Source organism: Chelon labrosus (assembly GCF_963514085.1).
Source record: "Chelon labrosus genome assembly, chromosome: 4".
Taxonomy (NCBI): Eukaryota; Metazoa; Chordata; class Actinopteri; order Mugiliformes; family Mugilidae; genus Chelon; species Chelon labrosus.
The window spans coordinates 9,364,244-9,622,613 of NC_140340.1; the positions used below are offsets into that span (position 1 = coordinate 9,364,244).

Sequence of the window (258,370 nt, forward strand, 5' to 3'; positions counted from 1 at the left end):
TTAAGAGGAACTCATTTTTATGCAAAGCTGTCAGAGCTCACTTAAATATTACTGAAACGTGTTCAATATTATATTTTACATTCCTGTTTGATTTGGCTGGCCTTTACAAAACAGGATGCTGTGGGGATTACGCACGTGCGATTTTATCAGTTTAATTTATTCTAGATGTGAGTGTGATTTAAGTAGCAGGGTTCAGTAACTACGGCCTTCTGTTGGAGTTATTTTACACACTGCTTTGACTAAAATCCGGGTTTTTTAGAGTCTTTTTGGACTTTGAACACCATTGTGCTTTTATTATAATTTACTCTGTTTTGATTAAAGGGATTTATCATTTGTATTACGTTTAGTTAAAAAAAAAAAAGTGTACTATTTTTAATGAGAAATTAAAATACGATTAGATTTAGAGCTATTTGTATTGATCAGCTAGCAGCTAGATATTAAAGAAGCTATTTACAATATAAACACAGATATTAACACTAATTTAAATGAAGTATTGATTGTTGTTCGACTGTTTTACAATAGTTTTTCATTAAATATTGAGGAAAATAGTCATTTTGTGATTGTTGGGCTTGAGTGATCCAGAATAGTTGGCCTCCAGCATAGCTTTTGATTTCAATACATGTCTGTATTTTAACCTTTTGATCAGCTTATATGCACGACTCACAGTCACACGTGGTGAAATCTGGACTTGAATCTGCGTTACTGGCTGAACTTAAAGTCGTCATATTTACATTAGCTCTGGAGTCTGCAGAGAAATCAAAGTTTCTGGGTGAGGAAAGAAGTACTGTAATAAGCTAAAGCTCATTTAAACCCTAAACAAACATTCCACGAATTGTCAGTGCAGTTGCTGCAGGATTTTCCTCTCCTTTAATTCAAGTACAAATAGATACAGATAGATGCAAGCCTTCGCTTAAATATTTTATTTCTCAGTAATACAGTTCTTTTAGATTCATCTTACAAATCCTAACTTGGGGACGTCGTACTCATGTCTATGAAGGTTGTCAAATACTCAGATAACTACCTGTAATTTGTCCAATTACAGGTGATTATTGGGTTGTTAGCAGACCCTAGTCATGTGAGGTTCTGGTGTGCATCACCCACAGATGCTCCAAAATAAAAACCTAAACCCCACCAATCATTTAGGACTGAAGAAGCCACTTGGATGAGTGGTGAAACATCTTCAAGAAAAGCCCAACAAGTCCAGTTTCCTTTGTTTTAGCTTTAGGTTTTGAGTTTCCCCTAAATACAACACTAAAAGGATTCATAATTATAGTAATAATGAAATGTTCAGCATGAGGTTCAGACTGGTAACGCCGATGTACATCCTGCAATGCTGGATGGTTAATAGCAGCCGGGAAGCATCGCTTTCCTCAGGGGTAAACAACTGACAGCGAGCACCATCCGTCGAATGCTTCTGGACATTAGTGCCCAACCCCGAGCAGCCAGTACCAGCCAGTCAGCCGGCCAGCCAGCAAGTGCTCTCATAAACACAGTCAGAAATAGCAGCTCATATTGCAGCCAGCACACAGACTCTCGTGGCCGCCTGACGCAGTTGAAATGTAAATATAGATGAAGCTGTTTTCAAACAGGTGTCTTGATTTTAGCCGCATCGCCAAAATACCTTCAGATTATCTGGAGGCTCGCATCTTGTTTCGAATGATGTCACCAAAAAAATAAATAAGTAAATGAAAACGCGAGGCAGTATCCAATGCAATTTATTTTTTAATTAAATTCACTTTGCAAAATGCAAGATAGCAGATGTAGCAACGTAAAAAATACATGTCCTTTTGTTTTGAAAGAACAATAATTCTTTCACATTTCATGGTGCTTTTTTTAAAAAAAACATAAAATAATGCAGGTGAACCAACACCACTTGACTAATTAAATGTGTCTGTGGGAGTATAAGCTCTGATATAGTGTAATATGAACTACTTATGTCCTTCAAATGGGACCCACTACTCTTATAATAACCAAAGACTGAGTTACATGTTGAGAAGTCATAACCCACGTGTTCAGTGTTTACAGTCGGTGTATGTTCATCTGTATGCAGAGGTCTGTTGTATCTCAGTGTTAAATCACAACCTTATATTTTAATATATGCAATCCTGTAAAGGGGCTGAATGTATCCTGTTGTTTGCTGTATCATGTTGCTGTCGGTGTATTTCATAAACCACGAAAATAAACATGAATAACGTGAAGCTGTCTTTCTGAGTCAGATGTGAACACTGATGTGTGGTACCATGTACGGGGAAAATGAAGCTGCAGCCAGCAGTTAGTTAGCCTAGCTTAGCATAAGGACTGCTAACAGGGGGAAGCAACTGGCTATAAAATCCACCTGAGCTCTCTAATGAGGATGTTTTATGTTAATGTTTTTAGCATGTGTTTGTGTGGTTTAACAGACGAGATGTTTCTGAATGAGATAAGCATTCACGGCTAGATTCTGTGCTAAGCTAACTGGCTCAAGCTTCCTTATTACCCTTTATACCTACAGCGTATGAGACAACGTACAGAAGGGAGATGACAGGATAGAGAGAGATGGGCACAAACATGCAACAACGATCCTCTGACAGAAGCAAATCAGTGGCACCGCCGTTTATGATCTGCACCAAGGCTGCCATGTAGCTTCATATTTATAAACTACTTTGTACAGTAGTGTCCGTCCTCTCATCTGTGCCTCTCTCGGCGAGAAAGCAGAGACACATATTTACCAAAATGTTCCTCTGACTCTTTCCTGACATACCTCGTCACCGATGCTGATCTCTGTTTGGGCCCCGATCAGGCTTCACGTGGCGAGCTTCAGTAGTTAGTTAATTAGTTAGCTAGTTAGTTAGCGTGGACTTCCTCCGGTTTCAGTGTCCGTGTTACACTTAATGACACTGCCTTGTTCACTTGAGGGCGAAATGGGAGACCACACAGTTCGCTGGAGCAGAAACAAGGAGTCGTATTTATTTCACCTGTCCCTCAGACATACTGTACCTTCTTCTGGGAGCATCTGGCCCTCGTGGATTTTCACCCTTATTTGGATTGTTGACCACAGAGCAGAGAGAGAAAGAGAGGGAGAGCACTCTGGTCTGTGCTCACAGTCCGAGACGGAGCTGTTTTATAATGACCTCTGATGTTTGATGGCAGAATCACATCTCAGATTTAATACATCAGGTGCAATTATCTGCAAACTCAGTTGTGGAGTAAAGAATCATTTTTTAAAATGAGCTCATATTCAGATGGAGGTTGGAGGATGTTATTTATTTTTGTGGCAGGTGCTGCAGTGTGAAACTTCACCTGCCGCTGCCCTCCTCGACTGGATGAATGATTAAAGAGGTCTGCAGGGGGATGTCCTCGCTCTCCGTCTCAGCGGCTGCTTTCTCATGTTTCCATGTTTACCCACAGTATCACCAACCAGGTGTGTGTGTGTGTGTGTGGGTGGGTGTGGGCACATCCACCCATTTGGAAAATGCAGCGCAACACTGCAGTGTTGAATTCAGATTAGCAGTTCGGCATTAAAATAGAAACAATACGCCTCAGATAAACGCTCACAGGAGACAGGAGCGGGTTAATGGTGGCTGATCTGTGTTTAAATGGAAAAGAGCTGAATGACTCGTCCCCTTCGGGCATTAAATCAGAGATTATATTTAGAACAAAATGCAGCTGCCCGAGGAAAATCTCAGACCTCTGAACATCACAGACACAGATGGCTTGAGTGTAAGCCAGCGCCTGTTGACAATGAATGACTGGCATTTTGCTCTGTGGTTTAGAGACTGAATTCTAAGTAAGATGACTCATCCTCTCCTCAGGCCCCTCCCAGGAGAATCACATGAATGAGGACTGAGAGCTGGGCTCAGTGAGTCCTCTGCCATCTAGTGGCCACAGACACCATCACACATTTGGCTTCATTTTACTCTCTGCAAGACATTTCAATGCATTTGAATCCCCCCCCCCCCCCCCCCTTCACAACAAAGACATGCAGAACGTCAGAGAGGCAACATTTTATTAATTCCACATACACAAGCATGAATGCTGGTTATACAGTGAGTCGTGTTCATAAATATAAAGTCGCTCTTTGACTGTCCTGATAAAAGGCCAATCAAACATCATGTTCCACAAAGCCCAGACCTTCGGGTTTTATTCACACAGCCTGAGCAAAGCCCACCATGTTGTTGCCGACGTCGAAGGCGGTGTAGAATTGGCGCATGAACACCTCGCCCAGGATCCAGGAGCCGGATGCAAACCCCGTCCTGCACTCTGACCCAGACTGAGGAGAGAGGAAGAGGGTATGTGACCGAAAAGGCACCAGGCTGGATTAATTGGCACAGACTATACAAATAAACAGGTTCTCAGTGAATGTGTCTGAGTAGTTGTTTATTGATTGTGCAGCTGTTACCTGACAATTAAGCACCACCTCTCAACATGGTACACATTAAGAGTCTAATGTATATGCTGCAGCTAATGGCTTCAAACCCTATTTGACAAGGTTATTTACTTCTCCTGTCATAATGTTGTGGGTGACTGGTGTATAGTACAAACCACATGTTCCTAACAGTGGTTTAATAAATGATCTATCAGCAATGATATAACCATCAGCTACAACTAATAGCTCTTAAACACACACACCTCTAGGATGTAGGTTGACGAAGGAAGAGCGAAGTTGTAGCCGTTGATTTGGAAGACAATATCCGGCAACAGTTTAGAGCTGCCGCAACTGACGATGGCCTGTGAGACAAATAAGCAACGTGTTACCGTTTTAAACACAGAACAAGAAGCTAAGCACATTTAATTTATCTGATCCGATATGGGAAAAAGAATCAAATCACTCACTTCACCGTACTTGTTGGCCGAGGCTCCCAACCAGCCGTTGATGTTGCCAACGTCTCTGCTCGGACCGATGATATCAGAAGTACCAGAGTCAACTATTGCCTCACAGCTCCCAGAGCAGGCAACGATGTTCCCATTGATAGTGATGCTGCAGCATAAAGAAAGGAAAAGTAAAATGAATCTGCTAATACACCTATGTAATTATGTAAGTGTATTACATCAATCTATGGGGAAAAACAAACCAACCTTTCTATTAGGATGTTCCAAAAATTTGTAGCACGGTACATGGGAATCCACTGAATGCTTCCGGTGTAGTATGTCGGGTCTGTTCCTCCCAGGATTAACATGCTGCCCTCTACGGAGCTGAAGGTGTGAATATTGTTAAAGAAGTATAGCAGAAGCAGATTTTTCTGTTCTCACATAAGGTCTCACCTGGTCAGGTACATGGAGAACATGTCCTGGAGGAGCTGGCCCTGGTTCCACATGTTATCAAACACGGTCGTGCCTCCCTCCAGTGATAAGTCCGGGAAGGCGAGTCCGAGGATCCCATCCCAGGGCACAGACCCCATGAAAAGGGCTTCTGTTTCAGTGAGGCCAAACAGCTGGTTCTGCACATTGATATCACCTACCTGCCGGCGGGGACACAAACTCTACCTTTATGGCTTTTACAATGTAAAGAATGCGAGATCACAGTGAATGTTTGTGACTACTGAACTGAACGTCAGAGGTAGGAAGCGTGAAGTGTTGCCCTCGCCTTTATGGTGTCGTATCCTGTGATCCCTGAAACAAACCCGCTGCCGTACGAGATGTGGAACGGCCCGGTTCCGGCCTGAAACGTGGCGGACGCTGAGCTGTTGAACTTTGAGTGACTGTCTGAAAACAGAAAAGCGTGTTAAAGTAGAGAAGGATGTAAAACGCAACAGAGATTACATTTCATTACAGTTGGCTTCACAAATAATGCATTAATGCATTATCTGCAGGGAAACTCGTTCATTTCACCAATATTTTGTTATGATACACTAGTGCTATTCCCCGTTGAGTCCGGAGTTACCTGTTACCATCATCTGGGGTCTGTAGATTGACCTACTAACCTCTGACCTGGATGATGTCATCTCTGAGCGCCCTGCGCGCACCTGGCACGGCTTGTTTACCTGTAATTTGCTACTGCTAGTTTTTTGCAACATGGCTGAATATAAGGATGAGGAGCTCGTTGAAAGGAGGATACAGAGGCAGAGAGAGGAACAGCTGGCCAAAGAACAACAAACCTCTGCACGTCCGCAAATAGGTAACAGGTAACTCCAGACTCAACGGGGAATAGCACTAGCGTATCATAACAGAATACTGGTGAAATGGACAAGTTTCACGGCAGATAATGCGTTATTTAGAGGCTGCGTTTTGGTGCCCCAGTCACTCCCATTATATGGATATACGCAGATCTAAATATTGTCCAAATTACTCCAAATGACACCAAAGTTATATGGGTGAGTAAATGATTGTATTTTATGCCAGAAATAAGGTCCAGGTTGTAAAAAAACGGTGGTTCCCCTTTAATATTTGAGAGGCTGGAACCAGCGAATGTTATTCTAAATGCTTAGAGAGTAGCTAAAACACCTGGTGTCCTTTGTGATCATCACTCAAATCACCAAATCATCCTGAACCATGATCCGTCGTCGTATACTTACCACAGGAAGGGCTGGCACAGCTCACAGATGGAACCCACAGGTCAGAGGAGCCGGTGTCGAACAGGATTTTAAACGACTGAGGTGGAGTCCCGATGCCAATCACTCCGTAATATGTAAGCTGTTCACAAATCAAGGCTTCAGTTCACGTCTCGCACTTCTACTACTACTACTACTTACATGCTACTTACATAAGGGTCAAAGGTCAGGGGTAGCACACTCAGGTCGTCCCTGGGAAGAAACTTTACTGATGGGTTGAATGGAAACATCTTTCTGTACTCATCAAACAGGCCTTTCTCCTCCAGAAGGTCCCTGGCTGACTTCCCTCTTATCAAGGGAATCCTGCACAGACAAGCCGGACCCATTAGCACCTCATACATAAACCCGGTGACACATTCATTAGCAAACATCTGCTTGCAAGCAAACACTTTTTTTTTTTTTTTTTTACAATATGTCAGAGCTCATAATGTATCCTAAAAAGGAGCTACCAGCTGGAAGTGATGATCACAAAATATAAACTGTAATTCTGAGCTTGAAAAGGTCATCACAGACTAATCTCAGAGGAATGGTGTTTTTGACAACAGTCATGTGTGTTTTCTCATAAGAACAAGAGAGAACATCTATCATAAAGTTCATCTAGAATACAATTATTATTAAATCACACCGAAGGAATTTGGATTGCCAGATTTAATTCATGCATTTAATTCATCTGAGTGAGCACAGGTGAGGCAGAGGGCAACCACGCAAGGTGCACATGGAACAGTTTCAGGGGCCTCACCAACAGACGTGGAGACAATACGCATACTTTGAGCCCAGCTACAGCCCAAGTTCACTGCTCCCAAGAATCAGTAGAGAAAACAGGTCCAGAATTTGCTCAGTTCTGAGAATAAGCCGAGGTTACATGGTAACGGGAGGAGTTTACAAAGCAGACCCACATCAGGGTCATCTCACATTAACAAACAATCTGTGCTGAATCTCTGCACCAAGTGTGGTCCAGACCTTTTCTGGCGATTCAGGGGTAATGTAGGAGGGACTAAATCCTCTGGAAACCCCTGTAATGTGAGCCTATCTTAAAAAGAATCTGAAGAAGCCACTTGGACGAACGGTGAAACATCTCCCAAGATGCAGACACGATCACCTTATCATTTATCATACCTGTATGTATCTTCTATCTTGTCGATTTGTACCATGGACTGTATAAAGAATTATAATAATATAAAGGAGTGTGGGCGGGTCATCGATAACGCAGCTTCACGTGGCTCCACTCTCGGTCTGTCCTGCACAGACTTTGGCTCCAAATTCGGAGGATGGTGCCGCCCATATCCCACGGGAAACTAGCCTCAGTATTTGGCTAATGCAAGGAAACGGGGACGCAGTGTCCATATTTATATACAGTCTATGATTTGAACACATGCAAATCTTCTATTTTATTTATTTATCTTTATTTTTTTCCATGTATTTTTGTTTTTTAAGTGCAACTGAGCAACTATGACCAAGCAATTTCTCTTGTGGCTCAATAAAGTCTATCCAAGTCCAAGTCTAAGATGTCAAACAAGTCGAGCAGCCTTTAGGCAATACAAAAGTCGGCTTATTGTGTGGCCCAAGTGCAGGTACAGTAATGTTGTCTAGACCGCACGTTCACTCAGTCACTCATTAAAACCCACCTGAATCATTCATATATGTTCAACTTAACAGCTACTGTTTGTACTGTACGTCTGTAACCTTTGGGACGGCTAACTGTTTCATTTTTCCAGTACTGTCTATATTTGTGCAATGTCTTCTTCTTATTCTAGAAATATAAAATATAAAATAAAATAAAATAGGGAGGCTTATGACTTGAATCTTCAAATCACTTTTTCCTTCTTTAACAGTGGCCTTAATCCTCTTCTGAACACTGCAAAGCATCCACGTCTCAGCAAATAGTTTTCTCTATAAACTTTGTTTAAAAATACTGGAAATAAAGTCGTCATCAAGATCAAGATGATGGATCAAGAAAATCCCAGCAAAAAGACACCCTCTGCATATTTAATTAATTACAACAATTCATGCTTAAATGAGATACCAAATACTTTCTTTTGAGACAAATGTTTCTGCAGCTTCATTTAAACCCAAGTCATCTTAAACTCCTGGCAAGCAGCTGTTGATGCTGCGACAAACACCTTCATGATCACGGCATGCTACGATCCTGCACGTTAAATCAAGTCAAATAAGTTAAATAAGTCATCATTTCCACCTAAATGAGAGCTAAATGTTGCACATCTTACCTGTAAAAAGCGTGTGAGACGGCCAGAAAGGCCAGCACGACGCAGAGACACCTCATCGCTGCAAAGACCTAACACGGTGGAGCGGTGGAGGTGGTTTTATACGAAGGTCAAAACAACTCTGACCTCCTCCTTCGCACGGGAGCCACACCATAAGAAACCACTTGGCTGGATATTAAACAATCGAAATCAGATAAAGAAAACAAAGGGAACCAAGCGACCTTTCTCCAATATCTTTAACCCTTTACAGGGCGCTCGTGGAAATGCTTGGAAATTCAAAATTGCCTGATTTTCTGCTTCTATATATTCTACACCCTACATGTCATCATTGTCTAAAATCAAATAAATTCACAGCAGGCAATAAATGATCCAAATGCTATTTGACATGCATCCTGTTTCATCATTTACATGAATTCGAGTTATAAATGTTGTATATTTACAAGACTGTAAATATGTAAAAATGTTCCTGATTCAAACAAACTACAGCTTCATTAAATTGTTAATAGATTTGTCATTAAGTTCAAATAACAGTCTGTTTAATTGCATTTGTTTTAAAAGTGTTGTCTGGGGTACAGATGTGTCTGGAGCACAGACTCCTAACGCTGTGCAAATACAACAAGAATAAAATCTGTTTATGTCAAACTATAAAGTCATCTACGTGCTTCTTTATTTGTTCAGCTAAATTAAAACCAATCTGCAGTTTGTCTTCAGCGCCTTCATCCGCCGGCACGAGTCTGTAATAGTTTTGTACGTGGCGACAGTCGGGTGAGGTCGGACCTGTACCTCTACTACTTTCTCTTGATTTTTCTCATCTACTCTACATACACACAGGAAGAAATGTATTAGTACTAACATCCCTCTGAACGACTTTATGAATCAAAACTAACCTTTAGTTTTACCCAAATGTTTGAGAAAACGCATCCTATTAAATGGCTTTTAAAAAGATAAAACACTCGAGGCCTAGTTCATTCCTCACCCGTCAACTGTAAATCACCAGGATAAGCTTATCAAATTACTTGGACAAAGAAAATAATACTGATAGTATATCACTCTCCCTCTAGACATGTTTTCTGTTCCATATAACTCCACCCAGCCCCGCCCTCTGGAAAACTGAGAGACTGAACTAGACAGTTTGGAAATGCTCGAACAAGGCAAAAAAAAAAAGACACAACATCAGTGTTTGTTTCAAGAAGAGCTTCATTTATTCAAGCACATATCAGTCCCACTGTACATTATTGGCAATGAAATATTCAAGGTATAAATATGAAATGTGCAAACATCTGAAATCAAATATAAAGTGTACTCACCGCAGTGGTCTGACGGTTTCTTTGGATGTGCATCTCATCAGTGTGTAACTTCACCTCTGCAGGTAGATCATATTTCTTCCGTCCCTTGGTGACGACGAGACGACCTGAAACACTCGAAGCTCGAATTGTGATCATTTCAGAGACATTCAAAGTCTGGAGTACTGGATTTTCTCTGTGAGGTAAAACAAAACAGAGTTTGTTATGAGTGAAATGTGAAATGAGAGGCTGAGCAGGTCGTCTCTTTTATTTTGTGTCCTACTAACAGATGCTAGCTTCAGCTTTATTAGACCAGTGCGGTCTTCATAATTTTTACTAAATCTCATGCGTCACTGTCAGCAGATCTGAAAAGTCCAAATTCCTAAATCCTCCTAATATTCAGTGTAAAACAAAGTTTACATACCTGACGTACCCCTGCTGACTGCATGGCGTATAATATATCAGAGAGTATTTGCACGCCTCAGAATTTTCTAAAATCTCTGCATAAAAATGATTTGAATTTGTCCGTACAATCATACACTTCCACCAACATGTCTTGTGAAGAGCAGACTGTGACAAATTTAAACAAAACGAAGCGCTGAGCTGACACCGAAGTCTAATTACATTAGATGGAAACACTTCTGAACAGATGGACTCTAATTTGGGCTTGAAATTAACTTGGAATCCTAGAGGTGCACTTGCATTTGCACCTCAGCTGATATGTAATATTGGCTCATTTTCCTGAATAGACAAATACCAAATAATAATTAATTAATGAATGAGCTGAATCTTAAGAGAAACTGGGTCAGGCAGGAAAAACCCCAAGAACACAAGTCATGCGACAAAATCATGGTTAAAGAAGACGACCTAGACAAAGCCCTGACCTTAATCCAATAGAAATGTTGTCCTTCAGGACCTTCTGTAGCAAACAGTTAATGAGAGGAAACATCTCAGGAGTGAAGTGGTTCTGTACTGAGGAACGTAGACGACCGATTGGCAGTTACTGGAAATGTTTAGTTGCCGTTATTGCCACACAAGGGGGTCACAGCAGATACTGAAAACATAGCTTATTTTTTTCCCCTCCTCACAGACATGTACAAATTGTACATTTTTTTGAAGAAACAAATAGAAAAGCATATAATATTTCTGTTTAATTTTTTTTAGATTGGGTTTCTCTTAATTTACGCAGAGATATAGAAAATTCTGAAGGGTGTAAATATTCTCCGCTTATGAAGTTATTCCAGTGCCTGTTGAACTTCTTGCCTCAGGGCAGATGAAGGCTACAAACACCAACTCGATTTTTCATAAACTAACACGGCTCATATCAAACTATCAGTTCCAACAAGACCAAACGTCAAAGTTTATTCATTACTTTACAGTTTATACTGCTGGCAGGTGTGTGTGTGTGTTTTTTTCCCCCAGGAGACAAAATATAGATCTTTTTTTTAGCTCAAATCAATTAGTCAATTAATTTAAAGTAACTGAATATTTTGTGCAATCTTTTCACCTTTACAATTCCACTATCTTATAGTGATTTGTATCTTAAGTTTTACTTATATTTTTGTCTTGTTGTACATATTCTTCTTTCTTTTCTTATATAATTCTGTTTTTTTTATAACGTAGTTTATTGGAGCAGCTGTGACAAACCCAATTTCCTACTGGGATTAATGAAACCTTTCTAATTCACTTTCCTGTGTTTGGTATACGATGACAGACGATGTTAATGCGTCAATAATTCAGACAGAGGTTATCCGGCCTGACCACCAGCTCTCTATTAAAGCTGAAACTCACTGCTGATTGAAGCCAAGTGTCCTCTAGCACTGTTCTTGAGTCCAGTTATTTGCTATGTGCTATTTTTCCTTCACTATTCCCATTTCATAGTTCCGTTTCCACGCTTGCACATTAATCTGACATCTGAAAATTATACACAAAAGAAAACTATCAGTCATCGGCTCATTAAAATCTCATCACTGGTTTAAACAACCCTATGATACTCGTATTGGCAACAGGAGTCACAATATGGTATGTTTTGCAGTCTTTTACAATTAAATAAACACAAAAGAATTTGATCGTTTTTGCCGCCTGTACTAAAGCATGTTGATTTTGGTCTGGAGAATGTAATTCGTAGGGCAGGGCATCTCTGTAGCATCACAAATGCCTAATTTGTGCTCCGTTAAACTTTAAAAGCGACACGTGCTGCAGTTGGTTTATTTGACTTGGCCATGCTGCGATATCAGTTAACACGGAGCACTTCAAACTAGCACCACCTCAAATATCAACATTACATCAGTCCTTCATGAAGGATAAAGTACTTCTTATCTCTGTACAATTATCTTGGAATCATATTTTTTTTAATTCCTCTAAGGGTCTGAATACTGCCGACTCTCTTGTTTAGCCTTGTAGAGATTCCCGGTTGCAAATTAATTTTTAATTGAGCAACACTCCCATGACAACATATGCCAATCAGAAAAACTACATCAGCAACAGGACGTTAAGGGTAGACTCTTAACTGCAACACTTTGCAAAACACTCCTGACTTCTTGTCTTCTTTTGAGCCCAATAAAAATGCATCACATCCAGGAACGGATAATTTACTCCAAGCTCCTGAATACGGACGTTTTTTGGCAATTTATTTCACTTCCTCACCTTTACCGGCTTTTAAGTATAGTGTGTCGTATGTATGTATGTATGTATGTAGTGGTGATCAACATAATACGTACCTAGTCATGTTGCTGAGGTCATCTGAATACATTACCTGTGGAACAGCAGCAGCAGCAGGGACAGCCAGAGGGAGACTCTCTCGCTCACAGCTCTGGGAACCTCGAGTCGAATGAGCAGCTCTGGGTGGAGGCCTGGGCCTGCAGGACAGCTGCTCCAGTCCCTTTTGCTTGGAGAGCACCCAGGAAGCAGTGATGATGAGGAGCGGCGCTGTGCAGCAGTGTCTGATACTTGTCACTTTGCTTTCATATGCAGTTTTGGCACAGAATCTTTTTTTTTTTTTTCTTTCTTTTTAAGTACATAAATGAGACCAACACATCAAGTTAAGATTAGGATTCCCTGCACGGGACTCTACTTTTCTCTTCTGTGGTGCATCCTTTCCATTTTTTTTGGCGAGTAAAGCCGTCGCCCGTCTCAGCTTTTTTTCTCCGTCACAGGCTGAGACGCATCTGGCCCTACCACGGAGACGATCTCCTCGAAATCTCCAATGAAAAGAACAACAAGCAACTACACAAACGAACTTCTGCAGACGCTGAACCAATACTCTCTGCACCGGCTGGGGCCCAGATGGAAAAACGAGGCCGATCAAACGTGCTTCCCCCGCTGAGAGGCTGTCTGATGGAGACGACCCCCGGTGTGGCGAACTCTTCTGGTTCTCGGCCAACACCTCCGCTCAAACAGAGGCGGCCGAGGAATAAGTATTCTAGCCCGGCCACATTTTCTATTTGAACGAAGGTCGCGCGGAAAAGCTCTTCACGAAAGAGGTCATTCAACAAATGTCGAGCAACACGGTAACACAGAACTGAGAGGCTTCCCTCGATTCTCACACCTCTCCTCTCCTTTCCTTTCTGCCGGGAAGGCTCCTGCTGTCAAAGTGAAAGCCTTTAGGGTTTGATAGACAATTCCAAGAACAGAAAAGGTCACAAAGGTTGTCTTCCGAGGCACTCGTGTTTCCCACGAAAGAGTAAATTTATTAAGACAAGATCTATCAAGTGCATGCTGCACTTTGCGTGTTTTTTTTTTTTTTCTGTGACAGTTAGGTATAACTTCTTAGGCCCATGAGCACTGATGTTCTCCATTTCTCTCTCCAGATATCCTGAGTATACAGCACAAATCTTTTCTTTTTCCATTTGAAACACAAATCAAAGCATGAAAAACAACCATAAAGAGTCCTTTAAGAAGAAAGCGCGTTGACCGCAGGAGTGCAGCCTCCTCTCCTCTCCTCTCCTCGATGTTTGTGTCAAACAAGTCCACCGACAATATTTCCTACTCATGGACTCCCGTCAGGTAAAAGAGATGAGCATGGCCTATATGTGTATATATAGCAGTTACATCTTTGTTTGTTTTTTTTTTTGTTTTTTTTTTTGACAGTACATGCTCTGTTGGGGTAGTAATTGTTTAGTGGATTATAACAATAGAGAAGAATCTGGTTAAACAACAACAACTGTTCAGTCAATAAAAATACAACACAGGAGGAGTGGACACAAAAAGCAACCCCGTCAAGCATATTTGCCCAATCGAAATAAAAGACCTACAACACAGACTCGCTTCATAAAACTGCTTTGTTCAGTCGATTCTGATGAACAGAAAAAAAAAAAAAAAAAAAAGCCAATTTGAGGACGGCGCACTGGAAAGTTACTATGGACGCTTTTTACCATTTTCTGCTGTTTTTAAAGAGCGAAGATTCACCAAATAATAATCTTCAGCAGTCGAAAATAGTGAAAATAGCTGCGGCCTCATCTAGCATCATGAAATATAAAGCAAAGAGCCTGCTGCTTGTGTCCATCCTCCTCTACACACTGGTGCTGCTGGTACCAGTGCTTTCTGAGAAATGTGAAAACACACACACACAAGAAAAAAAAAACCCTCTGTTTTAAGTTCACCTCCAACGGTCACACGACCTGGAGACGTGGCTCAGAAAAGAGCATCGATAACGTCGTCGGCTTCACTCTTGCTCTTGTTAATCTTAACGTGTGAACAACGAAAGGGCGCGCGGCCAGACACCAGAACTCATACAACATTTTTTTGTACCTGGAATTTTCTGTAGCTTTACGCAGAACTGGCTCAAAGTGACAAAAATTAAAAAAAATTAATAGAGAGATGTTCTAATGAATCGTTGAACTGGAAAGAAAAACACATGTCCATTAATGGATAAAGCTGCTGAGCAAACACATATACGTCCTTAATCTAGAGAAACTAACAATTTACATGAGTTAGATTTAATTCGTTCACAGCCTGACCGTACAACTACCGCTACTCTGATGCCGCCCGAATTAAATCTCTAGGGGGAAAAAAGCTCTCGTTTGGGATCTTAAATTATAGTTTGTTTTAAGCAGGCGACGGATGGGAGGATGAAAAGAACTGTTTCTCTTTTTAAATGACATAAGGCAACATATAGTTTTGATTCACTGAACTGTAGCTTGCTCTAAACTTTCATTTTCCAACAGTACCCTTCAAGAGATGAGCATTTTTCTGGTAACTGACTAGCAGAAGGCAACATGTAACCTGCATTTACCAATCAAATTTGACAACTTCAGAGTGACTTTGATTTCTATAAACCTTCAACAGGAGGAAATGAAAAGGCGCTGCATGCAGAGCCCGGTCATTTCCTCCTGTATTGCATTGTTATCTTTACTTTTCCGTGTTTTTAAATCTCACAATTCAACATTTGATAAGTGTGAAGAGAGACATGTACAATTTGCTTCTTTTTTTTTTTTTTTTTTTCCTCCCCCCCTCACGCTGCTCCTCTGATAATGACCATCACCATGTAGTCGTCCTCTGACTTGGCAAAGGCTTTGGCAGAGGCATCCACGAACTGCTGGGAGAACTCGCACGGTGGGAAAGCGTGAAGAACTCCCCCGTGGTCTTTGTCGCGGCTGCCCCCCACGGGGAGGCTGATGATGCCGGCCGCCTCCTTCTGCTTCAGGTAGGAGACCAGGTTCTTCAGTGGTCTCTCGGTGGAGTTGCCGCCCTCCTGGGCTCCGCCGTCCTCCAGTTTCCCCGGCATGGCGAGGAGGATGGAGTATCCGCTGGAGCCGGCGGCCTTGATGCGACGGGAGACTTCGTCCAGCTTCGGCTGGTCCAGACGCAGGCGCTGGCTGATCTTCAGCTGGGGCACTTTCCCCCCTGTGGAGCCCCTCACGAGCAGACTGGTAGCCACCCTCATGTCCCCTTCCAGCAGGTGCAGTGAGGTGGGGAAGCTGCTGTTCTTGAGCAGGAGGACCCCCTGCCAGACCTGGCTCAGCTTCTCTCCGTCTGCGGCTGAGCTGGACTGCTGGCCAAGCTTGGAGGGAGTGGTGTTAGAGGAGGAACGATCCTCTTTCTTTGCTGGGCTCTTAGATGAGTCTCTGGCTTTTTGTTTGCGGCCCTTCTCTGAGCCCGGCTCAGATGGGCTGAGTGTTCTTTTCCTCTTTTCTGCAAACCCAGGGTCCCGGTTGTTCTGTCGCTCCCTAACAGGGGAGGTTCTGCCGGAGCGAGGCAGACGTTCGGGGTCACTGTAGCGCCCGCCATCTCGGCTGCTGCCTCCAGGGCTGCGCTCCAGTGAGCTTCCGTGGCGCCGCACAAAGTCACCGTCGTCGGGCGAGCGCTCCTGCCGCCAGCCGTCGTCTAAATGTCTCCGTTTGCGGCCCAGATCTCTGCCTTGCAGTTCCCGCTCACGCTCTATCGGCCAACTCTCGTGGGGGCGCCTCTCCAGACGTTCTATGGGATCGAAGCCCGCTCCTCGCATCCTGTCGTGTACACCCAGGCCGGGCCATTCGGCGTTGGGGTAGAGATCCCGGTCTCTGAAGCGAGCTGGGAGTGGAGGGGACCGGTCTCTCAGCCTCACTGGGTCGGCGAGGCGGTGGCTGAAGGGCTCCGGGACCAGGTCATAGTGTGGCAGGGGGAGAGGAAGCTGCACGTACTGCTGCTGCTGGTAGCGATGCTCCGTGTCTGCAAAGTCCACTCTGAGCCTCCTGTCCGGACCACCGAGAGGGAAACCTCTCATGTGAGTACAAGCAGCCTGAGCAGCGTCCAGGCTTTCATACTGGATGTAAGCCCACGCCTCGCCTTTCCTGTAGTCTATAGTCCTGATGGTGCCAAAGCGGTCAAACTCTTTGGCCAGGGCGGCGAGGGCAACCCATGGTCCAAGCCCCCCCACCCACAGCCTGGTCGTGGGCGTAGGTTTACCATATCCAATTTTAATGGGACTGTGGCCCACCACTTTCCCCGACATGGCTACTTTGGCACGATGAGCCATGTCAAGGTTCTCAAACTTGATGAAGCCATAGGTGTTGGTCTGGCCTCTCGCCGCTCGCTTTATGGCCACCTCTGTAATCACTCCGAACCTGTCGAAGGCCCTCCTGAGGTCACTCTCTGTCACAGCTACGTCCAGATTCCCCAAAAACAACGTCCTGTTTGCCCTCTGGTCGTCCTCGGGGCCAAGCAGGTCCTCGTCGCGTAAAACTGCGCAGTCTGGGACGAACGGGGGTCTGTTTCTGGATTCATACACTGAAAAATCTCTGTCTCTTTCCAGATCTCTGAGGTGAGGAGGTGGTGGGGGAGGATGGGGGAGACGGCCCAGAGCCAGCTGCTGTAGCCGGTAGTCCCTGTACCCCATGCTGGTGGGAGACAGAGGTCTCTGGGAGTGGAGATGTCTGTGTCCTGGGGGGAAACTGTCTTTAGTAACAGGGGAGCGGCTTCTACGTTTGTTTAAGTAGACGGTCTCTATCTTCAGAGGCCGGTCGTAGAGCACTAGTTTGCCGCGGGCGTGTTTGGCCGCCCGGGCATCATCGGGCCTCCGGAAGTTCACAAACGCCACCCTCTCGTCGTTTTCTCGGCTAATTTTAACGCTCACATCCCCAAACTTCTTAAACTCGTGAAAGAGTCCGTCCTCTATCTCCTCGTCGTTCAGCTGGGAGCCGAGTCCGCTTATTTTCAGAGTCTTGTACTCACTCTCGGTGTTTGGCGGAGGCCGCAGGTCGCTCCGTGAACCGGTCCTGGACGCTTCCGCGGCGATGTCAGCGCCACCGTGCGGCTTGCTGCCGGAAACTACTCCGTAGTCGTAGCCGCTGCCAGTCCGGCTGGATGAAAAATGTCCGTCCGAGTCCCTCATGTCTCTTTTGTCACCGTGTAAACTCCTCCTGGATTGAGACGAGCCGTTTCCCGCGTTGCTACCAACAGCCGGCAGGGCTCCGGTCTTCTTGCTGCTCGGGTAGCTTCCTCCTCGGTCTCTGCTCTCGTCTGGCGCCCGGGAGCGTTTCTTCACCGGCGATCGCTCTTTGCCCTTCATTTCCGAAAGCAGATATCTGCAGTTCACAAACACTAATCTACTTAAAATGTACTCTGTGCGACTGAAATCGACCTAAACTACTGGAACTTTAAGCGGTTTAAACTGTACTCTCAGGCGAGCGACGTAAACGCCATGTTGGATTACTTGAACTACTGTACAGGAAGTCCCGCCCCGGCGCCTTTAGAGGGAGCTGATTGGCTGAGCGGCGTGTCACTCATGTAAACAGGAAGTCAGCTCGCCTATTATAAACAAGGGTGCGGCTCTGGTATAGGGGTCAAAGTACACTCTGCACTGTGAGACAGGCAGAAACTGATTTCAAAATGAGATTGTGACACGCTTGAAGAGGAAGAGAAACAGATGCAGATAAAAAAAAAAAAAAAAATGTCAGTATAATCGTTGTATTGAATGAGTATTATAAATAAAATACAGCATGATTTTTTCATTGCGTACAGATTTATCAGAGATTATTGGATCTGTATAAACTGGTGCAGTGAAGTGTTTGCACAGGATGTCCCTATAGTGACCTTGAAGTAAGGACACTGACAGCTTATTGAGCAAAACATGGCAGGAAAAACATGTCTTCATCTACGGCGGGGGAAGGGCGGGCTGTTAGAATATGTAGAGCAAGGATCAAACGAGCTGTTTGCATTTCTGCAGCTGCATGTAAAACAGGTGCAACAAGTCAAAGCCTCTGTGCATAAGTAATACAAGAGTACTGTAGTGATGTAGTGTGCACTGTGTTTGAACTGCACAATAATATGAGGGCCAGAAAATATTCTCAGGTATAATAATAGCTATAAAACCAGTTAAATAAACAGTATATTTTAGATTTCCAAATAATCTTTTTTAGTTTTTCTTTGGAGCTAAATATAGGGCTTTAACTTTTCAGATGAGCAAATTTGCAGATCATATCCAAGGGGAAGTTTCCCTGCAGAGATCCTCACCAAGGAAAGCCTGCATCTTCTCTAAAAATACTTAATTTCCAGTAATTATGCACAACCTTCACCAGTCTGCAGGTACTGTCCGTTAGAAAGGCACAGTGTCAATACGGTGTGGCTTTAGCAACAAGTTCAAATTGCATTTTGTAAACTCAAAGGTTTGTATGCAACTAAATGAAACAGGGGAAAAGATGCATTTATGTTTACCAGCTGCAAAGTATCCCTGCTAGTCTGCTGGAGACAAAACAATATTATTACAATTTCTACCACCAGGGGGCAGAGAGGTTTCTTCTAACACCAGCAGCATATCATCACTGAAACACAAAAGGTGAATTACAAACCATCACGATTAAAGAGACAGTTTGATTTCTTTGAAGATGGATAGTGTGAGGTATTCCAATAGGTTATCAAGTTTGCAAAGACAGAAAGGAATCATTTTACAGAGTAAGAACTTCCTTTCAGTTTATTCACAGCATCGCTTCAACAACATGTACTATTACGTCCTTCCTGAGCTGGCCTTTTGTCTTCATCCACACAAAAGGATTGTGCTATTTGTTGACGTGTGGGCTTAATTATTATCATTGGTAATACACAGAAATAAAATGCTGAGGCATGTATGTAGGGCACTCCCACGCAGAGGATTACAGGCTGCGTGGCAGCAGGTGGAGAGGTGGTCGTCGAGTTATTAAATGGACTGCCAGCTACAAAACTTCTTCCTCTTCAGGTTCATTCAGGTCCACGGCATATGCACAACCGTGCATGCACATGTCTATTGATAGCCTGCTTTCCCATATCCTCACGTGTTTGCTGGGATTCTTAACAACTAGTTCTTTCTAATGAGACTAAACATCTTTATCAATTTAACAAAAAGTACATCTACATCTTCCTTGAAACGTAGCCACATTTAATCTTGATCAGTTAAAATCTGCATCTGTCATATTTACTGCATTGCCCTTATTGCACCAACAACACTTAATGGAAAAAAAAAAAATGTGTGTGCTTTGCTGCATGCAGGGTTATTTTAAAAGGATTATGTTCTCCAAAAAAAATGGGACAGGAGCTTTGCCCTCAACCCAGAGAGCTGGACTGGCCCCTCTTTGCGAGACCATCTGGTGAAGTTCTTCTATAGGCTGTCACATGGTCCCTTACAGGCCCAGCAAGGCAATCTGCCCCCCAGTGTTAAAATGGCTCTAAGTGTGTCCATAAAGATAGTATGCCAGGGAAATATGTTCCTGCTTTAAACCTCTCTCTAATGTCAGGTGTTTGTCATCCTTAGATGGAGCAACCAGGCATTCAAGCATCATACCTATGTGACTATACTGGAACAGATCAGAGTTTCATCTGTTAATGATCACCAAAAAAAAAAAAAAAAAAAAAAAACAGCACGGCGTATGAAGGTTTTTCTTAATGAGCTGTCAAAAGGGAAATCTTCATAGGATTACTGAGGGGAAAAAAATGCTTTTAATGAGTTTCTATTTTTGTGTGTCGCATTAAGGTGAACAGCGTGGCCCGACCCACTGCACCCTGGCTTTCACGTGGAACAGATTTCTTGGTAACGGATTCTCTTGTGCATCGCTGCCATCGACTAACCGGACAACCAGCTAACCACTGTGACCTGAGCCAGCACGCAGTCGTGATGAATTACCCATCATGTTAGCGGAAAATGGATCTCCAACCTGGGAGCCGCCGATGTCAGTAAATCATTACTCAAATGAAATATAATAATCTATCATGCATTTCGTGTTATCTCTGATGGGTTACGGTGATTTCATAACGAGACCAGGACAAACTCCCTGTACGACAGGTTTGGATTAAAACCCGCGTAAATAAAAAGTGCAGCAGCGTGTCTGTCAGAGCCCGGCATGACCCACTTTTTCTCTACTGTCTGAACACCTGCACTGATGCACTCAGCAGGAGTTGGCCAAATACCATGAGGACACCCCAATGGATAACGTGGAAATCCAGGAGCATTGCTTGTTTTGACACCTCAGTAATTAGAGATGAATTATGATTTGCACAAAACCCCCAACTGTTCATTTGGCTTCACCAAAATTCTTGAAATTAGTTTTTTGCTGCTTGTGCAAAGTGGATGAAGCAGTGTTGTGTGTTTTAGCTAACTATCTTGGCTAAAAAAATGATCAGAGCATTGATGACTGAGGGAAAAATGTAGGAGAGCATGTTGCTTGACAAGTGCAGACATCAATAATGCACAACCATGCACAACCGTCCATTCAGCTTCCAGTACAAATGACAGTGCAGATGCAGTTATGTTTGTTCAACTGCTTGTACCAAGAATGAAATGATACCACAGAGCCCAGTGCAGAGTGAAGCTTTTTTTAGCAGCTGAGAGTGACCCAGACAGTGCACACCAGGAAGGGGAGAAACAGAAGGGAGGGAGGGGGAAGAAAGCTAAGGGGAGGGAGGAATATTAATGAGAATGGAGTAAGGGAAAAGTACTGGGCGGATGTGATGGTGCAGATGCAGAAAGCATGAGAGCACGTGAGTGGGTGTTGGGGAGCAGGAAAGAAAAGAAAACAGCAGGGAGACAATGTGAAGTTGGAGGCGACTGAAGGTGAACAGCGGAGAGGAGCTGGGAGAGGGCGCTGACGTCAAACGCAGAGGAGAGAGAAGAGAGAGGCTGTAGGATGAAAAGATCTCTGGGAGAGATTCTTGAAGACTGGAAGCAGGACAGTGCAGAACAAATTAAATAAAAAGTGTGATCAGACAAACACACAGCAAAGAAATGAACATTTAAAGCCGACAAGAGATGCTGTCGCTCAAGCTTTGCTGGTGATTAGTTCAGACATATGTTAGCCGTGCAGTCGGATGGAGATGTCCGACTGAAATATGACACTTCAAACAGTTGCACAGACAGTCGTGGTCCCCAGATGATGAGGCCTGCTGACTTTGGTGATCATTTGCGTCATCATCAGGTCAAAATAATTTGTTCATAACCCACAAAACTGAGGATGTTTCCATCAGAGTCAGCACAACTTTGTTTTCTAGTGCTGCTTAGCAAATGTTAGCATGCTAAAATGCTCAGACAGATGGTTAGCATACTGACATTATGACAAATATACAAGAATCAAAAACAGATTTCAGCAGTAACTGCAGATTTCACAACAGTGCTGATAAAAGCTTTCTAAGGTACTCGTATTACAACAGGAGGAGAAAACGATGGCAGAACAGAGCTGCAGCTCTCTGAACCCAGATGGGACGGCTGGTTCATTTGCTAACCAGAGAGGGCAGCAGCTCCACCGTGTCATCAGTCCCACAGGCCTGCAAAGGCTGCTGATGCAGGCTGAATAAAACCAAGAACAATCATCTGTGTGTGTGTTACTGAGTGGCACACTGCTGTCCAATTAGCGGACGCCCCGCAGGTCCTGGTGCTGCTGAGCTTATTTGGTCAAGGGCACTTCAGCATTAGTTTTAGGAGACGGATTTATTTCACAGTATCGTCGCGTTTCGCTATTGTCTGTCCTCAGGTCTGAGAAGTTTCTTGCCAGTTGTTATCTCCTATGAAACGAGGTGAGAAAAATAATATGGAATCTGGAGCTTAAATCCACCACCATAACTTTCTAAAACTAGAGAAAAACAGAGAGCGAGAGAGAGCACTTAGAGGAGGAGGAGGAGGAGGAGGAGGTGTTAGTGTCTTTCAGATACTCAGATGATTTCTAATTTGGATTAAAGGAAAACTAATCTCCCTCTCTCTCTTATAGGATAGAACTTCAGAGGCCTCAGTTCTGCAACCAACCGAAGTAATTTATTATGGCAGGAATGCAGGAAGGAGAGCGCAGAGATGAGACAAAGTCTGTCATATGATCCCGAGGTTGCTGTGGCAACTGCTCCCAGTTGTCAGCCCGAAGAAGGTGTGTCAAAAGCGTCACCGAGCGCGGACAAGCTGCAGAAACAGGAGAAACGCATCATCTTTTTTTGACTGAACTTAAAGCAGTCTGAACCACAGAAACACAAGCAGAGAAATCGGAGGTTTCACGTAAAGGTCATACTCTGCTTCTGAAGTCAGTTCAAACTGTATAAACGTGCTGCTTCATTTACTCCTCCCTGATACGTATCATCACTCAGGGTAAATTTCACACGGCTAAATGCATCTGATAGTGATAATGCAGGCGAGGGGGAACGTAGAAGCGACGAAACACATCTTATTAAGATGTTGCAGGTTGGAGAGCCAGGGAGGCAGAGACAAAATCAATCCCTACGTTTCCAGTGAAAAATGGCCTCTCGATGCTATCGCCCGCCTCTGTCTCGGTGGCATTAAAGAATATTCCAGCGGATGGGGTGTGATTTATGGTCCCCCGGGTGACTGTGTCTGCTGCAGTCGGGTCTCATATCCAGTGTCTCAATAGAAAAATGCGACCCTCACACTAAAATCCAGAGACTTACAGTTTGATTATGGAGATGAAGCTGTTAGTCTGAGATTAGCTGTGAAGTTCAAGCTCACAAAAGTCCTGTATGACTCATTCATTCATTCGTTTTCTGTAACCGCTTGTCCTCTGGAGGGCTGCGGGGTTGGAGCCTATCCCAGCTGTCACTGGGCGAGAGGCGGGGTACACCCTGGACAGGTCGCCAGTCTACCGAAGTCGCCCTTCACACAATCCATACACATGATTTAGATGCTGCTTTAACCTACACGTCTGTTGAGGTGTGTGTCATATGTTCTGTAGTATTCTTGTGTTCTTTCAGGGCCTGCGTGTGGGATCCAGACCGATAGCCGAAGGAAGTGAACAGTGTGACCTCCAGCAGATAAGAAATATCAAACAGATCTGCACTGTGTATGTTCGGCTCATTTGCCACTCTCAATGCATGATGCTTTCTCCGTGCTGTGAACCCATCTGCAGATGTTGGATTAAATGCACAGGTAGACCAGAGTGTTCTGATTTCTTATTTTCCAACAGAAATGTCCACCACGAAGGTGACAATAATAAAGAAGGTTCCCTAACCTTAAAAAAATGACGACTTAAGCTCATATTTCTGTGTTTTCCAAATTATAGTTGCATCCTGTTTTAAGCCAAAACCAGAGCTTTTTGTGCAGAGGTCTAAGAAACCCTTAAACACAGCATTGTCACATCATAAAACACATTTTAACACTGACAAAGTGTTCTTAACTATTTGAGTGAGTTACAATATAATAACTTCCGTTGCGTTCTCTGTTTTGTGCAATTGGTAAAATTTCAAGTCTGCACTGTTTGAGAGAATGAACAATGCAAGCTTTTCTGCAGTCACCAGCTTCCTCTGTCTCTGGGCCGTATGCCCCAACAAGGTTCACCAGGACATGATGGCAACTCTACAAAATGTTTGGCTGCTGAATTCAAGTCGAAGGAGCTCACTGGTCTCCATTTTGGAGGAAGTCGGAGAAAGTGCTGCTGAAAACAACTTTCTGCAGGTCCAAGACGACGACTTCTACACAAAGAAGTGTTCCATATGTTACACAACTAAGTGTGTAAATGCACCAGGGGCTATCGTAATAGCTTGTTTGTGTTTCGTAGGAAACCTAGACGGAGATGCTAGCCAGAAACTCACAACCACGCTGGTACAGCTCTTCTACACGCCACAAGTAATCTAAACGTATACCTTCAAGTTGATAGGCAAACAGGAATGCATCAGTCCATCATGGATGCACCACTGCCTCTGTGTCTGGTGACACACTTGCGCACTTGTGTGCGTGTTACTTTCTAAAAGACACAGATCTATTAATCACCAAGTGTTTTGATGCAAAGTTCTGAACCTTGGAAGACCCTGTTGATTAGTCAAACATTTAGCTTCATTCAAAGACTGAAGATTTTGCCCCACATCTCTTGTTTGGTGATGAGAAGGGGGACAAATCAGCCTCCAGATTAACAAAAACTGCACAAATCTCGAGGCAGATTTGAATAACTGTGGCCCTTTCCTTTAACATCAACACTATTCTCCCATTTAAACCCCTTTCCTTCCCCTCTCTCGCTGCTTTGACACAGATCTAAAGACTAAACCATTTCTTTTTCTTTCCTCCTGTGCCACCGGGACAGAGTTGAAATAATTTATCAGCTGAGAAGCGACTGACGAAATCTGCGTCAGACCACCACTTCCTCAGGTAGGAGTGGATAACCTTGACAAATCCGCGCACAGTTTTGGCTCCTTTTTTCTCCCCCTCCCGGCATCCTCCCCCCGGCGCAGCGATGCCGCGAAGGGTCCAAGTCTCAAACAACAAGTAAAAGAGTGGCGACGATCGTTTGTCATTGTTGATAACGAGTGCGTGCGTCACGGTGCGCACCGGACTCTCCACCCTGCATGTCAATTGTGGGCAGCGCAGCATGTGATGCTCCGTCCCCCCCTCCACCTCCTCCACCCCCCCCCCAGCGTCCGTCCTGTGAGCGCTCAGTCTGTAGCACAACGATACATGAGTGCTGCTGCTCGGCGGATGCGTTCATGCCTCTCTCCAGATATCCTCTTGACAGCTGCGCGCACTTTAAAGCTTGGATATTGTTGACCGCTGCAAAAGACTCACGGTGAGAAAGAAATCTGTTTTCCATCATCCCTCCACTCAGCACCTCTGTTCTGTGTTTAAATTGTGTTTATTTGTGCAGAAGTTCCCAGGCACCTCAAATGAGTTTGGACAGCTCTTTGTCAAATCTTAAAAAGTCTTTTTGTTTTTCTAAATGACGAGAAGTGTATTTAGATGGTGTCAAGTCTGCATCCCGGGTAAACTGTGCTCTGGTTTACGCAGAGGTCAGGAAGCAGTGGGACGTGACCTTGGTTGTGTGTAAAAGTCGTCGCATCCCTCCAGATGAGCGGTTAAACCGGAGGCTGCTCTATCACTGTCACCACCAGATGTGTCACCTGGTGTTCCCAGAGACTGAGCTGTGTTGTGTTTCTGATGATGGGGGGAGTTTGTCACAACCTCCTGCAGCTGTTCCCTTCACTCATCCTGTAGATTTAAGAGGCGTTTTGTTTTTTTAAAACTTTGAGCTCTTCTTTACATTTGTACAGTTTCACACCTGCTGTTGTCAGTAAAGCTGCAGATGAGTTGACTGTTAAAGCCACACTCAAGACTTTTAATGCTTCCCCCCTCCTGTGGAACAGCTGATTAGCCACTAACAGTGGGCTCAGACTTGTAGATCACAGTAGCAATCACAGGAACCGATTAATGAACAAGTCAGGACATTTAAACCAAACTGATCAGCTGATCTCTGCAGTCCACTTTAACTGAGACTCTGTATATATGTGCACATTAATCACTGACACTGAAAACTATTCAATACACAATTAACACTGCAGCTGGTATGTGGTATATGTTGCCCTCATAAGTGTGTGCACAATGGGAGTTGTCGCTAAGGGCTACCGATAACGGTTGGAGGATGTTATACACAAATTACGAGGTGTTAAATTGGAGTTATGACTTTTAAGTATGAGAACAGACCCTCAGTATTATCTATGGTAAGTTAGATGTGTCTTTTTGTTTCTCTTGTTGCAGCCTCTCAGTCTTTGTCCCATGTGACAGTACTCTGAATTTCTTTGGGATTGAGACTTTCTTCGTCTGCATGGATTTGTAACTGACACATTTATTTATATATATTAATGGGGGGAAAACTCAGATGAACTAATCAAGAAAATAAGCGTTTGTTGCAGCTCTAGTCTCGGTTCATCCGCTCTCTGAAGACAGCTCAACAAGAAGACAACAAGAAGACAGGTCCATGCATGTTATGACAAGCTGCCGTCTTGCACATGACAATGTGTTATTCCTGAAAGATCTACTGTATGTTGCACCCTCTGCTGATACTGGTGCATTCGCTCAGAGCAAATATGAGTCCCATTGGTTGTGTGGTTTTACTACAGTAGGCCGAAGAGATGATGCAGCGCGCGCTGCTATGCAGAATCTGTGGTCCAGAGAAAGAAGAAATATATCCTCACAGACAGACTCTCAGCATTGGCCGAGGTCATCTGAGCTGTGTGTTGATTTTATTTTTCCAATCAGGATTATTGGTTGGGTGAACCGATGTGTTTTCATTTCTCAGCTGCTGCAGCTGCTGATTGATATTACGTGTCTTGCGTTAGGTAGCGTGGGACTGAATGACAAGACAGAAAAAAGCAGCCCCGCTGGGGGTTTTAAAGTTAATGCACAGAGGATTATGAAGACCTGTGAATGGCTGTGCGTGGATGGATTATTGCATCATGGGCTCATCGTGACATGCACAGAGGAGGAAATCTGCTGTGGGGATTTTACTTTTAAGGAAAGCAACAAAAACACACATATGAAGCTTCCTTTCCACCAGCAGCAGGAGCTCTAAGAGGGTTTGTAGCATGTTTAAGGTATTTGTGGACAATCAGCTTGTTTTAGGCTGATGTAAGCACTGTGATGCTGAAGTGAACAGGGCTGGTGCATGTACCTGCTGTTATACTTTATGTAGCTCTGGTGCTGCACTGTTTCCTTTAACCTGAAATTACAGCCATATCTAATCACCGGGAATCACAGACTGTGATGTAGTTTCTTTTCTCTCCTCAAACGTCCCTAAAGCGTTGCAGTTTTCCGATTCAGTTGGACGGCAGATGTCTATAATGGAGAAAAGGCTCACTCAATAAGTAATAAGCCCAAACAGGGCCATGCGCTGTGGATCAGGAGGGCACATGACGGCACTTCATCCAAAGCATCATGTTCACTTCCTCCATCGGGTCGAACCAACCACTCCGTGAAAGAGGGGTGAGGATGGATGTCGCTGCGAGGCTTCAGAGGATTAGGGGATTTGCGGGGGAAAAAAGCTTCGCTAAAGTTAAGCTTCGCAAAACAGGGAAATTAAATAGAACAATTTGCAGGATTGGGAATGTTTTGAAACCAAAATAGATTGCAGGAGTTATACGGAGCAGGGATGGGCGTATTTTTGAGTTATATCCCTGCTGAGTTATGACACACAAGTGTGACAAATGGTCTCCTGTCTTTACAGTGGCACCCTTCCGGAGAAACATAACCCTGTGTTACAATCCATTGTCTTATAACGGGCTCAACCAAGCACTAAATGGAGGAATAATTGTGTCAGCAACTGTGTGAAGTGTTATTTAAGGATCACAGCCAGGAAAAGGAAGCACTAATAATTACTGTACATCAAGGAAGAACATTGCTTTACCTAAAAAAAATGTAATTCAACCTTTCTGGGTTTTTTTTTTTTCTCCGATGCAGGACTGAGGCCAAAAACTGAAACCCAGCTGTCACTCCTCGACGCCGCTCCATTCATCTCTTCTCCACTCTTTGCTTCTACCACTTCTCTCTGTTCCTACCCTTATCTCTCTCTCTCTCTCTCCCTCTCTCTCTTTCTCTCTTTCTCTCTCTCTCCACCCCCACTCCCCCCTTCCAACCCTCAGCCTCCCCGATGCCTAAGAACAGCAAGGTGACACAGCGGGAGCAGAGCCATGAGCACGTCACAGAGTCGGTGGCGGACCTGCTCGCCAACGAGGAGCCCATCGACTACAAGAACAGCTCCCTGAATGTCGGAGGTGCCGCGGGGAAGAAAGCCCCCCAGATAGAGGTCCCGGAGAACGATGGGCGACCGGCCTGGAACAGCAAACTGCAGTACATCCTGGCCCAGGTGGGCTTCTCGGTGGGCCTGGGCAACGTGTGGCGCTTCCCTTACCTGTGCCAAAAGAATGGAGGAGGTGAGTTGGAAGAAATGTCCACAAAAGTCAGTGACGCAGAACAGCCCGAGAACTGACTGGTTATTATTCTTACAATTGGATATATTGCTCGTAATACTTACTTTCAATAACCAGGAACAACATATAAAGTCAAGGCTGATTAATCGTTCTATTTCAGTTTCTGTTGGAGTAGCTTTCGGTCTAAAATAGAGTGAAAGATTGTGGGAATTGTGTGGAAGCTACAGAGACAGAAGGCTGATCCCAATGTGCCTTGGGTTCTTGTGGACTTGAGTACAGTCCAAACACTTGGATGTGTACTTGCCCCGCCTCTTTTATGGAGGACGCACCAGGAGGTAACGTGTGTGGACTCGGGACAAGCAGGTATCCCAGAATGAGTTTTGCGGGCCGCTGTTCCGAATGACCGTCTTCCTTCCCGCTGGCCTCCAGAGTCTGCACTTTAGAGTCGAACTCGTCAAGTCCGAACCACCCGAATCCAGAAACAGAAAGCTAGAACGAGCAGACAATAGCTCTAACATTAATTAGTGGTGAAATACTACAGGACTTTGAAGTCTGGCTGGGGCAAAGCAGACTAAGCAAAAGGGACAAAGAGACAAAGCCTTTACAGCATGTAGTTGAACTTATGCACAGCTCTGCATGGGGCCGATGCAGTGCCATGCTGGAGCCTTTAGACCTCACGATGGAGATGGTGTCCAGTTATCGAGGGCAGAGGATCACCGACTTTCAGACTCGCTACGTTTTTAGCCATCGAATCAGACAGAGATCAAACTCTTTTAGAAGCTTTCATAGAGACTGAGAACAGCTACACAGCAATCAGTTACAACAATTTAGTTTGATGCTCGTGGAAAGGTCGGACCAACAAGTAGGAATGCACCTTCCACTATTTAAAGCCACTTTTCATCACACTTGGGTTCTTATCAGTATTACTCATGTGAGCTGCACCCAACAGTTACAGCAGAATGAGCAGGAAATATCAGTAATGTGTGACTGTTTATTCTCTTTCAGACAGTTTCATAATGACCATTTTATCTGCTTCTGTAACTATCCACGAGTTTTGAGGTTCTCTATGAGCTGTGATATGTAGAGAAACAGAGATGAACCCTTCAGCTCTTCACCTGCAGAGAACATCAACAACTACTTCAGGATCAGAATTTAATTTACGGCAAAGTACGAGACACGTGCAAGGAGTTTGTCTTGTTTTTTGTGGCGTTTCGTGACGACAGTAGAGAGAAGTAAAAGTCTGTTACATGAACTGTTTGATTCGCTGCAGAGATGCCAGCAGAGCGGCTGTATTGTTCAGAAAACATTGTCTAATTATAGCTGCGCTATTGATTACTACGTAGCGGCAGGGCAGGCCGGGCTCAACTGATACTCTGGTAAACAGAAAGGAGCTTTATAAAAAAAAAATGAACGCAAGGACATGGTGACGAGGTTTTATTTTTGTCCCTGGTGCTTGTATGTAATCGGAGGCTTACGCAGAGTAAACCTGTGTGAAAAACACCTCGGCGTCGTGGACTGACAGTCGCTCTGTTGAATTACAGTCCAGATCTGATTTACCGCATGTACGCAGGATTTATTGCCTGCAGGCAGGATTTACTAACAGCAGTCTCACTCCCAGACTAGTCAGGATGTGTGACCTGCAGAGCAGCTATTTCTCATTGTGTAATTTGCTGTCTGGCAGCCAATTACTGACACATTAAAGGTCCGTGTCGTTCCTCCTCTCTCTCCTTCATCACACCGCTTTTCTCTTTCAGCATCCTCCATCGTTATTCCTCCTTTATCGCATCTTAACGCCCAGGACTCCGTCATATATCACACATATCAGGTGGCTCCAGTTTAAGTGATGGAGCCGACTGAGGAGCCTGGCAAAGGCCCAGAGCTGCTCACTACGTTTAACTTCCTCCTTCTTGATTTAGCCTTTCGCCTCCCCTCATCTCTCCTCTCTCTGCCTCATTACTCCCCCCGCTATGAAATGCGTGTGCCACCGAATGTAATTCCTACTTTGATGTATTAATAGTACATGTTCTCCTGCTATAAGTCTTTATATCCGGGATGATGAGGATGCACCCTACGCACGTAAAACACAGTTGCATGCTGATTGCTCCTTCCGGGATTAAGCTCCGTATTTAGATTTCCATCAAAATTAAACTGAATTTCAACAGATTTTTGTCAAGTTAAGAGTTAACTCACAGAGTCACTGCTTCACATTCGGCAAGATAAACTGATTAAAAAGGTGTTTTATTACGGTAAAATGTCACCGGTCTTAAATTCCGAGCTGGCGCAGCAAGAAACCTTATTCATGGTCATCACGATATTTTTAATCTTTTCATAAAATGACCACAAACATGGAGTCTCCTAATACAACCCATGGTATTTATTACTGCATCTTTATCCGATTTTTGTCAATTCAGCTCTGTGGTTGCATTTCAATTCAAATCTACACCAATCAGCCATAACATTATGACTAATATTGTGCAGGTCTCCCTTGTGGTGACTCATCAGAGAATGGACATGGACCTTCTGAGGGTGTCCTGTTGTGTCTGGCAACAGGATGTTGTTAGTGGGGGCCTTTGGGTCCTATGGGTTGAGGGGAGGGGCTTCTGTGTATCATCCCACAGATACTTGATCAGTTTGGGATCTAGGGAATTTGGAGGCCAGGTCAACACCTTGTGCTGTTCTTCATGCTTTTTTTTTTAGTTGTTCCGAAAGCGTTTTTGTGTGTGTTCCTGTGTCAGGCTGCATCCTGCTGGGGATGGCTGCTGCCATCAAGGAGTGTCATTGCTATGGGGTGGGAGTGCCTGGTCTGGTCTAGGTGGATGCTACATGTCTAAGTAACATCCACATGAATGCCAGGTCCAAAAGTTTCCCAGCAGAACATTGTATTGTCACAAAATGGTCAATGTTATTTACTTCTCCTGTCATTAGTTTTAATGTTGTGGCTTATTGGTGTATATATATACAGTGCAAGATTTATAGGTATGCACTATAATTATCTGTGGCAATTTGAACAGCACTGTATACCAATCACACATTTACAAATTCCTCCACGCACTAAAAAATAATGTTTATTCTGTATATATTTCAATAACGATGTTCATTCACTATGACCTGTCCAGGGTGTACCCCGCCTCTCACCCGATGACAGCTGGGATAGGCTCCAGCAGACCCCGCGACCCTTAACAGGAACAAGCGGTTACAGAAGATGAATGAATGAATGAATGTTCATTCACTGTACAGTTAAATCTTGTACCTACAATTAGCAGTACAATTGTACAAATCAGTAACAATGTTCTTCTTGTTTTCCAGGTGCCTATCTGGTTCCTTACTTCATCCTCCTCCTCCTCATCGGCATCCCTCTCTTCTTCCTGGAGCTGGCGGTGGGTCAGAAGATCCGCCGTGGGAGCATCGGGGTCTGGAACTACGTCTGTCCACGTCTGGGCGGGATAGGGATGTCCAGTCTGATGGTGAGGGAGGGGTATTTTCCCCCACTGAATCATCTGTCGCCTTCATAGCTCTGAGGCCAACGTACACCCTCAGCGATGCTTGCTTTGGTATTAGCTGCTAATGGCGGTTTGACAGCAGGACGGAGGAGAGAAAAGGTGTGGTGGGTCCTCTGATAGGAATCGGAGTGAGCTGTGACGTGGGAGCAGCTGTCAAAGCCTGCAGTTAAACGGGAACACATCTGCTGAGTGTACACCAGCATAAGGATAAAACAAAAAAGCAGCCAACTTACCATCTATGTGATTCATGAAGCAACCATCTTTTCTGCATGAGAAAACACTTTGAATATATTTATCTATCTATCTATCTGGAGTCACGTTGCTCAGTCCGTCCTGGCTTTATGGGGGGTATTGACGTGTTTGAGAGTGAAAGATAGCCTTTCTTTATAGTCGCTCGGCTGGTGGAGAAGTAGCTAAAAATACCCCCTAGAAGATCACTGTTGAAAAGAGAGCGCTTTAATTATTCATGCTTTCCTCAACCTTATTTAGCTTGTGAACGTCCTTGCTGGCAAGACCGCTCAGAAGACTGACAGCGGCAGTGGGACGCGGGGTAGTGGGGATGGGGGGGGATGCACAAAGCTCGCTGTCTCATTTCCATACTTTTCTCGCTCTGCACAGTGACGTCTATGTGTGTGTGTGTGTGTAATCCATCCAGGTGTGTGGCTTTGTGGGCCTCTACTACAACGTGATCATTGGCTGGAGCATCTTCTACTTCTTCCAGTCCTTCCAGTATCCTCTGCCGTGGAGCGAGTGTCCGATCATAAAGAACGGGACGCTTGCCAGTGAGTGACGTTAAGTACAATAAACAAACAGAGAGCCTTGCATAAAGAAAATAAAGACTGGTAGTCCTTAGTTTAGGATATTCATTTATTATTTAAATACTTTTGGTGGAAATTAAATATAGGTTTGAGTTACAGGGCAGAGAAAGAAACTTAAGTTAAAAAAAACAAACAAACTACAGAGACCATATTAAACCATATAAAGAGCTTTGGGATATATAGATTTTACAAGTTCACAGACAAGCCAGGAAAACGGTTGATGATTATGGATTAAGTCTCATATTGTGGTCTGAGACAAGATCATTTTAAAAAAAGTAGCTTCAGTTCTGAAGCATCTTCAAGAAACTCTACAAGTCCAGTTGTTTTCAGCTTTTTATTTTTATTTATTTACGATGACCTGAATACCTATGAACCTTCACAGATAATGTGAACCTTTATAGGAGAATGATAGGTAAATGTTTGCATGCAAAGTATGTGTGTCACCTTCTTGGGCCTGTCTTTTACCCCCTTCAAATGGTCCCACACCTTGAATTTCCTGCCGAACCAGTTAACTGGTGCTGGGTCCCACCGTGGGTCGGCACAGTGGCGTGGTGGTTAGCACTGATGCCTCACAGCAAGAAGGTCCCGGGTTCTGGTTTGCTGCCCTAGTATAAACACAATAAATCCTGGAATAGAATAAAAATTAAATCAAATAATACAGAAAGAACGACACAATCCTGATGCTAACTAAGACCATCTCAATTAATGTGAGAGCCTGTAGATATCGGCAGATTGGGACTAAACGTTATTAGCTTTGCACATAAATCAATCTCATGTTGGCGGAAAAAGTCAGCAGGATTCAACTTCTGGTGACCACGAATATTTTTACAAGATCTCATGACAGTTGTTGAGCTTTTTAATCATAACCAAAGCATAAAGTGACTGAATTATGCAGCTGATTATCTAGCCGTGCAGCTAGGACGCCACAAATTCTTCAGGAATATATGAAATTAGTTTTAGCTCTAGGCTGTTAAGTGGTTTTGTTGAATCACATCCCTGTAGATAAATGGTTAAATCCAATATCATCCATTTGTTTTAATGGTTAGGTTGTTCATAGAAGATGATCCCAGGGCATCATACCTGAGCACATCAGACAACTTGTCTTGGCCCACTTTTCAAATTCCTGCTACGACCTCACTGACATAATCCAGATCAAAATTGACCTATTTATTCAATTAGTGGTGATAATAGCACTCAGAGAAACATTCAGCAAGTGTATGACTCAGCAAGGCTGACGCTGTTGGCAGAGAGTCCGGGAGCAGACTGAAGGACAGCAGCTGAATGTGAAATATTTCACTGCCGATACAGACGTGACTCAAACGATGCACAGAAAGCACAATCAACGAACACAATGAACTAAATCTACGTTTGGTAAAAGACCTCCTGAGTTTGTCAGATTTAGATTCACCTGTAAGGATCTTTCTCTACACCTGTGTGTCTTTATTAGTCAGTATTGGTTGTGTGCTTGTCTCTGCATGGATAAATCTGCACCATCCTGCAATATAATGAAGAGAACTGCAACACTGCTGACTCTGATCTCAGCCACACACCTCGTATATCATTTCTCCGAGGTAACAAGGGAACATACTGTGTGAGTGTGTGTGCAGAAAAACAGAAGACATCTCAGGTGTTGGGAATTGGAGGTTCGTGCGTTGCATACTAAGTACACAGATGACCTTGTGTGGCTCACTTGCCTCTGAGAGATGTAAACAGGCCGAGAAATGAGACACTGACCCTGAGCAAACATTCTGGGAGCATCTCACCTATTTATTTTCATACATGCTCATTATCGGTATTAAGTATTAAATTTCCATTTTCTCCCTGTGGAGTACAGTTGTGGAGCCGGAGTGCGAGAAAAGCTCTGCCACGACTTACTTCTGGTACCGCCAGACTCTGAACACGACCAGCACCATCGCAGAGAGCGGCGGGCTCAACATCAAGATGACCCTGTCTCTGCTGGTGGCCTGGATCATCGTCTGCCTCGCCGTCATTAAAGGAATCGCCTCCTCTGGGAAGGTACAGGAGTGGAGATGGATGGTTACGAGGAAATATATGAAGGTTTCCCCTACTTGAAGGAATTATTTTCCGTTTCTCTTTCACAGGTGATGTACTTCAGTTCTCTTTTCCCCTATGTGGTGCTGTTCTGTTTCCTGGTCAGAGGTTTAATGCTGAAGGGATCAATAGATGGCATCGCTCATATGTTCACTCCCAAGGTAAGACCGAAAGAACAGCCGTGTTTTTCTTCTTTTTAATCATCCACGCTGGCTAATCCCGTCCCTCTCCTGCTCCCTCAGCTGGAGAAGATGTTGGAGCCTCAGGTGTGGAGGGAGGCAGCCACCCAGGTCTTCTTCGCCCTCGGCCTGGGGTTCGGAGGAGTCATAGCCTTCTCCAGTTACAATAAGATCGACAACAACTGCCACTTTGACGCTGTGCTCGTCTCTTTCATCAACTTCTTGACCTCCATTCTGGCCACACTGGTGGTGTTCGCCGTGCTGGGATTCAAGGCCAACCTCATGAATGAGAAGTGTGTCGTCGAGTAAGTTCAAAACCTGCGTCTTTACCCTAACGCGACATTCAGAGTGTTTGCAGCAGTGAAAATTCAAACAAGCTTTGTGCACGGCTAATAGGCGGTTCATGCTACTGCGTTAAGTTGACCACAGACACCTTCGCAGAGCGTAGCGCCATAACTGACATGCACCGCCCTAGAAATGTAACTACGCGCCGCGGCAACGCAGAGCACAAGAGCTGTAATTGGTCCGCTTGGTAGTAGCGTGTTTCCGCTTCAGTATTTCCGGCGAAATTTCGGGGAAATATGGCCAAAATGTCATTGAAAGTTTCAGTCGCCATTGTTGAAAGTGAAGCAGGAAGTAGAAACCAAAATGAATTGGGTGGCGTTGTTACAGAGCGAGCTGGACTGATGAGTGCACAAGTATAAATGGCTCGCAGTGGCGTAGGGTACGTGCGTAGGGTACGCTGTCTAGGTCCCACAGAGGCATAAACTGCTTAAATGTCAACGTTAGCATGCTCACAGTGACAATGCTAACATGCTGATGTGTGGGTCAGCAATGCTTTGGTTGACACGGCTATTAGCGAGCTACAGATTTCACTGAGTGCATTAATTCACCACAAAGTCCCTACATCAGCAAAACGTCCCCACTTCCACTCTGGACTGGTGGGATGGTTTTCTTTTGCTGATCCATGAGCCCAAACTGTTAAAGTTTACTCTCACAAAGCAGATTCACAGAAGTCTAAGATCCTATTCAGTTATTTTCTTGCAAATCAAGAAGTGTTTGGGCAATAATTAAATACACGAATGAAGTTTCAAGACAAGAACTACCTGCCGGTGCTACTGTTCCTGCCTCCGACAGATTCAGTCAGGCGTATATTCTAATGTAGAAAACTTGAACGCCCAGGAGAGTTTCCTGCTGTAGCACGAGTCTTGAACGTGTGAGATGCCCACCATTTCTCTTGGGACTTGAATTATCCTGGAAATCTTTTTCTAAACCCGTCTTCTCGGCGTAAACAAATTCCTCCCTTGGCTTTCGACACAGTTTCTTTATGTTTTCCATATTTATCCAGCTTGAACACCTGCATGCAGGCAGGATTTACAGTACGTATGGATGACACCTGAAGTAAAGGTGGTGTTATTTTAAAGTTCCTGAAGGTTTTATTACTTTTTTTGCAACACATTGATGATCTTACATAGTAGAAAAATATTAAAAAACAACACATTGACATTGCTGATTACAAAAAAAGTATTTTATAATCAATTTGTCACTAAACTCATTTAGTTTGAAGCTTAATAGCTTTGCTTGTATTTGTGTCACTCTGATTCTGTTGATTTATTTATAGAAATGCAGAAAAGATTCTGGGATACCTCAACTCTAACGTCCTGAGTCACGACCTAATTCCTCCACACGTCAACTTTTCTCATCTCACCACATCAGACTACGCTGAGATGTACGGGGTCATCAAGACGGTGAAGGAGGGCAGCTTTGCCCAGTTAGGTCTGGAGCCTTGTGTCCTGGAGGACGAGCTCAACAAGGTTTGTCTGTGGCGCACGGTCATGCAGTTCAGTCCCAGAGTGTGTTGTGTATTTCACTGACCATCTCTCTCTCTCTGCAGGCAGTCCAGGGCACTGGCCTGGCCTTCATCGCCTTCACTGAAGCCATGACTCATTTCCCGGCGTCTCCGTTCTGGTCCGTCATGTTCTTCTTCATGCTCATCAACCTCGGCCTGGGCAGCATGATTGGCACCATGACGGGCATCACCACGCCCGTCCTGGACACGTACAAAGTCCAGAAGGAGCTTTTTACAGGTACGCCCCACCTCCACCACCACCTCCTCACCGACCCCCATAGCCAGGACTCTACGCTATTAGTAGCTGAAACCCCTTACTCGGCACTTAAAAAGGATTAAAGTACATCTGGGAATGTGCTGCATTAGGCTTTGTAATATTGCTCTGAGTGTGGTAAATGCAAAACAGCAATAGGGAACAAAACCACTTAGTGGCAAATAAAACTTTCTCATCCATCTATCCGTCTCTTCCTCTGACCGACCTCTGGCCTTTCTTCTTCTCTGTGTTTGTTTCAGTGTGTTGCTGCATTGTGGCTTTCCTCTGTGGCCTGCTGTTTGTTCAGCGCTCAGGAAATTACTTTGTCGCCATGTTCGATGATTATTCGGCTGGTCTGCCTCTCACTGTCGTGGTGATTCTGGAAAATCTGTCCGTCGCTTGGGTGTATGGCACCAAAAGGTAAGACTGGCTGTAGGTTAGGGAGTGTATGTGTCGATCAATGACTGAAGGAAAGTATTTACTGGAGCAGATGACGCTTGTGTAAAGTTGTGTTATTCTTACTGTAATTTTTTTGTGTGTGGTCTGTATTTGTCAGGTTCATGCAGGACCTGGAGGACATGTTGGGTTTCCGACCGTGTATATTGTATTTCTACCTGTGGAAGTACGTCTCCCCTTTCTGTCTCATCGTTCTCATCTCAGCTACTGTCATTGAGATGGCCATCAGCCCGCCAGGATACAACGCCTGGGTTCAAGAGCTGGTCAGTCTCTATGGAAGCTTATACCGATCAGGCATAACATTGTGACCACCTTCTTAATAGTGTGTAGGTCTCCCTTGTGCCTCCGAAACAGTTGTGACTCATCAGAGAATGGACATGGGCCTTCTGAGGGTGTCTTGTCGTGTCTGGCAACAGAATGTTGTTAGCGGGGGCCTTTGGGTCCTATGGGTTGATGGGAGGGGCCTCTGTGGATCATCCTACAGATACTTGGATCAGTTTGGGATCTATTGAATTTGGAGGCCAGGTCAACACCTTGTTCTGTTCTTCATGTTTTTGTGTGTGTGCCTGTGTCAGGCTGCATCCTGCTGGGGATGGCTGCTGCCATCGAGGAGTGTCATTGCTATGGGGTGGGGGTGCCTGGTGTGGTCTAGGTGGGTGCTACATGTCTAAGTTAGATCTACATGAATGAATGCCAGGTCTAAAAGTTTCCCAGCAGAACACTGAATTGTCACATGATAGTCAATGTTATTTACTTCTCCTGTCAGTGGTCATAATATTATGCCTGGTCAGTGTATTTTAACTAGTCTATAGATTCTTTAGTAGTTGACAGTGCATTGTGCATTTTATTAGAATGGTCTTATGTAGTGAAGTAAAAGTTACTGTCTTATGTTGTTCAAATTGCAAAGCACACGATAATAACCGTGCAGGAGCTATATAAATAAGAATTCATTATTTTTTTTATTACAGCCACAGAGAGCTTTGGCATCTCATAATTTCTTTTAAGAAAAGGCTCATAAACAAGTCCTTGTGTTTATGTCTATGATTGTGTTAGTGTCTCCATGTATGCACCGTGAAATGCACAAATCCATTCCACCAGATCAGAATTACAGAGGTTTCATTCTGATGCTTCTCTCCATCTAGGGCGCATTGTGAAATGAAAATGTTTCCTTTCCTGCACATCTTGACTAAACCTTTCTTTGTCACTTCAGGCTCAGGAGCGTTTCCAGAGCTACCCTCCCTGGGCTCTGGGCATGTGCTTCTCTCTCATAGTAGTCGCCATGCTTCCTCTCCCCGTTGTCTTCATCGCCCGCCACTTTAACTTGATGTCAGACGGCTCCAACAAGCTGTCTGTCTCCTATCGTAAAACTATGATGAAAGATATATCCAATCTTGAGGAGCAGGAAGAGGTCAGGTCCATCCTTGGCGCCAAACCTGGCGAGGCGCCGTCGTCAGTGGCGGCACGTAGACCCTTCCTGACCCCTGGGGGAAACAAACCCACGGACCCCAACTCGCTATCCCCAAACATCTGCTATGGCACAAGCTACCAAAACGCAGCCATCAGCCCCACTACTCCGACTACACCAACCACGCCTGTGACACCAGAGTCTGACTCTTGAGCGCCGTCCAACTCTCGCCAACACCCCTTCTGTCTCCCCGGGCCCTGTAGCACAGTTTACTTTTCAGCCATGAAGTCTCCGCCCGGGGTCACTGCAGCAGCAAAATACCCCACCACTGCCCTACTAACGCCACAAAACTGTATGTAGGTACCCAGTTTATCTGAGCACGCACCTCCCAAAATAACCAAGGAACCACCTGAGGAGACATCCAGAGCGTTCCCATGTTTCCCAGCAGTCTGTTCGGAGATAGATGTTAACAAGGAGGAAAAACAAAGAGAAAACTCCCTCTTTACCGCTGACCAAACACTGGAATCAGGGTGAGATTAATAGTGACACACAGCACATCTGTACATATGTAAAATCATAGAGTTTATATGCTTAAGAAGCTCTGTGACCTGCTTTTCTTTGCCTTAGTTTAAGGACAGCCCAGAGAGAATAATGCACATCCCTGTCTGCACAGGGCAGTGGATCTAGAGGAGTGAATGTAGTGAAGTTGGTTGAGAGGCTTACACTCGGTACACCGTTTGATTATTTACGCTTTTAAAAACCTGTCAGTGTTTGTGTTTGCTGCCATCTGTACTGTAGCAATACTGGGCGTCAGAGCCATATACAGTTTAATCACACAGGACGTTAGCATCGTGTCTAAATCCTGGAAACACGTCTCGTCGTATACATTTGTTTTCTCCGGATTGTGAAAAAAAAAATATAAAAATGCTGACAGCTGCTCTAAAGACCCTAAACCAACCTCCTGCTGTATTTTTATTTTTTTTTGTGTAGCACGTATCGTTCTTCAACAATGTACAGTGTAGTCATGTAATATAGGATTATATAGTTTTTGTAAGAGATCAAAAACCACACCGTCGTCATCTATCACACAACATGTTGTAACTGAGCTGTAGAAAGCCACCACTCATTTCTTCACCAAAGAGTAAAGAAAAAAAAGAAATAAATAACAACACTTGAACGCAACTTCAGACAAAATAGACTTGATTTTTGTCTGAACTACACTGAACTGTAAACTCATAACAACGGACATTCGTTGACAGGAAGCACAGTTATTTGGATTTGAAAGGGATAGTTCGATGCAATTTTTATTTTGCTCCCTGAAAAATAAAAAAAAAAAGCCACAAAAGCACAAAATGATTTTTACCCGATTATCGAGCGTGCACACAAGATGCCGACTCCCAACGGCAAACGTTCTACCGCACATGTGGAATTAAAATTAAGTGCTGTCGTCAAATTAGCCCCACGGCAATTTGCATTTATATTGGAGCACAAACTAGAATGCACAAACTGTGTTCACTGTGCACGATGAACATAAATATATGTATGAAAAGCAATGGACCAAAAGATTTAGGAACTTCAGCAAAAACCCAAAATATGTAAATTCATCAGCTGACTTCGTAGTATGCACTTCTGAAAGCCTTAGACTCCTCACATGCACAAACATACCTGCTCAAACTTGCATGTAATCACAGTTTTCTGTATATTTGTTGTATATTAAACGTCTTGCAGTGTTATGGGAGCAGACAGTGACGTTACCACTGTCTTAAACAGAGGTTGAACCAGCTAACATCCTGACAGGGCAAATTTGAGATGGACGTCTTGTCACGCTCATTTTTATAAACACTGGTGGTGGATAGTTGTGCAAAACTGTCAAGTTCAAACTGAGCACATTTGAGTTCCTGTTACACGGGAAAGGATACCTTTATTTATTTTTTTATCACAATATTCAAAGCCATGGTGTTAAGGTGTAAATGGACTATATTTATATTCCTGTATATTTGCAGTTGCGTAGAAGTGATAACAAAGATTTATCTTTTACAAGGGATCAGTAGCCTATATATAGCTTATATTTTCATCTTGTGTGATGCTTATTGAAACAGTATATTTTAAGACTTATCTATTTTGTAGGTTTGTGTAGCTTGTCCTTGTTGTGGGATGTGAAAATGATGCAGGATGGTGGACGTAACGTGTGAGACAGTGTGGGCAGCAGCAGGTTCTTGTTGCCGCGTCTTGTGTCAGGTGACGTCCACTCACCTGCCTCCGCTTCAGGTTTACTGGTCTACTTGTTTTTAGCCACGCTAGCAGTCTCCCAACAGAAAAGGCTCTCACTCTCATTTTTGTCTTGTCCAACTTTTAACTTCATGACAGAATGCCTCAAAAAACACTAGTTTCAGATGTATAGCAATATAGCATGCTAACATGCTAACTTGCTAAACGGGAACTGTCTCACAATGCACAAAACATGCTAACAGATTTTTTGCATGCATTAGCTAAATGCTAACTAGCAAAGAGCTCAGCTCATACGTCTTTTAAAGGGAACTTGTGAGCTCTCTGGGACACCATGAGCTGAAAGTTGTAAGAACACCACCACTAGACAACTGTTCATGTCTGTAAGTCACCAAAGCTAACAATTTAGCAAGGTAACGAGAACTCAATATTTGAAATGCAGAGCAATAAACATAAAAATGACTCTATACCAGTAAATTACAATACTTACCATTCACACCCACCAGGTTTGATACTTACTTAAACATGCAACTCCATTGGAAGTCACAAAGTAATGCAGTTTATTGCTGTTGTGTTGATTTTTTCTGTCTCCTTGAGTCAAAACATCTTTACTGAAATAGTTTCATTCTTTCAAGTGACAGTCTCTGTCCTCTTCTCAACCACTCTGTTGATAACCTAAATACATGTAGAATGAATAGTGTGCTTTATGTGATAAACATTCTTTCCTTTAGTTGAGAACTTCATTAATGAATGTAATTTTTTCATTTTGTGCAATATTTAGTTTGTGCATCGTCGACATAGACGGAAATGCTTCTTTATTTGCTCAGGTTCAGATAGTTTCACCCAGATTTGTGTAAAAAAACAAATCAGTATAACAAGTCAGGTATCTATGCACTCACGTTGTCCATTTGACTTCTCATAAAATTGTGCAAAGCCTCTAAAACTCATGTCGCTTTCAATCTGACCTCAGCTGAGCTGGAGTCAGGAGGATAAAGTCTTTCTTCTGGCGCCACCCTCAGGCCAAACTGTACTTTTCTTTTAGTGTCAAGCTGCAGCTACATTCAAAAATGTTGTTTTCTGCTGTATATTTTCTAATGGGTCTAATATGACCGCTAGTGTGGCTAAAACTTTGTTCTGTTCCTTGTGTTGTTTTAGGTTCTGTCAGCCAGGAACTTCCTGAGTAGGCTATACCATGTAGCGATCTCTGTTTTGTTCAAGTCTGTAAATAATCTGTAACCAAACTATTCTTAAAATAGTTTTTAATTCATGTGGCGTATATTGATGTCTTAAAAAGTAACCGTTTTAGCAGTACATGTAACAAGAATAAATAATAATGAATGTGATTCATGCACTTTTTCCACAAGACTGCAGAACGTCAGAATTTGTTTTGGTGTCCTGATAGCAGTAAATTCAAGGTTGGTGTCAAAGCAATATCACATCATTTAAGCTGCAGATTAATGTGGCTGAAGGAAATTCCTGACTACTCAGTGTCTGTCAATAGAAATCCTTATAACGAAAGGGATACTATGACTCTTCCTTTCAAGAGCTGAAGTGTGTGTGTGTGAGTGTGTGTTTGTGTGAGTGTGTGCATGTGTGTGGTTATATTGGTGTGTGCAGGGCCTTACTGAGCACACACGTCAAGCACTGTCTGTACAGGAGACACGTTTAGAAATGTCCCTTTACAGCTTCTCTCTTTCTCCTCGGTCATATTATGATTGTACAATACTGACAATTACTGTAAAAAAAATTGTGAACATAGAAAAAGAATAAAGAGTGAACAAGCCGCTGTTGTGTTTCTGGATTTTTATGGGTCGTACATCTTTCAAGGTAAAAAGTAAAGCACAAAGTGGTGATGTGATCATGACAGGAAAATCAGGAGTGTCACTATTCATGAGGTAAGTTAAAAAATCTATATCCCAAAACATTTTTATCCAGGTATGGTAACCTTAGCCAAATTTTGTATGTGAAAGGGTAATTGTTCAGTGTCAATACCACAAGTGACCACAAGTGGGTGCTGTGAGGTTAAGACATAAAGACAATAAAAAAGACATACCCAAAATAAATCAGTAATAGCTCTAAAACTATCAGATCCATATGCATGACCATGGTCTCTATGGATGGGTAAGACTTCAGAAAATGGAAAAGTTCACATTTTGATTCTAGCTTAAAATTTCGTATAAATTAAATAGTAGAAAACACATCATTGATAGCAATGGCATCATTCACAGAGATACCACTGAACTCATTCAGCAGCCCACTGACTTCAACTGTACCAAGAGTTTGAAGGAATACCACAAAATAGCACAAGGCAAATAATCCATTTGGTCATCTGAATAACCTAAGTATCCAAAGTGTGGCTGAATTGGATTTTTACTTTACAAAATAATTCTCTTTAACCTTTGTCCATTTTGTTTGGCCTGCACATTTTCAAATTCTACCATTGTGCACACTGTAGAATCGATAAAAATATGGATATTTCCTCCATATGGCTGCACTGAACTCCACAGGAAAACGGGTCACAGAGTCATTTTACTTATCTTTGCAAAAGTCTTATTCACTGGCAATATTTGTTATCTGTAGAACCTCGTAATCAGTGTTGGGAGTAATGCGTTACAAAAGTAATGTAATTACTGTAATGTATTGCTTTTTGCTGTAACGCGGTAATGTAAGGCATTCCAAAAAAAAATTGGGTAATATTTTACTTGGTACAAAGGTTAGTAACGCGCGTTACAATGCATTTTAACCTGAAATTAAGTGGTGTTTTGTTTTTATACTATCGGCAATAACACCGCGAGATCAGCAGAGAAGAAAAATTCTGCGCAAATTGTAAAACATTTCATCCATCAGTTATATGAAATAAAAACTTATTTAAAAAATTGTTTTCAGCATTCTAATTACCTTACAAAGATTGGGGAATTTACAAAAAAATTGTGATTGGATAATATTTTTTCCTGGTAGTCAGGAGGTTAGCTTGCTAGGGGCTGCTTTTTTGACGTTTATTGACCTTAAGTTTGTTTTGCACTTAAGCCTAGGAGCATAATAAGATACATTTAGAATAAGTATATATATTTCCAGTTATTTTGGTGAAAGTAACTTAAAAGTAATGCAGTAGTAGTGTAATGCCTTACAATTCAGAGACAGTAATATTATAATGTAACGAATTACTTTGAAATGACAGAAATGACAGTAATAAGTAATACATAACGTATTACGTTTTTGAAGTAACTGTCCCAACACTGCTCGTAATGGGTTCAAATTGGAAGGTCTTCAGTCGTACTGTGCTGAATAGCAAATGTTTACATGATGATGAACACGAATAAATTTGATCTCTGTTACAAGTCAACATTATTATTGTGAGCATGCTAACATTAGCACCGGGTTGAAAGCATCACTGTCTTAAAGTACAACCTGCTTCATTAGCTGTGTCTCAAATGCGTGCCACACGTGCGTTTACTCTGGAAAAATGTTGGTAGACTCAAAACGTTTTACACAATAAAAAGTGGGTTTTTTTATAAGCTGTTAGTGGACGCTGTTCTCCTGCATTAGAGAAGTGGCTAAGAAGGTAGTTGTATTTCAGGTCCGACTCTCAAGACCAAAATTAATAACTTAATTTACAATATAATCATTTTGTCGTGTCCTTATTAAATTCGCATTAGCATTTTAAACTGATGATAACCTCATCATTTACCATTAGTATGTGCTGATGTCTTGTTAGAGCTACATCCTAAAAGATTAGTGAACTGAAAAGATAAGAAAATACAATCAATATAATTATAGTAACACTGAGATAACAGAGATTCTGGCATGAAAATAATATATATAAAAAATAAAGAGTCATGTATAAAAGGAACTTTTGTCCAGATGCTGACAGAAGTCCTAGAGGCAAAAAGGGCCTCATAAAAATTTATAAAACATAGTTTAATTTATTTCACTTCATTAAATCTAGCGCTGTTTTTTTTACTACATATCTTCTTGTCTATTCCAGCACATGTAAACGTGTCATTTTGTATAATTTACAATGCAAACCTGTGCAGACGAGGCTCAACAGGATGTATGTTGTTGTATGTGTGCATGTCAAACTACTGTGCAGTCAAATCACAGATCCTGATGCAGCACTTCTCTCCCAGCCAGAAGCCTGGATACAGAGGCTCCGTGAAGTCGGCTTCAACCCCGTAAAGAAACTTCATGCTGTCTGACACCTCGTAGAAAGACAGAGTGCCCTCTTTAAATTTAAGATAAACTCCGATCCTGCGGTGGCATGGGACCGCCATGAGCTGGACGCTGTCACCGTTGTGGCTCACAGAGTAGTGCGTGGAGCGATCCAGACTCCAGGAATTTGCGTTGCCCCCAAAAGCTGACAGTTTAGAGCGGGATTTTCTGTCTATTCCTATATAGGCGAGGGCAATCTCCGCTTTATCTCCTTTCACCTCTACCTCATAGTAGCAGCGCTCGGCCTCCAGTCCCTCCCTGCACAGCACCTGCCGCCGATGCATGAACTTCTGCGGGGAGCGGATAGGTGAACTCTTACATTTCTGAGTGCGCAGCATCACCTCTTTGTCTCCTTCAGAAATAGCCAGGTCCTCATGAGCCGTTGTGTAGTCCAGAGAAAGATCACATGCATCTGAGATAAAGAAGAAGACTAAAGGTTAAAAGGAGCACTTTAGGAATAACGTTGTGGTTGGATGAGTTTGTATGTGAGATAAACTTACACTGCAGAAACTCTTCTCTGGTTTTAGGCTCTTCGACCGGAGTATTGCCAACTTCAGAGGGACCTAAAATACATCAACAGAACATCTTTGAGTGTCACTGATGGAAACTCAGCGAACGGTTTGACTGACAACAAGCATTCAGTTCTAGTAATGTCCCAGTAAACTAACAAAGACAGCACTGGGATCATGAAACGCCTGTGAGGTGCATATATCTTGAAAAAAAAATTTCAAGATATATGCTTTGATAATTAACCCCAGTTTAATAAATGAAATTTATTTGTAGGACTGACATTATTTTCCACGAGTTCCATTCATTCATTCATTCATTCATTCATTCATCTGTAACCGCTTGTCCTCTGGAGGGTCGTGGGGGGGCTGGAGCCTATCCCAGCTGTCATTGGGCAAGAGGTGGGGTACACCCTGGACAGATCTCCAGTCTATTGCAGGGCTAACACAGAGAGACAGACAACCATTCACATGCACACCTACGGCCAATTTAGAATCACCAGTGAACCTAACGAGCATGTCTTTGGACGGTGGGAGGTTTAGTATACTAAACATGAACCATGTATTTATCAGCTGTGCAGTAAATGTTGTTTTGTCAGTGTGGCTCTGTTCTGAGAGAGCAGCAGCAAAGACAGACAAACACAAGGAGGAGTGGGTTGCAAAGCAGCTTACGGAGGAAAGAGCAAGAGTAGGCAAAAAGCAGCTTTCAATGAGGCGCTGAGCTGATCAGCTGATGTGGGCCGGCTTATAGATTAACTATCAGCTGGGCTTGTGAGCCGAGCGAGGCCTGTCCTAACTAATGCTGTCATCCATTAACGTACTGTATGAGGTGTATTGTGTGATAAATTACGCTGTTTACCTGTGGAACTGAAGGCCTGAATCTAATCAATCGTAGCAACATATCAGTCAACAGAGGAGCTGAGAAAATAAATCAGCTTAAATTAAAAAACTGCTGGATTTGCTCAGCTGCTGTTGGAGATGCATTCAGGGACGGCTAAACAAAGACAGGGCTTTATGTGGTTTAATAAGCCGCCTCTCTTGTGCAGTAGCGTGCCTGGAACCAGGAACTTGTTTTTTGATAACACCTGTCGAGACCTGTCACACGCCAGTTTATGCAGCACCATTAGAAAGGAGAACAAGTGAGAACAGAGTTTACATGTGGTCTGGTGCCAATCTCGTCTCCTGTCTCTTCCGTCCGTGCTGAAGAAAAACACTCATTCAGGGACCAGTTTGAGGTACAAACCAGGGGACTGTGTAATACATGCTTCACATATTTCCTGCATGTCATCCTCATCTTTTTTCTCCTGCTGTGTGACTGAAAAGCACATACACTTCCACACGTCAGCAAAGACACACACCGGTTTGGGTGACCGAGGCAAACTCTTTGTCACAGAATTCCTCCAGCCGCCTCCCGAGCTTTTCAACAGCTCCCTTCGTGGACTCAAAGGTGAGCAGCGGATCCTCTGAAGCCTCATCGAAAGCAGTGAGGAGGTCTTTTTCACAGAGGAGCTTCAGAGAAGTCCATTCCTGTTTAGAGAGTAGAGACATTTGAATGGAGAGGTGAGCTATCGAACCAAATTCATGTAAAGCTTCCAGTCATGTGACCGTGGTACCTTCAGGAAGTCAAAGTTGTTTTCAGTCTGAGCCAGAGAGTCCAGCTCAGCCTCCCTCATCTTCATCTCCTCCATCTTCGCCTGATGAGTCGGCAGACGAACCCGAGCTTCCGCCGCCTCCTTCCGAGCCCCAATCAGCTCCTTCACTGATTCATAATGTTTCTGGAGGGAAGCAATGACGTCGACTATGACGCCCTCACAGTAGTCCACCGCTTGTGCCGCCGCCTCCTGTCATACACGTCATACGTCAGCGAGATCAGTGCATCTGCTATACACAGTACAATACATAAAACATGACCCTGTGGTCCTCTCCTCACCTCAATCTGTTTGAGCATCTTCTCCTTGTTCTCCTCTTTCTCTTCCTGTTTCTGGAGAATCTGCCTGATTTTCATCTGCATGTTCTTTATCTCCTCCTTTAGTTGGATTTAAAACAAACACAACATTTAATGAGATTTGTTAAACTGGTTAAGTTATTTGAAACCAGAATAGGAACATGGGCATTAAAAGAGACTTGGACAATCTTCTATACGCCTGGTCTGTCTGCACCATACACCGTAACATTATGACCACTGACAGTTGATGCTGAATAACACTGATTGTCTCATTATCAGTGAGTGGGACGTATAACGCAGCGCGAGGACATTTTGTCCTCAGAGTTGATGTGTTAGACATAGGAAAAATAGCCAAGTGGAAGGATTTGTTAATTTAATTACCCCACACAGTCTCTCTGCAGATGTACACCGATCAGGCATAACATTATGACCACCTTCCTAATATTGTATAGGTCTCCCTTGTGCCTCCAAAGCAGTTGTGACTCATCAGAGAGTGGACATGGGTCTTCTGCGGGTGTCTTGTGGAGTCTGGCAATAGAATGTTGTTAGTGGGGGGTCTTTGGGTCCTATGGGTTGAGGGGAGGGGCCTCTGTGGATCATCCCACAGATACTTGATCAGTTTGGGGTCCTAAATTGTTTTTGTCCATGTACCTGTGTCAGGCTGCATCCTGCTGGCGATGGCTCATTGCTATGGGGTGGGGGTGCCTGGTCTGGTCTAGGTGGGTGCCACATGTCTAAGTAACATCCACATGAATGAATGCCAGGTCCTAAAGTTTCCCAGCAGAACAATGACTTGTCACAAGATGGTCAATGTTATTTACTTCACCTGTTTGTGGTTTTAATGTTGTGGCTGATCGGTGCAGCTCTGAGCTCATTGGCTAAGATTATTGACCAATGGAAAAAGTAGGAGGAAAAAAAACATCTGCTCACTCAGCTATTCTTATAATTAGTTTTGCTGACCTGTTTCCTCCTCCGTTCCTCTTTCACCACACCAAAGCTGTGTCCTCGGTGCTGAGCTGTGGCGCACAGTTGACAGATGATCAGCTCATCCGTGTAGCAGTAAACATCCAGAGGGGAGCTGTGTCTCCAACACAAACTGATTTCGGACTCCTCTGACACCTTCCTCCTCTTCTTACTGTCGCAAAAAGACTCCTCCAACACCTCCGCCAGAGTTGTGTTCATGATCAGCTGCGGTCTGGAGGGAAACTCTTGTCTACACGCGGGGCAGCAGAAGGCACGGTTGATCCTCTCGTCGATGTCAAAGCACCGCTGGATGCAATGCATGCAGAAGTTGTGTCCGCAGGGAACGGTCGCGGGGTTTCTGAGGAGATGTCCACAGATGGGACAGCGGAGGCGGTTCGTCCTCACAGAGATGAGAGACTCTGCCATGTCTGAGTGGAGATCAGTTTCTAGTTTCTGTTTCCTGAGCCAAGTCGTTCATATGGCGGTTTATTGATGTCAGAGTGGGTGTGACTACAATATTTGAATTGCATGCCAACAATATGACTGGGTTGCGGTTTCAGGCACACCCTCCTTAGCAGTGATCATAATGATGACTCCTGCAACATGAATTCACCTTCAGACCTTTTTCAGATTATCATAAAAAAATTATCTTAAATAAGGCCCTGGCATCAAATGTTGTAAAGCAGCTGAAGATACAACAGGTAGATTGATCTGGCAAATGAATATTATTGAAATTGATTCTTCTAATCAAGTTTTTTTATTCATTTACTGATCATTTTACTTGTTTTCTTTATGATTATTGTCTAAATGACACTTTATTACTCAACACATAAAGTGTTGACGTGCAGAACATTTGAAGTGGTTTTATGTTGCTGCTGCTGGCTACGCTCCACATCCTGTTGAGGCCTAAACTCACAACCGATATACACAGATCAGGCACAACATTATGACCACTGACCAGTGAAGTGAATAACACTGACCATGTTACACCCCTCTACACCTCTGGTCCAATCATCTGCAGCTGAACACCTCCAAGACCAAGGAGATGGTGGTGGACTTCAGAAGGAAGAAATCACATCTCCAACCTGTGTCCATCAACGGGGTCGATGTGGAGGTGGTCAGGACTTACAAATATCTGGGGCTGCAGCTGGACGACAGGCTGGACTGGACTACAAACATGGACACACTCCACAGGCAAGGACAGAGCCGTCTGTACTTCCTGAGAAGGCTGGGGTCCTTCAACGTCTGCAAAAAACTGCTGCGGATGTTCTACCAGTCTGTGGTGGCCAGCGTCCTCTTCTGTGCTGTGGTTTGCTGGGGAGGAAGCAGCAAGAAGAGGGACGCTGCTCGACTGGACAGACTGGTGAGGAGGGCTGGCTCAGTGGTGGGCACAGAGCTGGACTCTCTGGTGACAGTGGCAGAGAGAAGGACCCTGGACAAACTGCTGTCCATACTGGACAACGCCCACCACCCTCTGCACAACACCTTCAATAGACAATGGACAAATCTTTTTGCACCACTTACTGGACACTGGCACCCCCCACCCCATAGCAATGACACTCCTTGATGGCAGCAGCCATCCCCAGCAGGATGCAGCCTGACACAGACACACACACAAAAACAGTTTAGGAACAACTCGAAATTCACTAGATCCCAAACTGATCTAAGTATCTGTGGGATGCTCCTTAGAGGCCCCTCTCCTCAAAGGCCTCCACTAACAACATTCTGTTGCCAGACACTAGTGGTGTGCAATACTGCTAGATTTGGTATCGATCCGATACCAAGTAAATACAGGGCCAGTATTGCCGATACCGATATCAATAGTTTTTAATAATGAAGATGGATGCGTCATCAATCTGAATCAATCTAAATCTGACTGAATTTTCATGACACCGTAAGTGTTTTTGTGATTTGCCTTTTGGATTATTAATCAGTTCACTAACAAGACCACGCCTCTTGATATTCAAAGAAGTTTATTTGACCAGGTTAAAGAGAAGGGAAAGATAGGAGATCAGACGGAAGGGTCGAGGGGTCGAGGGGTCGAGAGGAAGGAAAAGAGAATTGAGTAGCGACTGATGATCATCATTGGAGGACTGGACGTAGGAACCCAGGGAGAGAGATTCGGGGGGGGGGGGGCATATCTCTGGAGGTGTCGGCTCCTTGAGCCCGGTTCCTGCAGAGATTGTAAAGGAGAAGAGAGAACAGAGAGGGTCGGTCGGGTGGGGGGGTTTGAGAAGTGAGTTAAACGGGCGAGTAGAGGTTAGGTGCGTCTGTATAGACAGGTGCAGGTAATTGGGTGTTTGAGGCGTGGTCCTGTTCCTGAACCTCAGTTATTTAACATTATTTAAAATCCAGTTCAAAATCTGGGCAAAGTTTATACAGTAAGCAGTTTTTGTTCAGAAACTAAGACTTAATACACCTGAGATTTTCGTGCTCTGACAAGTCAAAATTTAATGCCATTAATAAAGGATTGTCTTCATATTACTCGGACAAGAGTGAAAATCAACAAATCGTCTCGAGTTCTTGAAATTCTTTCATCCTTCTTCCTTTTTGTGGATCCAAAGTCTGAAGCCACACAGACCTTGCATACCGGGAGGTGAGTCACATCTCATCCGTCTAGCTCTATTATAAATATCCTGTTTTTCCACAGTTGATTTCCCTCCATTTTAGATAAACAAGAATAAAAATAAGTTCACGATTGAAGACTCCCGACCATTATATATATTTGTTGTCGTTTGTAATATCAGGAGAATCTGATGTAGTCATGTTGATACCGATGCATATTAAATGAACCATCTTTTATCTACCAGCCCCCCCCAAACTCCTGTATCTCTAGTACTACTATAAAAAAAAAGGCAAAAAGAACAACCTTTAAAAAAAATACCAAAGTAAATCAAGCATGACGGACAGTATAATTTTATTACAGTATTTAAATCAATGTAAAACAAAGACATAAATAAATTTCACAATTTACACGTATTTTCACTTCCTTAACCTTTTATAGTAAAACCAAAGAATAATGAGAAAGGAGAAAAGAAAATGTGTCTGTAACTGGCATTTAAATCATGTCTAATGAGTAAAACAGTTAAATTATGCGAAGAAAACGCTTCCACACATCAGAGCAGAAGTACGAGTTTGTTCTTGGGTAAAAATTCAAGGCTGCGTCTTCGTGTCCATCCAGCCTGGTGGTCAGTGAAAGTCTGAATGAGTCGATGGTCCCAGGGCACAGGCGTGCGTGTCCTCAGCACTCAGGATAAAAATTAAGTCATCTACAAACGCAGTAATGAGGTTAATCTGGTAAACAGGAGCTCATCCAACTTGCTAAAACTAAAGTAACACGTAAATCGTGACTAAAAATCTCCCGTCCATTCCCTTCATCTCTCTGAAGAAGTTAAACTCATGAGATGAAAGCAAGGAATGTTATATTTGTGAACTTAAATGTGCTGATTCCCGCCTCGCATTGACAGTTAATACATAAAATATACTCCAAATAAATGTATTAAAGATTAAAAGTGAACATATGGTCATGTAGTGCTTCCAGGTCAGCTGCTGACCCACTGTAGCGGGTAAGAGGCACACAGAGTAAAGACCTGTTAATGTAAGGTAGGAGTCCACAAACGGAGTTTAGCACAAAACTCATCATCAGTCGTTTCGTTAAAAAAAAGTGGAGGCGAAGGGAAAAGTCTGAGGGAACCTAAATACAAAAGGATGATCACAATAATGCTAAATTTCTTAAAGGCAAAAGTTCATCACATAAAGCATTTGGTCAGAGGCCGGATGCAACTGTGACACCACACCGGTCCACCTGATGATTCAACATCTGGGTGTCTTCTGAGAGTAAAAACCATCCATCACCTTCAGTCTGCACACGTCTGATCAGTGAGAGCACTGTTGGTGGTTCGCCTGAACTCCTGACTGAAACGGTTCATCTTGGCCAATTCTCACTGTAGCAGTTCTTCCCAGGAAATAGGTTTGGAGAAGACCTCGCGCTCCAGCCACAGGTCATAGTTCATTTGGAAGTCCTCTGGCAGGTCCACTCGCTGTCCCAGAACACTCTGCAGGCAGTTGTCCACAGGCAGGAAGTCTGGGTTGCTCTGGCTCTTGTCGTAGCGACGGCTGTTAAAGCGTTCGATGTTGGCCCGCAGAGCGCACTCCTCCGCCTGGAAGTCCCAGGGACGGGCGTCCAGATCTGCTCCCGGAAAAAAACAATAACAGCAAAGAATATTTAATGGTCTGCTCAGAATATAACAGAGTAGAATGTCAGCAATCCAGGCCTTGATTAGAACGAATGAGGAATTATTACGTTTCACTAAAAAACATGCACTGCAAATTATAAACCAGATGCTACAAAACAAAAATCATCTCAGACTGTTGAAGACTAAACCCTCAGCATTGATCCACCTTCATTAAAGCTTATTGCATCCGTCTTAAAAGATATTGACAGTGAATCAACTTTAGAGGACAAATAGTTAACAGCAATTAAGGCATGAGTCTCATAACTGGCTTCTCTGATTGGTTGCGGGACTATCCAGTGTGCAGAGGTATTTCTTTCTCTGTACTGTTTGAAAGACGCCCCATAATGAAATTGGCTACTACAGACTAGTATATCACTGGATGAACAGAAGAGCCTCTGCCTTATAATTCTGACAAACACTTTATTTACTAATAAAAAATCAAAATTTCCCGTATGCTATGCTATGAAAAAATGAAACTTTTTTTTCCCCTCCTCACCGTTTCCGTAAGCCCAGTCGTCGTTGAGGCGATGTCGGACTTTCTGATAGATGGCAGACATGGTCTTCATGTTGCTCTTCCTCCACTGACGCCCCAGGTATTTGGTCTGCACCTTGAGCAGTTTGAGGACGTACAGCTGCATCATGGCCTGCTTCACCTTCAGCGCCCTCTTCAGGATGGGAGCCGACTTAAACACGACCAGCATCTGGTGGAGGAAAGATCACCGTTTACACCTACACCATGTTTGTTTGTTTTTTTATATATACATGACTCATCTGTTATGACTCTCACCATCGTCCTGGAGTGCTTCCACTTGGTCAGTTTGTTGAGGATCCTCAGGAGGTTTATACAGGAGAACAGATTCCTCCAGCAAAACTGATTGTTGTCTCCTGCTTCCTGTAACAGAAATCATCCACAATAAAAATGCATCGATAATCGATAATGACGACAACTGACAAACAACAGAAATATGAAAACTCACCAAACTCTCAGCTGTCAACTCCGGGAGTTCGTGCACCACACAATATGGAAAGTCAAGCACTGAAATGCTGTTGGAGAGAGAAAATTGAAAACAGTGACGTAAAAGCAATTTAAGTACAGTTCACTGATGTTCACTATCGATAGGAAAGATGATTTCCTATTGTTATTTGAAGACGTACCTATTCTTAGCTGTGATGTAAGACATGATGTTCTGGTTGAAGAACTTCAGAATGAGCGGGATGCAGTTGGCAAACACCAAATGTTGAGCCATGTACTCAAACTATAAAAACGCACAGAGACGACACATTCAGTCAGAGCGTCAGAGGGGGGCAGCTTCCTTAGATCAAAAGGCCGCTGACAAAGAGTCGAAGGGCGTAAACGAGTGTGTGGTGAAGGCACCTGGTAGATGTGGTTGAGTTTGAAGTGTTTCAGAAGCAGCAGCAGGATGGCAGAGATGGCTTTCACGATGATCTCTTTGTGGCGATTGACATCGACGCCGAGCTTCATGCTCTGCAACACTGTGGTTCTGCAGAGTCAGACAGAAGAGATAAGCTTCCGACTCAAGAGTGTTAGCATTCTTAGGCTAACTCTGAGATTCTCTCGCTGGATGAGTAGTTAAAATAGTTCTGCTTAATAATTCTGGTTAACACTATTCCCCTAAATCAAAGCTGATTTCCCTGCATTTCTCTGATCAGCTTACGATACTGCACTTAATAAGGAACCGGCTGTTAAATCCACTTACGGCATTTCCTCCGGCAGCACGTCTGCCAGGATGTTAATGGAGTCCGTTTTGGCCTTGGACGTTGGAGCCGCAGCGAGCAGGATCTTCAGCAAAGCGATCTAACGTTCAGGAGAGACGCAACGTCACACGATGATGCCAGTTTGACAGTTTGACAGTGAACATCGGTGGTTGATATCTGCGCTGTAGTCAACTGTGACCATTTACACTCAGCAAAGATCATTAACTTGATGCTACGGCATCTGTTCTTCCAGTTCTGTCATTTGTGCTGCTGCTATGAAACTTGAACAAGAATTAAAACAACACAAGTATAACGAGGCAGTGTTGGAAAAAATGTATACTGTGGATGGTTTCACAGTTATATATCAATCTGATTCAGGGAGTAACATAATGTTGCATTCAGGTTCAAAGGAAAATCAAAGCATGGTGAGGCGAGAAAATGTTCCGACACGCCCTCAGCAGTGCACACTTGCACTTTTGCGAGCGGCCATAATTTTGCAAAATAAGATTTTCCAAGAAATCAGGAGATAATTGCAACAGCGAGTGTGGGCACTGTATGAAGAACATGTTCAGTTTGATCTATGTGCACACGGCTGCTGCTGCCAGACACCTCAGAAGAAGACAACACATCCACATCAGGTAAACTGCTTGGTTATGTCGTTAGGAAGACCACCCTCTATAACCGGTGGTGTCAGACTAGCTGACCAGGCGAGGAAACGCTAGGTGTGAAAGCAACCACGGTTAACGTCCTGCAGCAGAAACTTACAAACCATCCTCTCATACTAACCATGTATTGAGGCAAACTGGGCAGAATTCCCTGATAGAGCAGCTCAGTGGCGCACATCTCCACCTCCTCTTCACCCTGACGACAAGGAATCACAAACATAAACAGTTTCAAACCTTTAAGGCGTGCCTTCTACAGACAGAAGGGTCATTAAAGCAAATTATTTTTGTGTGGACTTACACCAGACAGAGGGGTTTTGTGAAATTCCTCCTCCTTTGCAACTTGTATCTCGGCTATAGAAACGTACTTGTGCTAAAAAATGAGATCAGAAGTGCGATACATTAACACACAGCTTTCCAGAATAACTATAATCAATTAATGACGTACAGTGCAAAGTGGTGCGATACCTGCTTTAGTGTTTTGATGCTCTCGTGGATCGGCCGGGGTAAGCCAACCACCGTGTCTGTGTCACTGCAAGGTGGGCACAAAATACTTTAACACATTACCTCAGTACATGTGTGTACAATGATCACAGGTAGGTGTCTGTTAAGTCACTTTATGTCACAGTCAACTGAAAGTAAACTCACCTTCCAAGTGTGTAACCAATGAATTTACTTCGACTTGATTCCAGAAAATTTTCTATATCTTTTTCCCTGTTGGAGCAAAAAACAAAAATCTGTTATTTATTTGTGTACTTGAAGTCGTTGAGTCAGTACAAATTCAGTGTTACACACAGAACGGTACCTGACTTTAGGAGCCCACGGCAGACCCTTGGGGAAGGACACCCTCTCTGATGGAGGGTGAGGGATAGGTGGAGGCATCACCTCGTCCCTCTCTAGAGGGAAAGTCTCCGTCTCTATGGAGTTATCGTTATCGTCGTTGTCGTCCTCATCTTCACGGGAGTCATCAGCCTTGTAAGGATCCTTTTCATTGAACGCGTCCAGGTTGTCCTGTTTGATCAGCGCCTGTGTGAGAAATGTTAGAGACATCGTTACACTGACAGTGGAGGAGAACTGCGGCAGGGACAGATAACAAACATTTGGGAAGTCACTGATATAGAAAGATAAATGCACACTTAAAAAATAATTTGATAATAGCACATTGTCCTAACAACAATAAACTGCACACATGCGCCAACCAGGCATAACATTATGACCGGAGAAGTAAATAACATTCACCATCTTGTGACAATTCAGTGTTCTGCTGGGAAACTTTTGGACCTGACATTTTTGTGGATGTTACTTAGACATGTACTAAACCAGACCAGGCACCCCCACCCCATAGCAATGACACTCCCCAGGAGGATGCAGCCTGACACCTGGCCTCTAAATTCACTAGATCCCAAACTGATCAAGTATCTGTGGGATGATCCACAGAGGCCCCACCCCTCAACCCATAGGACTCATAGGACCCAAAGGCCCCCCCTAACAACATCCTGTTACCAGACACCACAGGACACCCTCAGAAGGCCCATGTCCATTCTCTGATGAGTCCCAACTGTTTTGGAAGCACAAGGGAGACCTACACAATATTAGGAAGGTGGTCATAATGTTATGCCTGATCTGTGTATATGTCATATTGAGAGTCACAGCTGACAGGGTTCCTTCTTGACCTGCAACACCTTCTGAGTACAGGCAGTAACAGTAATGTGTACCTTGTGTTCACGGCGGGCTCGTTTCTGTTGCTGCTCTATGAGGTCGGACGCGGACGCAGGAGGAGACGCTGCCCTCATGCTGCGAATGACTCTGATGCTGTCCTCCGGGAGAGGAGGAAGACCCAGTTCTACGCGCTTGTGGACCTTGATGCTCTGGAGCTGCTCGAACCCTCCGAGTGTGAACTGAAACGGTGAGCAGAGAATGATTTCAATACGTTATGTTCTCCCAGATTGTGTGTGAATTCACTGCAGTCATTTCCATCTCTCACCAGTACGCTCTTCCACAACAGCAGTAACACCTTCTTCATCGGGAAGTGAGGGGCATGACCACTGCAGAACTTTGTAACCATACCAAAGAGCATGACGGAAATGGGCTCGTTGTTGAACAGAGGTGATCCTGGATTAAAGAGGTGGAATTAGTTTAGGTAGCAGATTTTGAACCCATGATCTAAACGCAGCTACTCTAATGGAATTTACCCAGCTCTGCTCTGAAGGTCTCCCTGATGATTTTCCATTCTGGCTTGTCGGCGGGGTCGTCCTGCTGGATCGTTTCCACCATCAGGTACATTATGTTAAGCAGCACCCTGAGATCTGTGCTGTCAGCAAGGGAGATGGCTGGTTTTCTGACTGCACTGCTGCAGGCAGCACTGTTACTGAAAATCAGACAATGAATCGCATAATATTAGAAACTCTGACCAACATAAAATGAACTTAAAGCCTTGCAAAGCCAACCAAGCTTCATGTTTTTCTCGCTATAATCTTACTAAGCTAATTGAAACTGATTTTATTGGTGAATGGATCAAGTGCTAATCAAAGTCGTTTAATCTGCAGCATCTTGAACGTCAATTATTAGTTTCCAGAATAATATTTTGTACCAAAAACAATAAACAACACAGTTTTGAAAGTCAAGTACACTCCAACAAGGCTAGAAAACCAGTGAAGAACATACTCAATCTCCATGTTGAGCAGTTCCACCAGAGCAGAGAAGGTCCCCACATCAAGCAGCAGAAATATGTTATATCTCATCCAGTGCTGAACCTCAGCCTCACAGCTGCACTCTGCAAACGTCCCTGGAAAGAAAAAGAAATAATATATCAGGATAAATAAAAGTATCCTCACTGATGACAAATTTTTAATTCTGTTTAAAATTACTGTGATGAGGACTGACCCTGAGCCATGTAGAGAATGGCTCTAGCAACCTTCAGCCTCTTGTCCCGGGCGATGACTTCCAGACTGTCCAGCAGACGCATGGCGTGAGCTCTGTGCTGAGCTGCATCCAGCTCCGTCCACTTCTTATCAGACACTAAGGCACAGGACACGGAACAATTAGGTGTAATAAGCAAATCTTAATCTTCAATCTACAATTAATTAGCTAATTTGATTGTGTGTGATTAACTACTCACCTTGAGTTTTGAATTCATCCTCAAAGCACCTCCTGTTCAGAGAAAACTCTGGTCCTTCAGTGTAACTGTACAGCTCTGGAACATGCATAAAAAAATAAATCCATAAAAATACTCCAAGGACACTCATACCTATAACTAGATGACAGGTTTTAAAGGAATGACGCATTTCTAAAAGCTCAGTCGCCATGACAACCCACGCATACCTGACAGCTCTGCAGCCCACTTGTCTGTGTCCGAATATTCAAACTCGAGATCTGGAGACTCAGACAGTCCCTGTGAACAACAGATGGTAAAAATCAGGGATTAGACGGAGAGATACTAAATAAAATGATGTCCATAACATGTTTTAATTAACCAGATCCTACAAACAAGCAAATGTTTTCTCAGTGAACAAGCGTTAAGATAAGATAATCCTTTCTTTATGCCACAGTGGGGAAAATAAACTCTTGATCTCGAGCAATGTTCACAAATAATTCCAATGTTTGTGGTTGCAAATCAGCTTTTGTAAAACCAGTAAGTACACATGCAGTTTGTTAATGTGCAGAAAACATTTTTATTTATTTAAAAACACATTATGTTTCACGCGGAAGTTACGATGGCAAATTTTTGGACTTGAAATGTGAAACTGAGGAGTAATAGGCACTATGGGAACTGATCTGTAAACAGCCAGATGTTGGGACAGTTGTATTGTGTCGTAAGTTTGTCCCATCCCTGTAAATCTAAATGAAATGCAGCGCCAGATAATATGAAAACAAAACACTTGAATACTTGAATGTGCTGACGCATCAAACTAATTTGGTTCAGAAAACATTATTTTGGTTTAAAATATTTGGCGTGAGAAGAATTTATTGCAGTTGTTCAATTTTGAGGAGCTATTTTTTCTCGGTTGTTCTGATCTTCATTACATTTAATGGGGAAACATTGTAATCTTGATTCCGCCACATTAATTTATCAGCTTGTTTCTGGTGTTTACAGCACATCAAAATATAATAAAGCAACAGATCCAAAATAAAATAGTTAAAATTAACTCAATTTGGATAACTGGCAACGTTAAAAACCTTCCTGTGTTTTAAGCCATAACAATACAAAACACAATTAAAGAACACAATGAAACTGGCCATTCTGATGCACTGCCATAGAGTTTATTTTATTTTTTTACGCACCTGTCTTCTATTGTTATTTAATATCCATACTACCTCTGCAACAGCATGTAAATATACGATCCCTGTAACTCCTGTTTACACTTAATCCACTTTTTTTCGTACAGCTACGTTTACATCCTCTATGGACGGTTTGGAAAGTTTCAAACATTGTGTATTGTTCTATTTTTTGTTCTTTAAAAAGTGTCTTGTTTTGTACGTCATGCTGCTCAGATGTGGGACAAATTAGGTTTTCTGAATCTGAATTCTTTTCTGCTCTGTTTACATTTTCTAGCAGTTTTTCTTCTCCAACCACCATAAGGCAGTTTGTTACTTTAAAGGTACTGGTGATCCGTTTATCTATAGAGCCATTCTTCTAAATGACGTTTAGTATAACCAAGTCTGTACCTGGAACTGTCTTCTCTGTGTGATTATTTAAAACCACTACATAAGAACACATCGTGAAGTGATTTCCTTGCGTTGAGAATCCACTTAGACACTCAGTCTTTACAAATAACATAGACCGGGACCCCATACACTGCGGTTAGACTGTCATAGCAGGTTAACACATTAGAAAGCAGAGTCAAGGTTGAGACAATAGACAGACGAGCTAACACAGGACCTGGAACAGATCTCAACAGGTCGCCAGATTCCTGACAGACACTTCAGTCTGTCTGGCCTGTGACCGGCTAACATCAGCTAGCCACCTTTGCTCAGCTAAACCGCTCTTTAACATCACATGGCTTAACTGTGGACAACACATTACACACCCCATGGATACGTGCATTTATAAACAACTTTAAAAAACTCATTTAGTGCAGCTACTTGCCACTTCATGTCAGAAATGCTAGCAAAGCTACACAGCTAGCTAACGTTACAGTAGCAGTAGCAGGAGAGGCCTTGTCTGTTTATGGTGAGCTGAAAACTTGTGCGGAAAATAAATCTCCCGTCCACGTACCTCTGAATCTTTTCTCGCGTTGCGGGTAAATTCGCCCCTGCTTTTGTTGGGCAGCATAGCTCTCTGTTTATTGTTTACAGCTAGCCCACCGCCGTTCCCACCGACGTCCATAATTTTTTGGGCGCAGTGTACTCTCGCGAGACGAGAGTTGATCTGCGAGAATCTGACTACGTGACGTCAGTGTGGTTACAGCTGTTGCTACCGGTTGCTACTCTCTCATGGCATTTCTCAAGCATCCTGGACAACTTTCTTGTCGCGTTTTTTTTTCCTTTATATTTAGGATGTTCACGTGTCTCCATAAAATCCCAAACTGACTCCAAGATGTTAAGATCATAGTTCAGATAGCTGTGTCAGGACTCCTTGTTCTTCCTGTGGATGAAGATAGTTTTATGACTCTGGCAGCATGCATGGGCTCGTTATCAAGCTGCAAAATGTGTCTGGGACCGATCAGATCCCTCCCTGGTGATATTGCATGTTGGATAAGAATATAAACTTCTAAAGGCTTCAAAAACCGTTTTGAAATGTGGATTTTGGTTGTTTTCTTCTGAGATTTTCTTTCTTCCTGATGCAATGATGTTATTTAAACAAATATACCCTTTACTTCTTAATGGTCCCGCTGCATACTCTACAATTGTGCTTTGGTACTACATATTCCCTAACAAGATTACACTTACCCACAACAAACCCATGAGGTTTTTCAGACTGTTCCTGGCATGGTTGCCTGCAGAGAAAACACATTTGGACTACATACTGCCTCATAATGTCTCTGAAGTGATGTATGAAATTATGAAATGAGCCATTTTCAGGTTTAAACATCGGTTTATTAAAGATAACGGTGCACAGAAATTTGACAGTGTATACTGCTGAAATTGTGTTGTTTAAACTACAGACAGTGTTGAAAACAGAGGCCTCCGTTACAGCCAGTACATCATTCACAGAACTTTTATCTCGACTTTGTCAAAAACTTAAAACCAGCAATAATGTACAATTGTCAAATCACAGTGGTATTCACTTCAGTATGTCAAGAGTCAACCTGTCTGCTTCGGCGATAACACATTCATTTGTCTCTGTAGACCGAGTTTGAGCTCAGTTTAAACGACCATTGTTATTAGTTAAAACAAGAGACTTCATTATAGAAAGAGGCAGATCTCCAGTGTTACTGTGAAACTTCGATGTACGGTTGTTACTACACATACAACTGGGATAAAAATATACATTAAAATCAGTGTACAAACACAACCGAATGTATAATGTTGCTTACTGCTATCTAAAACAGTTTGCAGTAATTATCAGCATGTGTTCGTAGTAGAGGAAAACACTGGTTATACAACTCCCCGCCATTGCAGACGTGAAATACTTTTGACAGGATGAGGATGTTTGCTGCATAGCTATCACTGTATATTGCAAAATAACAGCCGTGATGGGCATTAGCATACTTGGGAGAGACACACAGTTGTACATGTGAATATAAATTACTAAGCGAGTTACAAGGCACTGTCAACTGACCAGTAACCATGGTTACAGCGCTCATGCTGCTGACAATGATGTCCTCACTCGAAGTCCTTGGCTCAAATGCCCTTAAAGCTGTTAGTGCAAAGATGAAAGCACTTCACAGTAGCACACTTTTGGCTACCATTCAAGAACCGACAAAAATCTGCTTGTTCATTCGCCACTACAGCACAAATGAAAGCACCTGTATGTTTTTAAAGGTGCCGCAGCAGGATACACATGGTGGGGAAGGTAATACTGCCTCGGACAGCCCAAAGACCACCAGTGTCTAATACAGAATGTCAAAAATTCATGAAGTCACAACTACCTGCACACTATGTAGTTTTAAGTAAATATGAATCACTTCACTAAGTCATCTGATGTGCCCACTATTTTAAAAAAACACGATGTGAATATAGAGAAGTAAATGTGAACTGCATTTAGCAAGCCTCACAAAACAGTGATGCATCCTTTCAAGCAAAAAACATTTTCCGGAAACAAAAGACATGGTGTTATCAGAATAACTCTAACACCACAAAATAACACAGTAAAGTAAAGCTAACACGACCGCTTCATTAAATGGGTTGACAACAAAGATTATCTATTTCTAGCCCCATAGCATTTGAGGATTTTAGTTTACTCTTCTGAGGTTAAAATTATTTCATAAAAAACTGACATCTTCTAACTGACACAAGATCATGAGTCCTGTGACAAATGTAACCCGAAATACTATACAGACAATGGCTCATCAGAGGCCGTACAGTATGAATATACCGTATGTAACAATGGTCAGAATGCTTCACACAGATTTACTCTGGTCAGCGGATGACACCATTCATGGATTATAAAAATCTCTATAGTTATTTAAGTTTCTACTGTAAAGAGTCATTTTATAGCTATGAGAAATTAGACATGGACACTAAGATCTGAGAGTGAAGAGGTAAAAAATATATTTATAAATCATTTGAGATATCTGAATGCCCTGAGGTGCAGAAACTACTCTAACTAGACACTAAAGCCTCATAAATGGACACTTCTTTTTTTTTTTTTTTTCAAGAAAATAAATGCCAAGCTCTCCTCTAATGTTTTCTATGGACAACAAGTGCTTAAGTTCCTTTTTTGCCCAGATCTGTGGAAAGTTAGGAATAATGGTGATGATACTATAGAGCTCAGGACATGTCTACCTTATATTGTGAGAGGAATGTAATGAGTGAATAAGTGCTTCAATATCAAAATATCAAAGAACCCAAAGCGGCACAGAGCGATATCTGACTACTGTACAGCAAAACCACACAGGAATAGATCTTTGATTTACAGTCACTTTGTTATGGCTCACCTGGAAGCAAACAACTGCCTACTTACTGTAAGCATCAAGCAGACACAAAGAAACATTTCTTGACAGCCAAATATGCGACTGCCTATAAAATGTTCAGTATCTATTTAGCTTCATTTTGGTCCACCTAAATGGAGCTCGACTTTTTTCACAAGACAGGTGTTACTTAGGTTCTCGGAGCTGTGGAATAGTGGTTAGAGAAGTAGCTAAGGGACTGAAGGGTCACAGGTTTGCATCCCCCCATGTCCATGGCTGAGGTTCCTTGATCAAGTCTCTAACTTCAGCCCTCTGCTCTGAGTGCACACACTACTGTGTGTACGAATGGATGCATCAAATGCAGAGAAAGAATTGCCCCATGAGTGATCGGAAACATTAAAGGAAACATTATTATTATTATTATTTGTGCAACTTTAGATGTCTATTATTTGTCTGGAAATTACTGCAAGGTTTTATGCGCAAGGTTGATGAAACCATGAGCAAAAAGTGACAAAACAGAGTATTGTGTTTGGTCTTTCATATGACTCTTTTGCATTATAGAAAGGAATTTGATACAGTGCTTATATAAAAAAATAGCGCTTAATGGGAGTATAACTGAGTCAACGAACCGTTAACATCTTATCACCTGTAAACCTCCCTTCTCACAGTCATTTGGCACAATATATTGATATATTATTCAATGGCTATCAGAAAGGAACCAGCAGGTTTAGAAACACATGCAATAAAAATCTTGTGTGCTGAGTGCCGCAGTTACACAAACTTTTCATAACTAGCTGGGCGGCATATGCATCATCTGTAGGAAGCAGCAAGTAAAGCAACACCTGCTGTGGCCACTAAAACACAAGTAAATGTAAGCTGCGCATCCCGAGAACAGTATAAAACACAATATACATTAATCTGTCTTTCATCTGGAGGACAGGTGGGGTCAGGAATTGTCCACACATAGTTCTTCTGAGGTGTGGAAGTGGGGTATTTTGCACACTAGTACCTGTGAATAATAAAAACAGGTTAAATGAGAAAATACAAACAGAAACATGTGTTTTTGTTGGATTTCGTTAGTTCCCTCGGACTGAAATTGGTCTTGTTGTTCGTGGTCTTTAGTAAAACAAGTCATGGTAAAATAGTGTGGATCCTAATTTGTGTTATTTTGTCCAATATTTAACATTAGTGGGTGAATAATAATAATGGTTTAATCAATTAAAACTTCCCTGAGTTTTGTATTAACCTATGTTTAGCAAAATATAAAATTACAGAATGGTACCTGTAGTAGTTGGGTTTAAAGGGGCCGTTCTTATTCAGTCCAAGGTATTTTGCCTGTTCATCAGACAGCTCTGTCAGGTGGGCATCAAAAGTGGCCAGATGGAGACTAGCGACGTATTCATCTGAAATAAAGAGGTATGCTTTAGTAAGAAAGAGACACATACACATACAGAAGCTCAACACAGAATGTAAAGTGGGTAGAACTGAACAGTCGTGACAATATGAGTTGGTTTATGAGCGCCAGTGCCAACATCCCTAGAGTGCATGAAGATCAGGGAAGTTTTGTTTGTAGTTTAGTTTTTTTAATTATGATCTACTGTGCAGAGGTTAGCACTGTGTGGAGTTTGCATAGTCTCCTTGCATGGGCTTTCTCCAGGTGCTCCAGCTTCCTCCCACAGTCCGAAGATGTGCATGTTAGGTTAATTGCTGATTCTAAATTGGCTGTAGGTGTGAGTGTGAATGGTTGTTTGTCTCTTTGAGTTTGCACAGTGATAGACTGGGGACCTCTACACAGTGTACCCTGTCTCTCACTCAAAACCTTGGATAGACTCCCATGGCTCTATATGGATGGATTAAAACCTGTGATATTAAATTTACATGCAAAGCAGATTGGTGAAGAAATGTATTCATACCCACAGCCCAGCTATAAGTAATTATGTTTGTAGGCCTTGACTATAAATACTAACTACAAGCAGTGCTTTCTCCTCACCCATCTTTTTTGGAAGCAAGTAAACGTCCTGCTTGTACCGTCCCTCAGGAGCGTTGTACAACTCTATGAGGGCCAGGGCCTGAAAACAAACGCAATAGTGTTGTAAATGTAATTGCACATGTTGTAATAGAGTAATACATTAAGCAATGAACTTCTGAATAGAGCGTAATAATCAGAAACCACTCCAGTGAACAGTAGCTGCACATAACTGCGAGTTTACTGTGTTATATGACATTTCCAGGTCAGATCAAGAGCTTATCTGTCAGGATTAACAACTAATCACCAAACATGGAAAAACACACAGTAAAGCCTATATACTTTATCTGAATTGGACTGCAGTAATGACTGTGGCAGACTGCAGCAGGGCTTTAGCTGCTATCAGTGTGCAACAACATGTTACCTGAGTGGTGGCTGTGATGGACAAGACAAATGTAGGGACAGTGGAGCAGCTGAGGTTCAGGAGACGTCCCTAGGAAAGCAACAGGAACATAACTGCTTTAAAAAGCAATCATAGCAAAATTCTGCTTGAGCCCAAAAGACTTCATATGACAGTTCACAAACTGTAAACAAATCTCATTTGTATTTACATTTGTATTTAATGTATATGACTGCAAGTTACCTCAGCCAGGAGAATAACTCTCTTGCCATCTGGCCAGATGACATGATCCACCTGAGAGCGTACCCTCTCCCAGGTCAGCTCAGGGGTCCGGAGACTTGCCTAGATAAGACAAGAACATCAGTCACCATCACGTTCTTTATGGTAGTCTAAAGTATACGTTCAGAGCATCTCAAATGAATGGACAGATTCATAAGTGCTAGTTTACCACATCAATCTCAGTATTGGAGTGTCCCATGTTGCAGACAATGGAGCCATTTTTCATTCGGTCCAGCTGGTCCCTGGTCACCACGTTCTTATTCCCTATTGAAAGACACAATGACATGATTTGATGGCCTCAGGAACAGTGCAAAGAACCATGGTCTGAGAGGTACTCATTATAGATTAAAAAAATGTAATCCCACATCAGTGCAATGGCTTTAAAGGGGAGTTTACCAGTGCATGTAATGATGACATCCACCTGGCGAATGACCTCATTCAGCTTGACCACTCTGAACCCGTCCATGCTGATTACACACAAGAGAAAGAAGAGGTTCAGCATTGATCTTGGACAACGACAGTGACAAACAGAAAAGTATCTATAATGTATTGACAAGCAAATCAATTCAACTGTAGTTGTAGGGCTCCCTGTTGTGTTTGCGTTTAAGCTAAACATTAGTTATCCAACTATAGATCTTAAGACAGTTAACTGAAGTACAGATTTCTGGACAGCTTTGTCTCTTCTTTTTATATACTGTATGTCAACACATTCAGCATGCTGTTCATGCCAGTTCTCATTTTCCTCACCAGGCCTGCAGGGCACAGATGGGATCGATCTCTGTAACATAGACAACGGCTCCCAAAGCTTTCAGGGCAGCACAACAACCTTTCCCAACCTGAAAAGACAAAATAATAATGTACTGTATGACTGGTAGCCACCCCTACCTTAACAAAGAAATAACATTACACACAAACAACCCTAATACAAAGCCACTAAGGCTCCAGTTATTGAACATGACAAGCATAATAGTCCCAATGTCCTGCAAACTCTGATTCGTTAACGTTGTCTAGACTCAACGGTCAAATGAAATGTCTGTAAATCTTGTCCTGTCAGATGCAATGACAGTAATTGTTATGAGTTTACGGCTTGCAATGTCTCGCCATGAATGTTTTGACAGTCACACTACTAAGATTAGAGCTGGCATGTTTACATTTAAAGAAGTATCTCACCTCACCATACCCACAAACGACCACCTGTTTGCCTCCGAACATGACATCTGTGGTTCTCTTCAAGCTAGAGAGGTTTGAGACACAGAATTAGCACATTTTGTGGAAGTGAAAAAAACGCCAATCTGTATCGGTGTCCAAAAATCTGGCATCACTGCGATGGTTTAAAGTAAAGTGTGATTTTGCACTGTCTGTAGCAAACGTTGTACCAAAAGTTATCACAAAAACATGGATATTCCGTCTGACATATCCACTGCAACTGATGCAAAGCTCTTCATGACATGAAATATTCCAGTCTAGAGGTCTGACGCTGGAAACATTAAGTGTCATTTGTAATAATGGAACACCTTCTACAAGACAGGGCTGATAATTAATCAGGAGGAACAGCTATTAATTACGAGTGGCGAGCACAAAAAGCAGTGACCCGATAGAGAGAGGGGCAGACGTTGTTAAAGAGTACTAGACTTTTCATATGGTGCCATGTTGATAATTAACAGCAGGACAATACATGCAAGTTGTGTTCTCAGGCAGTTTTGCTGAGTGTTCAGAGTCCAGGGTTTTTAATGTGCATAGTCGAAGAGCTTTTACAAGGATAACGGCGTTTTAAAAATCTGTTAAGGTCTTCAATGACAAGCTTGTACATACTTGTATATTTTTACATAATGCAGTGACAGATTGAAACACCACTGACTGTTCAGCTTAGAAATAAAGTGTCAAATGCGATGCACCTGAACAAAGAGATATTATTCATATGTTTATCTTTTTTGTCACACCAAATCATTACCCACAATGCAACCCAGCCATCAACAGTTCAGTCAAGAGACTCACTATGTCTGACTAATGGGGCCTCTAGGCAGCAGTGTATTTTGCAGTTGTAAGTGGTAGGCGGGTATGATTTCATTTTAAGCCAGGCAGTTATTTCTGCTGTTTTTTTGTTTTTTTTTTGTCTCTCTGTGTTTATTACATGTCACATTGTTTTAATGATAGAAGCAAGGACCTTTGCTGGATGCTTTATTTCTTCCAAACCTTATTAGTCACTGTAAAGCTGTCCAATAAACAAACTGAACTAACGTTTATACAGTCGGGAACTGTTTTTGTTGAGCCTTCCAACAATCAAATACCAAAAACCTAAGCCTACTCACCCATCCAGGATTGACTCTCTGCAGCAGTACAGGTTGTCGAACTTCTGCTTTGTCACAGAGTCGTTTACATTCATGGCTGGCACACACAGCTTCCCAGCCTTCGACAGCTGATACAGCCTAGAAAGAAGAAGATGTTTGTGTGTAACTGAGACTTTAAACAAAGCGCATCTTGCACGTCTCTGTTAAGTGATAAATTACCTGTGAACCCCGGTGACACTTTCCTCTACAATGCCTCTTATCTTCTTGAATACATTTGGATATTTCTTGTACATCCAGTGTGTCAAATCTCCTCCATCATCAAGGATCTAACAGATAGGAGGAGCAAGCTTGAGCGTTTCTTTATAAACAATAGTTTTCATACAGAGACTGATATCTTGTTTTCTGTAGACCGTCTAAAACATTCACATACTTTTTACTTTTTATTAACGAAGAGCATTTGCTTTCCGGTGTTTTTATGAGTCCTGGGGCAGTTGCTTGTTTGTGCCAGTCGTATACTGTATATTACATCTTATGGCTACAAAATTGTGTCTGCCAGTAGAGAAAACCAACCATGTTAGGTTGCCAACCCTCAGTGTTGACACAGCGGTCAATGCACCACCAGAAGTCATCCTCAGACTCCCCCTTCCAGGCAAACACAGCCACACCTGAAATACAACGAACAGGTAAAATCTTAAACCAGTAAATAAGGTCAACTTTACCCAATCTGGTCCAAAGCTCTTATACTAACTAATAACAGCTTTCTCATTTAAGCTGAAAGTCTACAATCAAGAATGAGATGCTGGTAAAAATGACACACCACCAAAGAGATTACATGAACGTCATTATTAGGAATTAAAGCAACTGGGAGAACTACGCAGCAATAACAGATGTTTGCACTGTCTTAGTGCCCTTTAGTTTAATAAACAGCCCAGCATGTAGCAGACTATGCACAGCAATATATTACTGAACAGTAGACACCAACCCACCGCCCCTGGAAATGATCTGCAGTGTGTGCAGTGTGCTGTGATCCCTCAGCTTGCCAGATCTTGAAAGGTCTACAGTGAAGACTTGCATGCATACTTAGATTATCACATAGCAACCACAGATAAAAGGCTCAAGCAGTGCTGCTCCTTCACTAAATGGAAAAAAACGTACATGTTGCCATTATCTCTGCAGGGCTGAACTTCAAGCTTTTTTGTCAACATTTGCTAACATTAATCTTGGATTTAAGAGACAAGACGTTCCCATGGCAAAGAGAACCTCTGCTCATCAGAAAGCACGATAAGATCATAATGTTTGCCATCAAGTGCAAATAAAATATGTATGAATTTCGAACATCATTATTAATTAAGGTTCACCGGCATTTATGACATGACATAAAGTGACTCATTGTGTTTGAGCTCCAGAATTAAATGTTCCCAGCCGCCTCTGCAGCGTACCTGTCTCCGAGAGGGCAGCTGCTACTTCATTCTGCGTCGAGTAAATGTTGCACGCAGTCCATCGACACTGAGCCCCGAGAGCCACCAGGGTCTCTATCAGCACCTGAAAGAAAACACAAACAGATAAGAGGTCAACAAGAAACTACTCACAAGTAGACAACATATCAATCAATATGCATGTATTCTTTTTATTCTATATCACATAAGGTTACAACGAACCCATTTATTACTCTGTTACATACTTTATTTGACTCAGTGATGTGAGTGCATCCCACAATTTGACTCATAAGATGTGGTGATGGATGATGAGTGTAACTAATTTATGGAAATACAAACAATGTATGAGTTTAATTATTTAAGTCTCATGTAATACAGGAGCTCATGTAGAAGTAAGCACTCCTGGCAAAGAGGCACTTTCACACTGCAGCGTCTGCTTGTGCATTGAAGCTCAATGTCAGAGAGAAATCTTACTGCAGTCTGGGCAGTGATGTGAGTGCATCCCACAATTTTGGCACCTGCCAATGGTTTCTCACTCTGTGCCCTCTTCCTGAGTGAGATCAGCGCTGACATATCTGAAAAAACACACGTGACATATAGTGAGTGGGAAAGACAGCAGCAAGAGTGACGCAGAAAAAGTCACAAAATCTGAACAGGCTGAGTCACACCGTGTCCTCTGTTCTACCTTGTTCCGCGATCTCAATCTCACGTCTGCCAAATTCAGCCTGTTTGATGTTCTTGACACAGAAATCACTGCTGCCCTTGGTGTTGACCTGTGTTTTGTCCCTTGGCGAGCTCTCGTCGTCAGAGCTATCCGTGTAGGAAGCAGCTGCGACAGAGGAAACAGAGGATTATTATTTTTTTCTAAAACTGACGAGTAAACAAAATAAACAAGGCTGTATGAACATTTGAGCAGGTGTTATACAGTGCTTATTTTGGAAAAGACGTTCTTTTTTAAGGAGCTAAAATATGATGAGGAGGAGAAAAAATAAGCATTGCAAGGTTTTTAAAAACACTTAAAACTTCATAAATCATAAATGAATGCACAATGCTGTTCTGCAGAAAAACTGAACTGGGATGCAGAGTGGAAGAGAGCGTGGCCGTGTGTCCTTCTTACCAGAGCTGTAGCTGTCTGTGGATGACTGAGAGATGGAGCGGGACAGGGAGCGACGGCCTGCCTTGGTTGGGAACCTGCTGAACTCTTGCTTGTCCTCCACAAACTGGATTTGCTAAAATAAACATGTTACAAGTTATTTTGTAGGTTTAAATTGAAGCTTTTTTCAAATATGACTCAAAGACATAAAGTATATCTGAAAGCAGAAACTATATTTCTGTCTGGGTAGCGTTTTAGTTTAAAAAGGACACTAATCTCTGCTTCATGTCCGTCTGAGATAGATATTAGAGCAGAGTTGTTTTTTCTTTTCTCTTCTTGAGGTCTTGTTTATATGCCATTATGCCTTAACTGGATTTAAATAGAGTGGAATTTCGTTTTCTGCTTAAAGTTTGCCAACGGGATAATCCTACTCAAACCAGTGGGCTTGTTTTATGTGTATTGCCAGAAATAAAGGTCTGACCGCAGCACAGCGGACTCCGCACCGGGCTCATTCTAAAACGAGGCTGCCAAAGCCATATTCTGCTTTGGATGACCCCGTCTGACACATCCTTGTGTAATAATAGTGAACATCCGCTCTCAGCTGTGTTGCCTTCAGGAAATTTCCACTCACATTATTTGCAGCTGGGGGAATAAAACTGTAATGCTGTGGTATTAAACTGATTGACATGAGCAGGTCTGAATTGTAACTACTGATTATCTTTCCGACCTATTACACAATCCTTGCGGTGTATTTTTGCCTTTTCAAATATCGTTTTTCTGTATCTCGGTGAGGAATACGTCCAGGCTCTTTAACAGAAAACAAAGCACGTCCTTCTGTACGAGGAAACAACTGATGTTTTCATTATGCGTTGTGGTCAGATAACTTTTTGTGACAGCAAAGTTTTGATGACAGGGATTTTGCCTGCATGGAAGAAACATGAGATGGAGATAAAAATCCTCCAGGTGCTGAAACGCTATCTTTGCACACAAACTCCTGGGTCAAGGTGTCAAATGGTGACGGACAGATCTCTGCACATCAGCGCTTTCCTGGAATGTGTTTGTTAATGTGATATTTTAAACTTTAAAAAAAAAAGCAGGAGATGTACAGAATCAGTAGAGCAGACTGGGCACGAAATGACTTTTAAGACAGAATTTATACCTGTTGCACCCACAGAATGTAGTCTGTCTAGTCATTGCTTTACACCTATCCTATGACTAAGAGGCAGGTTAAAAGTGGAAAGTCTTAACTAGTTTTTACAGTGAAAATAAAAATCTTGATACAACAGTGTGACTAATATACACAGACTGAACAACCAGCGAGCATTCAAGTGTGAAAGAGTAACAAGCGACCGCACCGATCCTCTGAATATACTGTATATGGGTTTCAGCAAGGGTGCAGGTCCTGTGCAACCCAGACGCAAAACTGACTGATGTGGTGGCACAGTGGTATGGGTCTGTCCATGACGCACGCATCTTGAGGGAGAGAGCACTGAGGGTGTGATGAGGGAAAGCTCTCTGGCATTATGCTTGGCAGCAGTGCATATACTTACTGTAGAGTTTCACAAACTAAGTAATGTCATTTCTGCAGTCATTTTTCAATGAGACTACAGACTTTTTATACGTGTGCGAGCCTCCTCGCTTCCCTTTATATATGTATAAGTGTTGGGTTCTGCTTTCTGATAAACTCAGTGCTAGTTTGTAGGTTTAGGCCTGGAGTTGAAAACCATCCACATACCAGTTCAAAAACCTGGCAACAAGGAACAATGTGAAGCTGTTTCCTTAAGATTAAGGTGACGAGACACCACATATTTTCCTCTGGACAGGATGGTGTGGATTTCAGAGTCCCAAAGCCTGACTGACTGACGCACATTGTTCTATGTAAGCTGGCATGGTGGGCTTTTGTGTTATTTTACTATCTGTCTTCATTTACATCCGTGTGCCAGAGATCTGTCCTCTCATGGGACTGTAGTTCAATTTGAGCGTTAAACTGAAGTCGATAGATGATTTACCTTCACTTTAACGCACATGCCCCCAGACTCTGAGTGTGAACCTCTTGCTTTGTGCCATGTCCAGAATGTTTTTATATTTTTTTTTCCCTTGCAAACAGTATTAGTCATTACTTTGGCTGGGAAAACTGTGGCTAAAATAACAAAAAGAACATATTTAACCATTATCCCCTCCAAAAAAAATGACCACATACACAACTTAGAACTATTTATTTGCCAAAACAAATGTCTTCTACTGTTACCCTCAAGCAAAGAGGATATAAACTACACAGAAAACCGTCTTCCTTTATCCCCAGCAGTAAGACTTTCCACTCATACGCCTCACAAAAGGCTCCATACCAGAAAGAGAATAAGGATGTGAAACAAATCTAGAACGAAGCTGCCAGGCTGACAAATACATCTCGGGTTGAGCATTTCCCTTTGATGGACTGCTCATCACTGCTGTGCTGTAGGTTTTCACAACTTAGACACACACTTATAGAGTGTACTTAGCGCTGAACTGGTGTTTCATTGTTGACTTTTGTCCTGCTTCAGTGAGGTGTGCCAACAGTTCCCACTCTAAAGCCTCAAGAATTCCAGGCTCAGCTCTTCCTGGTTCCTTGTAAGTGTCAGATAACATTGTTCTCCTGCAGGTTTCACAAGGAACATTTGGTTCCGTTGCTTCACCGAGCTGACACGGTCAGATGAAACTGATTCTCACAAACGAAACTGATTTCCATTGTAGGTTCAAGGACTCATTGTGTTGTATGCAGTGCAGGCTGCAAGGTAAAACGTATGAATTGTGATATTTGGCTGCATACATTAAAATGACTTGACGCTCAAAAGTTTAATGTTGTTGTTTTGGGTTTTTTTTTTACCTAAGACTCATGTGTCTTTTAATTGTTCATCTTTAATACAACCACTTGAAGTTTTAACCTGTTTTAACTGAGTCTTTTAACTATTTAGCTTTCTGTCATTCTCATTGTCTGCATTACAGTTGTATGCATGTATGTCAAAATGACAATAAAGCTTGATCCACCGTAAAATCCCTTTATAGCAGTTTCCGTAACATATACAGTCACTTGCCAGCTCATCCGTTCTAATATAACAGTCCTGCACTAAATCTTATCTTCATGACCGTTGTGATGTTCAGTTTACGTTGAAAGGGCATAAGAAAGGTGGTAACTCAACCGTGTGATTGTTTTGAAAGATGTGGTTTACGGTGCTGCTGCTAAACCGTACTGGATCAAACTCAATATAAACATGCGTCGCTACAACACGATACACTTCATTAGTACTACAAATCACAGCCTCCAAAATGAAAACGCGGTTGAATCAACATCTCTCTCGGTTATTTTTAAACTAATCCTGAATATCATAACCTTCAGGAAGATAAGATTTAGCGCAGGACTGTTATATGAGAATGGATTTGTTTTTACTAGTGTGTCTACTTTACAGGTATTTATGTTGCAACACAGATTGAGTTCATTTCTTGTTCTGTGACCTTGTTCTGTGACAAACAATTAATTAGTAATGATTTTTCTCTATCGCTCTCTCTCTACTTCTTTTCATTTGTATTTGCCCTTCACATGCAGGGTTGAGATTAAGGCCACTCTGTTTATTTACTAAAGGGCTGCAGCATATTAATCATTAATAATAGAAACTACATCTTTAACTATAATAGCCAAAAAACAAACAAGATGCCACAAACGTTGCATGCAGTGATTACAATATTTATGTTACATATTTAGGTTTATAATGACGGGCAGTATAACCTCAGGTAGGTTTAACCACATCTGTTGTGTGCAGCTATGTTGCCTCTTACCTTTTTAACTGGTTTGTGAGTGGGCACCGCGCTGAAGACGGCCGACAGCTCTCCCATGTTCATCTCGCTATTTTTGCTTACGGTCATGGCTGAGTATTTCTCCGCCACGTTTTCGCTCTCTTTCACCTCTTTGCTCGCCTGCTTCACCTCCAGCTTCGCCTCCAGGGCCGGGTCTGACATGTTGGCCGTGGCTGTCAAACGCTACCTGGACACAAATACAACAACAACAACAGCAGCCGTTGGGCACCGAACGTCACAAGCTAACGGATGTCGAGGTCCCCTCGCGCTGCTGCTAGCTCGTTAAAGGAAGCGTTGAGATTACGTGCGCGTAAAAACTATTTATAAACGCGATATTTAACTGACTGTGTGTGCTCGACTTTAAACGGGCAAACGTCGTTGAGTAATCTGGTTGTGCAGAGAGCTGCCGTGCTGTTTCCCTGCTGGCTCAGCTGTCACCTGGCTGAGTAACTTTGTGGGCGTTAACCAACGGACTGAGGAGGCGTCATGCATTAAGCTGCGTTCAATGTAAGTAGGACAACAAACATAACCGATGATAACCATGCTTTAGTTTCTTGAACATTAATGACAGATTAATTAATCAGAATTCCTAATACAATATTTGCTGAAAGAAGGCAAAGTTATGTAGATTTATTATTAATTGCCTCTTTTAACCTCGTTTTGTTACGTGATCTGAACAGGAAGTACACCAGAATTCTACACTACAACCCAGTACTTGAAGTACTTGTACTAATTTGCATAATATGCCGTTTTGGCAGTGAGAGCACTATTTCTTGTACTAACAGGAAGTTGTGCACGATTCGTATCTTCGGATCAAATTGTGATTCCGGAAAGGAAAAGGAAAAATACAAACACGTTACTTCCTTGAATTATACTATAAGACACCCTCCGTGCAGACTTGCCACCATCGAGCACAATTCATTTTTTTTCTCCACATGTGGAAAACACACCCAGTTACCTTGTGCATTACATTTGTATATTTGCAATATTTTTCGTATGCATCCTTGCAAGTCGGAGTATGCGATTGTAGCAAGGAACCCAGAGCCAGAGCAGTCAGCCCCCACTTGTTCGAACTGCAACACAAAGCACATAGGAAATACTAAGCATCACAGTTATAATTAGTTTTCTGCATTTGCATGAACTCCATATTCAAATGATATCTAAGCCACAACATTGTCTAACACTCCCCATTCTGTTTCTTGTGTGCCAGTCAACCAAACCTAGACATGTGTTGGTCAGTTTGTTTTTCACAACTTTTTCTGTGTAAATGCACGAATACATTTGTGTCAGTGACGTTCATCCACGGTTCATGGCCAGTCCATTTCAAACCCTACTGCATGCTGTGCCGTCTCTGCAAAGCTTGGAAGGATTTGAGAACATGGTGTGCGGCCATCTGTTTAAAATCTGACTGAAAGTGGTTTAATGCATGCTGAGGTAGGCTCCTCTAAGCCCCAGGAATACAGTTGAAACAGATCAAAATGACTACTCAAGCCAAACTATAAGCAGTGCAGGGGTGACTGTTTAGTGGGAAACAGCAGCTGTGTCTGAGATGCAGGAGTGATGATGTGCGTGCAGCAACCTGACAAAAGGGGATGCGTGTCCAAAAGACAAAGAAAGCTAAACTGACCAAGATTAACTGGTAGTGAGGTTGACATCCCAAAGAGATACGTGGCTTGATCATCAGGTTTTGTTTTGTTTTTTTATCCCACACCACCACAAATGAGTTTTCAAAGTGAATATGTTCATAGAATCCTTTATCGTATCTCTTCTGCTTAGTGTGAAATAATCAGGTAAAATTCTCAAGTATCATGCTTATGTAAACAAAGTTCAATGCTATACAATGAAAGGTAAAATCCAAATAATTATTATACAGTGCATATAGTTGTCTGACAGTACTTCAAATGAACTTCCTCCTCTACCGCAGTGATTTGTCTACCACAACCAGACAAGCAGGTTGAAAAGTAAAACTGGATATAGGTAGCCTATTTTTAAACTTGGTAACAGTGGTTTTCATGAGATTGAGCTTGCATTTTGAGTCTGTTCATTATGACTGTTTTGTAGCAGAAAAGTCACAATCAAGCATCAGTCTTATATTAACCCTAGCCAAGTTTCAAATACATACTGTCAATAAAATGTCACAAGCAAAAGACAAATTTTATGTTTGCTTTAATTAAGTTTGTGTATGTTGTATTGCTCTTAGATTATCTGTATCCGGATTGTATATTGCATGTTATTTTATTCAATTATGGTTTAAGTACAGGGGAAAACGGCACAAGCCAGACAAAAATGTTGAAACAGCGCCACATTACATTGACTCCTACGTTGTGGTTGGAGGTGGTATCGCAGGTTTACGTGCCGACGTCGTAGTGTGCGTTCGCTAATGTTTCCCGGTTCAGCTGTTATTTTGAGGTTCATTATAAAATATTATTTAACTGAATCAAATATTACTTAAAAAAAATACCGAGACCGTTGAAATTAAAATAGGTAATTACAGGAGGGATTAATCATTAAAATAAAACACACATACCAATTAACCCCGCCCTACCCGGAGCACCATCCTGGTCACTCGGCCGACAAACGTCTTTTCCGCCACGCCATTTTCCATCGACAAGCGAGAGGTAGAAAGCAGCGGGACAAACGCCGACCACTTGAGCAACGGATTTCGTCTCACACGGTAGAGTTTGGACAGAATACTTAATGCCGAATCGTGCATGGTTTATTTATTTTTCGTACTAAATGTCGAGTTCGGACCGGTTTACCGTATGAACCCGCACGTTTGTCGGATTGTTTAATTCCTCTTGATTTGTAGCCGCTGGCTATCACTAGGCCTCGGAAAGGAGACAGCCATTTTAGCAGTTCTTAAAAAGCCGTTGGCTATCATTTGCTCCGAAACATAATCAAATATGAGGCTGGAAAATACATATTTAACATGCGACTGTGGTAAAGTTTCTGTTTAGCGAAATACTAATGCCCAGAAACGGAGTTAGCTTTATCTACCATGCGTAACATTTTTGAGTAGGTAGCTAAAGCAAAGTTAGCATAGGCTGCTAATCCGACAGGGAAGTAGGCCACGCGATACTTGTTTGCCAAACATTTTAAAGAAACGGGTCCTGAGACGAATAAATTGTCTTTTTTTTTTTAATGTCAAATTAGGTCAGTAACAGAATACGTGCTTTTATAATATTTAAAATTATTGAACGTTGTCCTTAAAATGTAAGCTAATGTATTGAACGCAAATTTCAATATTAACACACACTTTTACACTGTGCGCTCGACAAGCTTGGTTTTAACTACTGGTTTAAGCTTTTTGAATACTTAAACAACAGTAACAGTGGTGTATTGCCTATTGGTGTGTGTGTGACCGGTCTTTTCCTTGACTGTAACTTGTGAACTATCCCACACATTTCTGACCAACCCTTTCTCCTTGTTGTTTTTAGATACAGTCATGCACCGTGACTGCCCCCTTGACTGCAAGGTCTACGTTGGAAATCTAGGCAACAATGGAAACAAAACAGAGTTAGAGAGGGCCTTTGGCTACTACGGTCCTCTGCGCAGTGTTTGGGTGGCCAGGAACCCCCCAGGCTTTGCCTTTGTAGAGTTTGAAGATCCCAGAGACGCGACTGATGCAGTGCGGGAACTTGATGGAAGGTAGGCAGCGTTCTAAACCAATGTAGAGGTTCAGCAGTCAGACTCTTGCTTCATGGACAGTGGTTGATGATTACTGGTTGTTTTTCAGGACATTGTGCGGTTGCCGGGTGCGCGTGGAGCTGTCCAATGGCGAGAAGCGCAGCCGAACCCGCGGCGCTCCCCCTTCGTGGAGCAGACGCCCTCGAGACCGAGACGACTACAGACGGCGTAGCCCCCCAGCCAGGCGAAGGTGACCTACATGTTGTTGTTTGTTGGTGACGAGTAGAGACAACATTTGATCTATCGTTTACTTAAATTCTGCTCTGGGACTGACTTGATTCTACTTTCTTACCCACCGTATATTTCCTGGTAACTGGTTATGAGTTCCCAGTCTAGGCATTTATAATGTTGTTTTTCCTGCTGATTATACATTTGTGACTGTTGCAGTGTCTAAGGCTTGCAGATTCATCTTCATTGACATTATGGTCATTTTTTGTAAGTAGTCAAACAATTAGACCTCCAAACCCAAATAATGAACTGTGGAAATAGGGCATTACACTACGTCTTTAGGGATTCCTTTCTATGTAGGGGGAAAAAAACATCCAAATTGTGGCCTGCAAGACCTTACTTTAGGCACCAATGCTTCGTTGAAGTGCACGCTTTCTGTGCACTCTTGACTGCTTTACAATGGCAGAATAGGCATGTGAAACAGGTTTAGGCAGTAGCTGTGTCGGATAAAAAGTATAACCTGTTTAAAATATGGGGGGATGAAAGTGCCAAATGTGATGCATTTTCTTTTTGTTTGAGGATGCTTTTTATTTTTCATCTATATTAATAAGAATGAAACCCGTTGCAGAGCCACCACCATGCCTCTACTCACCACCCTCTGAGTCAATCAACTAGTCCTCTTTCAGCATCATGTGACTGCTGATCATCGAGCCCAAATCAGCTTGGCTGGTGCTGTCACATGACCCAGGCATGGCCAGTCGTCAGCTTGCACCAGCCCATTGGTTCCTCAGCATGCCGTTCTCAACCTCCTCCTCCTTCAACCTTAACCCAAAAGGCAGCGGCCCACCTCACATTCCCGACCAATCAGCGTATTACGTTCCCAAATGTCTACAACCTACCAGCAGCAGCCTTCGGCTAACCAATTAAAGCAGGAAAAAAGCCACTGCCAGCCCCCATCTGCCAGCCACCTAATCACCTTGCAGCATCTGGCCAGTCCTATTCAGCCAATTCTACCTACCCGGCCGACTGTCTGCCTCCCTTTCGTCATATCTAGCTTGTTGAAAACCAAAAATACTAGTAAGTTTTCCTGCTTCATTCAGTACACTGCTGATTACAGTTATGAAAGTGAAGAGACAGCTGGTTTGAAAAGGTTGTTCTTTTTCTATTATTTGGATCATAAGTTTGTCATTTTGTCGTCCACCATTTCTGTAGTCCTTGTTTCAGAGGGGAATGGTCCAACATCAAATATCTGGAACTTCAGCTTTCCAGAGATTTTGATGATAGATAATCATCTGGTATGTCTCGGGGCTCTGAGCAGAAGTATGAATTCGCACAAATCAAAACTCTTCTCAACCCCCCTCTATGAATATCAGACCTTTTTTTCTTTGCTGGTTTTAGGGAATCTTAGTCTGGTTGTTTTTCAGGACTTATTCCCTGTGACAAATCTATTGGATTTTGATACTAGCTTCCATATCTGTATGCCCCCCCACTTTAAAATGTAGTGGACCAGTTCCATACAGATGGTGGCCCTTGTGTGTTTGAGTTACTCATACCAGGGCCAGTCCACAGTATGATGTTTTAATCTTCTGCGAGACGAAATGCTGCTACTTGGCTCATTTCTGATTTTCTAAAAAGCCCTTAAAGCTCTTAAATGTTAATTGTTGGTCACACACTGCTCTGCCACTTAAGGTGGAGTATGATCCACACTGGTGACCTAAAAGATGCACATGGTACTGTGGGATAGGTAAGAGGTGATGCCTTATCACCTACCATCTTTATGTGCTAAGTCCATTGCCTTACGTTTTCTGGTTGAGATAAAAGTTTTCCCGGAGAAGTCTTTTACTTCCATTTTGAGTCAGTGGGTTAGACAAAGGGCCGTGCTGAGGGAGCCCAGTGTCAGAAAGGGAGTAAAAATAATGTGGAGCTCTACAGCATGATCATCGCATATGTCTACGCTCTTAACATGTTGTATTTTCCCTGCGCAGATCCCCACGCAGGAGGAGCTTCAGCCGCAGCCGCAGCAGGTATGGTAGCTTTCCAGTTAAATCTGTGTGTAGAAGTAGCAGAGTGGGTGTGTATTGAGAATTGCATATCTTAATAATTCTTTCTCGTGGTAATTTCACAGTCATGACAGAAATGTAATAAGTATGTTAAACATTTGGTCAGACCAGCAGTTTGTTTTTTTAAAAGTTGCTATGTTCCTATTGCAGGTCTTTCTCCAGAGACAGGAGGAGAGAGAGGTCCCTCTCCCGGGACAGGAACCATAAACCGTCACGGTCCTTCTCCCGATCGATGAGGTACATAGATCTCTTGAATCTTAAAGCTGTTTGATCAAAATGAAAACTACTGTAGGTCTTCCACCAAGTCTGCTGTCCAGCAGCTATTGGCTATTGACACGTTTAAATCACACTATGTTGACTTAACCGCCCACTTCCACCATTTCTTCAATTTCAGTAAATACGTCACAGCTCCTGAATTTTGAGTTTTGATCTTAAAAGACGGGGGGTAATTCCTGTAGACTATTTTGAACATGTTAAACATGGCCCCCTTTGAATTCAGCATAAAACGTGTTTTTAAATTGACAGTTCTTGACAGTAATTGTTGAAGGCATTAACAGTTGGGGTTTTGTTTTATTTCACAGTCGCTCCAGGTCTAACGACAGAAAGTAGAAGAAAGTCTGTCAGGACAAGAGGGAGCTGAAGATGAACGGTTTGCACAGGCGTTGCCGTGTCATACGTTGGACTTCAACATGGCCCTGTGGTCATTTTTGTGTTGTCTTTTTTCTCTTTTTTTTCTTTTTTAAAATCATGCATTTTAGTGTCCCTGCCCTTTTTTTGTCATGGTAATTTTCACTTGCAGTGAGTGGGCGCATACAGGTGTAATTCTTCACCTACGCCTCCTGATCCACGTCTGTGTTGTCGGTCCTGGGACAGTTGTGCCACCCAGCATTCCAGTTCACCATTAAATCTGTTTGCGTTCCGGTTTTTGTCAATGAATGTACTGTGTAGTTCGACCTTGTGTGAGTAGTAGTAGTAGTAGTAGTTGCTCATTTTCACTGTGTAAATGCCAGCATTGTTTTAAAAGAAAGGAATTCCCTTTTCCTCTGACTGTCTGTAAAGCCAACCTATTTTCAACTTTCTTCATACTGAAGGTTTCCATCTGTTTATAAATGAAAAAAAAAAAAGAGCACCCCCATTCAGGATGCAGAACAGTGGCATTGATTAGAAAAGAAAACGATGTAATGAACAGAATTTTTGTTTTTGAATTTTTCCATTATTTTTACTTTGTTTGATACTCTGTGAAATGGTCTTTCAATTAAAAATACTGGTTGGTTTAAAAAAAATGTTTATGGATTTCTGTTATTGTCTCAACTGGAGACTATTTGTCAGTTTGTTTTCCACAAGAGGGCACTCCTAGAGTACAGCCAGCTTTGGCTCAGGGCACATGGGGATTAAATAAATAAAAAGTGGCTTCGAGTCCACTGTTACCTCTTTGTACAGGCTGTAGTTAGTTTGGACGGTTTAACACCTTGTGTTCATTCAGAGTTTACTGTTTACACTTACATCTACTAGCAATTACTTTTTATTTCTTTCCTCCTTTACCTAGTTTAGTGTCTTTAAATATGATTACTTTCACAGTCTGAATTGATTAAAATGTTACATTTAGTGGTTGTAACACCAGGTCTTGTTGGTTAGAAGGATCAGATTTATCACCATATATGCTCACACATACAAGGAATTTGGTTTAGAGGTCTAGATGCGAACAATATGAAATGAACACAGAATATGGATTTAAGTAAGAAAACTAATCTTGATCCAGAATTCGAACCAGAATTATTTTAATTAAATACTTCACTTGTTACACAACGTTTGGACTTATGGAATATTTCGTACTCTTGGAAAAAGGTAAACACTTAACTCGGCGAGGGGAGCTTTTGATTTGGCGTCGCCGCAAAGATGAACAGCTCAGGTTTAAGTCTGATTGATGGGGTTGTTGTTTGGAGAAAGATCTCATTGGTTACATACGTTAAGTCAGTCGATAAGTCATAAGCAGCTGCCCAGGTTCGTGCTCCTGTCCTGTGAATTTCCCTCCTTCTCCCCTTGTTCATATTGTCTGGTACGAGGTGGTTATGTAATCAAGCTGCGTGAAAGTTTAACCCCTTTCACCAGGACAAGTGATAAGACATCCAAATAGTGGTGTCCTTGAGCGGCTGAAAAAAAAACGTCATGTGTAAGCGTGTGGTCTTATTTTTAATAAAGTCAAGGGGCCCTTTCTTCTGGGACTTTTTAAAGGGTTAAAATACTTGGGTTTTGGGGGTAAATGTTAAAATTAGGTTGTGGTAAGGGTGAGGTGCTTGTTTGATATGGTTTGGGTAAGGGGTCCAGGGGATAATGTCACAGGAAGGTCCACTAAACATAGAAAAACTAATTTACATGTGTGCATACTATTAAAATGCTCTTATACGTATTTATTAGTAAGAGTGAGACTCTAATATAAAATTATTAAAGTTTAATTTGATTATATATAATGAGACATTATGATAAAATATGTCATTCATTCAATTTTCAGCTGATTTTTTATTTTCTCCCCGGACTCTATCTTTACATTCCCCACCCCACCACAGCTCTCCCACAGTCCAATAACTTTTCTCGGTCACACCCACCCTTGCACAAGCCCACGAGTGTCTGTTCACGCTGACGGTCCACGTGAACCAGAGACACACAACACAGAAAACGCCGGGCGCTCGAATCTGCGCGCGCTTTTCCCCTCCAGTTACCAAAGGACCCGTGACGTCGCATGAGGCGTGACTCATGGCATGAGACGTCTCCCCACGGCCTGAGTAGAAACCCGCGAGAATCTAATCCACCAATGCATTAAGACAGGCTGCGATATTTCCACCCACTGTTATGTAACAGGCCCTGGCGTCCACGGACCAGAGGACACGACGACTATTGTTAAAAAAAAAAAAAAAAAAACTCATGGTAGAGCTAATTTTTAGCTTGGACCGCAGCTATTCTGAAACAGCAAAACTTTAAACAATGAATGTATTATACAGGCATGATAGATATTTACTTGTTTTTGTATAACATAAAATAAAAAAGCAACAAGTTCACATTGGGAAAAATCTGTTTAAGTAACAAATATCACTCTTATTTCTGTCCTTAAAAATGTCCGCCACTGTTTTAAATGTATTTCCATACATTTCTGATTGAGTTTAATTAATGACCACGTGCATCCCTCATAATATATGATAATTCACTGCATGTCACAAACAAGAAGCCCCGTAAAACTGGATTTGTGACAATGACAATGAGTTCAGTGTGTTCCAGCTTTACTGTTTCTGAGCACTGACTCTTTGCCTTACAATGGAAAAACAAGTCACTGAAATCAGATGAAATTCAGTCCATGAAAGGCAGAGAGAGTAATTGAGTAAGTGATTTTACAACTTAAAGGGGAACTACTGTTTTTTACAACCTGGATTTTATTTCTGGCATAAAATATGGTCGTTTACTCACCCATATAACTTTTGTGCCCCCTTGTATTCCTTCGGGAGATATTTAGATCTGTGTATATCCATGTAGTGGCAGTGACTGGGGCACCGAAACGCAGCCTCTAAATCAGTGGTTCTCAACCTTTTTTGGGTCCTGGACCCCCCTGCATATTTTTGATCAACCCCGAGGACCCCCCCCCCCACCCGATCTGGGGGGTAGCGGCACAATTCGATGGAAGCCGCTGAAGCTACATTTTGAATTACATTATGGCATTTATTCACTCTTTCAGGCAAATATGAGCTTTCTGTTGTGTCTCAGTCACATTTGAATAGAATAATGGCATTTCTATAGATGTCATGGGATCTTTTTTAAAAGATATTTTATTTTCACGGACCTCTTGCAATTACACCACGGACTACTAGGGGTCCGCAGACCCCCGGTTGAGAATCTATGCTCTAAATAACGTATTATGTGGCGCAAAACTCGTTCATTTCACCAATATTTTGTTATCGTACGCTAGTGCTATTCCCATAGGTCAATCTACAGACCCCGGATGATGATAACAGATGATGATAACAGATGATGATATCAGCTAACTCCGGACTCAACGGAGAATAGCATTGGCGTATCATAACAAAATATTGGTGAAATGAACGAGTGTCTTGGCAGATAATGTGTTATTTAGAGGCTGAGTTTCGGTGCCCCAGTCACTCCCACTATATGGATATATGCAGATCTAATTATCTCCCGAAGGAATACAAGGGGGCACAAAACTTATATAGGTGAGTAAACAATCGTATTTTATGCCAGAAATAAGGTCCAGGTTGTTAAAAACAGTAGTTTCCCTTTAAGCAACTATTTGTGACAATGCCAACATCAGATGCAGCTGCTATGTTACAAACTCATCCTCTAGGAATTTGTGTAATTCATCAGCGTAGCACCTCGCCATCAGAAATCAATAGATATCAGTAGAAATCAGACAGAATCCAGTGATGGAAGTTCGGGAATTACCTGGTTTAGCGCACAGGGTGGCTGCGTTTCACAAAATGTTTAATGGATTATAGGAAAATACCTATAGTAAGGGAGGAAGACTTAGGATGGGAGCTGAACGATGAAATTTTGCTACGAATATTAGCACAGGGAAATATGTAAAGGAGGCTAAGGGGAAATTTACTCAGTACAGATTAATACAGAGGTTTTATTTCACCCCGTCTAAACTTTGCAGAATGGGCTCGCTGGTTAATAGCTTATGCTGGAAATGTCTGGAGGAGACGGGAACATTCTTACATGTTATCTGGGAGTGTTAACTCATTAACTCATTCTGGGAAAAGGTAATTGGATACACAGGGAAATGGGTGGAGTTAACACCTGTATCACCAAGATTATGCCTGCTGGGGGACCAAACAGAGCTGCCCAATATATCAAAATATGACCTTGTAGTGGTTAAGTTAGGGGTCGTTACAGCTGCCTGAATGATTCTCAGGGTTTGAATCCTCTCCATCCCCTCCAGATTTTTAGAAATGGATGGAATTAATGTCGGAGGTTGTATATGAACACATGTAAGCTAGAATCAGTGATGATGTTGATAATTTCAAGAGGCCATGGGACCGCTTTCTCAATTGTAATACTGTCGTACTGTGATGATTTGACTGACTGCACTAAAGGATTAAAGACACTATTAGACACGATTATTTAAAGGTATTAACGTTTTAGTGAATTAACTGGAAATTGGAAATTTAATCCAGGAGAGGCGGTGTGAGTAACAGAACAGTGATTTTACAAGTTAAGCAACTATATGTCAGATGCAACTGTTATGTTGCCAACTCATCCTCTAGGAATCTGTGTAATTCACCAGTGCACAGTGGCACGGTGCCAGAAGAAACCTGAATGTTATATAATCATATATGTAATAAATCTGCGAAGAGCGGGACTCTCTACATGAATAATTAACAACATAAAACGCATCTATGCTTCATTTGGTACCATCTATCCCATCAACGTTTTCGCAGCGGACGCAGAAGAGAAGGCTGAATAAGACAATTCGATGGGGCCTGCAGACCCTCTGCTCCGTGCAGCTGCATCGGGAGCTGAGAGATTATAAAGTGTCTACTCAGCTGTATAAATGTAAAAGCTTTCGCTGGCGCAAACAGCTGCTGGTCCATGCTGGTTGTACATTTCCATTTCGTTCATTAGCTTTACTGCATACCTCCGGTGAATGTAGCTATGCCGTACAGTTGATAGACTCTTTGTGGGTAACATCCAAGTCTGAGTGTGACTCTCTGGTGTCCCTTTAGTCAACCACTTAACAAAGCACTCATTGTGGTTTCGCTTCAGTTGGGCCTTTGTGCGCCGCATCCTACAGCTGGGGCTCTCGTTGTTGATGTGCTGGGAACTAGGCTGGAGGGCAGCGGGATGGTGTCAGGAAGCCCGGGGAGTTTTTGTGACCGGCTCGATGTTGAAATAAACAGGCCTGGCCTTAGTAACGACAAGAGTGGGCGGAAAAACAACGTGTAACCAGCGCACATTTGTAAAAGAAGGATTACAATTCCGGAGAGTTGGGTTACAGTAACCGTAAGAAGGAAGTACAAGAGAAAGCTGTTTTTAGAAGTTACTTAATTCTCAGCAGTTAAAGACGTGATTGACGTTTTGGGGAAACACACCGGGCGTGTTGCTATAGCCGTACAGAGGACAGAGCATTATCACATAAGTAGCAGCTTCTGCTTTGTTCCCAAACTTACTGCGTGAGTTAAACAGAAGGAACAGAAACCTCACAGAATAGACTAAAATATAAATGTAAACACCAAACAGCTTCCACATTAAAATACTGGCTGTGCATGAATGTATCAGTGGGAATAGTCCAATAAAACACAATATCATTTAATTATTATACTACTCAATATAAAGGGCGTCATTTGGCCTCCATTATATTTCACTTTTGATTCTTTCGGCCTCCATTATATTTCACTTTTGATTCTTTTGGCCTCCTTTATACTTCACTTTTGCAAAGTGGCCCCTTTCACTGAGTTATGTTGTTGTGTGTGATTTATTTTGATGTGTTATATGTGTCTTAGTCTATTGATCTGTCTTAATCTCAGTCTTAGATACGTGCATATTTACAGGACTTATATCTTCCTTCACTTATACAGCTTCGAGTTTGCTAGTTAATGCCTTACAACCAAAAGTCCTTGTTATTTCCTTATACTGTATATGGCAATAAAAACACTATGTGTGTGTGTGAATGTGGTGATACAGGAGGGGAGGGAGTCTCCACACTCTGACAGCCCAGTCTGACTAGTGGACACGGGCCCCGGCCTCACGTGGAGCAGTGTATTAAAGTGGGCAGAGTCCCAGCCGGTTCCTCCACGTTTGTGCATGACTCTTCTCCCGCCACGGACTTGAATCGCTCCTCCTTGCAGAGCTCCGCCCCCCATCCCTCTCTCTGTGTCCAATGAGAGCGGAGTAGTGGTGGTGGTGGTGGTGGATGGGGTGGGGGCGACAAAAATATTCAGGCCATGGCAGGGTTCCCCCAAATTGTTAACCTACTTTAACCAATTTTGACAAAAAAAACAAAAAAAATAAAAAAAATAAAAAAAAATAAAATAAAAAAATAAATAGTTTTAATCAAATTACCTGGAATTAAAAAGACCCACCTTTCACCTCACATTGTTGTGTACCTTGTTATGTAACAGTGGGTGTGAACTTGGGACAGTTAAACCTATGATGAAAAGGTTCCACTCCTGGATTCAGTCATAATGTTTCACCTGTGACTGCAAATCATTTCTATATATATATATATATTTACAAATATAATACAAAACACTATTAATACACCCTGTGAATGATGTTTCAGATCACATTAAAGATGCATTTGTGTCTTTAAAATGAAAATGAGTGAAAATATGAAAATAATATCCATTGTTTAATGCCAAACCTCCCTGACACAGCTTCACACTAAGCATCTGCAACATTAAAAAGCTGATTGTGCATTAAAGCATCAATAGTCCAATAATAACACAACAACAGCATGTGCAGAACATTATTTATATATGCATATGTACGCTTTTGCAACACTCTAAAAGTGGCGTTTGCCCTGTTTGTGTTTAAATTTTGTGCTATTTGTACATTTTCCTGCTCAAACTTTGAACTTTTCACTGTACTTTTTTCTTACTTGTAGTTAAATTAAGTGGAAAACATACATATTATTAAGTAAAAGTGGCAACCACTAAAAAAAAAAGTACTGACATATCGCATGCATAAACCTACTCAGACTAGCATAAGCAGAAATACTGTAGTAATTTTGCAGAGCGGCCACCTTTCAGTGAGTTATATTGTTGTGTGTGTTTTATTTTGTGCTTTGCAGGTTTGTATTGCAGATATTACATTCAGCTTTGTTGTCATTACACATGTTCAGGTACACCAGAAGTGCAGAAGCAGCAGAGTATGTAGCCTATAGGATATATACAGATAAACATTTGTGCAGATATTGCAGCAGGATATTTACAGTACAGAACTTTGGTTAACAGAAACTATGGCAATTACAGCAGGACATGTAGAAACTATTTGACAACAACTATTTGAGTGGCAGTGAGGTGTCAGTAGTGTAAGCTGTTGGTGTGACACATTTGACCTATTTAAGTCCGGTGTGAGCCGCATCCGGGTTACTGCGCTCCGCTCGTGCGCAGTGAGGCGCAGGGGAAGGAAGGGGGAGCCGCTGCTGCAGCTGGAGTTGGAGCTGGAGCTGGACCAGGAGCTATGCTGGAATTTCCTCCTTCTCCTGCGTGAGCCAGAGCTTCACGTGTGCACGTGTGTTTACGGGTGAAATCCACGTGTGGGAGCCAGCAGACCCCGCCTGCGCACGGGATGGCGACGCCCCCCGCCCTCCGGAGTTCATAAAAGTTTCGCCGTGCTCGCGTCTGAGAGAAAACTTGAAGGAGACATCAAGGAGTGTTATTCGAGGGTCTTGACTTGAACACCATCAGCCTGTGGCGTTTCTTTGTATTACTACTACTACTACTTATCTGCTGTGAAACTTGAAATTCAAAAACTTCAAGGAGGAACAAGGAGGCAGATAAACACACTTTTCATTCATCTTTGGATTTTCGATTGGATTGTATTGAACTTGTCTCACTATGTAAGTAAAACTGACTCGTCTCATACTGGAAAGACATTTTGACGTCTTATATGTGTCTTAGTCTAGTGTATAGTAACACGTCTATGTAGCCTTTATAATAATCTACTCTTGTGTCAGTATTTAGTTTCATTTTTATAATCTCAGTCTTAGATATGTGCGTATTTACAGGACTTATATCTTCCTCCACTTATACAGTTTCTATAGTTTTGCCAGTTAGTTTTTCACTTAAAACCAAAAGTCTTGAAGCCTCATTCAGGCTCCTTGTTATTTCCATATACTGTTTATATACAGGTGTTTGTGTGTGAATGTGGTGATACAGGAGGGGAGGGAGTCTACACACTCTTGACAGCCCAGTCTGACTAGCGGACACGGGTCCCGGCCTCACGTGGAGCAGTTTCTTAAGTGGGCAGGGTCCCAGCCGGTTCCTCCACGTTTGTGCATGACTCTTCTCCCGCCACGGACTTGAATCGCTCCACCTCGCAGAGCTCCGCCCCACCGTCACTCTCGCCGTGTCCAATGAGAGTAGTGGTGGGGTGGGGTGACGGAGCAACAAAAATTTTATGTCTTGGCAGGGTTCCTCCAAATCCTACTTTATCCAATTTTGATACAAAATAAAAAAAAATAACCAATTTTTTTTTTTTTTTTCAATTTAAATTTTTTAAATTTAAATTTTTTAAATTTAAATTTTTTTATTTTTATTTTTTTAATTAAAAAGACCCACCTGACCTTTTAACCTCACATTGCTGTGTACCTTGAAGTTATGTAACAGTGGGTGTGAACCTGGGACACTTAAACCCATGATGTAAACTGTATCCACCCAGTCTCAGACTATAGCAGGTAAAATATTAATAATTATTATTAAATATATTTGTCACTAGATATCATTAATTAATCTACAGCAGAACCTCAGAGACTCCTGGATCCAGTCATAATGTGACTGTTAATCTGTCACTGTTAATCATTTATATATATATATATAATAAAAAATACTATTAATACACCTTGTGAATAATTAATGATAAGGTAAAAGATGCATTTATGTCTTTCAAATGGAAATCAGTGAACATAATATCCATTAACATTAAGATTAAACTTCCCTGACACATAATTATTATTAAAACAAGACTTGTAGATTAATAACCACTTACTAGATGAGTCCAGATAAAACTTTCCGTGTAATTATTTGCTGATTGTGTGTAAACTTTAGAAAATTCGAGCGTGTTTCAGTGAATGAATGAATGAATGAATGAGTTCTTGGGTAAAAGCGTCATTACATGATCTCAGACTGCTCTGCTGCCGAGTCACATGACGTAGCGGGACATGTTCTTGCCAGGCTTCTGTTTAATTTTTAATCTTTTAACATCAAACAAATGGGCAGGAATAAGTGTTATCGTTACTGTGAACGTCTGTTTAAATGTCAGCTCATACTTTGAGCGGATGGATTTGATTTTCTGTGTTGTCAGTGGAAAAACTTCAACAACTTCCTACTTAATCAGCCATAGCTGTTTTCATTAGTTTTCCTCCTTTATATCGTCCCTCTAAACACAATGACCTCTCCCCTCCTGCCGTGCCATAGCAGGATAATTAGGTTTAGCTTGGGTGGGTTTCTCTTCAAATGGAAATCCTGGGAATTCTGTCCAGCCCTTCCTGGATGTCTGTAATGACTTATTAGTCTCCTGAGACACAGCGGGCTGACTCCTTCCTGTAGCTCCTCCAGGGTGAACTGTAAACACTTAACTAGATAGGGTTTGTGTATAATTAGTGCGTATATATACAACATGGACGTGGAAGTAATTGTTTTTCCTCTAAGAAATCCAGCCACCCGTTGAGGTTTGACTTGTCCTGTTGAGCCTTAAATGGTGTGACACTACTGCCATCTTTTGGTGACTCACTGAGCACTGCTCGAGACTTGTCCTTACATGTCTGCCTGAGATTATGTCCAGGCATGTACCAGTAGATTCAAGCAGTGAGTCACTGAGCTGCTTGCTGCCTTATAAAAGGCTGCCCACTGACACCAGGCTGTTAGTTCAGGAGGTTCAGACTGTTCAGAACAATGGTAAGCCTGATGTACTTTTATATTTGAGGGCGTGCATAGTGGTATTTAAAAGATTATTGTCATGTTTAAGAATAAGTTTTTGCATCTTTAATTTGTGTGTTTAGGGTATTTTTGGAGTAAAATACCCAACAGAGGCAAAATCTGAGAATGATTTGAGTGTGGACTCGTCAGCTTTTCCAGCTAACCAGAGGTCTTCTCTTTTGTTTCCTTTAGTGCAGAGTGATGGCTTCTCACAAGCGGATCCTGAGCTGCCTGGGGAACGGGCCGACTCGACGAAACCTCTTCGGCCCAGTGGACCGTGAGCAGCTGCAGGCGGAGTACCGGGCTGCCCTGCGTAAAGACCTGGAGGAGGCGTCGCAGCGCTGGGGCTTCGACTTCACGTCGGACAAGCCCCTGGAGAGCAGCGACTTCCAGTGGGAGGGCGTCCAAGGCGCCAGAGTGCCTCTTCTCTACAGATTCTGCGCGCTTGACCCCGGCGCGGCGGAAGGTCACAAGGCGGCGGAGGCGACGGTTTCCCCCAAAGGAGGAAGGAGCGAGAAGGAGAACATCCCTCACACGCCAGTGAGGTGTGCTCTCAAGATGGAGGAACTGGAGAAAACGCCAGAGAGAGGAGAGAACGCAGGGTTGAAGAGGAAACAGACAAACCTCACAGGTAGATACTGCGAATTTGCCCGCTCGTCATTTCATGTGACTTTGCACTGAGCAAAATTTTTTATTTATTTATTTTTTTTATCCCAACAGATTTCTATCAGGCCAAAAAAAGAGTGGTCGGGACGCCGCGCAAATCCGGCCAGTGATATGCCGATCAGCTCGAAGCCAAGGTGCCAATATTCCAGTAGAAAGCGCACAGACTCTCAGGAATCATTTTGTGATCTGCACAAAGACTCTGCACAGACACTCACCAGGAAGTACCCAGTGACTCATCAGACAACAGAAGGGACCTCAGCTACATTACTATAAGGATAATTAGGGTACCGTGTTCTCTCTTAGGGCCTTGGGGTTTTTCCCAGTGGTAAGAAGGGGACGTTTGAGCAGAGAAGATTAACACTAATCTCTCAAATCGGCGGATTTACACTCGTTTGGATGAAGGGGTTGCCAAAGCGCTGACTGACGTTTCCTATTGTAGAATCTACGGCGATGAAAAGGTGTCTCCTCAGCTTTGTAGGCATTTTTGTACACTCTTGCAGCATGCGGATAAGATTGTTTAAGAAATTAAGGAGAGCCTATGGAAAAAGTTGCAGGATGACTTTTAGAAAAAGAAGGAAGCGCTTTGGCCCCTTCATTCAAACCCACTACTGTGTTTTCTTTTCTTGATGTATATCACAAGGGCTCCGAGTCGTTTTTGTTTTTTATACTTTCTAAAGTGTATTATCCTTACTATATCTCAGCTGTACAAATCGTGCTTTATGTACCATCATGCTTGAAGAGTTGCGATACCTTGAACATGCAGTTGCTTTACTTAGATTTTTTAAAAAGACAGAAGTGCCATCATGTCCTCCTCCATCCCTTCTACTGTATGTCGATAGAGTTTTCAAAGCACCACAGCTGCTGCCCTTGTCCAGACTCTTGACATGTGAACAGCACCGTGTAATGTAGGTAAGAAGTGTAGCACCGTGTCTTTGAAACACACACACACATATATATAAATATATATATGTCAGAGATTTATCTATAGAGTTTAATATAGCATAGTTAAGTAGCATAATCACAGAAACATTGCAGTATTGCACATAAATCTGGGGGCAGTGCACGTAATAAGCACTCAGTCTCAAAAGTGCCTTTTCTGACATTTGTTTCTGTATCCGAAGCTCCATTAAAGACAATCATATGTTCAGTATTAGAAGCTAATTTGTGACTTGCCGTTCTTTTCCACGCGGAAGTACAGCGCAGTTCACCAGACAATGTCTTATTATTATCTGCCTCAAAACGAACGACACTTGTTCATGGCAAATCCTGCTGCTACGGGTAATCTGGATGGGCGTCAAACAGGGTCACTGTAACGCTAATCCCTAACAGGCTGACATCTTTTTTTTTTTTTTTTTTTTAAATGTCCACCCCCGCAAATGAAATCACACCAACGTCCAGAGAATTACCCCCCAGACATTGAAAGCACTTCTGTTTGTAGATAGACGCTCGTTCCTACTCTGTTGTTTTATGTCGAAAAGCTACAAATGAAAAAATGATCTATCTTTTATTTATTGTGTTAATGTAGGTTTTGTTTAATTATTATGAAAATTACAAATTCCAATAAAACTGTAAAAAAATGAGTTTCCTTGTGTCTGCGTCGTCACTTTTTCCTCCCTCTCGTGCAGGTATGTGGGCGGCGTGGTGGTTAGCACTGATGCCTCACAACAAGAAGGTTCCTGGTTCCTGGTTCCTGGTTGTGAATGTGAATGGTTGTCTGTCTCTCTTTGTGTGTGTTAGCCCTGCGATAGACTGGAGACCTGTCCAGGGTGTACCACGCCTCTCGCCCGATGACAGCTCAAATAAAAAGATAAAAGATAAACAAATTATAATAATAATATATGAAAAGTATAGAGTGAGGATGAACCACATTTCTGTCAGTGTTATATTACAGTGTTGATGCATTCATAAATTAAATATAATGGTAAAAATGTCATCGCTGGTTAAGATGGAGCAAAATTTTACTAATTTCTGTTCTTTAAAAGTCTATTTTTTTAAGGTTCATCATTGGTTTTGCACGTGTACTGCAAAACTCAACAGAAAACCTAACTCACTGTATAACTTTAAAATAGATTTCACTCTAAAATGTCGTGGAGTACAAGTATAATTTGAAATAGAAGTGAATAAATGCCCCCAAACTGTACTTGAGTGAATGCAGTGGTTAGGTTACATCCCTAAATGACAGAGCACAGATAGAGGCCGTCGTAATGTGACACCTGGATTAAGAGATTAAAGACAACACGCAGCTTTCCATCAACACGCTGAAGGCGAGCAGATGCAGTCTGATAGGTGAGGGGTCAAACAGGAAACACAGCTTTATGTCATTATTTTTTTAGACTTTTACTCATAAAATCATATAAGTTTTTTACATTGCTGTATTCCTACTCATATCATGTGTAAAAAAAAAAAAAGTGTGTTTGTGTAATTTTTTCCATGACTCTACTTGTGGGAAATATAATCAGTGGGTTGGTGCCCTGGTTTGAACATCACTTACACCACTGGAACGTTACCGCATGTGTTTACAGAGCTTTTAGTGCATGTGAATTCACTAAAAGCTTATTTCTCATGTGGTTTTATTTTTATTTATTTTAGCCTGTGCCTCTACCACACAGGTTAAACCTCCCATCAATAGACCCAGCGAGTAATAAATTGCATAATACAACGATCAGGCATAACATTATGACCACCTTCCTAATATTGTGTAGGTCTCTGTTGTGCCTCCAAAACAGTTGTGACTCATCAGAGAAAGGACATGAGCCTTCTGAGGGTGTCCTGTGGTGTCTGGCAACAGGATGTTATTAGTGGGGGGGTCTTTGAGGGGAGGGGTGTCTGTGGCTCATCCCACAGATACTTGATCACTTTGGGATCTAGTGAATTTGGAGGCCAGGTCAACACCTTGTGCTGTTCTTCATGTTGCATCCTGCTGGGGATGGCTGCTGCCATCAAGGAGTGTCATTCCTATGGAGTGGGGGTGCCTGGTCTGGTCTAGGTGGGTGCTACATGTCTAAATAACATCCACATGAATGAATGCCAGGTCCAAAAGTTTCCCAGCAGAACACTGAATTGTCACAAGATGATCAATGTTATTTACTTCTACTGTCAGTGGTTTAAATGTCGTGGCTGATCGGTGTATATGATTGCTGCTGCATATGCAACAAGTAGCTACTTTTGACATTGTGAGTACATTTGTGTTGATAGAGTTCTTGAGGTTCTTTTACTTTAGCAGATTTACTTTCACTCTGTAGTTCCGACACTAAACACTTCCTCCATATGGCTGCGTGTGAACAGCATCAGCCCCTCTGAAATTAATTTCAGGTTTGTTTTGAAGATGAAAGCTTGTTTTCATCTCCGCTCGGCGGTTACCCCTCTGCACAAACGCACACACGCTGCAGCACAAAGACATATGAAGCCGGGCGAATAAAACTTTGAGTGCTTTGTTGTTGTGACACTGCATTTTTATTTTTTATTTTTTAATTCTTTTGTGAGGAAGGCAAATTAAGAGAGTGTGTGAGTCACTGCTCAGAGACGCTGTGTACTCTGGCACCACATCACTGCCGCCCCGTATCACTGCACGCTGGGTGTTTGTGTTGAGGGTTTAGGGGATGGAGGCCCTGGAGTGTTTCCGCCCTCTCTCCCCCACCCCTCCTCTCTCTGCCTCACCCGCCTCTCTCCCCTGGCCTCACAGGGGCACCTGCACGCCTGCGCTAAGCTCTCCCATCCCCCCGCCCATTCCCCTCCATCATCTGTCCCTTAGCTCCCACATCCATTATAGGGCAGGACTGCTAGCTTTTGCATGTAGACCGAAAAGAGAGATACACAGAGAGAGAGAGTGGGAGAGAGATGTAGGAGAGCGAAGCAGGGGGAGGCGGAGGGAACATATGACACAAAGGGGAGAGAGAGAAAGAGAGGAAATAGATCAGAGCGGCACAGAGAGAGGGAGAGGGAGTGGGAGGCTGCAGATATCGATGGCAATAACAATGGAGCATTAGGATCCAGAGAGGAGATAGTCAGCCAGACAACGGCTGAGGCTAAAGACATTTGAGGAGGGGGGCTCCTCCTCTGTGAGCACAGGGGGGAGGAGGAGGAGGAGGAGGAGGAGGAGGCGGAGGAGGATGGGCCTCGAACACAGACTTGCAATGGCACTGCACAAATTGGATTAAAGCAGTATGGTAACGTTTCTAATTTAATTTATTGCTGTGCTGCTTGTGTCTCATCCTCATGTGTCCGCATCCACGCTTGTTGACGTCCGTCGGCCGTCTCTCATGTCACAGCGGGGCCTCCTGCCGAGTGAAGGAGCTCCCCTTGTTTTCATGCCTCAGACATCTGCCACCTCCATCCTCCATCCGCAGCCCTGCTCTTCTCCGCCGACCTTCAGGAGCCTCGAATCCATCCACAGCTCATCCCCGTGTGCTTTTATTTTCATTCCAAAAAAAAAAAAAAAGACACCATCATTGCCTCATCGCAGCCGTCCCGTCACCTCCTGCTCTGGTGCTGTTTTTGTTGTCTGTTTTCAGCCGTACATTTAACGCCGGACACTGCATCCTCCCCTCCTCCTGCTCCTCATCCCTGTGAGCAAATGCTTAGCTTCTCCATAAGCATCTCACTTTCTTTCTTTTTTTTGGTCTGACAAGATCAGGAAATGATTAACCACCAGGGACTGCAGCAGTCAAATGTATTTTCCTCTGTGTTACAAAGTGATTGTAACCTACATTAAATGATAATGTTGTTAATAATCGCCGCCTGCTTCGCTTTTGCTCTGGCTGATTTACATTAGCACAGGGAGCTTGAGCTCGTTTCACACTGTCACGCGAATAAAATACAAATAAATCCTCGCGCCGTCCCGCCGGGAGAAATTAGAGCAGCGCCATGAGATGTTTGGTGTCATGTGTATGCCCGGGCTCATGTTTGCAGGGTCTGATTACAGTGTTTTGACGTCAGGCAGAGAGTCATTAACAAGCCCTCCATCTGTCGGGCCGCACATATAGATATGATACTGACCAGGGAATCCCTTTAAGGACCAATGATTCGTCAGAGCAGGTGTCAGCGTTAAAACAGATTATTGTCCAGAGCCACATACAGAGATTTACGTGCTCAAATGTGTCGTCCCACTATCAACATTTTAACTTACTGCACACTCTGATGGTTTTAAATGCTCGGTTTGTTATTACTCGGTGCATTTAAGCGAGGCCTGGTCCTACAGTAGGCTGAGTTTCTGAGGCTGAGCAGGAAGCAGACTAATTATGTATCATCTAATTAATGCATGATGGCCTTTCTGTGTACTCCCCAACAAATCAATTATAGCCATAAGCACCAGGGGTGGAGAATGTTTAAGTACTCCCATCTCAGACGGTTTATTAATTTGCTCATTGATTTTACTTGGGCCCGAGCAAATAAAGAAAACATCTCAAATTGGGGAGAAATCAGTAGTCATGTTCATCTCTAAATGAATTTCCTTTGCTCCGGTGAATATTTGTTGTAATTGTTAAATGACCAGCCGTAACTTTAATCCTCATGTATGTTGTTTGTATGTACAGGCACTAGTCCTGTAAGTATCTGGTCGCTAACAGGCGCTAGTCAAGCCAGTTTCTGATGGGTTGCATCCACATATGTGCCTATTTAAACCCCAAATATCCAGCAGTCCTTTAAAAACCCAAGAAGAAGAAACTATGCAAGTCCAGTGGCCTTTTCTTTAATGTTTTTGGATATGTTGATATGTATGTGGACTGATTATGCTCTAATTGAAATAACCTCTGGAGAACACTAGAAGCTAAATAAAATAAATGAATTGTAAGTGTACTAATTTAACATTTTATTAGTTATTCTCCAAGTAATTATGGTGCAAAACATTACCAGTCGGTGACATATTACACTTTTGGGGAGGCTAATAATTATAAAAGACCCTGTTGCTTGTTTTGTCACGATCAGATGGATCTGTATCTTCGAAGGTTGAGGTGAAGTTCTTATATAACTCAATGTGCAGAGGTAAAAATAAAACGGTGGCGCCTGTTGCTTAAAGTAACCTTCACATTCTCTCAAAAGTGTTTTCTTCTGACTAAACCAGTATTTCTCCTAGAGTAGCTGACTACCTTGCCCTCTCGTCCCCCTCAGCTGGACAAGAGCGAGGTGGCAACTCTAGGCCTTCCCTCCACCAGCAGCCACGGAGGCTCTGACAGCAACATCAGCGCGGATGGAGCCGGGGCAGCGGCGTCCGGGGTCACGGCCGGTGGAGCGGAGGGTGCGGGGCCCGCCGAGCCGCAGCGGACGCGTCTAGCTCTGGAGCACCTGCAGCAGAAGATCCTGAAGGTCACCGAGCAGATCCGCGTGGAGCAGGAGGCCCGCGACGACAACGTTGCGGAGTATCTGAAGCTTGCCCACAACGCAGACAAACAGCAGGCGTCCAGAATCAAGCAAGTGTTTGAGAAGAAGAACCAGAAGTCCGCACAGACTATTGCGCATTTGCACAAGAAACTAGAGCACTACCACAAGAAGCTAAAGGAGATAGAGCAGGTAGGTGTGGGTATGTGGGTGTGGGTGTGTTATCGTGCTGCGACTGCTTTGAATAATTATAACATGAGTGACTCGAACAAGTGCTTCGTCTTTGTGAGGACAGTTGTGTCCAAATATAAACCGATCCGTCAGCGAACACTTATTTAAACCATCGCATCACCCTGTGTCTCACCTAATTCTCTACAGGGCCTGCTCTCCTCTATCTTCCTAAAGTTTTATCCCTTAAACCTAATCACCTCTCTCCTACCTTCAAGATCCTCCACTTCTCTGCTTCCTCATTTCTCTTCCCTCTCTGCAGAATGGACCGGCCCGGCAGCCTAAGGATGTCCTGCGGGACATGCAGCAAGGATTAAAGGACGTGGGGGCCAACGTTCGTGCAGGGATAAGTGGCTTCGGAGGCGGGGTAGTCGAAGGGGTCAAAGGTGGAGTATCCGCCCTCACTCACACCGCCGTCGTCTCCAAGCCCAGAGAGTTTGCCAGTCTCATCAGGAACAAGTTCGGCAGTGCCGATAACATTGCCCACCTAAAGGACACGCTCGAGGACGGAGTCGGGGGCCACTCTGAAGACACCCCAACGCCCCGAGCCCTGAGTGGAAGCGCCACTCTGGTCTCCAGCCCAAAGTACGGCAGCGACGACGAGTGCTCCAGCGCCACGTCCGGCTCAGGAGCGGGCAGTAATTCTGGTGGCGCCGGAGGTGGAGGAGGGGGGTTGTTAGGACCGACAATGGGGAGCCCCAGGCTGGACGGGCACCACCACCACCATCATCACATGCACAGTTCTTGGGACTCCCTACTGGAGGGCCTGCAGGAGATCAAGAACGGCCAGACGCACATGGAAGACGCCATCGAGGACATGAAGGGCCAACTGCAGAGCGACTACTCCTACATGACTCAGTGCCTGCAGGAAGAGAGATACAGGTAGAGATCCCAGAAACAATGTATGTCACGTCCCGTATGACTTTTGGTTTGTAAACATAGTCAACAACACCTTAGTCTTTATACCCACCTATAGCCCCTTGAGGATTTTAGCATCGATTTGCATCAAAAACAGATCAAATTACTTCCTTATTCACAATAGCATAGACAATAGATTCATTAAAAGGTTTATACAGAGTCTCTAGTTTTATAGTGCAAAGGAATACACCCATCCGGCATAACATTATGACCACTGACAGGAGAAGTTAATAACATTGACCGTCTTGTGACAATTCACTGTTCTTCTGGGAAACTTTTGGACCTGGCATTCATTCATGTGGATGTTACTTAGACATGTACCACCCACCTAGTCCAGACCAGGCACCCCCACCCTATAGCAATGACACTACTTGATGGCAGCAGCCATCCCCAGCAGGACACAAAACACAAAAACAGTTTAGGACCATGGAGAACAGCACAAGGTGTTGACCTGGCCTCCAAATTCACTAGATCCCAAACTGATCTAGTATCTGTGGGATGATCCACAGAGGCCCCTCAACCCATAGGGGTTAGGTCTAGGGTTAGGGTTAGGGTTAGGTTTGGGGACAAAATAGTAATCCAACTCTTAAAGAGCAGGTTACTGATGCATGGGCACAGGTCGTATATTACACCAGTTAGAGCAGGATTGTTAAATTGGCTCCTTGTACTTAGGGTTAGGGTTAGGGTTAGGGTTAGGCCCCACACTAACAACATCCTATTGCCAGACACCACAGGACACCCTCAGAAGGCCCATGTCCATTCTCTGATGAGTCACAACTGTTTTGGAGGCACAAGGGAGACCTACACAATATTAGGGAGGTGGTCATAATGTTATGCCTGATCGGTGTAAGCCACAACCGACAAACAAGCGACTCTTGACGTCGTTTAAATGCCCTGAACCTACAGGAGCCTTGTCTTTTCTATGCACCTGTTTGTTCAGGTATGAGCGACTTGAGGAGCAGCTGAACGACTTAACAGAGCTGCACCAGAATGAGATGACCAACCTCAAACAGGAACTCGCCAGCATGGAGGAAAAGGTCGCCTACCAGTCCTACGAGAGAGCGAGAGACATTCAGGTAGAAGTCATATTTAACTCATGAATGGTCACATACATATTTCTCAGTCCAGTGTGACTTTGACTATTAACTGTTAGCATGTGTGAGTAGCTGCCAGGAAAGTATCGTAGTAAGAGGTTTTAGATTACTACGATTTGCTTTGAAGATGCTCAAACTGGCATTTTACAGCAACTCAAAAACTACTAAAGCCACTATCAGTGACGGTGACACAACATTGTCTAAATTAGCCTTTGCCTGCTTCAGACCAACAAGAAAAGCAATAAAGACAATAAAAAACCCAAATGACACGACCATAATTGTTCCAATGTTTGCAGAAATCTGTGTTCCCTTATAGGACACAATCACTGAACGTAAAAAGGCGTTGACAGACTTCATAGAAGTTGTGGAAACACATCTGACCGTGGTTGTTTTTGGTCTGTGAGTCCAGGAGGCCGTGGAGTCGTGCCTGACCCGCATCACCAAGCTGGAGCTGCAGCAGCAGCAGCAGCAGGTCGTCCAGCTGGAGGGAGTGGAGAACGCCAACGCCCGAGCTCTGCTGGGGAAACTCATCAACGTCATCCTGGCGCTCATGGCCGTGCTGCTGGTCTTCGTCTCCACGCTGGCCAACTTCATCACCCCGCTGATGAAGACCCGAGCCCGGGTGGCCGCCACCGTCCTGCTGACCCTGCTGCTGTTCGTCCTGTGGAAGCAGTGGGATTTTGTGGAGCTGTGGCTGCTGCCCGGCTAAGAGACTCCAGAGAGGGCCACGGTGGAGAATCACAAGCTGCCACCACCGCGGCACTTGTTCCCTTTGGGTTCAAATGTGGATCTTCTGAGGAGAAACCTCTTTTAGCTGAGGAGGACTATTATGATACGGCCCACAGATAGAGCTGAGATGTGTTTACAGAGCAAATGAACAAATATTCTCTGCTTGCCAAGCGACAAAAGACATCGTCTCATCTCGACCAAACCTGCTGGTGTTGATGACCAATCATAAAATGCATTGCTGTCACCAAAAACTGAATTCCTTCCTTGCGAGAAATCCTCGGACGGTCTTTTTTTCTAACTATTTATGATACACAAACTCTAGAGCAACTAATGACTGTAAAACGCTGATCATGTTCGCTGTAATCTTCATGTTGAAGCTATAGTATATATTTGAGAGGAAAAAATGTTTTTTTTTTCATGAATGTCATGTGCTCACGCATGTCCTCGAGATGCATCTAGCTGGCATGAGTTAACATTTCATTCACAGATCTCCTATAACTGCCATTTGGTGGTCAGAACCACAGTGCAGATATGTTCGCGTATCTCCGCTCAGTGTTTCACTTCCTGGTTTGTTTCTCATCCTGTTCTGGTGTTGAAGCAGTGCTTTTCGGCTCACACTCTTCTTTTTTTCTTCTTCTTCTTCTTGAACAGTTAAAAAATAATAAGAAAACTCATCTCGATGGTCGTCAGATCTGTTCTTGTCCATAAATACTATTTCATCACCACTACCGTAGAACTGCTACTATCCACGGTGTCAAATTAACGGGCATGTCAAAGTTTATATCCAGTTTGCAAAAAATAACTATTGCTGTTTTACTAAATAATGTCAGAAATAAATGATTTCATATGTCAGTCCGACCTTGATTACATCCTCCTCGTCCTCCATGCTGACTTTTTATAAAGGAGAATAACATCAGACCTAAGTTAAGACATAGAAATGAACACTTTTTAAATGATATCTTCAATTAAATATCTTAATCCGCAGCTAATTGTTTTGTTAAGACTTATATAAGCCCTTAATAAGAGCAGGCAACACCCTTGGATTGATTGATTGGACCAAACAGCCTCTTACCTGCTGCAGAAGCTCTGGACCAAATCCACATTATCGATCGATTGCAAACATTTATATAGGACGAAATGGATTGTTTGACAGCCTGGTGGCCCAAAATGTTTTTATCTGTGCGGCTCATTTATAAAGAATCAGTAAATGACTTATTAAAACATATCACTCGACAATAATACCGGTTGTAGCATGTTGTAAATGTTTTATACGGTTTTTAAGGGTTTCCTATAAGAACACTGTCTTAACTAACGATGAAATGATGATCATTCAGTGAACTTTAATCTGCATGACACTTGGACACGGCTGACTCTATATCTGCGGCAAATCGACCCTTGAAGCAGAAACAGATAAGCTATATTGAGATTTTGGTGTTTCTGTTCCTCTCACGACCCCGAGCTTGTTCTTAGGTTTTGGCAGATTTTTTTTCTTTTCTTGAGGCTCCCAGTGCTACTTTTGTGCTTAAACAGTTTAAAAAGTTCTTATTTTTAAGTGCAATTTTGAACAAAGCATTTCTAATTTCATCCACTATAAGCTACAGATACCATATATGAAAGAGAGCGCGGCTGCCTTTTATTTCTCATGCTTTTCATTTGCAATACCACTTTGTCATTCCTTCCCCCTGAAGTGTTGCTTGGAGAAAAACAGCAGATCTGTCGCTCACTAAACGAACACAGTCAATAAAATCTCATGGGATGTTCTTCGTGGTTTATTTTTGTTACTCGGTCCAGACGACGCAGCGCACTGGAGAGAAAAATGTAAAATGAAAACTGTAGTACTAGAAAATGAAGATGCAAGGAGCCGTTTTCTTTTTCTTTTGTAAAAAAAAAAAAAAGAGAAATAATCTTCGGAGGATTCTTTTACATTTAATGCCTCCACATCAGCAGCAGCATCTTCGTCCGGGCCAGATTACATTAAAAATCTTTAAGAAAGCATTAGAGGGGAAGAATTAACAGCAGCTCTTAGATCAGCTGAATGTCCATCTGTCAATACTGTGGATTATTTCAGTTCTACTTCCAACTGTATCTGTTTCAGTTCAGTCGTGACACTAAATATGAGTAAAGACAAACGTTTTCATGACATTTTTGACGTATTCTGCTACACCGATCAGGCATAACATTATGACCACCTTCCTAATATTATGTAGGTCTCCCTCATGCCTCCAAAACAGTTGTGACTCATCAGAGAATGGACATTGGCCTTCTGAGGGTGTCCTGTGGTGTCTGGTAACAGAATGTTGTTAGTGGGGGAATTTGGGCCCTATGGGTTGAGGGGCCTCTGTGGATCATCCCACAGATACTTGATCAGTTTGGGATCGAGTGAACTTGGAGGCCAGGTCAACACCTTGTGCTGTTCATGTTTTTTTGAGTTGTTCCTAAACTGCACCATGGCTGCTGCCATCAAGGAGTGTCATTGCTACGGGGTGGGGGTGCCTGGTCTGGTCTAGGTGGGTGCTACATGTCTAAGTAACATCCACATGAATGAATGCCAGGTCCAAATGTTTCCCAGCAGAACCTTGTATTGTCACAAGATGGTAACGTCAGTGGTCATAATGTTATGGCTGATTGGTGTATACTTAATGATAAAATGAATGAACTTTTTTTTAGACTAAGCTACACCATCTAAAGTGAGTCCAACACAAGAGTCGTTCTCAGTTTTGTTTTGTCTTTTTAATAATTACCGTCAGGCAAAACCCATATGACCATTACATTTATGACAGGTATTCTTACAGTACAAGACAGAACTCAAGGGGATCAGAGGCAGTGGTGTCACGGCCGCGCCTGACCACTAAAAAGTAAGACATTCATCGTCATTAGATTGTTCCAACTTTCACATGGAGTTCACGAATGTATTTCTGCATTTGACTCGTATCAAACACAACAGTTTTTCTTGATTACCTAGTAAATCCTAAAGACCTTGATAGAAACGGCAGAGTAGAAAAAAACGTCGTATAACAAGCAGAAGAGTTCCTGATTTTATCTTAATTTCCTGTCAAGATGAAAGATGTACAATATATTGCTTTTAGGTGCTCAACTCAAAATGGGTACCCCAAAGTCTCCCAAAAAAGAAAAACACATTCTTCAGCATGTCTGCCCTTCCGCTACACATGGCCCATCTCCAGCAGGTTAAACAGAGGTGTCTCCGACCCAGGCTCGGACCGGTCTAACCGTTAAAACCACGGGAGGAGCTGCCATTTCAAGAAGTCACGGGGGGGGGGGGGGGGGGGGGGACCAAAGGTAGGACCAACAGTAGTAGCCCCTCCTCAAAAGTGCAGCTTTCTAGCGTCGATCGAGTCTTTTTGCTTCTTCTCGTGGAACTGAAACAGAAGGACTACAAAACAACTAAATCTATTCATGATCACCGAGAGCCTCGAGCCTAAGACACAGTATCCAGTCACAGCAGTACATCTGAGGAGAGGACGTGGATGAAGTACGAACGACACAGGGATGAGTATTAAAAAGTTTCCATAACCGACGTTTCACAATAATTAAAAAAGCTGAACAGGAGGCAACACGGAGTTTGGAGTCTGATCACTAGATTCCAACAATGTTGAATCATGTACCTCTTATAATATTTAGTGCACTCAAATGAACAGTCACCTGTAAAACGCACATTATCAACATTACTGCGACCAAATCGCGCCCAGCTCCAGAGTCCGTGTTGCCGTTCGATGTAAAATGCTGTCTCAGGAGAGCGCCTGGTCGCCACCGGGCGGACCTCTTTAAGAACACGGACACACAACTTGGTGTTCAGCAGGACAGAGTCGCACCTGCTCCCACAGTCTTCAGGCCATAAACCAAATAAGCCGGTCCCGCAGGCCGAGGAACCCGTGGCCTCATTTATGAAAAGGTTTTCTGATTTCTTTTAAAGATTCAAACATAATCCGGATCATCTCTCTCTCTCTCGCGCGCGCGCGCTGCTAAAAATTTCACCTCCACTCGCGACTGTCGCTGTCCCACTGCCCTCATTGCCGTCTTTTTTTAGCAAATCGTTTCAAAGTGGCCGTTTAATGACATCTGGGAGAACACCAGAGAACGTTTTCATAAATGCAGCACTGAGTTACCACGTACAGGTCAACATCACAGCGAGAGGGTGCCTCTCTAGGCAGACCTCTGGGTATAGAAGAGAATATAGGCCTGAGTGTTGCACACTTCCTCCACGCTGCAAACCTTCATCTCAGAGTCATTACAGTGGACCCAGAAACCTGTGGAGAACAAAACAAGCGCGTTACAAACACAACAGGACTTGACGGGCTGGAGCGAAACAGCTGCGGCCTCTTCCTCACCTCCTTCTGTATTGTAGCAGTATGCGGTGTAGTGCCCTGAGCCGAAGCCTTTACCATGGTGCATAACAACAGCAGACAGATCGTAGGTGTAGCCTCCTCTGTGGACAGAGTGACCTGAGTCTGTGCAGCAGTATGGTTTGATGTTCAGAACCTGGTCAAAGGCCACATGGACGCCGATTTTCTCCCTATGGTTCCGCCCCGACCATCTGCCGTACAACAGGTGCTAGTTAGTGCCGCCTCGTGATAAAAATAATACACTCCTGAAACCGTGCACTCCGTTTTTCGGCTACAAAGAGCAGGAAAAACAAGCACGGCTGGGATCTTCAGATGGTTTCAAATGCTTTGAGAATTAAACATGATAAGAAAAAAAGCGGCCCGTGGAGAAACTTGCCTGAAGCGTTTGAGGTGCAGCCGTAGAACCTGAGGTAAACGGTAGATCAGAAGCTGCTTACGTGCTTCTGACAGAACTAAGGGTTTGTGGGATGATTTCCGCCTTCTTTCTGAAACCGTGCAGCAAAGAGATCGTATGTTAATTATGAAACGAATTAAAAAGGCGCACAGGTGACACTCTGTATGTACCATGCTTTCAGAAAAGCTGCCAGCCTCATTTTCACAGTCGCACGGCAGCAGACGAAAGCTTTGTTCAGACTGCAAGGGAATCAGATCTCTGCAGGCTAATAGGATCTTTAGATGGAGCATTATTTACTTATTTACAAGTGATCAGATCAGAGTTGTATTTCCAGGCGCCACCAAACTATCTGCTTTGGTTGCAGCAGCAACGACAATAAACCTTAGCTACGCTGGTGGACTTTTCTTCCACAGCCCTTCCCCTCCCCTACAATTCAACGTCGGTTCGCTGACTGCTTTGCTACTTGCGGCATGGATTCTGCTCAGCACTTCTGTCAAATAGGATTTGAGGCTGGTGTATCTCATCGTAGGAGACGCAGCAGACACTTTCCAACTTGTGCAGCCAGAGCATCTGGGCTGAGAATCCTCTATAGAAACCTGAAGGGAATCTGATTTCAAACCACCTGCAAATGTTGTTTGAATCCAGTTAGACAAAGCAGCAGTTTGTTTTTTTTCCCCTCTGCAGACCTTCTCAGATCAATAGAGAAACAATCTAGGTACTGTAGGACTAAAATGGATTTTAAACTGGCAGTCTGAACAAGATCTAACACTCAACAAGTAATTGTTCTCACGTTCTGCTCAGTGTTGACTCTACTACGGGAAGCGTTACCTCTCATAATAAAGGGTTACAAATGCCGAATCCTGACAAAAAACTTATATTATAAACATGATTAAAAAATGTAAAGTTAGATTCATTTAATTTCTCAGTGCACTAGTGCATTTCGTATTTAACGTTCAATTGCCATTTCCAGGGAAACACGTGAGAAACAGCATTATCAGTCGGGTCATTTGACAGATATACATATAATATAATAACACAGATTCAGGCTCCAGGCAGATAACCTGAAAGCATTCGGGCAATAAATTAAAACAGTGCTGCAGTGAATACTGTACTGACTGTTGCAGTGGTTGCAGGCGTAAATGCTGCCTTCAAGAGCCTCCATCTCTGTAAACTTGGACAGCATCTCCGTGAGGGTGCAGCTTCGCTGGTAAGCCGTAGAGCCCGAGCTTTTGCCTACGCTGTGATATCGCTCTGGAAACTCCAACGACAAATCCCAGAATGGCTCTACTGTGTTAGACTTGTGCTTACACGACAGGCATGTCACCTAAAAACACACACGGAGGGCGAGAGAAGAAAAAGCAGGTGAGGAGTTCAGTGGATGGAAATTTAGTTTTTTGTTGTTTGTTGGCGGCACAAAGGTTTAACTTTAGGGACTGAGTAGATCTCTAAAGGCAACGAGATGGAAAATGTGTCGCAAAAATAAATGCTTTTTGGTGCAGCTCTTGTTGTGGGATTCATTTTTTTAGCTTTGGCTTTGTAATGTAGAGTAGATCCATGAGAAAGGCAGGGGTCTGACTGGCCTTTAAGCTCATGAGGTACATCCTATAAAATATCTATATTAGTAGGTAATGCAATGTCATCTAAGACATTACAGAGCACTCTATCTATCTCACTGCCTGTTCACCATAACAGATGAGACTGGACTCCAGAACTGAAAAACCAACTTGGATGAACGGTGAAACGTCTTCAAGAAAACTCAAACAGTTGCATTTGTTTTAATTGTGTTTTACGCCACGCCGCATATTTAGGGGGAGGCATTCTCAAAGTCTCTTTTGGGGCGATATACAAACTGAAAATTGAAAATTGAAATTGAAGCATCACACGTCCACTAATTCGCAGATCTGGAGGGAGTTATATGTTTTTTTTATTTCACCCAAGGTTAAGAGTAAACAATTAAAGAAAAATATACCTTGCTGGAGAGGATGTGGAGCAATGGACGCGGACCACTCGCATGTTTTTTGGAAATGTGATAAAATAATACAATTTTGGAAAATGTTATATGATTCGCTATTGAAAATACTTGGTTATGAGATCCCTATGTCATGTACAGTACTATATCTATGTAACTTATGTGAAGACAACATACAATCAAAGGACAGATACCTGGTTAAAATATTACTAACAGCCGGTAAAAAAGCTATTACAAGGGAATGGGGAAAGGAAGACCTCCCTACACACGATCAATGGACACAGATTGTAGATGATATCTACACAATGGAAAGGATGACACACCGTCTAAGACTAGAAGAAACTCAACTCGAAGAAAAACGGATGAAATGGACACTATTCAGGACTGAACAGGACAAGGACCACAGGATTACTGATAAATTGCTAATAGATTAACAAGGCTGTAACTCCCACGTTTATTTGTTTTGGTATTTATCTGTTTTTATGTTGTTTTTTTGCATTTATATAAAAGAAAAATTCTTAATAAAAATGTCAAGTGAAAAAAAAATGAAAATTGAAATCACATCTCATTCCTGAGCGGGAGAAGCAGCCACGTATTCTTGTCAGACACTTGTGGTTTTCAAAGTTTGGGCTAAGAGTCGAGATGATCTTGAAGAAAACACAGGTACAATTCATAATGGTACAATACAACATGTCACCGTGTAAATGATGCGTTGGCGGCCTCACCTGGCTTAGTAGCTGCCCATGAAAGATGGTGTTAAGAACCTTTAGCACTTGCTTGGATAGCTTCCTCTTTGTGATGGGGATAACTATCCGACGTTTGGACCCCTCCGTGTCGAGCTCCTGCTGCACCTTGTCCAGCAGCTCACACAGGAACTCCTGGGCATCCTGCTGGTCGTACCCACGAAAAGCAGGGATGAGGTTCCACACAGAGTGCAGCATGGCGAAGGGGGATACCAAGGACCACCGGCCGGACCACATGACCCTGAACAGTGTATGCAACTCATGGCACAGAGACATCTGCTGGCGGGTGGAGCAGCGAGGCTCCTTGGGCTGGACCAACTCTGCGGACTTTGGAGAAGGCGGGACGCTTTCTTTTTTGCCCAGAGGCAAATTCCAACTGCCCGCCTTCCCCATGCGTCCAAGAGGGCACCCCGACAGTGCTGTGGTGTTCCCGCTGCTGACCACACCTCCTGTCACCCCCTTCATCGTCTGGGAGTGGTTGGTCTTGGCCAGCAGCTCCTCGGTCTCGCACAGGTCCAAAGTGAGAAAACACTCCCTGAATTTCTGCAGGTGGCTGAGCACTTGCAATATTGAGTTCATGTAGCATGTGTTCCCCAAGTTTCGCAGACCAGTGACACCTGGAGCGATTCTCCTGCGTTTTACCGCGTGTGTGGAGTAGTATCTCCTCAGTTTAGCAGCTCTGCCGTTCTGAGGAGGCTTGCGGGACAGGGCTAGAAGGGAAGGCTTCTTGGGAGGAGGAGGTAGGCGTTCTGGAGGGTCGCGAAATTTGCGAGGAATGAGTGTGATGGTTGAACGTGGCGCCTGAGTAAGAAGCCGAGCACTCTTTCTGGGAGGAACACTGCCCAGCTCTTCCATCAGTCTCCTCTTTACCTCTTTCTTTTGTCTTCTGGCTTCCTCGAGTTTCTCTTGGCGCTGATTCTGAAGCTCCTGATGTTTGCTGATCCACATCTGAAGCATCTTCCCAAGGAGTGCTTTCCTCCTGTGGCGTAAGGCCAGCTGCATGGCAGGTTGCGGTCCGCCTTCCCCACCAGTCGAAGAGCGCAGCGAACGTCTACCTGGGCTCCGGACGGTGGAGAGCGCCCCTCTGAGGAGTTTGAGGTCTCCCTCCGCGTTATCATTGAGTACATAGTCTCCGCAGGCAAAGCAGAAGACGTCGAGCTCACGCACCTCCATAGCCAGTGGGTGGTGTGACTCCTGAAAGTGTTTGAGTGAGTGCTCCTCCATGAAGCGTCCGCAGGCCACGTGGGAGCACTTGAGGCAGGCCCACACCGATTCGGTGGTGCTGCAGTCCACGCAGTGCCATTTTTGTGGATTGAGGATGGAATGGTCTTGGCCCAGACGAAGGCGACCCACGTGCTTACAACGATCCATCGCTCCAGATACACATGTGGCCTCAGTGATAGGACACACGTCCTGTAGCCAAGCAGCGACTCATTCTGAGACGGCAGCAGTTAGAGAAAGAAAACACACACAAAACAAAAAATTAGATGATTGAAACCAGTGAATGGTAATATACACTTCCTTTGTGAATCATTACTTCCTTATTCACAGTTGCTTCAGTGTGATTCATAGATTTATACAGAGTTTCTAGTTTTATAGTGCAAAGGAATACACCCATCAGGCATAACATTATGACCACTGACATCTGACCATCTTGTGACAATACAAGTTCTGCTGAGAAACTTCTGGACCTGGCATTCATTCGTGTGGATGTTACTTCTTAGACGTGTAGCACACACCTAGACCAGACCAGACCAGGCTAGGCACCCCCACCCCATAGCAATGACACCCCTTGATGGCAGCAGCCACCTCCAGCAGGATGCAGCCTGACACAGGCACACACACAAAAATGGTTTAGGAACAAAAAACATGAAGAACAGCACAAGGTGTTGACCTGGCCTCCAAATTCACTAGATCCCAAAGTGATCAAGTATCTGTGGGATGATCCACAGAGGCCCCTCCCCTCCTCAAAGGCCCCCACTAACAACATCCTGTTCCCAGACACCACAGGACACCCTCAGAAGGCCCATGTCCACGCTCTGATGAGTCACAACTGTTTTGGAGGCACAAGGGAGACCTGCGCAATATTAGGAAGGTGATCAAAATGTTATGCCTGATTGGTGTATGTGGTGTATGTGAATCATTTAAATGAACACACACCGCACTACATAAGAAAGTGAAAGATAACAAAACGTATACTACCTGTGAAAGTATTTTTTACTTGATCAGGTTTAAGACAGTACATCACAACATCTGCAGAGAACAGCAACGATCGGCTGGTTCACCCATGACCACGGTCAGCACCGACAGGAAGAGTCTGAGAAACAGGGATGAAAGTTACATCAACGCAAAGTTGCATTTTGATTAAATAATTAGATGATGATGCATTACAAATGAATGACCACTTTAATCAAGGTATGCGCAGAGAAGACTAATCACTGCAAGGCTGTGATTCTCCACGTCAACAACAACCCGGCACTTAGCAAGCTCTCAAGTCTATAAAAGGATCTATTAAAGGAACATTAAAATCTGTAAACAGACCAAGTTGAAAGAAGAACACATGAAGGGGAATGGCTGAACGGTTAATCCATGCAACAGTGTGTTTCTCATCAGTGCCAGCGCTGTGCTAACACCAATCTTCTCAGCTTTTTCTTTTCTTCTTTGTGTAAAATATCTACTACTTTTTTTTTTTTTTTTTTTAAATAAATAAATAAATAAACCATTTAAATGAAAAGACACAACACTAACTCTGAGGTGGATGCAACTGGTCTCGCTATAAGCGGCATTACCACCAGGTCTCGGTGTTATTGCCTAACCATCGCGTCGGATTATATTCACAAATCTTATAACAATGTCTCCACCGTGTCTGTCCCGTGTGTTTCCACGGGCTGGTGTGTGTGTCTCAGACAGGCTGGCTCTTAACGCCATGCTAGGCTACCCCACCATCACCATGATCAGCCAGAACAAAGAGCAGTCAGAGAGCCACTCTCCAGGAACATCCAGCAACTTTGTTGGTCTCAGGCAGCCCAGCAAGGCAATAAGTTAGCTAGCCCCGCTAATCGCTAGCTACAGCGGCTGTGCATGGGGGGGGGGGGGGAGTTGGCGGTGTTTAGCCCTTGGCCGTGTCCTACCTAATACCGCACTAAGTTAAACACAGACGATAAGCTTGGCACCAAGTAGCTAACATTTGTGTTATTAGCTCCCCCGTGGTAGCTAGCGTTAGCTTCACGGCTAACGCGTTTGCTGAGTACAATCGAAGTTAACCTAACGGTTGTTGTTGGTCGCTAATGTTAACTGCCGCTGCACGGCTTAGCTCGCTAGCAAACTGCGCCGTTAATCGCTTAAAAACTCCCCGGTGACACTAACCACGGAAAAGCCGGTGGCTGATACGTGGCTGCAGTAACGCCGGGCCTTAACTGGGCTCGTTACTGCGCTTGTAACATCTGATAATGGTAAAGCTGGGTAACGTTACCATCGCCAACATCCATCCATCCGGTACACTCAGAGCTGCTGCTTGTTGTCCTCCTCACAGATTGAACAACCCAACTCTCGATCCGAGCCCAGACCCTGCCGCTCTCATTGGACCGGGGCTGAGCGGCAACCGGTCTCTCATTGGCGGAGCGGCTGAACAACAGGCGGCAGGATGGACCGTCCGTCCACCCACCGAGGCCACATGGAACAATAACCGAGGCTGGACGGCTAAAACCGGGCGAAGGGGACAGCTAACGCAGGAGCCCCCCGTCTGACCTCGGTGCCCCCAGTAAACCTCACGCGGTTTGCGGTAATCTCATGAAATGCACTTGTGTTCCTTTTGCAGCTTTTGAGCGCAGTATTAATCCGCGTTGAAGCTTTCATATGGAGGGACTTCTTTCAAAGTCTAGACTTGTCACTGCAAATGACTGTAAGTCAAGTTAACAGGAGGAGACACTGGTGCCACGCTGCTGTCTGGAAATAAAAAAAAAAACATGTGCAGTGGAAAAGGGAAAGTTGTCAGACTCTCACTCCTTTGCACACTCTTTTATTCTGACGTGGGAATATATATATATAAAAAATATGTACAGAATGCATGTACCACCATTAAAGTACTGTTTCTTCTTTAATGTAATCCTTCATCACACTGGACATCTTGCATTATTAAACATTTTAAACGTTTTGCATTCAACATTGTCCACTCTGAATTGCAACATACTTAATTCGAGGCAGCCAAAACCACTTTCCCAAAGAACAGAAGTAGTAAATTTGCACGACATACACATTAGTTTTACATAAAACATCCATGTATAATACTGACATTTTTAATAGACCCTAAATATGCAAACTCACTTATCTCACCTGATCGGGACTCTGTGACCTTGCACAAACTACTATTTTTTATTGCCCTTGTTTTTACACCTTTGTTGTATGTCTTCTTAACAGATGGCATTTTAACAGTGGAAAGGGCACAGGTGTAAATAATAGTAAAATCCTGACGTCTGTTGACACTGACACACCTTGTCCTTGGCAACACCTGCGCTTTGCCTGCGCTGAAAAGTAGAAAATGTCTGCTGTGGTACTGAGCAGAGGTGAACTGAAGTGGCTCTCTGCAAGACTTAGACAACATTCATGTCACTTGCATTTTTTTTTTTTTCCCCCCAGCTGTAAGAAGCCAAAATATCTAATGGTAAAAATGTCTGTGGGAGCACGGTTGAACACTGACAATGGCTGCAAATCATTATCATTACCAATTAAACTGCAGATTTTTTTTTAAAAAATACAGAAGAATTTGTTTATGAAATATTAAAAAGAAGTATGAAAATACAAACACATCTCCTGTACTATCATATCATGCAAACATTAACTACTCACGTTGGACACTTTGGGTCCTTCATTTTTTGTTTTTAGAAGTTTTTACTTGAGAGCGATTAACCCATTATCAAAAAAGCTGCAGATTATGGTTGTTGTTAATTAGCTGATTGATTTGTCTCAGCTTTATCACTTTATTTAAATTTAAGCCTCTGGCCACAAATGAACAGTGGTAATCTATTACACAAACCGATTTGAAATCCATGACCTATGTTTTATTTTACTTTGAGTTAAACAAAGTCTAACATATCTGATGAGGGTTACAACCCCACCAAGAGGACATCTGAAGTATGTGCATATTTGTAAAATTATCAGAGACTCTGTGTACTTTTCTCCACTCAGACTCTTTAATACAAAATAATTTCATCAGATACAGGAGCCTGATGCACAGCTGAAGTTCCAGAAGTGGAAATAAAAAAGTCCAGGTTGTCACAAATGCCTGATATTGTGCTGATTCATAGGACCAGAACAAAGGCAACATCAGTATAAAAAAAAAGATCTGTCCAGTGCAAACTCAACGAACGTTACTCCCCGGCATTTGCTGTTTACGAAGCTTGTTGAACAACTCTAGGTACTGAGTCATGGTGTCAATGGAGTCTGCTGGTGCAAAAAGCCCCTCAGGCTTGGCAGCAAACACAGACGGCAGCTCGGGGACGCTAGCACCAAGAAAGGACTGCATGAACTCCTTTATGAGGTTCCAGCAGTCCCCTGGGACGACACAGGGACAGTACTCCACCTGAGGAAACATACAAGAGTTAATGCTGTAACACAGACAGAAACAGTGTCTCCCGTCTCAGTGACAATATCAAGCACACACCTCCACTGATATTCCTCTGGCGCTGGAGCTCATTGTCACGGTACCGACTTTTATCAAGAAGTCACAGTATCGATATCTCGAACCGCGGCACTCCACCTTGTGTCCTTTGGCATTCTGGAAATGACTTTTCAGCTTCACCATGAGGACGTCGAAGTTTGCGTCCGCTATCAGGCAAGGTCCGCCTTCAAAAAGAGCCAGGCAGCTCAGGGGAGTTTCAGAGTTGTGCATCACATATAAGTATTTGGACGGCTGACCTGTAACAGACAGCAAACACAGATTATCAGTGAGGAATTAATCAAGTTCTGCATTTAAGTGCGTTTGATTTCACTGGCATTTCAACTTTGTGAAACACTTTGACAACAAATTGAGTAAATACTATATATTTTTTTTTTATCTGTGTGGATGCAACTAGGATAGTTACTCAAAGAAACATGGAGAATTACAATATTAAGAACTATAATTTGTAGTCAATATTAATCCGGAGTGTATTATCAGTCTATGGAGTTAAAAATATAAATACTAGTTCCAACAACATTGTTTTAAACAGCTTGTCACAAGAAAGCACACTCAACCTGTCAACACATTTGTAAAAACTTTAAAAATAAAAATGGAAAAAAAACTTTCTCTTAACTCTGCATCTTTACTGTCCCTGATGAATAACAATGATAAGAGGGAGGATAATGCTACTGTAATAATGATTAATTAGCAGAATGAGGAAGTATATTATGATGCTTTAATAAGGTAGGTAACCGATTATTACCGCTTGCATTCCCTGTGCCATGGTATGTCTCACAGTCTACACAGAAGCTGCCCTGCTTCACAGCACCCAGCTGCTCCAGCTTCTTGTGCAGGATGTCCACCGTCTGCTGGACACTCTTCCCCTCCGCCACGGGCACCTGGCACACGCTGCAGGACACAAAGCACCACAGTCACACAGACAGGACAGAAAACTTCAGCATCGTGTCTCCAGAAGGACTGAAAAAACCAAGACATCTTCGTTTGGTGTAACGTTATCGGCAGTACTCCCTGTGTGAATGAAACAGGGCTGACTGGTATCAAAAACATATATATAGTGGTCGGGTGGTCTGAAGCGACACAAACATAAAAGATATATGGCTTAAATAAAAAATATATATGTTTTTTAAATCAAATATAGCTTAAACAACATTGTAAACATCTTACCAAGTGACTCCCATTGCTATTTTTTACCTCTACTTGTAAAACCGTCTTTTGGATTTAGAACTTCCGGGTGAAATATTTGGCTTCCGGTGAAAAATTAAATAAAAAATAAATAAATTTAATTGTCAACATATTATTGATTCTGGATAGTATTATAGTCACTGAAATTAAACATTACTACAAAAATAAAACTGTAATTTGAACTATATTTTGTTTTTTAGCTTTAAGAAAATTGGACGTTACGCGACGTGATGTCGTCACTTCCTTCGCAGCGGACATCTGCACGTGTTGAACGAATGACTGTTTACAGTCGTAGGAAAGTCTGTACTTTAGTTCTCACATGCTAACAAAACACACCGACACCTCAGACCAGCTGCAGTGATGCCGAAGGTAAAGAAATCTAAAGGTGGAGGAGGAGAGAAGAGCGGGGGAGCGGTGGCGCTCGCCGACCAGATCCTCCAAGCGGACACGATACGAGCCCGAGGCCGAGTGAAGAGCAGAGACAGCCGGGCGGAAAACGAGGACAAGTACGTAGACGAGCGACTGTCGCGGAAGATCCTACAGCAGGCCCGAATTCAGCAAGAGGAGCTCCAGACTGAATATGGCGTGGCACCGGAGAAGAAAAAAGCACCGGTCACTAGTCTCGGTAATGTACAAAAGAAGTAAAATTCACTGATATTTGAATGGAGTCTGGTGGGGACAGAATTTTAGTTAATACTCTTGCATGTTCATCCTTATCTACTCAATAAATGTAATGCAATAAGAATCATACAACACTGCATTCATGTATATCCTGTATTATTGAAGTACACATGTTAAACCTGTTTAATAACCTTAAGCAAATTCAAATGATTGACTTAATTTATAAGCATCACATAACTACAGAGTTTATGTCATAGTGATTGTCTAATTCCCCATCTTTGTGCCGTAATCAAATTGTAGGCCCTGACTCTCAGGATGCAGAGTCAGATGAGGAATGGCCAGCGCTGGGAGAAGCAGGTGATGGTGACGATGCTGAGTGTGACACAGAAGTCATCGTTGACCCCGACGATGAGAAGGCCATGGAGATGTTCATGAATAAAAACCCTCCCGTTAGGCAAGATGCTACATAATCCTGATGTAACCTTTAACCCAGCTGTGGATGATGAGGGCTGTTTCTGGTTCTAACACCCAGCTGTGTTTTCTCGTAGACGGACCTTGGCCGACATCATCATGGAGAAGATCACAGAGAAGCAGACTGAGGTGGGGACGATGATGTCGGAGGTGTCGGGGCGCCCGATGCCCCAGCTCGACCCGAGAATAATAGAAGTGTACAAAGGTGTCAGTAAGGTGAGTTGTCTTGAAACGTTGTTGTCTGCATGTACTTTACTGTATAATGGGAGAAGTAGTCAAACAAAAGCAGATATTTATACGTGCATGTAGTCACTGACCCCAGTGTAAGATTGAGAAAGTATATTTGGGACAAATGACTCGTATGCAGAGACATGCTGACGTTCTAATAGATCCTGTGTGTAGCTGGCTGTTGGAGGAGTCCATGTGTAGACCACTTAAATGACGGTATTATTTCTCTTTGCTTCAGGTTCTGTCAAAATATCGCAGCGGTAAACTGCCGAAGGCTTTTAAAATTATACCGGCGCTTTCAAACTGGGAGCAGGTTCTGTATTTGACTGAGCCTGAGACCTGGACTGCAGCTGCCATGTACCAAGCAACAAGGTGATTTCCTGGTTCATTTAGATTTGATCGATCGTTTGACCCAGACGGCATTTTCCTAACTTTCATATTTAGCACAACGTAACATATTTTCCCATGTTCCATGTTTTAAAAATAGAATCTTCTCCTCAAATCTGAAAGAGCGGATGGCTCAGCGATTTTACAACCTGGTGCTGCTGCCCCGAGTCAGGGATGACATTGCAGAGTACAAACGACTCAACTTTCACCTTTACAGTGCTCTAAAGAAGGCCCTCTTCAAACCTGGAGCATGGTTTAAAGGTGAGACTGAAACTTTTGAGGGATGTGTCTGTGTGTTAAGTTCAGAGTGGAAGAAACACCCAGCCAGGCTCTGTCCAAAGGAAAACAAATATGCAAGGCAACAACTCGGAAGAAAACTGCTTTTGTAGGGATGCAACAGTACAGTTAGTCCACGGTTCAATACGTACCTCGTTTTTTTTGGGGGGGACTGGTTTGGGTTTAGTTGCTTCCCAGTCAAAACGCAGTGGACTGTGGTGCTGTTGTGGGAAAAAAAAAAACAATTGCTACTGCTTTTTCATTAAGTGGACGGGATTGGAGTACTACACTTTCCAAGTCTACACTTAGCTGTTCCAACAATCTGTAGGCTCTGTGCTCCAACCAGTTTGTTTTCTGTACCTCTGGATGTTGTGTCATAGAAGTCGGGGATTAGGGCACTCTGTAATCCAGCCACAGGAAAGACCTGCAAATCATTGGCAAAGAACATCCACACCACCCTTGTTATTTTGTTGCGTCTCCCTGAAGCAGTGGGGTATGTGTGATAGAAGGGATCAGCGAGGGACTGTTGGTTTCTGGAGTCGTCCGCTGTGACAATTCCACAGTATAACTTCTCTGACCCGGTGGCTCCTCTTAGCATCTGATTGAGCATCTGGGAGAATAAACTGGGTTCTACTGGCTTCATTTATAGGGACTCTACTGAGAGATGAATGAAGGCAGAATCGATGTGGTTGAAAGCTTTGCTCCATCTTGCGTCATCTTTATTTATTGAATTCTAATTCTAATTCTAATTCGAGCAGATTTTACACTACACAGCACTTTGCAAATGTCTAAAAAAGTGACCGCTATTCTTATATCTGTAAACACATTTTATTTAGCCTCCAGTTAAGGTGGAACATGCAATAGTAATAAGTTTATACAGGTTAAAGACATACTGTCCATTCAAATATATGATGTAAAGGAGACCTCCAGATTCATCAGGAGCCACAACCTCATTTAAAAACTGTGGGGAGATCTTAAGCATGCTTTGTGAGCTAGACAGGCAAAAATATCTCATAAATTAAAGAGTGGCTGACAACTCCTAAATTAAGACTAAAAGGATTCATAGCTGGATGTGAAAACAATTGGAAGCTGTGATGTTTGCTGGGCTGGGTTTCCCATTTTTTTAACATAATAAAAGATCAAGTAACTGCATTTTATATACCTGTAAGTGGCTGTACTTTCTTTGCATACAATTGTATGTCTTTCAGGTCTATGAACAGTAGACATCACATTAGATATGACTGGATATTGTGTTATTAAATGCTCTGAATCCTGTTAAGATAAGATCTAGTTCCGTGTGACCCTCAGGAAAGAAAAAAAAAACTGAATGAGTGAGAGGATTTGTCCGCTTGTTGCAAAGCAGGAAATGCAAGCTTCCTGGGACATGTCACATATTCTAATTTCGGGACTAAATATAGACGTTTTATTCGGAGGAGCCTGAGGATTAACCGTCGTCCGCAGGGTAAACAACGCCGTTGGTTTTGGAAGCATAGTAATTAAGACTCTCAGATTTAATTGGGTCAAGTCATTCTTCATAAATCCAGAATTGATTGTTGAAGATCTTTTTTCTTTTCTTTAATCCTGTCGGTCCCGTGTTCACAAGTTGCCCCAGTTTAGTGGGAGAGTATTTCCCCCAAAACATCCTGTGACCCATATTTAAGAAGTCAATGCTGGACATCACCACTAAGTGGCAGTGTTGCTCTCAGATACAACCCTGAAATTACTTCAGCCTGACTTGTGAATAACTTCCCAATCAGATTTTGGGGAAGTTTTTTTGTATTGCAACATAATGCAGTGCTGGACAATATGAGGAAAGAATAAAATTATTAGTTTTCTCCCGGTGTGTACGCGTATGAATACTTGCAGCTCGGTAGTTCACACTTGCAATCGAAAAGTCTTCAACATCTTTACAAACCTTTTTGGTAAATGGGTGTCATGTTTTTCCAGTTATGAAATATTAATTCTCGTAAATGCTTCTGTAAATGCTTCCTCCCTGTCTCGTCATGTGAGGTGACACTGGAAAACGAAGCAGCTGCTTTTTAGTTGAGGTTTTGGAGCTGGGATGTGGCAACAGAATCTCGTAGAATCACTCCCACTTACTTCTGCTGTAACTGTAGCTTAATTTAGTTTTACAAACCTTACAAAGCACGGCGACTTCCCCACTGTCAGACACTGAATAACCAGACCTTTTCCAGTTATCAGAGAAGTAATTTATTTTGTCATCATCAGCGGATTCCATTGGGCTATCATGTTGTGCAATGGCGAAATTCAGACGTGACGTAATTTCATGCAAGAATTGGTGCTTTGTGACATGTAGGGACTAATTGTCAGGTTCCAGTCTTTTTTCCTGTCTCTCATAAGTGCAGCACAATGCAAACTTGGTGGAGTACGCTTTTTAATATGTTATACCTCTGTTGCCACACAGGTATCCTGATCCCTCTGTGTGAATCCGGAACGTGCACTCTCAGGGAAGCCATCATCATCGGGAGCATACTCACGAAGTGCTCTATCCCAGTGCTTCACTCCAGGTGGGGCTTCCTTTCTCTGAGCACACACTGTGCCATCATTTGACGAAGCAGTCAGCCAGCTGTCACTGAAATCTTTATGTGATGTAACACGGGCAAGTTCAAGGTTATATAACCCTCGCTGTCCTTCCTGTCTTTCAGCGCTGCGATGCTTAAGTTGGCAGAGATGGAGTATAACGGTGCCAACAGCATTTTTCTGCGCCTCTTGCTCGACAAGAAATACGCCCTGCCTTTCCGTGTCCTAGATGCCTTGGTGGCCCACTTCCTCTCCTTCCGCAGTGAAAAACGTGTTCTTCCTGTGCTGTGGCATCAGAGTCTGCTCACCATGGCTCAGCGCTACAAGGCCGACCTGGCCTCCGAACAGAAGACGGCCCTGCTGGAGCTGCTGAAGATACAGACGCACCCTCAGATCTCTGCAGAGATTCGCAGGGAGCTACAGAACTCGGAGTCGAGGGATCTTGAAGTAGGGCTCCCTGTTACAGTTGAAATGGACTGAGTCAGTGTCGTCTGACGCGTCATCGTCCTCCTTCATCTTCCTCGGCAAGAGAAGAATTTCTGGTGAATCTTCCATCATTATTCTGAGAGAGTAGTTTCACATATCTGTGACTCATCACAGTGTCTCGGAGCTGAAACTCAGAGCTGTTTACTCAGATGCAGATCAGTACATTAGTAGATCATGAGTCTCTGGACTTTTCCCAGCAGCTGCATTTCAGTGGTTGCTTGGCAATACAAAGACTGTTTTTTGTGTACATTTAAGAGCTACTTTGTTGTTTTGAAGCAACAGTTTGAATTAAAATCAAAGTGAATCCACAAAAAAGGTTTGTCGCTGATTTCCATTTATTGTTTCTACCATTACAGAGAAAGGAGGTAAAATATAGTTACCAATGAGCCTCAAAAGTCCAGGTTCATTCAATCTCACTGTTATCGGGGATATTGGTTAGTTCTAAATGATGGTTATTTGCACCACTAAAGTATAATATCACCTCAGTCCTGCATAATAAGCCACATTAATTATATGGCCCTTGTGTCAAAGTCCATTTTCAAGACCCTTGTAGAATCGACACATACTGTATTTCATGAACAGGAAGTCTGGTTGCAAGATCTAATTGGATCTTTGTGACAGCAGGTGGGAGTCAGTTGGGGCCCCCCCAGCAAATCTTTGTCAAGGGCCCCTTAACAGGTTAATCTGTCATGCGTCAGCTCAGGCATCATGGCATGATTAGTAGTTCGACTTTACTTCACCTGCATGGAAAAATACCAACCGGCCCCAATCTTAAAACCACAAGACCAATACTGCGTAGGTCCCCCTTGTGTTTTTACCCACTGAGGCATTCCCACAGGACCTTCCAGGGTGTCCCGTGGAGTCTGCCTCTGGTATATGGGCAGCAGAGTCATTTTGATCCTGTAGGGTGCACATTAGGGCCTCCATGGATTGGGCTTGTTACAGTTCATCCTTGGGATGTTCAGTCAGATTGGATTTGAGCAGTTGTCATGTCATGTTTCTTGAGCCATTCCAGAGCAGTTTTTGCGGTGTGGTGTGGTGTATTTGGCCTGTTGGGGTGGCTCGCTGCCATTATAGAGTGTCATTGCCTGGTCTGCAACAATGTTCAGGTGGTGGTTCATGTGTAACATCTACGTCCAAACACCAGGACCCAGATTTCCCAGAGGAATATTACATTGTAATGAGTTCACCGGTGTAATTCACTTCACCTGTTAAGAGTTTTAATATTGTGGCTGACAGGTGCAGGTGCTTTATTTTTGTTGAACTGTGTTTATGAACAATTCATCAGTCACAAGGTGCATCACTGGAGCACACAAAACACGTTTTAACAGCAATTTAAGATTCAATTCAAGTTTATTGTCACTTCCACGTTATGTTAATAAAAATAAAGATGTGTATTTCTACTACCACTCTATGTTTACTATTTCTACTGCAATATATTATGATGCATAATGTACTAATATATAAACAGAAAATATTCAAGTGGAATCTATTAGTAGAAACTGATGATATAAATGATGAATACACTAATATTGAACTAAATTGCAGAATTTTCAGCAAAAAAAAATAAATAAATCAGTACGACCGAACACCTTTTTTACTTAATTTGAAGATTTAGTATAATAAATTCAGTGGGCTACAACAGGCTTTTAAACCAGTGCTTTTCAACTTTTTTCTTTGGCATATTATAAACAACTAGTTTGTGTCACAATTCACATAGCTCACCGAACTATATTTTTATACTTCATTACTAAAAATGAAATTATATATCTTTCAGAGGGACCAATTTACTAAGTAAATGTACTGGTTTATTTATAATTAAAGTAAATGTTTTACCAATACTAATACACTTTTACATAAGTAGCCGGCCTTTAAATTGCAGTGGTGTATATCTAGTTCATTTTATTTCTAACTTATAACTTCTTCCTGGTTGGTACAAATTTAGCTCACGGCTAATCACAAGAAACATTTTAGATAACAGGCGTCCACAAGTAAGCAAGAGAGTCCGATACATTTTGGATGTAGGATAAACATTACAAACAATACACATATATATTTTTTTTAATGTCGAAGACGCTTTAAATTAAACGTGGCACTTTGAGAGCAGTTACAGGACCGTTAGCTAAGCTAGCTAACGTTAGCTAGAGGTGTCATGGACGCGCTAACGGCTAACGTTAGCTTAACGGTTGATTGACGCTACTGCATCAACCTGGTGCACATTTCTGAAGATGGACAACTTTAAAGACACAGTTAATGGCGGTGAAATGGACCGGGGTGTGGTCCTCCGAGCGGCCAACGACCTCACAATAAGTGGCGACCTCAGAGTAGTGCACAACCTGCGGGCCCTGGAGGAGACCAGCAGGCCGTCCTCCATGTTTGACCGAGTTCAGACTGACATTCGGCCGTACATGAGGCGGATGCTGGCAGTGTGGATGTTTCAGGTATACTAACTTTTGTAAGGCTATTCCATGATAATAATAATAATAAAAATAAAAATGTAAAACACTTGGGAGTTGAAATAAACAAGAGGACTGTCTGACAGGTGTGTGAGGAGCAGAAATGTGAGGAGGAAGTGTTTCCACAGGCGGTGCATTACCTGGACTGTTACCTGAGCCGCTTTGACATTGAGAAGTCCAAGCTGCAGCTTTTGGGAGCAGTCTGTATGTTTCTGGCCTCCAAAATGAGAGAGACTGTCCCCCTGACTGCCAGCAAGCTCTGCATCTACACCGACTGCTCTGTTTCAGTCTCAGACATCCTGGTAAATACATTATCTCCATTTTCTGCTACATCTGCCCATAAACAGAGTTGACAACCACATCTAATTCAACACCATCACTGATCAGCAGTGTTTCAAAAGCACTGAATCAATACCTTAATAATGCACAACTTAATAAAAGTTGCTGATTTGTTATAGAAACTTAATCACCTTCATTTTTTTTCTGCTGTAAAGTAGGGCATTAAAGGGGAACTACTGTTCACTACATAAAATACGATTGTTTACTCACCCATATAACTTTTGTGTAATTTGTATTCCTTCGGGAGATATTAAGATCTGCGTATATCCATATAGTGGAAGTGACTGGGGCACCGAAACACAGCCCCTATATAAATGCGCACCCTTGACGGTCGGCTTGTTCACCTGTAATTTGCTACTGCTAGTTTTTTGCAACATGGCTGAATATTTTTCCGATTCTGAGGTTGTGACTGAAGAACTCTTTCGTCCCCCTGGCCATCAGACTGTACAACAGCTCTCAGTGATGGCAGGAGGCACAATAGACAATGGACAAATCTTTTTGCACTACTTACTGGACACTCCAGTTCATTTATTCATTTCATTCATCAGTTTATAGCCTAATTTAATTGCACACAGTCCTCCCCATTTGTAGTTCTCATATTTATAAAAAAAACAACAACTTCTACCTCTACTGGTCACTTCATATTTTTTAACATAGTTTATAGTTGTATAAAACATTTTATTTCTAGTTACTGTCTATTTTTTATATAGTTTTTGTATTGTATGTTCAATATATGTTACTGCTACTGGATGCTTGAATTTCCTTCGGGATCAATAAAGTATCTATCTATCTATCTATCTATCTATCTATCTGTTGTGGACAAACCATAGCAGTTACAAATTACAGGTAAACAAGCCGACCGCCGCGGGTGCGTGCGGTGCTCAGGGATGACATCATCCAGGTCAGAAGACATCATCCGGGGTCTGTAGGTCAATCTACAGACCCCGGATGATGACAACAGGTAACTCCGGACTCAGCTGGGAATAGCACGAGTGTACGATAACAGAATATTGGTGAAATTGGTGAGTTTCGCGGCAGATAATGCTTTATTTAGAGGTTGTGTTGCGGTGCCCCAGTCACTCCCACTATATGGATATACACAGATCTCAATATCTCCCGAAGGACCACAAATTACACAAAAGTCATATGGGTGAGTAAACAATTATATTTCATGCCAGAAATAAGGTCCAGGTTGTAAAAAAACAGCAGTTCCCCTTTAAGGTTATCGGGTCATTATCCTGCTGAATGACAATGCCATGATAATGATCTGATTGAATTTAGCCCTGCACAGTTTAAAGGCATCCTGTAGCAGACACATCAGTAACACGACTGAGTCTGCTGGCTTCTTTTCACAGTTTCACTTTAACATATTGTGGAAGTGACAATAAATGATTAGTAAATCAGTGAAACATGTTTTGTGTTTTGTGCTCAGTCATGCACCTTGTGTCTGATGACTTGTTTTTCCTCTGCGAACACAGAGCTGAAGTAAAAGATCCTAGTTTCAGACACATTGTGGCTTCTTAATGTGCATTTAACAAACTTTGGTCAATCTTTTTTTCCCTCCTGATTCTTCTACTCTAGAACCTGTTTTTATTTTGAAACCAACATATGTTGCAATGGGCACGGTTGTACCTTGATCTTGTAGGTCTGCTTGTTTTGAAGTTTTCCTTAGTGCCTTTCCCCCCGATTTGAACTTTCTCTTCAAAGTGGGGTCAGTTTTCCTCTTTTGGCCACATCCAAAGATGTTGGCTAGGGTCCCATGAACCTTTGACTTCCTAATAATATTAACAGCTGTGTCCTCAGATAACCCCCTATTTTCTCCTGTTCAGTGAGGCACACAAAATGATACCAAAGAGCTTGCAGAGGACTTTCCTCCTTTTAAATCGGCTGAACGGCAGATTATAAGACTGAGGATGCCTGTGATATTAATTGAAGACGAAAATGTGCTTGAAAAGATCATTTTGTCCAGGACATTTTAGAAGAGCTTTGAACATTAAGGTAGAATCCAGCTGTGTCTGTGAAAGTACTCAGCCATCCAGGTCTTGGTATATCCAAGAAGCAAAGCTAAAATTAGCAACAAAGACGCACCAACAAGTTCTCTGTGGCACACTAAAGGCATGTAGGTGAGAATGACTAACAAGCTTTTGATCTCAAAGGAAAATAAACAGGATGAACAGAGTGTTGCTTCATCTGTAATGACACCCACACTCTTAGTCACGTCTGCATGTGTGAGTGCTGCTGCTGTGGTGTTTTGATGGTGCATTGGTTTAGAGGAATTTGTGTGTGTTGCAGCAGTGGGAGTTGGCAGTGGTGTCCAGGTTAGATTGGTGTCTGGCATCTGTGGTACCCTCTGACTTCCTGGAGCCAATTCTTCATGCTCTCCCCTTTGTTCAACCCCCGCACCTTCAAAACACGCGCAAGCATGTTCACTCCTACATCGCTCTTGCAGCCATGGGTAAGTTACACAACTGAGGTGTCTACACATGATATGATTTTCCTGATTAAAATACAACAGAAGACAATATGCATTAGCAGCTGTTTCTTATCCCTTGAAACAGTAGCAGTGGTAACGCACTTTTAGATAATGAGCATTGTGAACAATAGGCACGAAGCAGCCTTAGCTTTGATTGCGATGTGTCAGCGGTTCATTTAGGAGACAGAGAGCTGAGTTCGTGTAATCCTGCATTGTCCGCTGTGAAAGACCCGCGTTGCAAACACTATTCAACTGGGTGATTTCCCACGAATCTCTGTGATGCAGCCCGAGGCAACAGGTCACAGGGATACAGTCAGTTAGCGCCAACTCAAACCGACTATAACGTTACAGCCGGTAAAATTAAGTCGATTCCCGGGCCTCGACATTTTAACCTATTCAGAAAAGTGCTGAGGGAAATTACTATATGCCAGACTTTTTGTCTCAGCACTTCTCCTGCCTGAAGCAACATGGATATCAGATTGTTGTGTTTTGGGAAGTGTCTGCTTTTAAGCACTTAGCCTTGTCTGTCAGGGTGTGTCTACGATGGATGGCGTCTGTCTAATTGTCTACCGTCTTGCCTTTACTGACTTCCGGTAGTCTAGTAGTCTAGTTTTAGGAGGACATTTTGGGCATACAAACAGCACATTCAGAATATGAACCGAGGTTTTTGTGTGAGTTGGCGACAGGCTGTCTGCGTTGTACACATACCTACTTATAAACATTATGAAAGACTTGGATATCAACAGGTTTTTTGATATGTGCAAATATTGCAGTGCTTTCCAGAAGCTGGTGGAAGGATGTAAACGTAATGACTGCTGTGTGTGTAAAGTAAGTGGTCTATATACACTAATTGCCCCTTATCCCCAGATTATAGGTGTTCGGTCTTCCTGCCCTCCTCCGTTGCTTGTGCTTGTGTGAACATTGCTTTACAGAAGTTAAAGTTGGTGGACGCTGCTTCCTCTGATTCAGTGATGAAGCTTTTGGCCAACCTATTGGCCACTGACCAGGTAAGGGTAATGTTTAACTGACATATTTAAATGATATCTCTTTTGACTTTGCCCCCTTGTCAACAGTAACGGCCGTGCTTGCATTTTTTGCAAGCAGCCTGGTCAAATAGTAGAAAAAGCACAAGTCAACCTTTAAATGTTCAAATAAAAGTGTCTATGCACATGTTGAAACATTTTCTCCGTGACTAAATGTGCAGCCATGTCCGTTCTGATGAACTCAGGATTGTTTTTCTCTCAAATCTGGCCCCGAGCAGAGCGCTCTCCTCCTCTGCTGTGACCAGCTATGGAGTGTGTTAGAGGTCAGCCTGCCCTCCCGTTTCCCGAACAGTGTCTGCCGATCAGAGGCGCACAGCTCAGGGATCAGCTACACCCCTGCTGACATTCAGGATGTTTTATTGACACCGGTGACACCACCTCGGGAAATTGAGCCAGAACACCCCTCCCTGCAATGAAAGATTAGGATGGAGTCTAAATTTACAGCCTTGATGGAACACGAAGCCCGAATCAAAGGTTAAAATGTCACATTGTCCTCTGTGTCAATGTTTATTACACATCTAAAGACTCTTCATTGTAGCGGTTTCAGTAATTAAGATTTGTTTTAAACTCCTGTTGTCGCTGCATGTTTTAAAGTATTTTGCAGCTTTGAAAGAAATTATTATATTTCATTAATTCCTGATAGCAGTGTTTGTACATTATTATTGTAATATGAAGTTCTGATGAGTTTGAATGGATGTTTCATGCATGACTACAGATCAGTCCTGTTAAACTACAACTTAAGAGATCTGTATAAAGAGGTCATAAGCAACGTCAGTCAGCAACTGAGTTCAGTTTTTTCTATTTTTTTTTTATTGATTTCCTCATTCCATTCACAACAGCATGGAAGATCACAGTTACATAAATGACAAGCTGGTAACTTTGGCAAAATATGAATTTAGTTGCCGTCTTAAAAATATGAATTGAACCTGCAAGGTGGGATGAGACACAGAAGCTGTGATGAAATGCCCCAATACACATTTAATTATATAAAAAATTTAAACATGTCTTCCCAAAGGCTGACTACACGTTCTCCCTGTGTCACCCTTTAATAAGAAAAGATCGGCGACCATGTGTGTAGTTCAGTCCTTAATACAATCCGCCAGAAATGCCAAATGAGAGAATATATTTATATACAAACTGGCTGCAGTGTGCAGAAAAAAGTTAAACCATAAATAATTAAAACTTTTTTTTTTTACTTTCCAGTTTTTCACCAACTGTGTGGTTTTGCAGTTTCCTTTAACTGCTTTGTGCAACTTCTGTTACTTACAACTCAAATGACAGCTGATAAATTAATTATATGGTCGTCTGGTTTCCGTGGCCTGAATGTGTTACTACCAGACCCTGACCTGATGTTGTAATATAATGTCCGTCAAATTAGGCAACTTAAGCATTGAGCATGAAACTTCATAAAGAAACAGGAGGGGTGGTTTATCATAAAGCGGGATAACCAGGTCAGCCAGATTGCCAAAAAAAAAAAGATTCGCATAACTCGGGATTTTACCAAACTTACTTAAATGGCTGACCTTACCCATCTTTGTACAATACTGCACCACCCGATATTCCACGACTGATCGTCAAAACTCAGCTCAGATATACACAAACGGACTTGTATTTAACTGGGACACATGTTGACATGCAAGAAGAAATAAAATGAAAGTGAAGGGACTTAATGAGCCCCACCTTTGCCGTGAAACTGCCATGTATACGAAAAGTCAACAGCAACCGGTGCTCTTGTATAAAGGCAGGCTTAAGAGCTGAAGCAGGTTTGACTGGTTACGCTTGTGGTGAGTCAAGATCAGGTCATTATTATTATTCAAGTCATTATCCACTTACTCAATACACAAGTAATACCAGGAAAAACAACAGCAATAATTTTTTTTTTAAAAAAAAGTCCCTGTTACAGACAAACACAATCTTGGCACTTTTTGACAAGTGCTTTTAATAAACCGAAAAAGTCTAGCAACATTAGAAAGTCTGCTCTTTGGTATTCAGAAATGTCATGTTCCCCACATCCTGATACACAGTAAAAATGTAGTGTACAGTAAAAGAGAAAACTCTTCCTTACATTAAACTTCCTGTTATTATCCCAGAAAAAAAAAAAAAAGTTCATCACAAAGTTAAAATCGAATAGAGATAAAACCTTTTTCAAATTGTCCTGTCGACAATAAACAACACCATCTTTGTGGCTTCAGCGTATTCAGAGTCTTACAAGCCACTTGTGAGTCCTGCTCTTTCTTCACTGACCGTCATTGACGTAATATGTTTCCCAAAGTCAAACCAGTGTTTTGGTCTCTGCGTGAATTTTCTGCTCTCGTATTGAAAATCAGAGCTTCAGATTGACCAGCAGCAGCTCTCTTGTCTTGAGAATCTCTGAGATGGACATTTTCAATTGCACTTAATTACTCATCATATTTGCAAAAACACTGAGCCGTCTGGCACTTCTTAGCCTCTTTCACTTTAATCCATTCCATCTAAGCTGACCTCATTTCAGTGTTATTTATGAATCACCATAAGAAACACAATCTGATGAAACACGCTCCCTCCCTTTTTTGGTACTGTGCAATTCCAATAATTCCTGAAGTTAGCCAAACTGATTATCTCTACAGTGTGCTGGTGTTCACATAATACACTTTGGCCCTGTCTTCAGACGCTTACAGTCATTTCAAAAATTCTAACTGAAAAACCATTCTTTAGTTTGTGCCCTTTTCTGATTACTGGTCTTCAGCTCGCTGCAGAGCCTCGTATAACCATGGCGTGTTTGTAGGCCTCCGTGACATTATCACAGTCTGTGATAGAAAAGGCACTGTCAGCCACTCCAGACTCATAACAGTTCCAGGGCCTCAGCCGTCCATTGGCCAGGATCCCGTCTTCTTGGATGTCCAGAAGGTTGTCAGCAGAGACGCAGCCTCTCATGGTAGCCTTGGCTGGTTTATCCGTTAGTGTTGGAGGTCTCACGCGGTCCGGTAGATCCAGCTGATCGAAGGACTCTGAAGACAGGATGCTGTCTTCACTGATGGCCCCGCTTGGTCTCGACTTGGTGCCTCCGCGCGGTAAAGAGACTGCCAGCTGGTCCAGAGACCCAAACTCTTGTAACCCACCCGAGGAGAACTTTCCATTACGCTTGAGGATGCCTTTCCTGTGTGTTGGTGCTGAAGGGCACTCTTCAGCTTGTGGTACCCAGCCAGAGTCACTGTTCTCAGGAGAAGAGGAGTAATACCCCGACTCTTGCTCAGAGGGCTTCTTCTTTAGGATACCTTTGCGAGGCAGCAGTTCAGCTGAAGGGGCATTAGCAGGTGCAGACAAGCCCAAAATGTTCTGTGTCTCCACGGCTGGGGTTTCACTTATCGCCTTCTGTTTAATACTGTTGCGTCTCTTTAGAATACCCTTTGAGGGCCGAGTGTCTGAGCTTCCTTCGTGAACCGTCTGTGAGACGTTATTCTCCTTGCGTGACCTTCGAAGAGAGCGTTGCCGGATTACATCCCCTCCACCTCCCTGTGAGCGGAGCAGGCAGCGCATCTTGGAGCCGTTCTCCAGTAAAGGCCTAGACGTACGCCGTAGCCAGCTAGCGACACTGGCCAGCCCGCCAGTTGACGGAGATACTGGTGAAGGGGTCTGCTCTACTTGACTGTTCTTCCTCTCGCACAGTAATGGCTGCTGGTAGCCCCAGTTGAGCCACCAGTGTCCGGCGATCTCTTCTATTGTAGCTCTGCGCTCAGGATTTACCATCAGCATCCAACGGATGAGTCCACAGGCATCTGACAGAGAGCAGAGGGGGAAAGCAGTTAGTCATGTCCTCAGCTAGAAACTAAGACCAAGTTTTAGTCCTTTTGAAGAAAACTCACCAGATGGGTTTTTGGGTTTGCGGTAGTTTCCCGTGCTGATCTGCTGAACCAGCGCCTTGTGGTTATTTCCATCAAAAGGCATGGTGCCGTGAACCAGTGTGTATAAGAGGACACCGAGAGACCAAGTGTCCACCTCTGGGCCGCGGTATGGGCGTCCGTTAACAATCTCTGGGGAAGCATACAAGGGGCTGCCGCAGAAAGTCTGAAGATACTCGTCACCGTGGTAGAGGTTTGACAGTCCGAAGTCTGCGATCTGATGAAGATAACGAGCGATTACGTTCCAGTTCAATCAACTTTCCTCCATCTACTGAATTCAGACAAAAATACTTTCCTTGCACAGATGTGCTATATTACATGTTATAGTAGAGGAGTGTAATGCTCGGTTCTTTCTATGCAGGGCAGGGGTTTTCATGCATACCTTAACATTCCCATTGCCGTCTAGTAAAATATTCTCCAGTTTCAGGTCCCGGTGTACTATTCCATTCTAAGAGGAAAAAAATAAAGAAAAGAGATGTCAGTTTTGTATAATTTTTTCTATTTTTAAAAAAAATATCTGATCCACCCAAGGTATTACTTTATCAGTTTACTGGAAGTTGTCCGAATTACACAAAAGGATCAGTTTATTCTGGGTCAGGACGCATTCTTGTACGAGCAAAGATTTATTTTTCCTGGTACGTCAGCTACGCTCCATTGTCCTCCACTCTCCAGGGGGGAATGCCTTTGACTCAAATGAGTTTGCTTTTCTTTCAGAAAATGGAGGTCAACTACTTCTTATGTGTGGGCACTTGTTGTAGCAACAGACGCATTCTTTGGCGGCTTTCTTGAGCAGCGTTCATTTATTCATTGTTTTATTGTCAAGAGGCAATCATGAAGAAACTATGAGACTCAAGAATGTATCACCATGCCACAGGTAAATGACAAAGGTGAGAGTTCAGATGGATTTCTTTTGTGCACGCACGGAAGATAAAATGTTTTACAAGACACCAGGACTCCATAAAAGTGAAATAAGACAGATGGTTTATGCAATATACGACAGGGCAATTTAGAGTGTAAATATTACCTAGCAAACATTTATAAATGCTGTGCAAAGGGCAGCCACACTAAAATATAGTGTGCTCCAAATGTTTGTAATTACAGAGCTCTAGACTACATCTGATTGTGTGTGTGTGTTCTGTTCCTTCACACCCTCATTAAACTGTGAGACCATGCGTGTGTGTGTGTGTGCGTATTGGGGAGAGCTGGCCTTTAGCCCTGGCGCTAGCTCTGCACAGACCAACTGTTCATTTCCCCCGGCTTCGTTCTCACAGACTCCCTGTTCAGACCAGCGGGCTGACAGAGAATAATGCCCATTATGTAACTCTGGAGGTGCCAGTTCCGTGGAAATAAACCAGGTCTGACAGGGCTAATATACCCTGCCATAAAACTAGACTCTGCTTTCTGCAAACAACTTTATATGATGTTGATTTAAGGAAAAGTGCTTTACCTGGTGGCAGTAGTGCACGGCCGATACGATCTGCCTGAAGAAGTGCCTGGCCTCCCGCTCAGAGATGTTCCTCTTGTCGCAGATGTAGTCGTAGAGATCCCCCCGGTTGGCATACTCCATCACAATCACAATTTTGTCCTTGTTTTCAAATACTGTAAGACCAAGAAAATCGGCTTCAATTTAAAGTGCATATATGTGAAGTGTGTTGTGTTTTAAATTTCTACGATAAAAAAAAATAAAACTTTCTGTGCAACCCCTAGTTCACGCTGATTACGATAATTGGGGCCCCGTGATAGCTATACAGCAAACAAACGTGCACTGGAGACCATCTCATCAGGCGTGAGGGGGGCCCTGCACATTATCCCACAGTGCTGACGGGGTATGGTAGGTTATCGATGCTTATGTAACCGAGTATCGTACAACGGCACAAAGACTTTGTGTGACCAAACTCAGAATGTCAAACAGAGGCTGATTGAGAGGCGTCTTTCCCCCAGGTATCACGTTTGGTGCAGCGTGTAGCTCAGAGGTTCAGTCAACTCTGAAGGGCGGGCGATGAAACTAAAGCAAAGCGCACACACTAAATGTTTTAAACACCGTACCTTCGTATATGGTGATGATGTGTGGATGACAGAGCGAGGACATGATCTCGATTTCTCTGCGGATATGAACCAGGTCTTGCTCATCCTTGATCTTCTCCTTTCTGATTGACTTGACGGCAACCTGAAAAGGAAAAAAAAATGTAGATGGTTACAATAAAGAACCAAAAGAATGCAAGTGTACCCTTTGAAAGGAGCCTATCAAGTCATTAGGCTAGTAAAGTGATAAACTGGTACTGTGAGTTTATTCAAACTTGGCCAACATCAGCCACCATAAACCAGTGATTAAAGAGCAATTAAGGTTGTAGTTCAGCAACAGCCTTGAGTCAAACGTTACATAATCAATCTTTTTAGGGCAATCAACTTTAAGATAATTGTGGACAGAGGTGAAAATGATTAGGCATTAGTGGCATATGCTTAAAACATCTAGGATAAAACTGTTACATAATAAAGATTGCAGTCTTTCTAAAGCATGTCCCATGGTGAGAGGACTGATGAGCAGTGAACTGAAAACGTGTGCTGATTCTAACGAGGCGGAGGGAACGATGGGTCAAGTATTGTCTGCTGTGAAGAAGTCTATTGTTTGCCGTTACTCGCATGTCTGCAAGGCTAAAGGAAGAACATTTAAATTTGAATAGTATCTGTTGGATCTGTATTCGCAGACAGGCCTTTGACGGGACTGTATTCATGTCTTTATGTTGCCTGTATGAGGCTCAGATGCTTGGGATTCCTCTGAGCGCCGAGTGCGTCATCAGTCTACCCCAAGGTTGAAGGGTGTCGTGAGGCACCATATGCCGCTGGTGCAGGGGTGTCCTCCTTATCTGTACTTTCTAAGCCTCGAAGCTACAGACACAGGGAAAATGAGTAAAGCGGCGACTTGTCATATCAGTCTCAACACACGGCCCGTCATGAGTCACTGTCTGGCATGGCTGCTTCTCCAGGTCAGCAGTATATTCAACACCACACGGACCTTTCTTCCTGATTCTGGGAAAGGAGGTTTCCTGCGTTTGTTTGCGTTGCTGTCAGACGGGCTGAACTCACACTCATGATGAGCTCACACCCATGTGAGGGTATCAGTGTATGTGTGCGGTCTTTGTTAACGGCGGACCGCTGCACGCAATAAGCACCGAGAGGTTGAAATCTCTGATATTTCACACCGAGTTTCTGTATAAACACTCGGGCCATATTTCTGCATTTCTGCATAGCTGGCACCATTAGCCACCTGGCCAATTCAAAATCCAGTTCGAAATTAGTAGAGTAAAAACAAATCTGTGTACTAAGTGAAAGTTTACACATTAATTAATCAACACATTGGACTGTACAAATATTTTTCATGTAAAGCTTAGTTTTAACAAATTTTTGCGTGTTTATGCTAATTGAACCAACTGACAAAGCTAACATTAGCATGCTAATGTGTGACACTAATCCCGTAGAAGAGTGTAAGAAATAATATGCAACACAATATCCTAAAACAAAGTTAAAACAAAGGGCGACTGGACTTGTTGTGTTTTCCTTCGCTACTCATCCAAGTGACTTCTGGGTTTCATGTTTTAGCTAACTGAACAACTAAGCTAACGACAGCATGCCAACATGTGATGCATTTAGAGGTCGGCCCAAAAAAGGTAATATGTAGCTCCAAATCTGATCTAACACATTTAACAAAAATAACACAGTATACTTCCATATGCTTGACAGTAATGTGAGCCTAAATGAGAACTTCATTATAAAAAGCACAAGTGCTACTTGCTATGGCTAACTAGCTTATCATATACATTTTTTCCACGCACACTGAAAATTATAAGGGTTATTAATTAAGTTATTCCACTTTCTGACTTCAAAGTGAACATGTGATTTGGAGATATACAAATGTTTGGGAAACTGTGACGTTTTTCTGTGTTACTAGGATATTTACTGGCAAACAGTTTCCCCCCTTAAATGGTCAAAGTCCTGAACGGTACATATGACTCTGCACAGAGGCACCGAGCATTTCTCATTTCTTTCAGATTTCTCATGCACCATGTCTCCTTTTTTAGGTTTTACGGTCTTTTTATTTATGTATTACCGTTAGGAGGGGAGACTTGCAGAGAAAGAATTACACTGTGTGGTCTAAATTAAAGTTTTTACTCTACGTATGACAATAAACACCTTGAATCTTCAGTGTATTTATAGCTTGTTGCAACTGAGAGCCTATTACGTACTAGTGCAACCTAACCTAGGTTAAGTAACTAGGTTTTTAACTGGGACGTCGGTATGAACACACACATAGCATTCGTGTCCCATCGATGTATGCCCCCCCCCCCCCCCCCCCAATGGATTATGTAATCAAACGTATGCACTTAGACAATGGGAACAGCTGTTGTGCCGGGGCACGCAAGATGAAGCCACCCTTTGTGTTGTGTCACTCCCTGTGTCAAATTACATATCTGTGTCCATCATGTTGTCGGTAATGTTTCCACTCCGAGCTAACTGCTGTTTGTTTGGTGTTAATTTCAAAACATGTGCTTGACTTAATCAGTATTTGGATATTTTCTGAGGCATGCTGGATCAGGAGGCTGCCTGCAGGGATAAATCTCAGACACCAACTCACGGCCTATAAAAACAGTGCACCAACAGTGTGGGAGCAGAGATGGGAGTGTGGACAAGGCTGAACTTGTATCACTATATGTTTACTGCGGCTCCACGAGGGGAATTCCTGATATTCTGCTTCCTTGACTTCTAAGCACTTTCACTCATATCAAACACGATCATTGAAACACCGACAGTTTCTGTTAGCCATAAAGTCTCAGTAGTGACTTAATGAAAGAAGACTGTGTATCCATTTTTTTTTTCAAAGCAGGGGGGAATCTGAAACCAGTTTTTTTATTACTATTTTGTTCTTGATCATGGTATTTTTATAAGTTCACCTACACTTTGAAATATTTAAACTGCTTTGGAAAGATGTTGAATCAACTTCAGTTTAATTTTCTACACTTTTACACTTTACGTAATAGTTTAAATTTACTGCATTTAGCTGCTAACACTACTTTAGATAACTTATACAAATATTCACAGGCTCTGTTATGACTGAACTACTGGAGGCTCTTATCTACAAAAAGACACAAGACGTCTTGTGTTTGCAGACTCCCCTGTGACCCTTTTAGAGGCTTATCTCCGACCGGTCTGTTTTAAATGGCTCCCATTTCCCCTTAGGTCACGGGGAACTGGAATTCACCTGAAAGGCAATTTCCTCCTCTTCCTCCAACCAGGAACGCAGAAATAAAAGTTACCTAACTTTCCTGTCCAAAAGTCCCGTCAGGGAAAAAGACTCTCAGTCTTTCCATTGAAACTCCTTTCATTTAACGCCTCATAAACAATAACTGAAAGTGATTATCTGAGATTTCTCTGGCGGGGAATTTCTCATAGAGTCTTTGTGGGATGACCTCAAACCCTGAGTGTTGACATTATTGTTAACAAACCATGCATTTTACCTGAATACACATTTTAAAATGTTATATTGTGTATGATTAAGATGTATGTATAATGACTATTACTTCAGACAAAGATTTTAGTATTCCACTTATAAAGCTGGTGAAACACTCATTTTTTAACATTAAGAAAAAAAAAGCTTATTTGGTGGTTAAAGCAACACAGCACCTCCTAAAACAAACACACTGAACTCCTTGGCAAACTTTTCCAAGTTTCAATTGACAAACATTTGCGCAGCAGTTACACTTTATTATGTTACACATCAGTAGTTTAATTTGACTAATTTTTACAGGGAGGAACAGGGAGTACAGTGGTGTCTTATCTACCTGTGTGCAGACAGCGTCTGCTAATAATAGCTCTCTATCTCTAAACAACAGGTGGCTAATGGGACAGTAGAGCAAACACTGACCTGACGCTGGCTGCAGATGTGACTACAATAAAAGAAGAATTATTTCGTTCTTACCAGTCTACCGGACCTTTCCTTGGCTTTCTTCACCTTCCCATAGGTTCCTTTCCCCAGCGTTTCCAGGAACTCGTACCGGTGCTTCAGGTTGTGTTTGTGGTGGTGTCTCTTCACGGCTTGCTTTTTCACGGATACCTGGGACGGAGGTTTCCCGGCAGCAGCGGGGTTGTTTTCATCGGGTGTAACTCCGCCGACACACGGCCGAGAGTGTGTCAAAAGATCGGGGACGTGTAAGCCCTCCATACCGACCCACGCTGTGTCTTCTTTAGCCGCTTACTTTCGGACGAAGGTGTTAAAATGCATTCCTTCGACAGGAGCTGCCGTGCTGCGTTCAAAGTACTCAGGTACAATTGAGATAAAAAGTGTAAATATGAACTCATCCGCCTCCGCTTGTAAAACAGGTGGCGGCTACGACTAAATGATGAAGACAGAAACATCAACACCGAAACCTGGAGACAGTCCTCTTCAGTGTGGAGCCCAAACAGCAGCAGCAGGTAGGCAGGCTTGCATGCGGGAGAGTAGCTGAGCACCGCCCGCAGCAGGACACGTCAAGTAGCCGAGGGGGCGGTTCAGGTAGAAGAGGAGCGTTGGATGCATGTCACCGGGTGTTACCGGCGGTGTCAACAAAACAAGATAACGACGTTCACTTGTAACTAACCTCTTTATGTTTTGGTTAAATCTTAACGTCTAACATGTCTAAATTTTTTCCTTTTTAATGTCGACATACTTTTACCACCTCATAAGCTGTGGGTGAGTGGTGTGTCATAAATCGGTGTACGCTGGACATGAAAACAAACGCAGGCAGAGAGGTCTAATTCACTGTTGCATCAATATTCGGTTTGAATTTCACTAAGTAAATAACTCGAAAACTGCAGTTTCTGGTACTTTGATCAAATATTTCCACTTTATGTTACTTTGTAATTCTACTTTTAAAAAAACAGTCAGTTATATACAGAGGACTGAAATTAATTTTCTCTCAGAGCCATGGTGGAAGCAACAACAAGGCAGACATAAAATACATAAATAGCTATACATACAATACATAAAATATATAAAATATATACTGCATATGACAGTACAAAAACAACTGAAACAAATAAAATGTACCAATAAAGCAAATGTTGGTTATACATATACGTACTTTACAAGTTTAGATGCACACAAAACAATGAACTCATAAAATATGATGGATAGTTGTATATTAAACAGCAATGTAAACTCCACTTTGACAAGCTGCAGCCGTGAAATAATGATCTTAGTTTTATTTTTATACACATTTCTACTACCAGTACTTCTAGTGATATTTGTAATTCGGGACTTAATAAAGTATTTTCATATTACAGGTGTACTGCTTTTGTTTCAGTAAATGTTCCTCTGTCACTTATAACTAACAACATTTAAAAGAAGAAGAAAGTGAAACAAAGAAGAGTGGAGACAGGTAATACCAGCTTGGTGACTGTTAATATTACACACATTGAAAAGACAGTGATGAGAGAAATACGTTGAATGCATTTGTTCTTGTGATCCTTTAAGAAAGAAGACACACAGAAACAGAACTTTTGCCACAATGCATTTGGTTATTTACATATCTTTTGAACCTGATTTAAAATACTGTCATTGTGTGGGGAGCTGAGAGAGGAGAACAGGAGTGTCATTACAGCTGTGTGCCACTAGAGACCAGCATGCTGTCACCATCTGAAAGAATGTAGGTTAAGAGTTTTGGATCAGTGGGTTTCCTTGAAAGAAAATCTGAAACAAAGCCACTCTGACTAAAGTCATTGCAATACAATTAGTGTTTAACGCAATTTCCATACACAATTTAATCCTGTAAAATGTAACACTATGTCAGACATGTTTGTCGGTCAGGACAATTTATTGATGGGGATATCCAGATTTAATACTTTGATCCAAGCAGCTGCCGCTTCACATTTTGTCCCCGAGTGACCTGCTAACCTGCTGGGGACAGCCTGTTTGTTTTTTCCATTCACTTTGTACAGTAACGTGCCAGAGACACTCCACTCGTGCATGCAAAAGGAACATTCATTCATTTATTCATTCATTTTGTGTAACCGCTTGTCCTCTGGAGGGCCGCGGGGGTGCTGGAGCCCTTCCCAGCTGTCAATGGGCGAGGGGCGGGGTACACCCTGGACAAGTCGCCAGTTTGTCACAGGGCGAACACAGAGGGACAGACAACCATTCAGAAGAACACTGTGCCCAAAAAGAAGAAGAAGAAGAAAAAAACAGCAATGAAAGAGAGGTGCTTTTGAATGCTAATCAATCCGTCTGACTGTACATGTGACTAACTGTCATAAAACAATAATATGAGTGAGTGAGTCATTATATGTCAAATACCTGACATGTACAAAGTCTGAGCAGATAAGCCTTGAACTACTGGGCTAACAGAAAGTGGTCCTGATTAAAGCTAATGTTTGTGTAATTCAGTATGTCTGCCAGAAGAGGGCGCTCACCAGCTTTTAGCTCTGACATCCTACAGTGGTCAATTTTCTTTATAATGCCTCCAGGTTGTTAGTTTCTTTTTCATGTGGCCTGTTTGTTTGATTGTCATATATTTTTTGGTATTATTATTAAGTCAAAAATGAAAGGGGTTAAAATGATGAAGCTGGGGACACTCAGACATTTATTTAGCCCATAGAGTCCCAAAGACTTAGAGACTTAAACAGACTTTGTCATTTAGATTTACATCAAAATGAAATTTCGGTGCAATGGCTCAGAGCACAGAAGGAATACTGACAGAAACAATATATATATAAATAAAGATAAATAGGCGGCACAGTGGCGAGGTGGTTAGCACTGATGCCTCACAGCGAGAAGGTCCCGGGTTCGAATCCATGGGCCGACTGGGTCTTTCTGTGTGGAGTTTGCATGTTCTCCCTGTGTCTGCGTGGGTTCTCTCCGGGTACTCCAGCTTCCTCCCACCATCCAAAGACATGCTGGTTAGGTTAACTGGTGTTTCTAAATTGGCCGTAGGTGTGCGTGTGAGTGTGAGTGGTTGTCTGTCTCTCTGTGTTGGCCCTGTGATAGACTGGTGACCTGTCCAGGGTGTACCCCACCTACACAGGTAGCTCAGTGGAGCAGTCCTGTGTAGGTGTGTGTTGATGAGGAGGGCGGAAATAGGCTGTGGACCCTCCTTCCAGAGGCCGGCAGCTTGAACAGTCCATGGTGGGGGTGGGAGGGGTCTGTGGTGATGTTTTGAGCCCTTGTCAGACAGCGTTTCTTTGCAATGTCCTGGATGGGAGGAAGTGAAGATTTTCTCTGCTATCCTCACCACCCTCTGTAGGGACTTCCTGTCAGAGGCGCTACAGGCCCCCGATCAGACAAGAGATGGAGCTGGTCAGTATGCTCTCTATAGTACCCCTGTAGGAGGTGGTGACAATGGGAGCGGGTAGGTGTACTCTTCCTCATCAGGTACAGAAAGTGCATAAGCTGCTGGGTCCTCTTTTTTAAGGGTTCCAGTGTGTTTGGAGAGACCCACTGCATCCTATTTCTTATATCCAATAATGTGACTTAGTTACATGTTTAGTCAGATCTTACCTGACTGGTAAATGCTCACATCTTTCTTCCCTAAGTTCTGTAACACAAAAGAGTTCCACAACCAATCTGAACACACCATCAGATGTCTTTTTCTTTTTTTTTTCTCATACTTCATCCAGTGTGGCAGATTAAGTTTTATACTTTGGCTGATCATAAAAGTAAATTGAACTTCATCTTGATTACCACATGCTGCTTTCACTCTTTATCAAATAGAGCAGGTCACAAATTGTCTTGGTTGCCTTTACATTGTACATGTTATGTAATAGTTGGTAGCAGATCATGGCTACCTCATGTTCACCATATTGTTTGGTTTAGTATTTATACGTCAGTTGTATGCACCTGTCGGTCTCACTGTCTCATTTGTCCGTCTCACTGTCTCATTTGTCCGTCCTTTTCTTTTGATGACTCTTTATACTGCTTCATAACATTTGATAGGGTCAAAATATTAGATATTAAATTACTTTATTGGACTGGAGACCTATCCAGGGTGTACCCCGCCTCTCCCTACCCTTCACAGGACAAGTGGTTACAGAAGATGAATGAATGAATGAAATTACTCTATTATTTGACTGGAATTGTTATTTGTTTCTTTACACATTTATTTTTGTCATGCCAAACATAACAAAGAGCTTTATTATGAATAAAATTATTTTTGTATGCATCTTTTTATTTTATAATTCTGAGGTTTCAAACTAGAAAAATAAATAGTATAGTGAAGGTTTCCCTTTAGCTACGACGCTTTTAAAGAGCAAACAAGTAAAACATTAATAAAGGAAGAATTAAAGATTATTTTCATTGTAGAAAGATTATTCTGCACTGAAAATAGTCATTAACAGTTAAAAAAACATAACTGGGCCGAGTGCCTTCCTGCTTGTTTGCTTAGTTTATCCTGGTGGTTTCAGACTTCCTCCATTTCACAATTGTTAACTCCCAAATGTGCACCTGGAACACTAAAACCTTTAGAAACGGGTTCACACCTTTGTCCTTATCTACAACTCGCTTCAGTTTCATTGTAGGAGTCAACGCAGAGTTCCTTGGAATCCTTTGCTTTTGTCCTGTCGTGCACAGGTGTCTGTCTTTGGAAACTATCCATTAACTTTGCTAGATAGGGAAACGGGATGACCTATATAAAACATTATAAAACCGTCTCAGTTTCATTATGAACGGTTATATGGGACCTTGTGTAAACAAAACATTGCCCTCATATAATATCAGTGTATATCCAGGGTGCAACTCACTTCGCACTCAAAGTCAGCTGGGATAGACTCTGGACTCACTGTGACTCTCTACAGGATGATGGATAGATATTTACAGTCACTTGCCGGTTCATTAGGAACACTAGTGAAAATGAACGCACTCTAAAATAACTGTCCTGCACTAAATCTTAGCTTCGTGAAGGTTATAGTGTTCAGCTTATGTTAAAACAGCATCAGTAAGGTGTTAAATCAAACTGTATTAGCATGTTGGAGGATGTAGTTTGTGATTATTTCATCTAGCCCACTGACTGAAAAGATCTGTGGGTTATTTGAGGCTAGATATGTTTACTCGGCAAGTCAACCTTTCTGTTCTATTCAGATTCAGAGTCGGATAACTTTATTTGTTCCCAGGGGGGCAATTTAAGGCACATGTGAGCAAGCTTCACATGGAGCAAGACACTATCAAAGAAACAAAAAATAGAAAAATACACAATATATACAAAAGAAAATGCTATAAATGCTTTTTTTCCCCCCTCCAAACCGTCCATAGAGGATGTAAACATGCTTATTTTAAGTAATATATCCCTCATTTTAAAACGTGTTTCACCACTCATACATACAAGTAGCTATCTTCAGTTCTGAATTACTGGTGAGGATTTTATGTTTTCATTGGGAACATCTGTAATCTGAAATTCACATGGGGTCTGTTAACAACCACACCTGTAATTGAAGCTACTTGGATGAGTGGACACACATTTGTAAGAAAGCCCAACAAGTCCATTTGCTTTTTGCTTCAGGTTTGTTTTATTTACTGTGACCTGGATGACTGACGATCTCCACAGACAAGGGTATCCATCCACTGATCGGTAGCACTAGAGCATACGTGTCAAACATACGGCCCACGGGCCAAAAGCGGCCCGCCGGAGGGTTTTATCTGGCCCGCGGGATGAATTTGCGAATTGCAAAAATTACATGGAAGACATTAACTGCAAATTTTCCAATAAAAGCAATTGCTATTTCTAGGGTTCACACAGATTTAGTGAGAGTTGTGGACATAACACAACACTGAGACCTAGAACTATGCAGAAACTACACTTCCTTTTCTTAACAAATGTCTGAAATGTTTTGTAATAGTGCAGTTTATTAAATGTAAACACTTTCATGATGTACTTCTTTGCACTAAAACAAAGGGAGACATTTGGAGTTGTCATTAGTTAGATTAGATTAGATTAGATTAGATTAGATTAGATTATACTTTATTTATCCCACAACGGGAAAATTCACCCATTACAACAGCAGAAAGTGTAATATACACCACGGAATTTGAAAAATAGAAAGGCAGAAACACAATAACAAGGAAAAAGTCAACAATCAACAAAGGAATAAGACACAAATATACAAACAGTACCGGTTATAAATAGTTATAGGTAAATAAGCTATTGTGTTACTGGTCCGGCCCCTTTGAGATGAAATTGGGCTGTATGTGGCCCCTGAACTAAAACTAGTTTGACACCCCCGCACTAGAAGCTTCGTTCCTACATTTCCCAGAGTGCACGGCGCCGCCCCGGACCCCGCCCTTTCCTCTGCCTAACTTCGGTCTGGACGAGTTTCTGTTTTGCTGTGATTTGATTGCCTGGCCCGAGCTCTGTGATTTGGTCCGGGCACTCCTCGCCCTGCACCACCGCTGTCCGTCCTCTCCACCTTCCTCACCACCGACAGACGCAGCGGTGTTTTCCGTCGCACTCCGGGTCGGAACATGTCCGCTGGCTCCTCCCGACCAGAGCCGCTGTAGGACGGACGGTGTTTTCCAGCGGAGCCTCTCCGGGAAAACTCCAGCTTGTTGTAGCGCCGCGGCTAAGCGGTTAGGCTGTTTGTGCCATTAAAAGAGCCGTCTGTCAACGCTGGGCCCTCGCTTCTTTTCAAACACGGGTGACTGTGGAGCCGTGCTCTGGATTATTTATGTGAGGTTAATGGTGAACGTTGTGCCAGGCCAAGGTGGGGACGGAGAGGAGATGCCCCGCGGCTAGCAGCGCTAACGTTAACCGGACCACGGAGAGGTCTCCAAACACCGCTCACTTAGCGCATTAGTCACCAACCCAGCAGCGTGGTCTTTGTAAAAAAAAAATTGTTTTTAAGACACTCCTCAGTTACCGAGCACATCCGAGGCGGCTAACATGAAGAAATAGCGGTTACTTTGTTAGCTTGGTGGCGTTTTTCTTGCTCCCGAGGCACGACGTTAAGCTAGCTAGCCTAGCCTAGTTAGTCAACACCACAACAACAAATGCCTTGTTCACCAGACTCTGCTGTTTGTCCAGCATCGATGCAGTCGTGTTAAAGGCATGTTTGGATGGACTAAAGGTGTGATAGCAGGACGCAGGTTTTGCATTTGAGCATCTCTGCCGAGACGTTCAGTTTTGGGGTTAGGCTGCTTGACACCTGCTTTACCTGCACACCGAGGAGAAGACGGCCACCTGTTTAAAACATGGAGGGAAACGTGCAACAACTGAAGGCGACTCCTTTAGCCCGGGATCTAACGAGGATATTCAACAGCTACAACAAGCACACCGTACAGCTGAAGAAGAACCTGAAAGAGACTAATGTTTTCTTTAGGGAAATCAGGCAAAACTACAGCAACTCCTGCGCCTCCGCCGTGAGCTCTGATTCAGCTTCTCTGGACGCAGGTAGGTGTCAGCGCAAACATCTGTGCACCTCTGGCCTATGCCTGAGCGTCACGGCCTTTTACTTGTTTTTAAAGCACCACAAAATGATCACATCCACAGCTGCTCTATCCTGAAGTGAAACTAAAAAAAGATGAATACCAAGCCACTGCTTCCAAGTGATTACTCCACCAACATGAGGCTGGAAAGAAAAAATAAATAAATCCATTCATTAGGGTCAGAGAAAACTTAAGAGATTAAACTCTGCTCTGAAAAGCAGCAGGAGGAGGTTAAGTGTGCCAAATATGCTGAGATTTCTGTCAAGCCTAAGAGCTAATTGTTTTCTCTTTAAATGTGCTTTTGTGTGCTCCTCAGTGGCTGGTTGTGTTTACTTTTTAGACACCAGATGTTAATCACTTCCTCCACATATCCGTGACATTTTACGAGCGTCGTGACCATCTTCTGACCAGACAATTAACTTGGTACCCGGCAACAATGATTAGACACACCGGAGTGATGGTATGCAGACACAATTGCTGCGTCACATCTTCAGGAGTGGCCCCTCTCCGACTGCAAGCAGGGACGAGGCCGGTGTAAATCACTTTTGCTCGCTGCTGAATGAACAATGTTAAGCTGAAGATTATCCGCAGAGAAATGGCACCGCACTGCTGATTTCTGCGTTCGAAGCCAAGCACACGTCTTCACCTGCTAAGCAGATTCATCTTGCAAATGTGTGGTTGCACTTTCTGTGTACAAAAATACGCCTATAAACTATTTATATGTTATTTTGGTACCGGTTGTGCACATATCTGTCCAAAACTACAGGACCTAGCGGGTCATGCTGGGTCAGTAGAGGAATGTCTATGTTAGAAAGACATGCAGTGGTATATGCGAGTAAAATAGGCTACTGCACCTCTCCTCTGTTTGTTACATAACTGTTTAAATCTGTGACTCAGCATCACAGAGGATTATGTCTGATACCAGGAATTATTAGGGTGAATTGCTTCTTCTGTGTGTGTTTCACATCTTTGGGATAGATCCGGAAATAACTGCTTGAGGACTAAGATCAGACATAAAAAAAGAAATTTTTCAGTGTCTCTGGTGTGAAACAGTGATCTACTTCTTATTCCGAGAATGATGCTCAGATAATCTGCCACTGAGTCCTGTGTCTGCTCCAAGTGCTGACCAAGAGTACCTAAAAGCTCCCTAAATTTAAGAGGTTGCTCACGGCTTCTGATAAAGTTTTAGACAACTATGTTCCTCTCTGGGTTTACCACAGAGCATCATGTTCTGCCTTTTGTCTTCTTCATTCCCCCAGGCCAGTTTAGTTGCATCTCCTTCCCCAGTCATGAGGAAGAGTTCCTGCGCAACACCGTGGGTGCTGCTCCGTACATCCTGGTGCTGGGTCAGGACTGCGCTGCCCGCTACCAGCTGCTCAACTGCCTTCTGGGGGAGAGGCTGCTGCCACTGGGGCCTGAGGCCGGAGAGGCCTGTGAGGGAGTCCAGGGCACAGTCTGTAAGAGACGGAAGCTGTGTTTCACCCACGGGAGACAGACGCGACTGAGCTTGGCGCTGCCAGGCCAGTATGAGCTGGTGCACCAGTTGGCGGCTAACCGTGGCCGCTGGGACACAGTTCCCAGAGAGGACCTGGAGATTCACGAGGAATGCGAGGACCCGGCCCACAGGCTAGCAGAACTGGAAATCACTCTACATCACCAGCTGCTTCAGGTAGGCTCAGGATACAGTGCAACCATTCTGACTTTACCCGTTCAACGCAACGTTCCTCCATGGTTTCAGTGAGGACGCCTTTATGTATTAGTGGTTTGTTTGAGCTTTGACACTCAGAGTTTCCAGATACAGTACTGCCAGTTGACATGACTGTGTTTCTCATCACTTTCAGATGATGTAGAAAGAAAGTTGAAACAAAGCAGAAGCCTGTGATTGGATAAAATATGGGTTTTCTGTAACAGACAGCTCTCCCCTGCACCCCGGAAAAATCTGTTACTGACTCCTACCTGTGCAAAATAAGGCTGAGAAATTGCTAGTTACTAGTTTGTTTTGTTGCTCTAAATACTGGTGACGTAATGCCCCCTTGGCATTATGTTTTAATAAATAGATTCTGTTGATAATTAAAGGATGAATGAGTAGCTTTTAATGCGCACAATGCCGGTTATTGTGTTATGCCAGGGCATATATTACAGACTACATTTTGCTTGAACAGGCGTCCATTAGAAAAATCATACATGACATTTTAATTTGAACTGATTAATCTATTAATGGACTAGTTGATTGAAAAAATAAATAAATACACTTTTATATAATTTCATCTTCTGAAATAATCAGGTTCGTTGCTTTTATTTGACAAATGTGATAGCAATCTGGATATACTGTCGTTGATATATTGATAAGACATTGGAAGATGTCACCTTCGGCTCTGTGAAGTGATTTTGACAGTTCATAAAGCAAGCAATTAAATATTCAGCAAAATAATCAGTAGCTTGATCAACCCTGAATTAATGAATGACAATAGCAGCCTTAGTAATATACAGATAAAGCTTTGTCCCATTACACCACTGAGGGTAAAGCACATATGGGGCAACTCTAACTGAGGGTTTATTTTTTGTGAAGTGGCATTTCCTCTTGGGAAAGAAGGAAAAGGTTGATCGATTGTTCTTTTTGTCTTTCTCTCCCACTCGATCTCGCCTTTGCTCACATGGCTTAGCTCAAAAACAGATTACTGAGCAGAGCTGATTACTCCCTGTGCTGTTCAGTGTTTTACTTTACCTGATTTGTGCTGCTGTCTGGGGAATACAGTTCTTGTTCCAGTCATTCCTTCTGCTGTTTAGGTGTTGAGCACTTTTTTAAAGCGGACCCACAGATTATTGTTGGACTTTTGTTGAAAAGTGAAGAAATGTTGGACACGTTGTTGCAGCCGTGTTGGTATTTAGCCTGGTGTGACTTGAAAATCACAATGTCCCGTGGAAGTGAAGGATTTTGCATGGTGTAAAGACTGTAGTCACTCCTTGTCATGTGTGACACACGGAAATTAGCGACTAATAGGCCGGGGCCCTGCAGCAACCATCACACAGCCTCAGAAACTAGGCCTAGCTCTGCTTCGGAGCAGCCCACCCGCCCGGCCCCCTTACGTAATGCCACTGGTCTGGTGCAATTCACATGACTAGGTCATGTAAAAAAAACAAAACCAAACCCTTTGCTGGGTTATAATTGCCATGGTTACAGCTGCATCCGGGGACACTGGTTGTTAATGTAGCTATAACAAAGATGTTGTAAAAATGACCAGTTTTCAATTATTTCATCAAAATATTTTTGAGAAAAAATATAATTACTACTAATGTTTCACTCACATCATACACAACATCATCTGTTGCATCTTTAAAATATCGCTTCTTAGTCAAAGGCATATCCAATTCTGGTGAAATGAGTTCCTGCAGTTGTCAGTCTGTCAGGACTTTAATTAGAGTCGACAGTTGTTGCTCTATTTTAATTTGAACCCTTTTTGTTGTTGCCTCAAGATTTATTCACTCCACTAATGTGAAATATACTAATGCCTTTAGGGAAAACAGTCCTACTAGGAACAAAGATAGGCTTTTTACACCACATTTTCATATCTAACTTAAAGTTATTATTATCATTATTATTATTTTTTTTATAAATAAACATGTATGACATATGTTTTTGGAGTTTCCTGTTTTACCTTTGCTTGATGAACTGGAAGTTTTCTTTCATCAACCAGGCAATAATTCAGATTTGTCAAAGCATCGTGCTGTCTGACATTATGTCTCTGTTGAATGAATCAGAGAAGTTATGTTAGGAATAAATGCAGCCACAGAATCTCTCTGCACACTGTGGTATTCACACTCCCCTGCAATAATCACAGCACCCTGCTTTAGTGGCCAGCAGATGAAAACCAACTTGCTAATTAGCCTTCACTCCGTACCAGAGTTTACCCACGCCTCCCACATCAACTTAACCACGGACTAACCACGAGGACATAAACTGTTCTAACCTGTTTCTGTTATTGCCAGGGCTTCACAAATTCACGTAAGACACTCTGCTTGTTAACAGACAACTGTGATATTAGCAGTCACCCTTAAACTATGCTAATGGAGGAAAATCCTAATTTCTTCCAGGGCCATTTGTCTTCACTGCTACTTTGTCAGACTTGGTGAGTGTAATGCAGACACTCTTTTAAAAACAAGACTTCAAAATATCCCTCTGACTTTAAGGCTTGTTGTTGAAAACACGCTACATTAAGGCAATTCACACATTGCATTGGTTTTGATTGGTTGTGAACAAATGTTTGCAGGCTATCTTTGTTCCAAAGAGACTCAGATGGGCTCGCCTCTTGTTACTTGGAGACAGGACTGACTGTCTCCTTTGTGCAGCTGTTGGTCATTTCTGCCTCTTTTCTCTGCCTGTCTTTACCCCGCCGTGGTCTCACTGTCTCTCTCTCTCTCTCTCTCAAGCTCTCTATTTCTGTTAATGTCGTTATTCATCAAGGGTTAAGAAAACCCCTTTCCTCGACGTTCCCAAGACCACCACAAATATTTATGTGCCGCCGTGTGTTCAGAAATAGCCGGAGCATGTGATATGTGTGGATGGGGTTTCTTGCTTTTGCGGTGGGATCCCATTAAACATCCGAAATTGGTTAGAAAACTGTTAATAACAGGAGCCATGGTTCGCTACTGGGGCGTGGTCGTTCACATTTAAGGTCAGGAGGTTAAAGGGTAAGATCATGTAAATCACATAAAACATATTAGACATGAAAGCAAAACACTAAGCCTGTTTGTATTTCCTGCTGTTATGTTTATACACTTGCCCGCCAGTTCATTAGGTACACGAGTGAAAATAAATGCATTCTAATATAACCTAAATCTTCCGCATTTGTTTAAATAACTGAGAGAGCTGTGTTTTTATTTTGGTGGCTGTGGTTTGTCGTACTGTTGAATAATATTGTGTTGTACCCAGTGTTTCCCACAAGATTTCGTGAGACCCTGGCTTTTTTTTCTGGCTTTTTCTGATGCTATCCTAGCCTGGTCGTTACCATCCTACGTTTCCGCCCGAAATTTGATTTCGGTCTGGCACGGAGTCTGGCCAAATTGCACTTCTGCGGTTCGCGTGTAACCGCGCCAATCGGCGAACAGTTGAGTGATGACGCGGAACTCGCATGCCGAGCTGCTTGTAGTCCAGCGAAGCTTGTAGTTCAACAGCATAGCAACAATGGCGACGGAGGAAGAGACGCTAGAAGCCATCCGCGAAGTTGTCTCAACTCTCGAGAGCATCACGGAATTAAAACCAGAACAAGAGGCTTGTCTTGTCAATTTTATAAATGGCAAGGACGTCGTAGCTCTCCTTCCAACTGGCTTTGGGAAAAGTTTGATCTATTTAACTGGAAGCGGAAGTGGTAAGCGTAAGAGCCTGAACTCCGGCGCACAATATACGTCATTACCAAACGTTGCTGATTGGTTAAGGGAACTCCAATGATTTTAAACCTCAAAATAAGCATCCGCCCATTACGGAGACAGATTCCTATTACATTGGGCGGAAACGTAGGATGGTAACGACCAGGCTAATGCTATCCTACCTATTAAAAACAATACAGTATATTAGAATAGAACAAGAGCATGCCTTTTTATCAGTATTAATACTAAACATAATGCTATGGAGATGTGGTATTCTATGAACACATATATGTAAGATTAAATAAAGTATTACTGAATAAAGCGTATTTATAGTAAATGGCTGACTTTCAATTTAACTGTGGTAGCTAGCTCTTATAAAGTTAAGCTAGTTCACGTTACGTCTGGTGTCGTTTCCTCCGCGTTTTGACCAAGGTGCTCTAAGGTGATGCTTTTTGGGACAGTAGGAAAAAGCACAACGTTGTTTGGGACTTGCAAAAATATTTCCGATTCGTTATGAGACCATGGCGGAGTAAATTATTCCCTGGCACCAACACTGGTTTCTAATGTTTTTCCAACATAAACTGAACATTATAACCCTCATGAAGCCAGGATATATTCTAATGCATTCCTTCCAGTGTACCTAATGAAATGGCAAGTGAGTGTATATACAGAATATATGCTATATATTATTCAACAGCTGTAACTTTGTCTTTTTGTTTTGTGAGGGACAGAAGTTTTATCAAAGCAAAAATACTAAATTTGTGGGCAGTAAATCCAAAAATGTGGCCTCAAAGCTGGAGCTGGAGCTGAGTAATGTGGTTTTATCAGAATGAGCAACACCTTTAATCATTACACAATATAATTTTATGCACTGTTACCAAATAATCCCACTGGCGTCCTCTGTGTTGTATCTGTTTGTCTGAATTGATGATAATAACTCTAAGGGAGATGGCCTATCTTAAAAAACAACAAAACAAATCTGTTTGAGATGAGTGTGACAATTTTGTGCTTTATTTTGTGTTTCGTCATCAGGAAGCAAAGGTCATGGTGGTTCCTTGTTCAAGCGTCCAGCCCATAGAAGAGGCCCTGGAAGACTGCACTCGCAATGTGATCCCTGTCATACTCTATGCTGTCAACCAGGACTCCCTGAGCACGGAGCAGGTGGCCGAGCTCTGCAAGGTCAAAGAGTTGCTCTCCTTTCCCATCTGTTTTATTCGTATACCCGGCACCGTACCGGCAGCCTCCCCAGAATGCAGCCGCCGCTCAGAGAAGGACCGGGAGAAGAGTGCCCTCCATAAGCAGCTACTCTCGCTTGGCTTCCTAAATAACCCAACAGGGAACTGCTCCTGTGGCGCTCCTACGCAGGCGCCCGTCCCCGGGGCCAAGCCCCAGAGCGTGCTGGGCGAGTCCTTTGAAAAACTGCATCGGTGTGTGGTGCCATTTGCTCGCCTAGTGCTTCAAAACCAGCAGGTGGAGGCTGCCAACCTGCTTAATGGGCTTCACTGTCGATGTCTTGATCTTTTCATCAACCAGGTTAGTTGACGAGTCCTTCTTCTTCTGTGTTTATATCTTTACCTTTTACTGCTTCAGACTCATGCGACAGTTCGTGCCGCTGCATGAGCATGAGCTGCTTGGTCTCAGTGTGCTTTGACCCTCTATGCTCCTGGCAAATACACCAACAAACCTTTGTCCTTTCTGCTTCACTTCCCTGCAGGCCTTTGACATGCAGAGAGACTTGCAGATCACACCCCGTAGACTGGAGTACACCCGTGAGAAAGAGGGTGAACTCTTCACATCCCTTATGGCCATTGCTAACCGCAAACAGGAAGAGATGAAGGAGATGATTGTGGAGACGCTCAGCAGCATGAAAGAGCAGTTGCTGGAGGATGCTGCCAACCTGGAGTTTACAGGTTAGTAAGCGAGCACCCTGGATGAAAGCCACAGTCCGGGCACAGGTTCCTCTTTTTTTGTGGTTTTTCAAAATTTTTCATATTGTTAAGGAAAACATTGTCTGCTTGGAGTTTTTCTTTTAGTTTCACATTCACAGTGTGGCGATGGCAGTGAAGACCTGTAAGTTTGAAGAAGCTTGTTTATATAAGGTGGTCGGTTGTGAGCAGATCAAGGCCGGCCAGAAATTACCCAGAAGTTACAGAAACAAAAAAAAAAAAAAAAGGAAGTGAAATTGAAGTTTCACTGTGTGGAAACAAGGGATGATAAAATATTGCCACAAGGACCGATGAAGCTCTTTATTATTATTATCATTGTAGTTTTCTACATGTGCACTTGTTCTAATGCATGTATACATGTATAAAGCAATACATTCCTCATGTATCTGCACAGATTCAACAGTTCATGAAGACCTTTTAACTTTTATAGTAAAATATATGTTTATGACTCATAACATGTAGGTGTTGAACAATTTCTCAATCATCAAAATATGATCTGATAGGTTGTGACATATCTTTTTATTTGTTTGTCTTTGACCACAGAGAAATTAGTGACTGTGGGTTTGCATTCAGTCAAGTGTGGACAGACTGTACCGGGATAAAATCAAAAAACATGTCATTGCAACTTCAGTGTTGATCATAGTCTTTGTTTGATAAAGCGTCTGCTCCTGAGAATGTATTTCCTACTCTTGGGTGGATTTTATTGATCCCATTATTGTTTTTGCTTAACGATATGCTTCTTTATGAATTCCCAATTAATCAAATATTTGGTGGAGATAAGCAAGTGATGCTGTCTGTTATTATTTAACGTGTATGATCTGCTCATTTTGGTTTTCTTTGTCCTTGGTGATGGACATACTGCTTGTCTGGGAAGCAGCATCACCCCTGCAGCATGGTTTGAAATAAATGGCAGGCCGTGGGCATGTTGTGCAGAAAGATGTGTCTGCTTGTTGTTTCCACCCGTAATTGGAATCATAATTTTACAGACATTGTTGTGCCTTGGACCTCTCTGTTTCCAGACGCATAGATACATGAGTTTGCCATGTTTCTATATGACATAAGTCAGAAAAAACATGCTGGCACCGTAAAGAGGAATTGATCAATTTAGTCATAAGATTCAGGTTGATCAGACTGTGTTGTTGCCATTTCTCAAGCTGGAACTGTTTACTCAAAGTATTATTTTTTCAGAGAAAGGGATATTTTCTGTGTGAAATTGAAAGCATACTCTCCTATTACATATTTTTAGATTCTCTGAAGTTGGGAAATTGTTGTTATTGACCCAAGTTAGGATTGATTACTCCCCAATGACCACACACAGTGTGTGCCTTATCTATTTTTGCTCTAGCATCTTCAAGTTAGAAGGATTAATAAGAAAGGTTTCCTTCTTAATTATGTCTCCATTACAGACGATGAGTGACTCTTACGTCCAGACTGTAGCCTTTTTAGATTGTATCATGTATTCATGCTTTGATCGGAAATATTGCCAACAATAAGGGAGATTAGAGGATTCTTATCTCAACTGGCCAGGGGGTTCTTGTTTTCATCCGGACCTACTCAAAGACAGTTCCATTACTGTCTTTAGACTCTGTTTAAATCTGAGGGGTCAAGGCTGAGTTCGCTGTATTTCACAATCCGTACACAGAGTTTGGCACTGTCTGACTCAACGGTTGCAAAAAGTTGATAAAAGCTTCTCATTGGGTGCTGCGCTCTGCTTCCTCCTGGCCATGGATAACATTGCAGAATGAAACCTAGAACAAACTTACATAATTTTCTTGTCTTCTGTTGTCAGGAAGACGACCAAATGCGTTTTTCACCGCATAAATAGACCTTTCTCCATCGTTGTCAGATTGAGTTCCCTCAGTGTGATTTAATCTTATCGTGTCAGTTGCAACCACCATACCATTATTAAGTGATTGAAATAAGCCGCTTTACAGATGGAGGTGGTTGCGGGTGGAAAATGTCCAACGTACTTTTAACATACTGTTCAACATAAAGTGATTTACTCTGACAAACTGTTTTCTGTCAACTGCAGACATCATTGTAACAACCAATGGAGAACCTGTTACGTCGAAGGACATCAAATCCTGCATCCACCAGATCCAGGAGCTGATAGTGGTCCGTTTGAATCAGGCCGTTGCGAATAAGCTAATCAGCTCTGTGGACTATTTGAGGGAGAGCTTCGTAGGAACCCTGGAGCGATGTCTCAACAGTCTGGAGAAGTCCAACTTTGAGTCGTCTGTTCACAATATTACTTCTAATCATCTCAAACAGGTGGGCAGTGAGGCAACGTCACTTCATGTGCTTCCCAACAATTGTAAAGTGTTAAAATACACTCACTTGCCAGTTTCATTCATTTATAACAGTCCTGCACTAAAGTTTATGTTGAAACTGTGTCAGAGAGGCGGTGATTCAACTGTATGATCATTTTGGAGGTGCATTTAGATTTAGATTTTTATTACAGGGCGTGTTTCAACCAATACAGAGAAAAAAAAAAGAAACTTCTTAATGTAACTGGATGGTCCTCCAACCAATAAGAGCTCATGCGCTGTAAACAAATTCATCTTCACAGTGCTCAGATCGTTTGTACGGGCTTTATGTGGTAATTGACAGAATGACTGTTCTCTTAGATCCTTCCCATAATCAATTCTCAACGGAGCGACTCCAGAATAATAATAAGTTTGTAACAGTGGGCCCTAGATTAATGGACAACACATGCTATTGTCTTAATCAGATTTTCTGCATACGCACTTCTTTGTCTTCTCTCACAGTTATTAAATGCTGCCTATCACGTGGAGGTCACCTTTCACTCAGGATCCTCTGTCACACGATTCGTCTGGGAGCAAATCAAACAGGTCAGGGTCTCCACAATTCAACCATGTGAGATTAGGAGATTGAAAAAAGGGCAGTGAAGCCTGATCATTTTATTCTGTCTCCTTGTAGATAATCCACAGGATAACCTTTGTGAACCCTCCCGCCATCACTCCAGAGTGGAAGCGTAAAGTGGCTCAGGACGCCATTGAGAGTCTGAGCGCTGCCAAACTCGCTCGAAGCATCTGCTCCCAGTTCAGAACCCGGCTTAACAGCTCCCATGAGGCCTTTGCAGCTTCTTTGCGCCAGGTTCAAGTCTTCTCTTCTTTGCAACCCCTCCTTTTTTTTTCACGACTCCCGTATTGTGTCTTGAGGTTATATGTGCCCTTCTTGGTTCTGATTAAACAAGCAATTACAGGGATGAGTTTAATTTTAAAAGTCTGATTGACATTAGCAGCTACTTTTTGCTTTGCTGTTTTCTCATACAACGTTGTTCAGCGATAGTCTGTGTCCGAGCCCGAAGGAGTGTGCTCAGGAAATTAACGTGGCCTTGGTTGTCGTGTCAATTCACCCAGATGGTTTGAATACATCTGCTGTATCAGTGACTCGTGGCAACAATGAGGGCACGTTACTGCACAGCTCGTGATTGTGTGGTTTTATTCCTCTACACTTTCATCGCCTTGCCCCAATATGCAAAACATCCCTCCAGGATGCCCGTAACAAACCATTTCCAATCAAATGGCTACGATAGCAATTATCACATGATATACGGTGTGGGCCACATCACTGACATTGTCGTGCTCATTGGATCCCGTTTCACAGATGATTATTCGTGACAGTCTTGTGTCTGCAAACAAGTCAACCCAAGCAAACGGCATCACACGCTGCCTCATTCCTAAAAACTAAACTCTGGCCTACAGCATATTGGAATGTGTTGCTTATGAATCTGAATACAAATGTAATGTGTGTTGTAAATTCAAAGTAGGGAGTGTTATCAGGAGAGAGTAGACCTGGTCGTATAGGAGTTTTAAAGTAATAAGTCCTAGAAATAGCACTAGACACAGCTCCACATTGTAACAGTGCGATGCTAATAGCCTGACAGTGAGAGGTGAGGTGGGGGTTACAGAACAACTTGAGCCAAATATCTAGACCCTGTTTTTGATCCTTCTTTTAGGCTAAGTGAGGTACTGGATGTGAGGGCTGTCACACACCAAGCCAACAGTCTGCCCTTCTTAGATTCGTCCTGCACCGTCGACACTATTCGGACCCCTTGTCGCAAATTTTTCATGTGAATTGCCGCTGGAAAGAGTCGGTGAGAGAGATCGCTCTAATTAGCTGCTCAGTCTAATGCACTCAAAGAGTTATCCCAGAGTTATTTCCGTTCACGCAGGTTATGTGCCAGCCGGTCATTGGATGTAGTCTTTGAGTTGTGTTAAAGTGCAAGTTTTTGGGAGTTTCACAAGTTAGGGGATTCTGCTTTCAGTCTTCATTGCACAACACTAATTTTTGTTACTGAATGAGACTAGACCTTTGATGCAACTCGAGTTCTTTCTTTACATCTCTACAGCCCAAATTCTTTCCTATTTGCCTTTTTTACAACCCCAGGACTTTCTCTCTTGCCAATAGCAGATTTATTTACACTCATTGGATTAAAGTGTTTCTTCGTGCCATGGTTTGCAAAGAAGCCTTGTGTTGGAGATGATGAACACATTCCTCATAATTTATTAGGAAAATAAGTCATTTCATTTCATAAACATACAGTAATTGAAGTCACAGTTACAGCTTCATACTTGTGTGGTGGTCTATGAAGAGTGAGTAGAGGAAGTGTATCAGGGAGCAGCTCTATACTCTTTACCGGGACCTTTGCTTTAAACAGTTTGACAAATGACCACGTCACCACAGAGGTCGAGGCCACTGGCCTGTGGTGACTGAGAATATTAGGGCTGACGTTCTGTTTCCATGGTGATGACACCTTCTGACGCGTGAACAATGTGGTTTTTTTTAAAAGAAAGGGAAATAAAATTAGATGTGAAAGGAATATGATGTAAGATAAAAAAACAGTATCATTGCAGAGCACTGACTGCAGCCACCAGGGGCCTGGAGGTGTTTCACTCGATGCTTGGACTCTATAGATCAAGAGACATGTTCTAAATTGAAATCTCAACCTCTTAAACTTCTCTTCTTTGTCTTTTTTTTTTTTTTCTTTTCACAAAAATGTCCATTGATCTAAAAGACAAACACATGAGATCAGTCATTAAAGTTCTTAATGCTAACCATGAGATGCCTTGCCATGTGTTTGGTGTTTGCAGCTGGAGGAAGGACACACGGGGCGTTTGGAGCGCACTGAGGACCTGTGGCTGCGTGTGAGGAAGGACCACGCCCCTCGGCTGGCCCGCCTCTCGTTGGAGAGCCGCTCCCTCAGGGACGTGCTGCTGCACGGTGAGTCACCGCCAAAGACTCCTATTGTCCGTCCCATGCACACACGGCTTAACTCTGCAAAAGTGCTGCATTTTATGAGAATTGTGTCTTTTGCACTAATGGACATTAGTGACTCTGGCATAATTAAATATCTAACAATTTGTGTCTCTCAAAACTCGTCTCATTCTTCCTCAATGTAAAGTCCAGAATCCAGAAAGATTCAGATGTGCACAAACTCTCCACCTGCAGTAGTTTCTGTACAAACATCATTCTACAATAAGCAAAACTCATTCTGAACAGTTGCCAGGAAAATCTGATTAACTCAATAACCAACTTCTCTTAAATAATCAGACATGGTATCAAACGTCTAGTACCGATTATACAATTCAAAACCTGTGCTTACAAACACAGCCTTTCTAACTCTGCTACATTATTTTCTCATAGGCAAACCTAAACTTGGGCGAGAGCTGGGTCGGGGCCAGTACGGAGTTGTGTACTTGTGTGACAGCTGGGGAGGACACTACCCATGTGCCCTAAAGTCTGTGGTACCACCTGACGATAAACACTGGAACGACCTGGCTTTAGAGTTTCACTACACAAGGTGGGATATGAACAAACCACTAGGCATGCATTTGAAGAAAGATCACGGCTGGCAGTGCATCGTGCTGACAGGCGAGGTGTGCATGAGAAGTTGGCTCGTTGAAGAGGAAGAACTCCACCCTGGTTAGAAAACTGGAATTACCACTTCACAGTTGTGTGCCTCCTCCGTCCAGACTCGTATTAATCTATGTAGAGTAGACTTTGAGGACCATGTTTGAGTCCCAGTGAACGTTTGTGCCAAATTTATAGAAATTCCTTCAAGGTGTTCCTGAGAGATGATGTTTATAAGATTGAGCCTTACGGACAGACAGACAGCATGAAAACACAGCACCTCTGGTCACAGCTGTTTCCAGCTCAGAGGCCTAAAAATAGCTTGAGGATGTTGAGTTTAGCATACTATTAATGCTCAACAGCTCCAACCGGCAGTAAACATAATAGTTCGGAATGTAAGAAGTCTTTAAACTGTGGTGAAGGAGCTTTGATGTAGATAAAGGAAGAGAATAGTTCGTGATTACATGACTGAAATAGTTGTGTTTTTCTTCCGTGTCCTTCTTGTGGCGTGTGATGCTTTAGGACTCTGCCCAAACATGAGCGGCTCGTCGACCTGCACGGCTCTGTGATCGACCACACCTACGGAGACGGCTCCAGCATCGCCGTGCTGCTCATCATGGAGCGGCTGCACCGAGATCTTTACACGGGGCTGAAGGTGACCTGATAACACGGCGAATAATAAAACACTTGAGTCACTGTTTTATAAGAACTATGCCGTAATCCTCCGCCCTGCTCTGTACGTCCAGTTTAGTCTCACTCCCGTTCTTGTCCGTCTCTTGTCAGGCTGGTTTATCTCTGAGGGAGAGACTTCAGATCGCTCTGGATGTGGTGGAGGGGATCCGCTTCCTCCACAGTCAGGGCCTCTTACACAGAGATATAAAGCTAAAAAATGTTCTGGTAAGTTTAAAACATCTAACCTGTTATTTACTAGTTAGTGCATTGGTATCCAAACACTAGACTTACTCTGATGGTCCCAGATATCATGAAACTATTTATATTACTTGGTATCAACGTTCAAAAAAAATAAAAATCTATAGAGTGTTACTTTTATTGTTCTGTGGACTTAAATCAGCTATCAGATAAAATTGAATGTGGTCTGTTAATGATTACTCTTTTATCCTACACTTTATTACGATCTAGGTGAATGAATGAAGAATAATTAATCTGCCTTAAACAAGTTAAACCTTTTTTGTCTTTAACATCACCACACACAGTGGTAGTTTGTACAGACATGTAACTTTAAGAGGATAAAGCTAAAAATGACTTCTAATTTTTCACTATAAATTTAAAAAAGGACTGAAGGAAACACGCCAACTCTCTGAACCACTTCTCTAACTAGCCAGTCTGTTCAGCGAAGATATAAAACGATATGTAAAATTATTCAGAGGCTTACCATCAGAAATATAACTTATTTTGTCTTCTGATATCACGATACATCTTTCTGTCCACAATAAACAATGTCTCTTTGTAGTTGGACAAACAAAACCGTGCAAAGATCACAGACCTGGGTTTCTGTAAACCAGAAGCCATGATGTCTGGCAGCATCGTTGGAACTCCCATCCATATGGCCCCAGAGCTGTTTACAGGTATGATGACTGAGCACTTGATGATTACAACAAATCATGTAGAAACCCCTGTAGTACAACTTAAAACTGATCTTTAACGTACATAATGGTGTCAGGACAGGATGTTGATGCCTAATTTCACTGTGACTCTTCTCTCGACAGGAAAGTATGATAACTCTGTTGACGTCTACGCCTTTGGCATCCTGTTCTGGTACCTCTGCACCGGTTCAGTGAAACTCCCAGAAGCCTTTGAGAAATGCTCCAGCAAGGACCAGCTCTGGAACAATGTTAAAAAAGGTAAATAGCTTCTTCCCTGCCACAGTCAGACTGATGGCAAAACAATAACTACTGAACTTGTGCAAAAAAATAACCAAACACTACCTCACTTTAATTACATGTGCAATAGCTGACTTGTATATTATTATGTGTGCAATCTGGTCTGTAGTTCCCTGATAAATGTGCAATAGTCCATAAGTGCAATATTCCCAATAGTCTCCCTCTCTCTCTCCCTCTCTCTCGCTCACCCCCACCCCACATCCCTAGAACCAGTCTAACCAGTTTATCTATTTACTATTATTTATTACTCAGTCACCAACATTGCCCTCTCACCTTCATACTTGTTTATTGTAATACTACAGTTTCATAGTGCTTCTATATTTTGTATTTATATTTTTTTTGTTGTGTAGTGATTTCTATATTTATAAGAATTCCAATGTGCCTGGACTGTTGGTTTATGCACAAATGGCCTAATAAAGAACCTTGAACCTTGAACCTTGGCACAAAGTCACCCTTCATAAACTATACATCGTTTCCTTTTAGCTCTGGTCCTCTGTGCTTTGTGGACCGTCATGAGTGAATCCGGTTCCTTTAGGGCGTTTTGCTCAGGTCCGAATCATTTGATTAGTTTTGTAAAAATGTTTTTCTCTTGGTTGAGTTTCTTTGCACACTAGAAAAAAAAAACAAAGCCAACCAAAATGCATCCCTTTGTTGACATGTTTGAGTCCAACAGGTGAATTTCACACCAAACTAAATGAACCTCAGAGTTTCTTTGAAAACCAAATAAACCAGGTGCTTGTGCACTTACTAAATCTCAACCTCTGAGTCTTGTGGATATAAATAAATTATAAAACCTTACCTAACGACTTTCTGACATTAACTATCAGAGGACACGGTGCTCTCAGATGTTGGCTGTCGGGTTCACTTGCGTCCGTGTCGTCTCCAGGTGCCAGACCAGAGCGACTGCCCATTTTCGATGAGGAATGCTGGCAGCTGATGGAGGCCTGCTGGAACGGGGACCCCTCCCAGAGACCCCTGCTAGGTATTGTGGAGCCCGGCCTGCAAAGCATCATGGTCCGTCTCTGCAGCTGCGGCTCCGAACAGAAAAGCAGCAGCCTCGAGGACTCAAACTGAAAACACTCCAGACAAACTAACACACGCGTGATAGTGATTCTGAAAGTATCAGTGTCGTATTTATGGAGAACGGAGCTGAACGGAGTTTTTCTGAAACGCAGGTGACCAATGAAAAATGTCCCCGTTGTCCTCCTTGTTCACAGTTGTTGGATTTACGTTATTTATGAGGAGGTGACACAGAACACAAGTTTGCAAATATGTGTGTTTTATTGTTTGTGCTTATGTGTATTTGTATACGAACTCTACAAAACGCTTTGCTCGTAGCTGCAGTGCTAATTGCTACATTGTCATAGAAATGTTACTAGATGCAAATTGTTTTAAAAAAGTAGTTCATCCCCAGTATTATGAAAAAATATATATGAAAGATTAATTTTAGATTGTATTTAAACTGAACATGTCTGCATCTATACAAATGTCCTTTTTTTAATAAAAATGATCCGTTGCAACAAATGAAAACTTTATTAGTTTCTCACTGTGGTCAGAAAGCTTTGTCTCTCCCAATCTGAATAACATTCAGAGACTGAAAGACAAGAATTTTTCATTTTTTACGCTGCTCATAGCCTCATAACCACCTCTGTCACATAAAACTACAAAATACTATAAATCAGAAGTTTCCAATAGTAACACAAGCTTAGAAATCCTGTTGCTATAGCAAAGCTGCAGAATTTGAAACCTCTCCTACTCTATGGTACCACTAAGAGGTAATTAACTGAAATCTTTATTGTTTTAATTTAGACGATTGACTTGTTTAAACATTTAAGGACTAATTGATCAATAATAGATGCTTTCAGGGTCTAGAGAACAGCTGAGCAGCATTAGCACCACCTAGTGAATATTTTCCAGTGCTAAACATTTTAGACGGGATGACTCCTGATCCAAAGCTCTGCTCGAATATAATCAAAGAGACACCAATATATCCTGGTTTAAAGATGGTGAATTCACCCTATGACTTGTCCTGTTCAGATTTTGAAATATACAACATAAAATGTTTTTGTTAGTAATGAATCCCTCCACGACGACAGAAACAGTCCATATTTGTGTTGATTCAGCCTCATTTAGTTTAGTAGTCTAGCCATTTACATCAATTACATCAATATATAAAACTCAATCTATAGAAAACCATTGATCAGATATTCGGCACAGAATTAAACTATGGTGTTTATATCGTGTAGTTTAGAAGTTTATTTATATTTGATGTAAGCTTACATGTGTGGTATCAGTCTGCTCATTAAAACACTTAGTAAAAGTTGAACTGTTTCATAAAACTTTCAACTTTTCATTTATTTTTCAAACAATGTGTTCTCCTTACATCTGCTTAAGGAAACTCTAGACATGTTACCCTTATTTGGTCAAAATTAAAAACTTAAATCTGTCTCCCAAGTGTTTGTCCAAACATTCAAAGTTATTTGGGGAATTTGAACCTGGCTATAAAAACGATGCAGCTCCAACAGTGGAAACATTCATTCATTTTCTGAGTGGGTCTGCTGGAGCCTATCCCAGCTGTCATCGGCCGAGAGGCGGGGTACGCCCTGGACAGGTCTCCCTCCAGTCTATCTCAGGGCTAACACAGAGAGACCGACAACCATTCACACTCACACCTAAGGCCAGTTTAGAATCACCAATTAACCTAACGAGCTTTGGATGGAGAACCTGGAGAGAACCCAGGCAGACACAGGGAGAACATGCAAACTCCACACAGAAAGGATCCATTCAACCAATGGATTCAAACCCAGAACCTTCTTGCTGTGAGGCATCAGTGTGGTTTCCGCCACGGAAACAGTTTTTCTGTTATATTTATAGCAACCAACTTGAATTTTAAAAATGTATTTTTATTAAAAACATTTAAAATCCATGGATGAACTCTTTGAGGCTGGCTCATGTTATAACTACAACAATGCAGCCTGCAGCCAGGATTATTAACATGTGTTCGGGTTTACTTGTGAGAGTAGAAACATGAAAATACCAGCACTAAACCTGCAAGTATTTCTTTTACTCTGTTTCTTTACCCTTTAAAAACAAAAAAACACAGCTGTCCAGAGACTTCCCTCTTCACTGTGGCTTTTAGAAATAAACTGTAATACAGGAAGAAGAAGTAGAAGGAACCTACAGGAATAGTTGATAATAAGCTTTGCAGCTAACGTCTGGCTAGCATAGCTTAGCAGAAAGACTGGAAACAGGGACAAACAGCTGACATGAGACAGCAGAGACTCGACGGGAACTGAAATAGGGAATAAAATGTCATTTCAAGTCATAAAGCTGAAAAAATTAGTTAACTGTGAAGCTTCAGTGCTGGCATGCAGATTTCTGATCTTCATTCAGAGGCAGTCTAGACGTTTTCCTCTTTCCAGGACTGATTCTAAGCTAACTAGCTCCCGACTGTAGCCTCATAGTGGTGGTATTAGCCTCCTCTGCTTCTCAAAGTGTCTCACTTTTGTTCCAAGTAAAATTAATTCACGACGGATATGAACAGGCTTCATTTTCTGTAATAAAATCTGTGACATAATCTCATTTTATAACATATATCTGATTATTCCACTTGTCCAGTAGTTTGTGTGTTTGAAAATACATCATTCAGGGAAAACAACACAGTTTTAAAAAGTCATTTTATAAAAAAAAAAAAAAAAAAATGTGAGAGAAGAATGAAATGGTAGAAAACAGTTTAATCAGTAGAAACAGACGCGGCAGAGTAAAAGAGACAATCCTCTGTTCGGATACCAGCGTTATAACACCATGATTGACTTGGTAGTGTTGATTCTTATGGCGTGAGATGTATACATCGGTCAAGACGGCGTCGACAAAGATCACATCGAAATGTGTTTCCTCCCGAGCGTCTCTAGGGTGATCTCTAAACGTGTGAAAGGAAGTTTAGACGTTTACTTACATTTTAAAGATATGTTCTCCATTCATTTACATTTACAGGGCCACTCTGTACAGTAAAAATGAATTACAGCTCAAATAGTATTACAGCACAGATTTGTATTTAATTATTTTACAAAAAGACAAAAGCTCCGTCGCTACTCTATAAAATATTTAGTCACTGAAGTCCATCCCTCTGATACAATGATGAAAAACGAGAGCGACTTTTGCAATGTCCATAAAAAAATGTGCTCTCGGTGATTTACAAAAACAAAACAAAAAAAACATGTATCAAAAGTTGAGTAACTCTGTAGGTCTGGTCAGGCGCAGGTTTGCCCCCCTCCAAAAGTCGTCAGTCTGTGCTGATGTGATCAGCTGTCTGCAGCCTCTGGAGGCATCCTTCATCGATGAGAGAAATAGCTTATACGGAGCGTCCATCAACAGGCAGCTGCACTTTTTTCCTCTTTTAAGTCCACAAACTCGGCCGTCCTCTCGGACATTTCAGGCGTGTGACACAAGTCGACAACTTGAGTCTGAACTCCTCAAACCTCAGACTGGCACGGACACCAACAGGCCAACCAGAAAAGACATCACCAAACACTTGCGAATGAAAAAGGAGTTTCCCTGAATGTTTGCAAGTCTACAACTAAATGACCCAACCCGAAAAAAAAAAAAACATGACCTCTTTACTGTCCCACAGTCTTCAAAATAATATATATATCCTGGATAAAAAAAAAAAAAAGAACTACAAAATAAAAAAAAATAATAAAAAAAAACTCCCAACAAATCTGGGAAGTAAATAAAAAAAAGTGCATTGCTTCAAGTATGTAAACAAAACGATTTCTTTAAAGGGAGAGTGAGACTCGTTCCGTCAGTGTGCATGAGCCCGGGCCAGTGCAGTGACTCCTGAGGTTTGGCACACATGTATGAACACACACACACATAGACACACAAGCATTCACGCAGCACACACACACACACACACACACACACACACACTCCTTCAAAGGGCGACGACGATGATGACGAGACGGGATTCCTTCTTTTTCCACGTCTTTTTTTTTTTTTTTTTTTTATGTGAAGGGGGGAAAGTCCGGTGCTCCTTGTTTGAGGTCACTGTTGAGGAAGGAGGCTCTATGACCTGCAAAGACACACCCCTCCGTCAGCGAGTTCACATGGACGTGTTGCAGTGGCTGCTGGGAAAAACAGGGTGGTGCGAGGAGGAGGAGGAGGGGGAGGATGAGGAGGGTGAGTTGAAGATGGATGGAGACGAATGCAGCACAACACAAGACAAAATACCAAAAAAAAATCAAAAAATCTAAATGAATAAAAGTATGTATTTATGAATGAAACACTTCCACGCGGACAGACGGACGCCGAGGCCGAGTGAAAGGTGACGGATGCTGAAATGATGCACCAATCTGAAGACAGTGATCCTGTTCGTTTCTGAATGAGGATCAGAGCTTCATGGCATAAAATTAAAGAATAAAAATCTATGGTTTTTGGAGAAGAGAAGAAGGAGCAAAGAAGATCGATTAGTAAACTACAATTTAGATTATTATCTGATGTGAATGAGACCCACTAAATATCAGGAACCTCAAACTGCTATTCGTTACACTCTTTAAGAGACAAAAATACATTTTTATGTGTTTATGACAACATGCTTCTCCTGTCTACTTTATACTTACCACTCATTTATAACTGTACAGCCATCGCTTCTATTCACATGCCAGCGCAGTAAAGAGACTTTTATTACTTTTACTCCAAAGCTAACGCCCTAAACTGTCCTAAACCCTCAGACTTGTTGTAATGTTCCTAACAACATATTTGTTGGTGTCTGGTCGGATTTTAATTTAAAGTGAAACTGAAGTATGACTGTATGAGCAGTTCTTGTTGAATGATTGAAAACTTTGACATTTTTAATAATAATAAAATACATGTAGTATATAGTAGTTTAGTTACTGGCACAGAAACATTTTTCTGTCAGACGAGGACACTGAATTAGCATCAAACTTTCAGCAGACTTGGAACGATGATAAAAAGCTGCACGACAGATGACTTTATATATAACATGTATATATGAGTGGTAAGTATAAAACAGAAAACTGCTCAGCCTTTAATGAAGATAGGGAAATATCTGTTGTAGTTATAGTAAGTAGTTGTTAAATACTCCCTTCTTTAAAATAGTTCCTCCTAACAGTTCGGGGCTCGCTCTGCTCTAACTTTAACTTTTACACTCTGCAGTACAGCAGGACGGGTGCTGTCTTCACTTGGCTTCAGGTTTAAGATAAACAGGTGGAAATGAGACGGACTACAAGCAATGAAAAGAAACAAGAATCACTGAGGACGGCGACACAGCTTGTCAATCAGACACAGACAGCTGAACGAAACACTGAATGACGTCTGCGACAAACACTGGAGACACTTACAGGCGGGAACCGATGTGTTTTAGAAATGCTTTTGCCTTTTTTTTTTCTGGTCTGTGTCTGGATTAGGTGTTGACACTCACTCTGATCCTGACGAGTCGCCGTCCACCGTCCCAGCCTTGATGCTCAGGGCGACGCCGTTCAGCTGGTCGGGCGGGCCGGGTTTGGCCGGCCTGGCCCGTCCGTCGCTGGACGAGGACCCCCCGGGGGACACCGTGCCCGGGGCGTTTTCACACAGTTCATTGCGGATGCGGTTGAGACCGTTCCTCTCTATGATCGGAGAGAGCTGCTTCTTCTTTAGGATCCCTGTGCAAGATAAAAAAATAAATGTCAACAATATGATTTAGCTTACTTGACTTAAATAAGAGGTTGATTTTATTTATTTTACACATTTGGGTGTTCATAACTCCATTAGGTTCATTGGTGATTATTAATTGGCTCCAGACCCGTGCAACACTCTACAGCAGGGGTCTCAAGGAAGATAATAGCATTATAACCTCTAAATATTTTCCCTTTGAATCAGTGCAAAAAGTTTATTATGAAAATTTTTGCATTTATTGAGCTATCCTTTTAAAATTTCTATATTTGTTGTATTTTTATCTTATATTTCCAATAAATAGGTGAAACTCCGGCTCATTGTTGCCCTTAGTTTTACGTCCACAACTCTTACTGAAATAGTGCGACCCCTAGTGGAAGGAGTATGAATAGCAGGTACTTTTATTTAAAAACTGCAGTTAGTGTCTTCTGTGTCATTTCCGCACTTTGCAAATTCATCTCGCAGCCGTGATTGGACCCTTTTGTGTCCCACGGGCCGTATGTCTGACACCCCTGCTCTGATACATAATGGGTGGATGGACGGATAATCCCTTCAGTTTACCTCTGTGAGGGTGCGTGTTGAGGTTTGGCACACTAGGCAGCAGCATTATCACGGAGTCCTGCGGCGTCCGGTTGTCGCGGCCGAGGCTCAGGTCTGGATTGGCCAGAGTTTCTGTCTTCAGTCTGTCTCCGCCTGCGAGCTCGCCGTCACACACTGCTGCCGGGTAATCTCCAGGCCAGTACATCTTGGTCAGACTGTTGTCTGGGAATCAAACACAGAGAGTCAGTGAAATATAAGTTAAAATATATATGGTGCACATTGTGATGGTTTAATAAATGACTGAAATAATGTCATACTAGAAGTGTGTTCGTGAATATGAGGGGTTAAAACATCCAGCTTTATGCATCTGAATCAGAATTTGACCACCTACACAGTGTGACTCAGTTATACATGGAAGCCTCAGGCTACCCCCAGGATCAAATGAGCATCTTTACCGTGTGGTTGGGGTCTCTTAGTCCCGTTAGACGCCAGGTTTTCCCAGCATTCCTCGGGCGGGAGAGGACCCTCCTCGTCCTCGCTGTCAGAGGAGTGCGTGGAGGCGTAGGAGCCGCTCTGGTCGTCCTCAAGAGACAAGTCGCTGTCCGAGTCGCTGTCACGATCTGCACACAGAGGAAGCACAAGTAAAACTCCAGTGACGGTTTCAGAGCAAAGTGGATCACAGGTGATAAATGACAAAAAAATAAGCTACCATTCAGGTGCTCCTTAGATTCATGGAAGAGTGACGTGTGGTCATTCAGAGCGATGTGAGCCTGGCTGTTACTTAAACCGTCGTCCCTGAAAGGAAAACAGAAATTGTTTATCGCTGCTCATAATAATCAGTTAGTAACGCAAGCACGCTCATTTTTGGTTTGAAAAGGATTTCCTCTCCTCACCGGAGGACGAATGGGACGTAGCTCTGCTGGCTCTTGCCGCTCTGCATGGTGCCGTTCAGAGACACGCTGGAGTCTCCGAAGGGGAGGTGATACAATCTGCCGTCCATGTAGTTTGTGTTGCCTTTAAAGCCCTGAAGACACGGAGAAAAGATAAGATTAGGAATAAAAAGACAACTGTCTGCGTTTCTGATTCCCCCTACCCACGTGTGATTTTAGGATTAGGATCAAATAATTGTTGGTTTCATGGTTTTGGAACAGATTCCATAATAATAAAAACGGCTCTACATCTTAGAGGTCTCAAGCTGAATAAGTACGTGTGGTGGGGGACTCACAGAGGCCTTGGATTTGATCATATGATCCGGGCGCTTGCGGCTGCAGCAGTACTTCATAGCATTCCTCGCTTCCTTGTTGAAGACGATGCGGAAGAAGAAAACAAAGGGACCCTGGAGTCGCGTAAAGGAAAAAGGAAGAAGGTCAGCACAAGGACAGGAATCTGGCTTTTACGGCTGTTTGGCGGTGAAAACGGATCTCTCACCTGCACACAGTTGAACCCGGCGAACAGGTAGTGGAAGATGATCATGTCGCTGTTGACGGAGAGGAGCGCCAGGAAACACGTGACGGAAACCAGGAAGAGGACGCCACCTGCTGTCTTCAGGCCCGAGCTGGAGAACGACATGAGAGAGAGAGAGGAGGTGGTGAGGAGATGTCAGGAAGATTTCTACGGATTCATTGCTATGAGGATAGAGAGTGAGGATGAAGGCGCCGAAACTAACATCAGACCATCTGTAAAATCTGAAAAAAAAGTGAGACAGCACGTTGTCTGAGGATATGTGAGAAGGACAGAGTGTGTTTGGGTATGTAGGATGAAGATGAGCTGCATCATTTACCATGCTTATATTACTTTCACAGACTCATGTCCCATATTGCTTCATATTTACATTAAACCAATTCCAATCCTCTAGTTACTCTTTTACTCCTCAGCTGACAGGAAGCCTTCTGGACGATAGTCAGAGTCTAAATTTATAAGATAATCCTTTACTTCATCCCACAGTGGGGAAATTTCAGTGTTCCCGCAGGATATAGTTAAGGACAGCGCACGAGAGAAGAAAAATGACCATTAAATAAAAACAAAAATAGCAATTAAACACACACAGCAGTTCTACGTATGTGGTCTACTGGGAGCAGGCTTGGTAGCACAGCCTCACAGCAGCAGCAGGAAGGAAGTCTTAAAGTCCAGAACTAGAAATTACAGTTTATATTTATATGTATGTAAGAGAAGCTATAACAACTGGAACCAGTAAAGGCTGCACAATTATTCAGTAATTAATAAAGAAATAGGTGATTATTATTCTGCCGATGTTTTAAAAAACAAAAATAAAAAACCTGAGTGGGCACAAAACTAATTCAAACTGCAAATCAAACTGAAAACGAAGAGTTCACAAACTTTTGCTGCATCTATCGGTTGAACTGGGTCGATATATGCGTTTCATAAAAGTAGGCAGGTCCCTGAAGTTAAATGCTCCATTTCAAGTTTGTCTTTGCTGGTTCTGGTCTCAAACCGTGACCGGGTCAAGTTACTGAGATATTTTAAGAGCGCACAAACGGTAAATGTTTGATCTAATGTCATTGTGATTAAAAGGCTGATTCCATCGCTGACGTCTTTTAAACGGCTGCCAGACCTGTCCTGCCGGTTCGCCCTCAGTTTCAGGCTTTCAAACATTCAAACATTTCACGGGCCGTCCGATTAAAATAACTTGCAGATTAAAATAACTCCAGCGGTTTTGCGTTTTCTAGACAGGGAGCGCGTAAACGTCTGAAAAGGTTTGGACACTCACACGCGCGTCTCTTTCTTCTCAATGGTGTGGTGTCTCGGAGAGCAGGAGGCTCTGGACGACAGGATGTAGAGGAAGATGTTCATCTGTGGAAACAACGACAGCAACAGGCTGCATCAGCACTTAGTAAACGTTAAATGGATCAGTCACATGCTGCTGACAGTGACCCGGCGGCGACGAGAGCCGCTCTGATGAGATCACCCTGAGTCGGTGTGTCGGACTGTCCCAAGGACGGCTGTCGAGAGTTTAGAAAGTACACTGATAAAGCGTGACAGCTGATGAAGCAAGGATTTTAGGGTCATGCTTTTTGTATTATAGCAGCACATCCTTAGACATCCATCAGACAGTATCAAACTAATAACCCATCTACACGACGATGAGGATCTGAAGTGACTCACCGACACCACCATGGCGATGGGTCCGGCAAAGCTCCAGATCAGGGTGTCGTACATAGACAGCCAACAGTAGTCCGGGTTCCCGTAGCCTTCGGGGTCCAGGCCCACCGCCAAACCTGGAGACCAAAGCAGAAATGAGCCACGACAGTACGCGTCTATGTGTGAGTGGATGGACCGCTTGTTTCCCTTTTGTTCAAGTTACAGGAACTGAAGTGGTCACATGATGTAAAACTGAACAAAACAGAATAAACCACTTTTTCCACTTATTTTTCCTCTACAACTTGCTGAACTCATGACGTTGTATTATCCCCAAAAGTTTATTTTATATATTTACATGTACTACTGTGAGAATCTGTAGTTATGACTTAAATGATTCATAAATCAAACTATAGGACCACGAGCATGTTGGATAACGATCAGTTTGTGCATCCGAGATTCTGTCAGATGAAATCGGCTCATTGATTAAACAAACAACGCTTTAGACTACAGTCGGGACATTTAGCCTACAGGAAAAAAAGATAAATATGAAATGAAATAAAGAAGAGTCTGTTTCTGGGACGGCAGAGACGGCGGTGTCATAAGCAACTCATCATGAATCCACCAACAATTTCCTGACATTTAATTTATGATTTTTCTCACTTTTTGTCTTTGTTCTGATTCTGTTTGTTTGGTTTTATATTTTTTTATGTTGTCTTGTGTTGAGATTATTGTTCTAACTTCTAAAAGATGCATTTTCATTCTGTTTTATATACTATAATTAATAAAAAGCAAGCTGATTTTATAGCACAGTGTCAGAAATCAAGCCATAGCCTGGAGTACTGAGATTTTCAGGATTTTCCCCCCGTGTATCGCTGTCGTGCTATTGCGAGGGCTCAGACCTGTGATGAAGGCCGGCACCCCCCATCCAATCAGGTAGTAGAACCTCATGGGTCCGTAGTTGATGTCTCGCACTTCGCTGATCATGCGGTAGACGTGCAGCCCCTCCAGGAAGAGCCAGGAGAAAGTGCAGAGGTAGAAGAAGTGCAGCAGGATGGCGATGACCGTGCACACAAACTGCCCGAGGGGGACGAAAGACGAACGATTAAAACTTTCACAGGAGAAGAAGAGTGAGGGGAAAATAGATGAAAGGAAACGGAAAGCGGACGGATTACCGGGTTGTCGGCCTGGTTGATGCCCAGGATGAAGACGAGCTCCGAGAGGAAGAGCGCCGTGGCTCCGTTGTTGATTATGCTCGTCTTGTTGCACTGCATGGCTCTCAGGCAGAGGAGGAAGACGGAGGTGAGGAAGAGGAAGCCCAGCGTCACGCCAGCTGTGCTCCACGTCAGGATTTTGACCGGGAGGATCTCTCCGTTCTGACAAGGAGGTCACATTTAGTTGCGGTAAAAGTTGCAGTCAGAGAACTGTGGTTTTGTTGAAGTCAGTTTTGGTGCCACTCACCTCCCTCCTGGAGATGTCCATGAGCACAGCAAAGCTGGTCATGTGATAGCACTGACAGCTGATGTGGGTGCTGTTTCTGAAAACCACCTCGCAGCCCTTCGCCGACCAGCCGCCGCTGCCGGCACTGACACAAAAACACAAAGACAAGGACGACACAGATTCGTCCGTCAGCTTGTTTCACCATCAACTCTGTGCCTGTCCTCATGTGCGCTTTGTTGCCGTTACTCACAGGATGCTGTGGTTCCAGAAGACGCAGATGGGCTTGGAGCGCTCCTCGGTGGTGACCAGGCGGAACTGCACGGTGATGGGCTTGTCCAGAGCGTGCTGCAGCAGCTCGTCGTTGTCGTGCACCGTGATGCTGACCACCGGTGTGTTGATGACGGGACGCTTTGGGACGCTGAGGGAAATTAAAAACAACGTGTGAACGGATAAATGTTGAACGTTAATTTATATCTTCTTTCACACTTGTTCCTATGTTCCTAAAGCATTTCACAAGCAGAGGAAGTGTAGTTCTTCTCTTATGCTACTCACTGTACATTCAATTAATTTGGTTAAGACTAGGTATGAAATATCATGGATTATAGTGATCAAATAAAGGTTTCTCTTTGTGGGTGACTAAAGGATCTCCCTCTGTATCTGTTGTCCTTTAAATACACATAACTAAATATCAAAGGATGCAGAACTCTTCTCACCGTAGACTTCTCTTGTCTGGATCGTAGCTCTCTGGTAGCAGCGAGGCCAGGCTGTGGAAGATGATCACGCTGGCGATGGCGTCCTGCTGGCTGTCGTCGGGGGTGGCGTCTCTTCCTGCTAGCCGAGCGGTTCCTCAGCGACGTCTCGGGGAAGACGTCCAGGTGCCTGTGGCCCTTGGTGTCCACGGGGGGTTGAAAGACCGAGTCGGGGAGGGTGACGGCCGTCTCCAGGTCCGCGGGACGAGGGCCCCTCAGCGACTGGTAGCGGGGCAGCCTGGCCCCGGCGAAGTTCATCTTTTTCAGACGGTCCACGGAGATGACTGGGGAGAGCAACACAGAGCACGTTCAGCCTTAAAGTCACTGCTGAGCTGAGACGATGCTATTTTGAGAACAGTTTGAGCCATTTTAAAGCAAATTTGGGATTCGCTGGCTTATTGGTTTTTAGGAAAATCCTCACAGACACTTCTCCTAATTTTCACCAGACACCAAATGACTGATTTAGAAAATAATAAGCTCTGAGGATGAAAATAATCCTCTGTTGAAGCCCTTGACAATGGGCCACAAATAATTCTTCTTTGAATAAAGAAAAATAATCCAAATGTAGCGTATATTGGCTGTTTTGAGTTTGGTTTTTACGTTTTCAATTTTCAAAAGGATGTGAACTTAACACATTGTATTTTTGCAGTGAAAACGTACGTTCTCGTCTGAGTTTTTTTCATTACAAAAACAGTTTTCTTCTCAGTTAACAGTTTTTACCCAAAGCAATAAGAGAGCCAAGTGCTTGAAACTCTGGTCTGTGCAATTTCAATGTGAAACTTCAATGTGCGATATCTGATAAATGCTTGACGGGTACTCCGAGATATGCTCGTTAAGTTATGATGAAAGATATGTTAGCCCTGTGACAGACGGGCGACCTGTCCAGGGTGTACCCTGCCTCTCGCCCAGTGACAGCTGGGATAAGCTCCAGCCCCCCTCCCCGTGACCCTCCAGAGGACAAGTGGTTACAGAAAATTAATGAATGAACACAAAACACTGGAAGATGGCTTTAAACTCTTGTTGTACTGCGTGCAAGGACAATAAAGGTATTCTGTTATCTGCTGTTGTCTTTTGCTGCATTATAAATATATATTTTTATAATAATCATTGATAAACTTTAAATTTCCCCCGCACTTTCATAACAATAATAAATGAATTCTGCTGAATTAATCTAATTTGTTGAATCTGCTCACCTATGTTCGGAGTGACGATGGTGAAGGGGCTGAGGTACGTCTTCCTCATGTTCTGCGCCAGTGTGTTGGCGTAGTCCTCGTAGTGTCGTAGCAGCGCCGCCGTGCCGCCGTCAGTGTGCTGGATCAGCTCCCAGTGCGGCCGCGTCTCCGGAGACAGGATGGCGCTGCCCACACGGACCAGATTCTGTCAAAAAACAGCGAGAGTTCAGCGTGACAGGATGAAATGAAGTGTGATGTGTCCCCTGCAGACGTGAAGGGCCGTGATGTCCAACCAGGCAGGACTGGCTTTCTGTTAACATTGTACATTCACCTCAGTGAAGTGGACGTCCTGCGTGGCCGTGAGGTTGAAGCCTCTCTGGTTGCTCTCGTGCTGCAGCAGACTCTGCGTGAGCCGGTAGGCCACTTTCACATCGCTGCCGAAGTACTTCTCTGTGTGCGAGGTGGCGTTGGCCAGCATGGCCGCCGTCTGCTGAACGTGTCCAGAGTCGAGGAGCGAAGCGTTACGGGAAAACTTTTCAGACTGGAGGAGGGAAATTAGAAGAGAGAGGTGGTAATGATGGTGTAAATGGTCAGGGCACACAAACACATTAACTGATGGATTAGTACTAAAGTTTTAAATACGTTCATGGTGCAGAGAGGATGAATCCCACTGATTCTGATCATTCGCTAATTCTTTCTTAAACAAGAGACTGATGATTTTGTATTTCAAATGGATTGACAAATACAGACATCAGTGGCCACTGGAGGACAAATACAAGTAACTCTGGGGACAGTCTGACTTTTCCTGTAGCACTTTCTGCAGGACGAATGTTTCACTTATGTTGTGAAACATCTCAGCATCTCCCCAATGGAAAGAAGCCGCATTCTATGCAGCTATTAATGATGTCTAGAGGATGAATCCTAATGATTTTGGTGATGTCTTGACTGTTTCCGTAGCTGCACCATGAGGTTTAATGTGAAAGAACTCAGTTGGACTGACATGAAATGCAATTACAATTAATACCACCCTTAGCTGCACCTTCCTTTTAGTTGCATTGGGTGCATATGCAATAGTTCCACCTGCTACACAAAAGAATATGATCACTGTCACTTGAGTTAGTTCATATGCCGATGTTAGCATTTAGCGCAAAGCGCTGCTGTGTTGAAGTACACTTGCAGGGCAGTAGACTCTTAGTGTAGCTGCATTGAATGAGGATGCTATTGTGGAGTTTGTAGGATAATTTTAAAACTGACAGAGTGAAGTTACACACCAGGGCTTTCAGCTTGCTGAAGGTGACAGAGGTACAGTTGAAGAGATTGGGAGGCAGCCAGCCCTTGTGCTCGTCACAGTGCCGGATAGCTGTGCCTACGCAGGGAGGGACAGAGAGAGTTATCAACATGAGAGCCGAGGAACAGGCTGCAGCTCGGAGACGTCTTGAGGCAAGTTTCACATATTGCCATTATTATATGGTAATTTGATGAGCTGCCAAAAAAAAAAAAATCATACCCAGAGTTCCCTTGGGACAGGGAACCGCTGCCGGGAGACCAAACTTAGTCCTGGGCCACCATATCACAGCCTCGATGGCCTGAGGGCAGCTGTCATAGATTACTGAGAAATGAGGAGGAAGGAGGCGAGATGATGAGGATAAAAATGGAAGATTATTTTAATATATATGTATCTATAATGAAACAGGGGGTTTATAATTAAATTTTTTAGTAAGGTGTCAGTAATGTATTCTGACCTTCACAGCCGTTAGCGGAAACCTCTGCGAACGGGTTGTCACAGCGGTCGCACTGGCGGCCGATGACGCCGGGTTTACACTGACACTGGCCGCTGTCTCGGTCACAAGCTCTGGAGAAAGAGCCGACCGGGTAGCAGTCACACAGCAGGCAGGTGTCGCTGCCCTCAGGACGGTAGTGGTTGTCCTGGAAACGAGATCGGGGGGGGACAAACCCGCTGATTAGTAAGCCGTCAACATCCTCCTCCCCAAACGAGCTCCCCGGGCTCGTCCGTTTTTTTATACATGTGTACGAATTTGCACCTGAGAGCCACGACAAGCTCCAGCTGCTTGTTCAAAAACATCTGGTTGCCGAGGGACAAGTCTCTCAATTATGTTCCCCACCTATGTGTTCGGAGTCCCGGTGGCAGACTGCACGCAGACTAGAGCAGAGTCTGATTGTGTTCACACTGGAAATGACTAAATCTACTTCATTTACCGCAGAGAAACAGGAAGCAAATACAGGAACTGCTGACAATGAATAAACTGTGAATGATTGAAGATATGTGTTAGCCCAGCGATAGACTGGCGACCTGTCCAGGGTGTACCCCACCTCTGACTCCATCAGTCCCGGTTTTGTATCGCAGTTCTATTGCTCTGTCTTCCCGTCGTCCGTCATGCAGCCCCATCCTCTTCATCTCCTGGTTATCTGGGCGTATCTCAACCTCTACATCTGATCCACCACCACCCACATCTAGACCATTAGCGATCCTGCCCCCACCTGCTACCTTCATCCAGGACTCTTCAGTAAATTTCAATCTTTACTTCCAAATCCTCTCCTTTTTTTTTTAGATTTGGTGTTAATGTGAATGAATCAGCGCTGGACACTCACCTTACAGCGACACTCTCCGCTCGTCTTGTTGCAGTCAGAATCAAAACCCTTGTCCGTCTGACAGTTGCAGGGGCCGCAGGTCTTGTGACCCCACCATCCTCTGGGACACGGCAAGTCGGTCCTGTGGACGCACACACACACACACACACACACACTGTCAGTCTATCTGCACAGAGATCCATCGCGCACATGCACTGTTTGACACAAACGCGAGAGACTGTACTTTTTCTCGCAGTAGTGGCCGAAGTAGTTGGCGGGACAGTCGCAGGTGTAACCACGAGAGGAGCTCGGCTTCCTGGTGCACGTGGACTCGTGTTCGCAGGGGTTCAGGGAGCAGACGTCAGTGCAGTTGGCGCCATAGTAACCTTTAATAAGAGGAAGCAGATCACATCACATAAACTGTAGAAAACATAGATTATTATATCTAATTATTATATTACATTCATATTTCTGAATTATTTAAGTGACTTTAAGACTGATTCAAGATTGAGGGATGTTGCAGCTGTGCAGCCTTGGAGGATGCACCGATCGATCGTTGTTATTGGTTTCTGAAGATGAGAGCAGACTGACCGTTGAGGCAGGTGCAGGAGTGGCTGTCCCAGTCGTCGCTGCAGTAGCTGTTAGCGGGACAGGGGTTGGAGCCGCAGGGGTCGGGCACGCTGCAGCCCTGCTCCACGTTCACCTTCCTCGCCTGAGACAGACTCAGAGCACCGCCGACTCGCAGACCCTGAAGATGAAAAAAAACCGAACCCATTAAATGAATACTGCTTGGAAGCTGCAGATGAATTAGTGCATGCCAGTAAGAATGGGAACCACAGTATATAGAGAGAACAAACCTGTATGCAGCCACGGAAGCCATGCTGAATTTTCCCATCAGGCCTTGCCAAACCGCCAACGCTTACAGCCTTGAGCTTGGAGTCCTGCAGCTTCCCGTCCACCTCCATACTGGCCTGAAAAAGAACATGACACTGAATTTGTGCATGAAAAGAATTTATTATTATTTCTAATGATTTACAGCCAACTAGAACCTACCATGAAGAGGCCATGGTCCAAAGACAACACGGCCTTGTGGAGGCTCAGAACTCCCCCCTGACTGCTAATATCCAGCTGCAAATGATGCCAGTCTCCGTCGTTCACCAGCACCTCCTCCACACGGGAGAGAGTGGAGTCTTCTCCCTTGTGCAGCCCCATCAACACGCTCCCCCCACGCAGCTACGACGGCAGCGAGAGAGACGAGAAAAGCGAAGGAGCAGCAGGAGGGAGAAGTAGGAAAGAAACCACAGAGAATCAGCGCTGCATCACATCATGTACAAACAGCTTTAAAAGCGCTTTTCACAGTTCAAACCCTGGATTGCTGCACATCACAGGAGAATAGAAACAGATTGTCAGAGAGTTATGCAATGTCAACGAGGCGTCTGACTAGACAAACTCAAAAAGCAGCTGAGAACAGGAGTGGCTTATTATGGCGAATCTTCCGCGGTTTGACTAGAAGCTGCTCTCACCTGCAGAGTGAGGTTGTGCTGGAGGCCAGAGGAGATGTGAAGCAGCGTGGCGCTGGACTGACGCGTCCGGAACATGAGCTCTATGTGCCAGGGGACAGAGGCAGACGCCGTCGCCAGGTTGTTCCACTGCAACAGGCTGTTACCCAGGAAACGCTGTGGGCTGGCCATAACTAGAGAAAAGGGACAGGGAGAGAAAAGGGATGATAAAAAGCACAGAAAATTGCTCTATATGACAAAAGCAAAAGGCTGGAAAGAAGAAGGGGTGACGCTAAAAAATGAGGACAGAGAGTTTCAGAGTAGGCGACATGAGTCATTACTGTCAACCAGCGAGTCCAACATGTTCTCTGATTTCGTCCAAGTTATCACGGCTAAACAACTCTCTCTTTTTGGTGCTGGAAAAGAGACATGAGAAGCTTTTTCTGTCTGAAATCAAACATAGTGTTTCCACAAAGCTCAAATCACCAACTTTACTGAGCAACACCTGAACTGAGCAGTTGATTTTGGAAATGGTTTGATTAAGATACACTGATTTTAAAAGAGGCACGATTCACATTTTCCATTCAGCACGCATCGCTGACTTAATCACATCTTCAAATCCTCAACTTCGAGTGAGAAGGAAGTCGGGATAATCGTGAGCACTCTGTGTTCTGCAGGAGAAGCTCTCTGGCTCTGCTGCGTGTCAGGAAAGTGACAGTAAAGGACGCGCCGCCTGCCTGATGTGCAGCCGCTTCCTTCTCATTAAGCCGTCTCCGTGTGAAGGGAAGAAAAGCACCAGAATCCCTCAGGTCAGATCGAAATAATCGATCGGTGAGGACGGACAAACGTAATGCGCTGGGGCTGTCGGAGATGTAAAGAGAGGAGCTGCTGTTAAGTTCCTCTGAAAAGGTTCGAATTTTAAACGAGAGGATAAAAAGAAAGCTGGCGAACTATGAACGCTGCTTATCTAAGTGAACTACGACATTAAGTTTATGCACACTTAGTAACCTTTCTTTATACACCGATCAGCCACAACATTAAAACCACTAACAGGAGAAGTAAATATCATTTACCATCTTATGACAATCCAATGTTCTGCTGGGAAACTTTTGAAACCTGGCATTCGTGTGGATGTTACTTAGACATGTAGCACCCACCTAGACCAGACCAGGCACCCCCACCCCATAGCAATGACACTCCTTGATGGCAGCAGCCATCCCTAGCAGGATGCAGCCTGACACAGGCACACACACAACGTGAACCACAGCACAAGGTGTTGACCTGGCCTCTAAATTCACTAGATCCCAAACTGATCAAGTATCTGTGGGATGATCCACAGAGGCCCCTCCCCTCGACCCATAGGACCCAAAAGCCCCCCAGTAACATCACAGGACACCCTCAGAAGGCCCATGTCCATTATGTGATGAGTCACAACTGTTTTGGAGGCAACACGGGAGACCTGCACAATGTTAGGATCAGATGTTATGCCTGATCGGTGTATCTTTGATTAGATCAATATTTATGGAAGCTGGTTTAATACACACACACAAAACAAACGATTATTTTCAGTATTGATTTTGTCGTTAAAATGTCAAAAAATAATGAAGAATTTAATGATTTACTAAAGGTGACACATTCAGGGAGCCTGGGTTGCCTGACTGATTGTCACACAAATCAAAGAAAAGCAGCAACTGTGAGAGGCCTTAACTAAAACTATTAGTAGTGTATCAGAACAGTTAGATTTCTGATGGTCCTCTGATAGAACGTTGTTTCAGCTCTACACCAGACTCTTGTGTACATATACACAACGGCATTTAGTAGGAGCGGCTAATGGCGATGCTGATTGTTCAAGACAGACTGAAGTTACACGTTATCACATGGGAATCTGCCCCACTTCCACACTCCCGTCCCTCTTTATTCATCACGCCCGCCTTCCCCGTGCAACACACCTGTCATTGTTTGGGATGTTCAACTCAGGAACTTCTAATCCCCGCCTGCTCTGCATGAAAAAACACTAAAATAAATCTCTTTTTTGTCTTTCTTTTTACTCTTCGTTCTGCTTCATGCTAAGACAAAAGGCGCTACAGTGTCTTACACGGCTCATCTCTCTTCCTCTGTCTCTTCTCGAATTGCTTCAAACCATAAATCAGCACGGACAACAGCTGCAGCAGATCAGGTGGAACAAAAACAGACACAGGAGAATGCGGGGATGGAAACATAAGCTACATACGCCGTGTGTCTTCAACTGGTTTAACATTATCTAAGCAAGAGAAAAATTCAACTTCCAACATGCTGATTACCTCTCACAACTCATTCAGTCGTAAATCTAGCATTAAAACCACCGGAGCGTAACCGCCGGGCTTTTTCTAACTCCAGCGTTTCTCAGATTCCCGACAGCTGTTCCCAAAAAGCTGTTAGCAGTGATGTGAAAAACACCAGCATGCACCGCGCAGTTGGGTTTTGCACCTGTTATTTTTAAATGCATTTGCAACAGTCCCAACTTTAGTTCCTGCTTCCAGTCTCTCTAATTTGTCTCAGGTCAAAGGGCGGGGCTCTTTCTGCAGATCAATCCGTTATCATCCCGTGTCTTTCCACCCCGATGCCCCGTCCCTCTCGACTCGAATCGCTCACCTCTTTCGCAGCTCTGTCCCCCAAATCCGAGAGGGCAATCACAGCTGAAGGAGCCCCACAGGTTCACGCAGGTTCCTCCGTTCAGACACGGGTTATTGTTGCAGAAGTGTCTCTTGGCAGAGCATCCTGGCAGGATAGGGAGAATAAGAGGGTAATCCATCTGTTTGATCTGTCCTACCTCATTATTTCATCAGAGTAAGAAGGTGTCAGAGGGTTATGATCTATTCATAGCAGGTACCACAATCATTTCCCCCAGACTCCACCTTTCCGCTGAGCTCATTATAGTCAGTGTTATTTCCTCTGGCAGTCTCTTTCACCTGGCTGATCTGACTGTAAACATTACTGTGATCCGAGACAGCCGCATTTAAGCGCTAAAGTAAAGGACAATGGATAAATAATTGAGCTGCAAAATGCTGCACACCTGGCAGAGTGCCGTTGTTAGCGATGAAGCTGGCCATGTCTATGTGCTGGTTGTCGATGCGCAGGTTCTTCATGCATCCCATGAACTGCTGGTTGCGAACGGGGAAGTCCTCCGGGAGTTTGGGGACTCCTCCGAGGAGCAGGGGGCCGGTCAGGTCCAGAGATCTGAGAGAAATAAAATGAATGTTCACGCACCCAGATTTCCAACACGCTGCCTCGACCAAAACACACTAACAGCATTAATTTGGGGAAGAAGGAAAAAGAAAAAAAAAAAAAAGCGAATGAAAAATTCATCACAGAGATAGTTTTGCTGCGTGAGTTTACCCCCGGAGATGAAAACTGAAAAAAGGATAAACATCGCAATAAAAGGAAGAAAGCAAAGTGCCCCGGAGATGTGGAACTTCATTTCAAAACAAGTTTACTATTTATGAGCTAACCACGAAGAAAGCAATGAAGTAAATTACTGGAGTCAACACAGAAGTGAAGAGGAAATTTACAACAAAGAAGAAAACTAAAGGTTATTTATGGAATTCATGCAGAAAAAAATTGACGTGCCTTTCATTTGTAAACGAAAGGACTTACTTTTTGGATCCTGACTGGCTGCCCCGAGCTGAGCAGGTATAGTTTCCGATCACGTGACCGAACCTCAGGGCCACGGAGGTGTCGCAGTTGTCCACCGTCACCACGACAACCTTCTGGTCCGAGGGTCCCTGGGGAAGGCCGGCCTGGTTAAAGATTGGCTGTGGAAGAAAGGAACCACCTAATAAATATCGAGATGAACCACAGAGCTCCTTCCTTTCGTTTCAGGGAGAACTTTAATAAAAGAAAATGATATGACAGACAAGCCCTGCGATGGACTGGCGACCTGTCCCGGGTGTACCCCCCCTCTTGCCCGATGACAGCTGGGATAGGCTCTAGCCTGCCCGCGACCCTTTGCAGGACAAGTGGTTACAGAAGGTAATTGATAGGACTGACATTGTACAAGTTCTGCGTACTCTTGAGATTCACGACAACTTTGTAATGTTTGCTGATCCTTTCTTTAATGATTTATATATTAGAACCGTTCAACACAGCAGAAACAGCAGTAATAGATTTATCGAGGTGGGCAAAGCGATTATTGTCCAGCTGAATCAGTATAAAGGAGCAAACACAGTACTACCGTGCTGCTATTTTTAATGCTGGGGTATTTTTGGTCACCCTGTATTTTATAAATAGGACTCAGGAGAGGGTTGTTACAAAAATATCCATTATTCTGCTTCATTTGATAACGGATTAATGCGTACAGACATGCAAAAACTTCTAGGAATCTCAGCCGGTGCTAAGCCGTACGTAGCATTATAAGCCAGATTAAAAACCCGAGCTCTGAGAGTGGGAAAACAACAAAATAAATGATCTTTAGCGTCACACTCGGTTCAATCCCCGTTCAGCTCCAGCATTTTTAATAATTCAGATCATAGCAGCTAGAGCTAAAGGCAACGGCTGGCAAGTAAGCAAGCAAACACACACACACATGCATGCATGCACACAAACAGACAGACAAGACAAGAGGAGGGCTTGCTCTCTGCAGGACGTCACCCCTGTCGACAAAGGATCTTCTTCATTGTCTGGGAAATCAATAGAGGGGTGTAACAAAAGGAGGAGGGGGCTGCAGGGGAGAGAATGATGATCCTGTCAATAAAAGGTTGCGACCTTCTTTCAAACCGGCCAGTTTCTCCGGGGTCACTCAGAGCTCATATTAACCCTAAGTGTGGGTTCAAGCTGGTGTCGTGGGCTGAGTGCAGAGCAGCGATTGCCCTCGCTCACAGCTGACCGCCTCGGCCGCCTCGCAGGCGAGGACGGGCCGCTGAGCCGTCAGCTGGTCAGACAGGGTTTAGCCGGAATTAGAGGTGATAAGAAGAACCAACACACACATTAGGTTTCTGTTTTTACTGCCTGGACATTTAGTTCTCTGTGAAGTTAATTTAAAATGGAAACCCCTTCAATCCGACTGGATGAGCTTCAGGAATGATAATTTCCTGGCTGCTCTGACTGCCTTTGTCTTTGCTGTCTGATCCCTTGATTTAAACGCCCAGAGAAACGACGCCCAGATAGAGATTTACCACCGATTTCGTCAGCTGGTGCTACATCTTTAGCAGCTCCATCGTGGCAGCTTTATTAAGACAGAACGCGCTCTACGTATCGAGCGGTAATTTTTAGCTCAAGGCACGGCCACAATTTAACTTCTCTCACATGATTTTTTTCATTGAGCAGATTAAATCAGCGTGAGCCTCCTGTATGAGCACAGATCTGAGTCTTGTGATGCCATATGAATGAGACGAGGCCAGTAATAGCCATAAAACCATCTGGACCATTCGGACGTTATTTAGATCCGCGTGTATCCATATAGTAGGAGTGAATGGGGCACCGAAACGCTACCTCTAAATAACGCATTATCTGCCATGAAACTCGTTCATTTCACCAATATTTTGTAATGATACACTAGTGCTATTCCCTGTTGAGTCCAGAGTTACCTGTTATCATTATCCGGGGTCTGTAGATTGACCTTCTAACCTCTGACCTGGATGATGTCATCTCTGAGCGCTATGCCCACCCTGTGCGGCTTGTTTACCTGTAAACAATTGCTACTGCTATTTTTTTGCAACATGGCTGAATATTTTTCCGATTCCGAGGTTGTGGACGACGACTTTGTTTATGATGGACGTCCTTACTGTTTTGAGCCAGAGTATATGGATGAGGAGCTCGCTGAAAGGAGGATGCGGAGGCAGAGAGAGGAACAGCTGGCCAAAGAACAACAAACCACTGCACGTCCGCGAATAGATAACAGGTAACTCCGGACTCAACGGGGAATAGCATTAGCATATCATTAAAAAATATTGGAGAAATGAACGAGTTTCGTGGCAGATAATGCGTTATTTAGAGACTGCGTTTCGGTGCCCCAGTCACTCCCACTATATGGATATACGCGGATCTAAATATCGTCCGAACGACTCCAAATGACACCAAAGTTATATGGGTGAGTAAACGATCGTATTTTATGCCAGAAATAAGGTCCAGGTTGTAAAAAACGGTAATTCCCCTTTAATTATTCTTCTTTGCTTCCATTCAGAGTGAACATGAGAAGATCAACCAGCTAGTTAGCTTAGCACAAAGCCTGGAAACAGAGGAAAAGTGCTAGCCTGGCCATGTCCAAAACTTGAAAAGGAAATCTTTGGTTTGGATTTCACAGTTTTGTGGACAAGCTAGCTGCTAGTAAAGCTATCCACAGGTTTACCATACAGATACCAGGATGGCATTGACCTCATCATCTAACGAAAATGTAATATTTACCCAAATGCTGCACCGATTATTTAAACCATGGAAGAGGTAAAGACAAAATAAGAATCTTTATGTATACAGCAACACTGTCGAAAAGGTGTTTCATTTCACACGAACATAAAGATTAGAGAAAAGTTCACTTATTAAGTATATAAAATATAAATAAATATATGTATCAGTAGTTTGTTTTCATTTGTTCCTTCCACAGATGCGTCTGGAGAGGCCTGTAAGTAGTTACAGTCGAAGGTGAGACAGTAAAACGCCGCGGGGAGAAAGCACAGATGCATCTGTATTAACAATCTCGTGACGTCATGTTAAATAATAACTCAGGCGGGCGGCTATTTATGAGTTTGATGTTCCCTTTCTAAACTGATTATTTTTATTACTTTCAATAAATAAAGGCAACAGTACATGTGCAGAACAGAGCACGCAACTAAAACCCACAAATAAACCTCTTATAGTGACGCCTGAAACACTGGTATATAACATAAGCAGTGGAGCTGGAGTGAAATTTAAAATGCTGACTGTGCTCGGAATAAATAAGACGGAGTGGGGGCCTCACAGGGCTTCCTCTAGATCAGACTCTCACACCGAGAGGATAAATGGTGAGAACTGTCAGCGAGGATGCTCGAGGCATTATCTCTCCTCCTGATGGTAACAGCTCGCATCCGTCGGGCGCGTCCTGATTATTTTCCTGGCCGGGCCATCGTTCAAAGCCATTGATTTTTCAATATTGACTCGATTCACTCGAAAAGTGTCGAGCCAAATATGAAGATTGAGTCCCTGCGTGCACTTCTTGAGAACATGATATTTTAAAAGAGCACAAGAGGCCCTGTGATGGAGCACCTTTCCCACAGGAAGTCACAATGCGCCGTGAAACTCTGCTCTGAAATGTTAATCAGATGGAAACAGAGGCCCGAGGCTGGCTTTGGCTTTGCAGTTCATCCTCCTTGCGGCCAATTTGTAACAAATTTGTTGATGATGAAACAAGCAAACGTGTTGTGCGAATTGCCAAAGGTGAAATCATCCGACATGCTCTTTTCCACGGTTTTCCCTTCGCTGTGAAAGCTCTGAAGCAGGCAGTGCTCCAGCTCGGGCGCTCCTTTCACTGACCTCTGCTGTCATCAGTCACGGCTATTGACTCTCCAATAATGACTGTCTGTCAGGACGTCTTTCTGCTGCAACAAAACGCCGTCCTGTCAGAGCTGATTGGAACGCACATATTTGCTCTGCGCCACATTAAACACTGCTCTCGCCCGCCGCTACGCAGGGATTATGGGAATATGAGTTCCCTGTCACAGAGGGCGACAGCGGGGTCGCGCGGGAGGAGCATGGCAGCGAGCAGCACAAATATGGGATCTAAGATTGACTAGAAAAACCATAGCAACAAGAGGGGACGGCCCTGAAGCGCGGCGTCGCCGTTCAAAGCCCGAGTCAATACTTCTCCCCGCTTTTCTTTACCCTCCTTTCGCTCCTCTCCTGCTCAGCTTTTCTGTCCTCGCCGGAGAACAGAGAGAGAGGGGCACCTTCCCCGGGGCCGCATCATTCACTGCCCGTGGTCCCAAAGGAAGCGGAGCCCAACACAAAGGCAGCGGTCATTGCCATTCTCCACAGTCCCCCGCCATCCTGAAAGCCACATTTCAATCTAAAAATGCACCCCCTCCCCGACTCACCCTGCCCCACCCCCCCCTGCGGACAGGGACGGGTCAGAGTGGGCCACCGTGGGATTCCTCCTGAGGGTGGAGCCATGTTTCTACCTCAGCGACTAACAGGATGTGGAATATGAGAGGAGGACAGAGAGGATTAGTTCAGCCAGAGCAGGGGGCAGGACCCCGGAAACTTTTTGGATGTCTGGGACTGAAAATATCTTCAATATAATGAAACTCATGCCAGATAGCGTCAGAAGTGTTTCTTATACATACAGTATATGCCACTACTGTAAATCAGCTGCAAGCCAGTTGCACAAAAATGTGCATTTCAAACCAGAATAACATCTATCCTCATAAAACTATTCGTAGCTATTTTTACCAAGCTGGTTGTCAGACTGTACTGTCAGAAATCTGCTCTAAAAGCTGGTACTGTTCATGCAAACCCCTAACTGAACCATGTCACCCACCCTGCAGCACACTCACAGATTTTAAAGTATCGGGGAGTTTTCTGATTTGTGATTAACGAGACTACAACGTCTGCGGGCGGAGGACCAACAAGTTTCCATCCAAAAAGTCAACAAGAATGTCCCCCCTCATCACTTGCTGACGGCTCAAATCTGACACGGCCGCGTTATCATAGAAAATGTGCACGGCGGGGGTGTTGCCCTGGCAACATCTTTATGATGCAAAGTGACTTCCTCAGTGGGCTAATAATGTGACATCCTGTGTGTCGGTCCTGGGTGGGAAAGCTACGAGAGAGCAGAGACAGCAGCTCCCTGCGCTGATTGAGCCGTTGTGAAAATTCCTCTGGAAGTCAAACATATTTGGTCCAATCTGAGCATGTCTGGAAAAAAATAACACACTGTCTTCACTCTCTCTGGCTTTCATTCGCCACCTCCCTCCCCTCCTCTCTTGTCTGTGTCTGTCCCTCCGTCAGTGTCTCGTTGGCACGTTGGCTCTCTTCCAGATCATCGGCCTGTCAGCAGCGATTCTTTAGTCTGGCAGAGAAGAGGCACTAAAGAGGCAGAACAACTATGGTTTCCTCTGCGCTCCAGTCTACACCCACTAATCAGCCCTTTATCGGTGTTTTATCACTGCCGTCGAACATACATGAAGACTACAGTCTGTTGTTCTCAGCCAATCAAACCTATGACCTGATGTCACTCTGAATGTCTTCAGTAATAACAGTAAACGTTTCTACCTGACAGCAGCAGACACATTTAACGCCTTAATTTACACTTTCCCTCTTTTAAGGTTGTTAATATATATATCAAATACTTTGCTGTCTGACAGTATTGCTTGTTGTGTAACCACTTGTCCCCTGGAGGGTAGCGGAGTCTATCCCAGCTGTCATTGGGCGGGAGGCGGGGTACACCCTGGACAGGTCTCCAGTCTATCGCAGGGCTAACACAGAGAGACAGACAACCATTCACACTAACACCCAAGGCCAATTTAGAATCACCAATTAACCTAATGAACATATCTTCGAACGGTGGGAGGAAGCAGGAGTAGTATTGCTTGTTCCAACTCTTAATCAAGTCTGCGTGGTTTTATGGATTGACACCTTTTCCCTTTCTTTGAAAACTGAAGATATACATTTTTACCCACTTTCTCCATCAGGAACACACAGTTCAAACCCATTCAAACCCTAGACTCTGTGTCTTTTACGAAGGAGTACCAGAATAAAAATATTCACCATCGCTCATCTTGACGTATCTGGTACCCTTAAAAACTCTGGGAGCTGCACTAGACTTTTAAACTTTAAGGGTTTGGATGCACGGCAGAGGTTTATAACGACCGACCCACTGACTAGTAATGAGTAAAAGAAAGAAAGAAAACTCAGTGCAGCTTGTTTAAAGTAATAGTCTGACATTTAGGAAAGTACATTTGTTTGTTTTCTTATAGAAAGTTAGCGCAGTTAGCACAAACACAGGAAGCAGAGGGAAACTGCTACCCCAACTCAGCCCATAGGTAACAATTTACACAAGAAATATAACATTAATTTGGGCATTTTAAATGTACTGCTGGGCAGATAATAACACCAGAATGGCACTACTGTCATGATATAGCGACAAATGGCATTTCCCCAAATACTGAAGCATTTAAACCATAATAAAGCAGCATGAAGAGCTCCCTCTCTACCTTGTTGTAGTAGTGAACCTCCACCACGTGCCACTGGCCGTCGCTGACTCCTCCATGGACGTACGGGGAAACCGTCGTCTTGGTTTCACCTGGGAGACGACCAAAGAGTTGACAGAAGAAGACAGAAGATGCGACACCTAGAAAGTCTAACACGACGGAGGGGAAGTTATCTACCTGCGGAGAAGGTGAGCTGGATCTGCTCGTTGATGATTTCCATGGCGATGAAGTCGTGTTTCTCGTTGAAGCGGCCGTTGTAGAGCAGCAAACCGTTCGGCTCTTTGGTGGCAAATCTAAAATGTAGAAAAAAATTGACATTGTTTGATATTAGTTTAAGTCTGTCACCAAAACTCTGCTGGAAATACTGTGGACTGTTTGTGTATTAATCCACAGAAGAAAATAGTCCCCCTAAAATGCAGCATTACTCCTGTTTGAGAAACTAATACCACTAAAAACTATTACCATCCAGGATATTTGTGACCCGTTTTTAAAAAATGTCAGATCCGGTGGGAATAAAAGGGATCGTGTCCTGCACGGGATTGTGTTGACTGTCTAAAAAATACCCTTTAAACATAATGACACAGATATTTTACTCATAAGCTGGCAGCCAGGCCTGTACTCCACATTAAAAGGGAAATAACGAGAGGAAAGAAAGAGCGCAGTGGTCGGCTTTGACCTATTTAACAATATCCATACTGTCTTCCTCTTGTTTCGCTCTGGAGAGGGGCTCACTGCACGGTAACACAGTCTGATGTGCGATTTGAGATTTCACAATGCAGAGGTTTTAGTTCATAGATAATCACGTTAATCAGGAACGCGAGGGGAAAAGAACACGACATATTTTAAGCCCAGACACAGTCAAGGTGTCTGTGTGCCATGAATAGATGCAGAGCCACGCTAAATGACACACTACAACACAGAGATGGAAAAGTGGGGCAATGTCAAAGCAGCCGGGCGGGGGAACGCACAGGAAGACAGTTCAGAGTAATGACTGCTTCAACATATATTTTCTCATGGCAAAATAGAGAAGACAGCTGCCAGTGCTGTAAACACAACCTCAGTTTCCCATTTCTGTTTGCATTTCTGGTGCAACTACAGCGCCTCGAGGCCGCCGCTCCGGATGATCCTCGCATATTAATGCACGTTTCAACATATGCGAAGGCACGGTTTAAAATCTGGGAGCTCAGAGCTGAGGCTGCTCCGCTCTCTCAACGCACAACAGATCAAAGGATGCGGATGTGAAACACACGGTTTAAAAATACCATGCGTTACCTGTCAGCTGTGCTCCGTGGTCGTAAATCTGATCCTCTTGGAAATGGGTCACTGGGCTGTTTGAAAGTGTGTTACGATGTAAAAAAAAAAAAAAAACTATCCAGCACTAACTACCAGATTCATTCATTATCCATCCCACGGGGGAAACGACAATGGGTCTCATGTGCACATCTGCCAGCTGGGAAGCGCTTGTGTGACTTATTGGCATCTGTATTTTCTGGTCATTTGCTCCATTAACACGCGGCTTCCATTTTCCTCAAAAGAGCCAATTAATTATTCTTTCACAAAGGCCGCTCTTAGACTGCATCTGAAAGTTGCGGCATAATTTTTCTCGGCCTAAATGGAGCTGCAGCCGCAGTCTGAACCATTTTCTTTAGAGGAGAGAAGTCATTCATACATCTAAATATCTATACGTGATGTCAGAAAGCACGAGCAGCTGCCCACCCCTCCTCCTGAAGTCTTCAGGGCTTGAGGAGATACTGTATATGATGCCATTTGTGTAGCACTCTTGAGCTGGAGAGCAGCCAGAGGGCATGGCACCACTGACCTGCTTACCGACAAAAACGATAATCACGACCTCAGAGAAAAGAGGAAGCCGACGATCTGGGCGGATAATAACGGCAGAGAGAGTACAGTCAGCGCAGCCGGACAGCTTCTGTGCGTGCAGTAAAAACCACAGAACGCCAAGGAGAGTTATTATCTGGAGTCTACTTCTCTTCAGCGGCTCTTCAGTCTTTGACGTATCGATTTAAAAGGCTGCGCTGCGTCGGCCCCCCCTGAGCCCTCTGAACTATGAGGGTAATCAGCCAGAACTAAATACGTACTCAACTGGCATCACTGCGTGTCACATTAGGCACTCATCAGTAAAAATAACAACCAGTCTGCCCTTATGTGGGGAACTTTGTCACGCTATGCTAACACGCTGCAGGGCACAAGATGTGTGCAGGAGGAGAGGACCATAAAATGATGCCCCTGTTCGTCTTACAACCTATAGGCTGTCATTAAATATCAGGTCCAGACTGGAATATCTCAACAACAGCTCAGAGGAGTTACATTAAAATTCGTAAAACCATCCAGAGGAAGACGACTCTTCAGACTCTGGTGACTGTTTAGGTTCATGGAGCTGAGGGATGTTTCTCTGTTGGATAAATTGCCATAAAATGTTTCCCACAGGATGAACTGTAACCTCTTCTCTTTCAATGCTGCACTACAGTTAGGACTGCAGATAATATTGCTTCCATTTTTTCTTCTTCTTCTTTTTCTTCACCTTATTTTTCTGCTTAGCTAAAAGTGTCAGGACAAACTGCAAGGGCGAAAGGCATCAAACCTGGTAACTTGGTAGAAGTCCTGGCATTTCGCTTTGCCGAGGTGTCAATACACACACCCACAGCTAGGTGGCGCTATAATAAGCCAATGCACCCCAACTTTTGTGACCCTTGGTCTCTAGGGGGCGCTACAAAAACCACATTTCAATATCTTAAAAACTGCAATAGCTAACTTCATGAATATAATAATGGCATATACAATCTGTAAAATATTGTGTAGATGCCTATCAAGTTGCGTGACATCTACAGGGGGCGCTTCAAGGCCTATAACTTTTGAAGTATTCACCCAATCTTTATGAAACTTAGCAACCGTCATTATAACGTGTGTGTGAACAATCATGCAGAGTTTCGTGAAATTCGGGCTGTAGGGGGAGCTACAACGACTACATGTTTATATCTCACAAATCACCACAGTAAACTGCTTGAAATTTGAATAATCTGTGGATGACTCCTCACAAGCCCAACAAGTTTCGTGCAATACAGTCTATAGTCTTGTGACTTATACCTCTGCGTTCTGCTCAGGGACGATTTCATCACGGCATGGACCCCTTTATGATCGCTTGCAATCTTCTAGTTTTATTATTATTTTTTTTGTTTTGTTTTACTATTAACTGACTGTACTGTGACATGTCAGATGTTGGTGTGAAAATCAAAGTTTCCCAAACACTGATGTCTTTTAATTGCTGGTTTTGTCTGAAATGCTAAAGATATACAGTTCATGATTATATAAAAGAGAAAAGAAGCAGAAAAGCTGAAAACCAAGAAGAATCTTTCCCAAGAAAGGCTTTCCCATCAAATTAGCAAACGTTTAAAGGGACTAAACATTAAACCTTCTAAACGACCGGCTCACACAGCAGCTAACATGGCTGTTTATTCTTCTTTAATGTGCTCTTAATGCGTTGTACAGCGACCTACACATTTGTTCAGTCACCCTAGAAGATTAAAAAAGGCCCAACAGAAAAGCCATTCATTTGCTCGTGGTGAACTCTGAACCTTTTGGTGAAATCTCAGCTTTAATTGCGGCGCTCCAGAACCTAAAATTAGTCGTCACTCTGAGCGAACAAGATCCACATCCCGGGCCGTTTGTCACAACAGCAGCTCTTTCTGGGAGAAACCCGATCGGCGCGGGCTCAGGTGACAAGAGCCACTTGTTGACCTCACCTGCCTGAAGCTCTCAGTATCGGCACCTTTTACACGGCAGCTACTTCACAGCTTCTCTGACCTGCCCTGTGAAATGTGGCCCGCTTTCAAAACTGGTCTGAGCAGTTCTCCATCAAAAAAAGGCTGTCATGTGAGCCTCGCTTAAAGAAGGGCCGAGTCCGTAAAGCTCACAAGGGAGGGATATTATTTCCCACCGACGGCCAGTGTGAGCGGCGGCCCCTGCCAGAGCACGTCTAAGGTGACAAGAATCACAATAAGTTCGGTAAAATGTCAGGACACATTCCCTGTGATACCTTCTGAGAGGTGACGCTTGTTGTCGCTTGTTGTGACAGATATGAAACAGCTTTAATCGAAGATTTTGTTTCATCCGACGGAGGATTCATGCAGATCCGAGTTCCTGCTGTCTTTGCATGTGTTCAGTATTCACGGCTCATCTGCTCATTTTTCTGAGGCACCTCCCCCTCCACAATCCACCTCCAAATGACCAACCACACACAGGAAGCTTTAATTTCAGTCTGCTTCAGGGTTGAGGCGCTTAAAACAAACTGTAAATATAAAGGTGTGTGAGGAATAAAAAGACTGTCACTACAGTAACGAGATTAAACTAAACTAAATTACAACTATGGCTACATTCAAAATAACTTCCATGAGGAAATAATCTCTCTCTTCATTCATCTTCTGTAACGGCTTGTCCTGTGAAGGGTCGCAGGAGGGCTGGAGCCTATCCCAGCTGTCATCGGGCAAGAGACGCAAAACCTCTCTTTTAAATCCAACATAATGAAAAGTACATGAGGTCTTTGTAAATTGGCTTATTTTTTTGTTTTTGTGCCGTGTAGAAAAATGAAGGAACCTTGGGCTCAAACCTCAGCTATTTTTGGACAAATGCTGGCTATGGCGTGAGATATCACCTCCAGCTCTCAGAGAACGTGTCAGTGTTAGCGCTGACATTACCACCCCCACTTCTCACGTCAGTAGTTCTTCAGGAAAAATGTCCAGAGACTGCTTCTCAGTCTGATTATTATTTATTTCACCTCACCCCCTTAGTTATTAATAGAATAATTGGGCAAATTTGGCAGAGAAGCTTATTCCTGAACTGAAGATTGATTCAGAATGCATTTGGTTAGCTTAGCATAAAGAGACACAATCCACCAACCAACACATCACTAATTAATTCATATGTTATTGGTGTAATACATTAAAATCTGACAAGTGTATTGTATATGTGCCTCGTGCTAAAAGCTAATCAACCAATCGACTGCTGAATATCAGTCAGAGTGGTATCGGTCTTCTCACTGAACTTTCAAGTAAAGGCCGATAAGTCTATTTCCCAAAATGTCAAACCGCTCCTTTAACGACAGATTAAACCGGCAAATAAGCAATTATCACTGCTGTATAGGGACAGTTGTTGGACTGTCTGTATGTCTTTGTTGTCAAGACTATGTAGTGATATTGGGGCTATCGGATAAAATTTAATTGATTACACGACGTCATTCATACCATTTTCAATCCAGCTGTTCAACAACTCACCTTTCTGTAAGAGAAACCTCCATGTTGTTAATGTTAATGCACATTATTGCACCTTATTAATCCTTCCTAAGTATATCATGTATATTTACCTTATTTTATTTTACTATTTTTTTTACTTATGTTTTATTTAATTTTTATTTTATTTTACAAGATATTTACTTATATTTTATTTTTATTTTATTTTACCAGATATTTACATATATTACATTTTTATTTTATTTTACCAGATTTTTACTTATATTTTATTTTAATTTTATTTTACCGGATTTTTACTTATATTTTATTTTTATTTTATTAGATTTTTATTTTATTTTCTTTTTTCTTTTTACTTGTGGTTCTCAAGAGTGTGTTTTATGTGCAACTGAGCCACCAAGCAGTTTCCCTTGTGGATGAATAAAGGCCGTCTAAGTCTGCATCTACATTTGAAGCAAAGATTCCTCCCCATTTATCTTACATTAAAGATTACAAAGGGAAGTTGACTTCTCTCTAAATGTCTCCAGAAATGATGTTGCATGCATTACACACACGGCAGCCTCCTCTGTCTTTCACCTTGGAGCGGGGGACTGTGCTGAAATAGGCCAGGCGCTGACTCACGGCTCAAAGTGACCAGTGACAATGACTCTAATAAGATCAGATGCACTCTTGGCTGTAGGATTAACATCCTCATGCTATGCAAATCTCAAATGCAAAAACCCAGCTCCTTCAGCTCACCTTCCCCTCAGAGTGTCCAACATATGCTCTGCTCTGTATTTATAGCTCAGGTGCTATACTCTGATACTGAAGTGGCTCTACAGAAGATGGCTGTTGTTCAGCGACTCTATTACTGCTATTAAACGTCATTATGGTTACATAAATGTGAGGCCCACACTTTAGTGGAGGTGAGAGCTGGAGCGCGTACATAGAAAGTACGGTGTGGGGGTGGATGAAGAGTGAATCACAGATTACTGAAAGGCGATGGACAGGTGAGCTGCAGATTGTTGCAGGGGAGGTGCTTACGTGAGGGAGAGGGTGAAGTGAAAGCGCTGGCGGAGGCCCCTGAAGGTGAGGAAGGTGTGCGGGGGGAAGTTGCGCGTGGTCATCTCACAGTAGGGCTTGTCGTAGCCTCCCGGCGGACACTCGCACTTGAACCCGCCGACCAGCAGGTTCACGCAGGAGCCCCCGTTCTTGCAGACCCCCGGAGCACAGCGGCCTGAGCGGGATGACAGCTCACAGCGCTCTCCTGGAGATGGATGGAGAGAGAGAAGTGGAAAGAAATGAGGATTAATATTGTTCTGGACAAGCAGCATCACCTCAGCCATACCATCTGGGACTCCATGCTGTTGTATGCCCTTTTTTCCGCCACCGCAGCGGTCCTATATGTTCCATTATAGAAGACTAACATCATCCACCTCAGTTCAGCGGCTGAGAAACTGTCCCAAACACACAGAACCGGATGAAAAATAAATTAGGATTATGTTGACAAAGTGCATAAGAGGAAATCAGACTTTAAATTATGAACATCCTCCGTTTGTGTCTGCAGTTTCAATCTCTCCCTTTTTATTTTTCCTCTGTGTGACACCCAGCATGACGCCCTCTCCTCCCCCCTGGGAATAAGGCTGCAGTTTTTGCTGCATTCATATTCAGCGGAACAACACGATGGCTCGAGAGCAGTGAGCTGGAAGTGTTTGTGCATTCAGACTCCGAAGCCGTCGAACGAAATGATTGCAGCTTCTGCAGACACAATGATTGCTTTATGCTTTTTTTCACACCCTATGAATACTCTTGATGAATTCCTCTTTATTTTACCTGAAATACAAATATAAAAAGTGTGTGTGTGTCCTGCTCTCCGACCATACACTAATTCCCATGAAAATATGACAGTGTATCTATCTTTATGCTTTACATGATAAAAGAAAATTAAAACAGTCTTTAAAAGCCACCAAACATTGATTTTGAAGTACAATGTAATATAGATCGGCAGTTACAAATGATTTATGTCACAGCACAGGTTATTATATTCTTCTTACTGGGCTGTAAGCAATGTCAGAATATAGCGAAAAATATCAGACCAACCGTTTAAAACTTGAAATACTGGAACAAAAGAGAAGCGGGAAGCTCTAGTTATGAGCTGAAGTTATACAGACGCTTTTCCTATTTGGGGATATCACTTTGAACTCTACATTTATGTCCTAACGGAGCAAAATTACAACAAGTGTCAAGATTGTATGACACAGAGTCAATGAGGAGTTCAAAGACATCGAGATTCACCTTCTAAGCACATTCCACACCGGCACCACTGATCAGACAAGCTGTTGAACAATCAATTAAAACAGAAACTGAATCAACAGCGTAGTTGAATATCAAATATAGTAATTTTAGTAATTTCTTGAAGGGGAACTATTGTTTTTTACAGCCTGGACCTTATTTCTGGCATAAAATACGGTCGTTTACTCACCCATATAACTTCTGTGTAATTCATATTCTTTCGGGAGATAATTACATCAGCGTATATCCATATAGTGGGAGTGACTGGGGCACCGAAATGCAGCCTCTAAATAACGCATTATCTGCCATGAAACTCGTTCATTTCACCAATATTTTGTTATCGTACGTCTGTAGATTGACCTACAGACCCCGGGTAACTTTGGACTCAACAGGGAATAGCATTAGTGTACGATAACAAAATATTGGTGAAATGAACGAGTTTCGCGGCAGATAATCGTTATTTAGAGGCTGCGTTTCGGTGCCCCAGTCACTCCCACTACATGGATATACGTAGATCTAAATATCTCCCGAAGGAATACGAATTACACAAAAGTTATATGGGTGAGTAAACGACCATATTTTAAGCCAGAAATAAGGTCCAGGTTGTAAAAAACAGTAGTTCCCCTTTAAGTAAAAGGTGTTTTTCGTTCCCTTCTATGACAATAAAGTGAATAGTTATGGTTTTCTACAATGGTTGATTGATTAACTGATCAACGATGATAGTAACCGTTATTCGCAGCCCTTTAGCTGAACTGTAGAGGACGACAGGTCACATCAGGCCAACAAAGTCAAGATAAGGACAGTGATCCCTGTGAAGGGATGAAGCAGCAGCGACAGACCCCGGTTGAGCCTTCATCCTCCTCGTCTCTGCGCTCACCATCACATGTGCCGTTCGTCTGCATCGTCGGGATGTGAGGCTGCAGCAGTTGCTGAGGCGAGACTGCTTGCTCTCCCATGCGTGATGAGGAATTTGTGTCAAAGCCACTCGGTCATCAGTGTGGAAGATTTTGCACTGTGTGCGGCGCTACTGTAACACTGACACACACACACATAGCCTACATTGTCTTCCACTGATACACACCTCTTTAATTTACTCTCTCACTATCAATCACCCCATTCACATTCCACTGGAAGCAAGCTTCTTTGTTTTATTGTTGTTGTTGGGGAACATTGGGAATCAGTCAAATTAAAGTCACAGAGATCATTCTGGACCAAAGAAGACAGAGATAAACCTTTAGCTGCAGTTTACACCAACTTAAAGAAGTTTTCAAAGTTGCTCTTAAAAATGATAAAACTATAAATTCATGCTTTGCAGTTTAGTGGGTTCATATTTAGCTGACCTAAAGCCTATACCTGCGTAAACTGGACCTGTAGACGTTTAACCTCTCACTCAAGTAGCTAAAAAACTCCAAACCAGTCTTTTAAGAAACCACACAAGTCCAGCTGTCCTCATTTTGGCTTTGCTTTTTGGATAAACCATGACCTGGACGACCGAGAACATTCACAGATATCTTTTATGCATACCGTATGTTATAATGTTAATTCAGAATCGGAAAAGTGTTGCATTTAAATCCAGCACAGAAGTATTAGCAGCTAAAAGTAGTCAAACTATGTAAATCTAAAGCACTGCTATTGACGTTATTATTAATACAGGAGCAGCGGCATGTAAGTATAGCATTGCATTTATGTTTTCAGGGAATTTATCAACTTTAATACAGGTAGTATAGTCAAACAGCCTCCAAACTGGGTATTGGGTGGAAAAGCGGAAAATACTGATACTAACATCTATTGTTTGTTTTTTATTGGATAATTTTTCACGTCTCTAACACAAACAATTAAGACTGAAATGTAAAAACCTTATAGCAGTTGATTAAATATAGCGGAGTATGAGGTGCAACAGTTACGGCTGAAACCTGGGGAAGAAGAAATAAGTAAAAGAATGCCTCCAAACTGATCTTAAATACAAGTCACTTGGTAAATATTGCTATTTCCCACAGCTGTACTCAATAGTGACACCAATAGACCGTCTTTAACCTGAAGCCATCGCTGACGACTCTATGAGTACATGGTACATATAGTTATATGTGTCAGGGGGTCATTTCTCTGCGGCTCTCTGTTCAAAATGAAGCATATTAGCTGCTCCACCCTGTCAGCCTGTAACCATTAGCTGTCATGTTCTTACTCATGCTTCCTGATGACAAACGGCCACTGCCGGCCAGCCGGCTGTAAAGTGAAGCCTTTCTGCTACTGTGCTGTCGCCTTGTTATTAATTCAGCAACTTGCTGCAGGCCATAAAATACTTGTGTTTCTTCAAGCCGTCAAACAGAGCTGTACTAAATAAAGTCAAAGTGACTCAGAGATCAGCGTCAGTGTTCAAAACAAACAAACAAAAAAAAAAACACAATAAAACAATTTTCAGACAAACTTATCAAGATCTTTCTCACTGCTACCAGACAAAATGTCTCTCTGTGTTCAGAGATTCCCTGCGGGACGCCTCCACCTCAGGTGCTCCTAGCAGCGGCTTTACGTTGCCAGGTGAGCAGTGCATTGGGGCGGGGATGGGCTCACAGTCACAATTCTACAAAATGTCTCGTTCAATAATTCAAACACGCCTCGTCTGCTCTGTTTACGACCCTCTGTAAGTCCATCCCTGTGCCCACGTTGTATGTTTGCCGCCAGCGTGAATCATTAAGCAGCAAATCATACCGACACCTCAAAGATCCTGCTTTTGTTTAGACAGGAGGAAACACTGTGCTATTTCTCTCTATATATACACTATATTACCAAAAGTATTCGCTCACCTGCCTTTACTCATTCTATGAACTGAAGTGCCATCCCATTCCTAACTCATAGAATTCAATATGATGTAGGTCCACCTTTTGCAGCTATTACAGCTTCAACTCTTCTGGGAAGACTGTCCACAAGGTTGAGGAGAGTGTTTATAGGAATTTTTGACCATTCTTCCAAAAGCGCATTGGTGAGGTCACACACTGATGTTGGTCGAGAAGGCCTGGCTCTCAGTCTCCGCTCTAATTCATCCCAAAGGTGTTCTATCGGGTTCAGGTCAGGACTCTGTGCAGGCCAGTCAAGTTCATCCACACCAGACTCTGTCATCCACGTCTTTATGGACCTTGCTTTGTGCACTGGTGCACAGTCATGTTGGAAGAGGAAGGGGCCCGCTCCAAACTGTTCCCACAAGGTTGGGAGCATGGAATTGTCCAAAATGTTTTGGTATCCTGAAGCATTCAATGTTCCTTTCACTGGAACTAAGGGGCCAAGCCCAGCTCCTGAAAAACAACCCCATACCATAATTCCTCCTCCACCAAATTTCACAGTTGGCACAATGCAATCTGAAATGTACCGTTCTCCTGGCAACCTCCAAACCCAGACTCGTCCATCAGATTGCCAGATGGTAAAGCGTGATTCATCACTCCAGAGAACGCGTCTCCACTGCTCTAGAGGCCAGTGGCGGAGTGCTTTACACCATTGCATCCGACGCCTTGCATTGCACTTGGTGATGTGTGGCTTGGCTGCAGCTGCTCGGCCATGGAAACCCATTCCATGAAGCTCTCTGCGTACTGTACTTGGGCTAATCTGAAGGTCACATGAAGTTTGTAGCTCTGTAGCAATTGACTGTGCAGAAAGTCGGCGACCTCTTTGCACTATGCGCTTCAGCATCCGCTGACCCCTCTCCGTCACTTTACGTGGCCTACCACTTCGTGGCTGAGTTGCTGTTTTTCCCAAACGCTTCCATTTTGTTATAATAGAGCTGACAGTTGACTGTGGAATATTTAGGAGCGAGGAAATTTCACGACTGGATTTGTTGCACAAGTGGCATCCTATGACAGTTCCACGCTGGAATTCACTGAGCTCCTGAGAGCGGCCCATTCTTTCACAAATGTCTTGTTTCACAGTCTGCATGCCTGAGTGCTTGAATTTATACACCTGGGGCCAGGCCAAGTGATTAGAACACCTGATTCTGATCATTTGAATGGGTGAGCGAATACTTTTGGTAATATAGTGTATATAGTCTGGAGCTGGAGCTAATATGCAAATACACAGATCAGGCATTACATTATGACCACCTTCCTAATATCGTGTAGGTCTCCCTTGTGCCTCCAAAACAGTTGTGACTCATCAGAGAATGGGCATGGGCGTTGTTAGTGTTTTTTTGTGTTGTTCCTAAACCGTTTTTGAGTGCGTGTCTGTGTCAGGCTGCATCCTGCTGGGGATGGTCAGTGTTATTTACTTCTCCTGTCAGTGGTTTTAATGTTGTGGCCAATCAGGATATATGCTAATATAAATGCAATCAAAGTAAAAACTGCAAATGTCTTGTATCTGTTTGTCAGTGATAAACCTGCAATGCACCTCTGCAGCCCCCATATGAGCAAACTGTTCCAGGAGAGTAAGTTTCCTCTGAGATCTTGACGCTAAACAGTAGTTTCTGAGCTGCTAGGTAACAGAAAAGCGCCGTCACTCCTCCTGAGTGAAACAGAGTGGGTGGATCCCTCCAGACACAATGAAAACACAGACCTCAGGGAGGCTGAGGAGTTTGTACAAACACAGACCCATGTCTGTGACAGAGAGGAGGTCGGGTGGAGGATATGCAAAGAGCTTCAGCTGAAGTGAGCCGCGTTATGAAGGTGAATAATGAGATGGGGTGATCGATAACGCTACAGATGCATGACCACCAGCTGCATCTCTAAACAGATCTTCTCATCACATAACAGGAGCCTGAGGACCAAACCCACTGAAACACCTCTCACATGTCAATAAGGAACATTTCTACTGCACCAAAACAACTGATGCTTTTAAAAGAAAAATCTTTATGCTTACACTATTTTTCGTCACTCTTTGTGTTTCCGTATCTCTCGGTCTACTGTCAATAAAGGCATAAAACTCCCTAGAAACATTTCAAACATAGAAAATAAATAGAGTTGCATAGCCTGACATGGACTGACTAAAAGCTTACCAGAATATGAGTCTGGCAGCATCCACGTAAAGAAAAAAATACCTCTGCATACAGCTGAATAGACCTGCAACCAATCAGAGCCACGTTGTTGTAAACAAATTCAACTCTATGGCATCCAGATGACTTGCACGACTACATCGCTGTTACTCATCCATCACCACACGCTCAAATGATTTGATTGGCCTGGCAGATCTTTGCTGGAGCACAATCGGTTCCCAACGGAGCGACTCCAGACCAACTTTCCACGGCAAACGATTCGTGGATGCGGGAAGTTGGGTTTCCGGACTAGAGAGGCTGTATGTAACAACAGAAATATAAACATGTGATCCACATTAAATAAGGTTTCTTTATCTGCCTGGTTGAGTTTCAGTAAATGATCTTCTTTAGCAGCTTTCTATCCATTGGTACTCAAAGCACTTTACAGTCACAAGTGGACATCTACCCACTTGTTCACACACACATTTACTGAACTTGGCGTTTAGTGTCTTGCTCACGGCATGTGGCCCACACGCCGGGGATTGAACTGCTCTACCTACAGAGCAAGCTTTATTGCTTCTGCATCCCTGGTCCCTTGTTATTGTACATAAATAAGCTGCACATACAATCATTACAACCACAGCGTTGCGTGTCATGTCCTCCTCTCTGTATTTGTTTCTGGCCTCTCTACAGCGATGGCTGTTCATCACGCCATGCAAAAGCTCTGATTTCAAAACAGTCCATGTGTCTGGCAACCGTTTTTATTCATGCCTTCTCTCAGAGGGAAATTGTAGCGGCTCTCAGTGTTTGGCACGTGTTAATTTCAGACAGTAGTGCGAGGTGATTCGAAAATGTGTTTTCAAATTTTTGTTCCAAACCATTTGCGCACATTAAAATCCTGCAAATGCATTCTCAATAATTACAGTTAAAAAAAACAAAAACAACAAAAAAACACATTATCTCCATCGCAGGGAGGCGGATGTCAGCAGTGAAAGAACATCACAAACAAGCACGGGAGGCCGACTGTGAGCTACTTCCGCGCAGGCACAGTGAAAAGGTGAGCATCCCTCCCGCTGTGTGTTTGAAGAGAAACGTGCGCGAGAACCAAAGCAGGATAACATCTTGTTGTTCAGCATCTACAGAATGACTCAGACGAGCCAAATCGTTTAAGGCCGTCCTCCAGAAGAACGGCGACGATGATGATGGCTGTTATCATTTTTTTTTTTCATTTTCTCTCCCGGTACCATCTGGCAACGCCTACGGTCCATCAGTTCGCCAGCAAACACACACACATGCACACACACACACACGCGCGCGCGCACCATTAACATATAAACATTCCACAGATTGTCCGTGCACCTTTCTTGCACATATAATTGCAGCTATTCACCACTTATCCACCCACCAGAAACCAACGAGAGAGAGCAATTTAGCTCTCGCACGTTTGCTCCAGCAAACTGTGGAGACTGGTGAACTCCACGCTCGCTGATGAAGAACAGAGGGAGATGTAGCTCACAGGAAAATACATCAAATACAACCTGACTGAATGACATTCAAACATCTTAAATAGTCAGAAGCATATGTAGAAAACTCCACGAGGCCGTTTCTGACAGCGCCCGGGTCCAGGCCTCAACAACTGATGGAGACGGATGTGACTGGATGAAAATACACCCACTTCACCCACTCATGCGTTCACTCTCACTCTCATTCTCTGGAAAATTAACCTTAAAAGCTCCAGCAGTTCAGCTCCGACACCCACAGCCGTGCACGGACATGTAAGCACCACTCAGCCTGGACTCGGAGCGACCGAGCCCACACACTCGAATGCCGACACTATTTGAGGATTGATAAACAGTCGTATAAATGGGTGGGGGAAAAAAAGCTTTCAATGCTTGATGAGGAATAATAGAGGCAACAATATTATTGAGAGCACAGAGGCAACAAGCCTGGGTTCCTGTTTCTTTTGTCTCCTTTTTAACTGAAGGACTTTTCAGGCTGTGATTTGTGGTTTTTAGTAACTGAAGTAATAATTTTTCATTTAATGAGAAAATCAGGAAAAAGTGAAGTGGTCCTTTGTCAGGATTGTTTTTTTAACACAATTCAGACACAATGCACAGCTGCATAAAATCTGCACATGACACATGAATAATTCTAGCCACAAAATGATTTGTTACTTAACTATCGTCTCTACAATGCAACACAGCTGTGCACTAAAGACGTTATGTTAAATTTAGAGGATCTGTGAATCATTTAAACCCTATATTTAATTGATGAACAGTACAAAGACTTATCAAAGTCTTTAAAATGAGAAATTGAAATTTTTCTTTTTGAATAAAAGCTCTCTCTGAATTCTTACATGTTTTGGAAACAGGGTCGTAGCTAAAGAAATATAAACTTTTACAATAATCCACTTCATTCCACCCCCACTTATAGTTTATGAGCGTATAATGAGTCAATAAATAATTCATCACATTGTAGTTTTGAGCTGATATGAGCTCAGCGTCAATGTGTAAACAGATCATGAATTATGTATAGTGTAAAACACCGTATTCATCATTAATCACATAAAGTTTTTCCTTCGTAAAACTGTGAGTTATTGCATTTTTGTTTATTGCATTTATTTAGGATGCATATATTCGGATAAGTTCCGCTCAGAGTGTCTTTATGAACGAATTTATGAGTAGTTTTAAACCCAACTGTGAACAGAATAGTGTAGGAAGAGTGAAAATACACGTGCCAGTTTATTAGGTACGCTAGTGGAAATTAATGCATTCTAATAAAACTGTCCTGCACTAAAACTTAGCTGCATGGAGGTTATTTGTTTAAAATAAATGAGAGAGCTGTTGATTCAACTGTGTATTTCATTTCGAAGGCTGTGGTTTGGAATATTATTGAAATGCATTGTGTTGCACCGACACATGTTTCAATTATTTTGACAACCCCATTTTGGCCAAATAACAGAAACACTTTAACAGCACCGTAAACAACGTCCTCCAAAATGATCATACCGTTGAATTACCACCAAACATGAACTGAACATTATAACAGTGCAGGATTATTGAATCCGTTTTCACTAGTGTACCTAATGTTCTGGCAAATCATAACCCTGTGCAAGGATTTCTTTGAGCACAGTTTCACATGATTGCAGCGGATTCTATGGCGTTATCAATCATTCATTGACTGTTTATAACATTAAATGAGGATTGCTGAGAAATTAATACAAATTAATAATTAAAACTGTTATTTATGACACATAAATGATGAACACAGCCAGAGCTGAAGCTGAAGTGTTTCCCTGTAATCATAAACCAAGCATCGCGGAGCTTCAAAGGCTAAATGAAACTTTAAATCGCATTAAAAAGTCAGGATGTGACCCACTTAACCTCCCAACAAAAAGACGGGGCAGCTACCCTAATATTCATACGGTATAAATTACCATATGTTAACTGGCTTTTCCTTTAAACTCTTTTTTAACTTCTCCCTTTTTCCCTTAACTGTAAACCAAATGATCAGAGAGTCTTTAACCCTCTGAGGATGTGAATAATTCTTGGTGCAACCAATGAGTAAGTGTCTCACAGTCCTGCCGCCTAAACAGTAATGAATTAATTCTTCATTACAGCTAAAAACAGGAGCTTCTGTCCTCTCCATCGTGACATGCTGCGTGTTTTGTGATATATATATTTTTAGGTGCTTTTACCACGGGGCATCTCACAGCCAGGGGACACGCTCCATCTGTAGCCATTTATAATTAATTTAATTCCTTCCCGTGTTCCCCTCAGCGATATGGCTCAGGACACAGAAGCAGCTCTTGTTTTCGTTGCTGCAAAACACAAAGTAAAGATCGTTCTTGATGTCCCCTGCTTCAAAAATAGACACGAGGAGGAAACAGAGCTGTTATAGCATCACTCTTTCCCATTGTTTGGATGTTTACAGCTCAGAGGTGGACGTTTGAGTGTAGGTGTGAATAAGTAGGTAGATAAACAGGTTGTTCTGCGGCCGTAAGGCACAGGAGAAGAGGTGACCAAAATACAAGCAGAGAACTGTGATCAATGACATTCAAAAGTGCAACTTCAACTTCATCAGGTTACACATTAAACTGATTAGTCCACCTCAATTTAAGACGCTCTACTTTTAAAACACAAATGATCGTCAGGCCTTCGCTCGTCCGTTTACTTCCACTGTGGCTTACTGCAACAGGGACGAATCAAATCAATAACTCATCTCTCAGCCTTTGTCTGCAGAGCCAGTCATTAGAGCAGAGGACAGTCTGTGTGTCCATAAAGAGCCAGGTTCAATAAGGAGCTCAGGAGGACAGTGAATGAGACTGATGCAGACGTTAAAGCCCCCGTGGGATCTTTGTGAAGGAGGAGAGATTAACAATTGGAAGGCGACATGTGGCCGAGATTTTGTCCTTTCACCGTCTAGCAGCACTTGACGACAGATGTGAAATTCGACAGGGACACATGAGGGCTGAAAGTGACAGTTTGACATGACTGTATTTAAAATGTTCACCAGAAAAGTCCAGTTTGATTATGATTCAAGTTTATGAATTCTCATGTGTTTGCTGATGTCTTCAGAAATGGTGGAGGTGGATGGTAAGTTAATACACCGATCAGCCACAACAACAGCCACAAGAAGTAAATAACATTGACCATCTTGTGACTATTCAATGTTCTGCTGGGAAACTTTTGGACCTGACATTCATTCATGTGGATGTTACTTAGACATGTACCACCCACCTAGACCAGACCGGACCAGGAACCCCCACCCCATAGCAATGACACTCCTTGATGGCAGCAGCCATCCCCAGCAGGATGCAGCCTGACACAGGTGTTGACCTGGCCTCCAAATTGAGATGCACTGGGACAAGCCTCATCCACAGAGGCCCCTCCCTTCAACCCATAGGACCCTAAGGCCCCCATTATTCTGTTACCAGACACCACTGGACACCCTCAGAAGACCCATGTCCATTCTCTGATGAGTCACAACTGTTTTGGAGGCACAAGTTAGACCTACACAATATTAGGAAGGTGGTCATAATGTTATGCTTGCTCGGTGTATATTTTCCTATATTTAGTTACCTGGTTGTAAACTTACTAAACTGTGTTTTCATAACTTATGGCTGATGGTGTATGAGTTAACATGCTCTAAAGAAAGGAGTCCATCCTAGTCTTCATCCTAAAAACCCTCTCTCATGTAAATGAAAAAAAATCTCATAAGGTATTAACAGGTACAAATATAATGTTCTAATTTGCTAGCATGTTGTGCTAAAGCAAACTAGAAAGTGAACTGCATTACAAGAATAACTATGTTTTTTTATGTCTGTGTCTTTTGCAGCTGCTGATGATGCGAACTTGCATCATATATGATATGCATCTTTAGCCTCAAGCTCCATTAGCTGCATATCTAAGAAGCAATTACATGCTCCTGGAGAGGCCATGTTAGGGCTTTCCCGCCAACACAGCATGTAGCAGTCGATATCCTGTTATACATTGATGAAATTCATTTGTGGGAAAGGTGAAAGCTTGACAGCAGCAGCTACTATAGCAGCGCTCACACATACAGTGATGGCTGCCGCTGATTGTGACTGAGACCTGGCTTTGCAGCTCTGCACCCCCGCCAAGCTCAGTCAAATTAAAGCTCAACTTTATGCAAATGTCCTCTGACACAGCCAGGAACAGTGAGGAGAGAGACAATCACAATCATCTTGATTCCACCAGAAAAGGAAGCACTCAATGCTACATGGATAAACTAAACAAAATGGACGACTGACACATGAATGAATGAATGCAGTTCTGCAGATACATCAACCTGTCCTCAACACAGCAAATAACCACAGAACTACAAATTGCCAGGAACAGAGGCCGGAGATTGCTACAGACCTTCAGCTGTGAATGCGCCGAAACTGGGTTCAATGGCTAATGAAGCTCTGACATTAAAGTATAAAAACACTCACCTGTGTAGTCCTCAAAGCACTCGCAGGTGTAGCCTCCCTCTCTGCTGCGGCACACACCGTGGGCTCCGCAGGGTTTAGAGTAGCAGAGGTCAATCTCAGTCTCGCAGTAGTCTCCTGTGAAGCCGGTGGGACAGCGGCAGCGTAGCCCAGCGATGGGGTGGATGGGTCTGAACAGGATGGTGTCGGACGCGACGAAAGGCGCCAGGCTGTCGAACTTCAGCACGGACACGCACTTCATGTAGTTCTCACACGGCTCACGCAGGCAGATGTTGTCATCGAATGGAAGAACCTCCTGCGAGGAGATCTGAGCCAGAAGGCTGCGGTTCAAATACAGCCTCTCCTGGAGTTCCTCCGAGCAGAAAAACTCCCCGGTTTCGACCCCTCTCCCGGGCCTGTCCCCACCGTGGCCGAGCCCTCCGGGAGGCTGGTGTCCCTCCTCGAACGCGGGAACAGCCACGGACAAGCTGACGTTGAGGATGGGAGCGCTGACGTCAGTGTCGTCCTGGATGTTGAAGATGACGACATCTTCGGGGGCGGCAGAGAGGACGCGGGCCACGCCGTCCAGGAACTGGGCGAGCAGCAGGGACAGGAAGTGCTCCTGGGAGGTGTTGGCGAGCCGTAACGTGATGCTGTTGGACAGCATTTCATCTGTGATGATGGTGACTTGGAGAAGGCACTGAGCGGACACGGAGTGGACGCCGTCTGAAATAGACAAGAGGGAAAGGGAAATTTAAAAAATGTTCAGTGAGTTTAGACTTATAGTTGATGGGGATTATGGTGAATCACTGATGACATGGTTGGATAAAGATAGCGTACATACTCTGGGTTTTACGCCATGTTGTCACCAAGTGATCTGTCTCAGTGCCTTTTGACTTTTGTTTTCTGTCTGTGTCTTTCAGTCTTAGCTCATGTGGCTGCCCAGGGGCAAAAATATTCACAAAAAGGTCATAAATATTTATTTTTAGTTAGATAATGAATCATTTTCTACAACAGACTAGCCCTAGTTTTGCGTTAACGTCACCGGGACAAGAGCAAATGCTGCAAATTTGAGTAGAGACTATTTTCTGATGTGGATTGAAACATATTTAGAGCTCCGGTGGCAGAACTGGGAATGTAGGAGTGAGTCAGAATAAACTAAAGCGTCTAATGTTCACATTTATGTAGGAACATGTCACCCACGGTTCATTAATGTGTTTCAATATGTTTAACAATGCCGCAGCAGAAATACAACAAGCAGCGGCTATACATGTGTGGAGAGAAGGATAAAAATAGGAGGAGAGTGGACATCTTCATCTTTCAAAACCATTATCTTACATAAATATTGTCTTGAGCCTTAAAAAAACAAAAAAAAAAGCCTCCATCAACTTTGGCATCTACACACGGGGCAGATGCTTCAGCAGGACAGATGCAGGTACATACGGGTGGATGGTGGGGGGTTTTTACAGCTGCTGTTTGCCACATGTTTAAAGCGTAAGAAACGCAGACTGAAGCAAAAATACACACAGCAGCGTACAAATTGTAACTTTGATGAAAATAATGATAACACATTTTGTTATTCGTGTTCTTGGCTCAGCCGGGTGTTTCTTTTTATTTGTTGTTTTTTTGTTTTAGTTTCCTGCCAGACGAGATAAAAGATGTACGCCAAGACTAGGAGAGAACAAGTGTCTGTTTTCTTTCAATACCTTCCAATTTTCTAATCAGCGATTTCACGCCTGTATTCTCAGCTCACTGTTTGCCTTCTTTGTCCGGAAGCAGAGATGATACTTCATTATACATGCCGTCCTGAAAGCCTTAAGTCTCAAATTCACCAGTTTCTCAGCTCAGCAGATCTCTTGTTATGATACCAGGACCAGTTAATGTTTCATCCTATATCCCTTCAGTTGTTTGAGCGCAGACATTAAGTGTTTTCTCGTCTACTACTTCTACAGTGGGCCTCGGTAGCGTCCTGTGTTCAGCAAGACAAATTTTAAGCAATCAACACCGCTGCGGGCAAACAAAATGTAAATGCTGCATCATGTTAGCCCTTACATCTCGAAACATACCGCGGCTCGCGCTCACACTGACTTATGACTTTGCCGTGCTTATTTTCTATCTCTCAGTCTTCCACTAACAACGTAATGAAGCTGCACATCAGCAAGTATGAGCTGAAGGTCTCTGACAGGGGAAACACGGCGCACTGCTCGCTGAGGGGTAAAATTATAATGAAAATAGCCTCCATTCAAGCAAAGGGCACACACACACACGGTGAAGTCCAGTATGCTGCTAACAAGCACAGAACCTAGGGGATGTTTGTCTGCTGCAGCTTCACCGCGGCTCTAAATCCCATCGAAGGAGAGAGTCCGGGACAGACGTGCAACTTTAACCTGGATCATTCAGCTTTCTGCTCCGTGGCAAGATGGAAAAATTGGCCCTGTAGTCATTATCTAATCTCTCACTTAATTTTATCTTCGACCCCATACGAATTCTCAATATAGACAGTAAAGCATCTAGGTTTAACAGGCTTACTGCTACTACTACTTTAAATCCAATTACCTTTCCTTATCCCAGAAATAACCCTGACAAAAGACATTTTAAACTGAACTGACTATCAACACCACTATTAAAACCTTACAACAATGACAGTAGGCCAGATAGCGTGTCCACCTTTATTTCATTTTAAGCTTCAGAAAAACTAATTTACTGTTACGGCAAAGCTCACTTGTCTGGTGTTCGTGTTTTTTGCTGAACAGCGGCTACGATAATTTGAGAATAAACCTCAAATTTGTTTTTCAACAGGAAGCTTACATCTTTGTGTCGCTTAAAACTGACAGATTCTCGCTGTAAAAGGTCACGGTGAGAGGTCGCCATCATTTTGTCCCATCTCCCAGGCCTGCAGGTTTCTGTAGCCTCCGGAGCAAACACAAAATAGGCTTAATCAAATCAAATGTGTCATGAAAACAAGCGGCGGCCTCTCCCTCCAAAATAATCAATGGGGCGCTTTGTTTGGGGCGCTTGGACGCCGGCCAGAGAGCAGAACCTGTGAGCAGCACTCACACAAACAGCGTTGCCCAAAGTTAGCAGATCCCTGTTTTGGCACCGGGCAAGTTTAAACACAGAGTGCCAAGGGGAGGGAGGAGACTAAGGAGGAGGGGGTAAATGTGTGTGTGTGTGTGTGTGTGTATGGGGAGGGGGGCATAGAGGAAGTGAGACGGAGAAGCATGTTTGACACGGCTTTAATCCTTCAGCTTTCAGTCAAGTGCTTCCAGCACAGTAATAATACCGGGCCTTAGCAGAGGAAGTGCAGGAAAATCAAAGGAGAGACACAAGCGGGGTCGCTCCTCTAATTCACACTTTACTGTAAACACACACACCGAAACACACACACACCTGGGTACACAAGGAAACACTTGCATATAAGAGGTGAGAACACAAAGGCAGAGGAGGCTTTGTGCTTTCTCAGAGAAAGACAAATTCTAAATTACAGCTGCAGCTAATGACTGTTTTTTACCCTCTCATTTTCTTGATCTACTCTTTAATCGCTTAAGGCAGCACTTCCAGACCTGGTGGCTGGAAACGCTCTACAAGGCAAACAGGAGTGGTCACAGGATAACGGTTCACCTGCTCCGTTATTTTTAGTCTTCGTACTTGTTTTTTTTTTTTAAAACTTCTTCTGAGCTCATTTTGGTGGATAAGTTCACAGGACGGGGGCCATATTCCATGATGATGCACAATTTCAAGGGATTATAAAGTGAAATGTCTTCAAACCGATCGTTTTGTCTGATGAACGATCAAAAACAAAGATGCAAAAGAACGTTAACAAGAGGAAACGTTAACCACTTTCCCTGCAGATGTTTTAAATGTGTAACTGATAATGAAAAAGAATATCGATGAACACATATAAATAATTTTAGCACTATTTACAACCCTAAATGTGATTAAAAACATTTGGTTTTGTTGTATTTAGGGCCAGTCATTTCTAAATGATTATTTTCTACTTTAATTTATTCATCTAATCTTTAACAACTTTTCCCAGAGCCCAAATTGAAATATTAAAATTTAAAATTTTTCACCTGACAGTCAAAAAATCCATCGGTGAGTCTGGATCAAGAGAATTTAGGGAACCATTGGTTTCATTTTAGTGAATAACAATAATAATAATAATAAAAACAGTGACCATAATGACCCCGTAATGGTTACAATAAAACGTTTCTACCCATTTTCTTGTCATCTATTCAAGCGATATAATACCTGATACTATGAAGCAACGTTAGCCAGAAAAACACAGCTCTCAGTGAAAAGGGGCTCTTAAAGGTTAGGCCATGTGTAAGGACAGACATCGCCTTAATTATGTCCTCTGCCAATTCACATTCTTGGATGGGGGGCTCGGGCAGAGACCCAGAGGTAGACGCAGCGCTGGGAAACTGAGCGCGAGGAGAATCTCCTCTGAAAGGAACCAGACCATCCTTCAAAGAGGTCATTCTCCATGGAAGGATAAGGTAAGCGGGGGCATTTTTGGGCCAAAAAGGAGGAGAAGAGCGATGCTTAGTTGGTAACGAGACGAGGTGCCAGCTCTGAAGTGTGACACTGCTTTCAACCCACAGCTCGGCCCCCTCTGGGCCTCTGGGTGCCAGGAATGCTCTCAGCTAGGAAGTGGCGCCAGGGAAACGATTAAACACACACACTGTGGCTGCAGGATTGCCAAGGTTGTGTACGGCATTGTGTGTGTGTGTTTTTGTGTGAGTGTGTATGTGTGTGAGGCTGATCCATACGTCAATACAAGCAGAGCGGAGAGAGGACACGGTCACAGCGGCGGTATAGTCACCGCAGAATAAAAAGATAGTTAAATACAACTTAAGAAGTAAAGGAGTGTTTTTATGTTTTATAGATCCACAGTTTTCACCTGACAGCAGAAGCACTCTAAACCTGAATCATTCAGCATGTAAACAAAATATTCTGAGGGTTATTTCACTTTTAATATAAAATCTGGCTCATCATCCTCAGAGCCAAAACATCCTACAAGACTTCTAATAAAGTGATGCATGTAAACAAGTCGGCTCATTATGATTTACACAGAAGAACCTTGTTTGACTGTCGGTCGAGGCCTCCACACAGAGAACGTAAATTATCAGCCAGGAGCCTGCAGAAGGCGGATGTATAGCTCTGAAATATTAACGAAGCCCAGTTTCAACTGTCGAGGGAAATATGAACAACAAATGCTCCACTGACATACTGTTGGAGGAACACAAAGAGCCTTTAGCATGGAGCGATTGCGAGGAAGAAGCATGTACTCAAATAAGATGTATGGATTGCCTTTGAAGCCCACTCTGAGCCTTGGTAGCTGGAATACTAAACTGCCGGGAGAGAGGCCGAGGCAAAGAGACAGAACAAATGTGTGAGACCGGCCTAATTAGACCCCAAAGTTACCATCACATCTCCCAGCTGAATCCCAGAAAATGTCAACAAAGTCACGGTGGATAAAGATCAGAAAGGCTGTGTGACCAAATCACTGCGGACAGAGACATCACCGAGCAGCATGACACAAACCCCGGCCCTCTGCCTCTGAGCTCCCCCTGCGCCGTTTATCTTTCTTTTTCTTCCTTTCTCTTCACTTGACGTTTACAGATTTTATTTGGGAAGAATAAATGTCAATGAGGTGGGGAAACGGCTTTAAATACTGCAAGCCTGCTCACAAACAGCGAAAAGGTGGACACATCATCTGCCTCGCTAACAGATGTGACCCTCCGAGGACTGAAGGTCAGTGGGCTAAACGTGCACCTCCTCCAAAGACGAGACGGTCCACGGAGGATTTACTGCGGCATCGGTGCAGGTTCCTGCTGCCGGCTGCACAGAGACCAAATCCAATGCATTAAAGCACTTCTCATTAACTAAAACCAGGACGTGGCACTCAGTGGACTCAGAAAGTAGTTAAGACGTCATGCCTCACTTCAAGATGATTGACAAATGTCCTCAGTCATTATTTGTGACTCTAAAGACTAATATAGTGCAGTAACACTGGAGTTTAAGTCTGGCCTCCCGACTAGGATTTGTGCACTTTACCTATTTAATGTAATGTTTATGACTTCTGAAAACATTTGTTCATATGCAAATTTTGTACACTTTTACTTATATATTATTTTATTTTATTTTACTTGATTTTTACTTAGATTTTATTTCATTTTATTTTATTTTTTACTAGATTTTGAGTTATATTTTATTTTTATTTTATTTTACTAGATTTTTAGCTATACTTTATTTTTATTTTATTTTACTAGATTTTTAGTTATATTTTATTTTTATTTTATTTTACTAGATTTTTAGCTATATTTTATTTTTATTTTATTTTACTAGATTTTTACTTATATTTTATTTTATTTTTATTTTAGGTCTAAACAACTGTACATTGGTTAAAGAAAGCAGCGCATGAATTGGAACAAAGCCACTAAGTGTCTCAGCCTACACAGAACACCATGAATTCAACAGTTTATTTAAACCTTATTTACGTCAAAGCTAACAGTTAACACCCATGCTACATGAATGGGTCAAACACAGGAGACTGAAAGATTTATGTCTTGTGTAAAAGTCATGATTTGTGTTAAAATACACAACTTTCACAAGAAAATATTTAGTCATAATCCAAAGTATTTGACATAGAACATTTTGGATGTGGTGATGCCACAAAATGAAAGTTAGAAAGACAACAGACTACGGGGCTGCACAGTTCATTGTTTCTTACACATATTGGTACACCACATTTCTGAATATGTATTGTTATTAAATTTAGTGCACACATCTGTGGTTTCCTGGACTTTTTCTCAAGCTCCACTTGTGGTTTTGAATGAAACGTCTAGACAGTATTGGGTAGATAACCATCCACTTTTGTCCAGGCATTCATGTCCGCCTCAGGCTGAATTTTAATAACTGCTGTAACCCCCTTGACTTTTCATTTAGTGGCATTGTCAGGGGGAAAAAAAGAGAAAAGTCTAATACTTTGGCTTCTAACTAAATACTTTTTTAAAAAAACAACTAATATCTCCATCAGTCTCATCAGTACAGATCTTCTTAGCACATGTGAAAGTAACCAAACCCCATAGCTTTGGTTAGAGGCAGCCTACAAATAATAACTTCTGCTTTAACACATGCCATATAAACCCCAGTCTCCTGAGTGAATGTTTGACCCATTCATCCACCATGGCCTCCTCCCTACGCAGACTTTACACCACCGCTTGGAAGCCCTAAAGGCAAATGTTTGCATATAGTTCAACATCATCCTGTTAGCATTGTCACTGTGCTAATACTGATGCCAATTCAAAATACCACCAGCACAGCCTCAGAGAACTGCTAGCATAACTGCGGAAACATAAAATGCGAAATACAACATTTCAAATAATCCCGTGATTAAACTGTTAACAAGTCTGCAAAAATATAAAATAATCCTTTCTGTTTACAGGTGTTTAAATCACTCAGATGCCATATTTAGTTAATGAACAAACGGCAAACTTTAGGAAAAAAAGTTTCCTAATGTCATCTTAAAACTTCAGAGGGCAGAAATATTGACGATATTCACATGGCATTGAGGTAGGTGTTGGTGTTACTAATTGTCTTGCTCTAAATGCACTTCAGAGGTGCCGTTGTTCACAAACAGAAGGCCTCAGATCTGGCTGCTCCGCCTCTTAATGTGCAGGTTAAACACTGAGGCAATGGAAACACCTCCTAGTTACTGTGGGGAGAGGGACCACATTAGACCTATTAGAAAAATACCATTCATCATCGTGACAGTGGAGAGCCGATAAATAATCGCACTCAAACAGCTCTCTCAAACCACCATTCATCACGCGTCTAATGGTAGCACATGAAAAACGGCTCTATAAAACACAAGCACGTTTAATCTGTGATCTGCAGCGGCTGATCCCGCCTCAGAGGAGGCTGTGAGTTTCTCCGCAGAAGTGTGTCATGTCGGGGGAAACCTCCGGGTAAGAAGGTAATGAGGTTGAGCAGAGCCGGTCTCAGTTGTTCAGCATCAGCACACTACAGTATGTGCAGCACACACGGAGTACTCAGTACATCAAAGAGCGCAAAGCCGGGGTCCCATTTCCAAGATCAATAGGGAGATCATAAATTAAAAATTACTTTGGAGGAATAGGGCCTGTGAATATCTTTGCAGTTCACAACTGTAAAGAACCAACCAGTGAGCTGATACGCAAACTTACAAGATTTTAATGAGTTTATGATTTGAAAATGAGTATGCAGAGTGTAACAGTGTGTTTGGCTGTTTGTTCAAAATTAAACAGTGAGATCTGGGGTTGAATCTATCAAAGATTTAAACTTTAAAACTGCTCCAAGTATAACTGCTAGTTAGACATCATAATCATAATCGATCACAAGCATCTATAGATTTATTCATTATTGATCTATTCTATTCTAACTAAACCTTCACTTTTGGTTTTACACAACACATAAACCCACATCACCTGGGTGAAAATTGTGTTTTTGACCCATTCATCCACCACTTTAGGAAGACTTTCCTTGTCATATGCTTGTAATATATAAAAGGTCTAAAACTGCTGCTAGTGGATCTGTTGACATGCATGCTGATCTGTAGAGCTGCCTGTTTCTGATCGGTTACTTGTTTCTGATTTTTAGAGCATCTCGTTTCTGATATGTTGAGCCACATGTTTCTGATCTATTTAGTTACATGTTTCTAATCAGTTAAGTTACATGTTTCTGATCTGTAAAGCTGTCTCTTTCTGATCTGTTAAGTTATATGTTTCTGATATGTAGAGCTGCATGTTTCTGATTCATTAAGTTACATGTTTCTGATCAGTAGAGCTGCTTGTTTCTGATCGGTTTAGTTGCATGTTTCTGATAAGTTAAGTTACATGTTTCTGATCGGTTAAATTACATGTTCCTGATCTGTAGGGCTGCATGTTTCTGATCAGTTAAGTTACATGTTTCTGATCTGTAGAGCTGCATGTTTCTGATCAGTTAAGTTACATGTTTCTGATATGTAGAGCTGCATGTTTCTGATTTATTAAGTTACATGTTTCTGATCTGTTGAGCTGCCTGTTTCTGATTGGTTAAGTTTTAGAGCTGCCTGTTTCTGATCTATAAAGTCACATGTTTCTAATCTGTAGAGCTGCCTGTTGTCCTGACCCCAATGGACATGCACTGCATACATTTATCCACATCAGTTAAGCCTAATTTCACAATCTACTTATGAGACTTCTTACTTTACCATCTGTTATGTAACTACCATCATCACCAACATAGTGTTCTGCCTCTGTGCTCCTGTTTATCCTTATACCACTATCTTTATGAAAACACTTTATACCCACTAAGCTGTTGTATAATTAATATTGCTGCCTCTGTTTTATCCATTATCAAACTCCCGGGTATCATGCATCACCTACTATCATGCATCTTCTTAGTGTTCTGTATTTACTGTTTGCTGCATGTATGAGTTCATCTGTTCATTTCTGGTTCTTTCTTCTCCTCCTCTCCTCCTTTCTCCCCCCCCCCCCTTTTGTGTTTTGTCCCATTACATGGCCCTCCCCAAGCAGATGGGTCCCTTCATATGAGCTGGGTCCTACTCAAGGTTTATTCCTGTTAAAAAGGGAATACTTTTTCTTTGCTCATTAGAGCTTGCTCGGGGGGAGGGGGGTCCAGGCTCTGGGTCCTGATCATTTTGTTACTGGCATTGCACAAATAAAACTGAATTGAAGTATAAGGAAAAAGGACTATGTTTTACAGCTGTTCTGCCAGACTTCTCTACTATGTTTTAGCAGTAGAAACACCAAGACCACACAGTTGAGTCCACACAAGGTCACAAAGAGACAACACACCGTTACCACTCAATCAATTAAACAAACCACAGAGGCATAAGCTATAGGCCCTCTGGGGCCTTAAACAGGACACAGTTTAATTTAAATCGAATTAAATACTCTGTGCGGAGCTGCCTGCATTCACATACAATAATTATTTAGTCTCTGCTGCTGATTCTGTCTTTGTGGCCATGCCTAATTTATTACATTTCCCTGGTTTATTCTTTCAGCAGCTCTGTTGTGTTCTCTACTTTGACGTGTTTATGGCCAGTTTGAGACTAAACCTTACAGGTGCTGAGACCTTTCAACACGGAGTTCACTCAACTGCAAATCAAACGTGGCCAAGGAGGCAAAGAGGCCCAAAGAAGGTTAAAACTACTGAAGACAGCTGGAGACACAGCTGCTGCTACAAACTGCAGCTTGTGTATTTGTTTGTGAAACACAGGCTGTTTCCAAGGAGGGGAACTGGTAAAAATGACAAAATATAATAAATTTAATGCAAACCAAGCCATTTTTAGGTCCTTGTGATTGTGGTTTCGTGGGAATGAATGTCATAATTTGGTTTGTGCAGACACACAGGAGCAGAATTCACCCAGCAGGACAACAGACTTAATCCCCACCTTCATACCAGTCAGCAAGTTGAGGTTCAATTAACCTTCCAGCGAAGAGGAAAGAAAAAAATCCATCCTAATGAGTGCTGATGTGGGTTAAAACCGAGTCCACAGAAGTTTATCATGAAGAGCTACAGTGTGTGGTTCAATCGTCCATTAGATCAAGCTTATCCGGTGTCTCCTTCATTAAAGCTAAGAGCACTTGGTTTGGTGTCCATTTAATTTAGAAGCGGGAGTCTCGGGTTCTGGTGATCAAAAGGGATGCAGTAAAATGTGGCGGCGGAGCAGCCCGTTTGAATTAAGCAGGGCTGAAAGGTGAAGCACACTCAACTGCTGACTGAATAGAGGCTGATGACTGGTTGGGGGGTGGAAGCTATGCATTGCAAAGGGAGGGGATTGCTTTTTCATCCCATTACCCCTGCACCCCCACACCCCTTCCTGACCCCCCACTAGACAAGCAACGGCTGAGGCTGACACTCCCCCACCCACCCACCCACACCACCACCACCACTCCCCCTCTGCATTAAATAGTCTTAACGACTCCTGCCAGGATTCCAACCTCACATCAACATCTAGCAATCAGAAATCAAGGGTCTCAGCAAGGAGCTCAATCAGCACAGCGCGGCTGCACAGGGCCACAGCCAAGGCGTTACCAAGCCAGGGGTCAAGTCCCCCAGAAATCACAGTCATTACATAATCACTTGAAACAGTGCTAATTTTGCATAACCAGTTTTCATCCACCTGCTTAAAAATAGCTGGTTAAAACTAATAGAAGGCCACATTCCCATTATTTCCCCCCATAGTTTTCCACCTTCTGAGGTTTGACTGATGCTTTTTTAATTACGTCATCTCGTTACCTTCCTCTTCTTTGGTTTAATGGCACCTGGCGGGAGAATTAGCGCCACCAGATGGTTACCTCGAAGCTCTTAAGATAACTACTTGGTGCTAGCCTGGCTGACGCGACTGCACATCTCAATGAGATGCTGGTCTGGAAACTACGTGTTTATTTTCTCGTATTTGAGGCGTGGTTTTACAAATGCCTAGAGCCGTTTATTGGGCGCTACGAATGTCTATCAAATGCGCCTGGTAATTCCCATGCCGCCTTGCGCGCGATTCATAGCCAAAACAGGCCAAAGCCTGTTGGTAGCAGAGCAAACACATCCGTCTTGGCAATGAAGTCTTTCAACGCCGTTCTGTGATTGGTTCCCTATCTCAGGCGAAAATATGGGCGATGGTTTCCAGACTGCTTTTGCAGCGAGAATGAAATCGCGCGCAAAGCAGTATGGGAACACCCAGGCTAACTTGGTGCCATTTATTGAAACTACTGTCATGTATTTAGTTGTAAAGTCAAACACATGTTGTTTTTAAGACAAATTAAAAGTGATATCTCATCAACTCAGAGTAAATTAATTGAAAAAAACTCAATGCCGAACTAAAAAAAACCCAAAAAAACTACCATCTGAATCTGGTAACACATTATTTAGACAGAGAAATAAATCTGCACACAATTGAATAGTCTTACAACCAAGTGTTGCTGTCACTCGTCTGTCACGGCATAAAACCCGCCCAAACAATTTGACTGACCCAGCAAATCTTTGCTGGCGCATAATCAGCTCCCAATGGAGCAGTTCCAGACCAACTTTCTGCTGCAACAATTTTGTGGGCGGAGGAGTTGGGCTGGCCTCTGGGCTCAGATAGCGCTACCTTTTGTGATTTCCCATTTTGCATGATAAACACAGACTACTGCCTCCTGCTGCTATGGAGAGTCATTTCCTCTACTGAAATCCAACACGCATCTCCTACTATAGTAGACCATATAAGGTCCGACCTACTCGTAGACTGTAAAAAAAAAAAAAAAGGGGGCGCCATGACAGCTCCTCAAAAGTGACGCTAAAGCATGAGGAGCTCCCCCTGGTGGCTGGCTGCAGTATAGGTCATAAGCTCCGCCTCCTCCATGTTAGCGGATGTATTTGTTAGTCATTTTATGATGTATGTTCAAGATTCCATTTATCTGAAAAGTTTTGTTTTTGTTATCTGACGCGATAAAAACAAGATGTGACATCATAATGATTGACAGTTGCCATTGACAACTGCTCAGTGAACGAGTCCCATAGGGCTGTGAGAGTAGACTACCATCAGTGTGGCCAATGGAAGGAAGTGGAGACACGTCGATGCACCTAGTAGATAATGGTCAAACATAGAGCAGACGTTTTTTGACGATTAACAGCAACAAAGGTACAAAACTGAACAACATATATTTAACCATAGTGTGATACCATCAGGTGTCATCTAGTTTAAAGACAGTTTGTATTTCCTGCCTCAGGAGTCAAGATATTTGAGACATTTGTAGTCTGGACAGAAGAACACACGCCGAGAGCTGAGACAACGTTTCAGCTTCTCTAATCACCGAAAACATTCTTGAACAACGGCGGCGACAGCAGACTGAAGCAGATTTGCGTTTGATTTGGGATAAAGCTCGTCACCTCCTCCAGACTGAGAACTGCACTGGAGTGGAAAAACTAAACACGTCTGAACACCAACAGCCCGTGTTTAACAGAAAAAAAAAAAAACACTTTCAACTCTCACTCCGAGAGGAGGGAACGGACAGCATGCTCAAACTCCTACGCAGCAGATTTACTGTTATCTGTATCTGAGCAACGTTTAAGGCCGTTACATCCAGCGACGCAAATTACTGCGAGCATCATCACTTTCACAACGTGCAACTGTGTGGATTTATTTGTGTATTTCTTTGTTTCATTGAAGAATATAGGTTAAATAAATATACAAAGGCGTCCGACCTCGTTTTTAAAAACATTTTTTTTCTTATTTTCCACTGCAGAGCAATTAAGCTTCAATAGAAGAAGAACAAAGATCAGCTGCAATGATTACCACAACACAAAAACACCTAATTCCTGCAGCGCCTGTGAAGTCAATAATGAAAACTGCTTGTGTAGCTCAATGTCAACCCAAGGATTTCAATCCAGAGCAGCCAGAGCAAATCCACAATCCCTCTCCTGATTTCTCTATTCGGGAGGAAAGCTGACTACGCTAGAGAGGGAGAGAGAGGCCATTCGTACTCATTTGCCGACCCTGCCACAGCATCCCCTGATGACACTTTTCTGCTGTATCTGAAAACAACAAGAGGACATTCCGCGGATTCTTCCTCTATAGAGCAGCCGCTTTAGAGACGCAGAAAAGGATCTGAGCTCTTGCAATCTGAGCATTAGCATATCAAAGGAAAACCACTGTCAGCGCAATAGTAAAGAGACATTAACATGCAGGGACGTGACCAAGCATGAGGCCGTTACTCAAACACACCACTCGTCGTTTGATAGATATTGGATACTGAACATCTTGCAGCACAATAACGACTCTGTCATTCATTCAGACACCATAAAAGAGAGCAGTCAACAGCTCACAGTCATATTCCAAGTTTGATAGCACTGCTTAAACAAAAACAAAAAAACATAAAGGCTCTTTTATTAACTTATCCTTACACCGTCACTGGCTGGTTATATGTGGAAGTTGGAAAGCCGACAAGGAAATGGAGCACAGTCACTCAATTTATTAATTTCCACCGAACAGAAAAAGCACAGTCGCGCCGTAAATCACGAGGAAACCATCTGTTTAGTTCGCTCAACGCTCTCCTGTCGCTGTCGGTATAAATTAGACAGCGACGACGCGTCTGAAACTCCTGCACTCGAGGGGGGGTTCGCCACCTCTACGGGTCACACCTCTTACCCCCGTGTCTGACAGCCTAATGGTGACAGGTTGAGCCGCAGAGCTGAAGCATATGAAACCAGGTCGCTGTGAAATCTCCTCCTGGTTCGATACTCAAGGAGCGCAATGTAGCGTAAAGGTAACGGCCTGTTAGATAAACGCAAATTGTCACGTTCACAGTGTGAGAAGTGTGTTTACTTGTGAGGGTTTCTGTACTCGAGTGGAGCTCTGGTATGGTTTTCAAGACGGCGCTTTGTGTATTTTGAAAGTTTTTCCAGACCTTATTTTGCCTTTTTTAAAGATATATGTTTTTTATAGTATGTAAAAGGGGATGTTATACAAGTATTTAATTGCTTAGTTTGATCAAGATTTCATTTAAAGACCAAAGTGGTTGATGCTGGACGTTTGAGCTATCCATTCATTTAAGATTACTTACAACCACTAATTTGAGCTAGTTCCATTACATTTGGCCATTTCAAACGTCTATTTATTAATCTTAACTCCATCAATCCCTGTACTCTGTAACTGCAGCGCCTATTGTTTCAGGCGTCTCAAGATGTGGCCATTTTTCTTTTTGTAATCAAATCATAATTAGTCCTGCTACTTCAGCAACAATCTTTCCAAGTAGCCTCTAGCGATAAGTACGTCTGGCTGGGAATAAATGTTTTTTTTTTTCTTTCCTTTGGTGCCAAATGAGTAATTCGCTTGTGTCAGACTGTACAGTGAGTAGGGTAATACATGGAGGAGTAGCAGTTCTGGCGAGGTGCTACTGAGGACAACAGCACCGGGGCAAAGAAAGCGGACACAAAGACACAGGGGGGACGACTCCAGACAGAGCCCTCTCCCATTGTCTGTCGGGACAGAGAGGACAATGCAGGACAACGCTTAGATATATGCAAGCAGCACAAGGCCTCACCCCAGCGATGCGCAGGCCCTAATCCCAAACATGATTTCCCCTCCTAAAGCATAGATGATGTCACCCTCCGCCCTCCTCCCTCCTCCTTCCACCCGCACCTTCGCCCCACCTCAGCTTTGCCGGACCATCAGTGCAGCCGAGCGTGGAGCAGAGAGGCCCGCGGGAGGATGTTCTGCTGCAGAAAAACATGCCGGCAGCGGTAAATCTGATACCCTCTGAGCGCATCTGTGTCACGAATCAAAGAGCTTTAAGTCGACACTATCATGTCACCGTGTGCTTTAAACTCTCCGGTGCTTTCCAAACAGAGGGCCTCTCTGAAGTCTGTCACACGCTAGACTGGAGTTTATCCTTCAAAAACACAGATGGAAACTTTAGACGCGCAGACAGGTGTCGGCTGACTTTCTGCACGTCCTGTAGAAATGCTTTCAGAGTGAAAGCAGGCGGCGGGACAGGTCGGTGTGTCCCGGAGCATTACAGGTCCACAGAAGGCCTTACATGCTTCACTGGAAAGAGGGAGAGGGGGACAGTTGCTCTTTAGAACTTTTTGTGCCTCCCCTCCCCTCCCCCCCATCTTCGCTCCACAAAAGAGGCCTTACCCCTCGTCCCCACCCACAAGGAATTTCTCAGGCATTGCTGCGTTCACCATGACAACTGGGTGCTTAACAAAGCATTTCTCTTAGGCATTCTTCCTTTCACATGGGAAGGGGGGGGGGGGCAGTCAAAGGAGGGAGAGACAGGGAGAGGAGGGGGAGAATGGGGATAAAGAGGGGAGGGTGAAGGAGCTCGAAATGATGGGAGGGAACAGCGGAGGTTGCAGGGGTTAGAGCCATAGACCCGGGCAGATAGGAGAAAAATGGGGAATGGTGACAGGCAAACAAAAAGAGGGAAAGAGAAACAGGATCAAGGTGATAGGTGACGTTAAAGGGATAAAAAAAGAAGAGAAACACTGCTACAAACATTCCACGCAAGCCTGCGAGTGTGACTAACGCCGTCCAGGGAATGAATGAAAGGAGCGGATGACTCCAGTCGCACAAAACACCGGGCGAGCGCTGCAAGCTGAGACTTTGAATCAAGCGGCTGATGGGCTTGTGTTACCGAAGACAACACCCTGAGAAAGTCCCTCCGCAGACAGCTTTAAAGGTTTAATAGAATCTAATGAAATTACGCTGGGCCGTGAAAGTCTTGGCTCTTACTTATATAGTTTGTGATGGAGCACAGAGTCTCTGTCATTAAAATTCCAGCCCCGTAGCTTTATCTTATGCGAGGGCAACCGCTTTAAAAACACGTCCAGCCACGAAATATTCCAACTGATCATTTTCTAACAAAGCATCTAAATGTTTTAACTCACAAAAAGTTCTAAAGAGTCTTTTGAGAAAAGGGAAAACTTGACTTGTATGCGCACATTTGCGGTCTGCCCCACTAAGCTGGGCTGAATGCCAGAGGGTTTGGCTCACACGGAGGAGTAGTTTAACCTTGTAGCATCAACAACCACTTCAGACTTACACTTGAAACTTAAAGGGGTCTTCTCCCCTGACAGTGGCCATATATATTTATATATATATATATAGAGAGAGAGCAAATACCTGCTGTCCACTATGTAACCTGAGCACCTGTACAACCTGCAGTGTGATGTGAGCTGAATCAAACTGAAGTGATTAGTCGCTGAGGCGTGATTTTAAAATTTCTGCACTCGCGTTTTCAAAGTAAGCATCTGAGCACGATATTGACTCGGACTCAGGATCTGATTAAAAAGGACAAAGCGCCCTGATGAAGTGAGGACAAGGTATATATCACACAGCGTTCTGATCCAACAGGAGTCACCTTGTAGTCAAACTAATTAAATCGATGTACAAAAGTGACAAAACTCCAAAATGCACAACATACAGACCTCACATTCGAGTATAATGAGATGTTCCAAAAAGGAGGGATGATGATTAAACTTAATGGGGCTTTACGGATGAAAGAAAGGCGGGGGGTGGGGGATCTCCCGACGTATGCAAACACCTATTTATGCAGGCTCACGCTCGCCTGGGAACAGTGGATGAGCCCTCGAGTATGTCAACACCGCTCTGACAGATCTCAGGATACAGATGCAGCAAAATCTAATCCCACAAATGACAACCTCCCTCTCGCGCCGCGGCGTGACCAGAATTCACTTCGTAACACGGGAAGTGACACGGCACCCAGAAGTCGTGTTAAGTTTCTTTTTCTCGCGTTCAACACGGAGACAGGATAGCCAATAGCTGCAACGCCGTGACTGTAAATGTGACTACTGGCACTAACACAATTAAATGGTTGTAATAACTAATTCATGCGCGTGCACTCAGCCAAGATCACTATGTGAGAGAGATCTGCTTACAGCTCTGAATGATTACAGCGCCTCTTTGAATAGCAATGAGTAATATTCTCGTTAATTATCTGACCCAAAGCTCCCACGCTTACATCGAACCAGCCTGAATAAATCTGCCTGCGAAATACATGTCAGTCCTCAGGTTATTCCCAGGTTATGTTAGTAACGCTTTTATGTTATTCATTAATATGTGAGAGGGGTGAGGGAAGGTTTTATCTGCCAATCCAACATGTTTACGCTCAGTTGCGCATTTCTTCGCCCGTTTATTGCGCACGCATTTGCCGCGCTGCTGTGCGCTATTGCGAGATTGTGCAATTGAATATTGAATGACTTTAATTTGGTCCAAATATCAATCAGATTCTTGGTCAAGATGATGTTTAGCAATTATTTCTATTGAATCAATGGTCTGTAAGTAGAGAGTGGTTAACAAGTACACAATTAAATCTTTCTAAAGGTATTTTATGTGGAGAACTTTGGTTGAAAATTGTTCTACTTGCGTTTGTGTCGCTTTCATAACTCCTCCAGATCGGCCAGAAAACTAAGAGTCGTGTGAGCAGCAAAAAGCATTTCAGGCACAATAACTTATCATTTATATTTGCAAGATGATTACGCAACACTATAGTAGAAAAAAAAAATAACAGAACGCCTACTTATTTATTCTAGTAAAGATAATTTTTGAGATTTTTCACTGATGACCCCAAAAAAAGTGGAGTTCATTATGTATTTTAGATCGTATTGCAAATATTCGTGACATCCGGATCGTGATTACTGTGATTACTGTGAATAATATGAGGAGGATCATTAACTTTAAGATGATCGTCATAATCTTTGGATTATTTAGGGGTCACTTTCTCAAATCTGCTGAGTAGGAAACACTTTAAACTTAGAACGAGGTGTTAGCCACGTTGGGACAATCGCATCCATTTCAGAGTGAAGAGGAGTGCTCACAAAAAGATGTTAATCACAGTCCAACAACATACAAAAGAGCCCATCAAAAATCGTCCATCACCGGGGGGAGGCCTCTTAAACGGCAGCATGAAGAGAAAGATAATGGGAAGACTTGGGAGGTCCCTGGAGGGAGAAGCCTTTGAAAATTGGGGTCAGCAGCATCTATGGAGGGAGCTCATCCTCCTACCACATCTCCTCCTCCAACAGCTCATGCTTCTAATGGCTTCTCTGCTCTCTCTTACAGTACCGCTGTATTTCCCAACATGTCCCCAGATTACACAGCCACAACTCCACCCTTCCTTCCTTCCTTCCTTCCCCCACTCCTCCGTCCTCCTGCCTCCCCTCCATCTTCCTCTGTCTCCTGCAGGGGTGCTGACACATAAACCCCAGCAGGTGCTGGACGCGCTGGGGAGACACGGCCTCTAATTGGTCCTCGGTGGAGTCACAGCTGTTGCCCCCGACCGCAGCCTGGTATGAGCTCTAGCGCCTGCCCCTCAATCGACATCTCACTATTGTTCTCCAGAGAGGCAAAGCTCTGCTCCGACCTACTGTAACGACTTACCCACGCTAACCATACAGTACAGTACCTCAGAGTTAACTCATCATTAGACAGGAATGCACTCTGTCAGTCATAGATTCTGCACGTTCACTAGCATCAAAGAAACCCTAAGGTTTCAATCAGTCTAAATCCTCCCTGTTCTTATTAAGTATCTTTAACCTTGATGTTCAATCTCTTTATTGTGTTCCCAGTTTTGTTTCCCTCCCTCCTCTTAGGTTGTGCCAAGGTCAAAGAGAAGGAAGATTTACAGCAGATCACACTGCGTCAAATAAGCTCTAACATAGGGTAACAACAACACCCCCCACCCCACCCCACCCCCCTCCTCTCCCATCTCTGTCTCACACACACACTGACACAGACACACTAACACAAATTCTCTGCGGGTGCAATTCAAGTTCAGTCACATTTTAGCAGCAAATAAAACTCTTGAGCATTTGTGCCAGCACGCCAAATTAAAGGTGCAGGGAACACACAGCAGCCAGGAGAACAGCTAAGAGCCTTCTTTTCTCACATCAAACCTGGACCCACTTAAATCACTCCCTGCTTTAAACTCTCCGTCAAACTACAGCGTTCAACGATCTCGTTTCCGACAAACGCCGCCCGCTATTAAATTTCAGCCCTTCCGTCGACAGCAAAACAAAACAAAACACGAAGCCTGTCAAAAAACACAATGCTTCAAGGACATCAACTGTTCATTCAGACTCTAAACAAGCTATAGAAATTGACCGTAATCGAGTCAGGTCGTTTCATTGTGTGTGGGAGCGACGGGCAATTATGGGGCATGATCGGTCTGCTCACTAGAGCGAGGATCCCACAGGATGCAGACGCGCTCAGACAAACAGCTATTTAAATCTTGACAATAGACGGAGCTAAATCAGGCTAGAAAGTGCCTTATAATTAAACAGATTAAATAATTACCTAAGAATACTGCTTAAATATGTCTCAGTGATTTTTTTTTTTTAGAACGTACTAGCTTACAAGTGCTCTGCAGTGAATATTAATCCTCCTTCATGAATATTTCTATCATAGGGAAGTCACCATGGAATACTGAAGTCAAGAAAAGACATACTTAAGTAATCATCACTTCCATTATCCAGTGAAGTGAAGCGGAAATGTAAATGAAGAGACATGTTAATGGAAACAGAGTAGAGCTCAGTTAAGCCTGGTCTCCTGTTACTGCACTATTTTTCACTCACTGGGTGGAGTCTGCAATTAGAGAGTTATCCAACAGTCTCACCTGACACAGAGATCCTCATGGAGGCCTCCAGGGGCCGGTTGTTATCCAGGGCCGGGCTCAGCTGGATCTCTCCCGTGCTTTGGTTCAGGAGCACCAGGTTCAGCTCGTTTCCCACCTCAAAGCTGTAGTGGAGCTGGTCCGAGACGTCGGGGTCGAAGGCGGGGATGCGCCCGATCACTCCTGTGGGGAAGCTGCTGGATTTCTCCGTCACGTAGTTGTTGAAGATGATCTGGAAGTTTTTGAGCACCGGCACGTTGTCGTTCTTGTCGACGAGCTTGATGTGGATCGTGGCGCGGCTGACCAGAGGGGCGGAGGTGGCCTGGACCACAATAACGTACTCAGACCTCAGCTCATAGTCCAGGTCTATTAACGCAGTCAGTTCTCCAGAGAAGATATCCAGCTGAAACACCTCTGGGATGTTCCCCTCCACTATCTGATACATAATCTGCGCGTTGCTGCCTTCGTCTGGATCCGTGGCTGATATATGAGCAACCACGAGGCCTATGGGGCTGTTTTCCTCCACCATGATGTCAAACTCATCCTTCTCAAACACAGGAGGGTTGTCGTTCACGTCCAAGATTGTTACTTGAATGTTAACCGGTGTCTTCAGGGCAGGAATACCTTTATCTACAGCAAATGCCTGCAGGCTGTAAACAGGCACGTTCTCTCTGTCTAATCTGCGCAGCGTGCGAACAATGCCAGAGGTGGATTCAATTATGAAGTCTCCATCGCCGTCCTCGCCGCCCTGGAAGGTGTAGAAAACGCGGCCATTGAGCCCAGAGTCTCTATCGATGGCAGACACCTGGACCACACTGGTGAAGACCGCCACGTCTTCCATCACAGAGCCCACGTAGTGGTCTCTGAGGAAACGGGGGGAGTTGTCGTTCACGTCATTCACCAGGATCTCCAGGTAGGTTGTGTCAGACTTCTGTGGGATGCCGTTGTCCCGAGCAGTGATGGCAAGCGTGTAAGAAACCTGGTCCTCGTAGTCCAGCTCCATCTCTGTAGTGACAGCTCCTGTGTCTGGGTCGATGTCAAACTGAGGGATGCTGTCATCCATGAAGTAGGTGATGCGAGCGTTCTCACCCGTGTCTTCGTCTGTGGCACTTATTACCACCACGGTGGTGCCCACAGGTCGGTCCTCGTTGATGTTGACGGTGTAATGTGAGCTCTGAAACACGGGCCGGTGTGTGTTGGCATCCGTGACGTTAACAAACACCTTTGAGGTGTCGAAGCGAGTTCCGTCGCTGGCGGTGACGGTGAGGACGTACTGGCGCTCCAGTTTGTAGTCTAAAGGCAGAGCCAGCGTGATCAGCCCACCTCCGCTCTGACTCGTGATGGAGAATCTGTTGCGGGTGTTTCCACTGGATATCTGATACGTCACCACACTGTTGATGTCCTGATCCACAGCTGATACTGTCACCACACTGGTCCCCACGGTCGCATCCTCATTCAGTCGCATGTAATACGCCTTCTGAGTGAACTCTGGGTTGTTGTCGTTGACATCTAGAATCGTCATGGTAATGCTGGCTGAGGATGACATGACAGGGTAACCCTGATCACGGGCCTCCACTCCAAAGTTGTAAAAATCCACACTCTCCCTGTCCAGCTCAGCTGCCACTACAATCCACCCCGTGCTGTTGTTAATGGTGAAGGGGAAGTTTGGCGTGGTTTCAGTGAGGCGATACTCCAGCCTGGAGTTGTCTCCAGCGTCTGCGTCCACAGCCTGGATGTGGATGACGGAGTAACCCAGCGGCACGTTCTCCAGCACGGTGGCCTGGAACGGAGTGCTGACAAAAATGGGGGCATTGTCATTAACGTCCATCACCTGCACCGTGACCAGGCCGCTGATGTTAGACAGCGGAGGCCGTCCTCCGTCCTGAGCTCTGATTCGTAGTGTGTATTCTTTGTTCGCCTCGTAATCCAGGTGGCTCACCAGGTCCATTTTACCCGTCTGAGCATCGATATAAAACTGCCCGCGGGTGTTTCCACTCATGATGCTGAAGTGGACGACAGCGTTGCTCCCTCTGTCCTGATCTGTGGCTGTGACCTGCAGGATCTCTGTGTTGGGGGTCATGTCTTCTGGCACCTGGACCACGTAGCGTTTCTCACTGAACTGAGGAGCGTTATCGTTGTCGTCCTCTACCACAATGTGAACAGTCGCAGTGGCGCTGCGGGGCCCGGGGTCACGACCCTGGTCATTTGCCTCAACTAACAGCATATAGGATTCAACCTCCTCTCTGTCTACCAGGCCTTTAGTGCGGATGACACCAGACCTGGAATCAATCTCAAACACTTCATTGGACCCGTTATTGTTGAGGACGTGGTAGAGGATGTTACCGTTAACAGGTGCGTCCCCATCTGTGGCCCTCACCGTTAACACCTCATAGCCTACTTCTAAGTTCTCCCTGATGCTCTCCTTGTAGTCTTGCTGCTCAAACACGGGGTCGTGGTCATTAGTGTCCCTGACTGTGATAGTGAGGGTAGCCATGCCTGTACGCCGGGGTGTGCCATGGTCAACTGCGGTCACGCGAAACACATGTGTGTCTTTTGTTTCCCGGTCCAGCACCTCTGTTGTGGACACAACTCCGCTGGCCGGGTCCACAGCAAAGAGACTGTTGGAGCGGCTGTCAAAGAGAGCCTCTATGAAGTACTCCAGCCTGCCGGCCTCCCCCTCATCCACATCCACCGCTTTCAAAACAACAACAGAAGTCCCAGCTGGCTTATTCTCTGCCACTGCCACTTGGTACATCGGGGGCTGAAACTGGGGGCTGCTGTTGGTGCTTCTCCTCCTCCTGCTGCTGCTGCTCACAATCCCTGAATCAGACTGTGCTGCCTTTTCTAAAAGCTTCTCTAGGTGACCTTGCCTGAAGGGACCCTGCCCCACACGCCAGTGGATGGAGATGGGGTTGACTTTAACATTCAGTCCGTCCTCTGTGAGCACATCACAGAGCATGTCCAGCTCCAGGAGAGTGTCCCGTCTCCAGCACAGCGTCTCAGACACGAATAAGTCCCCCTCTGAGAAGTAAAACTCACGGCTGTTGGTGACTCTGCAGCGGATAGGGGGGCCAGGCAGCAGACCCCCGACTGGAAATAAAGCAGAGTGCGCTTGGTGGCACTCTGAGCTGTGGTGGCCGCGGGTGTTGTACAAACTGAGGACTTCCATGTCCCACAGAGGACTTCTTTGACGCTTGTTTGAACAGTTCCTACCGTGGACATGCACGTCGTACTGGCTGGTGATGAGGTGGCTGTAGCCGGAGTCCTCACAGTCCTCTACAGTGTACACGGTGAAGGGGTTTGAGCGCAGCCGGGGGCACTTTATAGAGTCCGAAACAAACACAACGCCCGCCGCCGCGTCAGTCACCAGGAAGCGCTCCGTGAATTTAGGAGCGAGTACCTGATCCAGAGCGCACCGTGCGCCCCGCTCCACGCCGGCCACCACTGTCCTCGGCTCCGCATCCTCACCGATGTGAACTACGTAGCAATCCGCCAGCGAAAACACTTTACACCACCAGAAAATCAGCAACAGATCCCATTTAAAGAAGTGCATCGCTCCTCAGTTTGTGTTCCGCCGGGTGTGCGAGTGGGAATTTCCGCAGCTCCTTATTTCTCTAAACTTTCCGCCCGCGAGTTTCCCCTTTGTTGCAGAAGAGCCATGCTCTCGGCGGGCGCACTTCTCTCCGCTCAGTCCGGCTGGTTTTGAAGAAGGGGAAAGCCGCAGTAACCTTGGTCGGAGGTGCTCTCACATGCGCGCACACACACCACTCACACACACCGGCATCAACAACAGCAGCAGCGACGACACCTCCGCTCCGTCCGCGCAACTCCGCCTGAATGAGAAAAATGGCTCCTGCTCCCCCTGCACCTTGAGGCTCCTCATTATCATAAACCCAAGTGTGTGTGTGAGTGTGAGTGTGAGTGTGTGTGTGTGTGTGTGAGAGAGAGAGAGAGAGAGAGAGAGGGGGAGAGAGAGAGAGAGAGATAAAGAGAGAGAGAGAGAGAGAGAGAGAGAGAGAGATAAAGAGAGAGAGAGAACAGCTCTGTTAGGGGTCTGAGTACTTGACAGAAACCCTGCCATTGGAGATAAATGGTAACTTCCTAAAAGCTTCATTTATTAAAGCAGAACAACAGCCGGACTTCAGACTCACATTGATTAGGATTCCACTTGACAGCATTAATTAATTACATTATTTACATTATTCAGCCATCTTTGAGCCTCTTACTTTTTGCAGAAAGACTCTTTGCAGTCCTCCAGAGAGGGGCAACACAACAAAGACCATCCTTCACCCAGCACCTCTCACCTCCTGCAGGTTACTCATTAACTTCAACAATTCCCTCAGATCGTTGGTTCTCAGTGACCTCGTTTTAACCCATAAAAGGTGTTCCCAGAAGCGGGCAGCTTAACTAAGATTCAAACTTCTGCTTTTCAGTCAAGTTCATTTCAGATCAGGCACTTTTATGTGCCTCATCAACTTTGCAAGTTTTATTAATTTATAATTTCATCCAGTTTCCTTTAAAAAAAAGATGATTTCAGTAGAATCACTTAAGACATTTGAGCAGTTTTCCTCTAGAAACATAAAACAGTTGTTAACATTAAAAAAAAAAACTCAGCTTTAAGAGTAAGATACATGTAGAAGATTAGAAATAAATGCCTTACGAGCACAGGGCATGGACCTGGAATATAACGTTTGAGCTCAGCTGATACTTTGAGCGCTAGTGACACCTGGTGGACAAACTGCAGCCACACAACCAGAAGAGTCCAGTTTGTGCCTCACAGCAAGAAGGTTCTGGGTTCGATTCCATCTGGGGCCTTTCTGTGTGGAGTTTGCATGTTCTCCCTGTGTCTGCGTGGGTTCTCTCCGGGTACTCCAGCTTCCTCCCACCGTCCAAAGACATGCTGGTTAGGATAATTGGTGATTCTAAATTGGCCGTAGGTGTGAGTGTGAGTGTGAATGGCTGTCTGCCTCTCTGTGTTAGCCCTGAGATAGACTGGAGACTTGTCCAGGGTGTACCCTGCCTCTCGCTCAGTGAAAGCTGGGATAGGCTGCAGACCCCCACAACCCACCAGAGGACATTTTTCGGGCCTCTGCTCGAAAACTGCATACCCATAATAAAAAAAAAAAGTACATTTCAGAGTTTGGATGCTGTTCCGTGGCATAAGATAAGGAAAATCACATTTAGGAGCTAATGTTTTTTGCTGCGTGCATCTTTTAAGACAATAACATCAACACCTTTGATGCAATTTGACTACAGTAACAACTCTTCAATGAAGTTGAGATCAAATTGCTTATCAAATGCAGACAAATAAAAACCTTAATGTGCAGCTTTTCTCAGGAATAAAACAAAATAAAAAGATTTTAGAAGCCAGAAGGTTAGATAATATAAGCATGCATCCTAATAAGACCTTTAAACCCTATTTATCATTAAGACGTAAAACTGAGCAGTTAATGGAAGACTTTGTTGTTGTAAGATGCAAGTGCCTCCTCAAGTGTTTATTCATGAAGAGCATTTATAAATGTTTATATTCTGCGTCTAAATGTTTTGTGCTGGACTTCAGCTGAAGTGTTGGGTGTTCCTTAAAGTTTATGCTTTCCAGTTGATGTCATCCCGTCCAGCACAGCAGCACATCAAGATAAAGAACAGGAAAAAAAAAATAAAATCAGGAGCGAGTGAAGCTTTTTACTGTTTTTATTGTTGCTGGAGGCTCTAATACAATATGAATCATAAGCTTTACAAAATAAAAACAAACAAAAAAAAATACAACAAAAAGATTCCCCTCCAAAAAAAAAAAAAAAAAAAAAAAAAAATTGGAAACAGGCAAAGGTTTCCACCGAGACACAAAGACAAACTGTGACCCCCAACAAAGACATAGTAGGTGAGGAGAGAGAAGAGCTGGATAAGCTGAACAGATGGGCAGGGACTGTCATGTTATGCACAATGTAGGGGATGGGGGGGGGGGTTGATGACGAGGGTGTGATAACAACAGTCCGTCCCCGCGTTTGAGAAGTCTACATTTCCACCTCCTGCAGCCTCATGCTCCCAACACGTGTTGGATAAAATGTAAAAACCTTCTTGGACACACAGATAGGCCGCCCTCGTGTTTACATCGTCCGGAGGATTATACGTGGACAGTTATATTTCTATACAAATATATCAGAGGGATGTCATAGACCAAAAAAAAAAAAAAAAAAAAGAAAAAAGGTGCAAGAAAGGAATTTGATGAACGTAATAATGACACCACCGCTGAGCCTACACCGTCTACAGTCTGAGTCCGTCTCCTCGTCACGGAGGGCGAGCAGGGCCTTTTGAAACTGACTGAGGACGCAACAGCTGTGAGAACATCAGGGATTATTACTACGATGACCCTCACACTGCGTCGTTAACCGTGGTAATACTATCATTATATCCATAACATGGGAGAGAGCGGAGAGAGGGGAGGAGAGAAACGGGGGGGGGGGGGGGGGGGGGAGCGTGAGTGAATGGCTTCATGTCAGATGAGATGCATGAAAACAAAACAAAACAAAAAAAACAGACAGGGAAGAAAAAAAAAAACAAATAAAAAGCTAAGCATTTTCTCCTTTTTTGTTTTTGTCCACAAATAAACAAGAGTGCAGCGCTGAAACAGGCGTGGAGGGAGGGAGAGAAGAGACGTAACGAAACAGAGAAAAGATGGCGGAGATGAGGCGGAGACAGAGAGAGAGAGAGAGAGTGAGAGAGAGACAGGAGAAAACAACCGTAGCATCTCTAGCTGTTCTGTTTGCGTTTGAGTGCCTCCATCAGGTCGACCTTCAGAGCCTCCTGCTTCGACTTGTCAGCCAGAGTCTGAACACTCCTGCGAGGAGGAGACACAGAGAGAAGAGGCGTCAGGGTTAGACAAAAAAATCAAACCGGGAAACAAGAAGGGGAACTGGAAAAGTTTCTCCAGCGAGATGGAAACTCCAAATCTCTTTGTAGTGTTAGTTACAGTAAAATTCTTCTGAAAATGAGTGTTGTCATCACACACTGAACGTAAGCACACTGCACACGAGGAATATTAATGTCAAGCAATTTAAACCGGTACAATTATTTGTTGTCATGCAGTTTAAACGTCTTTTTTATCGGTTTAATCTGCACATTTTATACTATTTTTGTAGAAGTATGACGACGTGAGAGCAAATGTATAGAATTGTATGTGCAAATCATAAATGTAAAGAAAAGAAATCCTCTCTCTTAGAGTGAATCAGCTTGTTTGACCGTGGTTTTTATTTCAGCGCTACAAAAAGCGGCTTCCTCCGATACAACTAAACGATACTCTCAGAATAAACACACCGTCGTAGAAAACCTTATTAGGGCAACGCGCTACAAACCAACACGCGGGTGACTCATTTGAATACTGTGACGTGGTTAGTGCATTTCCCTCTTAGACAAAGTAAACGAAACAACATGCCTTCACAGCTGCACGATCTTCAACACTTTAAGATGCAAATATGTTCATGTTGATACGCAAACACAAAAAACGGTGGCTACAGTTTTATTCAAAAAAGGTACTTTTTAAAAAATTCCCTTCCAATGTGAGCATAAACCTCTCTATAGGATGCAGTCTTTATTGTATTCAAACTGTTTGGTTTTTCAGGGGGCATGCGGTTAGAGTTCTTCGAAAACGTCCTCACTGTCGAGGCCTGAGACTCAAGTCAAAGACGGACAAACGAGTACACACTTCTCCATGCCAGGATGTACCTCTGACCCTAGTCAATGAAGATCTGACGCTGGGTGAGGACCTGCGACAGCTCTTTCTGGAGCTGCCGGTACTTTTGGTTATCGGGCAAAGACTCAATAGATCTGGAGCACAGAGGAGAGGCAGCAGGGGGGAGGAGAGGTGACAGAGGGATTAACGAGAGGAGAGGCACTCATAAAGAGTGACACGAAAGGCAATAACAAAAAATAATAAAAATAAGACTGAAGGAGGGGTTGAGGGAAGTAGTGAAAAGAAGAAAAGGGGCATCTGAAAAGACGGTCGGGAATAAATACAGTAACAGCAAAATAACAGGAACGGACACAAAGGAGGCAAGAAATGATGTGAGCTGAACAGGTACACACATAAACACATAGAACAACTCTGTGATACAATGAGAAGAGCTGCTGACTGGAAAAGCTGTAAAAGAAGAAGAAACAGGTTCCATTATCACGCAGCAGTACCTTAGGCCGTTGACGATGTCCTTGGTCTTCCCGAAGTAGATTTCATTCAGCGTGGAGCGAATCTTGTTCTCCATATCCTGAAAGAAGAAACAAGACTCACCATTACGCATTTAATTAGACAGTTTCTCTGTTGATGAGATATGGAGGTATGAGGAAACTGTATATAAGCCTGTGATTTAGATGCCAAACTGTATTTGACAAAAAAAACCAAACAGAGGATCTTGAACCTGTTAGACGCTGATAATAAAGGTCCCACACTGTGTGGAGACAAACGTGCAGTAAAAGTTACCGTTTCTCAGGACCTAGTTCATAATCGGCTGTTTTCACGTGTCCTCTGGGCCGATTAAAAGCCCTATTAACCCAGACCTCTATTCTCTCACTAGTAGAGATAAGCCCGACACTAAAGCTGATAACGTGAGGGAGAATAAATCTTCTGGTGCATTAGTCAAACGAGCAGGAAGTAAGCGGCTATACTGACTTCAACAAGGCGGCCGATGTTGGCGATGTGGGGTGAGGACTCTCCAACCGTCTCGTCTTTTTCCATCTGTGAAAGACACACATTTACTCTGTGAACACTTCCAGCGTGGACGGACAAATCAGCGCTGTTCTTCTGTTACGCGCGACACCCCCACCTGTCTCGTAAGGCTGCCGCCCAGGTTCATGGTACCAGAGCCGGTCTTGGTTGTCTGGAGCCACAGCATGACGGTGGAGGTGAGTTTGTAGTGAGCGGTGCGACCGCTGGACTTCTCCTGTTCACAAAACAGACACGGCACACAATCATATATACAGTCTTCTCACTATCATGCTGTTTAACATTTGTCAGCAGGTGTGTTTGACTACATTTACTCAAAGAAAATTGTCTATTGAGTATTTCAAACGTGCAGTCTCTTTGTTATTTATCGACAGTGGACTTTTGACTGACGAGTTAAACTGTATTTAAACATCCCCTCTCTTCTTACTGTACAAAACATTTAAGATTTTTTTGTTAGTTTTAAGTAGAGATTATTTTATGCATTTGCAACTGCATGAAAGACTGACTGCACAATAACCGTTGTCAGTTGCTAAGATAAAAATGTCACAGTGTTTGATTCAGCTTCTTCTCACCTGCACCTCCACCACGTGGATGGAGTCCCAGCACCCCTTGATCTTCTTGGATCCATCCCCGGCCTTCTTAATGAGAATGACTCCTGCGAAGCCATGATCCAAGTCCCAGAGGTACACGGAAGACACGCCACCCTCAAAGTACCTAAATACCACAGACATCGAAAGGTCACACCAGGCTGAACACTGTCAAGTTTATTAAAAAACTCCCCATCAGATTGCTTTCCCTGCTACTCACAGGTCTCTGTACTGGTCGAAGGCGTTATTGGCTTCAACCTCGAGTTTCCTCAGGCGAGCTGAAGGCATCGCACCGTCTTCAATGGGAGGTTCATACTTATTACTCCAAGGGGATCTGACGAATGAAAAAGCACCGGAGGATTGAAGCGTTATCTAAATGAAGCAATAGCATCAACAACAATGAAATGTCTTTAACCTTTTTTGGCAGCTGCATATTTAAAAGGAAACAGAAGCTGATGCAGGTTATAGAACAGGAAAATGCTGAGGTATGCAAACACATAAAAGGTAGGTAAACACGCAAACCAATCAGCGAACTGAGCTTAGGAACGTGAACTCTAAAACAAAACATCTATAAAAAGTTTGCAGACGTGTGCCAACATATGCGAGTCATCGTATTAAACCAAAAACACCATGTGTGCTAAAATGAGTTTTTATTTTGAGTTTTTATTAAATAATTAGTTGAAGAACTGATTTGTGAAACATCAAAAAAATTCCTGTCACAACTTTGTAGCTGGAAATGTGATATCTTGTTGCTTGCTGTCATCGGTGTTAGTTTCCTGGTCAACATAGAAACATTGCAGACGACTGCCTTTGTTTTGTAGTTTATCTAAAACGAAATTAATATTTTATTCTTAAGCAAGAAAACGATTATGAACCTTGAATTTCTCAGTTTTATCCCTACTACTTTGGTCCTTGATGATCAGCACACTGTCATGAATCTGATTTAGTTTCTCTGCTGTCAACTAGTCAAATATCTTTCAAATGTTCAACTCACAATGTCACCATTCTTCAAATAGCTAATTCACTTCATGCCTGTGCTGAGTAAAATGTGTTAAAAGTGTAGGTGCATCAGATTTTGTTCACCAGCCATAAATAAAAATAAATAAAACCTTGGTTTATTCTCTAACTATTACAGGAGTGCAGTTATAAACTCAACCTGTAGGAGTCGCCGTCTCGGTTGTAATCACAGAGCAGATAGTCTTTCCCCACCACCTTGTCCCGGGCGATCTTCAGGGGCTGGTCCACAGAGGAGAGGAGGTCCTCACACAGACTGGGCACCTGGACGCAAACCAAGAGGAAAGCTCAGTACATAAACACAGCATTTGATCCTGTTAAGACGATTAAATGCAGAGCTCTTGAAGCATCTTAATACACGTGTTCTGTATGATCCGAGAGTAAACAAGAGACTGGAACAAGATGTTTTGGTCAGTTCAAGTTTGTTTTAACAGATGCCAACTCAAAAAAACGTCCCAGGGCGTGGAGGGACATTTGATATCCTGATTTTAGGCCAAAAATTACTTTTCAGTTCTTGTCTTTCTCTCGCATTCCTGTTTCTCTCAATAAGCAGAGGTCACTGAGAGGAATAAAATATCGTTGGGAAACATAATATGAGGAGGATAAGGGTGTACAAATTAGTTCTCACAGACTGACACGGAGCCCCCTTCTTTATGTGATCGTGCATCAGAGCATAGACACAAAGGCCCTGTTATCCTGAAAAAGCCCCCATACCCCTGAACACGCACACACCTGGCAGCCCAGACTGGCTGAGACAAGAGAGAACAGAATGGACAAAAACCCAGCGGGAAGAACGTAGGGTAGGGTAGAAAACAAGAGGAGAAGAGAGATGTGGGACAAGCGGGAAAAGGAAAGGGTGATTTCAGGTGAATTTGAATTTCGAGGAAGAGTTTTCGAGCCAAGAAACGCCTGGCAGCGTGGGTGATTGACGGCTGCGATAATGATCGCTAACAACCGGACACAGTGGTCGCAGGGTAGGGAAAGAGCAGATGTCCGTGGGGGAGGGAGGTTAAAGGTGAGAGAAGAGGAAGGTGAGCAGGTGGGGGTCCGGCTGAAAAGGAACGGATATGCCCACAAAACAAGGGGAAAATGGAAACAGCGCCACAAGTGTGACCTGATTTGTGTCTGATTTTGCTTAATTTGTCGGCCTTGGCTCGTACCGCTCGGTCAAAATGCACAAAACACGTCGGACGATTTCAAAACAGAAACACGTGTTGCGCTAAAAACTTGAACAGACTTTAATTCAAAATTTTCAGTCTTCATGAAATACCCTCTTCTAAATTAGACAGACCGGGCCTCTGTGTAAATGTAAATTTGTTAAGCATTTGTTTTTTCCAGGCTACGATGTGAAGTGAAACACGCACAGTGGTTTACTTTCATAACATTTGGAGCTCTTTCCTTTGCTTATGTGTTTTACATGACAACGTTAACTCTAAACCTAATTCTAAGTAATTATTTTCTCTTTCCAGGTGCATTTTGAGACTCCAGCAACACATACAAACCCTGAGAGAACAGCTTTCACTCCTGTTAATAAACTATTCCCAAGTTGCTACAGGAAACCGAGACAAACAAGTAAATTTCTGACTCTGACCGGCAGTTTTGGAATAAACAAAACACAGTTCTGCTTCATTTAAATTTTTAAATATAGCTCACACCCTGAGGTGTACTCTGTGTGCTTTGCGTGTATGGAAATCTGTTAAGATGATAACTCACCAAGTCAATGAGGTCACTGAGGTTCTTCTCGATCTGCTGAGGAGGCAGACGCCTCATCAGGTCCAGAGCACAGTCCAGCTGCTGGTCGTTCTGAAACACACAAACATCAGAGTGAAGACACATTAGAAGAGAGCGACATGGGAGCAGATTTTTACTCCTGTCCCGTCACCATCATGCCATCAACTCGTGTATTTTTCCTAAAGGGGACGTAGACGTGTCGGCAGTTTATTTGACAACTACTTTAAACATCAAGTTTAAAACAGAGTCAAGTCAACGCCAAGGCATTTGACTTGTTAGCTATTAGCTTAAAACTTCAGACCGGCCCAACTCGCTCAGGGCCCGGTCACGTGATGTATAGTGAAATGTTTGTTCCAAGAATAGAACAAACAAGACAAATACATCAAAGACAAAGGCCTCGTCCACACGTACGAAAACGATCTTTTCCCTCTCCGTTTTTCCTGGCATCGTTTCAAGAAATATCCGCGTCCACACGGATCCGTTTCAACAGACTGAAAACGCTACTTCATATTCCAGGCCTATAGGTGGCGCTGTTTCAGTTTCAGAAATTCACCAAAAACTGAGAGGAAGAGGCGGAGCATGCGCATAAAGCTTGAGCGCTGTTTACAAATCGGCTTTAGAAGAAACCAAACTCAAGGAGAAATTATATTTTGCCCTGGTAACCCTGATAGGCTCAATATCTTCTCCAGCAGGAACACGAGCATGTAGTCCGCCATTGTTGTTGATGTTGTTATGAGACGTCTCGCGGGATATAAGAGGTGGAAGGCTGCTCGAGGGGTGTGGCGATGAGCGTTTTTCCCTGTCCACACGAAAACGCAAGAGCTGTGTTTGCGAATTTTTCCACCCTGGGACCAGGTTTCAGAAAAGTGCGTTTTAGGGCGATGCGTTTACAGGATTCGTGTGGACGATCGGCCAAAACGATGCAAAACATCTGCGTTTGGACCAAAAAGCGTCTCCGTGTGGACAGGCCCAAAGACATGACATCTTATAGAAAAATATGCTCTTCTAAAATGTTTGTACCAAATAGGGCTTTGACTTTTGCCCAAAAATCATATTCGAAGTTCGTTTGTTTATTAATATTAAAATTCGAATATATTCGAATATTTATTAATTATATTTTGACCATTAAATGTCTTCAGTAAGACTGATACTGGTATCAAACTTAAGTTCTATATGTTCTGTCCACCAGAGGGCAGTGTATCAGTCAATGTTAATAGACTACGTGCACGAAAGGCTGAGTATTTATGCGTGTTAAAATTTTTATTATTAAGCAAACAAGATATGCCGTGTCGGAATGAAGATGTAACGAGCAGAATATAACAGAAGATGCTGTTACGACAGTTAACGCTCCATCGGAAATACACAAGCTTACAGGAACCTAGTATGCTAACGTTACCTACAGGAGCCCAGATGACCAACAATAGCCTTGCTAATGAGCTCGCGATTTTACTTCACCAGGCGTGAAAAAAAAAAAACTCGGAATCTGAATCGAAAACAACGTTTACAAGCAAACACATTTACAAAAAATAATTCCCATACAGGTTCGAATATTAAGAGATCCCTAAAATTCGTTCAATTTTTTAAATATTCGAATTATATTCGAATAACGAAGTTCGGAGTCAAAGGCCTAGTACCAAACAACTATAAGCAATCCATGAAGCAACATAACTGAGGTAAAAGTGACATTGACAACAGTCTATTTAACCGCACAACAATAAATCTCTCCCCGTATGCAGATGACGCAATAAAAAACCTGCATAAAGTCAATAGTACTACACAGATTTACACATGGAGCTGGATAGACATTTCTCTGATGTTGGAAAACATTATTATTAAAAAAAAAAAAAAGAAATCTTGAGTATTATACTATTGATAATATTTTACTCAACTTTTGTACTGGCACTAAAATAACTGTGAGAAGGCAGAGCTAAGCAGTCCTGGCGGTTGAAGAGATTTTTTTTCCATTACGTTGAAGTAGAGAGACAACAGTCCCAGTTAAAATGATGAAAGAGACCAGTACTAACCACAACTAAACTACAAAGACTGTCAAAAAGGCCACTATGTCGTCCACTTGAGCACTAGAGCGTGTAAGTTAAATCCGCCTTTGTATTTTTTGCTCCACCAAGCAGACCCACTAAGATTTTACCACTTTTGCGATAACCTCTGGGGTCTGTTTTGTTTTCTTTGGTGGAACCGGTGGCATTACGCTGTAACTGCAGGTGTCTGAACCTCACTCAAGAGATTTCACGGCTGAGCGACAGCATCAGTCAGACGAACGTTAGTCTTCCCTCTGCGGTCTAAAATATCTGCTGAGTAATGGACCACGAGGCGCAGACTGTGTCCACGGCTCGTCCAAACAGACAACCCAGTTCTGAATACCGTGAATGGTTTTGTGAAGGATTTTCATAAAATGTCACCAGTCGTTCACCGAGCTCACCATTTTTGCTTCCTCATTTGACAATAGGTAATAGTGACTTAACGAGAACTGAAGCTCGACAAGGAAACAGGGTCATGGATTTGACTGAGGTTTTCTTTATTTGACTAACTCAGATTACTGAAGCCCCGTGTTACCTTCAGATACACTTTGACACGCATTGGTGCCCAGAGCGAAGATATTAATCACACTGAAATTACACATGACCATTATTTTGACTCTGTCCTTTAAAGAAAAGGCCTGCTGTGCTTCAAATCTACCGCAACTTTTGAGGCGGCGTCACTTTAACGGAGCAACTGCATCATCGTACGTAGGAAAATATATGGTGTACTGGGCCGCGACTCAGTATTCTCACGCTCTTGCTATTGAAGCAAAACGACCACACTTAGCTTGACTTCTGCCCAGTGGTAAAGTCCTGCTACATTCTGTACGAGTACATGAGATGTGATGCTGTGCGGGAAATATTCACACCCTCGCAGGCAAATCCTATCTAGCACTGTGAGATTACAGACACGGCCCTTTCCAGCTCCACTGAGCAGCACTCATGATCTGTCACATGAGTATTCTGCAAGGGAACGGTGAAAGAAGGGGAAAAACTGGATGACAAAACTCTGTAGGTAATTGTGCAGGTTAGTCGAGTGTCGTGTTGAACAATGGGGAGGAACTACTCTTAAAAAGGAGCAGAGGGTAGAGTGGCACGGTAGCATTGTCGTTGAAGTTAAGTTGTATTGCGATGAACAGATAAACATCACTTAGACCCAACCTTAATTCCGTCTGTGCACTGGTTTCGTGTGTTTGTTAAGGTAGTGCCGCAACTTTTTCCATCAGGTGTAGGCTCTGACACGCTGCAAGTTTTATTTTACCGACACTACTGCTTTATCAAGCACGGCAAACAAAGTTGTGACTTCAGTTTACGACGAGTTCACTGGTGTGGCAGCTTCACCCTCTTTCTCGGTTGGGTTAAAACAGAGAGCCCAGAAGTCAAAATGTCCGCTGTGACTACACTGACCGGATGTGACCAGTGGACTATGCCTGAAACAGCTACACATTTGATGTAATGTTTGCTGAAGGGAAACGCCCAAAGTCTTACATTAAACACTGAAGTGATCCCATGATCCCTCACCATCTTCCCACTCGAGTGCTCGTGATCGGTCCCGTCTAAAGTGCAAGAACAAGCTGAAAAGGTGACCAAGAGAGCTAAATTAACTCAAACATGGCTGACTGGAAAGTCCAATCAAACCAAATTTTGATTAGTTACTGCAAAGTGAACACACAGCACAATCAACCATCCACTGATCTGAAGACAGAAGCTAATAGAGAGCCGAAGTCCCGCCCCCTCTACTTCCGGGTTATGGGACCTATCTTTCGAAAAAATATGAACGGCAGTCTATGGAGAGATCATAATTATTTTTTGGTCCCGTTCGAATTGTGGCATGAATTTCACATATGATGTGTGTGAATTTAAAAGATAATTTTTCACGTCAAGAGATAAATTATTTGACGTAAATAAGCTGAACAACATTAGGTTTTGTATGAGATCGCTTAGTGAACTACATCTCTCGTCTGGAACAATGTACGTCACTAGAGAACTATGGCTGTCTCCTTGTTGAGCTTTGCCGTCTTCTTCCAGGACGAAGGCAGAAGCATCAAACGAGGTGACAATCATTATAAATCGGGTCATGTCGAGAGCTGTAGTTACACGAAGGGAGTTCTGGTCGGTTCTGTATGCGCCAGCATGCGGGACTTGTAGTTCGTTTAATTACGTATCTTCCATAGCGTTTTACTTAACTATCTTGCGACAAACTGTGACATTCTTGACATGTAAAATCATTTTTTATTCTGAAAAAACAACATATGTATAATCCAAGGCACAAGTCGATCGGGACCAGAAAATAATTTATCTTTTGCCACAGACTGCCGTTCATATTTTTTCGAAAGATAGGTCCCATAACCCGGAAGTAGAGGGGGCGGGACTTCGGCTCTCTATATATGTCATCTCATTATAATTGCAGATGATGGTTAAAACACCGTAGTAGGATTAAAACTATGCAGGTCCAGAAGGTTTTTGTAGAATGATAAGAAATACTGGAAAAATACGTGAATCTTGTAACAAACTCAAAACTGTACCGTCAAAGTCCAACAAACCAATGACCCCATAATCAATTGTGATCATTCAATCCAGCCCCGACGCTTACTGAAGTCAACTTTGTTGCTGCCTACAAGTCTGAGTTGTCTATTGGGGATTGTTTTGTTTAGTACTTAGTCACTCAGCGTGTTTGACAATGTGGTCAATACTCTCAATAAACTATAATTTGACAAGCAACAGGCCCTTTTATCTCCCGGAGAACTGCATTCCTATTTGTTGCATCCTCTGTCGGAAATTATTTAAAACAGTCTCTTTATCTTCTGCGATGACATGCTTGTCGTTGTGCAACAGTTTCAGGATTAGGCCGAATGTAAAATATAACACTCATCTTTAGGCCAGTTGTTTAAGACCAAGAACTTATTAATGACAGGACACAGAGCACAGAGAGGACTGCATAGCACAGCCTTCCCTCAGGGGTTTCTCTCCCTTAAATACGCAGTGAGCAGCAGGATATAAGACGGACCAGCCACGACATGAAACCCTGGGGAATGTGTAGGAAGACGTAAGCATGCGGGAGAAGAGGGACAAAACATGTTTTTCGGCTAACCCTTAAATGTTACTGGCTACACTAGAAGCCGTTTTCGTCTGGGAATTATCATACAATGCCATCAAAGACACCTTATTGTGGGCTAAGTCCTACCTACGTCTTCATGACAAGTATTTATAGGACATAAAGTGTCTGGATTTTTCCATCCTGACACAAAAAGAGCACTCCTTTTTGCCATTACAGGCGAACACAAGTGTGACTTTATGGACAGACTGTAACCCTTAGTAAATCTCATCCAAGAAAAGCAATGCTTCTTATGTCAAAATTACAGAGAGCACCGCCACTTTCTGCTTTGTCAGATTATTTGTCAGTTACACCTATTTAATTCACCTCTCTCAATGTTAACAAATCCATCTGCCTCGGCTTATCTGTGAAGTAACTCCTGGAGTGTGTAAACCTAACAAAGTAGACTCATGTATCTGCTATCTGGTCCAAGGACAATGGCATGTGTTATAAAGTGGAAAACCCTCCATCCATAAACATTTTTCTTAAGCGTGACCCCGAACATAACAGAAGTTTCTAGGTAATGTCTTCCACTCTCTCTCAGCTGATGAATCAGTCTGCTCCATCAGACACCTGCGCTCCTTGGCGCCCGTGTTTACCAGTGCTCCTGTCTCAGCGTAAACACTGGCTCAGACCAACAACCCTCGGGGTCAGGGGAGAGCGGCGAGGCCGAGCCAGCAGGATGGATGAGGTGAGGCCGAGGAGAGTGGGCGACGGTGGAGGAGGAACAGCTGCTCTCCCCATATCAGGCACAGGGCGAGTTCGGGCCATATGGAAGTACTACAGAGCTGCTACTTTTATAAACACTGCAAAAGTGCAAGATGGTGCTCGGCTATGCTGTAGTAGTTCACACTGTGAATTAGTGTTTTTAATAACTATAAACATCTCATGATAGAGTGACATTACTGCCATTTAAGCTTAACAAGTGGATAAATGTTCAAAAACAAGCAATAAGTAAACAGCAATTGTTGTATGACTGGGGCAGAGTGTGAAATTCCCCTGAGGACACATTAACAAAGTAATGATCAAACTCAAAAAGCAGGGAGAACAAGGCTGACAGCTTGCCACGGTTGGGAATAGGAGGAGCAAGCGGTCTTATTTTAGCCACAAGCAACCCGGAGCTGGACTATTATAGCCTGTGTGTAAGTGTGTGTGTGTGCACGGCTGGAGGGTAGTGTGTGCGTGTGTGTGATATATATAGGAAACCCTCGCCATTACTATTAACAAACTTGTGTCAAATCCAAAACATCCTGTGCTAACTTTGTGCCTTCGGGACATGTAGCTTGACTAACGGCTAGCTACTTGCTAACTAGCAGGAAGAAGCAGCTGCTAGCTTATTAGCCACGGAGCTAATTCATTCTTATCCGGTAGCTAGGCAGACGTTTTGCTAACAGTGCAAGTTAGATATGCATCGGTGATTTATCTGCTCTGCCACCGCTGTTATTCTCGGGTTACCACCCAAGCGCCTACAGCTAACATTAGCCTAGCTTAGCAACCGTAGCCGTTGACGCTGCGTTAGCAGCAGCGAGCAGCCCCACCAAAAACCCTCCAACACCGTCCCCGTCTCTCCACCAGCTCCACCGCGGGCCTTACCATGTTTGCGGCGGTCTCAGCGGGGCAGGGGAAGACGGATTCACCGACGACTGTACACCTTGGCTTTACTGCGATTTAACAAATCGCTCCACTCGTCTCTTGTTGTTTTGTTATTTTCTTAGTCCCCCGCGGAAGATGTTTCGTTCGCCTCTCCCTCACTGAACCCAGCCCTGTCAGCGAAATTCACTTCCTCAACCGGGCTACAGGAAGGAGGCTGCAGTCAGAAAACAGGCCCCGGTTGCATGTCCGGGTCACTCCGGGCTCTGTCTGCAGCAGCCAATAGCGAAGGAGCGAGAAAGGCATTGCCAAGTATGGAAAGAGAGGAGTGGTGCAGTAAATATGCAGTCAGAGAGGGCAGCAGAAAGACATGCACGCTGACGGAGCCGCAACAAAAATCACAATTATATCAGAGATAACTGGAAACAGCTATAAATGTGACGTTTAGGGCGCATCGGGAAAAGAGAAACATACATTTGCCTTCTGCGCTATTTATTAACACGTTTATTTGTCATAAATTGTGCTTGTGTATTCAAATCATATGATTTATAACGTTTGTGCATAGAGCAGTTTTAATGTGCAATCCAATCTTTATGGTTTTCAAATATTTTATATATTATATGTAGGGTATAAAAGCAAGTATCTACTCAAAGGCTCTCCCTTTAAGTTACTTTTCTATTTTATTTTATTTTTAGTTTAATAAAACTATTCCATTACTTACATAGTAACTGTGTAAATCAACAAGTACTTATACGTTTAAAGAAATGTTTATGGCCACAGTGGTGACTGATGGTTTATAAATGCTAACTGTAGTTATACTGTGTGAAAGTATGCGGACCACCTTTGATGATCATCATTACAGGATGATTTCACGTTTTTATTGCCACTGTACCTGGCAACCCTCTTGTTTTATCATGAAATATAACAATGTGATTTGTGTCTTGAAGCTGTGCATCTCAAAATATGCCACAGCTAATTAACCCTGGGACAAAACATGTTATTTAAAACGAAAGTATGATACCAATGTTGCAGATGTAAAACATAATGGGAACAGGTGACTTCATGTTCAGTGTCTGATGTGCAGCACTTGTGAATGCATGTATAATTTCCTGTGCATACATAAATATGGGTGGAATAGCAGACTCTTTTACTAGCAGTGAAAAGAAGAAGCTGTGATATAAAGGAGAACTTCAGTTGAAGTGGAAGAAATAACTCACTCACTCAGATCATGCCAGCAGGCGAAGTGATAATATAATATACTAAATATCTAATTTATATATCTGATAGAGAGAAATATAGCAAGGCAATACAATATGGAGTGGTTGAACCATAACACTGTACAATACGTGTAAATATTAAGTGAGGTTGAGTTTAATTTTTGATAAAACTTCAACTTGAATGTCCTCACATACAACTGAATGTTTAACGTTATTTTTGGGGAAAAGAGGGAATTAAAAGAAAAAGAAATTGACCAGCAAAACCCCTTATATACTAACATTATTTATGCATAAATAATCTTGAAACCGTGAAAGAAGGTAGTGATGGGAAGTCGCGTGACTTCACATTCCTCTCGCGATATTTCATGGACCAGTCTGACAGCAGGAAACATGGCGGACCAACGGGGACGGAAATGGGACCGCTGCTTTGCCGATACAGCCGTGAAAACAGGTTAATTTATTTCACTACGTGTAATTTAATTATTTCTCACTGGCAGTGGGCATGTAACAGTTTGTCTCACCCGGTAAATTAGGTTCGCTACAGGTCAAGGTTGGAGTCTAGGTGCTTTTATAGCGGGACATTAGTCTGACCACTGTGGGACAGTGAGGTCAAAGTTGTCCGCTGGAAGTATAAAACTACATATTTGTAGATTGCAAAGACATATTTGATCGACGAAGACTTGAGATAGACTTTATTCTTTGTATTTTCAGCCTTACACTAATATATCCATATTGTTTTATATCTCAACTCTCTCCATCACCTAAGGAATAAACAATTATTTTACTGTTTACATGTCAGTGGGACATTTCTTATTTATCTCACTCTTAAACTCAATAAAAGGCAGCATGAAGGGGACGTACTAAATGAGACTAAATGAGCATAAAATATGATTTTATTTGTAGATACATAGACATTGTGAAACATTGTCAAAACTGGCACAAGTGGCACCTGATATTAACATGTAATATAAATATAATATGAATCTGGACACAGACTGATCTCATCCACCAGTCTCCACATTTACACCTGATATTATAATAGGAGTTTGTTATCATAATGCTGCCCACTGGTATGGAGTTTGTTTCTTTCCACTGCTTCGTCTAAAATTACTGCTGCTACCTGTGGGCTTCCTCAGAAACGCTGGAGCTACCAGGACGAGGAGGAGTTAGGTGACCTTTCGACTCATGGGACTGATGTTTTGTCTCCAGAAAAGTGGTCATGGTCGTGCTGTTGGATTGAGTTTACAGCTGGCATTCATATGCTTCTTTTTTTCCTTTTTAAATCCAGAGAACTAGTGTGGACAGGGCCATAAACAAACCATATTTTAGCCACTGTTCAAAATGTGCTTTAAAAGGGATATCATTTTTTAATAATCTTATCAAGATGGGAGTGGACAAAATGTATGTTAGTATTACTGCAGCAACCCACAACCGTGGCAAATACAGAACATTCTCCAGAATATGCCAGCCATCCGTTTAGCTACTGCTCTATGTTGCTTGTATAGTTGCCCAGGCATCTCAGTTGCAATTTATGAGACCTCTCTGCTCTCAGCTGTGTGCTTGATCTGGTGCTAACTTAGTTCACACTGACAGTAAATGCACTTAACTTTGAACTTGTCAAGAGAAGCATCTGGCACAGTTTTCCACAGCATTTTCCGCCACTTTGATCACTTCTTGAGTTCATAGACTACCGTTTGGGCCGAGGCCGTAAGAAGAAAAAACATGCATGCGTTTATTGTGCGTTTTTTGTGGCATTAAAAGGAACATGCATTACCGTAACTTTGGTGAGTTAACACTTTTGTTGGGATCCAAATTGCATACAACCCCAGTATGAAGAAACTACACTTTCCCTCTTTAAGTTTAGTATGGGCGATGGTCCTGCACAGTCCTGCACTAAATCTTAGCTTCATGAAGGGTAGGTGGGCTAGGCTAAATAACAGAAACACTGTATTTGATTCAGTGCAGTTTAACAGCACCACAAACTACATCCTTCCTCCAAATGGATCATAAAATTGAATTACCATCTTTCTGATGCTGTTTCAACGTAAACTGAACATTATTATCAGTCATGAAGGGGGATTTAGTGCAGGACATGCATTAGAATACATTTGTTTTCACTGGTGTACCTAATGAACTGTCAAGTGAGTGTAAATGGGGGATTTATTTTGGACGATAATATTAAAAAGAATAGATTAATGTTGTAGTTTAGAGGACAAACTGTTACAGTAATGAATGAATGAATGAATGGATGTTGTAGTTTTCTTCTGAAATACTGAGTTACGGTTTTGAGCAGATTCCCATGAGTTTTTTTTTTTTTTTCAAGAGTCTTGTTTCTGTTTCCAAATTTCTTTGCCATATTTCGTTCAATGTTCGACACTCAGATACTTAGACTGGCACACAATCCATCCCAAAAGACACTTAGTGACGTCAACTTTGGCTCAATAAATTGTGTTTCTTGCTGTGAGGAAAAACATCTGCATTCGGGCATTTCTTTGAGCGTAGCAAACTGCCAGCTGTGCCAAGGTGTCTCTGGTAACCAGAGAAACTCTGCAGCATATGTTCTGCTCAGGGGGTTGAATAAAAAAGCGGTTCTCTGTTGGTCTGAACTTTTCATGACCATTCAGTAATATATCCTTCACATATTTTTTTGTAGCTTTATGCGAGTGTGTTAATAACTCTTAGCGTTATAAATCATACTTTTTAAGACTTATATATGTGTTACATTCTGTGCCACAGGTTTATGTGTTGGATAGCTTACAAAATGATGCACTGCATTTACCTGAGTTGATGTAATGGCCCTCTAAAACACAGGTTAATGTCAGAATCTCACACAGTGGGCTAAATAGCCAGTGATACAAATGAAGAGGATCCTGGGACAGGTCATGAGAAAGTAACTGGGTGTGGGTTGAAGCTACAGGAGGATGCAATCAGCAACAGGAAACGACTGTGTTTATTGGAAATGTGGTATTTATTTTTAGGAACAGGTAAACAATACTTGCGAGACAGGCCGTTAATAGTCAGCCCTGCATGTCAGTCCTGCAGAGCAATACGGCATTGATGGAACAAGCTGGAGATTATTGAAGAATTCTCATTTAGTAATATTCACTCAAACTATTTGCTTTTGCAATCCTTTCCTGCTGAGCACCCAAAAGGTCACGCTGCTGCCAAGTTTTTTCTGGACTACTTTTGTTTTCACTCGCAGTCCATTTTGCGTTCCCTCACGATAATGTTTGCATTTTCCTCTGATCCGCAGAGAAAGACCGAGCCGTATTATGATACTTCTGTCATAATATACTGGTACGGTAGACCTCCACTGGATGTGACCACAGCACAAAGCTGTGCACCCTCAACTGAGGCATGAATTTGTACCATTGGAGCTGGAGAGATAACTCCATGAGCTAGGCCCTCACTGACCATTGGGACAGACTGTAACCATGGCCGTGCTTTGGTTGTTAAGGTTATGGCTGTCTATAATGGGTGTAACTGGCTATATGCAGTGATGGTTTCGCTGGCAGAGCGTTGTATTGAATAACCTGTATCTCTGAACTCCTGTGGTGTGTTGGTAACATGTCACAGAAGCACCCCAGGTTCGTGTATTTACAGTACATCCAGACGTATCCATAACATCATGGACTCGGCCACATGTGCAGCCACAGGTTCATCCATCATAGCCAGCCAGGCAGAGCAGCTGCTGCTCTGCTCACAACCAGCAGCTGTATACGGTCACAGTATACATCATCTCTCCTTTCTGCTGTACATACAGAACATTTTCCTAAACGGGCTGTGCCTTATACCTGGAAGAACAAATTCTTATTAGCAGGGATTGGGGGCTTGCAGGAAGTTTTGTGAGTAAATGCAAAAGTGTTCCACAGAAAAAAAAAACTGAACATAACCCGTTAAGGACGCCATGCTTTTAAGTTTACAAATTTTTTTTACATCAGATGTTGTCCTTTTTATGAAACCTTGTTTTCCCTGTTTCTCCATCTTCAGTTCTAAAGACTGGTGGGCAGTTGGGGTTCAAATAGGACTATCTATGGGTGGTGCCCACCAGAAACTTTTATGACTTGTGCGAGCAAAATTGTTTTTTCCGTAGTTCTGAATACTTTTTCATCCCTTAGTTTCCCTTTAAATACTAATTCTCTTAGCGAACTAGCCAACTCTCCACTGAAAGAATTTTCTCAAGGAGCTAGCACCCTTTTGGAGATACTCTTTCCAGCACAGGAACCAGGGTCTAATAGTACTTTGTGGTAATTTTGAAAGTAGTACTTTTCAAAAATGCAAGAACTTTGCTGAACTAAAGCTTTTTAATTCATGGTCTATCTCCTTGACAGCTCATAAAATCCATGTCCAAGTCTAGTGGTTTGGGCGTTTTGAATCAGCCTTTCAGTTCTTTGACAACATTTCCTGGAACCAGAAGTTCCAAGTTCCAGGTGCATGTGAAACTGTTCTTTGGCCCAGTACACCTCTGTTGATGTTAGTATGCTCCCTCAATGGCTGTGCTAGTTCCACTCACCACTTATTTGAACAAATGATCTTGAGAGGAACATGTATGTTGAGATTTTGTAGTTATATTTGACATGCCAGATCAAATCGTTTGGCCGGGCCTTATGTGTTGACGGAAAGAAGTGTAACATCAACGTAGTCATCCACATAATCTGTGCACAGTTGATTTTGATTTGTTATTCGATATTTTTTTTCTTTGTGTCGGTTCAACCACTCCCTGTCGTGAAATCCAAATAGCTACGCTGTGCTAGTAAAGTTGGGGAATCACCAACGTCTGCTGGGGACCATGAATGTCTGTACAGACTATCATGGCAATATATCCAGTAGTTGTTGAAATATTTCAGCTTGGACCAAAGTAATGGAACAACTAACTGTCATCCTGCTCGCCAAGCAACGAACTGGAAATACCTATGGTCAGTTCTAAGTAGAGCTGCAGGCTCAGAAGAAAAATATTATTGTACTGTAATGATTGTACTGCCGTGTTTGGTAATATAATTTCTTTCATTAAAGCTGAGCAGATCCTCCACAGTGGCCCCTCCAAACACACTGAAACTCCATTAGTTCTCAAAGGAATGATGCAGCCTTCATCACTGTTCAACAAAATAAAACATTTTCCTGAGTTAAGGGTTGTACTTTTAAATTAATTCCCTAAATCACAATGATTGGAAATGATGGTTTTATTTGTGCCATTTGCAGACAACATTTCTAATATTGAATAAATCAACAGAAACACAATTAACCACGTCTGGACTTCGTTTGCTGGCAATACTTACAGAGCATTTTGTGGCCTGTGGGTTATACGTTTCATTCTTCTCCAGCACAAATGTTTTTGTTATAATTTAATCCCTCTTCGTAGATGTCCAGACAAAAGAAAGACGCCAAAATGAGATGTTGATCTGCCCTCGGATTTTACCAGTGCTTTTATTGTATTACCGTCGGTGGAAAATCAGAGGCTTCAAAAATGCGTTCTGGCTCCTGAGCAAAGAAAAACTGGAGCCGTATCAGACGGAGGATCTTTTTTATTTTACTACATCTTTGCTTGAAGTGGAGGCTGAGTTAAATGATATACTGTTGATATGTGCTGATAATGAGGATGAGTGGAGTCTTTTGTGGTCTTGTCTGACATTTGTAAGTTGTGTAATAGGGAACAGTCTGAGGGTTCTGGTTCAGCCACACTGGTCATGCTGCATAGCTCTCTGAATCCAATTAGGAGTCGGAGGGGCCCAAATGGCTGTTTTTATGTGTTTTCTGTGCTGGCTGGCCTTCTGTTGGGTGTGGCGTGGCCTGCAGCGAGGTGAAGCTAAGCGCACAAACACATTCCTCCTCAAGATCCCGCTCTGGTCTCAGAACTTCTAACAGCTTTGCCAGTTTCTGTGCTACTGAATGACAGCCTGCCTGATCGTCTAAGACATTACTCGCCTGCTTGTGTCTACCCACTTACCTTTCAACTCTCCTATCCTCTGACTTGTGGACGCTGTCATCACTCCTGTTTATCTCAGTTCCCTCTCTGCTGCAGCCCCTTTGCTGTTCCTGTCTTAGATGTATTTTCTCTCCTTTTCTTTTCCTAATGAGCAAAGTCTTGCAAAGTGGTACCCACCAACTTTCGCACCAAACATGCAAGCAGCACCCCACTGACCTCATTACAGCAGATTTACATCTATGCCAGCCAGTGTTCACCCTAGAACGACGTGTTCACATTACCTAAGTCAAATATATTTGGATGTGGAGCTTAATATAGCTGCTCATACTTTTTTTTTTCCTCCTCTCTTTGCAGTGACAGGCCTTGGTGTTGGCATTTTATTCTCTCTCCTCTTCTTTAAACGTAAGTATTATCCAGGATTTATTTTGTACTCCCTACTTTTAAGAGCATGCATTCACGTTTTTTTCTGCACCAGGTCGCACGTGGCCTTTGTCGTTCGGTTCGGGCGTAGGACTGGGTATGGGATACATCAACTGCCAGCATGACTTGAAGTCGCCATATCTGATTCATGGTCGCGTGGTTAAGGTGAGGACACAGTGTGAAATGTTCATGGAGGTTTATGACACACAAACGCATCATGACACATGATCTGTCTGCGTTCTTTTTTTTTTGTTACAGGACCAATAATGAAGGACTGAAGATGACGAGGAGTTTCTCATCAGTTTTTGCGTCCCTTGTTCTTTTCTGGCTCAGCACGAACATCCAATGATGCACGCATTGTGTTTATGAAAGGGCAATAAGTGTATATTTAATAAAGTCGTTGTGGAAAATTCTTTTTCTTGCTCTCTGTTTTTCTGTGTGAATGTTTGAGAAGAATGAAATGTGGTTTGGGGGTGGGAGGTAATTTCGTGTGTTAATGAGCTGGGAGACTTGAACTCCTGCTGTTTTGGAATGAGGGCCAGGTTCAGCATCTGCAGCTCTCTCTTAGAGAGTGGGAGGATGAAAAGTTGTACTGAATGATGGAATAAAGAAAATGGAGTCGCTAGTAGAACAAAGCCGGCGTCGAAAGCGACTTGAAAAACAAGAAAGTTACGCTTGCATTCGTTTGTTTGACATGAACTCACATACGTGGTATCAGCCACCAGTTTTCCTATTTATAGACTTTGGTTTCTGGTTTGCCGTGGATGGCTAGATTTCCTTTGTGATATCAAGACAAGAAAGAAACCCAGTCTGGTTTTTATTCAGAGTAGACCAAACATGGCTGCCATGCAGTCCTGTTTTATGTTGTGTGAGCTGTGTTTGTTACAACCGTGACTGTTTTCGTCACAGAGAGTTGAAATGCACGCATCTACATATCAGGAGGAATCTCTTAATGCCCTGTGTATTCATTGGCTGCGTCTCTCTGTCTCTGGCAAGATTGTTTTGTGTGATTGATCACTTATGTGTGGGTCTGCTCGGAGAGAAGAGGAATTGCTTGAGTGTGTGCACACGTTTATCCAGCCCCCTGGTGAAGCAGAATCTGAGGAATGCAGAGAAATGCCGTTTCTGGACTGGAGCTCGGTCTTATTACTAACAGGTGAGTTCTGCACTTTGCACGTCTGAGCATAACACATGTTGTACACGTTCACATCAAAGAAAACATTGGCTCATGCATACTCTCTATTACACACTCATATTTTCCCTTCTCCATCACGGTAACAGTTTTTCCTCAAACATTCCTGCACACAATAGAATCAAACTCATTCCAGTGTGTTCAGGGGCCTGTTTCTTTTACAGTGCATCAGGCACAAAGTAACCCTGTCAGAAATTAGGCCGTGTCACTCGTCCCCTGTCCATTAAAATATTTGTTTGCAAGTGAAGCGCGACACTGATAGGGGCGCTTATGGATGCGAGCCAGGCTGAACACCTGTGAGCGAAGGTGAACTGTTGGGAGGAAGTGCAGGAACGAGATGTTGGCGTGTGGGAAGCCGATGACACAGCTGACACTTACTAGGGCAGCCAAAAACCGAAGGCTACCTTGTCTGAAAATCCCCCGTGATGAATCATAATTACTGCTCCAGTGACGGTACCGAACCACAAGTATTCATCTTGCAGCTAAAAACTGTTAAGTCAGTACTGGTGGTGACTGTGTGACAGTGATTAAGCTATAATGGAAATAAACTAGTTTACTGAATCACTGTAGTTTGGGACAAATTTGAGGCGTATGTTTTTTTAACATTTGATCATTTTTAGATTAAACTACTTTAAATCATGCAGGATGAGAGGCCTTTTACATCCATGGTTATTATTTACTCTTTTATACATGAAATAATACATTGCATTTAATTTACTCACTGCAAAGTAGGCAGAGTCCATATAAATAAAAAATAACTTATTAACAACTTATGAAGGATTAATATATATATTTTAAATAAAATAGCAGGTTAAACTAAACTAACTTGTGCAGGTTAAACTAAATCATCATTATGTGGTTTTTATAATGTCGTAATGTATGTGTTGTATGTACTTTTTTACTGTTTCAAGTATAATGTAATGAACTGTAAGTATCACACTATTATCTTCCCCTTATAGAAGTAATAAAAACTCAATGCATATTATTTTTTTTTTTACTTGGGTGAATGTTACTTTTAATAGTTTTGTACAACCATTTCTGACTTTGAGACTTTTAAAGCAGAACCTACAGTCCAGCGGAGGATATTTTAACCTTTGTGGTTTATATGTTGTTTTAATTGAGGATTTAATTACTTTCTTCTCTACTGAACACGCCACCGAGAGTATCAGTAGCTGCCTGATACAAAGACTAAAGGAGAAGCTAATAATCACCATTTAAATAATACCCCGTCGCCCATAAAGTTGGAGTCAAATATTTTTTTTTACCTCTTCTCATGAAATGATTGTGACAATGTGATTTATTCTTGATATATAAAGTGTGTACCTTCTCAAAACTTCATTGATCAATCTCTTCCAAACATATAACTGATAAATGGGAATTTAAAAAAAAGAAGGAATGTGTCTGAAAACAAAAGTATTCCAACTATATGACGCAACAGTGCATTTGAAAGGGTCAGCAAAGCCAGGGAACATAATGCATTTAAGCAACTCATGTGCTCATGAGGCTGTCAGTGGTTTCTCTCCCAGCATACTTAGGGACCTCAGATAAATTAAATTGTCATGAGCTTCTGGTTAGTAACCAGCTATTTATGTCATTTCGACATCCCAAAGTTGCCTTTAATGTGCACACTGAGGGGGAAAAGGGAACACAGCATTGATTCACATCTGCTTTCCAGTTGCACTGCATTATCATACAGAGTTATTAATGTTTCAATTCAAAAATCTAAAAGCATGTGTTGCTAAAGCAATGCCAGATGCATGCCTGTAAATATGCATTGTTTGTGTAATCTCGTTATATTTGCATATGGGTGTTCGGTGCACATGAAGTCTCCTGCTTGGAGGAACATTTGAAAGCTTTCCAGCAGTTTCCCTCCCTCCCCGTCCACAAACGGCACAGCAGGACCCCCGTCCGAGGGCTCAACCGCGCCTAACCCTCGCCTCGGAGTTTTACAACAAAAGACAACCACTTGGAAAGTGTTTTTCAGCTGGAGGATTTATCACTGGACGGGAAGAGAACAAAGGGGAGGGACGGTCTGAGCTGATGGACTCGGAGATGAGATAGCGTTCCTAATCTAACCCATCTCCCCATCCTTCCTTCCCCGTGCTCGGACGGACTGGGACTTTTTTCTTTCCGGATGATGTAACTGGTTTGTGACATCTCGGATTCACCGTCGCCGCCAACATTTTACTTTTAATTAACAGCGGTGATACCCGACGACAAGCGGCATCCTCGGCTTTTCTTCTCGCAGCCCGTTGTCCAGGTTTCGGTGAGGGGGCTCAGCTCAGCGGGACGTTGCGCAGAGCTCAACTGGCAGTTCCCCCGGCTTCGGTGAGCTGTGGTAAGGTTCGCAACCAACCTCTCCTGGGTCTCGTTACTCATAAAGTACTTTATTACTTTTCAAAAGTAACGTCGTTTGAACACTTGTTGGCTATTCTCCCACCAACGGCACTTTAACCGGAGTTAGCTAGCTAACGTTACACTTGTTAAAAAGTGACAGTTTAAACTTTTGCCACCTTCTGAAATACGATGAAGTTACAACTCGAATAACGACAGTGAATTTAAATATCCACATTTTTTTTTTCATGCTATATTTAAAATAGTAAATATAGTTTGATTGAGAAATAATTTTTTTCATTTTTTTTTTTTTTAATTTGCACTACCCTTTATTAGCGTTTAAACGGTTTAAACTGACGAAATGACGTAAATGTAACGTAAAGTAGCTACGTTACGTTACAGGAGGCCGAGCCGTTAACAGCCGTTGAACTATTTAGATTAAAATTTAATGGTTTAGATTTTTTTAATTTTTTAATGTATGGGAAAATAGCTTGTCTTTAGTCGAAATAAAAAGTATTTGAAACCAAAAAAAGGGGGTTACTGTAACGGGTTACCACTTTATAGATGTTCTGTCTGTGTGCCACACTAAAGAAACACCGTTAATTTAAACACTGTTTAAGTCTGGACTCTTCATGTTTGTTTAAAAAAAAATAATAATAATAATATAAAACAGATTTTTTAAAATAATTATTAAGGCAAGGCTCCATATCATGTGGAGATACCTGGGTTGATTTATTTATTTTATTTTATTTTTTTAGCGTCAGAGCCATATGGAATTGCTGAAAAGTGTGTAAAACAGTGGATGTGGGTGACCACCAGACACTTTTTATAAGCAGCAGGAGAAAACGATTTTGGTGGGTTGTAAATGACGTGACTGGTTGTGGCATTTTTAAAGAAGAGTGGAGCAGAGGCAGAGCAGAGGAGTACGGAGCAGACTTTTTGCCCCTTTTGCTCATCTGGGACAATATAAACTCAGTGCAACGCTGTTCTCTCTGCAGATGTTCAACAAGTTGTCTCTTTTAATCATTCAAACGAGTCATTGCTCACTAGCGGAGTAAATATGATGCCCAGGGTTTGGGTTTCAAGCTGCTTATCGCCAGGAAGTGGTCAATCCACCTCTGCAGGGATTCGCAGAGTTCAAGTTTCACATTAAAACCAGACATTATGTGACCATCAGATGACGTGAGAAGACTATGCCCTGAACAGAGTTAGCAGAGTGGTAACACGCTGTGGTTTTCTGCTCCTTTAGGTGCAGTCATGTGGCAGAGGATTCAGATTTGCTGCGCACTGTTTGCACTGTATTCAGCGGCACCGCCTGCACACATCAACCGTCTGGCGCTGTTCCCTGACAAGAGTGCCTGGTGCGAAGCCAAGAACATCACACAGATAGTCGGGCACACGGGATGTCAGCCTCGCTCTATTCAAAACAGGTCAGGATGAAGGCCCTCTCTGTCTCGCTCTCTCTCTCTCTCTCTCTCATTCCCTCTGACAATGTCTCAGTGCAGCTGAAAGAAATGAAAGATGCAGAAATGACTCGCTATCAATAAGTTACGTTCTCAGAGTCATGCCTCATTCAGTTTGTAGGAGTTGGCACTGACTAAATATCGTCGTAGAGAAGAGAAACAGGGATTTTAGTATGTCACACAATAATCAGACTGCTACACATGTATAGTATTTCACTGCCTTAAACAATCCCAAACAAATGACAATATCTCATCTTCGATTACGTGCGTGTTAAGTTAAATAAACACCAAAATAAAATTTGCAATTCAAATGTCATCTCTCAGTAGACGCTGTCTGTAAATTCAAGTAAGCTGTTGCTTCCTGCACGCTCCAAAAACTGTATTCAAAGTTGCAGATAATCACAGGCTGCGCTTACGTGGACAATGTGTCTCCAGACTAAACCAGCTAAACTGTTTACATGGACGCGAAAAGAAAAATGATCAGACAAGATACATGCCGAAACATCAGTCAAGTTTAACATTTTTGACTCATGCGAAGAGCTATTATCTGCTTATTAATCCGCCTGCTGGCTATATAACAGAAGAAGAGGAAGAAGACGTTCTTTAGTCCAACTTCATTGACAGCAGAAGAAAAAAAAAACATGACAAATGTCCCACATTTTCAGCAGCACCCGCCACCACGGTTGTGGCTTTCCTTTCAAACACTTGCTCGAACCGCTTGTTGTTTTTGTGCTTAATGTTTACCCCACATGGGGCGAACACAAGCAGAAAGAATGTGTTCATTACACCCGGAGAGAAGCGATTGGATGAAAACATTCACATGTTTATTTCCCTATTGAACAGGTTATCAAGAAGTTTACACCACCATCTTTATTTTTTAGTTGTTGATGTATTCTTTAAAACTCAGCGTGATGGGAATGTACAGAGATATTTGCCCTACAAAAATGTACAGGGCATCACCACCTACAAGTATCTCAATCAGAGGGAACGTTTCTCATCTGATTACATGAGGTATTTTTTCTGATTGTGCTTTTATTCAGATTCTTAGCATAATACTAGTGTCTGTGTAAAAACAACGATACATGTTCTTTAGATTTTTTTAGACATTAATAATAATGGATGATAATTACTGTTAGCTACCCCCACAAAAAGGCCCAAACC

At 43.0% G+C, this 258,370-nt stretch overlaps 19 protein-coding genes across 23 annotated transcripts in view; 9 read left to right on the plus strand and 10 right to left on the minus strand.

Annotated features, from left to right (window-relative positions):
- Positions 1-4,048: 4,048 nt before the first annotated feature.
- LOC311487397 (pepsin A-like) lies at positions 4,049-7,009 on the minus strand. The gene is made up of 8 exons (XM_084543654.1): positions 6,680-7,009; positions 6,492-6,609; positions 5,564-5,682; positions 5,242-5,438; positions 5,056-5,172; positions 4,813-4,957; positions 4,609-4,707; positions 4,049-4,249 (listed from the first exon to the last, which is right to left on the minus strand). The coding sequence occupies exons 1-8, from the start codon at positions 6,896-6,898 to the stop codon at positions 4,124-4,126; spliced, it is 1,140 nt and encodes a 379-aa protein (XP_084399780.1). The 5' UTR covers positions 6,899-7,009; the 3' UTR covers positions 4,049-4,123.
- A 6,857-nt stretch (positions 7,010-13,866) lies between these two features.
- LOC311486404 (RNA-binding protein 15-like) lies at positions 13,867-18,163 on the minus strand. The gene has a single exon (XM_084542234.1). It carries the CDS (start codon positions 18,017-18,019, stop codon positions 15,485-15,487), a length of 2,535 nt encoding a protein of 844 aa, XP_084398360.1. The 5' UTR covers positions 18,020-18,163; the 3' UTR covers positions 13,867-15,484.
- A 10,150-nt stretch (positions 18,164-28,313) lies between these two features.
- LOC311487093 (sodium-dependent neutral amino acid transporter SLC6A17-like) lies at positions 28,314-39,915 on the plus strand (the record flags this gene model as incomplete). Its single annotated transcript, XM_084543210.1, has 11 exons — positions 28,314-28,596; positions 31,900-32,057; positions 32,749-32,875; positions 34,746-34,927; positions 35,014-35,124; positions 35,206-35,447; positions 36,764-36,956; positions 37,037-37,229; positions 37,505-37,664; positions 37,801-37,963; positions 38,911-39,915. The coding sequence occupies 11 exons, from the start codon at positions 28,314-28,316 to the stop codon at positions 39,316-39,318; spliced, it is 2,220 nt and encodes a 739-aa protein (XP_084399336.1). The 3' UTR covers positions 39,319-39,915.
- A 2,504-nt stretch (positions 39,916-42,419) lies between these two features.
- Positions 42,420-49,386, minus strand: LOC311487589 (tripartite motif-containing protein 16-like). Its single transcript, XM_084543919.1, has 6 exons — positions 48,952-49,386; positions 47,977-48,072; positions 47,660-47,887; positions 47,405-47,573; positions 46,041-46,103; positions 42,420-45,952 (listed from the first exon to the last, which is right to left on the minus strand). Exons 1-6 carry the CDS (start codon positions 49,378-49,380, stop codon positions 45,411-45,413), a joined length of 1,527 nt encoding a protein of 508 aa, XP_084400045.1. The 5' UTR covers positions 49,381-49,386; the 3' UTR covers positions 42,420-45,410.
- Positions 49,387-51,854: 2,468 nt separating this feature from the next.
- On the minus strand, positions 51,855-60,903 carry strip1 (striatin interacting protein 1). Its single transcript, XM_084543262.1, has 20 exons — positions 60,783-60,903; positions 58,889-58,958; positions 58,686-58,760; positions 58,451-58,585; positions 58,232-58,352; positions 57,760-57,935; positions 57,552-57,679; positions 57,283-57,465; positions 56,373-56,593; positions 56,216-56,281; positions 56,036-56,099; positions 55,869-55,940; positions 55,692-55,766; positions 54,908-55,005; positions 54,565-54,691; positions 54,345-54,445; positions 54,167-54,233; positions 53,977-54,081; positions 53,686-53,890; positions 51,855-53,143 (listed from the first exon to the last, which is right to left on the minus strand). Exons 1-20 carry the CDS (start codon positions 60,891-60,893, stop codon positions 52,896-52,898), a joined length of 2,448 nt encoding a protein of 815 aa, XP_084399388.1. The 5' UTR covers positions 60,894-60,903; the 3' UTR covers positions 51,855-52,895.
- Positions 60,904-61,431: 528 nt separating this feature from the next.
- Positions 61,432-75,302, minus strand: LOC311486931 (S-adenosylhomocysteine hydrolase-like protein 1). 2 transcript variants are annotated; one of them, XM_084542952.1, is made up of 17 exons: positions 74,852-75,302; positions 71,066-71,177; positions 70,634-70,777; positions 70,423-70,523; positions 69,952-70,054; positions 69,083-69,177; positions 68,732-68,838; positions 68,534-68,650; positions 67,395-67,458; positions 66,972-67,060; positions 66,621-66,691; positions 66,394-66,488; positions 66,189-66,287; positions 65,970-66,038; positions 65,570-65,648; positions 64,862-64,982; positions 61,432-64,588 (listed from the first exon to the last, which is right to left on the minus strand). In XM_084542952.1, the coding sequence occupies exons 1-17, from the start codon at positions 75,029-75,031 to the stop codon at positions 64,582-64,584; spliced, it is 1,653 nt and encodes a 550-aa protein (XP_084399078.1). In that variant the 5' UTR covers positions 75,032-75,302; the 3' UTR covers positions 61,432-64,581. The 2 variants fall into 2 exon arrangements, with proteins under 2 accessions (XP_084399078.1, XP_084399079.1); XM_084542953.1 differs by lacking the exon at positions 66,972-67,060 and having other exon boundaries at positions 67,405-67,458.
- A 2,168-nt stretch (positions 75,303-77,470) lies between these two features.
- On the plus strand, positions 77,471-82,080 carry srsf3b (serine and arginine rich splicing factor 3b). Its single transcript, XM_084542028.1, has 6 exons — positions 77,471-77,543; positions 78,307-78,517; positions 78,606-78,746; positions 80,710-80,748; positions 80,935-81,021; positions 81,366-82,080. The coding sequence occupies exons 2-6, from the start codon at positions 78,315-78,317 to the stop codon at positions 81,391-81,393; spliced, it is 498 nt and encodes a 165-aa protein (XP_084398154.1). The 5' UTR covers positions 77,471-77,543; positions 78,307-78,314; the 3' UTR covers positions 81,394-82,080.
- A 7,066-nt stretch (positions 82,081-89,146) lies between these two features.
- cdkn1a (cyclin dependent kinase inhibitor 1A) lies at positions 89,147-93,714 on the plus strand. 2 transcript variants are annotated; one of them, XM_084542342.1, is made up of 3 exons: positions 89,147-89,347; positions 91,617-92,055; positions 92,145-93,714. In XM_084542342.1, exons 2-3 carry the CDS (start codon positions 91,626-91,628, stop codon positions 92,198-92,200), a joined length of 486 nt encoding a protein of 161 aa, XP_084398468.1. In that variant the 5' UTR covers positions 89,147-89,347; positions 91,617-91,625; the 3' UTR covers positions 92,201-93,714. The 2 variants fall into 2 exon arrangements, with proteins under 2 accessions (XP_084398468.1, XP_084398467.1); XM_084542341.1 differs by lacking the exon at positions 89,147-89,347 and adding an exon at positions 90,841-91,403.
- Positions 93,715-97,573: 3,859 nt separating this feature from the next.
- On the plus strand, positions 97,574-101,351 carry tmcc2 (transmembrane and coiled-coil domain family 2; the record flags this gene model as incomplete). Its single annotated transcript, XM_084542907.1, has 5 exons — positions 97,574-97,600; positions 98,166-98,594; positions 98,893-99,512; positions 100,489-100,624; positions 101,052-101,351. 5 exons carry the CDS (start codon positions 97,574-97,576, stop codon positions 101,349-101,351), a joined length of 1,512 nt encoding a protein of 503 aa, XP_084399033.1.
- Positions 101,352-104,091: 2,740 nt separating this feature from the next.
- usp49 (ubiquitin specific peptidase 49) lies at positions 104,092-112,795 on the minus strand. Of its 3 annotated transcripts, none has more exons than XM_084542719.1 (7): positions 112,311-112,789; positions 111,041-111,155; positions 108,821-110,274; positions 107,243-107,450; positions 106,109-106,217; positions 105,718-105,923; positions 104,092-105,636 (listed from the first exon to the last, which is right to left on the minus strand). In XM_084542719.1, exons 3-7 carry the CDS (start codon positions 110,207-110,209, stop codon positions 105,533-105,535), a joined length of 2,016 nt encoding a protein of 671 aa, XP_084398845.1. In that variant the 5' UTR covers positions 110,210-110,274; positions 111,041-111,155; positions 112,311-112,789; the 3' UTR covers positions 104,092-105,532. The 3 variants fall into 3 exon arrangements, with proteins under 3 accessions (XP_084398845.1, XP_084398846.1, XP_084398847.1); XM_084542720.1 differs by having other exon boundaries at positions 112,205-112,789; XM_084542721.1 differs by lacking the exons at positions 104,092-105,636; positions 105,718-105,923; positions 106,109-106,217 and having other exon boundaries at positions 106,238-107,450; positions 112,311-112,795.
- A 1,042-nt stretch (positions 112,796-113,837) lies between these two features.
- Positions 113,838-115,738, minus strand: med20 (mediator complex subunit 20). Its single transcript, XM_084542057.1, has 4 exons — positions 115,680-115,738; positions 115,258-115,403; positions 114,498-114,751; positions 113,838-114,416 (listed from the first exon to the last, which is right to left on the minus strand). The coding sequence occupies exons 1-4, from the start codon at positions 115,691-115,693 to the stop codon at positions 114,195-114,197; spliced, it is 636 nt and encodes a 211-aa protein (XP_084398183.1). The 5' UTR covers positions 115,694-115,738; the 3' UTR covers positions 113,838-114,194.
- Positions 115,739-115,953: 215 nt separating this feature from the next.
- On the plus strand, positions 115,954-122,112 carry bysl (bystin-like). Its single transcript, XM_084543150.1, has 7 exons — positions 115,954-116,322; positions 116,619-116,772; positions 116,867-117,005; positions 117,256-117,389; positions 117,505-117,665; positions 120,106-120,208; positions 120,347-122,112. Exons 1-7 carry the CDS (start codon positions 116,058-116,060, stop codon positions 120,699-120,701), a joined length of 1,311 nt encoding a protein of 436 aa, XP_084399276.1. The 5' UTR covers positions 115,954-116,057; the 3' UTR covers positions 120,702-122,112.
- A 696-nt stretch (positions 122,113-122,808) lies between these two features.
- On the plus strand, positions 122,809-127,606 carry ccnd3 (cyclin D3). The gene is made up of 5 exons (XM_084542364.1): positions 122,809-123,148; positions 123,250-123,465; positions 125,795-125,957; positions 126,843-126,982; positions 127,237-127,606. Exons 1-5 carry the CDS (start codon positions 122,936-122,938, stop codon positions 127,432-127,434), a joined length of 930 nt encoding a protein of 309 aa, XP_084398490.1. The 5' UTR covers positions 122,809-122,935; the 3' UTR covers positions 127,435-127,606.
- A 125-nt stretch (positions 127,607-127,731) lies between these two features.
- Positions 127,732-137,608, minus strand: nuak2 (NUAK family, SNF1-like kinase, 2). The gene is made up of 6 exons (XM_084542562.1): positions 136,868-137,608; positions 132,943-133,063; positions 132,344-132,495; positions 131,279-131,344; positions 130,861-131,113; positions 127,732-130,773 (listed from the first exon to the last, which is right to left on the minus strand). The coding sequence occupies exons 1-6, from the start codon at positions 137,108-137,110 to the stop codon at positions 129,740-129,742; spliced, it is 1,869 nt and encodes a 622-aa protein (XP_084398688.1). The 5' UTR covers positions 137,111-137,608; the 3' UTR covers positions 127,732-129,739.
- A 5,636-nt stretch (positions 137,609-143,244) lies between these two features.
- Positions 143,245-160,933, plus strand: dstyk (dual serine/threonine and tyrosine protein kinase). The gene is made up of 14 exons (XM_084543838.1): positions 143,245-144,296; positions 145,591-146,000; positions 150,728-151,228; positions 151,410-151,605; positions 153,674-153,912; positions 154,410-154,493; positions 154,582-154,758; positions 156,759-156,888; positions 157,312-157,468; positions 158,041-158,173; positions 158,302-158,415; positions 158,990-159,104; positions 159,246-159,380; positions 160,306-160,933. The coding sequence occupies exons 1-14, from the start codon at positions 144,098-144,100 to the stop codon at positions 160,491-160,493; spliced, it is 2,778 nt and encodes a 925-aa protein (XP_084399964.1). The 5' UTR covers positions 143,245-144,097; the 3' UTR covers positions 160,494-160,933.
- Positions 160,934-164,418: 3,485 nt separating this feature from the next.
- Positions 164,419-229,451, minus strand: celsr2 (cadherin, EGF LAG seven-pass G-type receptor 2; the record flags this gene model as incomplete). Its single annotated transcript, XM_084542675.1, is given in 35 exon segments — positions 164,419-164,545; positions 165,859-166,081; positions 166,653-166,853; positions 167,087-167,251; positions 167,341-167,426; positions 167,525-167,655; positions 167,857-167,967; positions 168,060-168,186; positions 169,360-169,442; positions 169,755-169,867; positions 170,630-170,804; positions 170,903-171,103; positions 171,189-171,312; positions 171,418-171,585; positions 171,881-171,981; positions 171,983-172,200; positions 173,110-173,293; positions 173,420-173,629; positions 174,360-174,454; positions 174,596-174,697; positions 174,831-175,014; positions 175,699-175,819; positions 175,922-176,063; positions 176,269-176,425; positions 176,535-176,648; positions 176,731-176,910; positions 177,201-177,370; positions 179,808-179,933; positions 180,229-180,392; positions 180,810-180,967; positions 187,334-187,422; positions 187,508-187,623; positions 193,612-193,834; positions 205,764-206,465; positions 225,902-229,451. Coding segments are annotated over 35 exon segments (9,039 nt in total). The 3' UTR covers positions 164,419-164,520.
- A 2,120-nt stretch (positions 229,452-231,571) lies between these two features.
- capzb (capping actin protein of muscle Z-line subunit beta) lies at positions 231,572-245,010 on the minus strand. Its single transcript, XM_084542986.1, has 9 exons — positions 244,664-245,010; positions 237,923-238,012; positions 236,352-236,473; positions 235,416-235,529; positions 235,181-235,322; positions 234,709-234,825; positions 234,555-234,620; positions 234,077-234,153; positions 231,572-232,733 (listed from the first exon to the last, which is right to left on the minus strand). The coding sequence occupies exons 1-9, from the start codon at positions 244,664-244,666 to the stop codon at positions 232,646-232,648; spliced, it is 819 nt and encodes a 272-aa protein (XP_084399112.1). The 5' UTR covers positions 244,667-245,010; the 3' UTR covers positions 231,572-232,645.
- A 1,236-nt stretch (positions 245,011-246,246) lies between these two features.
- LOC311487097 (MICOS complex subunit Mic10-like) lies at positions 246,247-252,809 on the plus strand. Its single transcript, XM_084543214.1, has 4 exons — positions 246,247-246,328; positions 252,155-252,202; positions 252,276-252,385; positions 252,479-252,809. The coding sequence occupies exons 1-4, from the start codon at positions 246,268-246,270 to the stop codon at positions 252,485-252,487; spliced, it is 228 nt and encodes a 75-aa protein (XP_084399340.1). The 5' UTR covers positions 246,247-246,267; the 3' UTR covers positions 252,488-252,809.
- Positions 252,810-255,442: 2,633 nt separating this feature from the next.
- Positions 255,443-258,370, plus strand: part of nbl1 (NBL1, DAN family BMP antagonist) — a 4,339-nt gene continuing 1,411 nt past the window's right edge. The window contains exons 1-2 of the mRNA XM_084542908.1: positions 255,443-255,750; positions 256,996-257,176. Of these exons, the coding sequence (XP_084399034.1) occupies positions 257,004-257,176 (173 nt within the window). The 5' untranslated portion in view covers positions 255,443-255,750; positions 256,996-257,003. The remainder of the gene's footprint in view (positions 255,751-256,995; positions 257,177-258,370) is intronic.

Coding starts and splice junctions, on each gene's coding strand:
- LOC311486931 (XM_084542952.1), bottom strand. CDS start 75,031: ATGTCAGACCCGGCCCTGGAGGCGAAGCTGGAGGTGAAGCAGGCGAGC. Junction 70,055..70,422: donor ACATCACTGCCCAGACTGCA/GTAAGATTTCTC, acceptor GTTTTCTTTCAG/GTGCTGATAGAGACCCTGGT. Junction 65,649..65,969: donor CCATCACAGCCACCACTCAG/GTAACATGTTGT, acceptor GTTTGTTTTCAG/GCCCTGGCCCTCATAGAGTT.
- LOC311486404 (XM_084542234.1), bottom strand. CDS start 18,019: ATGAAGGGCAAAGAGCGATCGCCGGTGAAGAAACGCTCCCGGGCGCCA.
- LOC311487589 (XM_084543919.1), bottom strand. CDS start 49,380: ATGGCAGAGTCTCTCATCTCTGTGAGGACGAACCGCCTCCGCTGTCCC. Junction 47,888..47,976: donor AGATGCTCAAACAGATTGAG/GTGAGGAGAGGA, acceptor CGTGTATGACAG/GAGGCGGCGGCACAAGCGGT. Junction 45,953..46,040: donor CAGAGAAGAGTTTCTGCAGT/GTAAGTTTATCT, acceptor TCTTTATCTCAG/ATGCATGTGATCTTTCTCTG.
- capzb (XM_084542986.1), bottom strand. Junction 235,323..235,415: donor TTCGACCAGTACAGAGACCT/GTGAGTAGCAGG, acceptor TGTGGTATTTAG/GTACTTTGAGGGTGGCGTGT. Junction 232,734..234,076: donor GACATCGTCAACGGCCTAAG/GTACTGCTGCGT, acceptor TCCTCCTCGCAG/GAGTGTTCAGACTCTGGCTG.
- srsf3b (XM_084542028.1), top strand. CDS start 78,315: ATGCACCGTGACTGCCCCCTTGACTGCAAGGTCTACGTTGGAAATCTA. Junction 78,518..78,605: donor GTGCGGGAACTTGATGGAAG/GTAGGCAGCGTT, acceptor GTTGTTTTTCAG/GACATTGTGCGGTTGCCGGG. Junction 78,747..80,709: donor AGCCCCCCAGCCAGGCGAAG/GTGACCTACATG, acceptor TTCCCTGCGCAG/ATCCCCACGCAGGAGGAGCT.
- LOC311487397 (XM_084543654.1), bottom strand. CDS start 6,898: ATGTTTGCTAATGAATGTGTCACCGGGTTTATGTATGAGGTGCTAATG. Junction 5,439..5,563: donor CAGGATACGACACCATAAAG/GCGAGGGCAACA, acceptor CCCCGCCGGCAG/GTAGGTGATATCAATGTGCA. Junction 4,958..5,055: donor TGGAACATCCTAATAGAAAG/GTTGGTTTGTTT, acceptor TTTATGCTGCAG/CATCACTATCAATGGGAACA.
- nuak2 (XM_084542562.1), bottom strand. CDS start 137,110: ATGGAGGGCTTACACGTCCCCGATCTTTTGACACACTCTCGGCCGTGT. Junction 131,114..131,278: donor ACGGCAATGGGAATGTTAAG/GTATGCATGAAA, acceptor TATCTTCATCAG/ATCGCAGACTTCGGACTGTC. Junction 130,774..130,860: donor CAAACCCAAAAACCCATCTG/GTGAGTTTTCTT, acceptor GCTCTCTGTCAG/ATGCCTGTGGACTCATCCGT.
- LOC311487097 (XM_084543214.1), top strand. CDS start 246,268: ATGGCGGACCAACGGGGACGGAAATGGGACCGCTGCTTTGCCGATACA. Junction 246,329..252,154: donor CGATACAGCCGTGAAAACAG/GTTAATTTATTT, acceptor CTCTCTTTGCAG/TGACAGGCCTTGGTGTTGGC. Junction 252,203..252,275: donor CTCTCTCCTCTTCTTTAAAC/GTAAGTATTATC, acceptor TTTCTGCACCAG/GTCGCACGTGGCCTTTGTCG.
- strip1 (XM_084543262.1), bottom strand. CDS start 60,893: ATGGACGTCGGTGGGAACGGCGGTGGGCTAGCTGTAAACAATAAACAG. Junction 57,466..57,551: donor TGTTGTGGAAGAGCGTACTG/GTGAGAGATGGA, acceptor TCACCGTTTCAG/TTCACACTCGGAGGGTTCGA. Junction 56,282..56,372: donor CCGTGGGCTCCTAAAGTCAG/GTACCGTTCTGT, acceptor TTGCTCCAACAG/GGAAAAAGATATAGAAAATT.
- usp49 (XM_084542719.1), bottom strand. CDS start 110,209: ATGGATCGTTGTAAGCACGTGGGTCGCCTTCGTCTGGGCCAAGACCAT. Junction 107,451..108,820: donor ATGGGCAGCTACTAAGCCAG/GTGAGGCCGCCA, acceptor GTGTGTTTTTAG/GTGACATGCCTGTCGTGTAA. Junction 106,218..107,242: donor CGCCTGCAACCACTGCAACA/GTCAGTACAGTA, acceptor GCACGGTTTCAG/AAAGAAGGCGGAAATCATCC.
- dstyk (XM_084543838.1), top strand. CDS start 144,098: ATGGAGGGAAACGTGCAACAACTGAAGGCGACTCCTTTAGCCCGGGAT. Junction 144,297..145,590: donor TTCAGCTTCTCTGGACGCAG/GTAGGTGTCAGC, acceptor TCATTCCCCCAG/GCCAGTTTAGTTGCATCTCC. Junction 154,759..156,758: donor TTGCAGCTTCTTTGCGCCAG/GTTCAAGTCTTC, acceptor TGGTGTTTGCAG/CTGGAGGAAGGACACACGGG.
- bysl (XM_084543150.1), top strand. CDS start 116,058: ATGCCGAAGGTAAAGAAATCTAAAGGTGGAGGAGGAGAGAAGAGCGGG. Junction 116,323..116,618: donor AGCACCGGTCACTAGTCTCG/GTAATGTACAAA, acceptor ATCAAATTGTAG/GCCCTGACTCTCAGGATGCA. Junction 117,666..120,105: donor ACCTGGAGCATGGTTTAAAG/GTGAGACTGAAA, acceptor GTTGCCACACAG/GTATCCTGATCCCTCTGTGT.
- med20 (XM_084542057.1), bottom strand. Junction 114,752..115,257: donor TGGCACAGGGAATGCAAGCG/GTAATAATCGGT, acceptor TGTCTGTTACAG/GTCAGCCGTCCAAATACTTA. Junction 114,417..114,497: donor CCAGAGGAATATCAGTGGAG/GTGTGTGCTTGA, acceptor ATGTTTCCTCAG/GTGGAGTACTGTCCCTGTGT.
- ccnd3 (XM_084542364.1), top strand. CDS start 122,936: ATGGACAACTTTAAAGACACAGTTAATGGCGGTGAAATGGACCGGGGT. Junction 123,466..125,794: donor TTTCAGTCTCAGACATCCTG/GTAAATACATTA, acceptor TGTGTGTTGCAG/CAGTGGGAGTTGGCAGTGGT. Junction 126,983..127,236: donor ACCTATTGGCCACTGACCAG/GTAAGGGTAATG, acceptor GGCCCCGAGCAG/AGCGCTCTCCTCCTCTGCTG.
- cdkn1a (XM_084542341.1), top strand. Junction 92,056..92,144: donor GAAACAGACAAACCTCACAG/GTAGATACTGCG, acceptor TTATCCCAACAG/ATTTCTATCAGGCCAAAAAA.